Here is a 285085-nt window from a genome sequence, read left to right as displayed (position 1 = left end):
TTTGTTTCCTTTTGAGCTGTTTTGTGTTCCTTGTTCTCTACCAAGCGCACCCCCTTTTTCCAACTGCGCCATTTCTTTTGCAAAACCCCACTGGTGCTCTCTTCGGTTGTGATGTGGCTTGCATTTCTGTTCTGTCCCTCCTCGTGTTTGCGCCCACGCCTGCTGCGTGCCTCCCTGTTCGCTCACCCTCTTTTGTTTATTGCAGACAACCCCTATAATGACTCGTCCTTAAGAAACCACCCTGACATATACAGTGGTGAGTCCCGGGAGTTAACTTCCCTTGTCCTAATCCACTTTGGCTAACTTAACTGATAACCATGACATTAACTCCTGCTGGCGGGGCAGAGCAGACAGCTGGCCAGGCCAGGTACCAAAGGGACACCTCAGGACACTGGCCACCTGGAGCAAGGTGGCCAGTTGGAGTTTGAGGCGGCTCACACACGGGAAGTATTTCCTCCTTGCCTCTCCAATGTGCAAGTCTCAGTGTGCTGAATTCTCCCAAGGAAGTTTAAGCAAGGTAGATCTCTCCATGGAAGGCTCAGCTGAGACTTGAGGATCAGTGGCAGATGGATAGAGAGTAGGCTTCTGCATCACTGTGTCCAAAATATCTGAGAAACAAGTTGAGGAGATGTGCGATTTATGCGGTCCAGCATGGCAGGGAAGCAGAGCAAGCTCACATCACAGCAGACTAGGAAGCAGAGGGTAAGGCGGGAACCAAGGAGCAGATATCCTTAAAGACCCACCTCCTGTTATCTACTTTTACCAGCTAGACCACATTGAACCCACCCACCGTGAGCTGAACATCAAGGATGAACCAGGGCAGGAGATCATTTCAGATGGAACTGTTATCAGAGGGTTTTAGAGACTAGGTGAGCAGGGAGGACACAGGAAACCCAGCTCCTATTGACAGTATAAAGAGCAGAGCCAACTTTTAACTCTTCGCTGTCTGGGTGTGAATTGCCTGCTTTGTAATAGCCTCATCTTTCCTCCTGGGAGTACTGCACCACAGCCAGGTCCCAGGTCCCAGGTCCCTCCAAAGTTTCCCTAGAGAGTTAGAGGGATGGGACGGCTCAGCAGCTAAGAGCACTGACTGCTCTTGCAGAGGGCCCAGCTTTAATTCCAGCATCCACATGGTGACTTAGACCCATCTGTAACCCAGTTTCAGGAAATCCGACACCCTCTTCAGGCCCCTGCAGGCATACAAGCTGGCAAAAAATACGTATATACATAAAATAAAAATAAATAAGACTTTTTAAAAAAAGGATATAAGGTTTCCCTAGAAAATAGTATTAGGACTCTGGGTCAGCGTTCTCTCTCCTGGTGAGTATGAATGAAGTTGTCCACTCACACCCATGACACCTGTGCCTTTCCCCTCTCCCGGCAGCGAGTGTGAATTCAGAGCCCACCAACCACACCTGCAAGTCATGGAACAGTAACACTGAGCTGTGTTTCTAACAAACCACAGCTGGCTACTAGGTCTGATTAATAGGGGAACTGGCTATTTCCACACCTGAGTCTCCCCTCACTGTGGGTCAAGAATGCCGCATTGTTCCTTGAGCAGCCACTGGCCTCAGCATTTGCTGGCTTTGGCAGAGCAGCTGGTCCCTTCACCAATTAGGCTTCCCTGCTGTGTTCAGGTCCCCAAGGGGATCTTTGGGGGCACTCCAATAGGTAGGAATGTCTTTCCTGAGGTTCCTAATATAAGCAAAGCTCAGTGTCTGGAGTGGAGGATGGGACAAGAAGTGAGAGCCAGGGCAAAGCAAAGGTTCCAGCCTGGCACTAAGTAGCCAGAGCTGAGCTGAGACTCTGCCGAAGAGACTTACTGCCTGAGGAAGGGGAGCCTTTGTTGGACTCGGGGATTATTTGTTTTCAGGAGAATGGGGCCAGCCTCTGCTGTGTCCAAAGTCCCAGAACACAGCTGTGCGATATGCCTTTTCCCCAAATGTCTATTGTGGGAAGTGCTCTGACATCCAGAACATATCAGAGCCCTTAGAGGTCACCTGGTCCACGTTCTTTGCTTTGTGGAAGGCAGGGAAATGTAAAGTCATTTTTACCCATGGGAGATAGCTGAGTGATTTCAGCCATCTAACCCAGCTTATCTCCAGAAGCCAGTAGTTTTTTTTAAAAGATGAGAATAAGTGAGATTAGTGAGACTCACTCGGGACTATGAAACCAACAGAGCTCCCAAGGAGACTGAAGCCTGGTCCTCAGTCCACATCAGGACAGGGCTGCCAGCCTGAAGCTGCTGGGAAAGACATAAGGTTAAAACATATTTAACAGGGTTGGAGAGATGGCTGAGGTTAAGAGCTCTGTCTGCCCTTCTAGAGGTTCTGAGTTCAATTCACAGCAACCACATGGTGGCTCACAACCATCTATACAGGGACCTGATGTCCTCATCTGGCCTGCAGGTATACATGCAGACACAGCAGTCACATACATAAAATAAGTAAATAAATCTTTTTAAAATTAATTAACAAAAGACAACCAAGCTGATGGCTTTAGAAAGAAAGAAAAAGCTCTGAGCGCACAGAGCTGCTAGCCAAGGGACATTGTCAGTGACAAATGTCCAGTGCATAGCTGTCTTTGGCTCTGAAATATGACATGTCTCTTTTCTAGCAGTAGGGCCACCCTGTTCGTTTGTTTTGTTCTGATGATCCACACAAAGGGTTGACATCCTCTGGACACGGGTCAGAAGCCACCTCCCCTCTGATTGTCAGAGAAAGTCACTTGGGTTTCAGTCCAGTCCAGTCTCTAGGACATATTATTACCAGGTGACGCTGGGCACGCCACTTAATGCTTTAGAACTTTGACTTCCTCATCCACCAAACAGGCAGATTACTAGCCTCAAAGGTGGTTGTAAAGGTTAAAAAGGATCATGACCCATAGCCTGCTAAGTTGCTGTAAACACTGACAGTGTTAATATATAAGCCATAGTTGGATTTAAAGGGAAAAATTTTGTGTGGGTCTGATTGTATATAGGCCACCTGTTTCTAAATTAAGGGAGAGGCAGAGAATTTAAAGACCAGCCCAGGAGAGAAAGGCAGGCACACTTACAGAAGAACTCCACAGAGAAATTAGCAGACACTAGAGAAATGAAAGCTGCCCGGATTTCGAGCTCTGCTAAGAAGCGGGTAAGAAGAAAAGCTGCAACTATGGCAGGCAGGATTCGAGTTAAGTTTACAGAAGAAATTCCCTAACAGCAAGACACACCAGATGTTCCTAAACCAAGAGACACGTCCCCCCATGCCCCCACCACTTGTCCCATACTTTTTGCTCAGCTATTCCTAGGGCCAGAAAGATGGAGGAGGTGCCAGGAAATCTGCATCATATGCCGCTGGCTCTCAAGTCCGGTAATTGAATGCCACAGAGAGAACTGGATGTGGGTTCTAGCCGCCATGGAGTGCTGCATTTGGCAAAGGCCCCCAGATGCAACTGATGCACTGAGCCATTGTTCAGCTAAGTTTGTCAGCACTTTTGACCTTTTTCAGTAGAAGAAACTGTTTCCCATTTGACCCTTAAAGCCAATTTGATTAAAGTGGGGTCATGACCCTGAGTGACCATCTGGCTCTGGAGAGCCATGGGTCCTCTCTGCGCTCACAAGAGCACCCCCCCCCCCCATAGGCAGCTTTTCTTGAATCTATGCAAGTTTGAACTTGGCATCTGGATCCTGAGGGTTCCTCGGTGTCAGGGTAGATCCAACCTGAAGGCTGGACACGGACAGAGCATCTCCACCTCCACAGAGAAAAGAGACGGCTAAAAGAGACACCTTTCACCACGTCAGAGCAGCATGTCTTGGTAGTTACTGGTTCCTGTATCTTCTCCAGGCAAAGAAACCAGGTTGCCTCCCCTGGGAACAGGGGCTCCCAAAGTCACCAGCCAGATCCCCTTCCTTCAGTTTTCCCATGATCCTCCCTATGCAGCTGACATGTCTTCAGAGTCTCTCTTTAGCTCCAGCCTTCTCGTTCCTCTGTGAAAGCCACTAGTCACCATGCATACCCCTAAGAACCCAGCTGAGATGCCTTGCAGCGTCTTCCTTCCCTCCCCGGCTTCTGGACTCTGAGTGTATCAGCTGCCACCAAGGAAAGATGGAATCTTAGGTGGTGAAGAGCGTCAAACAGGCCAGAGCCATTCACAAGGACAGAACACCTTTCTCCTTCACTGTCGTGGCCTTTCGGATTTTGAGTTTCTTTGGTTGGGGTTATTAGAAACATTTCTGAGACTGCCTGTCAGAAATGGGGACAAGTGACATCTCCAGCCTCAGACTGAGAGGCAGTTTAGAATAGCCACACAACACAGCTCAGAATCGGTGAACTTGTGAGCTCGGGCAAGTCTGTTAGCTTCATAGAAACCCAGTTGCCTCTGCTAAAGACACAGAAGTGGTAAAAAAAAAAAAAAAATTGACACGAGGATTAAACATGCCAATGCTGCAGACTGACCAGCCTCAACACTTGGTCCTTAACAGATTTGCTTCCCCCTGGCTTGCAGGGTAGTCTCTCATTTCCTTTGAACTTGGCTTGCTCTGCAGCTTCTGTTTCCTCCCTGAGCTACGTCTGCCGGTTGGGAGCCCACGCCCTACAAATGTGCTGCAGCTGTAGCTTTTCCCTGGTGACACTCTACTGTGTCATGATGCCCAGAGCATAGCTCTGTGGGAATCTCCCTGCTCCCCATCCTTACTGCTTCTCTGACGCTGTGGGTTCATGTTGCATGCTACGGGGGGGTGGGGGTGGGGTGGGGGGTGTGAATGAAGTGTCCGGGTCACAGACTGGCTCCTGCAGACTTTTTTTTTCCTTGTGTGGAATGAGTGTGATGACGTCACTGTGTGGTTTACAACTCTGGCCAGACTCACCCTACTTGATATGAACCTTTGGATTCCCGTGACTGTGTTTCCCTTGACCTTTTTGGCTTACTGTGTGAGGGGGGGGGGGGGGTGGGAGGAAGCTACTGCTTCCTGGCCACTGAGAGTGGATGCTGCTAGGTCCACAGGTATAGACAGTAACCGACTAACCACTTAATGGATTAACCCCATAGTTGCCACTGTGGTATACCTGTGTGCTGACGTGATAGGTGGGAGCATCTACAGACAGTGTGGGGGTGAACTGCAGCATCTCTTTCTGTTTCTTCTCCCCCTTTAACTTGCTCCACAAACATTTCCTGAACACGTGCCATATGTCATGTATTGTATTGTGCCAGTAGCCTAAACACCTCGGTCTGCGGCTCAACCTTCCCTTGACCAAAAGATAAAAGAGAAGTCAACTTTCTGAGATGTTTCCCAATGGCTAAGGAAGAGAAGCTGGGTATCCCCAGGACAGGAGCCTCCCTGATCCAGCCAGACACCTAGAGATGCAGCCAGCTCCCTTAGGAAGCACACACTCCTGAGTTTGGGTCCCCACTAGCCAGTCTTCACCCAACCAGTGCCAGTTAAAGCCAGACGAATGCCTTCGTTCCCACTCCAGGCATCTCCAAGGGCTCCTAGCTCCTCATGGCTCTGCCTTCCACCTACTTCTCACTTGTCTGGCTGAGCCTATGACCTATGGTGGCTATGGCGGCTTATAGCCATCTTTAAGTTTTTATGTGTCTTTGGCAATAGTGCCGCCTCCACTTTCCCTTTTGACTTGGGATTTATGGTTGGACAATTTTTGCTTTTAAAAAAAAAAAAAACCTGTTTCCATAGAGTTGTATGAAAAGTATTCAAAAGAAGTAAGGCTTAGGCGAGGTAGGGTCCATCCTCCATGGATGCACTCTGACTGGCATGGCCCCTCCCACGGGGAACAGTGTTGGTGTAAGGGCCAGCTAACCTCTAAAGCCTGTGTGGAAGATACCTGCCTAGCTCATGGCTATTGCAGCTTGGTTGAACTCTTGATCACCTCCCCTCCTCTTGGCTACCGTTCCCCCCACCTACACCCACCCCATTTCTCATGCAGTTAAGTCAAGAGTGAGGAGGCAGAGTGGGCTTGGCCCCAGACAGCTTTCCAGCCATCCCTTCTCATCCACTCTCTTCATGTCTTTGCTAAGCCATTACTAATTCTGTTTATCTGGAGCTTTGTTGCTTCATCCCAGCTCCTTATCAGGGTCCCAAAGAGCAGGTTGCTTGTCCTATGTCCCCAATCTATGTCTTCTCTTTCTTCAATGTCCCTGTCTTGGGAGGAGAGACTGATGCTGAGATGACCTGCCCTGGGGGCTACCGCAGTGGCCCCTCCATCCCAACACAGATGCCAGCGAATGGACCTCTCACTGCTACAGAGTCCTGCCCTGTCCTAGAGGAAGGGAAGGGTTTCTGGGCTCTTCTCAACAGAACCCAAAGCTTCTTAACATGTGCTGGTGGGACAGAGGAACCTAAGCTTCCAAACACAGCTCTTAAAGATACCTAGATCCTGGGGGTGCGGGGCGGGGGGTGGCTTGGGCTGGATGGATCCAGAAATGGGGCGTGATGGCATTTCTCTCTAACCCAGTAGTTGTGGCACACCTGGACAGAAGGCTCACAGGTATTTGTTTGGTCCTGTTTCAGCCCGAGGAGTTGCAGAGAGGACACCGAGCTTCATGTATCCCCAGGGCACCTCGAGCAGTCAGATGGTTCTTCGAGGCATGGACCTGCTGCTGGAGTGCATAGCCTCTGGGGTGTACGTACGGTCTGCGTCATCTTCTAGCCCTGCTCCTGGAAGGATGGGTGGGCATCAATCCATACATTTGGAGGCATACCGGTACACGGGGAAAGGGAAGCAAGCTGTCCCGTGAGCAGAACAGTGTGCGTCTGTCAGCCGCATCCCACTTTGGCTGTCTCTGCTTTGGGGGAAGACAAAAGGCAATGGCTGGGCATGCTGCAGATGCATTAAGTCACGAGGAATCTTAGCTCTGTCTTTCTGTGGAGACCCTGTGGCCAAACAGCCTCCTCTGAATAGGAAAGCCCGGCTTTTAGAGAGTATGCACCTTCCTCCTGGGTCCAAGTCCACTTTTATGCTATCTGGGTATCAGGCTTATTAGAAGCCACATTCAATAATGAGCCCTTTGTTTCCTGCTTGATTTCTTGTTACCAGTCCAACACCAGACATTGCATGGTACAAGAAAGGTGGGGACCTCCCATCTGACAAGGCCAAGTTCGAGAACTTTAACAAGGCCCTGCGCATCACCAATGTCTCCGAAGAAGACTCTGGGGAGTATTTCTGCCTGGCCTCCAACAAGATGGGCAGCATCAGGCACACGATCTCGGTGAGAGTAAAGGGTACGTTGTGTGTATTTCTCATTATGACTGTGTTGCTGGCCCTGAACACAAATAATCACGACATCCTTTCCCTCTGTGGCGAGGAGGCCGAGGGAGAGGGGGAACTTCTGGTGTCCTGGCTAGTGGCAACAATGGGCTGCCATGGTGGTGTCACCGGATGTGCGACTACACGCGTTCATGGGACTGGGTACCGTGGGAAGGAGTGCCTTGATATTCACCCAGCTCCGGGCTCTCTCTGCATGTGGCATTCCTCCCAGAGCCTTTTCTTTCGTTTTGCATTTCCGTCTATGATGTGTCGTCTTGGCCTGTGCTTGTCTGTGTTGCGTGCATGGCACCGTGCTTCTTCTTACGAATGGGAATCATCATGGACTAAGTCATTTTTAAGCCACTTCCATTCCCCTCAAAGCGGACACAGCCCACCTAAGCTGCTGCGACACTAGAGCTCCTGTCGTTGTGGGTTCCGGCTACACCGGCTGTATTATCATTTCTCAGCTCCAGGCTACATGCAGACTGGGAGGTCAGGGGCTGAGGGCTGAGTTCAAGAACTTTCTCAGCATACAGCTGACTGATCATAATGACCTCGCCTTCGGCGCAATACACGCAGCGGGCTCTCATTCTTTTTGGTGGGTAACAAGGTGTCAGAGGCTTTAATACAGAGGTTTTATTTTCTCAGAAAAATCCATGTGTTCACAAAAGTCATTCCGATAATGAGAAGGGGTGAACAGCCAAGAACTGCTCTAACCAGAGTTCAGTGCTTAAAAGAAAAAAAGTTCAAGTCTTATAACAATGGAATCCCAACCAGGCACATCCTCGATGCCCGTGACCTCTCAGAGCCTCCGCCACTTGGTCCCTTGACAACTCAGATGCAGTAGGTCTAGATGAGCCCCCAGAATCCCTGTGATTTAAAAGCCTTTGGGGGAATTCTAAACAGCAGGCTGTGCTCTGTGGGCTCAGCTAACCAGCCACCTGCAGGCTGGGCAGAGCCATTGCCCCGAGGGTGAATGGCCAAGGCAGGGACTCCAAATGGATTGTGCCCTCACACAAGAGCCTCCCCGGCTTCTCATGCCCAGCCTGTGCCATCTACCTCTGCCTGCCTTGTCTTTCAGCTGCTCCGTACTGGCTGGACGAGCCCAAGAACCTGATCCTGGCTCCTGGTGAAGACGGAAGGCTGGTATGCCGAGCCAATGGGAACCCAAAGCCAACTGTCCAGTGGATGGTGAACGGAGAACCTTTGCAATGTGAGTCAAACTCCTGTCCTACTCCAGCTGTTCCCTCCATCCTCCAGAGGTTTTGTTGGTGGGCCCAATGTCCCCAGTGTGAAGGAAATGAATGGCTCATTGGAGCTGTTTGCAGTAAGCTTCCTCTGCGGGCATCTCAGAGGTAGAACGCCTTTCTTATTTTTCTGAGAGAACAGGAGGCTAAGTAGCCTAGAGCCTGTGGTTATGTCCCTGTGCTAAGAGGTTTCTGCTTCTTCGTCATTTTCTTAACCTTTGCTCAGTAACTCTGGAGCCTGGGAAAGAATCTGAACACTGGAACTTGATCTCAGGTTTGGGCTCTGAGTGGTAGGTGGAGCTTCGAAGGTAAAGTCTATTGTCATTAACCAACGGTGGATCTGAGTCTTACTCTCTAACAAGGGCCACTTAAAAAGGCAGAGTTAAATGGCAACGTGAAAGACTGTGGCTGAACACAAGGACGAACAAACCGTAAGTGTTTGGGGGCAAATTTTGGTTCCATTCAGAGGGATCAAATTGGGATCCCCAGGGCCCCCGTGAGCTGCTGACTTTGGTCTGGTTTTCACACCATAGTCTGTCCAGTCGTTTTACTTTTTAAATGTCTAGTCATCTCCTTCTTTAAGGAGTTGGGGAAATGTAGGCAGGGATTTTAGCCAGTGGGGTGGGGATTTAGGAGACTGCAGAAGGAAGCTGCCTCGGTGTGGTGCAGCTACGGAGAAAGCCAGGGAAAGAGGAATGAGGGAGACCAAACCACAAGAGCATCTGACGCTGGCAAGCTGAGGAGCAGAGAAGGCAGGCAGCTCAGCCCAGGTAGTGAAGTGTGTATTGTACACGTCTCTAATACCTTCCAATACTGCTACCCTTCAATACAGTTCCTTATGTTGTGGTGACCGTCCCAGCTATAAAATTATTTTGTTGCTACTTTATAACTGTAATTTTGCTATGAATATAACTGTAAATTTGTTATGAATCATAACGTAAATATGTGATATGTGGGATATTTGATATGAGAACCTAAAGGGGTTGTGGTCAACAGGTTGAGAACTATTGGTATACAGGGAAAGGTAGCCTCGTCCTTAGTGGCCGGGGGCTGACCTCATCGACTGGAATAATTGTGGAGTTTAAAAGTCCTGAACCTAGCAGGGCATGGTGGCACAATCCTTTAATCCCAGCACTTGGGAGGCAGAGGCAGGCAGATCACTGTGAGTTCAAGGACAGCCTGGTCTACAAAGCAATTCCAAGACAGCCAAAACTACACAGAGAAACCCTATCTCTTTAAAAAAAAAAAATAAATAAATAAATAAATAAATAAATAAACAAATGTCTGAACCTTAGGTCAGTGGGTGGGTCAGTCTTGGCAAGCACCTATCTGTTCCATTGGAACCACTCAACATACACAACCATGTCCACAGTGGCAGGGCTACCTGTGGTGAGCTCAGAGCCATGCCTGTGTCCCCTCTCAGTGCACTCGGGGGACACGTTCAGCTAGAACATTTTTTACCCTGGGGTACACAAACTGTGGAGTCTGGAGGAGTAAAAGAACCCTGCCCACAGACCACAAAACTAAGTTTGGCCAACAGAGGCCCCTGGAGTGTGGAGAAAAGAGCTACTGAAGTCAAGACCCGACGTCGCCCCCTCACCCTCCATCCCCCACCACGTCCCACATATGTGATACTTCTGTAACAGGTTCATCGCCAACACTAATGACAGAAGAGACCAGGGCTCCCAGCAACTGGCCCTGCCCCAAATCCAAATCCCGCAAGTCTGGTGGACTTGAGCTTTCAAAGCCCCAGGAAGGAATTTGCTCTGACTTTTTTGTCCCCCTGATTTTTGCTTTTTCTTTTTTACTGCACTTTTAGCAGTCTTTGTACTTCAGCTGATTTTTTTATAACTTTGTGTTAATATCCTTCTTATATTTATCTACTCATGTTATGTGTTTTCCATTGTTAATACTTTCTTATATTAGCCTGTCGTGTTTTTCATTTTTCTTGCTTTATTATACCTTTACTCGACTTCATCTTAGTTTTTAAGTAAAGGCTCCGTGTATGCTGTGCTTGAGCGTGCGCGCGCGCGTGTGTGTGTACATCTGTGCATGCATGCACGTGCAGGGTCACATATGGTCTTTACCAGGCCAGAGGACAACTTTGATTGTTATTCATCAAGAGCCATTATCTTGTTTTCTTGAGACAAGGTCTCTCTCTGGCCTAGAATTTGCCTTGTAAGCGGGACTGGCTGGCCAGGGAGCCCCAGAGATGCACCTGTCTCTGCCTCCCCCGTGCTGGGCTTGTAAACATGAGTCACTGTGTCTGGCTTTTTTACGTGGACTCTGGGACCAAGCCAGGTCCTGTGCTGATGGAGCAAGCAACTTACTAACCAAGCAATACCATCACAATCTCCAGCCCAAAACAGCCGCGTATGATATGTTTCATTCTCTTTCTTACATGTATCTCATGTCTGTTACAGATTTTTCATTAATGATCCTGTATTTATTTAATCTCTTTTCTTTTCCTCTTCCCCTTCGCAGAATTCCACTAGACAGTCCTCTTTTCTTCTATTTAACCTTGCTTTCTTGTATTTTCCCTTTGCCCTGACACCTTTCTTTATTTCATCCATCTACTGAGTTTATAAGTACTCCAAATAGCTTTCAACTTCACAGCACACACTGCATTATTTTGCCATTCTCTGTCTACAGCCATTAGTGATGTGTCCGTAAGTTTTGACCAGTATTACGTGAGTTACTGTGCCGTGTTTGGCTGGGTGCCGTTGCTGTTGCAGCAGCTTATTGTCTCCTCTCTGGAAGGTTCTGGGAATTGACCCCTTAAAGGTTCAGTAAGAAATTACACAAATGAAACTGGAGGAGCTATCAAAGCCAACAGGTGTGTAACTCACACCTCAGACATACAAGAAGCACGAAGAAAGAAGCCAGCACGACCCCTGCAAAGGAGCGTGATTCCTCAGCCACTGAACTCACAGGCGTGAAATTAGTAGCTTACAGGTGAAAAAAAAAACCCCAAGTGTTTACATGAAAAATGATAAGTGGCCTCAAAGATGATGGGAAGGAGCAGATGAATGAAGGGAGGAAATCAATCACCTCAGGATTGAAAGACGAAAGCCAGCAATATAGGTGGGAACATCAGAAGGAAAATGCAGGAAAAATCAGCAACATGGATGAGCAAGGAAACTGGATTTTTTTTTTAATCAAATAGAAATCTTGAAATTAAAACCACAATGAATCAAATAAAAGAACACAATAGAAACCATCAACAGACAATACCAAGAAGAAGAAAGACTATCAAGAATAGAAGGAGGGGGCTGGAGAGATGGCTCAGTGATTAAGAGCAGTGACTGCTCTTCCAGAGGTCCTGAGTTCAATTCCCAGCAACCACATGGTGGCTCACAACCACCTATACCCTCTAATGCCCTCCTCTGGTGTGCAGGTATACATGCAGATAGAACATTCATATAAATAAGTAAATAAATAAGAATAGAAGGAAAGATCAAGAAAATCATCATCACTAAATTTAAACATCACTAACATCGCCAAAGTTTTTAAAAAGTAATACTATGACAACAACTCCCAAAATCCTGAGATACAATCAAGAGATAAACCTAAGAATCCATGAAGCAATAGAAAGAGCTGAGATTTAAAAAAAAAAAAAAAAAAAAAAAAAAAAAAAAAAAAAAAAACTAAACTAAAAGTATAGAAAATCTATTCAGTGGGGCTGGAGAGATGGCTCAGCGGTGAAGAGCACTGTCTGTTCTTCCAAAGGACCCAGGTTCAATTCCCGGCACCCACATGACAGCTCACAACTGTTTGTAACTCCAGTTCTAGGTGATCTGACACCCTCACACCAATGCACATAAAATAAAATGAAATAAAATAAAATAAAACAAAATTTTAAAAAGAAAGAAAGAAAATGTATTCAGTGAAATTATGGCAGAAACCTTCCTAAATCTAGCTGTAAATATAGGTGTCTTAAGCACTGTCTTGGTCAGGGTTTCTATTGCTATGGTGAAACACCATGACCAAAGCAACTTGGGGAGGGAAGGGTTTCCTTGGCTTATGCCTCCACATCATTGTTCATCATCAATGGAAGTCAGGGTAGGAACCTGGAGGCAGGAACTGTTGCAGAGGCTATGGAGGAGTGCTGCTCACTGGATTGCTCCTCATGGCTTGCTTGGCCTGCTTTCTTATAGAACACAGGACCACTTGCCGGGGCGTGGCACCACCCACAGTGGCTGGGCCTTCTCACACCAATCACTAATTAGGAAAATACCCTGAGTCTTGCCTACAACCCAATCTTACGGAGATATTTCCTCCATTGAGACTCCATGCTCTTCGGTGACTCTAGCTTGTATCAAATTGATATAAACTAGCCAGCACAAACACAAAGGGAGTTTAGAACCCCAAATAGCCTTGACTAGAGATTGATGACACATCAAAGGCAAGATGCCCAAAGAGCCAAACAAACCATAGCCAAAGCTGCAAAGGAAAAATGTCAGCTCACAAATGCATCAGAATAACATCAAACTTCAATACAAACCAAGGTGGCATAGGTTAATCTGCTTCGGACAATGAACGTAGACTGTCAACCAGAATTGCTACATCCTCCAAACTTATCTTTTAAGCTTCATGGAGAGGAGTTGGCACTATGACTCTGCCTGACAACCTGAATTTGATCTCACATGGCAGAAGGAGAGCATCAATATTCCTACACATTTTCCTCTGACTTCTAAATATATGCATAGCACATGTATACCCCACATTCACTAAATAAATGTTTTAAAAATGTAATTAAATATATTTCCGGAGAAGTAAGGACATTTTAAGACAAGCACAAATTAAAGCAACTTTTGACCACCAACCCACTCTGCAGAAATGCTTAAAGAAATACTAACCACAAAGAGCAATAAAGTCTCAGCCGAGAGAACCCAGCAAAGAATGTGATCACATTAGAGATGGCTGTGAGCTACCATGTGGTTGCTGGGAGTTGAACTCAGGACCTCTGGAAGAGCAGTCAGTGCTCTTAACCATTGAGCCATCTCTCCAGCCCCCAAGAATGTGACTTTCTTCTAGAGAACAGATGAATAAGGAAAACCAAGAAAGATTCCATCTTATCCAACCCAGTAAACTAGCAGACTCATAATGTATAAGATAAATGATGTCACCACATATTTAGTAAAGGGAAAAAAATCTGTCAAGAAGAGAGAATAATTGTGAATATCTGTGGGTTATAGCACTCTAGCTATAAAAGGACAGTTGGTTCCTGGTACACATAGTACTGGGTGACCATAATATTCCATCTCATCAATAGATAGAAGGAAACTTCAGAGTTAATCCACACCCAAGAACAAATGGACTTGTCCAGCATTTATGGAAGATTCCACTCAACAGTTGCAGAATACATATTTGTTTCCACAATTCATGAAACTCTCACTGAAATAGATCACATTTTATGTCATAAGCAAGTTTTAACAATACAAAAGAATTGAAATAGCTTCTCATATCTGTTCTAAGTGCAGCGAGATATAACTAGAAATCAGTAAGGAGAAGAGCCACGGGAGCTCGCAAATGCCCTCTTGAATGAGCAGTGGGTCACTGAAGAAAGCTGTGAGGAGAAATGTTAAAAGTCTGAGAATCAAATGAAAACAAAGGCACACCTTATCAGAACCTTTGAGGTCTAACAAAGGCAGTTCTAAGAGGAACATTCATAGCTACAAGTTCTTATACAGAAAGATCTCACATAAATAACTCAAGGATGAACCTCGCCGTCTTAGGAAAACAAGAGCAATCCAAACCCAAAAGCAGCAGATGGAAAGAAAGAATGAAAATCAGGGGGAAAATTAATGAAATGGAAACCAAAAAAAACAAAAACAAAAACAAACAAACAAAAAAAAAAAACAATATGAAGATTCAGTGAAATCAAGAGTTGCTTCTTCGGAAAATAAATGGGATTGACAAATGCTTATTCAAACGAACCAAAAGAAAATGAGAATACCAAAAGTAATAAAATAGAGCTAAAGGGGACATTACCACAAGTTTCAATGAAATCCAGAGAATATTTAGGGCATAGTTTAGGAAAACCATATAATTTGAAAAAAACCTAGAAGAAACAGGTAAGGTCTAGATGCATATGACCTACTAAAATTAAATCAAAAACATATAAGCAACTTAAACAGACCCCAAAGAAGCAACGAATCCTGGACCAAGCAGGAGTCACTGCTGAATTCTACCAGACCGTCAAGGAAATGCTAATGCCAGTGCTCCTCAAGCTGTTCTTGAAGTAAAAAAGGAAAAACAGTATCAGACTCATTCTGATGTCAAACTTGACAAGGACACACACAGAAACTGTAAGGCTGGACATGATGGATCACTCAAGAGGCTAAGACAGGAGAATAGCTATGAGTTTAAGGCTAGCCTGGGCTATGGTGAATTCTAGGCTATCCTGGGCTACCAGATGAGACTTTTCCTCAAAAAAGAAAAAAAATAGAGAGAGGAAGACAAATTTTCCTGATTAACAAAGATGAAAAAATTATCAATTATCAATAAAACAGTTGCAAACTAATTTCAAGAGCATGCTGTGAAGATTACACATGACCAAGTTGGTTTCGTTCCAGGGATGTGGCAAGTTGGTTCAATATATGTAAATCAATAGCTTTAATTCAACAGAGAAATAGAGGTATGGATGGGAGTCACAAGTCATCCCATCCAACACAGAAGAGGCCTTTCACCAAGTCCAACATTCCTTCATGATAAGCTTTCCTAAAGAAACTGAGAACGGAAGGAACACACCTCAACATGGTAAAGCCTATATTGCAACAAACCTATGAAACACTATATTGAATTGGAAAACTGAAAATATCTTTACTAAAATTAGAAATAAGAGACGGTTGTCTGCCCTCCTATTCATGATCATGCTTGAAGCCTTAGCTAAAGCAATACGACAGGACAAAAATAAAAGGGACACAAATAGGAAAATAAGTCCCTATTTGCAGATGACATAAACCTATGAAAGACTTTAGCCTCAGAACCCTCTTAGTCATTTGATAAATGACTCTAGCAAGGCAGCAGGATATGGAATCAATATACAAGGCTGAGTATCTTTCCCTTACTCCAATAGCAAACTTGCTGAGAGAGAAAAACAAAAACAAAAACAAAGACAGGAAAATAGCCTCATTCGCAATAGCCTCAACAAAACAAAACCCCAATGATAAGTCTAACCAAGAAGGTGAAAGATTGCCACAATTAAAACTTAGGACAATGGAAAAAACCCTTAGAATAGTCAAGAAAGTCATTAAAGACGACACTAGAAACTGGAAGGCCCTCAGTGTCAGCTACTTGTCGCTGTGATAAAACATCTGACAGAGACAATCTAAGGCAGATTGGCTTTGGTTCATAGTTCGAGGACACGGCCCGCCCCAGCCGGGAGTTCATTGCTGTACGAGCTTGAGGCAGCTAGTCACGTCGCATTTGCAGTCAAGAAGGGAGAGGTGGAAGACGGGTCATTTCTGCTTCCTGTTTTTATTCAAGCCAGAACCCCGGCCTGCGGAAAGACCCACAGTTAAGATTGGTCTTCCCAACCCCGTTAACCTAGTCTCTACAATCGCTCACGGGCATGCCCAAAGGCTTTTCTCCTGTGTGTTCAAAACCTGCCAAGTTGATAACATTAACCATCTCAACCTCCCATGCTCATGGGTTGGCAATGTTAATACTGCTACTGTTATTACTAAAATCAATTACCATCTACTCAGTCTATTAAATCTTAATGACAGAATTGAAGGGAGGGAATCTTTAAAATCATATGAAAACAATCACAAGTAGGAAAGTGGGGAGGGAGAGGGTGGCGGGGCTGGAGAAGTCACTAACCTTATCTCAAGCTATACTACAGAACTATAGTAATGAAAACAGCATGGTTCTGGAACAAAGCAGATAAGCAGACCAATGAGCTGGTACACACAATGCTGCTATAAACTCACACAACCAGAGCCACCTAATTTTTATCAAAGGCAGCCAAAAAACATCCACTGACAAGAAGACAGCCTCTTTAACAAGCGGTGCTAGAAACGCTGGCTGTCCACATGTAAAAGAATGAAACTAGAGCCATCTCTCTCCTCTTATACAAATCAACGCAAAATAGATCAAGAATCTCTAGGTAAAGCCTGGAACTGTTAGAGGAAAACATGAAACACTTGAAGATGTGGGCATAGGCAAGGGCCTTCTGCCAAAAATTCCGATATCTCAAGAAACAGTTCGGGAGATTGACAGAAGAACTCTGTGTAGATGCTCCACACAGCAATGGAGGAGATTGTGTGTAGTATAAACACGTCTGCACAGGGTTGGGGACAACCGGCAGAGTGGAGCGACAGCCTGCAGAAAGTGGGGAAGTTTCCACCAAGTCTACATCAACAGGGCTAACATCTAGACTCCATGAAGAACTCCAAGACTTAATACCAGGAAAACAAGCCATCCAATCAGCAAATGGGCAAACTAACTGAACAGGCGGTTCTCAAAAGAAGAAATATGAATGGCCAGTAAGCACACAGAAAAAGCTTTCAACATCCCTGGCCATCAGGAAGGTGCAAGTTAAAACTTCAACCAGAACGAAATAAAAAGCAACACAGATGAGGGTATGAGGAAAGAGGAACTTGTATATTCTCTGCCGGTGACAGTGCAAACTGGAGCAGCCAATGTGAAATTAGTGTGCAAGTTCCTCAAAGAACCAAAATGGGTGCTGGGCATGATGGTGCACACCTTTAATCCCAGCACATGGGAGGCAGAGGCAGGTGGATCTCTGTGAGCTTGAAGGCCAGGCTGCTCTACATATGGAGTTCCAAGCCAAGTTAGTCAGGGCTACATAATGAGACCTTTGTCTGAATACACATGCATGCACACACCCATGCGCACACTTGTAGCTTGTCTTTGCTACTTTGTGAGTTCTTCTTTTTCCCACCCTTTATTCCCACCACCGTTTCACCCCCTATCATTAGATAGGACAGAAAGAAAGATAGAGGGGGCGCTGGAGAGATGGCTCAGCGGTTTAGAGCACTGACTGTTGTTCCAGAGGTCATGAGTTCAATTCCCAGCAACCACATGGTGGATCACAACCGTCTATAGTGTGATCTGATACCCTCTTCTGGCCTGCAGATGTACATGCAGGCAGAGCTCTGTATAAATAATAATAAATAATAAATCTTAAAAAAAAAAAAAAGATAGAGGGACGGGAGGGAGAGAGATCCTTGAATCTAATTTCTTTCTTCTTGCTTCTTCTTTGAGCACCACTGCTAACAAAACACAACCAACACCTGCCCCCGATTAACCAACAACCACCGACCCCACCTCTCGGGGGGGGGGGCCTAGCATTTATACACCCTCTGAAAAGTTCCCAGAATTCCAAATTCACACAATCGCAGAAACTATCTGCAGCTGGCAAAACCACACCTCTGCTGGAGCACAAGACAAATCATAGTCTGCTGCTGCAAAGTAGTCCCATATCCCACACCTGGCATTAAAGTGAAAACATTTTAATAATATAGTTATAGTTTAAAAACAAAAAAACAAAACCCCAGAATTGTCACTACACACGCACACACTGAGAATAGAGTTGTCAAGATGGCTCAGCAGGTAAAGGTGTTTGCCGCAAACACCAGAGTACCATCCCCAGAGCACACATAAAAATGGAAGGAGAGAACCAACCGCACAAAGTTGTCCTTTCATCACACAACAGCCTTCATCCCTACCTAATACATTTGTACTTGGCCATGTGAGATGGCTCAGAAGATTCAGGCGCCTGCTGCCAAGTCTGGCAACTTGAGTTTGAGCACCAAGGCTCACATGATGGAAGTAAAGACCCAAATCCCAAAAAGTCGCCCTCTGACCTCTACATGCACACATGTACGTGCACACACACACACACACACACACACACACACACACACACACACACACACACACACACACAAATATCTTTACAAAACTAAAAATGGAACTACCATGTAATCAAGCTATGTCGTTCCTGAGCATATACTCAAGGGAATCCAATCCAGCACACCAGAGAGACACTTACACATCCATGCTTTTGCTGAACTGTTCACAACTTCCAGGACACAGAAGCAGCCTCTTTGCTCATCCACGGATGAACAGACAGAGAGTAACATGGTGCATAGACACCATGGTGTTTTATTCAGACATAAAGATCAGCCATTGGCACGGTGTTAAGTGAAATAAGCCAGACTCAGACAAATGTTCCATGTTTCCTCATGTGTGCAATGTGGGCTTAAATATAAATATACATGCACACACACAACAAGGACACGAAAGTAGACATCCATAAAGGGGAAGGAAGTGATTTAAAGAGAGGGAGGGAAGACAGGAGAAGGCAATAGGAAGGGAAGAAAGACAAAAATCCCACATAGTTGAATAGCTAAGCACAGTGTGTATGTGCTATGACAGCAGAAAGGAGACTTGGGGATGGAAAGAAGGGGAGCAGTGGGGAGGGGGAGATGGGAATGTAGTGGGGGGGGGGAGCCTATGACCAAAGGACATTGGTATGAATGTATGAGAATATCATCCTATAATTTTTGTATGCTAATAGAAAAGTCATTTTTAAAATAGTCAAGGAAAAGGAACAAGTGGAGCAGCAGAGGAGACAGGTAAAGCAGAGCTGCAGCGAGCTAGGTGCTGTGGGGGAGCTGTGGACTGCACTGGGCTGCAGTGGGCTTCCACCGGCTAAAACTGAATCTGTAGCTATCCCCCAGAGAGTCTCATTACCCCCACCACGAGCAGAGATGTAGCACCAGCCTGTGGACCCCACTCCTCTGTCTTTATAGACTGTGGGGGAAACAGGTACTGGTGGTACACATCATAGCACTGTCTGTACGTATAGCCCAGGACTGGCAGCCGAGCCTCGGCCGTGGGGTCATCTGTCAGCAGGAAGTGCCTAAGAGAAGTGACTTGGCAGGAAAATTGGGTTCACGAAATTGGCCAGGCAAGGAGGTGTTCGGGTTGGTGGCGCCACTTCCCCAGTGGCTTTTTGCTGAGTAGGTCCCAGGATAGATGATAAGGACACTGTGCCTTCACTTACCTTCTGCTGAGTCTCCAGATTGTCATCTGAGTGGCACCACCGGACCAGACTCCTCTTCCCTTGTAGGTCTGAGCAATCCCAGGGATCCCACAGCCTCAGCAAGCCAAAGTATTTTCTGCCAAGGCCAGATATTTCCCAGTGGTTACAAACGAGAAAAGTGGCTATTCTTTGAGTTTCTGGAAAGCTTTTGTTTTATAACTCCTCGCCATTCCCTCCTCCCCCCTCCCCTGCAGCCCCATCCTGTCTGATGGAAATGATGCTCCCTCTAGATGGATGTATTGCTTGATTTGTCCCAAGTCCCAGAGCGACATAAGCACCGGGCCTACAGCTCCCCAAAGCCAGCAGTACAGGAGCCAAGAATGGCTTCTCTCTACCTAGGCTCCTTTTCTTAGAAAGATTTTTGCAAGCATGAAGACTGTCTTGGCATGAAGCTCCGCTTGATGGGCAGCTTTGTGTGTGAGGGAGGTTCTGCCCAGAGAATGGGAAGATGGTGGGTTTGGGCCATTTGAATGTTGCTGTATTCTTGTCCCTGTACACTGGATTAAAATCATAATGAATGTGAGCTGGGCGTGGTGGCGCACGCCTTTAATCCCAGCACTCGGGAGGCAGAGGCAGGTGGATCGCTGTGAGTTCGAGGCCAGCCTGGTCTACAAAGTGAGTCCAGGATGGCCAAGGCTACACAGAGAAACCCTGTCTCGAAAAACCAAAAAATAAAAAAATAAAATAAAATCATAATGAATGAATGTCAGACATATTGGCTCATGCCTGTAATCCCAATGATTAGCGCTAAGGCAGGAGAATTGCCATGAGTTTAAGGCTAGCCTGGGCTACATGGTGAGTTAAGGCCAACAAGAGCTCCATAACAAGGCCCTGTCTCCAAAAAAATTAATTAACTAAATAAATGGAGTGGAAAAACAACAGTATTCTTGGGCCTTCCGGTAACCATGATAACACCAGTGTGAAAAGTCTCAGGATATCTTTGCAGAGCTCCATGAGGCAGTGGGTCGTCCTACAGACCAGGAGCTGAAGCAGACAGTGTGAACAGTGCTGACTGGGCATGCACTTAGATTGCTATTTACAAAGTCAGTCTGTTTCCATAGCTCTTATCTCCAACCACAGCTGCCCAGCTATCTCGTGGATAAAGCAAAGATTCAGATCCCCACCAGATGATGGACTGAGAAAAAAACTCCCACAGGGCCCAGGTCACAGGGTTCGGCAGTGCTGAGTCTGGAAGCCTGGTCTACGTGGGTCCACTCAGCTGCCTCTTCCACAGAGCCCTCGGCATACCTGAGACCCCATCCAGAGATAGCCCGCATGCCCTTCACTCTGCCCGGCTCCATTTCTTTTTTCTTTCTTTCTTTTTTTTTTTTTTAATATATTTTTTTACATTTTAATTTATGTGCATTGGTGTGAGGGTGTAAGATCTTAGAGTTACAGACAGTTGTGAGCTGCCATATGGGTGCTGGGAATTGAACCCGCGTCCTTTCAAAGAGCAGGCAGTGCTCTTTACCACTGAGCCATCTCTCCAGCCCCCAGTTCAATTTCTTATGGGGAAACCACTCTTTCATTTCTCATGGAGAAACCACTCTTTCTCACCTGTAGCGGCACCACCCAACCCCAACCGTGAGGTAGCCGGAGACACCATCATCTTCCGGGACACTCAGATCAGCAGCAGGGCGGTGTACCAGTGCAACACGTCCAACGAGCATGGCTACTTGCTGGCCAATGCCTTCGTCAGTGTGTTGGGTGAGCATACCCTCACAGCAGTCTCTGCCCGCAGGTGGGGGGGGGCGGGGCCTCCCTGGGGTAGAGCAATGCCATGAAGTACACTTTCTTCTCTGCAGCCTAGGCATGCTGGGCAGGCTTGGGGAGGTGAGAGTGAATGGAAGACTTGCACTCCACCAAAGTCAGATGACCATAGGGCTCGTTCTATCAGAGGAGCTGGGTAGGACGTGCTTCTGAGCTTGGCTGCTGCACTCCTTGAACAAGGGCAGGGCGGCGGGAACCGGTAGATACAACATGTCTCGGGGTTGTAGAGAATTGGCTACCCTTTACAAAAGGTAGCTTGGATGTGGGGCAGATGTAGGACACTCAGGTGGATAAATGCACCTAAGCAGCAAGGATGTCGTCACCCTTTAACGCTGTAACATGACTGTGGTCTACAAATGTGTTGGGCAGCGTTTGTGATGCTCCTGGCACACCTGAACCCCAGGGGCCTGTAGGTCAGATAGGTTTTCTTAGATGAGGGTGGATAAGGAAGGGTATATAGGTGTCTAGAAAGCTGCTCCAAGGGGAAGGCATGTTGTAGTGAGAGCAAGGTAGAAAGAGGAAGTGTTGAACTGTACACCCATATTGGCAAACTGGCCCCCTGGGGTTTCAGATGTACCCCCTCGGATGCTGTCTCCCCGGAACCAACTCATCAGAGTGATCCTTTACAATCGAACCCGGCTGGACTGTCCATTCTTTGGGTCTCCCATTCCAACACTCCGATGGTAAGTCCCAGGAGACCAGGTCTCCCCAACAGGGCTTTTCTGCCCTATAGGTGGTACTCAGCAAGACCGGGGATCCTTAAACAGTCACAGCTGGCCCTCTGGGTACACCCCTGACAATGTTCAGGGCAGGGAGTCTCTCCAGAGCCAGCTAGTGCTTATAGGCAGAGCCTACAAGACTCAGGACTCTATGGGTCTAGCTTGAGCTCCCCCACTCCCACCCTCACTCCCCCAGTCTCCACCCCGCCATGGACTCTGCGGCTTCCTGGCTCCCTTGGGCCAGTCCTTTCTCAGTATGCTGTGTTTGCTGCTCTGTTGTGAGGTTTAAGAATGGGCAAGGAAGCAACCTGGATGGTGGTAACTACCACGTCTACGAAAACGGCAGTCTGGAAATTAAGATGATTCGCAAAGAGGACCAAGGCATCTACACCTGCGTGGCCACCAACATCCTAGGCAAAGCTGAAAACCAAGTCCGCCTGGAGGTCAAAGGTAGGCGAGGGACGTCACTAGCGGGGGTTCGGGTGGGGCAATACAACCATGCTCATGTGCCCATAATGCTGACGCTTTTGGAACGTCCCTGCCTGACCCTGGTGGGCACAAGTGTGTCCTCTCTGTAACTCCAGACGACCCAGGAGTGGGAACACTGAAGTAGCTTCTCCTCCTGACCCAGAGGCTGGCCCATCCCCCATGACCAACACTCATGGCATGGGTTTCTGAGCCAGAGAACTATTTGAGGATTTTGATTGCCCTGTGTACAGGGACTCCCCACCGTTCTTAGAGCTAGTTGCACTCTGACATGTCTGACGTGTCAGGGTCAGTCATGTCATACTCCATGGCTACGTTGGGGCCGGTGGGCAGAGAAGGGGGTCCCACGGTCAGCTTTCCTTGTTGTCTTCATAGACCCCACCAGGATCTACAGGATGCCTGAGGACCAGGTGGCCAAGAGGGGCACCACGGTGCAGCTGGAGTGTCGCGTGAAGCATGACCCCTCCTTGAAGCTCACTGTGTCCTGGCTGAAGGACGATGAACCACTCTACATTGGAAACAGGTTCCTGCCCTCCACCTCGATTCCTTATGCACATTTAAGGGGAAGTTTGCCCTTGATTTCAGTGTCACACGTGCCACTAGGGAGCTACTAGGAGCGGTGATAGCCTTGGCGACCTCCTCAGGGGCAACCCCAGGAACTGGTTTTTCCTCTTATCACTACATGTCGCTTTCTCCCTCACCTCTTCCCTCTTCCTCACCCCTTCGCCTCTCACTTTTCTTCCTCCCTTTTACGTCTCCTTTTCTTTATTCCCTTCCTTATCTCTTTATTCTGCACCCCACGCCCCAATCCTTTCAGCCCTGCCTGTAGTGCCCCTTCTTACCAGTAGAGGGCAGGCCCGGCCTCATCTACTTCGTCTAGTGCAGTGCGTGGGTCCTAGATCTTCTGGATGCTTTGACAGTGTCCCCACCCGCACCGCCTACATCCCAGTTCTGATTTTATTGGCGTAAGGACTCAGGTGCTGATGGTGTTTAAAGGCTCCCCTGGGGCTTTTGTAATGTGCAGTTGGAATTGAGAACGGCTGATCCCAGCCACCCTTCCCAGGGTTCTTTGCTGTCTCTCTTCTATGCAGTCTTACCCAGCTTCATGAAGGGAGTGGCCATGCCTATGTGCACAGGCACCGGGCATCCACTGGTATTGAGAGCTCTACCACAATCCTGTATTACTCTAGCATGCACCCTCCCTCTGGTGGGAACAGGCCATAGGAGCTCAGGGACAGAGCACCGGAAACTGGTACATGGGACAAAACACATGTAGAGGAAGAGGAGGGACACCAGCCTGTCTTGGGTCTTCAGGGTAATGGTACCCTAATTTGGGAAGTGTGTATAGCACAAGAAAGGCTCAGAGATGGGTATAGCATAGATGCTGAGCAGCATCCAATCCACTCTCTTTTCTCCTGCATCCAGTCAGAGTGTTGGATGGTACCTCACACCACTCAAAGGAGCCATGCTCTCGCCTGGCCTTGACACCCCCTTTAGCTTCCTTCTCGCTATCCCGTTGTGGGAAGAAAGCATCAGCTATGCCCATATGGGAGCCGCCCTCCTGCCAACCTCAGCCTGGCACCTTGCAGGATGAAGAAGGAAGCCGACTCCCTGACCATCTTCGGCGTGGCCGAGCGGGACCAAGGCAGTTACACGTGCATGGCTAGCACCGAGCTGGACCAGGACCTAGCCAAGGCCTACCTCACTGTTCTAGGTAACAGCTGCCACTCACGTCAGCATGAGCGGCCCTTCTCCCTGCATCCCAGCAGCCAGAGCAACCGTGAGTGCTGGGTGGTTCCCAGGGCAATGCCTAGTCAGCAGCAGTTAGGTGACATGGCCTCTTCAGTTCCTCTGGATTAGGAGCTGCCACTCTCAAGCCAGCTGAGGAGGACAATTCTGTCTCCCGAGTGAGGTCCTTGACCTCCCAACTCCAGCTTAAAGGTGTGGAACGGCAGAAAGCGGAGTGACTTCTGCCTCTTCCTCTCTCTTACAGCCACCTCCGTGCCACCAAGTTGACTAAAGCCACCCCGAAGCAATGCTAGACCAAGATGATGTGTGTGTGTGTTTGTGTGTGTGTGTGTGTGTGTGTGTGTGTGTGAGAGAGAGAGAGAGAGAGAGAGAGAGAAAGAGAGAGAGAGAAAGAGAGAGGTGTAGTGTATGGGGTATGAGTTGTATGTGTGGGGTGTACTATGTGTGTATGTGTATGGTGTGTGTGTGTGTGTGTGTGTGTGTGTGTGTGTGTGTGTGTGTGTGTGTGTCCGGTGGGGTGGAGGGAGGTGTGCATGCGTGGGGGCGGGGAGTGTAGTGTACAGTATATGAGTGTGTATGTATGGGTGTACTATGTGAATATGGGGGGGGAGGAGTGTGTCATGTGTGTATGTGGGGTGAGGTGGGGTGTGTTGTTTGTATGTATGTGGTATGGGCCCTGTGCATATGTGTGTGTACGTGGAGGGGGAGTGTTGTGTGTATATGTGGGGGTTGTAGTGGGAGGTGTACTGTGGGGGGGGTGTATATGTATGTAAGGGGTTGGGGTGGAGTGTGTGTGTGTGTCTGTGTGTCTGTGTGTGTCTGTGGAGGTGTAGTGGAGAGGGATATGGTATGTGTGTGTTTATGGATGGGTGGTGTGTGTTTGTGTGTAGGGGGAGTGTTGTGTGTCTATAGATGGGACATATAGTGTTGGGGGATGTATATGTGCGTGCAGGGTTGGGATAGTGTGTGTGTGTGTGTGTGTGTGTGTGTGTGTGTGTGTGTGTGTGTGTGTGTGTGTTTGTAGAGGTGTAGTGGTGGGGGCAGTAGTGTGTGTGCGATATGTGTGCAGACTTCTAACACTTCCTCCAGCTTTTCCCCCCTCCCATGCTGTTCCCGGACTTGGTGGCTTGTCACACTGCCACACACTGAATAAGATGGTGCCGTCCCTTCCTGTCCATGCGGCACTGCAAATACCAAACCAGTCTAAACGGAAGGGAAGGTGGCTGCCCCTTCCAGTGGAGCAGGTCCACTGCTGTCACCTTTGTCCTGTTCCCTCTCTGGACTCCTGCAGTGGAGGTCCCACTTGCTGGCCACTGCGGGCCCAGATGTGTTAACAGTACGAGACAGGAAGAAGCCAGAGACTTCACTCTAGGCCATGGGAGAAACACAAGGAGTCATCTGGGAGGTGGGACTGCCCAGGGACAGCTGCAAAGGCCTCCGCCATCCATCCCCATCCTTGTAGACCCCTTTAACCCTGATAACCTGCTAACCTGGATAACCCATCTTACCGTTGCAGCTGATCAGGCCACTCCAACTAACCGTTTGGCTGCCCTGCCCAAAGGTAATTTGTACTAATCAGGGGCTGTGGTCCCCCGGGGGTGGAATCCTGAGGAGGAAACGTGCCTCAGAAGACTCAGCACTACAGACTGGTGGACAGCACCTCACATGCCTCCCACATGACCCCTGACCCTCAGGCACCCACAGGCACCTGCCTCCCTGACCATGTCACAGCCTTGCCCGAGGTGCCTTCTGCAGGTTGGACTCATAAATCTGGGCTGCCATTTATCTCCTTTCCTTTCACCTTAAGGTGATCGCTGTCGGCCCCTAGTGCGCGTGCGCGCGTGTACATACACACACCACACACACACACACACACACACGAACTTGAGTGACTCACTGTCTAAGTTAGTGGTTCTCAACCTTCCTAACGCTGCGACCCTTTAATACAGTTCCTCATGTTGTGGTGACCCCCCCAACCATAAAATTATTTTTGTTGTTGCTTCATAACAGTCATTTTGCTGTTCTGATCATAATGTAAATATCTGTGTTTTCTGATAGTCTTAGGCGACCCCTGTGAACGGGTCATTTGACACACCCCCCCCCACCCACACACACACAAGGAGTTTTGACCCGTATTGTTCTAGTCTTCCTGGTAACCAGCCAAAATATGGAAATAGCCGGTTTAGGGAGGTAAAATGTGGGGGAAATGTGTCTGCTTCCATTCTATGGCAGGATGACTCTCTTTCAAAGCCAAGATAATGTTGATACTCATCAGAACACCTCCCCCCAAAAAGGTGTTTCCCTTACTCTTGTGTGAAGGCCCTACCCACCCCCATCCCCCAGCCCTTCCCCCCATCCCACCTCAACCCCCACCCCTGTTCTACACCCTTCCTCAATCCAGACTATGTCCCCTTCTGATAAGCCTGGCCTTTCTTCGCTCCCGCCCCACTCTCCTCACCTGTGTGCCCTGCTCAGCACTGCAGGGCTCTCCTCCGGGCTCTGGTCCTGAGAGCCGTGGCACTCAGAAAGACAAGTAGCCCTCACGAGAAATGAGACCAAACACCCCCTACCTCCTCATCAGCCTCTCCCAGCCATTCCCCAATGTGTGTGTTCTAAAAGAGCCAATGAAACAGGATGAGCTGTGCCCGGTTCCCTCTGCCCTGCCTGGCCCTCCTTATTTCCTTGTTCCACAGTCTTTGACATTCTTGGTTCTCCCTTGTCTCCTGGAGGGAAGGGGGTGGTCCCTGCACTGGCCCTCCAGGGTAGGTCGGGGGTTGCTGGCTATAGAGATCTGAGCTCCCCTCTGGGGCCCGTCCAGGATGAGTACTGCCCCGAGGAGAGGAGCTCAGAGTGACATCTTTTTCCTCTGCTGCCAGGGCGGCCAGACCGACCCAGGGACCTGGAGCTCACTGACCTGGCTGAGAGGAGCGTGAGGCTGACCTGGATCCCAGGGGGCGATAACAACAGTCCCATCACAGGTCAGCCCAGGGCCCTGTGCTCAAATCCAGAGTGCCCTCCTGCCTGTAACATAACCTCCTGGACTAGCGCCCCCTAGTGTCTGCTCCAACCTCTGCCTCATGTCACACACATGGAGGCCTTGGCTTCCTCTGGTGTCTTGGGAAGGCTTTTTCCTGTGTTCCTGTGTATCCTGGGGATATGATAAAGACAAATGGGAGCCATGAAGGGTGTTCTTCTAAAGCAGGATGTTGTGACTCCTAAAACCTCCTTGTCCACTCAGACTATGTCATCCAGTTTGAAGAGGACCAGTTCCAGCCAGGGGTCTGGCATGACCACTCCAAGTTCCCAGGCAGTGTCAACTCAGCCGTCCTCCACCTGTCCCCTTATGTCAACTACCAATTCCGAGTCATCGCAGTCAACGAGGTTGGGAGCAGCCACCCCAGCCTTCCATCCGAGCGCTACAGAACCAGTGGAGCGCGTGAGTACTTGAGCTCCAGGTCCCCTGGGTTCCCACTGACTTTCTCCTGGCTCCCAGTCACCAGGACTTGGGCAAGTCACTTGCCTTTCCAAGGCCCGGCTTCCTCACCTATGAAGCAGTGATAATAACACGTACTTCTCAGGGCTGTGGTGAAGACTCCCATTTTTAAAAGCTGGAGAAGATAGCTTAGTGGGTAGAAGCCCCAGCTGCCAAGTCTGATGACCTGGGTTTGATCCCTGGTACCCAATGGTAAGAAGGAGATGACTGACTCCCACACATGCACACGCTAAACAAACAAACAAACAAACAAACAAATATGATGTAGAAGAAAATGTGTCTTGGGGGCCAGGAAGATGGTTCAGTTAGTACAATGCTTGCTGCGACACATGAGGACCTGAATTCAATCCCCAGGACTCGTCCAAAAGGTGGGTAAGGTGGCACTCATCTACAATCCCAGCACTAGGGGTGTGGAGACTGGTGGGGGGCGGTGGGGGTGGATATCTTGCTGGTCAGCCGCTGTGGCCGAATCACTGAGTTCCAGGTACAGTGAGAGTCCCTGTCTCAGAAAATAAGGCGGAGAGTGACTGAGGAAGGCAGTCAATATTGATCCCAGGGCCTCCACACACGTATATACACAGATGCACGTAAAAGGAAAGAACAGAAAGTGTACACCAGGCACTTACTGTGTGCCTGTCACGTAATAAACACATAATAAATCTTAACTGTCATTTTTATTATTGTTAATGATTCTTTATAATCTGCTTGAAGGGGCAGAGATGTACTACATATGTATTCATATATATAAATATATATATATGAATCTGGCACTTGTTAGACTTCACTTCATAATGCACTAGAATATTGGTTAAATTCATGAGATCACACCAGCTCATGGTGGTAGAAATGCTTGCCCCAACATGTTAAATACCAGGATAAGCCAGCACGTCATAAAACATACTCAGTGATGATCTGGGAAGGGACCAGCACAGAGAGCTGGCGCAACAGCCACCTGCGATGCGCAAAGCTTTATGACTAGTGCTGTCTGGCAAAGGATTACATTGAAAAGAAATTAGGTCTGCCTTGCGGGAGGGGGGGGTCTTAAGTCTTAGCCAGGAAGGCATGTCACACATGGGAGAAAAAGAGAGTTAGCTGAGAGGAGCCAGAGGATAGAAGGGGCCAGTTAGGTGGGAGGTGCGCCACGTGCCCTGGGGCCGGCTCAGGTGGGACTTCAGCTTTGTCCGTTTGGGTTCCAGCTCCTGAGTCTAATCCCAGCGACGTGAAGGGAGAAGGGACAAGAAAGAACAACATGGAGATCACATGGACGGTAAGAGTACCTGCCCACCGCCCCCACCCGTCACCTAGCAGCAGGCCCCCAGGAGCCCCCAGTCCTTACTCCCCTGGTGCCATAGTATGGTTCAGACTCTCCAACTCAGTGGTTCTCAACCTTCCTAATGCTGTGACCCTTGAGTACAATTCCTCGTGTAGTGCTGACCCCAACCGTTAAATTATTCCATTGCTACTTCCTAACTGTAATTTTGCTACTGTTATAAATCATAATGTAAATATCTGATATGCAGGAGAGCTGATAAAGGATCCCTGTGGGAAAGATGTTTGATAACACACAGACACACACACACCTCAAAAGGTCGCAACCTCTGGTCTAAGTGAATGGGACCACTGTTCTCTGAGAACCAAGCTAGTCTCAGAGTTGAGGATTCAGAAATCAAACAGGATAAGTGTCAGAGCAGAGATGAGAGCAGAGGTCGCCAACTTCCACAGGCAGCCAAATCCATCCAGAAAGCCATCAACATTTTTAAAACAGTTTGATTTTGAAGGAGGGGACTCAGGGCTTTGGGGAAGAAAGACATGCGAACACTGACACTGAGCTCGGTGCACGCTGGCTCTGGGCGGTGCGTTGTTGGAGGCGCTGGTGCCATTACAAAGTCCGGGTCCTTTCTATGACATGGGCTGGATGACATGAAAGGTTTCTTTCACACTCCCATCGTCAACCCCCCCCCCTCCAGCCTAGCTCCCTGACTGCAACTTCCAAGCTAAATCTGGGATATATGTCTTCAAACTGGCTTTTTCTAAACCCACTCCTTCAGACTAAAAGCTGAAAGTGAAGTCACGGGGTAGGGCCGAGCCCATGCCCTGGGTAAGGGACGCAGAGGTGTGATGCTCCTCAGAGTCATCGTCAGCCTGGTTTCCAGTGTCCTTGACCAACAGCTTTGGGCTGAACCTGAGTTCTGGACAACCAGTGTATGGCTCTGTGTTCCTGAGCCAGATCCTTAGGATGAGTGGGTTCTGCTCATCTTCACTGAGCTCTGACGTATGGAGGACAAGGCGGACAGGTGGACTTGTGGGAACTGAAGTTTGGTCTTGTCAGTTGGAGAGTAGTTCGGTTCAGATCAGAATCCTCTCCCTGACTCCACAGATCACGATTGTCAGCTCTTGGCTCCCGGCTCCTTCTGTCTTAGGAGGAAGTTTGCCCAAAGTAAAGCCTTTGCTCCCTACGCATCTGCGTGTGGGTGGTGCTCGCAGTCAAAGCGACTGAGTCTTAGGATGCTGCAGAGTTCCTATGAGTTTAGGCTCTTTGGGGACTCAGCAGAGGCAGGGTGTGCAAAGGAGCTGGCCACTGGCAGGCGACCCTGGGTAGAGTGTTTAGTACAGATGGAGAGGCCAAGCTGTGGGTGGCTTTACCAACACCCTGTCCACTTTGTCTGTCTGTCTGTCTCTCCCTGCACAGCCCATGAATGCTACCTCCGCCTTTGGCCCCAACTTGCGCTACATTGTCAAGTGGCGACGGAGAGAGACCCGAGAGACTTGGAACAACGTCACAGTGTGGGGCTCCCGCTATGTGGTGGGGCAGACCCCCGTCTACGTGCCCTATGAGATCAGAGTCCAGGCTGAAAATGACTTTGGGAAGGGTCCTGAGCCCGACACCATCATTGGGTACTCGGGAGAAGATTGTGAGTATTGGCCCACCCCCCTTCCCTGACGGCACCCTCACTGCCAAGCTGTACATGGCCACTCTTGTGAGCTGAGAAACTCAGGATATGTCATGAAATAGCAACTGGTCCCCAAGAGATAGGACTACCCTATTATGACCTGGTAACATGAGGAGGAGACTTATCTTTTGAACACATCCCTCTTAGCCCAGTACACACCCCAGTACTGGAACGTTACAGCTGTAAAGACTAAGAGTCTAGAAACAGCCCTTTCTAGGATTCTACAACAGCAAATGTCATGCTTAAAAATAGACCCCAGGTCCCCAGGTCCCCAGGTCCCAGGTCCCTCGGTCCCCAAATCCCCAGACAAGTTGCTTTACTGCCAAGCCTTGCTGGCACCAAGAAAGACTTCAGAACTACCATTCCAAAGAGCTACTTAAATACTTAAGGAAGCAGGGCACAGGCTAGGCTCTCCCAGCAGGGGAGCCATAGGCAGTGGGGACTACAAGAGCACCAATTGGAGTCTTCCTGACCCACTGTCTGCCAGCATTCTAGCACTGCTCCCAGCCCTTGGAGTTGAACGTGAAAATGGGATGTTCTTAGGAGGGTGGCTCTGGGCAAATCAACATTCTAGACCTGTACGTGAAAAGTGCGTGCGTGTGTGTGGCCTCTGTGCCCAGTGCATCGGCGTCAGTCCCACAGCCCCTGGGCAAAGCAGAGCATTGGTAGAGTCAACCAGACCTGACCATTGGGTCTGTGTCTGGTCCAAGAAGAGATGAAGGGATTGGTGGGGTGAGCAGAAAGGAGGGAGGAGGGCAGATCTTAGTAGGAGTGGACACAGTGGGCAACTCTGGGTTCCGAGTAAGGTCCCATGATGGTAAGAAGGGAAGCAGTGAGAGCCAAGTCCCAGAAACACTCATGGATTGAGCCCAGCTGAAATGAGCAGAGGGGCCTCACCCAGTCCCACGTCTATGGTGGAAGATGCTTCTCCACAGGAGTCTAGTGGGGGCTGTCAGTCAGTGAGTGTGGTCGCAGGCTTCCCCGACAGCCCCAGAATTTCTGCCCTGTCTGTTCATCCTGGGCCCTCTGCATCATTGCGGCAGCTTTGCGGAGGTCACAGAGCCAAATTTCTTTTCTGAACAAAATCAGAGCATCTCCTGCCCGTTGGTACACTCAGAATTGATGATTGACAATGGATGAAGAGTCTTAAGATCTCTGAGCCTCCTGGGGGTGGGGGGTGGGGGGCAACAGGAACCTGTGGTTTCCCTTTGAGACTCAAAGGGGCAGGAGTCACATGACTTACCACCATTTGTGAGCACTGTGAGGAGCAGAAGAGTGAATCCCAGCAGAGGAAGCCAGGGGAAGCAATGTGCACCCCCCTTTACTCCTACCCTGGTACCTCACATTGGCACCTCCCAATGGCCAAACTCCTCAGGAAGCCTGAGGAAAAGGTATTCAGCTGAAAAGGTCCAGCCTCTGTGTCGGGGGTAACAGTCCGAGAGCAGTGGGAACAGGCAGAGAATGGGAAGGCAGGCAGATGCTCCTTGCACCTGGATGCCACAAATAATTGCTCTGGCCACCTGGATTGTCACCCTTTTGTCCTGAGATCCCAGTGCTGTCTGGAGTACCCAGTATGCAGTAGAGCGTGAGATATAGGCTGTTGGAATACTTCATAGGGAACCCTGGAATCCAAGAGCCAACCGTGCGTGTATAACCAGCTCTCTGTCCCCACATGTTGCAGATCCCAGGGCTGCGCCCACTGAAGTTAAAATCCGAGTCATGAACAGCACAGCCATCAGCCTTCAGTGGAACCGGGTGTACTCTGACACGGTCCAAGGCCAGCTCAGAGAATATCGAGTGAGGAGGCCAGCACCCAGCCCCACCTAACCCACGCGCTCGCTAACCAGGGCAAGGGGTAGCAGCCTCGGTCGGTGTGTAGGGAATCTGGAAGGGATCTCACTTATAGAATCTAAAGTTGATTCAAGATGACTTCTGGGATCCAAAATTGCCCGGTAGGGAACATATACATGCATTATGTATATATTGCATATGTTCATGTATCACTTAGCAACAGGGAGATGTTCCTAGAAATGCATCATTAGCCAATTTTGCCATTGTGCCAGCATCATGGTGCATACTGAGACAAACCTAGATTGGTATAAGCCAGTTCCTCCACGTGACTGCTCAGTGCAGTCAACACACACAGCAAGCGTAAGATGTGTGAGGCTGCTGCCAGTGTAACACTGGAAACTGGTTTACAGTAAGCTACATTTTCTAAATGGGATAAAAAGGATAAAGTAAGGCATAGCTCAGTGGTACACCTGGGTTCAAACCCCAACACTGCAAAAGCAGAACGGGAGTACAGAGTAAATACGAAGCAGAGGATAGTATTATAAATGTGTAAACCAGAAACCTAGTGTTGCCCGTTACCAAGCAGTGCAATTGTATTGCTATGATTTTGTGACCAGCAACCCAGGCGCATAGCACCAGCACCACCAACACTTGTACGGTGATATGGTATCATGATGGCTACAGCCATCACTAGGCAAAAGAATCACATGGGACCACTGACCTAGTATACGTGGTCCCTCGCTGACAGGAGCATCACACAGCTCGGGACTATAGGAACACGGATGGTATACTGAAGGGCCCAGCTCAGCGAGAACTCTCTAGGAGGGCACTAGGTTGGAGCTGGACCTGCAGGGCACACGTGTTTGGTATACATGTATGAACAGACAGGTGTGTTTTCACGCGCATCGCTGAAGCACCCCTGAGCTACACCCTAATCCGTCAGAGAGCCCTGCTGAGCTGTTTGCTTCCCCAGCCTGGTTGAAGAAAGCCACACTAACGGGCAAAGCCACTGAAGGGATCTAAGCTGCCTCCCTGTTGCATCAGCCAACTCTGCCACCCAGCACGGATTCTGAAGGCCTCGGCCTCTTGTGCTTTCGGCCCAGGAGCAGTCTCTGCCAAGTTGTCTGTCCTCAGAGGGCTGCCCTGAGGTTGTGGGGAGAAGTGACACAGGACTTTCCCTCAGGAGGGTAGTTCATTTCCCTTGGCTGGGCAGTGAGGGGGATATAGCCATGGATTGCCACTGGGTCTGTGACTTCTGGGGTCATTAAGAGTTGGCTGGTGGACGGCTGGGGACAGACAGAAGGAATCAGTCCCTTCTTGGGAAAGGAACTTGGCAGTGAACTAAAGAAAGGAAGTGGGGGGGGGGGCGGTCACCTGACCTAGCTCCTCCCCAACAGTTAACTTTTAACCCTTAACTCGCTGGCCTGGAGATTTTTCTCGCTGAAGTACTTATCAGTCTCCGTATGTCTGCTGGTGACACTGCTGCAACAAGTTGTCTGATGGCTTCTTACCACTGCTAATAAGACCTTTACAATACCCTTCACCTCTACCACCTCCAAGGCCACCCTTTTGATCCAAGCTCTGCTACCGTGCACCCCTGTACCCCCACTGACTTGGATATGTGTCTGCCATGTTAAAGATCTTCAACAACACATAAAGAAATTCTTTGGCTTCAGAGAATTAAATCAGCCACTGCTCATTCCCCGACTGTTTGGGACAACCTGCTCCTTGTGTGCCCACCTGCCGCCTCCTTAAACTGTACTAATCCAATTGAAAGGAAGGTGGTCTCTGAGCACCGGGTACAGCTTTCTGCGCCAGGATCCCTGGTTTGCATGTATGGTTCTGGCTTGGACTCTTCCCTGTACAATGCGTTACCCAGCTTGGACATATTCTCCAAAGATGTGGCATGGCTCCCAAAATGAGTGAAGCCCTAGGCCTGTTTCATGTTCAGCATTATTCCACTCATGAATGGCTAATGAGTGAGGGGCCCTAAGGCTGTCCCGCCACCCGCTATGGGTTGGATGAGGTCTTTTGAGACTGGGAACAGCCTGTGGCAAGCCAAAGGAGGATCAGTTACTACCAACCACTTAACCATTAACCTGGCCTTGCTGCCTGGCCCCTCACCAGCCTGCCTCTGTCTCAAAGGCTTACTACTGGAGGGAAAGCAGTTTGCTGAAGAACCTGTGGGTGTCTCAGAAGAGACAGCAGGCCAGCTTCCCTGGTGACCGCCCCCGGGGCGTGGTGGCTCGCCTGTTCCCCTACAGTAACTACAAGCTGGAGATGGTTGTCGTCAATGGGAGAGGTGATGGGCCTCGAAGTGAAACCAAGGAATTCACCACCCCGGAAGGAGGTAGGTCTGACCTGCGGCTCTTCAAGGTAGGGTAGGACAAGGGTAGTGCCACCACCATCGCTGCCGGTGAGCAGATGCAGCGTGCCTTGGCATGGACAGCCAGAGTGACCTCGGCAAACTGATGACCGTCACCAAGGTGATCCGCCCTTACAGAAACTTGCTTATCAAGAGATCTGTGCGGTGTGCCCATAGCATTCCAGACACAGGCCATGAGACTGACCCCAGCCGCACCTCTTCTGATGCGAAGAAGGCCACACATGCATCTGGCCACTTCAGTGTCCTGCTTGCCAGCACCCAAGACCTCTGCACAAGCCTCCCACAGCATCAAGAAACCCTCAAGGGGAAGTTGTGTACCTATGTGTACAGAGCACTGCCAAGTGTCACCGCACCCCCTGAGGGTTTGTGGTTTGATCAAGCCCTGGGTCCAGACATCTACAAAGTGCTACTCTCACCTTGGTCGCCCCCATAGTAGGCTTTTATCCACTTGGCATAAGCTTTGCCTTCTGTTTCTCCTCCCTCCCTCCTTAACTGTTTCCTGTTTTCTTCTCTTCCTCCTTTCTCTTCTCCTTTGTTCTTCCCTCTCGTTTTCTTTACCCCTGTCTCTCCCTCCTTCCTCAGTTTGGTTCCCACCATCAGCCTCTCCCCCATTAGCCCCACCCCTTTCCAGGTGCTCTGTCCTGAGACTCTTTCTCTTGCCTCCAATAGAGCCTGGATTCTCAGCTCAGAAGCTGGGGCCTCCTTCTGCACCCGGTGCTGAGAGCCCTCAGCCAGGCACCGGGAAACTGCATCCTTGCCACGAGACAGTTATGGCTGGTTCCCTGCGGGCGTGCCTCTGTGGTCTGGAGGTGTATTTGCAGGACTGAAGCTGCCTAATTTGTGCCAAGTCCAGGGTTAGTTGCTAAAAGAAAACTCACTTGACTTCCTCCCCCCACTTCAGCAGCAGTAGCTGAGCCTGTGCGGCTTTATACCAGGTGAAAGTGCTTGCCAGGCAGGCAGTAGGCTCCGCCCTCAAGGATCAGGGCCTGCCTCAGCCGTGGTCCAGTGCAGGGGTACCTGAGGTCATGCCTTCATGCCTGTGCTTTGTTTTCTGTGTTCTCCTCATCCTCCCTGCCCTCATCTCCTGGCTCCCTCCTCCTTCTCCCCAAGTACCCAGTGCCCCCAGGCGTTTCAGAGTCCGGCAGCCCAACCTGGAGACCATCAACCTGGAGTGGGACCACCCAGAGCACCCCAATGGAATCCTGATTGGATACACCCTCAAATACGTGGCCTGTATGTTCTGCTTTTTTTTTTTTTTTTTTTTTTTCTTTTTCTAAATCAGATGTAATCACAAGCCCTTTCTCACTATTGTCTTCCGGAATGGAGATTGGAAGCCTATGGATGCAGAAGGCATTGCGTAGGAAAGAGAATGCTAAGGAAAAGTTCCCCATAATTAAAGGGAGCAGGCAAGACCCCAATTCCTCCTCTTCTTACACAGCTCCATCTGCAGGAGGGAGACACAGGGTCCTCCAGTCTAACAAGGGAGACCATAGCAGCCCTCTGGGAGCTTGTAGTCTCCGACACCAACAAGCCTAAGCAAGAGAGTTCCTCCCACATTGATGGGCAAACAGCGTGTGCACAGGCATCCAAGGATGCTCAGGAGACACTGTGAGCAGGCGTCCTTTGATAAGGTCCGTAGAGCAATGATTTGAATGGAGGTAGGGGGTCTGGGTCTGGAACACCTTACCACAATAGCTCAGTCTTACCAGGTGGGAGCAAGGATGTCATCACACTTCAAAAATGTTAAGGCCTCTAGTGTAAACAGTGCTGCTCCTCACTGGGAAGCTCAAAGGGCCAGGTGACATGTTTTTGTTCCCTCCCGCTGTTCTGAATTGCTCTCTGGACCTGATCTTTACCCTCATGTATTAAAGAAAGTGGCCTTTTACAAACAAACCAATAGCAATCAGAAACCCTGGGGAATTTCCCCAGTTCTGTTTGAACCTAAGCGAAGAATTCCAAAGATTTGACCTCGTCAGAGAACTTGCGCAGTGTAAACTGCTGTTTCAGAACTGACCATGTGACTTTCCAGAAGCTTAGAGACGTGGGCTCAGTGGCTAGTGTGAACCCTGAGAAATGGTGGAAGTACCTCAGGACTCCCAACAGGAGGGAGTCTGTGCCCAATGCCCTGACTTGAAGCCGAGTCTTGCCTAATTCCCCTTCCAGAAACTCCAGAAGCTGTCCAAGTCACAGCTTCTGCAACCCGTGCAGGTACTAAACCTCCCACTCCCCTCTCTCCCCAGTCAATGGAACCAAACTGGGAAAGCAGATGGTGGAGAACTTCTCTCCCAATCAGACCAAGTTCTCAGTGCAGAGAGCAGACCCTGTGTCGCGGTACCGCTTCTCCCTCAGCGCCAGGACGCAGGTGGGCTCTGGGGAAGCGGCCACGGAGGAGTCCCCAGCACCTCCAAATGAAGGTAGGTCCGTGGCACTGGTCCTTTGGAGTGAAAGCCCTAGGTAATCTGGACACCTAGAGAAACACACCAGAAGCTGGGCTTGGCCTTCCAGGATAGAGAGGAAGTGAGGTCACAAACCCTCAGCCCCACTTTAGGAGATAGTCTGTCTTGGGTGCTGAGAGATACCAGTACTGTTTGTGGGAAAGTCATCGCTCTTAGACATGCAGGCAGACCTGGTCCTCCACTCTGCTTTGACTTGCTCAGCTACTTACCGTCAACCGTCTGTCCTTGTGAGGGAATAAGGAAGGACGTGTGGGTTGAGATCAGGGGAAACATGAGAAGTAACCATTCTGATGAACTCTCATCAGAGAGTCAAACTGCTCCTCTACCGAGGGAAGCAAGAATATTACTGAGAGTCCTCCCTAAGGACGCAGGGAACATTCTGTCTTTTGCCAAGGATTTTGCATATAGGACCAAGGAGATAGGGCAAGGTGCAGTGATCGAAGCTGCTTGCCTGGACCAAGAGTAGAGCAGGAAATATGTTCTTCCTTTGCAGCCTGAGTAAGATGAAGTGTCTGGTTGCAGGGAAGTGGGAGCTGAGAACAACCCTTTGCCAGGCCAGCTTCCCAAGGAGCAAGTGAGCTTACACCCTAAGTCATGGCATGGCCTCCAGCCCGAGCTGCGCCTGACTCTAGCATACACTAGAGGGCGCTCTCTGCTTATTTGGATGCCAGAGATTGAAGACTGCAAAAGCCTCAATACTGACAGCCCTCTGTAAAAACACAAAACAAAACGGTGGGGACCCTCTGCCTCTGTAGAGGAACAGTGGTTTATGCAACAGCCATTCTTGAACACCCACTCAGATGTACCACACCAGACACTGCACCAGAAGCAAGGGACATAGAGATAGTAGGAAGTTCACAATGTCTAGAGACATCTACAAAAAAGATGTCTTTCTGCCTGAAAGAAGGTGGCTGCCATGGGCAGGAGGTTTAGGAGATTCTATATGCAAGGGGGGAGCAAAAGGAGACGATATGAACAGGTACCCCTGGGACTACCACATGGCTAGTACTTGCTTCCCAGGATGCTCAGGTCCTGTGGTCTGGTCCTGACCGCATGGGGTCTTTTGAGCATTCCCATCCCCAGTCCGAGGAGAGCACTGTGCTCCTCAGGGGGCTGCCGGGCACCTGCTGCCTCACCCCAGTCCTCTTGTCCACCTGCAGCAGCAGCCCTGTGCTCCCTGGTCAGCAGCCCAGCACCCAGGCAGAAGGTAGAGGACTGTTGGTCCCCTGTGTCCCTTTCTGGTCTTGAGCTCCTGATTCTGGTGTCCTCTTCCAACCTTTGGACATTCAGAAAGTTGATCAGGGCTGATGAGCTTCAGGTAAGTATCTGGCACGGGAATCTGTTACCACAGACTGCCAAGCTGGGGTATACTCTTTCCATAGTTCTAGAGATATGCAGAAAGCCTCTCTGCCCAGCACAGGACAGCAGACAATGCCCCTTTGTCCAACTTCAGTGACCATGATGGGGGAAAATCCTACAGCTCCAGAGGATGAGAGAACAGAAATGGTTTTGGATTTCTGGAAGTTTCTAGAGATTTCTGCTAGAACTCTCCGTCATAGTTATGTTCCTATTTTCATGAAGTATAATTAATGGGAGAAACTGAGGCAGCAGGAAAACCACGTCAGGTGCTTTCAGAGCTCTGAGACCTTCAGGCTCATACTTTGAAAGCATGAGGTGGGGATGCCCTCGCCCACTACTACCCAGCATCTTGCTCTGAAGGGGCAAGGGCTGTCTTTTTGCCTAGAATTGGCTGCTTCTTGGCATCTTAGAGGGTCAACCTAACCCAGCCAGGCCACGACACGCCCTAGGAAAAAGAGCTGGGAATACAGCATTTTGCCGGAACTATGCCTGCAGCCACTTCTTACGTGGCAAGCCCTTGAATATGGGTAGAAACATAATGTGTTAGAAAGGTCTCTAAGCCCCAGATGGGATATTGGAGCCTGCCTGGCTCCGGTGGGGTTGAACAGGACTCCATGAACACCACTTAGCATCCTCAGGATTGCAACTAACACCTGGCCAGACCACTGGAGTCAGGTTTGAGCCGGGCCTTTTCCACTTTCTTCTGTGGTTTCACCTGTGCTCTTTTCTCTTCCCTCTCATCCACCCCTCTCTCTCTCTCTCTCTCTCTCTCTCTCTCTCTCTCTCTCTCTCTCTCTCTTTCTCTCTCTCTCTCGCCATCTTGGGTGCTGTGTCTGAAGCTACTCCAACTGCAGGTAACTCCATCAACAGAGGTAACGGGCATGGCACGGGGCAGTGCAGATGGAGCCCATGCTGGCCAGAGCCCAGCAAGAGAAAGTGACTCAGGCTGAAAGCATGCTCCAGGCTCACCCTTTCAGTGGAGAAGCCAAACTTGAAAGGAAGGCGTATAGAGAGCGTTGAGTAGATGAGGTGAACATGCGCTCTCTCCTTTCACATAATGCTTGTCCCTACAAAGGAAGCTGGCTTTGAACGGGTCTCGCATGTAGATCCCTCTGAAGCCGAGACATTACCTATCGTGGCCACCTGAGCCTTGCTGGACCTGACATCTCTGATCATAGAGATGGCTCTAGAAGGTGTGCTATAGAAGGAACAGCTGGCTCCTAGCCCTGGTGATGCCACAATCCCCTGAAAGGGTGAGAACACTGTGCATGCTGGCCTTGCATGCTGCATGGTGGGGGCGGGGAGGGGGCGGGGACACCCAGCGCCATTCCACCAGCTAGCGTATTTTTCCAGTCCGTGAGATTAAGCAAGCATCTATGAGTAAAACCAGGGCTCCAGGGCCTGGAGTCTCACTGAGTGTCAGGGAGTGATGGCCTCCTTGACCCCGCCCCCCCCCTAGAAAGTCAGCTCCTCAGTATTCAGTATGGAGATAGGCCTTCTCCACTGGGGCCAGGGCCTGGGAAGGTGGGTCCGTGTGAAAAGCAAACGTCCCCCTTCGGTCTTCATGCCACTGGCTTGAGGACCATCAAAGGGTCCTACCCTAGAGGGCTGCCCTCAAGCCAGAGAAACTAGGCCAGGGATGCCAGGGCTCCTTTCCTGGTCCTCTGAGCTTAAATTTCCCCATGAGTTAAGAGCTGAGGGTAGTTTATTCCAGGACGTTAACTAAGGCTGGAAGCCAGGGCAAATGAGAACCTGCATAAAGAGATAGGCTTTGTCAAGACTGTCAAGGCACAGCTTTAGGCAGGAGACACAGGAGCCAGGCAGGAATCCAAGCTTGCTCTGTGCTACCTAGCCCACTTGGTTTTCTTCCAACCTGTGCCCGCTTATTCCCATCCACTCCTTCCTAAATCGACTCTGCTTCTGTTGCGTGCCCTCCTTGCCTTTTCATGTTTTGCCAGCCACATCTGCCCGTAGGAATCCACCAGGCTTCCCTACCTCAGCCCTATTCCTCTTGCCCAATAGCCAGCCCCACCAACCAGGCCAGTGCCTCCCCACACAAGATCTAAAACCTTCTCCCAGAATGTGAGACACGAAAGTTGTCCATGACACACAGAGCATTCATTGCCCTGTCTTCCTGCTTCATGTGTGAGCCTCTTCCATAATTGCTCGTTGGTCAAGCATCTTCCAGTCAGTCTCCCTCCCCATCCTGGCACGTCAGACCCTGTGTAATGGATCCAGCAGCAAGGAGTCTGCCGTGAGCAGGGGGCGGTCTGTGCAGTCCTCCTGTGAGCCACGGCTGCAAGGAAAAGAGACGTGCCATTCCAACTCCCCCTCCACTTCCTCCTTCCAATTTTAAAAGATCTAAACTCAGCATGCCACGCAGAATGGGCCCAGGGACTCTGCTGTCAATCAAGTGTGTTTCCCAGGCACCATCACACATGAGACACTAGAAAGGGCAGCTTGTACTTGTTGGTAACTGAGGTAATGTCAGATGTTCTCAGCTTTGCATACACAACACCTTCTGGGTGCAGTAGAGCTTGGGTCTGCATTTTCAGAGGGAACGGTGTCCGGTCTCCACCCTCTTCCTCCTCATCCTCGGCAAACCTCGCCATTTCCCCAACACTAGATCAGTTCTTTCATTGCCCGGTGAGATAATCCTTCTGCATCGTCAGGCTGCCGGGATTGCTGCCCATCTGCCTAACAGTCTGCAGCTTGGCTGAGGTAGTCTTCGTGCCATGTGGACAGTCTTGGACCGAACATTCCATCTCGGAACGTCTGGAAGCTGTTCTTGCCTTCCACTCAGTTCAGATCTGCAAATGTTGGGTGGGTAGCTGATAAGAACTCGGTTCCATGGCAAGTTTGGGAGGATGAGGAAATGAGCAAGAGGCGTCACCTCTCCATCTCTACACAGTGCTCCCACACAAATGCTGTGTGTCTTCCTCGGGGCCCGAAGGCAGTCTATAGGGTTGGCCTGCCCTGTTTTGGCAGACTCCTGGCTTCCAGAGCTAGGCTGCCATGAACCATCATCTGTACTGGACACTCATTGCTCTCTCTAGGTTTCTGGCTGGCTGTGATCACCAGCCAGTACCAGCCAGGACTGTTTCCAAACTCATACTTCCTGCTCTGGCAAGATTTAGGCCAGGAATCTGTTGCCTAGCTTGTGGTCCCCTCTGTTTAGCCAGCCCTCCCTCCCTCCCCCCCAGCTTCAAGACTCACCAATCTTCTATCTACCCTCTCCCCAACTCAATTCCGGGTTGAAATGCTCTGACTGGCCTGAGCCACACAGTTAGTCCTCTTGTGAAAAGCTCCTATCTCCTCCCCCCCCCCCCCCCCCCACCTACTGGCCCTGGCTTTGGATGGTTCTCTCTCTAGCTGTGGTGCCTTTTCTCTTGGCCTCTGTCCTCCCTGTAGCCTGTGGCCCTCCAGCCTGGGGATAACACACACAGCAGTAAGTGTGTGGGAGGCATGCTGTGGCCTCCCAGGGTCTACTCTCTGTGGAAGCTCACTGGGGACACCCCTGGGGGGTTCCAGTAGCTCCTACCCTCTCTCCCCCATTGCTCCTTCCCACTTATCCCCTGAGGCTTGCCACAGAGCGCAAGGGAAAGAACTCAGAAACTATGGCTGCAGAGAACTTCTTCCTTTACACTTGTAGGAGTGGCTGTCAGAGGAGATGGGGGAGGGGAGGGATATGGGCTAGAAGCATCCACATAGTCATTTCTCACCCTTGTCTTCAAGATGCTGAACAAAGTAAGAAACCTAATCTAACCTCTCTTAGTATTTTTGTCCCAAGGACATTTGCTAGACTGCCCTGGAAAGCTTGTGGCTCAGAGGGAGGAGGGGAGATGTGAGTGGACGTCCCTGTAAGATAAAAGACCAGTGGTCATGAGGGAACTATGAGGAAGGTGGGCTTGGACTCATGGGTCCCAGACACTGTACAGCTACTGTGTATGAAGGAAAGGAAGCCCAGGTCCCTTGGCTATATGATGGCAGGCGGGGCAGTGACTCAAGCTACAAGGAATATTTTCTCATAATGCCTTTTAGATAGTCACAGAAAAGAGGACCTTGTGAACCTTGCATCTGCCAGAAAGTACTAGAAAATGTATTATTCATAAAGAACTAAGTGAGACCCATCTTGCCCAGAGGTGCAAAATCTCTTCCTGTCTCTTACTTGTGGTCAAGGCCATGATGGATACAGAGCCAGCCCTGAGACAGCTGACCTCTGCCTCACACACACAATCTCCCGCTTTTCTGTTTGTGAAATCATGCGCCCATGGGCATGTTGGTGGGCAGGGGTAAGCCAGTCCCCTCAGGCTGAGTGTTAAGGGCACTGAGTTGTCTTTCTGGCCTACGGCCACCTTGAGCTGACCAGGCCCCTGGGGTTGGGGTGGGGGAAACAATGAGAGAGAGAAAGGCTTCTCTCCCACTCTCTGCCCCACCCTACTCACTCCTCCCACAGCCTTCTTGATGCCTGAAAGTTGACTGGAGTTTGGAGACTTTGAACTTCCCTTATTCTCTGAGACACAATGGACAGTCATCTTCCCAGTGTGACTTTGTAGGCCCCACACTTAGGGCCCATTAATAGCTCTCCTTTTACAAGAAGAGAAGCTTCTGGAACCTTGAAAGTGTGTCCTTCTTTCCTATAGGGCCTTATACCATTGGAGACCCAGGGAGGTAAATAAGACGGGCTCTAATTGAAACAGCTTAGGCCCAGGAGGCTGGTTCTCCTGGGGAAAATTCTCTGGCTTCTATGCCTGGCCTGAGCCTCTTCCGTGAGAATGGCAGATACAGAAGATTTTTTTTAAATATTTTATTAAATTTTAATTTATGTGCATTGGTGTGAGGGTATCAGATCTTGGAGTTACAGACAGTTGTGAGCTGCCATGTGGATGCTGGGAATTGAACCAGGGTCCTTTGAAAGAGCAGGCGGTTCTCTTAACCACTGAGCCATCTCTCCAGCCCACAGGAGATTTTTTTTTTCAAGATTTCTGGAGATTTGAGGCAGAGTAGGATGTCACTATTCCTCAGAAGTTAGGATAACTGTTGCTGTCTAAATCCCTGCCTGCTACCTATACCAGAAGCAGTGGTGTGGCCTGGAGAGTGAGGACAGGAGGACCCTTGCACGCTTCCCCGTCTGTTCCATAAAAGAAGAACATTGAAAAAGTTGCTGCGTTTGTGGACTAGGCCCCAGGGCCTCCTAGCAAGATGCTAGTCCGCTTTAGATGGAGGTGGAGTATGAATAAGTCATCCCAGATAAGAGCCCAGCTGGGCCCCCCCCCCATGAAGATTTCCACAGAGAGGGGGGCTGGCACTCAGTTCCTTTGTCTTGCAGTTTGCGTGTCTCTCTGTGGCTAGGAGACTGAAGGTGCCCACCACGGGCCACATTGTCATCCGTTCTAGCTTCTGATGTGACCAGGAAAGACTTGGGATGCACGGGCCCTAAATATCCTAGATAGAAAGACAAGACATTTGGGTGTCAGGGTTGGAGAAGCCATTAATAGACAAAGAAGGGAAAGGTGGGGGAGGGAGAGAGAAAACACAGAGGAACCAAATGGGGGCGGGCTTCGGAGTGAGGGGTTGGGAGCTGGCAGGCAGCTCTGAGTCCCTGGCGGACAGAGCCCAGCCTTCTGCTCACCACTCCTCTAAGCGGAGGCTCCAGGCCTGGACCCACCTGGTATTTCTGAGACTTTGTAGACGGTGCGTGGCCCACACTCTGTGCCATTCCTGGGGTTCAAATGATTCAGTGTGTGTGCCCTTCGACCGCCTTCCCAGTCCCTGGTTGGATGCATGCTGGGTGCTGCAAGCCACACAGACCATGAGAAGAAAATGAAACACACACCAGCTTCATTCTCTTCCTCTCCCATGGCTGTATATCGGTTGCCAGGGTCCTCCTGGACCAGTGCAGATGCTTGGGGAGGCTTCTGACCTCTGAGCCCATCTTCCCACTGGGCTGCCTGCCTTGCACGTGGGGGCCAGATGTGCTACCTGGGAGCTACCAGACCAACCAGACTCGGTTATTTCACATTTCCCTCTTAGCTCCTCCCACGTTGCCCCCGACTACCGTGGGTACTACAGGCCTTGAGAGCAGTACTGATGCTACTGCCCTTGCTGCCACCAGTGAAGCCACGACAGTTCCCATCATCCCAACTGTCGTACCTACCACCATCGCCACCACCGTCGCCACAACTACTACAACCACTGCCGCCACCACCACCACCACCACCACGGAGACTCCTCCCACCACCACCACTGCAACTAAGATTCACGAAACCGGTATCGTGCATTGCCCGTGTTCCTGGCCCCGCCCCCGCCAGCCCACCTCTCAGCTTCAGACAAACCCAGACTTCTCTGGCTGAGTGGTGGCCTCTGAGGGTGCTGTTTACCGGCCCCACATGCCATACTTTACAAGTAAGGCCCAGAGTCCCCACCCTGAACATATGTAGGTGGTCACTTAACCGCTTTGCTAGTCAAATCCCTCCATCCTTCCACGGAGCACCAGGTTTCTCATATGGCACAGAATCAGCCAGGGATGGGCCCTCAGGAAGAGAGGTGATGAGAAAGGAAGGTTCTATTGGCCATGTACCTGGCCACATCATGTCTTTACACCTCTAGGGACAGAGGCTAGAAAGAGGAGCAGGGAATGGCTGCCATGCCACACAGCTCTGCCTCTGGGACCCCTGCCCCTTCCTTGCACCTCTGTCCCCAAGGACTCCTTGTAAGCATTTCTTTGAAAAAGTCAGCACATGCAGGCAATAGTGTTACCATGCCATAATGCCCAGCAATGCTCCATTTCTTTCCCTCTAAAATGGACACCTGGAGGAAAAACTGCAGGAGTCCTAGGGATGGCCTGCAGGGCCTGTTTTCCACAGCCCAGCTCTTTGAGAGTGAAAAGATCCTAGGAGAATCCAACCCTTTCTGAATACCAAGCATCAGTCTTCTATCATCCTAGAGCAGAGGGTCTCTAACTTCCTGGGCCCACACGGCACCTATAAAGATAGTATAAAGCAGCTGGAAAGGCTTCCAGGAAGTACCCAGAATGCTCCGATTCTTGGAGAATCATAGACTGCCCCCCTCCCCACCAGCCTTCACTGCTTTTGCTTCTTGGGCAAGTCCCTTCACCCTCCCAGCCTCAATGCCTCCCACCCATCAGCCTCTGAACATAGCTGGAGGCTTGATGCTCCTGTTAGTATTTGCTCTGGCTCAATTACTCTGTGTCAAGTGAGCCATAAGCAGAGCAGGTGACTCACAGCTGACACCTCTTCAGCGCACAGAAATGCTGATTCGCTTTAGGGGCGGAATACTGGGATGTAAACATGAAATGTTGAGGGAAGTCAACCCAGGGGAAGCCTTCTATTCGAGCAAATGCTGCCATCAGCGGCTGCGGGTGGAGGGTTTGCTAGCTTCTAGGGTGTGATGAGGCATCTTTTTCATCAGATCAGGCCTCTCGATCCTTAAAATGCTTTGAATTCACAGATGTGAGCCAAGAATCCAGAAACAACAAACCTTGCTCCTTGACAGTTCCTGACCTAGAAACATCACTTAGGCCAGGCAGGACTGGCCTCGTGACTCACAGCCCAGGTGTAGATGCTGTCTGAAGCGACAGAGGGCCTGGCCTCAGCCCCAGGCTTAGGGAGAAACGTGAGGACAGACATATTTCTCAGCTTCCCGGGAATCTTTTAAATGAAATCTCATCTTCATCTCGTCTTATATATTAACACAAGATGTTTCGTAACTTTTCCTTTTTCGGGGTATCCTTTGTGTTATTGTTAGATTTGGGCGCTATTCCCTACTGCTTGTGTGCTGGGAGCCAGTGGAACAGTGTGTGCTAACATGGTCTCCTTTTGACTTTATGGTCGCTAAGAGTTCGCTTTCTTGGTCCCTCCATTTGAGCACCCTAGTTCTTCATCAGTCACCACCCTGACCCATCTGTGTGGTTCCCACCTCAAAATCATCTTGCTCTCCCATTGCTTGGCTTTTTCTTTTCCCCATGTGTATGATGGTGTGTGTGCGTGCGTGTTACCGTGTGCATGTTAGCACATGCGACTACATGTACATACATGAAGATCAGGTATGAGACAAGGTCTCTTGTCCTTTACTGCTGCACACACTGGCCTGCAAGCTTCACGGATTCCCCCCTTCAGCCTCACAGCTCCTGGCCTGCAATATCAGACACCTGTGTTTCTGCAGTCAGCTTTTATTTGGGCTTGGGGGCTCTTAGCTCAGTTTTGACAGGCTTGTACAGCAAGCATTTTACTCACACAGCCATCTCTCCAGCCCCTGCTTGGCTTCTCCTAAAAGCACCGTCATCTCCATTCCCTTTGAGAGTGCATCAGATTCAGCTCAATATTACATCGGGGGGTGGGGGGGGGTGTCAAATTGTTCGATGCAGATGCTGTTGTGCAAAGTCCTGAGCTAAGGAGCTAGAGAGACCTCCAAATCAGGGCTACTCAACTTCATTACTGCCTCAAGAGCCTTGAACTTCCAGGAAGAGGAAATTACAAGAGCTGCCAGTGTGATCACAATGGAACAAGCAGAAGAAAAGAAGCCTGTCTCCCTCCCTCCCTCTCTTCTTCCTTTCCTCCCAGGCGGCAGGCCTTCTGCTACCATCAGGGGAGCCTCTTTCTTGGCCCCTCATTTGACACACATTGTGTTCACCTGGGGCAACCAACACCTGACAGGGTTGCAATAGGACACACACACACACACACACACACACACACACACACACACACACTTCTTTGAAGTGAAAATCAGGAAGTCTTTTTATCACTTCCCCAGTCCTGCAGACCCAATCACATGTCAAAAAGATAATGAATAAATGCACCGTCGATATACTCTATTCATTTATGTTTGACAAGTGAGTTGGTGACAGTGCCTCCTTACATCCTAATTAAATATACAGGAGCCAGCCTTGTAAAGCCTTTGAGCGACAAGCATCCTTGCTAGTCCTCTGCTACTAAATCTTTGCTGGGAAATGTGGTAATCAGACTTCTGGGACTCTTGCATTTGAAAGCTGCTGCCATTCTCCTGTATATGGGCTATGGTTTCAGAGAGCGTGTGGCTTTGATAGCGTGGCTCCTAGCCCCCGGGAGCTTGATAATTAATGGCCTCTTTGTTATCAGGAGATCAAGTCTCCCTGGCTCTATGGCTGGGAAGCCAACAAGTAGGGTTATAGTAGAGAGGAAACCAAGGATTGGATACCAGGGAAAGCTAAAGCACATTGTCTTTTGGTCCCAGCTGGCCCGTGACAGGGACAGTAACTCTGACCCTACCAGGGAGGTTCTAGGCCACAGTCCAGGCCACCCAGGCTCTTGTTAATCACAGGGCCTCAGATCAAAGTCACCTGCCTGGATTGGTGGTCGCTAGCTTCTGGAAGCCAGGAGAGTTGTCCTGTGTTTATTTGGTCCCGACCTTATTGCTTCCTCATTTTTACATGACTTTCTTTTAGCGGTGCTAAGGGTGGAACCCACGTGCCTGGTAGGCACACACCCGCAAGGCACACCTGCTTGGTTTTCAAAAGAAACCCCTCTCCTTCCAGTTGAAGGAGTCAAGTCTACTCTCTCTCTCCCTCTGCCGGCATCCTGACCACGGGCCTGACTCTTTGCCCCTTTTGAGTGTATGACAAAGAATCCAAAAAGGGAATAAGTGGTATGACAGACAGAAAGGCCACTCTTGTTCCTAACACCATCTTGTGCGAAGCGAAAGACAACTTCCTGGTCCCCTTCATAGGCAGACAGGTCCTCCTGGCTGTGCCTGCTCATCCCTGGGTGGCTAGCGACCTTTGGCCTGGCTATCAAGACTGCAGCCCCAGCCTGTATGTAGCTCTGCTGGGCCTTGTGCACAGCCTTTCCTGACTCTTCCCTTCCCCGGCAGACTCTGGGTGTGAGTGAGAGTACGCCTGTGTACGAATGTGCCTCTCTGAGTCTCCTAGGCTACTTCCGTCCTCACCACTAACTCCTCTTCTAACCCGCCCACCAGCCCACCATGAGCAGTCCATTTGGAACGTCACGGTGCTCCCGAACAGTAAATGGGCCAACATCACCTGGAAGCACAATTTCAGGCCTGGAACTGACTTTGTGGTTGAGTACATCGACAGTAAGCATTGCTATGTGGGGTGGGGGTGGCGTCAGTGGTGCAGCGCCAGTGGGTAGTGGTAGATGCCCATTAAGGAGATCCTGCCGGGCTCCCGCAGGCTTAGAAGCCTTTTAGCCTGGCTTCATTTTAGTCTGGTGAAATCGATCCCTACCCGAGATAGCAGAGGTGGAAGGAGCAGACTTGAGCAGGAAGGGACTTCTGAAGCCATTAGCAAAAGCCTTGAGTTGCGTGTGTCACCGAGGATCTGTGGACTGTGTGACCTGTGTCCACTCTTGCCCCAAAAGAGGATTCTGAGCATCCTAAAGTGAGCTGGGTCAACTATCTGTGCTCATCTCCTGACTGAGGACTTTGGGTCTTCTGATATCTCTACACTCTGGTCCAGGGTGCAGACCTGAGCTGCAGATGCCCTCTGTTCACAGAATAGTGGAAAACCCCAGTCACAGACCAGAGAGCCAGTGGCTCGAGGTGAGCCATGCACTCTGTCAAAGCTTGAGATCAAAAACTGAATGGATGGCAGAATGTTCCAGACATCTGCCGTCTCTGGGCAAGGGCCCCTGGTCCCGCAAAAGGAAGAAGCCCACACCCCCCAACGACTCTTAGGAAATGAAAGCCTGGCGCTGGCTTCTGTGGTCAGAGGAGGCCTTTAGAGTCCCTATTTAGGTCTGGGCCTTTTCAGCTTCCTGCTGCCACCATCCCCCTCCCACCACTCAGAGATATAGATACTTTATTTGATACGCCAATTTGCAATGCGGCCACAGGCAAACAGCTGGAGGTGAGCCCAAGAGTGAAGTGAGAGCCAGGGAGCCTATCTCACCTCCTTGTGAGACACTAACCATGTGACATACTAACTAACTAGTACGCTTGCCCTCCCAGAAAGCTCACTCAGAAAGTGAATCGCTTCCGGGGCAGCTGACATGCTTCAAGGCTGGGGCAGCCAAGCTTAGTGTGCTTAGTGCTAAGACCGTGCGTGGAGAGGAAGACTTCAGAGACAGACATCGTCTAAGAGTTAGAATTGCATGCTGGGCGCCAGGGAGCTGCCTATTCTGTGTGGTAGACTAGACCCAGGGTGCCTTAGTCTCCTTTCCCCCACCTCTCTGCTTTTGACAGATGAACAGGGACCTAAACACTCTCTCCAGCTCCTGGTGCCTGGTTGTAAGCTGACCTAGGTTTCTGTTCCCCAGGCAACCATACGAAAAAAACTGTCCCTGTTAAGGCCCAGGCCCAGCCTATACAGCTGACAGACCTCTATCCCGGGATGACGTACACGTTGCGGGTGTATTCCCGGGACAACGAGGCCATCAGCAGTACCGTCATCACCTTTATGACCAGTACAGGTGAGAGGGGAGCTGGCCTCGCCATCCCCTGCAAGCATGGGCATCTCATCCTCATTCCTAGCTTCCTGCTTGTCTCTTCCGGGAAACAGGTCTCATCTCCACCCCATTTCCTTGCCTTGCATGGCGTGTCTCTGACCTGCAGGAGAGCCAGGTGTGCATGCCCAGTGGAGACAGAGCCAGGATCTGAGTCAGGGGTCTGAGTCGGGGGGAATCAGAGAAAGCAAAGGACTGAATAATAACAAGAACAGGGAATGCTGGTCCTCCACCACGTCTGTAACAAAAGGGCTCGGGGTTGGGGATTTAACTTAGTGGTAGAGCACTTGCCTAGCAAGCACAAGGCCCTGGGTTCGGTCCTCAGCTCTGGGAAAACAAAACAAAACAAAAGGGTTCGATGCATGCACAGACTTGCTTGGTGTGTGGGCCTGTGGGCTGCTGGAGAGTCATGGGCTGTGCCCCACTGTTTGGGAGCTTGCTTTCTCCATGTGGAACGAGGGGGAAAAGGCTAACCCAGAGTCCTGATTCAGAAATCTGAGCAACTAAACCTGGGATTGGTGTGTATGTTGCTGCCTTGTCAACGTCGGCATTTTGTTTTTATTTAATTTCACTCCAAGTTTTGTCCCGCCTAAAAAGTAAGTGAGTTTTGGCCATTGCTGTTTTTTTGTTTTGTTTTGAAGCATGCTTAGAGGCAGGACAACAGTCTGGCTGTGCAGGAGCTTCAGCCTGGACAGAGAAGCATCTTCATTGTATCAAGCAGCTAAGCTGCCTGGGGCTTAGGAGAGACCAGGTTTAGAAATGTCTCTTTGCTGGTAGGGGAGGGGGTGTAGCTGGGAATATGCAAACCACAAAGGCCCTTGCTTGTCTGTTGATGTGGGTTTGTGCGGCTAGCAGATAGGCTAGGGTTTCTTTCAAATCAGACAGACCAGCCAAGTGGCCTGTAGTCTAAGCCCTGGGGCTAAGGGGAGGTGAGGGAAAAGGATTAAGAGAGAAAAGGATCAACCCTAGCCTCTGGGGATGGCCTAGTCAGATGCGGGTTATTAGACACACAGGATGGGGGCAGGGAACCCCACAATGATTTATGTGAATTTCTAAATGTTGACTTGAATATTCATCACTGTTCCCTCGCCTGGCCACATGAGGCTGATGCTGGTAGCTTGTATCTAGGGAGTCACTGTCCATCTGCATCCTCCCAACTCCTCCAGCCTGGTCCTTCCTGATGTGTCTCCCTGGTGTGCCTCTACCAGTCCCACATGTGTCCAGCCCACAGAATCTGACTGTGCAGCTCCTTGCTTAAAATGAGCCAGGCCAGCCCACTCAGGCAAGACGTCTGAGTGAGCAACCAGGCCAGCCTGTTACATGGGAACCCACGCATCTGGACACCTAACCAAGCAAAGCAGGTAGCAGGACTCTGACGGGATTGGAGATCCCAAGCTCTTGGCCGCATTTGACTCTGTTTCTTTACTAACTTGAGTCTAGCTCGTGGGCAAGAAACAAAGGTGATGCAGGAGGGGAGAAGTCCATTCTGGGGAATGCTGGGAAACTCAGCGCTGCCCATTTTCGGATCTCTGCCTCTCCAGGTGCTGTGGATTAGGGCTGGAGAGGGAGCCAGAGAGAAAAGAACCAGACCTTGCCTTTGGGTTTGGTCTAATTTGTTTCAAGCATGCAATATAGGGGAATTAGTAAGGCTGACGTTTGGTTCTGAATGCTGTCTTCAATGCCCATTTTTCTTTGTGCTGGATCTCGAGAGGCCTGGTCCGCTCACCAGCCTTGAGAGCCACAGAAGCACGTAGCAGTAACAAGTCTCCCCAGAGCCCTTCTCAGGCAAGCTGGAACATCCAGGCTCAGTACCCTGTCTCTGAGTTCAGGATATTCACTTCCTCCTAGGACAGCTGGAAACTCCTGTGTGCAAACCACATGGGGAAAAAAGAAATATTTTCACTCTCTGAAATCTGTGTGTATCTGTAAACATGTGTCAAAGCGGTTTCCTGTAGTTGGACTCCAGGGGCAAGCCCATTCAAACCCCAGATCTCTGAGTTTCATCAAAGCAAAGCTTTTGTGAACATCTCTGGGCCTCAACCACATTTAGGCATTTAGTCAAGCACAGGGCATCACTTTAGCCTGCAGATGACATGCTGCAGTAGTTCCGGAAGGAAGGAGAAGGGACTTCTAGGAATGCTACCAAGCTTTCTAACCCTTACCAGGAAGATCCCACTGGGAACTTAATCACCCCCTTATTAAAGTTTCTGAAGCCAGAAACTTGATGGGCTACAAATATGTGACCCTAGATTCTAATTGGCCCATCCACCCTTCATTGTATGTGGGAGCTGGCGGAAGCAATCACACAGCAGGCTGCTGGGCACTCAGGAGGTCAAGGGGACTTCGATGAGACAGGATGTATATGGAGAAAGTGACATGGGAGAGTAGCCGCAAATGACTCTCAGTGATGAGCCTGTTGTCTACGGCCAAACAGATCCTTCTGGCTGGACACAGGAGTTGAATGAACTGTCTGGTTAGCAAGTGAATTTCCCATCTTTTTAATAGGTTGGAGGGTGCGGTTCTGTAAACTTTCCAGGGAGATGTAATATTAACATCTGCCCCAGATTGGAATCGGCACCAAAGCCCCTAGAATGACTTATTCATGTTCACGTTTGAATAAAAGGAGTTTGCTGGTGATCATTTACAGAGCTGTACACAACTATGGACAGAGGCATTTCCCCCAAGTTGCCAACTGGCCCTATTACCAAACCTAATGCTTGGTATGACTGAGTCTACAGCAGGACCTGATGCAAATGTGGTTTCAGTACTGCCCAGGGGTAAGGCGGCAGAGGCAACTGCAGGCTCAGACAGCATAAGGCACAGACAACACTAGACTGGGAAAGTGATTTTTCTGTGTGCTCCATCCTGGTCTCAGAAAACAATGCCCAGCCATGGGAAGGCTGGCTTATGTTGTGACTGTCTGGTATATAGACTAGTTAGGTAGATGCTTGCTGCGAGACACAGTTACGGTGTGGCTTGGAAGGCTTGATTGAGCGTGAATGCTTTTTGTCCACAGCAGCAAGCATTTGGACCTGTGCTTGCCAGGCTCTTGGAGGAGGAAGAGCAGCTCCTGTCGTTTGCAGTTGGAGGTGGGGAGTATAGATGCCATCTTTGAAGGCTGACAGTGTTAGGCTCTCAACGCCAGTCTAGCAGATCAATTGAGTGCAGCCTTGGTGGTCAAGTGTAATTACTCCAGAGCCTGGAGGAAGTGACTTCCTCTTAGTCTAAGCTGAGATCATCCTCTCGTTCTATTGTTTTCTATTCTTGAGAAACTAACTTGCTCTGTAGTAGGGTGTAGTCAGTGGGCCTCACTTGTCACTTGGTTTTGTGTCTGAAGTTCGCAAGAATCTTTTTTTTTTTTTTTTAAACATTTTTCAACCGAGTCTGAAGCTACATTTCAGCATTGCCTGGTACTGTCAGAAGGGCATCACGACCTTCTCTCTGAAGAGAAAGGGTGTGTCGTGGAGATGGCTGCCAGAGTACCAGAACAAAGCCAAGCAAGATGAGGGTGCCAACGGGTCGTTGCAGAGATGCAAACCAACCTCTCTGCAAAGTATGGGTGTCACTGCCCAAACCCAAGTGAAGTAATTCCCTCACCTACTGCCTAGGCATGATACATAGGCAGGAGGAGCCATGTGGCCCCTGGCTGGTACGGGGAGAACCAAGAGTGGGTCCCAGGTCATCTTTCTTCCGTTAGGGTTAAGGTGATGTGTTTAGGAAGCAGACGCTGGGTCACGTGGTGTGTGATCAGCGCTACACTGAGTACTGGTTCAAAGAGACAACCCTATTCTCAAGACAGGAGCAGCACAGGCTGGAGAGATGGCTCAGAGGGTAAGAGCACTTTCTGCTCTTCCAACGATCCTGAGTTCAGTTCCCAGCAACCACATAGTGGCTCACAACCATCTGTAATGGGATCCGATGCCCTCTTCTGGGTGTGTATGAAGACAGATTACCCGTATACACTAAAATAAATAAATATTTTTTTTTTTTAAAGCACAATTGGAAACCAGGACCCAGGAGACAGAACAGTTCAATGTTAGTTTGTGTGGTGCAGGGACAGTGAAAGCAAAGGCCAGAGAAGGTGTACGCTGGAGTGATCAGAGGCTCTGGAGGGAGGAGAGACTGCAAAAGGTAGTCAGAAGAAAGGATGGCAACCTAGAGTCTTAGGTAAGGTGGAAATGCGGCATGAAGAAGGCTAGGCAGGCATGAATTCCATGTGGCAGGAAATAAGAGAGACATTACCTGATGAGCATGTGGGAGTGGTTACTCTAAGCTTGCTGCACTCATGGGTACCGAAAAGGCATGAGTGCTTCACCCATGTGTCAGGGTTGTTTAGTGGGGCTTGACAACAGACCTTGGATGTAAAACATGCTTGGACGTTCAGGCTGAGGGGTTAGGGGGAGAGTGTTGGACTCACCGCTGCGGAGTCAGATTGCCAACCTGAAGTCAAGAGTTGCCTGAGGTTAGAGTCCGGATGGGGAGGTAGGTGTGGAAGAGGTCAGCTCACCTGAGATGCTATCTGAGACTTGGTGATTAGAGGAACCTGAAGTCAGCTTCCATCCGGCGATGGAGGAGCAGACTTGGCAGGGCAGCATGGCCCTGAGAGATGATGGGGCCACCTGATCAGAACAGGACATGGGCTGTCTCAGAAGGTCTGACGGGTTCCTGTGGGCTTGTGGGGTTTTGTTTGTTTGTTTGTTTGGGTTTTTTTGTTTTTTGTTTTTTTTTTTTAAGATTTATTTATTATTATGTATACAGTGTTCTGCCTCCATGTTCACCGGCATGCCAGAAGAGGGCATCAGAACTCATTATAGATGGTTGTGAGCCACCATGTGGTTGCTGGGAATTGAACTCAGGACCTCTGTAGGAACAGGCAGTGCTCTTAACTTCTGAGCCATCTCTCCAGCCCCACGGGCTTGTGTTTGAAGGCATAGAAAGAAGAGAGTCAGGAGGAAGAAATGGAACCTGCCACAGGCGTCCAGGGGTCTTTTACAGGAATGAGGGACCAGGGTGTTGCATCCTACTTTAACTTTGGAGGGAAAAAGAGAAGGAAAGACCTTTGACATGTAAGGAGGAGACAGCTGCAGAGGCTGTGTGGATTCAGGATCACCAGATTCAGAGAAGGGGTCTAGAGGGCAACGGTGGAGGAGTAACAGGTTCGCTGGACTCTAAGCAGCAAACTCCAGCAAAATGATGAGGTGAGGTTGGGATGGGGATCAGGATGGGTCTCCGCCTTCCTCTAGTTCTGGGGCAAGAGCTAAGCCATGAAGTCGTTGCTGAGAGACTCACTGCTACTCTTTTTCAGTAGAAAGAACAGCTAGTACAAACCTCCAGAGGCAGGAACGCAAATAAGTGGCTGAGGGGTTGGAGTGTGGAGTGGGACGCAGGGCTACAGGTGATAAGGCTGGCTCTCTGTCAAAGCCTGATTGGATGAGGAAGGTGAGGTTCCCTCTTACAGCCTGTAGGGGTTTTGGAGGGTTTGAAGCAAGGAAATATGTTAATACCTCGGGGGCTCTGGGGCTGCTGTGTGTGGAGCACCAGACAGGAGCAGGAATGGAAACAGGGTGGCCCTCCCTTTTCACCACAGCATACACAGGCCGGGGTGATAACAGCCACATTTCTTGTGGACTCGGGTACTTTTCAGCAGGGCAGCTAGTTCCGGGTCACCACCAAGGGCCTTTTCATTGCTCCCTACTGTTTATTGAGAGAGCCTTCCTGGTGTGATGGCCTTGGCTTGGCCCTGAGAAGACTGAGGAATAGTTTCTGCATCTTATATAGGCAATAGGTAAAAGATGCCCAGGAGCAAGGGCACAGGGTATCTGTCACGGGTCCAGTGTGCCTCTGAGATGGAGGCTTGGTGCTGTGACTCGCTTGGTGCTGTTGTGATCCTGTTGCTGCCTGACTCGGCCAGGACATGTCACCGTCCATGGCTCCTTCCCTTCTTGAGTCCCAGTCCCCAGAAAAGGCTGTGTTTCAGGAAGTATCCTCTCGTCCACACAATGAAGGATGAGCGGATACTTAGCACTCTCTCCCACTAACCCAAACCCCAGCCCCTGGACGTCACGGACACCATCAAAACAATCTTGGGCTCCTGCTCTTAGACCCACCTGTATTTCCTTCAGACCACAAAGGGATCTGTGAGGTGATCTCCAGTCATGGACAGAGGGGAAGTCAAGTTGACGTGTCACCCTGTGAGGTGACCTGAAAGTGTGGGCCCAGCATCACTGCCTGCCTCACCCGGGTACCTGGGCCTGAGTTATCTGCCTGGATTGCTGTCAGGAAGCACACAGTCCCAGCTGGGGAGACTTGAAAAGGCACAGGGCCACCTGAACCTCCATCTGGCCCAGGACCCACTGCCAAAGCCTGGTGGACAAAGAGGCTGTGCTTGCAAGGTGTCCTTCAGCGGAGTTAGGCAGTGTGACCGTGCTCAGGCCCCTGACAGGTACCAAGGAGGCCCATTCCCTGGAAATGTGCTGCCACAGGGCATCACTGAGTCTGACCAGGCTGTGGCCAGCGTGTACAGTCTATAAGAGTGCCATGCCTCCACTTTAGTAAATGTCGTTACCATACAAGGCCTGCTCAGCCCTCTGCTTCTCTGCTCCCTGCACCCCTTTTCTTTGCCTCCTTTCTGATCTTTTGGCCCTTGGTTCCTTAGTCATTTTCTTTTTTGTCCTTTGAGCAGAATGCAGCTAGGTGGTAGCTGTAGGCTCTAGAACAAATCTGCAACAGGAGCTGTGTGCCTCCCCCACCTCTCCTCCTCACTGCTCCTCCCCCAGCATTGGCTCATGGTCTGCTTCCCACCCTCCCTGCCAGCTTACACCAATAACCAGGCCGACATCGCCACCCAGGGCTGGTTCATCGGGCTCATGTGCGCCATCGCCCTTCTGGTGCTGATCCTGCTCATCGTCTGCTTCATCAAGAGGAGTCGCGGTGGCAAGTACCCAGGTGAGATGTGGGGCAGGTGGTCCAGCCCGCCCCTGCGTCGGCCAGGCCCCCACCGGATCCAGGGCTCTGCTCTCTGCTCTTTGAGACTTCGCACTTCAGGCCTGTGGCATAGTTGGCCTTTTTCCTGGAAGCTGCCAGCAAGCAATTGAGTTAGTTATACTTGGCCCGGATGGATAGATGGATGGATGGATGGATGGATGGATGGATGGATGGATGGATGGTACAGTCTAGGCAGCTCCAGAGGGTCATGGAAGGAACCTTGGCTCTTGCTGAGATAGCCTGCCTTCCCTTGACTTATCTCCTGTTTGCTCGGCAGACAGGCTTTGTAGGTCATCGAGACCCTGTGTCAGGGCAGAGGTAGGAAGTGCGGTGGCCATGTCAGAGATGTAGAGATGCCAGACAGAAGCGGCATAATCAAGAGAGAATTTGCATGGTGGCCACGCCCTGGCTTGTCTTGATGTCCATCACCACAGACTTGGCAGCTCTGTGGGATACAGGGAGAGGTTGGGAGAGGTCTCTAAATAACACCCTGGGTCTTCTTTGAAGTCTCACAGAAATATATCTCTCCTGCCTCAAGAGCCTTCAGCGTCAAGGACAAGGACCTCCCCGATTCTTGTTTCAAAAAATTATAATTTTTTTCCCTTCAAATGGGCAAGAGAGTCTTTGCTCTTCCAGCACCTACTCATCCCATGGCCTGTTCTCACCTCTCAAATGGGTTGATTATCCCACTCCAGCATTAAAAAATCCTTCGTATAAGCAGCCGTGGTATCTCAGTCTCTGTGCTGGATGCTCAGGATACAGGGGGAAGACCTGGGTCTTCAACATTACAACTAGCTCAGAGGGACCAACCACAGCGTAGCAGGATAGCCCTTGGTTATGGCATCATCCCAGAGGCCATAATAGGGAGAGGGAGCATGCCAATGAGAAAGGCTCCCAGGAGGGCATCTCCATCCCAGAAGCATAGGAAGCAACCTCCTTTCTAAGTGCTCTGCTCCTACCTTTGGAGAAACACCCCTCCCCCTGAAGAAAAAAAGCCAGCTCCTGTCACCAGTAAGGACATATATAAGGCTGATTATAATGCAGAGCAAAATGAGAAAGGGCCAAACCAGGGAGTGTCTGCCTTTGGCAGAGGAAGGGATGTCATCTCTGGTGTATACTGGGACAACTTCAAGGAGAAATGGCAGCCGAGCTGAGAGGTTTGTCAGCTGGGGTGTAAAGATGCCTTGGGTGTGAAGGAGGCAGAATCAGCTTAGCAGCTGATTGAGCCTTGGGGGCATTAATAGTGCTTTGTTAAACTTGTCGCTGACTTGTCGCTGAGCCTGAGATGGCGTCTGGGGGTGTGTAGTGTATGTGTGGTGTATATGGGTACATGCACTTATACACAAAGGCCAGAAGAAGATATTGGCTGCCCTGCACTGTTATTCAGGGTCTCTCACTGAGCCTGGAGCTAGGCTACTCCAAGCAGTGCTCTGTGTCCACCTCACCCCCACAGCCCCAGAGTTATAGGTACATAGAACAACGCTCGGCTTTTCACATGGGTGATACTTTCGGGCTGTGTGTTCAGAAACGCCCTAGAGAATAGAGGCGTATCCTTTTTAATCATCCTGCCTTTCTTCCCTTCTCTTACTGACCAGTGCGAGAAAAGAAGGATGTTCCCCTGGGCCCTGAAGACCCCAAAGAAGAAGATGGCTCATTTGACTACAGGTGAGTGATCTCCTTCCTCCCCTGGTTACCGGCCTTGCTGCCCTGAAGCAGCTCCCTCACGGCAGCCACAACCTCCTGCCCTGGAAGTGGAGAAGCCCTTGTACTTGAAAAGGACTTCCTGTTTGATTTTTTCCCCACTTTTTCACTCAGAGTAAGCCCTGGGCTGCTTTTCTGTGATGGGGGGTGGGGTGGGGGGGTGACCATCAGGCCTCCTCTCAGCCAGCATCCCACTCCTAACCCCCAAGATAATAAATGACCCAGGAAGGCTCACCACCCTGGGAGCCGGTGCCGGGGCTAAAGGGACTAGGCTGGGCTGCCAGCTGGTGCTTCTGCCCTGTGCCCACGCTCCCTCTGACCAAACCTTTCAGTCAAGATTTTGCCAACTTGTCACTGGCCCATCTGGATGGTCAATACATTTCTGAGCTCAGGAATGGGTCAGGATAGATCATGGCATCTCATCCGAGACCATTTGGGGTGGGAGAACCCCCCCCCTCCTCCTGCACCCCTACCCTGTGAACTCTGGCCACAGGTCACACCACTGTCCTCTGACTGCTCCTTCTTTATGAACCTCTACCTGCTCTTCAGGAGCCAGGCACCAGGCCAATGGGTAGATGCCCAGAAGCCATCTGGCAGCTTATGGCCACAGCTGTCCATCCAGCTTGACTTCCCTGTGAGAGGCTCCTCCTCCCTGCCTAGCTGTCCTGGGATCACATGGCAGGGTCCAGCTTCTCTCTCTCTCTCTCTCTCTCTCTCTCTCTCTCTCTCTCTCTCTCTCTCTCTCTCTCTCTCTCTCTCTCTCTCTCTCTCTCCCCACCCCACCCCCCATATCCTTGGTACAGCCCAATAGAGTAGAGGTGAGGACAGGACAGGCTGTTTCCACCTGCACCTCTCCCCACTCCAGGCCAGCTTCAGCTCTGTGGGCTCTGCTCCCAGAGCCTGCATTTGAGTGACTCCAAGAGTCCCACTGGGGAAAGGCTAAAATGTAAATGTCAGAAGAACTAAGTTTCTAAGGGAATGGGCCTGGGAGCAAGCAGTGGAGTCTCCTCTGACGTTGTTGGCTTTGTTACTGGCTACCTTTGTCATGAGGCCCTACCTCCTTGCCCCTTGTCTGTCCCTCTTGGACCTTGCAGGTCTCTGGGGGGCCAGATAGACAGTTGGCTCGACCAGGCGCCCTTTCCTTCAAGCCTCCTTAGGAAAGTGTCATTCTTCTAGACCTCTTTGTGGGGGAGAGAGGGTAAAGGCAGTCGAACTACTCTGTCACAGGCATCGCCTAAGATCGCAGGAAATCCCAGATAGTTACACTACAGCTCATAACAGTAGCAAAATTACAGTTATGAAGCAACAACAAAAATGATTTTATGGCTGGGGATCACCCCAACAAGAACTGTATTAAAGGGTTGCAGCATTAGGAAGGCTGAGAACCACGCTCCTGACCAAGGCCCCTTTCCCCTCAAGAACCCCCACATGCTGAAGCCTCTGACTCTGCTAAGCTCTCTCTGCCCACTCGTGCATTTAGCTGACGTCCCTGGACCCAGAACAGAAACCCTCTTAGACCACCTAGTGTGGTGTCTGTGTAGTGGCATGTCGGGGGAGGAGCCTGACAGACAATAAGGATCGGCTGTGTGCAGGAAGTTCCGCTTCCTGCTCCATTGCCTCACCCTGCCTGCTGTCCTTCCTGTGGCACTGCTCTCAGAGCACACAGATAGATCACTAGAGTGGGTCACATTCACCGAGCATACGGCAGGTTCAGAACAGTGGCTTTGTGACCCGGCTATAACCCATCCATCAAGAAGAGATGGAGCCTTGCCTACGGCCTGTGACCACAGGACAAATCTCTCTGCTCACTTGACAAGAAGTGAGCACCCTGAGGAAACAGACTCTGCCCAGGCGAAGCAATGCCAGTGCTTTGGGCCTAGCAAGCAAAAGGAGTACATATTCACCCCCATATGTAGGGCATGAATACTACATTAGGGAATCCTAAGGGGATTCATATACGGATCCAGGGACTTCAGCTAAACACACCCATAGACAGAGACAGCTCCACATAGTCAGAGAATTCAGCACATGGGTCTGGGGATGGCAGGCAGAGGGACCTTGGTCCAGAAGCATGGGCCTTGTGTAAGGAGTCTTGAATGAGAGTGCCTGGTCTAGCCAACTGCCTGGCAATCTGGGCCCCATCTGTTTCTGCTCAGCTCCAGCTCTATCTAAGGTCCCTCCCTGGTAGCTGTCTACCCAAGACTGGTTGTTAAGGACACACTGAAATGGCAGTTTAGAGGATATGGTGTAGTACCCACTCAGACTACCTGGCACCACTGTGGGTCCTTCTGCAGGCTTCTAGACGTCCACTGCTAGCTCATAGCGGCTTCCTGCCTGGGAGCCTATATCACCTTCGGAATGTAACCAGCAGCACCGGGTCTCTCTGTCAGACAATTTTCCAGCCAGGAGGAAGGGCACCACACTGTCTTGATGGAGCAGTTCCTAGTACTTAGAGACTATAGCTGATATGTGGCTAGGCATCTGTCCTTGTAGGCTAGGGCCACGGTATCTCCAAGGCCCCAAACTCTTGTCACCCAGGAGGGCCTTAAGGTCAGGGCCTAGAAGGGGCTGATAAGACCCTCAGGCCTCACCCACTTCTCGGTATGGCCCTCCCTCCCGCCACCCCACCTTATTTGCTTGTTGGGCCCAAAGTGGTAGCATTGTTTTCCCCAAGCAAGTAATGCCCGAGATGGAAGTGGAAAAGCAGAGCCGGTCTCCTTAGGGTGCTTGTCAGGAGCAGGGACTTGCTCCACACGGCAGGCCATGGAAGCTCCACCTTCTGCTCCTCTTGATGGACGGGTTATAGTCAGACCACAGAGCAAAGGGTGAGACTCACGGGAACAGGAACCCCCTGATTCTTAGCACGTGGCTCACAAGCTGTGCCTCTCGTTCTCCTAAGATAGCCATTCTCTGCCTGCCCCAGCCACAGCGAGTTGACCTGGCTTGGGGGGCGGGCGAGGGGATGGGAAAGGACATCAGACAAGGAGTTAGAAGTCCTCGCCCTTCCCCAGCATGCCATTTGCCCTGGGGAAGACACTTGTCCTCTGTGTGCCTCGGTTCCCCTTTTGTAGAGCCTGCCGAGCAAGGGAGGGTGAACACTGGAGCATCTCCAAGTCTCATCCTCTTGCACTGTGTGCTTGGTAGGAAGCCAGCTGCCCTATCCTACCCTGCCTGGTTTGGGCTACGCTGGCCAGTCTGGGCCTGACTCTGTCTCTCTCTGGCCAGTGACGAAGACAACAAGCCCCTACAGGGCAGCCAGACATCTCTGGATGGCACCATCAAACAGCAGGAGAGCGATGACAGCCTGGTGGACTACGGTGAAGGTGGCGAGGGCCAGTTCAATGAAGATGGCTCTTTTATCGGCCAGTACACAGTCAAAAAGGACAAGGAGGAGACAGAGGGCAATGAGAGCTCGGAGGCCACGTCGCCTGTCAATGCCATCTATTCTCTGGCCTGATGGAGCACCCCAGACGCAGTGCTACTTTGCAAGTAGGAGGGGAGAAGGGGGAGACAAAGCAACCGCAGACCTACCACCAAGCCACAACCACCTTCGGGGACAAGGGTACAACCTGGGGGTCTGCCAAGCTGTGAGGACCAGTGCCCACCCAGCTATCCACAACCCCCTCCTAGTGATGCCCCCAAGGCCCTTTGGGTGCCATTAGATGGGAAAGCTAGAGCTGTGCTCCTTGGAGGGAGCCCTAGTCCTTTGCCCTGTCTCACGGACACCCTGAGCATTCCACCACAGTGGCCGCCCTTGATCTCGGCTCACATTCATCCATTTGTATTTGCTTACAATCTCTTCATTGTCTTTTTTTTTTTTTTTTTTTTTTTTGCTTTTATGCATCCTCTCCTTCCAACCCACTGTCTCCATTTTCTTTTACTTTCAAAAAAAGAAAGAAAGAAAGAAAAAAGTCCCTGGAGAAAGAATAAGTGGGCTCTCCCCCACCCCAACCCTGAAGAACGAAAAGATGGGCAAAGAGGATTGATCCATAACACAACACGCAGAAAAGCTGTAGTATCCAAGCTGCCACCAGGCCAGTGTGTTTCCGAAGGATGCCTTTCGCCATATGCCTCCCCCACCCCCACTCCCCAGCCATCTGCCTCGGCCATGTCCATGCTGAGCTGGTCTTGGCTCCTTTCTGGAAAATGACAGTGTTTTTTGGCAGGGAGAGGGTGAGCAGGCAGGACTCCTTTCCGAGCTCTGGTTTGGTTGGGGAGGAGGGGGGAGGGAGGGGCGGTTACCGCTTGTTCCTTGTTCTTACTCTGCCCCTGCCACCAGAGAGTCTGGGAACGATCCTCTGCGTGGAAGATGAGAAAGAAGAGTTCAGAAGGACTGTGGCAACAGGGGGCCCCAAGCAGAAGCAAATGGTCCCTGGGTAACGCGGCAAGCCTCTTGAGAAAAGAAAGGGCTGGGCTTGGACCTCTTTTGTCTCTCCCATTGAAACGCAGAGTGGAGGAGAGAGGACCACCTCTGCCCACCTGGTCAGGGTCTATGCTGCTACCCTCGGGGAGCCGGGAACCCTGTGTGTGATACAGAAGTGTGGCTGGCGTATCTGGGGGTAACAGTGCTGCTCCCCCTCCCACCCTCTCCTGGCTCAATTGTGTCTGACATCGACTTGTGTTTGATGTAGTATGTGAATTGGGGATCTGCTGCCCCCAGACTGAGCCTGTCTGTCCTTTCACTAGGGTACACATACATATCAGGGGACCATGAGGTGCACCGTTACTGACAGTGCTGTGATGCCCCTGCCTGGAAGGACACAACGCTCTTCGTATGCCTTATGCAGCTCTGATCTAACCCCGCAGTTCCCAGATCTCCTACCCCTATTCTGCAAGCCTTGATGCCTCCAGTGATGTGTGTCTCGGGACCAGGGCAGCCTATGCAAGTGTCCCCTCGGGACCAGAAGCAGCCACTCCACACATGCCCTTACCCCATCCCCCGCTGCACACTCCCTGCCCCCCCCCCCACTGCCCTAATGGAGACACTCGCAGGCCTACAGTTCTCAGCCTGAAGGTGCTGCCTTCATCCCCCACCTAAGCCACTTTTGAAACCAAAGGTACCTTGCCTCAGCGACACAAGGAGATGGGAGATCTTGAGCCAGAGTGTCGTCCTGTAGCTGTGTCTGCAGCCTGAGGCAGTTGTGGGAGGGCAAGGTTGACCCGCTGTGAATGGATGGATTACCTGCCATTTGGTATGGTCTCCAACTTGAGCTAGTAGTTAGGGGCCTGGGCAGGACCGAGGCTGTGCCCTTCACAGACTTTCAAAAAGCATCAGTTGCCATATGTTTAAGCCGCAGAGGTATTAGCAGCGCTTGCATCACTTGATAAAGCATTCGGTTGAAGGTCAAGCCCATAGGCACACACTCTTTGCAGGTAAGAAACCATATCCCAGAGATGAGCCAATAACGTTTGAACTGAGAGTGTGCCACGTTCCTTTGGACTAACCCATGGCCTGCACTGCTGCCTGGAGGCCTGAGGGACCGCTCTCATGGTGAAAGGGGACAGGGTAAACAGAGGAAGACTGGGGGTAGGGGTGTGCTCAGAGTCCCCCACTCCCCAGCTCTAGTCTAGCACTATTTGAATGCAGCTGGGCATTTCTGAAGGGGAGGGTGAGAAAATATACCTGTTCGCTGAAGTAAAGGATCATCTTCTCCCAGAAAACACTTTGGATCTGGGCAGCGTGGTCCGTTTCTCAGGCATCATTCACACAGCACCGCCCAGCTAGTAAGCCCATTGCTCGGAGAGCAGGCTTTTAGAGGAAGAGACTCTTAGATGTCACTATGGTTATCCACCTGCCACAGACAGCCTGGAGAGGGCTGCTTTGGTCTTAAGGGTCTGGGGGCGAGCTGAATCCTTAGGCTGTCTTTGTGCTTTGTTCCAGCTGCTCTCTCATCCTCAGAACCATCCTCTGTATAGGAAGAGAAGGCTGTTAGCCCCTCCCTCGGGCTGTTGTTTTGTGGGTGCTGATAGTTGCCCCAACCACCACCATTCACAGCTCTCCTGGCAGGAACAGAGCAGGTGCGAAAGCAGGAGCAGGCTCAGGGGTGTGAGGTTGCAAGGGAGAAGTGGCTCCTTCCAGGAAGGGAGGAGGCCACTTTCCACAGAGCCTGCTAGAGTTTATCCACCCCTACCCCACCCCCCAAACTCAGCAGGAGAGCAGTATTGCCACTCCCTACATCTGGATCTCAAGCAACCATCACACAGTGATGCCTGGTCCTGCTAGTGTTTCACCTGTCTGGTGGGGGCAGGCCGAGGGTATGGGGCATCTTGCAGTGATCCTGGCTATTTATCAAGTGCTCTGAGCCAAGGCTTGAGCCCTGAATACCATGTAAAGGAGTGAGGTCAGATGTGGTCCCTGCCCACCCAGGGCTGATGTGACTGGAAAGGAGAAGTCAACTGGGACATACTGACCGTTAAGCCGGAAAGCACTATGTTCTTGTTTGCTTATACTGCTGATTGCTTCAAGTCAGAAGGAGGAGGCTTCAAAGGGAGAACTTGGTCCATTGGGCCAGCAAATCTGGGTAGGTCATGGGTTAGGCAGCCAGCCCTGTGCTTCTTTAATATGTCTGTCTCCCCCAATTTATTGCCCTTTGAATACTCCTGTTTGGAGGTGAATAGGTACAGGTCAGGATCCGCTGCCCCACCCTGCTTGGGATATGCTAAACAGCCCATATGCTAAATAGCTGATATGCTAAACAGGGCACATTGGTCTCTGCTTGAGCAGAGAGCTGAGTTGACACTAGAGGGAAAGCCAGGCTGCCTCCTGCCCTTGTCTATTTCCTTTGCCCCAGAGGTCAGTGTAGGAGGGACCACCCTGTCCCAACAAGGTCTGGAATGATCACTGGGCCAAGAGTCAGCCAGGGTCTCAGCTCGCCCCGTAAGGGTGACTAAGAGAATATGTTCCTGCTCCTCAGTCAGCAGTGAGAAGGGAATGGCAATATCTCTGAATATGTGTAGAGACAACCTACGCACGCACACACGCATACACGCACACACGCACACCAGACCCTGTCACCGAGGCTTGCTGCCAGCAGGGAACAGTGCAGGCCATGACATCACCTTGCAGCATGAGTGTCCGTATCTGGGTTCTAAGCTATGGGCTGCGAAGGCCTGGGGTTGGGGAGGGGAGGAGGGGACACTTGCGGGAGGGAGAGGCTCTCCAGATTGGGCTTTATGTCTGTGATTCCTGTGGACAGAAGACAGGGAAGAGATCTGAAGAAGGGACAAAGAGGCCTCCATGTTTCCTGGCCCCTCCTGGGAGCCCTTGGCTAAACTAAGCCTGGCTGTCCTAGAGCCTCCCCAACAGCCTACTGATGGGGAAGCGAGGGGTTTTGCTTGTTTGTTGCTATTTACGAGGCTGTTCCGTTGTTGATCTGAAGAGGTGAAGCTTCTTGGTTGCTCTATGTTCTAGGACTGAGGCCCAGACTCACTTCTCAGTGGGAGGAGAACAGGTTGCTAGAATATGCCTATCCAGAGCCCCTTTCCTCACCTTGGAGTGGGGGGCTGTCCTCCAGCTAAGTCCAGCAGCCTCTGCCTGGCCCAAGCCCATGGCCAGGACTAGGGCCACACAGCTAGCCATAGTGCTGCCTTTCTAGTGGAGCGAAAGCCCTTGAGTGAACTTTACACGGTAGCCTAGGGATCCCATGTACAAAGTCTCCAGTCCAAAACAAGAAGTCTCAAGCCAGGGACAGAGAATGCGGAGTGTAGGAGTCCCAGTCTGCCCTGGGAGACATAGGCAGGTTGGACAGAGCGGCCCTTCCACTCAGTGGCTAAATGCCTAAAACCGGGCCTGTGACTGTCCCCATCCAGCAAAGCCTGCACCCAGAAAGTGCCCTTGCTTTGCTTCCTCTTCTCAGGAGAGGACAGAGAAGGACAGTGCCCAGGGAAGCTGCCGAGGCCCACCGAGCTATCTCCAGCCACAGCGGAAACCAATGCTGCTCTTATCAGCGTGCTAGTATTAAAAGGCTGCTGCTGTGTGAGAAGAGAGATGGCAGTGAAGCATCTAGCTTAGGACAGAACTGGGTTCCTCATGTAATGGAACCTCGGAGATGATCTAATAGAAGTGACTTATTGTATAGACAAGGAAATGACCGTGCAGGGAGCAGAGCTGGTCAGTGAGGGTGCAGTTAGGCCTTGAACTCGGACCTTCTGACTCCGTGTCCAGTGTTCTTTCATCTCACCACAGCTGCCTGAGCAGATGTTGCCTGAGATCTGTCCTGCTTGTCGCTCTGTCATCTCTCTCCACCGTTAAACTTATGTTCCCAGAACCTCCCAGTGAACAAAAACAACAAAACTGCTTTTCCTGAGTCCAAGATCAGCCTGTGATTAACTCAGCCAGGGAATTCCAGGCAGCCCCAAGGCCAGAATGATTGAGCCAATAGGTGTTTGTTACTGTGAAACCTGAACTGGGCCCCAGAATGGTTCCCATTGCACACCAGGCCTTCAGCATACTGTATTCCTCAGAGGAGCGGGCACAAGGGTGGCGGGGATGTGGGGGGGATGTGGGGGGGAGGGTGTCTCTCTCCATCCTGCCCTGGACCACAGTCTGCAGGTGCTGAGGGGTAGCAGGGCCCAGGCAAGCCTACCGCCCTGCTGGGACCCACCTAGCAGACGTAAAGACTCCCATGAAGCAATAAACACAAAAGTCTGGGAGAAGATAGCCGGAATTTTGTGCACTCCTGTTTCTGTTTCAAAGCTGTAGCAGATCAGATAACCCTGACCTGTTTGCTCTTCTGAGTCTCAAATATGATGTCTTCAGTCAGTGTTTTCCCTCTGCCCGGCTTCCCAGCTCTTTGCCAACTCCTTCTGAGCTGAGTTATTCGTCACCGCCTGTGGCATGCCGCCATCTGTCCTGGTCCCGCCCTCAACCACGCTAGATCCTGGAGGACCTCTTGCCCTGCCCCTACCCCACATAGACATCTCCCTCTCTTCCAACATGGTGTTCCCTGTGTCTCTGTCCTGCACCACCCTCCTATACATGTGCGAGTTGGTCTAGTCTTTTTTTCCCATTGATTACATTTACCCCTCCATGGCAGGTTCACTTTAATCCTCCTCACACTGTGTCCTTCCCTTCTTGTGAGTTATTTGTCATTAACCAACTTTGTTAGCGATGGACGTGTTACCTGAGGGCGTCATGTACCTTCAGTGGGGACTTCTGGGCCATGGAGGACTGTCTAATACACGGACTTATAAACTGACTGCATGAGCAACGAAAAGGCCAAATTATTCTGATTTTTTTTGAATCACTGTAAAATAAAAACTGATTTCTTTTGTATAGAGAACACTAAACGTATAATAAAAGTTGTTCCAAATGGACCTTAGCCATATGATTTGTTTCTTTTCTTTGACTGATAGGTAAGGGGGATGGCAAAGGTTAATGAGAGAAGTGTCTCTAAGGGTTTGGAACAGTGACGTGTGCAAATAGTCCCAGCACTCAAGAGATTGAAGCAAGAGACTCAAGATTCTGAGCTATATAGTAAGCCTGGGCTATACAGCAAGATCCTCCTTCATACATCAAAAAAAAAAAAAAAAAAAGGAATCAGAGGATTTTTTCTGATGGGCACCAGGCAGCATTCTTTCTCTGTTGTATTCCAGCCCCGTTCTAGAAGCTGCGCTCTCTTTGGAAAACTCATTTTTACAATTTTGTGTTTTAAATATAGAGTGACTGGTACGGAATGTATATGGTCAGGGGACACCTTCTAGTTCGGTGTAGCTTAATGTACACACCACCCAAAAAGCATCACGCTGGGGAAGCTGGGACGCAGAGATGAATTGGCAGTGGTGCCCCTCCGCCTATCTCGGCTCTTCCTGCACTCTGCATGGGGAGACACGGTGTATCCCCGCCTTGTCCTCCTCAGCCTGGCGGGAGGCTGGCAGGAGGCTCTGCTCTGTAGAAAGAGAACTTATAGTTCATAGGTAGAAATGGGAAACAAAGGCAAAAGGACCCCCACAAAATGTAGACCCAGTTCTCTTGAAGAAAGAATCAGCAAGTAACCCCCAAGCCAGCGGCAGCTTGCTTTCCTTCTAATAGGCCTCACGGAGGATCACTGACTTGAGGGGTCACTTTCACTAGATTGAGCGTGACCTTTATTTTCCTGTGGGTCTCCTCATGAACTGTTAGGTAACTCACTGGCATGTCACACGCTATCTCTGAATCTTCTTGTCTCTTCCAAATTAACAAAATCATCTCTGAAGTTGGTTCCTTATGTCCGTTGGCCACTGTCTCACCTTTGGTTCAGGACAAGAGAGTTCTGGGAAAAAGAGTTCACTGAACAAACTGTGGCCATTGTTCTAGGCTGTGGGTCTCTATACATGTACATATACAAGCTCTCACTAAGCCAGTCTGCAACTCTTGGGCTCAAGCAATTCTCCTGTCTCAGCTCCCAGGCTAGCTGGGACTCCCTTACACACTGTTTTATCCACTTCACACATCTTCAGTCGTCAGCTCCGGTGACGCCCTCTCAGGGAGTCTTTCCCAACGGCTGTCGGTTTAGGGGTCCAGTACCTCCCTAGCACTTATTTTATGCATCATGGGGTTTGACATGTGATACTGTCTATTTCTTTAAATTGTGAAGACCTTGAGTGTAAGAGGCGTTTCCCCCGTCTCTGCTTCCAGAGACCAGTAAATGAGTGAGCTGATGGAATGAGCCATTCCTTTGAAAGACGTAGCTGAGTGCTGGTACTGAATAGGTGAATATCGGATGAGTGACAGTTCAGGGTGACGAGGTCCATTGGCCGGTGTGCAGAGCCACCCAAGGAGACAGAAAGGGAGAGATGAAGCAAGCATCCTATCTAAGGAAAGCCAATCTCCATTCGATGGAGGCCAGACAAAGCACCTGCCTCTCCTAAGAGCCCTGGGGACCCCTGACTATGTCATCCTTCATCCCTGTCTCCGGAAGGCTGCACCTCCCAGCCCATTAGGAATGCTAATCTCCAGCTTGGAGTTGGTTTAACAGACCCAGGAGGGTGGAGACTAGGCATCTTCGGATGTTTATTAAGAGCAAAGTCTGTACCAGCTACTTCCCAGCTGCCCCCTATACTGCAATCAGGGAATTCATTCCGTCCCCACTGCTCAGCGGTATATTACATGCAGAAATGCACGCACAGGCACTGCAAGCACCCCCTCCCCCACACGCCCAACTTAACGCATCAGGGCCCATTTGTTTGATGTCAGTTCCTGCTGGAATAGGGACTAGGCAGCGGGCCTCATAGCAATTTGGAGCTGCAGCTGCGGCCCAAACAGCCCTGCCCCAACTCTCACCTCCATCCCCACCCCATAATTTGTCGTTGATTTGACTAGACCCCCAGCCCAGAGAAGCATGGCATGGTTGACCCAGACTCAATACACATGGACCTTGATCCCTGGCTTGGACTTATTGAGAACTCACTGTGATGAGCCTAAGAAGACATCCTGCCTGCAGACAGGCAGCTAGCAGCAGCTGGAGGGTGGGGTGAATTCGCTCTAAAACAAGATTCCCAGTGTGGATTTAAAAGCTCCCAGGGTTGCCTGGGAGCTGACAAATGGCAGCTGTGTGCCTGTGGTGGTGATGGGGGTCCTGTTTAATGGGAGGGAGATTGGAGGCTTGTAGGCAGTCTAAAGGGATCACTGAAGTAGTTGAGACAGGCAGGGGAAAGATCAGAGCAATGCAGTTCAGGTGTAGTTTTTTCAGCCCACGCACACCAGAATCTCTTGGGAAGTGGGAGACATTAAAAAATTCCCAGGTCAACGCCACTGAGTGGTGATGGCGCAGGCACACACCTTTAATCTCAGCACTCTGGAGGCAGAGACAGGTGAATCGCTGTGATTTTGAGCCCAGCCTGGTCTACAAAGTGAGTCCAGAACAGGCAGGCAGAGCTACACAGCGAAACCCTGTCTCAAACAAAACAAAAGAAAACATCCCAGGTCTAGCGTCTCAGAAGCTGTGGTGAATGCTGTAACTTGTCCCAGAGCAGGTGATACTGGCTGCTGCCTGGAGGAAAAGGAAGGAGAAGCCACCGCTTCGCATGTCTGCCTCCCGGCACTGACAGCCACCCTACTCCATTCATGAATTTGCCTTGAGTGAGTAGAAGTTTTAGCAAAATCGGTGAATTCTACATCTAGACAGAAGGGAAGATTGAGAAGGGGGAGTCAGAATTGGAGCCCTCAAGAGTGACCCCCCCAAAAAATGTGGTTAGAGCTTCAACTTTCTCAAGCCATGCAACTCACAGAAAATTGAGCCATTTATAATGCGGACGGCAAAAAGGCAAGAGGGCACCAGATGGCCTTTGGGTGACAGTACAGTCACACTGAGAGAAGGGGATGCTGACAGCTTCCACCATGATGTGCACTTTACGTGAACAGTTCCTGTTCTTTTGTTTTCTCACAGGGCTGGGGATCAAAAGCAGGGCCTTCCACACGCTAGGTAAACGTTCTAACACTAAACCGTATCCCCAACCTTAAAAGGTCTCTTTTAACCGTCCCACAGCCCTTTGAGGCGGGCAGCTATATCCTGTTACACTCGAGAAAACTGACTCCAAACAGCGTGATAATGTACCCAAGGTAAAAGGACAATGCCAGAAGTAGGTGCCAGGCCAGCCCACTCACGTATCCTGCTTCCACTGCTACACTTGGGGTGTGCGCGTGGACATCTCGTGAAGAGTCAACCGTGAAGCCTGGCACAAGGACATTGTGCCAGGGTCGCCTCTGCAAACCTCTCAATAGAATCCAGCAGCAATCCACCCTTCTCCCTCACCCTGCCGTGGCAGGAGTGCCCAAGAGAAGACCTGGGCGGCCAACCAACAAGGGCAGTGAAAACACCAGAGTCCTGTCCTTCTCAAAGCCTCTCCTGAGCTTGAGCAAGAGCTGAGATCCTACAGATAGATCAGGCCCTAGCCATGTGGCCTCAGACAAGTTATTAACCTGTCTTTGGCGCAATCTTCTCAGGGCCAGCCATTGTAACTGCAGCACAGGCTGTGTGGGGACCAGATCAGTTAAGATGGGACTCCAAGAACAATATATAATTAACAGTTTTCCTCTCTCCTGCCTACAAAGTTGACCTTCCCAGTCCGAACTTTGCCTTCGGAAGCCCTCCCCACCCTGTTTAGCATACTCAACTCTTTCACAACCCCAGCACAGTTTGTCCTAGAGGCTTTCTTATTCCATGCAGCCTTGGCTTTCAGCACAAGCTCCATGGCACCACAGCAAGTCATCTCTTCCATGCCTAGCCAGGCTGCAAGCCCCTGGGAAGCAGAGCCGGTGCCCGGTGCCTCCTCTACCTATGTGGTTCCCAGCTTGTCTGTCACTAGCTACACTGGATGGCCCAAATGGTCATGTTGACTGATCTTGGAGACAGATGGTCCCCAAAGCAACCAGGTGCTATTGGTGTTTAAGCTGTCAGAGGAACCGCATGTCCTGCCTGGGTGGTTTAGTCATTGTGGTCTGGGGAAGGAGAGTGAGGAAGGGTTTAGGTGATGCCTGCCTTTCTAAAATTGAGAAATTCCAGTGGGGGTGGGAACAGTGATAATTGCCGGGAGCCAGAGCCTGTCCTGCAGCCCTGTTAATTAACTTTTCCTGAAGTCCCCATTCATCTTGTCCCTTCCGGCCTAAGAATCCACACTCATTTACCTAAAAGCATCATTCATCTTTCACCCCTCCTTCCCACTCTTTCTAGTACGAGCCTGGCTGTATAGATAGAACCCACGTGGCCAAAGGGATTGTGGGTAGATGTCCAGAAGGCCTGGGCTTGTCCCAGGTGACTGACCAACCACAAGACTCAGCTGGCATTCTTTCCACAAAGTTTTACAATATTGCCTTTGATGGAATTAGAAGGAGTTACTCCCCTGCGTCATTTTTACACTGAGACCTAATTCTCAAGCTGGGAGCGACTTACAGACCTTGAGCATAAGATTGAGGGTCCCTCCCACCTAACACCTTTTGCTGGAGAAGGAGACTGGCAGAGACCATTGTGGATTCAGTCAGCCACGCCTACATAGGAGTTCAAGATCAGCCTGAGCTGCATAGCAAACGCCAATTTTAAACAACCGGAAGGGTTGGGAGCTAATTCCTGCCAGACTACCTGATCTGAGCACGGCATTCATGAACAACAAAAAGCAAAGTTGTCCCGAGCCACAACCTCGCGCGCTGTTTCCCTAGTTTTCTGTGGGGCGGTGCCTGGCACAGCCTTAGTCCTAGCTAACTGGACTAAAACCAGCACAGGGCCTCAAAGCAACGTCGTGGGCAGCTCCTTTACCTCCTCCTCTCCCCCCCCCCCCACCCCTTTCCTACTTCCTGTTCTCCAGCCCCTTTCTAGAGCCATCAGATGACTCTCGAGGGCCCATCATTGGCTTTTAACGGAGCCCCTAGCTTTCATCCTATTAGTGAGTCGGGAGTAATTATGACTTCATTAGCCAAATAGGGTCTTGGTTCAGAGACTCTCTCCACAAAACCAACACAAGCATCCGGGCTTCCTTGCTTCGAAGTCTGTCCCCCAGGGCCTTCAGCTAACAATGCAGGCCACCTGGGGGGCAGTCTGGCAGGAAAGGGGGAAGAGGTGAGAATGCTGGCCAATGAGAAAGAGTCCCCTTGCCCGCCGCCTCCGTGGCGCATCTGTCCGCTACCCTGGAGAGGCTTGACAGAGAGGAATGGCACTCAGCAAATGAGGGGCGTGATCTCTTGCATCTGTCTGCTGCTCCTTGCCCTCTGGCCTGGTCCACCCTCCCAGTCATGGACATAAGCAATAGCCAATTTCCTTCCCGGATGGACACACAGTCTGCTTTGATAGGGGCTCTCCCAATTCCCAGCAACACTAAGTGTCAGGCATCCCTGGCTTTCTTGGCCCCATCAGCCAGCCTGTAGTTCAACAGCTACAGCTCTTAGGGCAAGAAATCACTAGGGCCAAACAGCAAGGACAAAGCCATGCCGGGCCACTGGGCTGGACTACCTTTCTCCAGTCCTCTACCATGAGATCAGACTGGTCCCCGACACCTGGGAAAAGCCCATCAGCTCTCAAGGCACATATCCACCCCAGTGTTAGGACATGTTATCTTTGGATCCAAGTTCGTCCTAAATTGTATTAGAACTATCCATATGAGAAATTGCTCATCACCTTTTTCTTTTCCTACACCTTTAAGAGATTTAAGTTCACAGAGCTCAACCTTCCTGCTGCTCAGCAGCACCTGCCAATTGGATCTGCCCCACAGCTCTCTAGATCAGGCAGCAGTAAACGGTCATTGCTCCTGGATGAAGCTGTTCCGGTTGCCCACTTCTCCAATCACACACACACATACACACACACACACACACACATACACACACACACACACACACACACACACACACACACACACACACACACACACACAGGTTCCCTTCAGACCCTCAGCCCTGTGCACTTTTGTGCACAAAGCTTCCAAAGAGATCTGGCGGCTGCTGCTAGGGGCTTTGCAAACAACAGCTGGCGAATTCTCATTCCTGCTGAGGACCCCTCTGCCTGGGTCCTCTGTCGGCAAGATGCCATCTGCTGGGGCTGAGTCCAAAAGCACAAAGATAGATGAGATGACCTCTAGACAGCCTGGTCACTTTCGAGACTCCGAGCTATTGGCAGCCTCAGCCCTGCCTCTGGCTCTAACCTGACCTTGCTCTGGCCCCAAGCCCGATGACTCAGCCACCTCTGCCCTCCCTTCCCCCAACCCCATCCTCAAGCGGCCCAGAGGCTAGGCAGGAGAAGCCTTGGCCCTTGGCTACCAGGGAAGAGAGTCCCTAGAGACCACCCCAGCTGTGCACCCCGTGCCCCCTGCTTGTGTTCCCTCAAAGCAACCATCCTTTTGTTAATTCCGCAATTTTCCAAAGTGCCAGGAGCCTCTCATCTGACAGTCACAGCATCTGTTCCTCACACTTCCCAGAAGGCTGGTGGGATCCCTGCCAGCCTCCTCCCTACCCCCACCGCTCCCCCAGCCTCACACTCCTTCAGTCTGGATCTGAAGTCAGGCCCCCTGCTCACCTGGTCTTAGGAAGCGCCTCCACAGCTCTCACGACACCCAGGTCCATGATTGGAATCCTTCATAATCATCTTCCTTTTCAGGGTCAAGTTCACCTGGCCAAGCCAATGAGTACCTGCACCAGTTCCTTAGGGGACTGAGGAAATATGCCCTTTTCCCCCTTTGAGATTCACCCTGGGTTCTAGGAGGTACAGAAGCCACAGGGCACCAGGAAGGGGAAGCCTTACACACAGCTCTTCCCATTTCCCCTCCATGCTCACCATCTTCCAGCTGTTAAGATCCAGGATAGTGGGAGCTAAGGCTGGGCCCCAGCTCAGAAAACCTACAGGGGTCTGGCTGTCCCTGTCCCCTGCTCTGATATAGAGCATCTCAGTACAGCACTGGGGACTTTTGGGGTCATGGAATTGGGTATGAAGGACTATCCTTGGAGTGGAGGGAGGTTTCGCAACACCTTGACTTTCACTCAGCAGATGCCAACACACTCCCCCCAACACACACTCTATCATGACAACCCCAAATGTCTCTGGACACTGCCAAATGTTCTCTGGTTGACAACCACTAAGCTAAAGCAAAAGAGGGTCAGTGAGTGATCCAGGCTCCAAAGGACAGAGAAATGTCTTGACCCAAGGCTTGGCAAGCATTTTTTGGAAGGGGCCAGGTAATAAATATTTCTATTTTGCAGCCACACAGCCTCCATTGTAACTACTTATCGGCTAGTGCGGCATGCAGGAAACAACATGTGAGCGTGTGGCTGTGAGCCAATGCACCTCATTTACGAACACACCGTGTCAATTAATACTATTTTCATTGTCACGAAGTATTCTGATTTTTTTACAGCATTGTTTTAAAATGCAATGCATTCTTAGCACAAAGACGAAACCTCTGGGTTTTTTTCCCTTTTTTTTATTATTAATTTCTTCAAATTACATCTCAGTTGTTAGCCCATCCCTTGTATCCTCCCATTTTTCCCTCGCTCCCACTCCCCCCCCATTCCCCTCCCCTATGTCTGTGACTGAGGGAGACCTTCTCCCCCTGTATATGCTCATAGGGTATGAAACCTCTGGTTTTAAAGACCTCAGAGATCCCTGCCAGCCCTTTCTGAGAATATCACAAAGCAATGGGCAAAGACTGAGCTGCTGAGGAGGCCTGGTCCTCTGGAGCGGGGGGGGGGGGGGGGGGCTCCTAATTATTTGCTCCTAATTCTCTACCAAGCTCCCTAGGAACAACACACTCCAGGGCCCACTGCAATATGAGTTCCTTGTTTAAAACTTATTCCTAATTCCAGGATTGCAGTGGTAGAACTTTAAGCCAGGCTCAGCCCCCCCAACACCCCCCCCCCCCCACTGCACACTGCCTTCGAGCAACTCCACAAGCTGCACCCATGAAACCCACACTCAACCTTCCTCTCAGGGACGCCTGCACCTCCCCACAGTCCTCTAACAGACAGGGACATGGTGGCTGTGTGACCCAGCTGGCTCTGTGACCCTGGAGGATACCCCTTCACGGGCCTTTAGGCTGTCACACACTACAGCAGGCTGAGCTGGTGAATGGGGTGTTGAGCTGAGCCCCGCTCCCCTTGCCAAACTGTAAAGACTACATTTGCCTTCCTAAATGGTATGCTCTAGGCTTTTCCATCTTCTGCATCCCCTCTCTGTCCTCAGTCCCGCTCTGGACTTGGCCCTGCAGCAGTGCGCTGGCTACACCTACTGAGAGGACCTTGTACAATATAGGCTGAACAGCACACCAATATGAGTTTAGGAAAAGAAGTAGCTCTTTGCTTAAACCTGATGCCATCTACCTCCATCCCGGTGCCCCAAAGAGAAAAGAGGTCAAATAATATGCGGAGCCTGAGTTACTGAGCCAAGAGGATGGTGATATAAGATGCAGTGACGAGGAGCACGTCCATCACAGCACAGTAGTAGCCTCTGGTGTGCTAAGGGCAGAATTAGGCCCACGTCCTAATGTGGGTTTCGTGAGGTTGAAGGAATTCACCAGAGTGATGGAAATTTAGCCAGTGAACTTAAAGGAGATCACATTGCAAGCTTAGAAACAGCACACTGGGCCGGGCGTGGTAGCGCATCCCTTTAATCCCAGCACTTGGGAGGCAGAGGCAGGCAGATCGCTGTGAGTTCGAGGCCAGCCTGGTCTACAAAGTGAGTCCAGGACAGCCAAGGCTACACAGAGAAACCCTGTCTTGAAAAGCCAAAAAAAGAAAAAGAAAGAAAGAAAACAGTACACTGTCCATCGCAAAGACAACATAGTAGGAGAGTCTAGCTCTTTCTAGAAAGCGTAAGTGGGTCAACACGGCTGACGTGAGCTGAAGAGTGTAGACTAAAGAATCATGACATCACCATCTCTGCCCATCAGGGAAGGAACTTGGGCTCTAACCTGAAACCAGAGTCAGACCCGGAAGTGCTCTCCCTGATTCAGACTGAGCCTTAGACTTCCAGTATCTGACATGGTGAAAAGTAATTGTCTGCGTTTGAGATATCCATCCTAGGGTATTTTCTTTTAGCTGCCTAAGATGCCCATGACAGGGAGCTGGGGGAGCAGCTGAAAAGGGGAAGGGCCTTGTTTTAATTGTGTTCTCCAGAAAAAACAGAACCATAACATACTGGGTGACGCCCACCTAGCCTTCCAATGCAGTTATGTTCCAGCAGATTGAACGTGTAAGTTAAAAATATCTTTAAGGGCTGGGGAGGTATCTCAGTGGCTAAGAACACTTACTGTGCACACGTGAGGGCCTACATAAAAGCCAGGCATGCCCACTTGCATCTGTAACCCCGGCACTAGAGCAGGGGAAGGGGGTGGCCAGGGACAGGAGAATTCCTGAGCCAGGAAAAAAAAATTAAAAGTCAAAATTTGAAGTACGCTTTCTATTGAAAGTATCTCAGTTTTCTATCATCCTAAAGTGAAAAAAAAATTTTTTTTCAGATCAAGGACTATGAATGGGTATGTGCAAAGCGTGTATTAGACACACTAGATATATTTTGAGGAATTGGCATTCATGGCTATGGAGGCTGCCGAGTCTGCATTCTATGAGTAGAAAAGCCCCCCCCCCCCCAAAATCTGGAAAGTCTCAGGCAAGAATTGATGTCGCCGCAAAAAGCCAGGCTTGGTGGTGCACACGTGATATCCCAGAACTTGGTAGGTGGAGGCATGAAATCAGAGTTCAAGGCCAGCTTAGCTACGTGAGACCTTATGTCTGAAAACAAAATAATAATGGGTGCTGCAGTTTTCTGACAGGGTTTTGTACATCTCGGTCTTAAGGCCTATTAAGTCACTGGATAAAGCCCTGACCCCTTGTCAGAGGTTCATGTCCTTACTTAGGTCAACTGATTGCAGACACTGGCCACAGCTACCAAATGGCTTACAGAAGAACTAGGAATTGGGAGGCGGGTTTTTTTTTTGGATTAAACAAGCTCAAACACATGGTCCTCCAGCAGCCCACAGCTAACAAGCTCCGAGGAGGTGGGTATGGCCAGAGAGTCTGCCAAGCTGCAGGCCAGGTCGGGAGGCACCTGTCCTGGAGTCCTGGTGGAAGAGGAACAGTCCCAGCTCCACCCTCCCTTCAGGGTCAGTGTGCCTCTGCTGCCACTTGAAGAGAGACCCATGGTGGTAGAGTGACCTGGTTAAGCTGTGTCTGGTACTGATGCTCACTCCCTGAGGTAAAATTGTGGGTGAGCCCGCAGAGGAGGTGAGAAGGATCCTGGGAGTTCAGATGAAAACCAATACTCTGGCCGCTCAGTTCTCATGTCCTATAACTCCGTCTCTCTCCCTCCGAATACGCTCCACTGCTGTTCGTTCTCTGTGAGACTTTAGTAGACCAGACCAGCCTCACTCTGTTCTCGCTCTGTGTTCCTTTTCCTTTTTCTTCTTACTCTTCTTCTCCTCTCCCAAAGAATACACTGTAGCCCAGTTTTCCAGACCTCTGCTCCTCACCTTCCAGAGACATGGTGCTGCTCTCTGTCACCTGATGGTGTCATGACCACTCTCTCGTTGGCCTTTCCTTAACCAGAATCCCCTTGTCACCATCCCGTGCTTGTTCCTTCCTTCCATGCCCTCTGCTGTTGACATCCCCTCTTTATCCCAATGAAAACCAATGGTCTTCCCGTCCTCTTCTTTCTCATTCCACTCATACCCAGAGCAACTACTGCATCCCCCCACACAGCACTGCCTGCGCCCCTTTATGCCCTAAAAGTAGTTAACACTTTGAGGGTCATCGTCCTTTTTATAAAAATATATTTTATTTATTAATTTATTCATATTACATCTCAATTGTTATCCCTTCCCTTGTATCCTCCCATTCTTCCCTCCCTCCCATTTCCCCTACTCCCTTTCCCTATGACTGTGACTGAGGGGGACCTCCTCCCCTGTATATGCTCACAGGGTATCAAGTCTCTTCTTGGGCATCGCCCTTTCTTATACTCTCTTTTCATGATGAGTGGGTCTACTCCCAGATAGTGGCTTTGGATGCAGGCAGCATTCTGCTCGCTGGGGAAGGTGAGATGGCGACCGTCAGAGTGAAAGGAGAAAGCAACGCTTCAGCGTGTTACAACCGACTCCCTCGTGAATGTGGCAAATGCTTCCACTGAAAGAAGAAAAGTGATCTAAAGTTTCAAAAGAAAATCAACCAATGATCTAGCTCCCAATGGGTAAGTCTCAACCAAAACATAAGTAATGTGGAAAAAAAAACAAAAACAAAAGAACACATCTCCTGCAAAATCCAACATGCCGTCCCCCCACCCCCAAGTGAGATTCCAAAGAAGTCCAAAGATTGACGATAAATATGTTCAAAGAAATGAAACAGAACAAGAATAAACTCCCCAAAGAGTGTGAATAGCTGAATGAAATGAGTAAGTCAGCACAGGATATCAAAATGGAATTTGGTAACAAGGTAGAAATACTGACAAGAAAGCAAACTGGAAAGATGCTGGAAATGAAATTTTCAATACGTCAAATGGAAAGCACAGAGGAGGGTCTGACAAGATAGCTCCGTAAATAAAGGTGCTTGCCAGCAAACCTGACAGTCTGAGTTCAATCCCCAGGACCCACATGGTGAAAAGAGAAAGTTAACTCCTGCAAGTTGTCCTTTGACCTCCCACATACACCATGGTGTGCACTCCATAACACAAAATAAATAATGCAATAAATTATTTAAAGCTCAGTGGAAAGCCTCAACAATAGAATAGACCAAGGAGAAGATAAAATGCCAGGGCCTGAGGACAAGTAGAGGGATTGGTACATTCAGTCAAGGCAACAATTTTTTTAAACCTATGAATAGAAAAATGCAGATGTCTGGAATACCAGTATAAGACCAAATCTATGAATTGTGGGCATGAAGAAAGAGAAGAGCCAGGCGTGGTGATGGATGCCTTTAATCCCAGCTCTTGGGAGGCAGAGGCAGGTGGATCTTTGTGACTTCGAGCCCAGCCAGGTCTACAAAGTGAGTCCAGGACAGCCAAGGCTACACAGAGAAACCCTGTATTGAAAAACCAAAAAAGAAAAGAAAGAGAAAGCTGGGCGGTGGTGGTGCACGCCTTTAATCCCAGCACTCGGGAGGCAAAGGCAGGCGGATCGCTGTGAGTTCAAGGCCAGCCTCGTCTACAAAGTGAGTCCAGGACAGCCAAGGCTACACAGAGAAACTCTGTATTGAAAAAACAAAAACAAACAAACAAACAAAAACAGAAAGAAAGAAAGAAAAAAGAAAAGAAAGAGAAAAGACTCCCATGCTAAAGACATAGGAAATATTTTCAACACAACCATCACACAAAAATGTCCAAATCTAAGGAAAGAGAGGTTCACCTAGGTAAAGAACTATGCAGTACACCAAATAAGCAGGGCCAGAAAAGAAACAGAGTGCTAAATACACAAAACAAAAAAAGTGTCGTGAGAGAGCAGCAAGAGAGAAACACCAAGTCACACCGAAAGCAGACCCATTAGAACAACAGCTTTTTTACTCAACAGAAATTTTAAAGGTACAGAATGATGTGTTTCAGGTTCCAAAAGACCACAGCTGCAATTCTAGAGCACAACTGCAATCCTAGTCCGCAGCTGCAATCCTAGAGCACAGCTGCAATCCTAGAGCACAGCTGCAATCCTAGAGCACAGCTGCAATTCTAGTCCACAGCTGCAATCCTAGTCCACAGCTGCAATCCTAGAGCACAGCTGCAATCCTAGACCACAGCTGCAATCCTAGAGCACAGCTGCAATCCTAGACCACAGCTGCAATCCTAGAATACAGCTGCAATCCTAGACTACAGCTGCAATCCTAGAGCACAGCTGCAATCCTAGAGCACAGCTGCAATCCTAGACCACAGCTGCAATCCTAGAATACAGCTGCAATCCTAGACTATAGCTGCAATCCTAGACCACAGCTGCAATCCTAGACCACAGCTGCAATCCTAGACCACAGCTGCAATGCCAGACTAAGATAATAACCTGAAAAACTATATGTCTCAATCAAAGGAGAAAGGAAAAGGTGTAACGACGAAAAGCAGGTTGAAGAAGCTGATGACCACTAAGATAGCTCTACAGAGGAGACTGAAAGGAATTCTTCAGAGTAAAGAGAATGGCAAACACATCCAATAGGCCTTGTGGGGGCAAAGATTGTTGAGCAGCAACTAAAGGAGGATTAGGAAAACAGCTAATACTACGATATCCACCAAAATGACAGGATTTCCTTTTCCTAATTAAAGTCACAGAAAGCAAACTGAGCTACAAGGCAAGATGCATCTATTTGTTACTTCTAAGGAAGACATGCAGATGTCCCTATTCTAAGAGCTGACAAAATATATTTCAAAACAAGACTAGTTAGAAGAGATAAATCACTTCATGCTGATTAAGGAAACCGTCCATCAAGGGGACATTGCAATTCTAAACACATACACATCAAACACAGACAAGTCTAAGATCACAGATTAATCTCAGCACAGTATTAATGACTGACTTCAATACTCGATTCTCCATAATAGACAGATCATCCTGATTTAAAATATTAAACATTGGGCTGGAAAGATGGCTCAGTGATTAAGGGCACTGCCTGCTCTTCCAGAGATCCTGAGTTCAAGTCCCAGCAACCACATGGTGGCTCACAGCCATCTATGATGTGATCTGATTCTCTCTGCTGCAGATAAAGCACTCATATACAATAAATAAAATAAACACATCTTTAAAAATATTAAACATTAAGTTGAATGACATCATAGATAAAAATGGACTTAGGAGACATCTACAGAACATTCTAGCCTCATATCATAGAATATACTTTCTTTGCAGCCCATAGAACTTTCTCTAAAATGGATTCTTATATTAGGACACAAAGCAAGCCTGAACAAATATAGGAAAATTCAAATAACCATTTGCATTCCACCCAACATCATAGTAATAAACCTAGAAATCAGTAGCAAAAAAAGTACAGATAATTCTCACAAACTTGTGGAGATTAAATGACAAGCTATCAAATGATGAGTGAGTTATTGAAGAAATCAGGAAGAAAAAATTCTCAGAATTGTATGAAAAATTAAGATACAATATACCAAATCGTATAGGATATAATGAAAGCAGTTCCAGGAGGGAAGTTCATAGCAGAAAGTGCCTCAAATAACACCTTAATGACTTATCTTAGAGTCTTGGAAAAAAACAAGAGTAAGCCAAACTCAAAAGGGGTAGATATGAAGAAATAATTAACTTCAGAGTCAGAAAATAATAAAATAAAGGTAAACAAAAAGAACCAATGAAATGATGAGTTGGTTCTTTGAAAAGGTAAACAAACTTGACAAACTCTTAGCCAAACTAACCAAATGAAAGAGAAGACCCAAAGAAATCAATTAGAGCTGAAAAAACGAGGCACCACAACAGGTACCAGTGAAATCTGGATAATCCTAAAGACAGACTTTAAAACAGATATTCTTCTAAACTGGAAACTCTAATCATCCCTTGATTATTAAAAACCCTGAAGAGACTAGAGACGGAGGAAACACATCTCAACACAATAAAGGCTATATACGGAAAGCCTGTAGCCAACATCACATTAAGTGGTGGAAAACTCAAAGCATTTGAACTAAGATCATGAACAAAACAAAGATGTCCCCTTTCTCTACTCCTACTTATAAGCTAGAGAAATGGGATAAAAAACACAAAACATAAAAACAAACAAACAAATACAGAACTTTATAGCCTGATCCACAGGTACAGAAAGAGAGACTGGGCCTGGAGTGGTGGGCTTTTTGAACCCTCATAGTCCCGCTCCAGTGACACACCTCTTCCAACAAGGCCACACATTCTAATCCTTCTCAAATAAGTTTATCATGACAACAAGGAAGGGAGAGTGGACAACTAAGCACTAAACTCTATGAGCCTATGGGGGCCGTTCCCATCCAAACCTCTAGGGTGTCTTCCTGTAGACCAAAGTCAACCTGCTAAGAAAGACATCAAGGAAATAAATCTAACAAAAGGTATGAGAGAGCTCTACAATGGAACTTAAAAACCTTGAGGAAAGATGCTAGAAGACAGAAAGAGCCGTGCTTATGTTTTGAGAGAATTAATACTGTGATATGATCATTTTACCAAAGACAATCTGTGTAATCACCATCAAACTTCCTGTACCATCCTTCAAAAAAAAAAAAAAATAGAAAAAAAAATCTATGTGGAAGCACAAAAGACTCGATGTAGTCAAAGCAAGGCTGAGCAAAAAGAAGGAATGGAATGATTCGTGGTAACAGAAAGTGCACAGTACTGACACAAGAACAGCCATAAAGAACAAATGGAGGGGCTGGAGAGATGGCTCAATGGTTAAGAGCACCATCAGTTCTTCCAAAGGTCCTGAGTTCAATTCCCAGCAACCACATGGTGGCTCACAATCATCTATAATGAGATCTGGTGCCCTCGTCTGGTGTGTAGGCACATATTCAGGCAGAATACTGTATAAATAAATAAATAAATATTTTTTAAAATTTACATTGCAATTAAGGGCTGATGAGATGGGGGGGGACGGGGGAAGAGGCTGTGGCCACTAATAAGATGCCCTTGTTCTGTGAACAAACTCTCACCATGTGCCTGTAAACAACCCTAATGAAACTCATTGGGTCACCGCAAAAAAAGAAAAAGAAAAAGAAGACAGTAAAATAGAAAAAGGGCTAGATGAGAAGAGGAAAGAGGTGAGCTGGAATGGGAGGGGACTAAGAGAAAGTAACAAAAGGATGATCAAAATCCATTATGTACATGTATGAAAATGTCACAATGAGACCATTACAATGTGTAATTAATATAGATAATAAAGAATTTTTTTTAAAACATTCAAAGGCTACCTGCCTACTTCAGGATCACTATGCCCCCTAAACCTGTCCCTTCATCCCCACCCCTGCCCCAGAGGGTATGCTTCTTGCCAGGACCAAAAAGTGCGTGTACCAGGACTGTCCTCCTCAGATCTCAGTGCAGGGCAGAACTCAGCAGGCAGGGTACATCAGCACCAATCCTAATCCAGCCTCACCCCGTTGCTCTGCAACCCTGGCCTGGGCATTCCACTACGCTGGCTCCAGCTCCCTGGTACCTTGATTCCCTCCCAAGCACCTTATCTCTGTCCTCTACCCTCCCACTGCCTATGATAGCCAAATTGTTTCAAATAAAGAAAGAACTTAGGGTTCTTTGAGCTAGCAGAGAGGCCACATAAATGCAGGCATTATTAGCATCATTACCATTAAATATTAATAATAGCATTAGCATTGCCTATTATAAACCTTAAAAAGAAGCTTCGGGAGCCCAGGGTTGAAATGGCAGAGAGAATAATTAGGCCCCTCTGGGCCATAGACCCCTCCAGGCCCTTAAGTGAAATTAGGAAGGCAAATGCAAGGATAGAATATGGAGATTTCCCTTCTGGACCCCTACTCAGGTCAACCTAACTCCTTCTGGCGCTACCTAACCTTCTCCTTGCACAGGCCAGGAAAGCATCTCTGACTTTCCCCCTCATCTGTCTGGTCCTGATCCAGGAGGCGCTTCTCTCTATCCCACCGATGCCTTCATCTACCTCTTCCCACTCCATCCCCACCTTCCAATAGTACTCCCAATTGTGCTCAGTAGGAAGATGAGGGCTGGGTGAGATGACCTTGGCATGGCCAAGGAAATAGCAAGGAAAACTTTGGATAGCAGCTGACAATCTGTGAAGCCTTTCTAGAAATCTACTGGAAGCTGGGCGGTGGCTGTACATGTCTTTAATCGAATGCTCCGTACTTGAGTGGCAGAGGAAGGTGTATCTCTGTGAGTTCAAGGCCAGACTGGTGGTATACAGAACTAGTTCCAGGACAGCCAGAGCTACATAGTGAGACTCTACCTAGAAGAAGAAGAAGAAGAAGAAGAAGAAGAAGAAGAAGAAGAAGAAGAAGAAGAAGAAGAAGAAGAAGAAGAAGAAGACGAGGAGGAGGAGGAGGAGGAAGAGGAAGAGGAGGAGGAGGAAGAGAAGGAAGGAAGGAAGGAAAGAAATGTACTGGTTAACTCCCGGCAGCTACACTACCATATTGAACAAAAATCATTCCCATTTAATTGAATGGATTGTAGAGATGGAAGCTGAAAATACACCTCCACTGAGGGAGTGCCTGCCTAGTCTGCACAAAGCCCTGGGTTCTATCCACACCACCGAACAGATTCAGATGTGATGGTGCACAACTGTAATTCTAGCTCTAAGAAAATAGTGTCAAAAGGTTGTCCTAGGCAACATACGCAGGTCAAGTCTAGGCTGGACTGCTTAGGGACCCTGAGTTTTGTCTTTAACTTGTTTATTTGCTTTTTAGGAAGAATGGACTCTTAGAACAATCAAGTCGTATTCAGTGGCTTGCCTAATGTCATCCAGGTAGGAGTTGCCAGGCTGGGACAGTCTGTTCTCTCTGTGGCAGAGCTGCAACCACCTTATCCATTGCAGCAGAGAGGAAGAAAGCAGGAAGCGTTCCTCGTCCTGGGTGCTTGTGCTACGGTTGGGCAGGCTCTGTTCCAGAAAGGTCAAGGGAACGCCTACTACGTTAGCTCCTTCTTGTGCACCTCTGTGCTGACGACAGCTCTAAGTGTGCATGCTGACCTCTATTTTCAGATGGGGGAGGGGAGTCACGTGTCCATGGCCACACAGATGCTCTGTCTTCACTATCTTGCTGCCATGTCACTGTGGCTCTGGATGGATCGCCACAGACTACAGCAGGCAGCTTCCAAAAAGATTAGGGCTACTTTGAAGATAGACTACATTCTCTGGTTCTTTTTTGTTTTGTTTGTCAAGACAGGGTTTCTCTGCACAGCCTTGGCTGGCCTCGAACTTACAGAGATCCACCTGCCTCTGCCTCCCAGCAGAGTGCTGGAATTACTAGGCGTGTTCCACCGTGCCTGGCTCTGTCTCTGGGTCTCGATATCCTGACATTCTAGGTAGCCATGACCTCCTTGGGGTCCAGAAAAGGGTGTAGTATTTAAAACCAGAGGCAGCTATGCTGCTGGCTTAGAGAAGCCAAGAGAGGAGACGGGAAAGTGGTTCTGGTGAGGAAAGTATGCAAAGCTGCCAGTGCCAAGAGGCCCTAGCTAGGTCCCATCTTCCCCCCTTGTCCCCGGGACTGGGCAGGGCCCTTGTGGATTGATGGAGGTCCTCCAGACTCCAGTGTTATTGATCTGGTGGGGTTAAAGCAGAGAAGACCAGATGGTCTCGGAAGGATTGAATGGTCCTCAAAATGCCTCCTGAGCCTCCCCTGGGGGCCACCAACTGTTTACAGTCAAAACTGTGGCCCACTCGATTAGCCACTTGACTGTCTTCGGCTGGCCCTTTTCACCCCATCTGGGAGTCTGTGGGGACACAACTTGGAGATGAGGTGCTTTGGACATCTCGGAATTTGATCGATTGCCCATGAGGGAAAAAAAGTTGCCCCTGATGGTCAGCCACACTGGGGATCCCAGGCTCTGAACAGGTAGGTACCCCAATCAGGAAATGGTCCTGTCTTCTGTTTTGCATCTCCATTACCATCAAGAGTAGACAGCTGGCAATCTCAGCAAAGAGTTAAGCCAGGGGCTATAGGTCAGCTAGCCTGCTACTTTAGCTGCATATGTACAGCGTCACCAGTGAAACGAGGAGGAGGAGGAGGAAGAGAAGAACAATACATGTACCTGCTAGATGAGTGTGTTGGGTACCACTCTTAGCACAGCTCCTGGCCTTCTGGAGGCAGACAACACTTCTTCTATTGTCAGACTAACGGAGCCCATGACAGTGTTCATCTTTACATGCCTACCTCAGGCATTCCCCGAATAGGAGCGTGCCAGAGGCGCCCACCCTGCATCTCATCTGGACCAGGCTCAGCTGAGCACTCTGCACAAACGAGAAGGCGAACTTGGGACCTGTCTTCCTAAACCGACATCCTAGCTTGGTAAATATTCCTGTTTCTACTATGTCTGTCAGGATCCACCTGCAGAGCCTGGAAGGGGATCTGAGAGAGTCTTTGAGAACAAATTTGCTGACACTAATGACCCTCCCCCAGAGACCTGATCCCCACCATAAGGGCAGCAGTTGTCCCAAAATAGAGTCACAAAGACAGCTGTCGCCATCTAAATAAATTCCGCAAGCAGTTCCAGACCCATAGTTCACCAGTCCGTTCACCAGTCCCACAGCACTAGACATGCCACCCTGTTTGGCAAAGATCTGCCTCTACTGTCTTCTGCTGGAGACATCTTGCAGAGCCTCTAGGTAGAGCAAGGCTGACTTGGAAGGTGTTAGCTACATGACTTACCTCGGGACCTTGGGGATAGCATACTTACCACAGACAGACAGACAGACAGGACCATGGTATCAGGCAGGCCTCTCTGGAGGAGGTGGATGTGCTTGTCCTGTCACAAACTTAGCTCAAAATCACCGGAGAAACAGCTTAGTAGAATTTAGGTATCTCTGTATCAAAACAAAAAAAGTTGCGCTTCTGAGGTATGCCAGCCCTTGAGACGGGCACTGAAAGAGGAGAGGTGTAAGTCTCTGGCAAGCATTTGGATCTCTACTCCTCTCCATGCCCACAGTCAGCAAGACAGGAGGCATGTTTGTATTTGACAGGTATAGCATTTAAAACTCAGAGGCTGGCCAGCCTTGCCAGCTGTTGCAGCATCTGGGCCACTAGCCAGTTTTGCCCTGGACAGCAGGCAGACCAGAGTGAGGGTGAGACAACAGTGACAGTCTGTCAGGGCTGACTGGTGCTACAGATGGCTAGTCCCTCTGCCTGCAGGCTTCAGTCTTCCCCAGCACATCCCCACATGACGGGAGGAGGGCAGGAAAAGTGCACTATAGCCCAGGGTGAACACCTGGAATCTCAGAGCTAGCAGAGGCCTTGGCCGTCTTTAACTCTTTTAGGTTACCAGTGAGGCTCAAAGGAGGCCAGGCATTTAGCCAAACACACACAGCCTATCAATAGCAAAGCAAAGAGTGGACCCTTGATGTGCCATGATCTTTTCATGAAGTCTCACCACTTGCTGGTTGAAAATGGGCTGTATTGGTGTACAAAGGTGTCCAAGCTCAATTATATAGTTAAATATATTTTGCAAATTATGATGTATTCTGTGATCTCATTGTCATAAAATAACTCTCATAACCCATGTAATGCAAGTGAAAATGTAAACCTACAGGCAGGTATTCAAATTGTTAAGAATCGAGGTTGGAGGCGGGCGTGGTGGTGCACGCCTATAATCCCCAGCACTCAGGGAGGCAGAGACAGGCAGATCGATGTGAGGTGGAGGCCAACCTGGTCTACAAAGCAAGTACAGGACAGCCAAGGCTACCCAGAGAAACCCTGTCTAGAAAAACTAAGGGAAAAAATTCCATGTTACTTCTGGGCAGAGGTACGTGACAGTGGTGATAGAGGCTGATCTCTCCACCACAGACAGCTACCCCACACAGAAAATTGGAGGTTTGCTGTGGATCTCATTTCTAACAAGGGATTAGGGAAGAAGAGAAGCAAAAAGCCTAGTGCTCATGTGCCGCGGGGATTTCAGAAGCAAGAGAGACAGACTTTTTTTTTTTTTTTTTTTTTTTTTTTTTTTTTTTTTTTTTTTGGTGCCTCCTCAGCGCACCCCTCTGCAGCTCTGGGCTGGGTACCGAGTTGGTCAAGCTTGATGGAAGACGGGCGGCTCTCGGGCTTGCTCCCTGGTTCTTAAATGACAGCAAATGAGGTAGAGCCAGGAGGGTGGGGACGGCAGGGTGGGAGGGGGCTGAGGAAGCCATCTCCGGCCGAGCGTTGGCTGAGAAGCCGAGCCAGCCAGTAAGCGGAGCCTGCGAGAGGGAGGAGCGCATCCTGATGCAGAGATGCTGCAGTGGCTCAGGGCGCGCACACACATACGCACCCTCGCCCGCTGCCGCCGCGCCAGGACAGCCAGTGGCTAAGGCCGGCGGGGCCAAGCCGCCCCGAGGCTGGCGGCAGGGTCGGCTCACCGAGCAGCCTCAGCACTGCCCTAGCCAACACCCTTCCCGCACTCCAGGTAGGTGCCTATCGGTTTTTTTGTCTGTTCCAGTCCAGGGGTTTCCCTGGGTGCTGTTCCAGGAGGAGCTCGGAGCTCAGCCCTTATAAATGTCTTCCCTGAAACTTGGGAGGGGACAGGGACACGCAGCAGCCTGGATCCCGATTGACCTCTCACCCCAGGCCCGCTGTAGCGACCGACCCCTCAGGCTCTTCCCCATCCTGTCTAGATGGGTGGCATTCTGCAAGGCCTGATCCACTATCTACCGGTCAAGGAAGCTGGCCCCCAAGAGGGTCCAGAAATCTGAGTAGACAGTGGCAACTGTTGGCCAAAAGGGCAGGGGCTCCTGGGCCTCCCCTGGACCCCAGCCAGGGCCAAGCAGCTCTGTAAGGCCAGGCCCTAGCCTGTCCTTAGAAATCTCTAGATGGGCCAGAGTTCCCAAATTTGAGGTCATGTGGGGGGCTGCTTTTGCCGGGTGACCTCTTTGCAAAGTCTTGGTCCTGCTGGACCAGTGAGACTACAGAAGAGAGGCGAGGACACAACACAAGTTTAGGCAAAGGCTGTCCAGGAGCTGGAACTTGGGAGGGAAACTGAGGCAAGTCATATCCCAAGGGTGAGGCTGGAACGTGGGTAGCGTGCAATTCCTTTCCCCCTCCTCCCTCCTCAACCTTGTCTTCTCCCCAGATACCTCCCCCTCAGCCTCACTGGTGGGAGGGAAGGATTTGCTCAAAGTTTGTCTTTCCAGGGGATTCTAGAGAGGGGGGCAACCCCTCTGCCTAGCCCCATGGCTTATGTAATGGGCTGCAGGAGATGAAGCAGCACCAGCCAGGGAGTGTCTGTCCCCACCTCCCTCCAAGACTGGCTGCGGCGGCTATGCCTGTAGAATAGTGTCCTGGGCTGCACAGGCAGCCTGGACCCTGAAGCTCTCTCTGCCCTCCCCGCCCCACCCCTGGGAGGTAGGGGGAGTTGTGCTTTCCTCCTATCTTCAGGGTAAAGCTGGAGAAATTGTTAGTACAGTTGTAATCAGTGTGACCAGCACAGAGTGGTTGTGCATGCAATGATCCCCAGGCCTGGACCAGGGTGGGTTTGAACACCAAGGAACTGTCACATAGCCTAGTCCTGAGCTGTCCACATAGCCTGGTCCTGAGCTGTCTAGGCAGCTATTTCAGGCACTCTCCCAAACCTCTATTAGATGCTCCATCATCCGCTCAGCCTCTGAGATCTACCACCTCTGTCCTAGGTCCTGCTCAAAGGGACCAGGTAAGGTACTAAATGACAAGGGCAGCGAAGAGTAGACCACCTGTGGGAGGGGCCCCCGGCATGCCTGAGGCTCCAGGCGACCAGCAGGGAAATGGTCTGGCCATTAAAACAGGTGTCGTGTTTCAGGGCTGCCTCAGAGTTCAGAGCAGTCGGCTCCTCCCAGGGGCCCCAGCGGCTGGCTCTAGGGAGCCAGGCTCAGGCAGAACCACTCAGTGCTTCTCTCACAAGGTCAAAGTCCTTCCTGTTGCCCCATGGGGAATCTTCACTAATTTAGAGGTAGGCAGGAGATGATCCGACAGGAGGGCCCTGAGCTGATGGCATCAGAGACACTCCGGGGCCCACTTGGTTCCTTCAGAAGCCACTGAAGGGAGGGATTTGAGAAGGGAGGCGGGGCCACTGAAAAGACTGCTTGCTCTCTTCCCTTTTCTATCCCCACCAGGCCAAGCCCTTCCCTGCATTATCTCCTACCCCAGAGCATATACTCCTCAGATTCCGGCCCTCAGTCTATCCCCAGACTCCATCCCTGGGCACCTCCACTTCCTGCCACTGTTTGAGTGGAGACACAGACGTATTAACTCTGAGTGCCTTTGACCTTTGACCCACTGGACAATTGTATGTGCTGCCCTGGACTGACACACCCCACCCCCCAACCCCCCAGCTCGCTCCTGAGGACTGCATGTACTGCAGGGTGCACCCAAAGCAGCCTCTGTGCTGATAGCATCAACCACGCATTTGGGAGGGCTTGAAGAGTGCAAGGTCCCTCTGCCAGAAAGTTCCTCAAGCCAAAAGATGCTGATAAGACATATTTCAAAGCCAGTCTTTAATCGTGGATATGGGTGGTATTTGTATTTTTGGAGAGACTCCTAGAGTGGGACCACGGAATCAGGCAAGAACTAGAGCAAAGAACATGCCTCTCGAGTATGAGGGACTTCCGTGAGACAATAGAAGATACTTCTGAGCAGAAAGTTGAGCCATAAGGACAATCACTAGTCACATGACTGGAAAGATGGCTGCAGAACTGGGGGTCAGGGTCAGGTCCGAGGCCTGAGACAGTCATGCCCAGAGGCAGAAGTCAGGCTGGCTGACAGGTACATTTTTTCCAGTCTCCAGCCATCCTCTTTCAAATGGTAAATGAGGGCATCTTTTTCATTCTTCCTCACGCTGGCATTTCTGGTTTTTCAGAGGGACCATGGCCCCTCATTTAGACCCGCATCCCAGGGCTGTCACTACCTAGGGACATTCGCAGGGATAATTTAGCCTTCCAGGAAGAAAGAATCCTTCCTGTGGCTTTCTGAGTCCTCGCCACAAAAAAAAAAAAAAAAAAAAAAAAGAGTCCACATTTCTTTGTCTACTAAACAAGGGTGCAACTAAAGGAAAGGTGGTCCATGCCCTCACCCTAGAGCTGAGCATCGTCCATCCAAGGACACGCTAGAATATACCCAATGTCCATCTGGTCCATTTGGTCCCCCTCTAAACTGCAGAAGTGAACCCCTCCCTTGCTTACAGGCATCCATCCTGATTTGAAACCACAGAGTCTCCTCCAGGGGGAAGCCCGGACTATCCCAGCATCTGTCAATCAGTTCCCAGGGCTTTGAGGTCTCCACTTGTGCAGGCTTCTGCTCTCTGCCAGGGCTGCAGAAAAACCGTCTGGAAACTGGAGGCATGGGGTGGGAACAAGAACGGATCTCTTCTCGGCAGAGGGAGTAGGCATGCAAAACTTGTCCTGCTAAGGGATGAGACCCTCGCCTTCCTAATTGGCCCTTTGGAAACAAGTGGAAGCCGTTTGCTCCCGCTTTTCCAGTTTCACAAAGGATCCTTCCAAGGACTGCGGCTGCTAGTGCACTTGTCTGGCGTATATGAGACTCCAGATTTGATCCCCAGAGCTGCATTAAAATTGTGGGGTGTGAGACCCTTCTTCCAAGGCTTTTGCTTGCTGCCCCACACTATGTACAGAGAAGGGGTGACAGGGTGGGGGGACCAAGGGACTGGGATGGCTGGACCCTAGACCCCTGCCCCCCCCCCACGCTCTGGCCTCTTAGCCCAGAAGGTTCTCTTCACTGTAGACTCCAGGTTGCAGACCTAGGGCCAGACTCCTGTTCAGACAGATCCCTGAGCCTGGGAATCATGGTATCCCCACAGGGCTTGTCAGCGCCGATGCCACAGGAGCCCGCTGAAACACAGAGAGCCATGCCTGCTGAGGAAATGGGACTGGGGCCTTGCACTCTCGCTCACACAAAACACCTCTCTACTTCAGGCCCTCCCCCTTCATCCAGTGGTGCCTGGCCTGGCACAATGGGCACCCAGCATCCTCCACACCTCTGCTTAAAGTCCCATCCTCCCATCAGGCTATGGTGACTGAGACCCTCCTGGGCTCTGATGCTCTTAAGCAGAGGACAGGTGCTGAGCTCAGTCTCCCTCTGCCCCAGGCAGGAGTTGGGTGCACAAGAGAAAATCACTGAGAGAGCCATAGGCACACCCAGGCTGTGTTCCCTGAATAGGTGGTGTTGGTACAAGTCTGGCAGTGGGACATCTTTTTTTTTTTTTTTTTCCCCGAGACAGGGTCTCTCTGTGTTAGCCTTGGCTGTCCTGTGTAGACCAGGCTGGCATCGAACTCAGAGCAATCCTGCCTCTGCCTTCCAAGTGCTGGGATTAAAGGCATGCGCCACACGCTCGGCTTGGGACATCTTATCTTTGTGCCATAGCCTGGAGTGATTGCTGGAGTTTGCCTCATAACATTGCACCCATGGAATGTGAGGAAAAGGATCTAAGTGGCAGGTGTTTTTGACATTAGCGCAAAACTATACCAGCAAGCGTGACTCACACAGGTGCAGTGGGTGTGGCTATCCCAGGGGACAGGTGGTGTTCGGCTATAAGTTCCGATCTTTCCCAAGCACTGGCAGTGGCCCAGGTATGGCTCTGACCTCACCATCATCCCTAGAGGTGAGCCTTTTTGTCCCCATTTTACAGAAGAAAGATTGAGGTACAAGAGATGAGTACTGAAGGCAGTGACTTGGGGTATACTAAGTAGGGGTGCTAGGTATCATTGGCTCTGTAAACTGCCTGTAACTACTGAGATATGCTCCATGCCAGAGGTGACCATACAAGAGGCTCCTGCAGTAATTTAAAGGCTGACCCTAGATCCCTGTCTTATACCGTGCTCCAAGCCCTCTCTTCCCGCCATGATGTGTGCGGTGCTACCACACCCTTTAACTCTCCAGTCTCCTTGGCTGAGGAAGGGAACAGTTGGGGCCAGAGCTGAGCATCCCAGGGACAGCAAAATGCCTCCTGGCATATGTACTTTGGGACAGGGGAGGGCTGGCTTCACATAGAGATCCTTAATGGGGCAACCCTGTTGTGTGCTGGAGTCTAGCTCATAGTTTGCTGTCCCCAAGCTGTCCTTCCCCTCACCCTTTGTATCCTGCACTGGAAACTTCAGCCAGCATCCCTGAACCTCCAATGGCCTCTTCCCCCATGAGTTAGTACCTCACAGAACCAGCCCCTTGATGGTGACAGCCTGTGCCCGACTGTGACAGCCTGTGCCTGCACCCCTGTACCAGGGCAGCTGGCCTGGCCCCGGCTTGGCTGGCTCAGAGCTGGCAGGGCCAATCTGGGCCTGGCATAACTCCACTCCAGCTTTACTCTGACAAAAAAGGCCCTCTCCACCCTGGGCCTTCGAGAACATGTCATAGGGCAGATGGTACGGGGAGATGACTAATCTCTGAACTTGAAAACACATCCTGTGGCTGCTCTCGGTTGTCCAGGGAGTGCCATGAAGGGAGTGCCTCAGTTATTGCCACAATGCCTGGGATGTGGCCACTGAACACTGTAATGGGGTTGGATGTGGTAGCGCACTCCTGTGACCCCAGTATTTGAGAGGCTGGTATAGGAGGATTATGGGTTTGCACGCGTGTGCACACACACACACACACACACACACACACACACACACACACACACACACAGTAACGGAAATGAATGCACGTCATGGTGGATGCTGGCTACCTCACCTTCATGGAGGCAGAAAGCTTCAACCTTTACTCCAAGCATGTATGTGGGCTCTTCTTCGTTTACCCCAGGACAATGGAGCTCGTCCTACATCTGATCACACTGATGGATGTACAGTTCGTCCCAGAGGAAAGCCCACATCCTCCTGATCCTACACATATTTTTTTCTAAGGTCTCGGTCCCTAGAGGGCAGCTAGGGCACTTAGGCCAAGCCAGTGGATGATAAAAATCCTGGATTGAACTAAAGTTTAGTATGTGTTGTGGGATTGGATTATCCATAATCTACAGTCCTCACCAGAAAGACAACACAAAATCTTGGGCACTACACGGCAGAAAGCACCAGTGTGACATCATCTCTGCCTCACTCTGGTCTATTCAGGATAAGTCCAAGCTCTTCCCAGGCCAGCCCACCGTGCCTGAACTGAAAGCTCCAGGCCTGGATGGCTGACGGAGGGCAGCCTCTCCATGCTGGATGTGAGTTCACGATTCCCCAGCCACAAGGATGATCCTCAAGTTCCTCAGCAAGGGAGCCGCCTGGGAAAGGCAAGAGCAGGATGTGGATACCCGAGGAGGTGGAGGCAGGAGAAGCGGCTTTCTAGAGCCATCCTCTCCCTCTCTCCTCATGGTAAACTGATGCAGGTCCAGATGGTTCTGGGACCTCAATGGCTACTTGATAACCAGTACAGGTGATACCTCGTGTCGCTACAGAACTGCTCAGCAGTGCTTACATAATTCCCATTTTGCCTTTGGGAAAATTGAAGCTTCATGGTAGGGGTGGGGGTGGGGGGGAATTAGCCTGTCTAAGCCCACAGAGCTGTAAAGAGATGAGATCAAGGGGCTGGAGAAAAAACTCAGTGGTTAAGAGTGTGTAATGCTAGCCAGGTATGGTGGTGCAAGCCTTTAATCCCAGCACTGGGGGAGGCAGAGGCAGGCAGAGCTCTGTGAGTTCGAGGCCAGCCAGGTCTACAAAGTGAATCCAGGACAGCCAAGGATACACAGAGAAACTCTGTCTCAAAACAAAACAAAACCAAAAAAAAGTGTGCACTGCTCTTTTGAGGACCTGAGCTAGGTTCCCAGCATCTCTCTTCGAGCACCTGCATACCTGCAGCAGTACACATAGTTCCACTGGCAGGCGCTGTAGATGATCAAGGGCTCAGTTCTGTTTTCAGACTGGGACATCGTGGGTGCCTCCAGCAGGTGAGGCATGAACGGTGCTCTACAGTGTGAGGGCACCTTACCTAGAGAGAAATAAACGTGGGCAGGGTGGGGCGCTGTGGGTGATGGGAGGAAGTCTAGAGATGCAAATGTCTGCACTCTACGACAGAACTAAGAATGAAATGGGGGTGGGCAGTTGGGGGTTGACAACTGGACACACTTCCTGAGAAGAAGCAGAGAACATGGGGCTGAGGCCACATGGGGAGGGAATGCTTCTTGAGTCTGCTGGGCATCCCTGCCACACACACTCTGGCAGGCCCAAGGCTCTCTCTTCCCTTGCCTTTTGGCTGCTAGAAGCAGGAAAAGTGTCAGGAGCCCAGGTGGAGGAGGGCTGGAGGGCTTTATCTATGAGTGGAGTGGGGTTGAAGTGAGCACACCCTGATCCTACCTTCATCTACACAGTCTTCCTTCTCAGCCTGCAGGGCAGGAGGCCTGGCTTTGCTCTCTCAGGAAACACCAGAGAGCCAGAGCTGAGGGACCCAAAAGAGAGCAATTTCACAGAGGACACAGATGTAGACAACAGAGCTGCAAGGTTGTTTAGTGGGGAAAGCCCTGCCTTGCCTAAGGCCTTCCGCAGGAGGACAGGGAAGACGGTCAGACTCTGCAGCCAGGCGCCCTGGCCCAGTGGCAGCTCTGAGAAGGACGGATGGGCTGTGGTGACCAGGTTTATCCCAACAGCTAGAAGGTAGCTCCTGGGAGTCCCTGTCCCTCTCCCACAGAACTCAGGAAGTCTTCCTGAGGAGGAGCAGATAGAGAGATGGCCCCACCCCTGCCCTTGCCTCTCCAAATGAGGTCCGCTCATCTCCTCAGCTGCTGTCCTGCTCTCTGTGACCTCCCCAGACCAACTTTATCAAGTCTCTCCTATCCTAGTGTAAGACAGAGGCTCCTCTGAGAGTTGCTTTAAGGCTTGCAGCACAGAAGGCTGCTGGACCATGAGCCCACATGGTGGGAGTGTGGCTGATAGGACCAAGGTCATGGGTCCATGCAAAGCACCTAGGTGCCTTACCTGGGCACTCCAGGCTGGGGCGGAGCTAAGTCATGATGCTTCCCTTACTTTGAGACTTACTTCAGAGACTTGCAACTCCAGAGGGGCTTAGTGGCCCCCACCCAGGCAGCTGTGGGAGAAAGCAGGAAGAGAGTTGCCTGTCCCCCAGGTACCAGAAGAAGATGTCCTAAGCTCCCCAGCAAGGCAAAGCTCCCCCCTCCCCCCACCTCTGGGCTCCTTCTGACACAGGGATCACAACTCACCACTGCAGGCAAGCTGGGCAGGTGGGTTCTTGCCTCCCAATTAGTTCTGCTTTGACTTCCTGATCAGCACCTGCCGGCTGGAGGGTGGGGCACCAGTCAGAGCCAGACTCCCTTGGGAGCACCAGGAGGAAACAGCCGAGCCCCTCCTCCCCAGCCTAGGCAGGAAAGCAAGTTACTAACCAGATACGCTTGCCGCTGGGAGGGGGTCAAAGCGCTGCTATAGCTCAGAGCCCTCATCGTGTCTCTTCAGGTGTCTCTCAGTCTCCAGTTGACTCTCCTGGAGCTGGGCTGTGGCTCCTCTCCTCTGGACTCTGCTTCTACCTGAAACACCCATCATGGGAAGGCCTGCCAGGAAAAAGCCATGCTTGCTGCTGCTGCTGCTGCTGGCCACAGTGGCCCTGGTCTCTTCTCCAGGTAAGTGCACCTGGTTATATGGTTACATCATTACTGCCACTTAGGTGGCAGTTCCTCTGCATTGCTGAGGGCATCCCCTTGCTAAATTCTCTCAATATATTGGTCTCGCCTTACCTTTGGAGTTGGAAGGAAAGGAAAGGAATCTTTGAATCTTTATTATGTTGAAGATAAAGGGGGGAAAAATGACCCAGAGAGGCTGACTGGTTTGTCCTGTGTCACACAGCGCAATGTGGCACAGCCAGATCTCCCTGCTCTCCGTTGGCGATTTGGCTTAGAACCACAGTGCTAAGCATCACCAAGTGTGACTCCCTGAGCTAACGAGGGATTCAGATGAAAACCGTTGCCCTTAGCTGAACTTGCCACATGTCAAGTGCCCAGTAGCTGCCTTGAGAACCACAGGCCAGGGGACACCTCTGTCATATCCAGAAATTTCTCCAGAAGAATGCTGCAGGACCCTGGACCCAAGGAGACAACAACTATCCCATAGAATGCTGAGGGGCTTCCTTGAGGCAACCTGGATGGGAGGGGCAGAAAGGGACCAGAGGAGGCAGAGCAGGGTTGCTGACTAAGGGTCTCCATGCTCGCATCAGAGATGGGAAGCAACAGAGAAGGGAACAAACAGAGCTGGAAGGTTCCTGCCTTAGAGCTGGGTGTCCCCAGGGCTTGGTGCTGAGGGGCCAGCTGGCTCCTGTTTGGCTGGACCTCTCGTCTCAAACTCAAATCAACAAGAGTGTCTTTTTCCCCAAAGAGCTCAGGGAGAGGAGGAGCACCCGCCCCACAGTCCTGGAGTTTAGACCCCCACCTTTCACCCACAACCTTTCCAGACTCAGCCCTGTCTTGGCTGGCATGCTCAGAAGCTCTCACCATGCCCCTGTTGCTCTGATCCACCCTGTACCCAGCTTCATGGGGCTGCTGAGAAGTCGACCTGACTCCCACACCCTAGCTATCCCCACTAGACTGGAGGAATAGCCAGCAGGAGACGCTCGCTCTGACTGGACAGGGCAAGAGACTCCCATCGAGAGAGGCCTGAGGAGAGGGTCCTCAGTAACCCTTCCGTGGGGACAACTCTTTTTGGAAGCAAGATGTGTGAGCATCACTTGGGATACTCCGAAAGCTGAGGCCCAGGCCCAGGCCCAGGCCCTGGGCTGCCATCTCCCAATGTGGCCCAATTATAGATCTATTCCTTATTGATACCTGGAAAGTGCTTTCTTGCTCTTGGCTTGCTCAGCTGACCCTAGAATAGATCTCTGGACAGTTTACACTCCAGAGCAAGGAGAGGCGCAGCATCTTCCCTCACATAGCATCTCTCTGGCTTCTTCCTTCCTCCTCAGTGTCTGGAAAACAGTAGCTGGGCAAAGAATGAGGGCATGTGGGACAGGAACAGCAGAGAGGACTGTCTTTGCCCAGAGGTTTGTGTGTCCATATTCGCTCACCCGTAGGGCAGTGTGTACAGGGGTGTCTGTACCTATGGAGGGAGATATGGGCTGTGTAAGATTGTCTGTGGACCAGATAGATGCTGTGTGGTGCAGATGTGAGTTGCCACAGCCTGTGCCTTGATGCCTTCAAGTCCAGCCCCTTTCAAAAGCATTTAAACAATTTTTTGAAGATTTATTTATTTATTTATTTTATGTATATGAGTGCTCTATCTGCATATACACTTGTGAGTCACCATGTGGTTGCTGGGAATTGAACTCAGGACCCCTGGAAGAGCAGACAGCGCTCTTAACCTCCGAGCCATCTCTCCAGCCCTCAAAAGCATTTTTTAATATACCCTGGATTTCTGGGTTTCACTCCCAGAATTTCTGATTTCAGGTCTCTGTTGTGGGGGTGAGCCAGGGCCTCAGATGGTCCCCAAAACCCGAAGTCAGAAATTATGGCCACTGCAGTTAAAAATGCTGGCTGCAAGATGAAGCTGGGTGAAGGTAGAACTTCTCCTTTGCCCTGAGGCAGGGAAAGTTATTAAACTTTTCTAAGGGCCAAGTGCCTCTCGTTAGAGCGTCATGAGAAAGAATTTGGAGTATGGTATCAGGCGGCCGTAAGCAACCAACACCGTCAGTTATCACGGCCTAGTTATTATCAGTGAGTCAAGCTACTTAAGAACACATGCATACGGAATGAACAGGCTATGGCCAGCTGCTCCTGCCTTGGATAGACATGTGCATACATGTGTTTCTGGCCATCTGATTGGTTTAGAGGGACATTTGTATGTGAAACATACATGTGATATGAGAACACTGTAAGAACACGTGCAGGTGAGACATGAAGGTGTGCACGCGTGGATGTTGGGGTGAGTGTGAGGGTCTGCACATGGCTGAGTGTAAAGGAAAAAGCCTTTCCAAGAAGACTGTCTTAAAGTATCAGTGTGCCCAGGCCACACTCTGCCGCCCCCACCACCCAGACTGAGTTCCTGGAAGCTGACATTGTATAAGGTGGTTCCCAGCAGCCCCAGCCTCCACATCCCTCCTTCTCCTCCTTTCCACCCTCCCCCTCCCCTCTGTCCAGGTGGTCCCATCTGGGACTGGGGTCCCTTCCCTCCACCATCATCATTAAGTCCGGATTAAGCTGGACTCTCCAGGGGGAGATGATGCAGCTGCTTTCAGACACTGCCTCTGAGGCCCGGGCAGCAGAGAAGGAGAGTGACAAGCAATGAGGGTTGCAGAATGACATGAACGGGACTCAAGGGAAGCCTTCGCCAGACCATTCTGGAAGTCCTGCCTCCTACCTCATTCCTCATTCAGAGGGCTGCTTAGCATATGTCCCTATTCCCAAGAGGCCAGAGCTGGGCCTCAGCTGCTGCGGAGGGACCACAGCTCACTCGGAAGAGGGCTGGCAGCTGGATGTGCCCAGAAAGAAGAAGGCACTAATTGGTTAATGGAGTTCCCTCCTCCCATCCCCCACCCAACAAGGACCCGTCTGAAATCAGCTGCGTGAGAGATAGGAGCTAATTAGTGAGCCTGGCTCCCACCTGATCCCACAGTGGCAGAGCCCCCCACCCCCGCTGTGCAGATGCAAGTGTGAAGTACTGTCCACTCTCCTGCCTGCTGACCCTGTTCTGGGGAGACAGGACAATGGTGTGTGCAGAGCAAGGCTGCGGCTGAGACAGGGCGGGGAGAGGCAGGTTTGAAGCCGGTTGCTTAGCAAACATCATCTGCCCAACACAGACTGACCTTATGACCATTGGACTTTTCTTTCCTGAGATGTGACACAGTTTATAAAACTGTCACCAGTGAACCTGCCACCACAGCCAACATCCCACCCCTACCCCCTGCCCCCCCACACACCCCTGTCCCTAGTTAGGTCTAAAGCCAATTGTTGAGTTTTGCTCCCTGTGCCAGGCCCTCCCTATCTTCTCCTATTAGACCCTGTCATGGAACCTGGAAGTGAATTTCTACTCTTCATAGGAAGGCATCAGGTCAATGTATTGGGGGGTGGGGGTGGGCTATAACTTGCCTAAGGTAATATAGCCAGTAGGAGGCCCAGCCCAGCCCCCAAATGAGCACTTTTCACTAAACTGCACTGCCCTGGAAGAGCACTGTATTCCAGAAACACGTACCCTTTGTCCCGGTTTCCTGCTGGTGATTTCTCAGGTGCCACACCTGTGTGAGATTCCCTGGGAGATTCACAGTATCTTGTCCCCAAGACACTCTGTGGCATGGCACCCTGCATTGTCTGCTCTGTTTCCTTGCCTGGGCTGCAGGGTCCTTCAACGAGACGGACTATGAGTCTGATTCATTTTCGCAGCCCGGTTCCCGGTATACAGCAGGTGCTCAGTATGTGACTGTAGGCTGACAATGCAAATGCCCAGCCTATTTAAATTAATTAAATTTAAATTTTGGTTTCTTAGCCATGGTCCAAACCCTTGGTAGCCACAAGTGGTCCATTGCTACTTACTGGACAGTGCAGAAAATGAGGCACCCCTGTCACCTTGACGTTAGACTGCCTCAGACACTGTGCCTCTGGTGGTACCCCATTTTGCAGGATGGAGTTTTGCCCAGGGAACCCCAGCCACTTTTGGACCTGTCTTTGAAGACCAACCCGTCGGCCTGCTATTCCCAGAGGAGTCCACAGAGGATCAGGTGACACTGGCCTGCCGTGCCCGAGCCAGCCCTCCAGCCACCTATAGGTGAGGTCCCAGCCAGGACTGCTGGGCTGCGCTGGGCAGCCATACACGGTCCCCTTACATCAGCCCTACCCATTTAGGCCTGAGGTCCCACCCCCACCCTCACTTATCCCTGCTGCAGGTGGAAGATGAATGGCACTGATATGAACCTCGAACCGGGTTCCCGTCACCAGCTGATGGGGGGCAACCTGGTGATCATGAGCCCCACCAAGGCACAGGATGCCGGTGTCTACCAGTGCCTAGCCTCAAACCCAGTGGGCACTGTCGTCAGCAAGGAGGCTGTTCTCCGCTTCGGCTGTGAGATCCATGGGAGCCAAGATGTTGGGCGTGGGTAGATGGGGCCAGGAAAAGGTGCCCAGGAAAGACAGGTGGCAGCAGCCTGAAGCCAGGCTTTCCTGCCAGGAAATGGCATGCTAGAAACTGCTTCTTCCCCATGGAGGAAGAGCTGGGGAGCCCCTGCTTGAAGACGGTGCCTGAGCCCTGCTCTCCATCTTCAGTTCTGCAGGAATTCTCCAAGGAGGAGAGAGACCCTGTGAAGACCCACGAGGGCTGGGGGGTCATGCTGCCCTGTAACCCACCTGCCCACTACCCAGGTAAGCGGGGATCCTGGGCCAGGGCAAGACTGGGAGGGGTCACTGCACCAGAAACAGGAAAGGAAGGCGGTGAGTCTTCACTTGAAATGGTTCTGTGATACCCTAGCTGGACCGAATGTGTTCACAGTGCCTAGCATCCTGAGGAGAGAGCTGACGTCATCTTCCTCCCTCTACATGTTCCCCGCCCCCAGCCCCTGTTTAGAGCTGCAGGTTCTCATGAGAAGGTAGAACAAGCAGCAAGTTGGGGTGCCGCCCAGATGGTCTGTGATCCCAGCGCACCCTAGTTTTCCTCAAACTCCTTCCTTTCTAGGTTTGTCCTACCGCTGGCTCCTCAATGAATTCCCCAACTTCATCCCAACGGATGGGCGACACTTCGTGTCCCAGACCACAGGAAACCTATACATCGCCCGGACCAATGCCTCAGACCTGGGCAACTACTCTTGCCTAGCCACCAGCCACATGGACTTCTCCACCAAGAGTGTCTTCAGCAAGTTTGCGCAGCTCAACCTGGCTGCTGAAGGTCAGGCTTGTGGGGCTGTGCGGAGGGGGCTGAAAGAGTCTACAGGCTTTGGGGAGCTGGAGTTCCCCCAAACCCAAAAATTGCAGCTCAGAGGGTATGAGGTCCTGCTGCCAGGTCTCTGACCCTTGCCCCAGGCTCCCACAGGAAAGGGAACGCTTGGAGATCTGTGGACTTTGGAAGGCATGGACTCTAAATACAAAGCATCTCCCTTTGTGTGTGATTCACACAACTTCTCCCTCCCCACCAGATCCTCGGCTCTTTGCTCCCAGCATCAAAGCCCGGTTCCCCCCAGAGACCTATGCACTGGTTGGGCAGCAGGTCACCCTGGAGTGCTTTGCCTTTGGGAAGTAAGTATCACAGGAGGGACAAGAGTGCCCTGGAACCAGGCAGAGTTTCATTTCAAAGCCCCTTAGGATCAGGAGGGATGTGGGAATGAGAGAGAGCAAAGCCAATAGGTGAGCAGGGTCCTGGGCACACAACAGACATCACCATTCCTGCCAGTGAGAACACGAGTGCTTTAGAGGCATGAGAGAAATCAGATGGTCCTTCCAACAGTAAACCACAGTCCTGGGCAGTGTGAGGAGCACCCAGGGCTGGAGGCAGGAAGCACGATGTGCAGACCCCATCCTGCTGGCTCAGAGCTCAGCTTCAACACTTGCTGCCTGGGAGACCCTGGGCAGACCATCTGTGCCTGATGGATGGTCACAGTAACAGTGCCTGCCCTGTAGGATCGGTACAGAGATTAGATGGGTCAGTGGGTACCAGGCCCTAAGAGTGGTGTTTGCCAAGTGTGCCCTGCATGTGGCATTAGGTATTCGAAACACTACCACAGAAAGCCTTCTCTTTCTTGCTCTCCCAGAAACAGGGTTCACTAGAGCAGGGTTCCTTGGCTACTGTTATGTGGGAAATTGTTGGGCCCCCAGGAAACACGTATAAGAAGCATGTGACAGGCTAATGCTTGGATCCCCTAGGCTCAGTGGTTCCCTAACCGATTTTAGTATGCAAATTACTAATAGCTAAAGTCCCTTGGAAAAGTGGGGTGATGTGAAAGGGGGCCTAAGACAGGAGAGCCATCTGCAAGTCCCCTTCACCTTGTCCAGTACTTCAGGAGGGCCTGCAAGTGTGAGGTAGGCTCTGTGGGGAGCATGCCTGGCTCAGCTCATCCTCCCCTCTGGCTCTTTCTCCCCTGCCAGCCCTGTTCCCAGGATCAGGTGGCGCAAAGTGGATGGTTCCTTGTCCCCTCAGTGGGCCACAGCAGAGCCCACTCTGCAGATCCCCAGTGTAAGCTTTGAAGATGAGGGCACCTATGAATGTGAGGCGGAGAATTCCAAGGGCCGCGACACCGTCCAGGGACGCATCATTGTGCAGGGTACAGAAATGGAGCCGCCTCCCTTCTCCCTGAGGAAACAACGTGAATGAAAATCAGGAGACTGGAAAGCCTCTTGCTTGAGCCTGCTGGCCCTTGCCAGGACTACTAGGCAGAGTTGGAGAGGCCGTCTCAGAGCTCAGCAGGGGCATACAAAAAGCACACAAGTCTCTCAAATGATTTAGTTGCTAAAGCAGCCTCTGGCACAACCATAGAGCGCCAGCTTTCTTCCTTCCCCGACTTCTTTGTCCTCTCTATCCCAGAGTACCAACAGCGCCCTCTTCTGTCAAGTACAAATACTGCAGCCTTGTAATTGCCTCTCTTTCCACAGCTCAGCCTGAGTGGCTCAAGGTGATCTCAGACACAGAAGCCGACATTGGCTCCAACTTGCGTTGGGGCTGTGCAGCAGCAGGCAAACCCCGGCCCATGGTGCGCTGGCTGAGAAATGGGGAGCCTCTGGCCTCCCAGGTAAGGAACCAGGCCTTCCTCCTGCACGACTACTCTCTTCTGCTACCTGACCCCCTTACCCTGCTGGACCAACCATGGAGTCTTGGAAAGTTCTGGTGTTTCTTCCCATGCAAGAGACACATGGTCACAGGTGGGTCGGCTGTGTAGCATCAAAAAGATCAGGGCTCTCACCACCAAAAAAGAATGTAATCTTAAATCTGCCTCCAAGAGACCTAAAATACCAGGCTGCATTCATGAACTCCCATCCTGAGGGATGTTGGTATATGGCCTCTGCACCGCCCTGGCCCCTTCCTGTCCTTCAGTGGTCCTCATCTCCCTGCCTTGCCTTGACTCTTCTGCACAGAACCGGGTGGAGGTCTTGGCTGGGGACCTGCGGTTCTCCAAGCTGAGCCTGGAGGACTCCGGCATGTACCAGTGTGTGGCAGAAAATAAGCATGGCACCATCTATGCCAGTGCTGAGCTGGCTGTACAAGGTAAAGGGCCCAGGAGGCAAAGGACAGCCCTGAAACAGGAAGATTGTAGCTGGGTGGGTCTGGGCTTTTGCTTCTCCAATGTGCATACATGCATGCACGCACGCGAGCGCGCGCGCACACACACACACACACACACACACACACACACACACACACACAGTAGCACCACTTTCAAGACACTAGTCTTGAGAGTTCTCCAAAGACTTGTCTGGATAAAGCAGATGCTCGCCCGCAGTGAAAAAGCTCAGATCTTCATTTAGTCTAGGCCTTTATCTCTGTGGCCTGTGGCAAGTTACCTGACTTTATGCCTCAGTTTACCAATTTAAGAAATGCTTCATCCTGCCCTTGTACACTGCCTTGAGGGGAAATAAAATGCAAATAGTGAACTGTGACAGGCCTGACCTTCATTTGAGAGAGACCAAGGAGCTTGCTAGGTGTGTTTTCTGTGGCTATAAGATGGACACGGGGGTCCTTTATTAAGTTTTAATAAGGCTCAACAAAGACTTTATTTTTTAAATTTTATTCATATGAATGTTTCTATTTGTATGTGTATCTCATGCCTATAGAAGTCAGAAGAAAGGACAGGTGTGGTGGCACACGCCTTTAAACTCAGCACTGAGGCGGTAGGGGCGGGGGTCGGTACTCAGGAGGCAGAGGCAGGCAGATCATTGTGAGTTCGAGGCCAGCCTGGTCTACAAGGCAAGTCTAAGATAGCCAAGGCTGCAAGAGAAACATTGTCTTGAAACACAAAAACAAAACAAAACAACAACAACAACAACAAAGTCAGATGAAAGTATTGATTCTCCTAAAACTGGAGTTATAGATGGTTGTGGGTGCTGGGAATTGAACTCAGGTCCTCTGCAGGAGCAGCTGATGCTCTTAACCACTGAGCCATCTCTCCAGCCCCAAGACCCATTCTTTCATTCATTTATTCAACCAACACTTACTCAACATCTCCCAAGGGAGGAACACAAAAGCTCACCTCTCAACCTTCAGGTACTGTACAATCTAATAGAAGGAGAGGGATGAATAAACACAAGATTCATTACAGATAACCCTAAAACTATGGAATAAGAAAACCAGTAGAGCAGTAGTATTGAGGTGAGCCAGTTGGGTGGGGTGGTCAGGGAGGACCCTCTGAGGAAGTCACATTTGGGCGTGACCTGAAAGGAGCCAGCCTTGCAAAGATCTGGGGAATTTTCAGGTAATATTATGTATGCAAACAGGAAGATCCCAAAACAGAAAGGGCAACTTCAGAAAGTTAAAAGGAAAAGCTGAGGAGTTGAGAGGTGGAGGGATGGCTGACAGTTAAGAAGAGCACTGGCTGCTCTGGCAGAAGACCCCGGCTATTTCCAGTACCCACGTGGTGGCTCACAACAACCTGTAATTCCAGTTCCGGAGACTCTGTGCCCCTTTCTGGCCTCCTCAGGCAGTGCATACAGGTGGTATGCAGACATACATACAGGCAAACACCCACACAAAGTAAAAATAAATAAATCTTAAAAAAAAAAAAAAAAAAAGGAATAGAACGAAAGCAAGACAGATGGTTGGGGCATGTGTGAGGGAGAGAGAGGAGTAAGGCATGGTGATGCAGGGGTGGACTTGAGTTCTAGAATGTTGCTGCCACTTGAGAAATTGGTCTCCAGAGGCTACAATGCTTAGCGTGTGACCAGGTGGCATCTTAATGGAAGGGGCCTGTGGATATCACAAGAGTGAGTGTGTGAGTACCCCCTTTTCCTGCAGCTCTGGCCCCCGACTTCAGGCAGAACCCTGTGAGACGGCTGATCCCTGCAGCCCGAGGGGGAGAGATCAGCATCCCGTGCCAGCCTCGGGCAGCTCCAAAAGCTTCTATACTTTGGAGCAAGGGTACTGAGATTTTGGGGAACAGTACCAGGTAGGTTCTGTGTGCCACAGATGAGATGGCTCCCTGGGGGCCAGTCCCCTTCCCATGGCCATAGTGTGTCCTTGGGTTGACTAGATCTTTCCTGTCCTTGCTGCAGAGTGACAGTAACTTTGGATGGCACCCTGATTATCAGAAACATCAGTCGATCGGATGAGGGCAAATATACCTGCTTTGCTGAGAACTTCATGGGCAAAGCCAACAGTACAGGGATCCTGTCTGTGCGCGGTAAGGACTGTAGTTTCTTCAGACCCGTTGTCAGCTGCTGGGGTGCTGACCTGCCAGCCATCTGCTCTCGGCTCCATATGCTTCTGCTTCCAAGGCTACCTCAGAACTCAAGTTTCTTTTGGGACCGCCCCTGGCCAGCCTCCAGAATCTGGCTGCTTATGAATATACATCTCTTCTTGGGGTATAGGACACATGCTTCCCCCCACGACACCCCCACCTCTGCCCCGCCTGGGACATTTCCATCCTTCTACATCAAAGAGTGTTGTTTTGTTGTTGCTGTTTTGCTTTATAGACGCAACCAAGATCACTCTAGCTCCTTCGAGTGCTGACATCAATGTGGGCGATAACCTGACCCTACAGTGCCATGCCTCCCATGACCCCACTATGGACCTCACGTTTACCTGGACCCTGGACGATTTCCCCATTGACTTCGATAAGCCTGGAGGTCACTACCGGAGGGCCAGTGTGGTAAGACCCAAGGTCTCATATCTTAGGGTTTTAATGCTGTGAAAAGACGCCATGACCAAGGCAACCCTTACAAAGGAAAATGTTAAATTGGGGCTGGCTTGCAGTTTTAGAGGTTTAGTCCATTATCATCATGGTGGGAAGCGTGGCAGCGTGCAGACAGACATGGTGCTGGAGAAGGAGCTGAGAGTCCTACATCATGATCCGCAGGCAGCAGAAGGAGACTCTGTGCCTCACTGGATGTAGCTTGAGCATAGGAGACCTCAAAGGCCACCCATCCCTACAGTGACACACTTCCTCCAACAAGGATAGACCTCCTAATAGTGCTGCTCCCTATGGGCCAAGCACTCAAACACATAAGTGAGTCTAAGGGGACAATAGCTATTCAAAACACCACACCTCATAATCCCCCTTTATTTGAGATAAGACAGGGGACCTGAGATGTCCTCAGCCATCACCACCTTCATGCCCTCCAAAGTTCTCCCTAACCTCTAAGGCCATGCCCAGCAAGCTCATCCTAGGCCTGACAGCCACCTTTCCTGCATCCACTCAAGGACCACCCTTCTAAGTTAGAATGAAGCTTTAGCATTCCAAGTGCCCCAGGAGATTCTTTCCACTACTGTCCCTCTCCTCCAGTGCAAGTGCCATCACTAACTTGGCCCATGAAGACTGTTTTATGTGATGCGCTTTGTTGTCCATTGATACCAAGTAGCTGATTCTTCTCATTGAATGGCTAGGAAAGCTATGGCCAGGGAAGCCAAGCTCCACTTTGTCTTGTGGCCCCACTACACTAGTCAGGGCATCCTCCTGACTCACCTCGCCCTGCTGTTCCCTGTGCACAGAAGGAGACTATTGGCGACCTGACTATCCTGAATGCCCAGCTACGCCACGGAGGGAAGTACACTTGCATGGCCCAGACAGTGGTGGATGGTGCATCCAAGGAGGCCACAGTCCTGGTCCGAGGTGACGGGAGTCAGCCACCCCAGTTCCTGAGGAAGCTCTAGGCTGCTTGATTCTCCCCACCTCCCTCCCCTCCTTGAAAGCTGACAGAAGTTACAGAGATGGGCACATCTGTTAGGACCTGCACAGTTCTTCATGGGTCCTAAATGAGTAGACTGTCCCAGAGCCATACTCGAGGGAAAAAAAAAATACTCTAAAACGCCAAGACTTTGCCTTATAATAAGCTCAGGAGGTCCAGGTTCAGTGCGGGGAAATCTACACACCCCTCTGTGGGCGGCCTCTGTGAGCCTCCAAGTCTGAGACACATCACTACCCACCATGCCCCTCTCTACCCATCCTCTGGCCTCCCACCCAATCTTTCTTGTCCTCTGTTGCCCCATCTACTTAACTGAGCCAGTCCAAGCTGGGTCTGGATAAAACTGAGTCAAATCGGAAGCTGCCCACTTCTGACCCAGTGTGCTCTGCCTCTTGGTTCAGGTCCCCCAGGCCCCCCAGGCGGTTTGGTGGTGAACGACATCGGAGACACTACTGTTCAGCTTAGTTGGAGTCGTGGCTTCGACAATCACAGCCCCATTGCCAAGTACACAGTGCAAGCTCGTACTCCACCCTCAGGGAAGTGGAAGCAGGTTCGGACCAGTAAGTAGAAGGCCCTACCTGGATAAACACTGATAAAGGCCCCAATGTGTGCACTGCAGGAGACAGAGGGCAGAGGTCAAGGGCTGAGCCTAAGGCTGCAAAGAGAATTAATTCAGTGTTGTTCTCTCTTCTCCAGCAAGCACCTAAGCAGCCAGGGGAGCATTCATAGCCAAGAGGGCAAGGAGAGAGCTGTAGGAAGCACTTGGTCTGTGCCCTTGAAACCTTGAAGGATTGTTCTTGGAGAATGCTCACCATGTGCAGTGTGAGGAGCACATAGCACTGGCGAAAGCCCCGAGGCAGCAGAGCTTTTCAGTCAAAGAGTAATTGAGGGCTTAGCGTATGGTAGTACCACAATGAGGGCAGACTACAAAGGACGCGCAAGCCCAGAACCTGCCCTCATCCCAGCAATCAGTGGGTGCTAGCCACCGACTCCCCGGCCCCTTTCAGATCCCGTGAACATCGAGGGCAATGCGGAGACTGCCCAGGTCCTGGGTCTCATGCCTTGGATGGACTATGAGTTCCGGGTTTCAGCCAGCAACATCTTGGGCACTGGGGAGCCCAGCGGGCCCTCCAGCAGGATCCGGACCAAAGACGCAGGTGAGTGTCTGGGGTTCTAAAGAGAACCCTCAGCATTGGGAGCAGGAACAAAGTCTCCCAATCCGCTCACCAGACCTGGGCTCCCTGGTGAAGAGGGAGGAGGAGGTGAAGTTAGAAGTAAGGCTGCTGCTTGGACCAAGGGTCTGATCCAACCCCTTGCTGCAAAGCACACCCGCAGGCAGCTCTGTAGTCACTGTTTCAGCTTAGTGTTTAAAAACAAAAACTGATTTGAAGGGTCGCACCTTGAGTCGGCTTGTTTGTTTGCTTGTTTTTGCTTTGTTTTTTGAGACAGGGTTTCTCTGTGTAACAGCCCTGGCTGTCCTAGACTTTGTAGACTAGGCTGGCCTCGGACTCACAGTGATCCACCTGCTTCTGCCTCCCAAAGGCTCGGATTAAAGGCATGTGTGACCACGCTCAGCTCTTGGGTCAGTTTTAAATGCACACAAACTGCAGAAATCCACTAATGAGGAAGGTGTCTGTGTATGCACGTGTGCTATACAGGGGGTTAGAGAGCAGTCAGACTCCAGGCTCTGTTTAGCTGGTATCTGTGGCGCAGGAGTGATAATAATTGGCCTGGATGCCCAGTGAGAGCACGTGTCTGTCAGAGCCACAGTAGGGAAGAGTGTGAGGAGAGAACCAGGAGGGGATGCAGACAGGGACTGCATCTGCCCAGAGGCACCTGCTGTGTTCTGATCATGCCCCAGGGGAGGCCTGGGGTCACAAGACAGCACATGGTCAGGACCCTGTCTCCTGCCTTCCACCAGCCAGACCTGTGCTTGTGTATGGTGGATGGTCCACCTCCCTGTCTCCCTTATCCTACCTGCTCCAGGCTGACTCTCTCAGGCTCTGGGACCACTCAACAATTTAACCTGGAGCCCATCTAGAATAGGAGACTCCAAAGGGCATGCTTTCTGACTGAACTTCTTAGGGATGTGGGGTGGGAAGGGTCTCTCTGATTCTAGCAGCTCAGAAACTAATGAGCACAGACAAGCACCATGTAAAGGGACAATAACGATCTTCAAGATCATAAGAGTGGAAGTCACAATCTAGCTGGGATGCACATTAGCTGTGTGAACTTGGACAGGTTGTCTAACTGCTCTGGACCTTGGGATTTCTGTCTTGGAAATGCTCTGTTCTCAGGCTCAAATGCAAAGCTTCATAATCGTAACAGGAAATCCTGAGCACTGGGTGCTCTGCAGAAATACTTGGGCCCTGGCCTTCTGTGAGCTGGCGGAGACTGTCCAATCTTGTTTAATACTAAAAGACAGGGGATTGAATCTACCATGAGGGGGGGGGGGAAGGAGGGGGAGAGGGAGGGAGGTAGGGAGGGAGAGAGGGAAGAAGGGAGGAAGGGAGGAAGGAAAATATCATTAAAATACCTTGGAATGCCCCCTCATGAAATTGGTTGTTTTTTTGTGGTTTATATTAACTGTCCTTCAGAGTTCTTTATTCCCATCAACTAAAGCAAACTGGAGTTGGTCTCTGGTTTAGCTAAACCAGTAGGGGTGAGGACAGCATACGAACGAGAGTAGCCACTGCATGCTGACTGGCCTCTTGTTTAAATTCTTCTCATTTTACTCGGACAGAGATATTTTCATTGTCGTAGGGAGTGTGGAATCAGGGCCCAGAAAGGTTTACTAGCTTGTCCAAGGAAGCACAACAAAGATGGGGATTGTTCTCAGGTCGGCCTCGACTCTGAACCCAGGCACAGAAGGACTATGGGAAGATAAATTGGAACACTCCATCTAAGATGCTCTCCAGACATAGGCTGGGGGCTTCCCTCCCCCCACCCCCCCACTTATTACCCACTAACATGACTCATCTATGTTCCTTGGCCCTGACAGTCCCCTCAGTGGCACCATCGGGACTCAGCGGAGGGGGCGGGGCCCCTGGAGAGCTCATCATCAACTGGACTGTAAGTGGGCAGGGACAAAGAAACAGGCAAGTGTCACGCCCTTCCCTCCTTCCTAGTTTGTCTCCAGACAGACACAGTGGCGACAGCAGAAAGGACCACTGAAGCCTCACTTAGAAGCTGGCAGCTTCCCTCCCTCCCTTCTTCTCCGCACATAACTGCCACCTCTCACTCAACCCTTAAGCACATGCGTCCTAGGGCCACTCCTCTGGGTGAAGACTGGGTGGAGCCAGACGGTTGGGCAGGGACACATACCCATGACCCCTGGCCCATGCCATGCTCTTGCCCTCAGCCCATGTCACGGGAGTACCAGAATGGAGACGGCTTCGGCTACCTGCTGTCCTTCCGCAGGCAAGGCAGCTCCGGTTGGCAGACCGCCCGGGTGCCTGGCGCTGATGCCCAGTACTTCGTCTACAGCAATGACAGCATCCATCCCTACACTCCTTTTGAAGTCAAGATCCGAAGTTACAATCGCCGGGGGGATGGGCCTGAGAGCCTCACTGCACTAGTGTACTCAGCGGAGGAAGGTGGGCTGTGGGGCCTGGCCCACCTTGACTCCCTGGCACAGGGAAGAAGGGATGACCTATGGGTGAGATGCAAGCCTGGGGCACACCTGGAATCCCCTGGGCTTTGTCCTGAGCACCGGGCTTCATCCTGGGCCTTGGGGTGCCCCCAAATCCTAAACAGATACAGTCCTAGTCAGGGTCATTCTGTGGAACACAGAGATGTCTCGGGAATGTATGCCCATTCTTTATTGGTCCCCAGAGCCCAGAGTGGCCCCTGTCAAGGTCTGGGCCAAGGGGTCCTCATCCTCAGAGATGAACGTGAGCTGGGAGCCTGTGCAACAAGACATGAATGGCATTCTCCTGGGGTATGAGGTGAGCACCTGTTGGGGCTACAAAGAGGCAGGGCTAGGCTTTTTAGAACAGGTGGGAACACCTGACTGCTTCCTAGTCATCCCTCCTGGGATCACTCATTCCTTGGCAAGAGGAGAAGAGGAAGAAAAACCCAGGCCAAATATTGCCAGAGAGGAAAGGAGCGGGAGGTGGGGGGCGAGGAGGGAGAGAGAGAGGAAGAGAGGGAGGGAGAGAGGAGAGAGAGAGAGAGAGGGAGGGAGGGAGGAGGAGGGGAGAGATAAAGAGAGAGAGAGAGAGAGAGAGAGAGAGAGAGAGAGAGAGAGAGAGAGCTAGCTAGCTATCAGACTGTGTTTCCCAGTGTTGGCTCCTGATTTAGCACAATAGGTTAGGCAGACTGCTGGGAGAAGATGATAGCTCCGCTCTTGGCCCTTGCTTGAAGACTGTTTAAGGTCTGATGTTCCGCTAATGAGTGGATCTGTGTTTATTGGGCACAGAGTGTAAGGCTACTTAGCAAGCACAAACATACATTTCATGTCTCAGCAGATACTCCAAGATAGCCTCAGTGAGTGAGTGAGTGAGCGAGCGAGTGAGCAAGCGAGTGAGTGAGTGAAGTGATCACAACTGTTGAGAGCTGGAATGTGCAGGTGTGGCTGGCAGAGGCAGCCACAGGTCCACAGCAGATCTTGGCACTCTGTTGGTAATAGAAGGAGCTTGCCAGGCATGGCCTAAGCGAGAAGGGGGAGCTTTGGAAGGCTTGAAAGTGGTGGTAGCCTGGTCCTTTCTCATCTCTGCTCATCTCCCCACTAGCCGCCTACTTCTTTCATCCCATATACTGGACATCTTCTTTGGACTAGACACTGTTGAGTGTGCACAGATGCAGGGGCTCATAGCCACATGACCCTGCTTGCTGGAACACCTGACCTAGTGTGTAGGTTATCTGACTAGAGTCCACCACAGGTCCAGCCAGGGGCTGGGCAGCCAAGAGCTTTGCCATACACTTTAATGTATCCTGCCCCTTTTAGATTCGCTACTGGAAAGCTGGTGACAAAGAAGCAGCTGCTGACCGAGTGAGGACAGCAGGGCTAGACACCAGTGCCCTAGTCACCGGCCTGTACCCCAACACCAAGTACCACGTAACTGTGAGGGCGTACAACCGGGCCGGCACTGGACCGGCCAGCCCTTCTGCTGATGCCTTGACGATGAAGCCTCGTGAGTGTCTGCCAGGGATGAGGGAAGGGCACATGCCGCCATGGGGTAGGGATGTGTAGGGCCTCTGTTTATCCAGTAAGATGCGTATTCCTTCCACATGGTCTGCACTAGGCAGAGGCGAGTCAGAGGACCTACTGAAATATGGAAGGAAAGACATGGCCTCAGAGGCATCGCTCCCTTCTCTGACTTCCGGATTTTCATGGTGACCGATTATCCTGAGAGTTCCTGCTAGAATGGGCAGGCATCAGAAAGGACGTGGCCAGTGGTGAGGGGTAGCCATGGTAGCATATATGACAGTCTCCCCCACCTCTCCCTCCCTTGCAGCACCTCGGAGACCCCCTGGCAACATCTCCTGGACTTTCTCAAGCTCCAGTCTCAGCCTTAAGTGGGACCCTGTGGTTCCTCTTCGGAATGAATCTACAGTCACCGGCTACAAGGTGAGAAAGGAACACACAGTCCCACCATGAGGGGAGACAGCTCCCATTTTTCCAGTGGTCGCAGGGAGCTGCCATCCCTAGCGAGAAGGATCTGAGAGACAGGAGCCTGGCATCCGAGGCTAGGAGACACATGAGATACAGATGCTATGCGTAGCTTATGGTAGAGACTATAAGAGCAGGTCCACCGGGCAGCTGCAGAAAGGACAGGACAGTGATGGGCTGGCAGTCTGACAAGACAGTTTAGCTGCTTGCACACTTGCCTCCCACCAATGCGAAGCTTGGCTAGTGAGAGAGGAGGCAAAAACCTCGAGGGTGCGGGATGCTGTACCTGGAAACTTCTATCCTACAGATGCTGTACCAGAACGACTTGAACCCAGCTCCGACACTCCACCTCACCAAGAAGAACTGGATAGAAGTCCCTGTACCCGAAGACATTGGCCACGCCCTGGTACAGATCCGAACCACGGGACCTGGAGGGGATGGGACCCCGGCAGAAGTCCACATCGTGAGAAATGGAGGTACTGCCCCCTCTCCTCCCCATCTCTACCCCTCAGCAGTATTTGGTCCCCCAAATACTGGTAAAGAGATTGTTCCCAAGAGCCAGTGCTAACCTAGACCCCCAAGGGGAACAGAAAAGGCAGGCAAGAAGGAGTAGTGCCACTGCCACTGTCCCCTCCCGACCTTACAATCATCCCAAGGCACGGGAGGGAGCTCACCTCTTTTCTGGAATTCAAGGGGCTGGAGACCAGGAGCAAAGGCCCTGGCCAGTGTTATTTATGTAAGGCCAAGACCACCACTGGCCTTCAGGTCTTAAGACCTCTATGTGCTTTTCCTTAAGCCTCAAGACAGCTCTGGGTTCTATTGGGAGCACAGGGCTGGAGCGCAGGCCTGGGCTTCTCACTCAGCCCCACAATTTTTACCGCGGGTTTCAGGCACAAGCATGATGGTGGAGAATGCAGCAGTCTGCCCAGCCCATCCTGGCCCCGTGTTCTCCTGCATGGTGATACTGATGCTCATCGGCTGCCAGAAGCTCTGATCTCAGCCCTGCCTGCCACACCCAAGCTGGACACACCCACTCTAACGGACATAGCGGCTGGCCATAGCATGCCTCCCATGCCAAGGTGGTCCAACACTGTGCCTGAGGGTGGCTGGCTTAGACACCTACTCCCAACAGTACCCTTTATGTAGGAGGTAGGATATTTCTATTCTGCCACAGGATAGAACCATGCAAGGAATTTTTCTTTAAATCAAGAGGCACCAGGCGGTGACTTCCATGCTAACACTAGGCCCAGTGCCTGAACCCCTTGGGGTCCTGAACGGAAGAAACCGGCCTTTGGACAGAAGGCATTAAATATACATCTCCAGATCAAGCCGACCTGGCTGATCTGCCACCCTGAGATCAGAGTCCCAAGGCTAGCAGGAACACTGGCAGCAGCAGGCTGAAAACTTGGGCTATCAATTTCCTTCTATGAAGCAGAGGGACCTCTTCCAGTCCTTGCTGGAGAAGCAACACAGCTGGTCCTGGCATGGCCTTCCATGGTTCCTGGGAGAGTCCTGCCTGCTCAGTAGTCCAGAGCCAGGCCCTGGGCTACTGGGGATAGGAGCTCAAAAGGGTTGAGAGGCTACATCACCTGATGGAAATGCAGGTCGGGGGGGAGGGGGGAGAGGGGGCACCAGCTTAAGGCCCATTCATATCCTGGCACTGCCCTCTCAGCCAGCACTGCCAACCCAACCCTGTCACCCTCCAGATGGAATGACAGAGTGACAGAGCCACTCCGGGTGGCTATGTGACTAAAGGGCTTGTCCTGAGTTGCCTCACCCCATCAAGATGCCTCCTTCCTGGCTCCTCCCCGGTGTGGACAGAGGTCCAGCCAAATGGCACTCTCTTCCCTTCAGTTCTACTGCAGACCTGTGCCTGCCTCCACCTCCCATTAACTGCAGGCCCTGGAGACCAGCCCTCAACACGGCACGATGGAGAGGTCTCCGAGGAGGACCAGCATCAGTGTGGCCATGCCTGCTTCCACGAATGCCTTCCATTGCCTGGCCGTGCCTGCTCCCCCAAACTGCCTTGAGTCCCCAGAAGAAAAGGGGGCTAATAAAGGGGGCAGGCTACCTTGAGTTCGGGGTACATTACCAGTGGCAGACTAGACTACCAGAGCTGAAGAGCCTTATATAGCTTGACTTATCCACAGCCTGAACTTAACAGATGAGGAAATGGAGGTTCAGAAAGGGTTAGGGATGTCCTAGGGTCACAAGGTCTGTAAGTGACCAGGCTTGGCCAAGCAGCAGAGTCTCCTCCCCACCTGTGGGAGGCTCTGTGGAGGAAGGAGGTGTGGTGTTGAGCATTCACAGCCTGGTCACTAAGGTGGCCAAGGCCTATGGAGGATGAGCCCTGTGCTTCAGGAGGTTCAGGCTGGTAAGAAGATCAGCGTGGGTGAGGCCAAGCCAAGGCACAGGCAGATTCCGGGAGCCATCGCCTGAGGCCGGCTTCTGCTAGGAACTCAGCCAGGGAGGCTCGCTGCCTGGAAGCCTCTCAGGGGCCCTCTCTTTGCTTCAAGATAAGAGGCCAAAGCAAGGACAGAGTTCCTGAGACCAGGACCCTGTGGCAGCAGGAGCAGAGCCCCGTGTCCACGCCCTAGGCCCGTGAAAGCAGCGGGGCAGGCACCTCAAGGGCCACTTACCCTGCTGTTCCCATGGCCCATTTCTGTAGTTTACAGTTAGAGTTCTATTTTGTTATGGTTTTTTAAACTTTAAGCCCTGCTCTGTTTTCCTGGGCAGGTTTATGTTAGTATTTACCCACTACAATTTTTTAAAGATGCACACCGTCTCCCTACCACCCCCAAACCTACCCCTAGCTAAGAATGGCTTTCCTGGAGCTGATCACAACCCCCCCCCCCCGCCACTTCTCCCCTGCCCTCCCACTTCCCTCTCCTGCCCCCAGCACCTCATGTACAAGTGTGCTTGGAGCTCAGCCATGTGATCATTCTCTCATGGGGACCCCAGAGTTGGTCTAGCATCCCTCCCCATCCCATGCTGGCTGGGATTTGGCTTGGGCCTAGCCCCTGGCTAGCCCTAGAAAGGGGCAACTGGAAAAAACTTTCCAAGGTTTATCTATTTCTCACTGCCTTGCACTGCAGGAGGGGGTGCTGGAGAAGTGGTAGGTATCCAGGGACTGGGCAGGGTGAGCTGGGCCTAGCTAAGGAGGTGGGAGGCAACAGCCCCTAAGCTTTTCTTCTAACAAGGTCCATGAAAAGCAGGCAAGCTGCTGGGAGACCCAAGAAGAGGAAAACCTTAGCCTTGTGCAGGTAGAATTTGGGGGGGTGGGGGTGAGGGTGGGGGTGGGGCTGGTGGGGTGGGAATGGAGCTGTGTCAGCAGCTTGGGGCTCCGAGTAGACTGTTAGCTAAGGTGTACCAGGGACCAAGGTGACTTGCCAATGTGTAGGCTTATAAATGGAAAAGCCTCTTGCTGAGGAAACTTGGACCTGGTTTGGAAGAGAAAGCTAGATCAAATGGCTTCTAGCATCAGTGTCCCTTCCTGGCCAGGAGTTCTCTTGACTTCTGTACAGGCTGGCGAAGCATGGCTCCTGCCAGGGCTCTGATGGTTAGATTCCATCCATTCACAGGAAACCACAGAAGAGATAAAAGGGACAGCCACAAACAAGGACTCTGTCTAGGCTTAGCAGGCAGGAAATGCCCTGAGAGCTAGGGACAGAGCTGCCTGCAGATACCTCTTGAGGGACTGGAGGTGCCCTCTGTTCTGTGCATACACACACTCGGGCCACCACACACAGCTGTCTGCTCGCTGCCATCTGAGAGTGGTTCAGCACCCAGGGCAGCAGGTGACGCAGACAGTGGGGGAGCAGTGAGGCAATGGGGGAGGGATGAGAGGCTTGACAAAGAACGGGAGAGGATGCAGGCAAGGCCCCAAACGCCTCCAGGAGTGAGGAAGGGGCTTCTTTTGAGTAAACCTTGAAGAGTTTCGAGTGTTCTTGCGGATCTTGGTTGAGTGAAGCCCTGACTTGAGGGGTGGGAGGGGCTGAGTCTTTCCAGAGTTGAGATCTTAGAATCAAAATGCCAAGACAGGAAAGCCTTAGTGGTCCCATCTGCTATGGTCGCTGCAGCTTACAAGAGCCATCAATGGGAATGACCCACCACACGACAGTCCTTACAAGCCATTGCCTTCCCCAGTGCCATCCTAGCCTGTACTCTAGCCAAGAGCTCAAAGTGGCTAGTGAAGCTTCCTCCCGTCATGCCTTTCCCAGCAACAGAGGCACCTTTTCTTTTCTTAGTGTCAAATAGCCAATAGGGCTCCTGCATGCTGGGATGCAGGGGGGGGGGGGCGGGGGGACAGCAGTGTCATCCTCAACACCTGTTACTAGTTCATAAATGGTGTTCTGTCTTACTAGCTGAGACCAAACCTGGCCAGGGGATTCCCCAGGTGGAATTAAGAAGGACCCTAAAGGACTTCAAGAAACTCACTGGAAATGGTGCTGGTAGTTGGGGGTGGGGTGTGCCTCTTGAACCTATATGAATGGTCACAGGCTTTGGGAAAGCAGGGCATTAAAGAAAAACTGGAGAGGGGGAGAAATGGGTCAGACAGCTTTGTTCAGGGGCCTAGGGGCCTTAGTTTCTTTAGAGGAGCCTCAGCCTGCCTTCACACCAGATACCTCCAATTTAGCCCCCATTTTGGAGCCTGCACGACTCTGAGCTGGGAGCTTCATTAGGCCGCTGATGACAGCTGTTCGAACGCAGCTCCTCCATGCCAGCCCACTGTTCGCTCTTGTAATAGTTATGTATTGACTAGGAAGCAGTTCTTAAATAAAGATGTTTTCTCAACCTGCCCGGCAGCCGGCAGCAGCTGCGGTCCTCACCTCACTAAAGCCTGCCCCCTGGGCCTGTTCCATAACCAGTACATCCGCCCTTCATATGGCCGACTGAGGAAGCTGTACACAGTCCACACCGGCTTCCCCAACCCGAGGGAAAAGACAGGCGGGGGTGGCGGGGGGGGGGGTGGTGGGGGGACTTGCAGGCAGGCAGCAGCAGGTCACATTTGGCCTACAGAGCAGGTTTCCCCTAACGGTGGTCAACACACTATGGGCAATGGAGCCACTTCCAGGTCCCTTGACTTCAGTACAGTTGAAGTGTTGACTCCCTGGTCCCAAAGGAAAGTCCCTCCAGGAAGAGGCTAATGGCCCCAAGTAGTAAGGAGGTGACTGTTGCCTCAGTTGTTTGACCAGGGTGGCCCAAAGAGGTCAGTTTCCAGCCTCGACACTCAGTGATGAACATATCAGACTTCTGTTATAAGCACACAGAGGCACACAGGCAGTCTGGCTTGATTTTTTTTTTTTTTTCAGTGTCAAGCAAATAGGACACTATGCTGCGTCCCCAAGTTTTGTTTTTTGTTGTTGAGAAAGGAAAGGGAGGTGAATGGAGGTCCCTCCACCCAACGCTTAGCTTTCCGATCTGGGCCTTTCCAGCATGACAGGCAGTAAACACAGACTTCAGTCAACCTGTCTTTCGCCTTCCCGGGGCAGTTATATGCACAGGACTCAGGGAGCTGAACTGAGGAGGGCTTGCTGCTGAAATAAAGCCATGTAGATGCTAAGCAGGCTCTTGCTAAGTTGCCCAGGCTGGCCATGAACTCACTGTATAGCCTTACCTAGCCTTGAACTTGGAATTCTGCCTCAGTCTCCCGAATAGCTGCGATTACAGGAATATCCCACCACGTCCAGTCAGAACTAAGTTAGTCTTTACAAGATCCCTCGGAAAGTCTTGTTCCCTTTTCTGCTCAATCACTTCAAATCCTGAGTCAAAATTTAAGATCCCAAGGCACAGTGAGAAGGCTATGAACCAAGAGCTGTCCACCTCACGCTTGACCACTGGCCTGCAACAGAGTGCTGGGAAAGTGAATGTTTGGGCCTAGGTGGTTTCCATGCACAGAATATGAAGCAGGACCCTTCAACACTGTTCCCACGTTCTTTGCATGCAAACAGAAGCCTTCAGGGACCTCTTTACTTGCAGTGAGCTATCCCTCAATGTTTCAGCAAACTGCCTAGGACTGAGTGATGTGACATTCCCCAAGCCCAACGCTTCAGTTTACAAAACAGCTTACCTCAGGGGATCTCCCTGGGGCCCTCACAAACACCTGTGTCAGAGCTGAGACTGGCTTTGTTATATGCTTGACGCCAGGGCAGAGCTGGCAGGCCTCCCAGTGTGACACAGTCAGTATGCATCTATGTAGGACTCTCCTCCAAACGCTGAACAGTCATTCCTCGTGAACCCAATCACAGGGGCTTAGCAGGTCCAGGTTGTGGGACAGCAGCTAAGACAACTGGACAAGCCTGCCTCGTCAGTGTACCGATGTCATGAGAAACAAGGTGAGGGATTTGCTAAGAGATTGATGAGAAAAACACCAAATGCAGCACGTGAGTCTTTGATAGTGGATTGAAATTAAACTAAAAAGCTTAAGGGTTTTGAAAATGAAAAACTGAACAGAAGCTGGACATTAAGACTGGCAAGTATTCGTTTTCTTGGGCATGATAGAGGCACATGGCTATGCAGGAGAAAGCTCAGCTGGTGGAGATTGCTGCATAACCCTGAGGACATAGGAAACTGGGGGTGGAGATGCACTCTTGTAATCTCAGCACTGGGGAGGCAAGGGCAGGCGGGTTCCTACAGCTCACTGGCCAGCCAGGCTAACCTTCTCTGTGAGTCCCAACAAAAGAGCCTGTCTCAAAACCAAGCAAACAAAAACCACAGTGGACAGACACTACCTGAGGAACAAGCAAGGTCGACCTCTGGCTCCCAGCTTCCACACTCAAGCACCCACATACATGTATATATAACCCCCCGCCCCCAAGAGAGAGAGAAGAGAGGGGGGCGGGGAGAAATAGTTATACATCTAGAAGGATTCTTTTTATCCTCCCCCCAATCCCCCGCCGAGACAAGGTTTCTCTGTGTAGCCTTGACTGTCCTGGACTCGCTTTGTAGACCAGGCTGGCCTCGAACTCACAGAGATCTACTTGCCTCTGCCTCCTGAGTGCTGGGATTAAAGGCATGTGCCACTACAGCCCGGCTTAGAAAGATTCTTGTAAGAAAAGGCTAACAACTGATGAGTCTGGGCAGAGTCTACTGTGGTAGTTTGAATGAGATGTCTCTGATAAGATGTCTCGGATAAGTTTGAATACTTGGTTCTTATTGGCAGCTGTTTGGGAAGGGTAGATGTGGCCTTGCTGGAGGAAGTACGTCACTAGGGGTGGGCTCTGAGGTTTCTCTCTTGCCTCCTGCTTGCAGCTTGAGAGCTGAGCTCCGAGCTGCTGCTTCAGCCCTCTGCCGCCAACTATCTCCGCCATCACGGACTCTGTCCTCTTTGAACTGTAAACCCCAAATAAACTCTTTTCTATAAGTGGCCTTTTTTCATGGTGTTTTAACTCAGCAATAGAGATGGCCCTAATGTAGGTGGTCATTAAGGTTAAGAGTAAACAAAACAGTATTCATCCTTTGGTCAAAATTTGGGCTGATTTAGCATCTCTGGGTTGAGGCTCAGGAATGTTTAGTTTCTAAAGCATCCAGATTATTCTGGCACAGCTAAGGAAGACGATCGTGGGGCTTGGGATTCTGCCACTGCTGTAGCTACAGAAAGAGGAGAAATGCCCTTCTGCTGTGAGCTGACGCCCAAGAACCTTTCCCCCAAAGGTTCCATAAGCCAATTACCTCAAGACTCCCTCTGAAGGACCCCTGAGGGGCTTATGTCTGGATTTCCTAAGCAGAAACGAAGGTAGCCGACCTCCCTAGGGGATCTGCGAGGCTGTGAGAAACCAGTACACTCGACCTTTCCAGGAACACAAACCCAGGTACAGACAAGGCAAACAGGAGGGGCGGGGCAGGAAACTGTCCGCAGCAACCAGGAGCCCAATGGGTTTAAGGAAGATTCACTGCCAACAGCCCTTCCAACATAGAGGCCACACAAAGCAATCTGTTCCAGCCGCGTTCTAGGAAAACAAGAGCCAGGACAATTTCTAATGTGTGAGAAATTTTACGTAAAACGACAAAGGGTTAGGCTGCCATACAGCTACTGTGAATTACTTTTATTGAACAAAAAGAAAAAAGCTTCCCCAAGTAAAAAAGCTGCTATTAGGGCATTCTGGCCCATACACAGTGTTCGGAGAGGTGGAGTGGGGGTGAGTGGCACACACATCGGGAGGCGTGGAATAAAAGCAAGCTTGGAAGACAGAACTCTCCCCAGGAACAGAGAAGCAGAACGTGCAGTGGGTTCCAGAACCCACTGATGGACACTGCTGCCCCAAGCCCCCTAGGTGACCTCCGGCTGTGAGGGCCCTCTCTTGCCATTTCAATTCACTCTCAGAGTGACTGACACTCGTGTACAAGCTAGCTCAGCTTCCTGGGCAGCCAGCCTCCCAGGAGTAAGGAGGCGTATGCTATCCGCTGCTGAGGCTGCCGTTGCCATCAACCTCCCTCAGCACACTGCGGATAGCGAGGCTTACCACAACACCGCCGACCACTCCACCAGCAATCCCTATGCCTAAGGCCGATGCTACCTTCTTCTGCCACTTTGGGAGGTGAGGTTTAGAATGGTTGTCGAGATTAACTTCCCAGCCCGCGTCCGCTAGCTTCTGGTCCTCAGTAAGGGACTGATAGAAATTCAGGTTTACCAGCGTTGGAGGAAGGACCCTCAGGCCAAAGTAGAGCCTCTTGACAAATCTCAAGCTTTTGAACACTTGCACATCACAGCGGTAAGTCCCAGAGTCACGCTCATAGGCAGGCTTAAAGCGCAGGAAGTGAGAGTTAGCCCGGAAGGGCTTGAAAACCTCATCGTTGGTAGAGATGATGCCCCGAGCAAGCTTCCAGGTGAAGCGGAAAGCCTCCTGCCCCACCTCCAGGATGTCTGAGCTGAGACAGCTCAGCTCCAACTCCTCCCCATGGACAACGGTGAAATGGAGCATTCCGCAGATCCAGTTGGTCAGACATTCCAAGCGCTGGGACTTGCACTTCCTCCTCACTCCGTCGGGACCCACCTCACAGACGGTCTCCTCCTTGTAGCCAAGGCCACACGTAACAGTACAGGCTGTGGCATTGACGACGACTCTCCCCACGGCTTGTTGTAGCTTCTCAGGGATGGCCAGGGTTTTAGGTGACATCAACACCAAAGGCAGGTAGGCTATCAATACCAGGCTCCCAAGGATAAGAACGGTGGCACCAGTCTTCATGACTCAGTAGGCATTTTACTAGCAGGCACTCCAGCTGAGTGCTTTATTGCACTAGAGCACAGATCCTCCAGCTTGGAATAGCCCTTAGCATCAACAGATTATAGTGCAAAGTTGTCAGCAGAACAGACACATGCACAGATGTGCACGGGAGGGCAGTCCATAGGTTCAGGTGAGGCCACAGGCAGGGAAAAAAAAAAAAGACTTAAAATATTGTTTGACTATCTAAGCTTGCTAGGGGCATCTTCCCAGGTGTCATTCTTGTCATTTTCTCCTAATGGACTTAAACCCATAGACTTGAGAAGGAAAAAAGGAAAAGGCCTCAGAAGCGGAAGTGAATTTCCACATTGCCCCAAATGCATGAGCTAACTTCCCTTCCCCTGCAGACTGTTGAAGAGTTTCAAAGCCCCATGCTAAATCTGACCAAATACAAGAACCAGCTTTATGAAAGGGGTGAGAACAGGTTGGGTTGGGATGTTAATTTGAATACCCTGAGTTATTTACTATAAATGCTCCTAAGCTACATCTATTAAAAAGATAACTCTGGACTGGAGTCACTCTACTTCCCCGATCCCAGCCCCCCGCCCTCCCCTTGTAAGCCAAGATCTCCTTATCTGTTTCAGGAAGGTCACTTTAAACACTGCACCTGAAAACACTTTTTTCCAGCGTTAACTACCTTCATTTCAAGGAACAGAAGGCAAAGTGTGGTGACAGCACCACAGTTAGCAGAAGCAGGACTGCTAACAAATTCAAGGCTAGCCTGAGCTACATGGGCTAACCCTGAAACCTGCCTGAAAAGGAAACCTGGAAGTCTGAGTGGAGTGTGGCCGAGTGCTTGCCTGGCGTGTGTGACGTTCTGGGGCTGGTCCCCAGCACCACACAACCTGGACGTGGCAGCACACCCCTTATCCCAGCACTCACGGGGATCAGAAGTTCCAGGTCATCTCCAGCTACATATGAGTTTGAGACTAGCCTGAGCTAGAGATATTAAAGGGTGTGTGTGTGTTCAAATTCAGTCCAGCACACTCTTCTAGAGGAGCAAGTGAGGCTTCGGCAGAGGCAGCTCCTGTCTTGTTCCAGGTACTCTCTTTTCTAAATGAACCAGGATGTTGCTAGGTGTGAGGATGAAAGATGCTGTTTGATGCTAGTCTGCTTTATTTACCCTGCACAACAAAGGAGCTCATTGTTTACATCAATGGCGGTTGCTAGGAAACAGCTGTGATGCTAAAGATGGGTTCTTTGTGACAACATAGAAGATTAGTAAGTAGACAGATTTGGAAGTCATTAAAACCATACACTAGAGTGTGTGGGACATCTTAATCTTGAGATAATAAATGTTCAGTATGGACTTCAGTGTTATTTAATCAGAGAAAATTACTAACAAGGAAGAATTTAGCTTATGTTTAGACTAACAAAGATCCTTGGAAGGCTAAAATCTCGAGGGTGCACTGCTGTAACCTCCCAGAATGCCTAGCACTGTGGTCTCTTCAAAGCTTATATTGAGTTAAAGAATATGGAAAGAGAAATCTCTAGATGGCCTTTTTCATTAACATCAGCTTTTGGCTCAAATAATTTGTTTCTAGTTTGTAGAAGGAAAGACATCCAAACTGTCTGATCGTTCCAGATCCAAATGACAACAGAGAAAGATCTACAGTGCACACGTATTTTCTATTGTACAAAACCAAAGATGGCTGCTGAGTTCCAAAAGCAGGCAGTGTTTACAAACAAACAGCTATACTTGTGGTTTAATAAACATCCAATTTTATTTACAAAGCATTAAAGCTTTAGCAAGAAGTACCCAAGGCTAAGTCTCATCTTGTACAAAACTACAGAACATTTTAGGAAATAAAATGGCGAGGCAGGGGAGATGACAAGAAGGAAGAAGAGAATATACATATATTACACAAGTCAAAAAATCCTAGCTGAAAGTGGACGGAAGGTTTTAGAAGCTGACAAAGATTCCAAAAGCATAAATAATTACTAGGAGCTGCTGCCAGAGACAACCTGGCAGGGTTTGAGCTGATTTGCTCAGTAGCCAGTTAATGGAAACGGACACAGCGTTAGTATCCAGATGGAGAAAATCAAGCCACTTCACACAGGGAAGGCAGAAACCCCTGTATCAGCTTGTACACCACTGCGGTGCTGTACAGAGACATGACATGGATATAATGTCTACAAAAAAACAAAACAAAAACCATGTCCTGTGAGCCGTTTACCAATCACAACCATTGGTCTCACTCACACTCGAGGAAGCAGCACTGGCAATGACACTGGAGACTTGCCAAAGTGTCCCCTTGTCACTTCTACCCCACAATATAATGTAATCAATGTGTTTGCCTATCTGAAGGAGTCACCAACTGATAAGAGATTTCACAATTGGCATAGTATTTAACCTCCTCTCAATGCTGAGAAAGTGTGGCCCAGGGCAAGCCAAAGATATTGCCAGAGACATTACTAACCCTTTCCACACCTGGCTTCCTGACTTTGGATTTCAGAAATTTTCAAACATTTATTGTACACATCCATCCAATTTGCTATTTTTATTAAAAGAACAGCAAATGCAGAGAGAGCCAGAGTGAGAAAGAGAAGGGTAAAAGGAAAAAAGCTAAGCAACCTTTCACAGAAAGGAAGTGAGTGAAAACACAGGAAAAGGGGCCTGGCTCCAGGAAGGGACACAGTGTGGCTGGTGGGGATAGGTTCTCCACAGGCAATGATTAACAAATGAACCTGATCTTTGATTTGAAATGAACTGCTGTTGCTTTGATTGTGGGGGTTCCCCACCAGGGGTTTCACTCACCCCCATAAAAAAGAAGCTTGTGGAGAAACATACCTTGCTTTGTTTCTAAGTCTGGAAGTCAACCCAGGTAAAGTAACACACAAACTACTGCTGATTCTTAGCTGGAGATGGTAAAACTAACCAAATCCAAACACCATGATTATTTAAACAGGCCCAACACTGGGAAACCCGCGATGCAAGGGAACCCCGCTTCCCAGCAGCCCAGCCTTCTGAGCAAAAGGCTCCAGCATGGCGGAATGGCAGGGCCTTCTATCTTCCTTTTCTGCCAGTTTGAAATCTTTCAAGCACTTGCTTCTCTGCCCAACCTTTATACACAATATAGAAATACATGAAGCAACTGGGAGAGGGAAGTTATGAATGAAAGAAACAGAAAATGCACTGGTTCTCCTAAGGATACTGGTAGCAAATTTTCAGAAAAGAACAAGTCACTGAAGGACATGCGTGAGGATGGAAGGCTAAGAGGAGATGGAAAGGACATGTCAAAGGATGTGACTTCAACAGTGAGGTGAACAAAACATGGTATTTTTCACCAGCAACACAGCCAAGTGTGGGGTTGAAGTGAGTCAGATCTGCCATCTTCACGAATCCTCACTCCTGAGAGCCTATCTGGACTTATGCTTGAGGGAAGATAGGGACATGTGCTCTTCCTCCATAATTCACTTCTTCATTGACATAAAATCCACTCCTTCACCCCCAGGGTGGGAGGTCGAGGCCTTTGTTTTCAGTTACTGCCAATCTCGGATGGCTGGCCACACTGTCCAAAGGCTACCTGACGACAACGGGAGAAGAACGAAGGGTCTCACCATCTTCATAGCAGTTCTGAGATTGCTCCTCCTGCTAAAGACATTAGATACCAAAAGGTCTTCTTGAGTATTGTAGGAACAGATGGACCAAGAGTGTCCCCTCTGAGGAAAAATGCACAACCCAGATCCCAATCACACATCACCGAAGTAACCGCCCGGCTAAACCCCAAATCCCCACACAATAAAGACTGCTTCAGGATTGTCCCGACGTGTGCAAGTGGGTGGGCTTCTACATAACCAGGCCCTCGTGCAATCACAATAGACAAAATAAACTCCGGGGTACTGACCCTTTCAACCTTCCATATGTTAGACCGATCTTTCACTAAAGATTAACAGTGAACAAGACACCCCCTATCCAAGCCCTGCCATTCCTTAAGTGACATTCTTATCAGCTTGGAAGGAACCCAGATAAGGTGTGATGTTGATGAAAGCTACTATCTGTGTTTCTGTGCACCAGCAGCTGATAAGTGAACAAAATCCTAAAAGGTAAGAACAATTAACCACTTCCCTGGCGACTCCATAGAAGCGGCTCAGCTTCTGACGGACAGACATCTTAAGTGGGCTGCTGTGAAATATTAACTAGGAAGTATAAAAGAGAACAAGGTGAAGAAAGCCTCCTGGATGTAACTAAATGAGGGATTACACGATGCTTGGAATGGTAAAATGGGGAAAATTAATCGCATAAGTAATAAAAGCATACATTTACAAAGCGGCTGTGAGTGTTATTTTTTAAAATGAAGTTCTAATGCAAATGAAAACTGACAATAAAAACATACTCATATTTGCTGAGAACGTAATGAAGTTAGGACACGATACAAGCTCTCTATAAATGCTATATTTTAAAAAGTAAAACTTTATGAGATTTTGTATTTGGCACTTATTTTTCAAATCTCCTCCAATATAAAATACAAAAAATGTCTTAAGTTGATTTAAAATTTAAAATAACAGAACACATTCTAGTAGACTCAGTTCACTGACTTCTCTGACGCTGTCGCACTGACTGCTCCCATGGGTGCCCTGAGCAACTGAGTTTTCAGCTGCAAATTAAAATAGCACTGCCATGTTAGCCATTGATCATGATGAAAAAAGTGGTTTGATTCCAGGTTGACACTCTTAATAATAGGCACTCAAGACAATTAATGAGCACCTTCTATCGTGCAAAATAATTCACATTTCTAGACCATTCCCATTCTTATGAGAGACGTGCATGCATGTTTACACATAAAGGTTACTGAGGCATTAGGCAGCAAACTAAAATCAAAGCAAACACTACTATCAGCAAGGTCATATACTCAAGAACAGCTCTACAAAGGCCTGCAGCATCTGGCTCATGGAAACAAGTTTAGGTGCATCTTACAGGAAATCTCTAGCAGTATAACATCAAGAAAAACTGAGCTTAGATTCACAGCTCTTTGGTCTCTCCCAGTAGGAGCCTAATTCAGGATGGCCAAAGAGAACGCTAGGACATGGTTTCCACTCCTTCATTGGTTAGCTAGGGGAATCACAGAGAATGAGACAGAATATCCAACTAGGCATCAAGTCTTAGTAGAATCCACAAACTAGTTTTTGACTAATTATTTCTAAAAAAGAGAGGAGGAAGTGAAGGAGGACAAATGAACACTTGACTCACTAGCAGGCATTTAGTGGTTAGGTGGGCCTAGCTCCAGAAGGTAGTGAGTAGTTGCCCCAAGGTGGAACAAACTGCCTGGTACCCATTTCTCTAGGCAACAGCTTTACTGTTCACTTGTCCTTGTCCACCTTCAACAGATCCAGGTGTACATCAGGCCATTAGTGTCTATTATATAAGGGGAGGGTGAGATTACATATGTGACAACCAGTCCTCTGTAGCATTTTGCTGATGAGGTTTACTGCTGAGGAACCTTAGGTTTTGGGTAATAAGGAAACTGGAGCTTGTGCTCTCAAGCTCAGAGATGGAATTAAGGTGACAGAACAGAGGTATTAGACAGATGGTCCCACCAGGCCTGTCCCTGGAGAGTGCCCAGCATATGGTTCCCCTTGTCAGGCTTCCCTCCACACCAAACTCCTCATGGTGCTGGCCCTCCTATGCTAGTCAACACTAAGGAGCTGTGTGACATGGAAGACCTTCCGTGGCCCCACATTCCAGATTAACAGTGCCGTATTTGCCTCCAAATTCTCCCTGAATCCTTAATCTCCTGTTCTAACATACAACAGATAGCGGCAGTTTTTTGTTAGAATAATTAAGGCTCACAAAATGGGTTCTGCAGTAATTGGCCAGCTGCACATATTAATAAGCAGTTATTATCTATCCAGCTTGAGCATAGCATAGTTTACCCCTACAACTCTACCTTCAAAGTTGTGACACTAATGCAAAACTTATCCAGTTAAAGGGAGTCCACAAAAGTGACCCTTGAATACAGTCCTCAGAGTAGACTGCTGTACTTCTGCAGGAGTGAGAGTGGAGCCTTGCACGTGCTAGGTAAGTTCTAACACTGACCTATGCTTCAAACTGTGGGATAATTTTCAAAGAGGTCTCTATTATAGGCATTCTAAATGAGTTTTTTAAAAATATATTTTCTTAATTTATTCATATTACATCTCAATTGTTATTCCATCCCTTGTATCCTCCCATTCCTCCCTCCCTCCCATTTTCCCCTTACTCCCCTCCCCTATGACTGTGACTGAGGGGGACCTCCTCCTCCTGTATATGCTCATAGGGTATCAAGTCTCTTCTTGGTAGCCTGCTATCCTTCCTCTGAGTGCCACCAGGTCTCCCCATTCAGGGGACGTGGTCAAAAAATGGGGCACCAGAGTTCATGTGAGAGTCAGACCCCACTCTCCACTCAACTGTGGAGAATGCCCTGTCCATTGGCTAGATCTGGGTAGGGGTTCGAAGTTTACTGCATGTATTGTCCTTGGCTGGTGCCATAGTTTGAGCAGGAGCCCTGGGCCCATATCTGCCCATCATAATGTTCTTCTTGTAGGTTTCTAGGACCCTCTGGATTCTTCTATTTCCCCAGAGTTTTATTTCTTAATATTTGGTGGGAAACAATGGCTATATATTACTTTTATTGAAAATCTCTGAAGTATCAAATAACATGAGTTATTTGCGAAAATACCAGTTTTCCTCAGGGGCCCCTGGAGCACAAACAGCAGGTCCAGCTTTTGCTTGCTCTAGAGCCTCCCAAACCACCACGTTATTGAATGAAGAAGCCATCATCCCAACCAAGGAACCTCACACAGAAGATAGAATAGCTCACCCTGAAAGCGGTATTTCTAGAGTTATGTGGGACATCTGCTATTACTACTCACAAACAAACTGGTAGCCTCACAAATTTCCAAATTGCACTGAACTGCCTTCCAGTAAAGCGTGGCAACCCCCTGAAGGTGGGGGGGGGGGCAAGCCTTAAGCTCCCTGCTGAGGCACTGCTTGGGCTTCTGCTCCTTCTCACTGAGATAGTTAATCTGTCCTGGAGATTTCCTTTCAGGAAAAGCTCAATAAACCAAGGCCGGGGAAGAAAGGAGACCAGGGAAGGACGCAGAGCTGCATGGAGAAGCACGTGCAGCAGTCAGAAGGGGCGGCAGGACTGTTCTGCCCTCCCCTCCCCCACCAGGGGCAAGGTCTCTAGTCCTCCTAAGCGATAGGCTTTTTAGACAGTTGCCTCCCTTTAAAGCTGACCCCCTTCAGTGCTTAACAAAGGTAATCAGAAAAGGGCAGCATGAACACCCTGCTACTAAAGACATGGTTCTACCTTTGATGCCTCAGTACGTCCTTCAACCTCAACTGTGAGGCCAAACAAGTGACAATGGGCCGTCTTCAGAAAGACCCTAGACAGAGGGTCCTACTCTTACTGGAGTCTAGCCTGCAGAGATACCCAGTAAGCCCATCTCACACACAGTTCAAAATCTTACTGCAAATTCTTTTTTGCCAATAAGAAAATACTACTTACATACAAATTCAGTGTTTGTGGAATTTGAGTAATAAAAAGCTCATTCTCCAGGACTGAGTAAACTTTCCAACATTTTGATCTTGGTTCTCATTTAGACATTTAGTGCCTATGGCTACTAGTGAACATATCAACTAAAATCTCAATTTTAAGTCATTCTATCATTGAGAAAGATAATTTTTAAAAGGTTTGCACTGGCTTACTTATCATTTATTATATATACTTTCTATTGCAAAGCACAAGATTAATTTTAACTAATAATTTTTTTTTTTCTGGTGATGCAGCTCAAACCCAGGGCCTTACACGAGTTAGGCAAATGCTACTCCACTGAGCCACCCCACAGAGTTCTGAGTCCTTACAGAATGGTCCTGAAGAATTAGAGAGAAAAAAGGCAGGCCTGCTTGCACATACTTTTATTCCCAGCACTCTGGAGACAGAGGCAGGAAGATTGCTCTGAATTTGAAGCCAGCCTGGTCTGTGACACAGTAAGTCCCTTTCCTTAAAAAAAGGTAGAGGAGGAAGAGGAGGAAGAGGAGGAGGAGAAACAGCAAAAGCAACAGCAGCAGCAGCAGCAGCAGCAACAGCAGCAGCAGCAGCGGAAGCATCGAGACTATGTCCTGAAATATTTTAATTAATTTTATACATCTGGCCACACTTTAAATCATGGTAAAAGCAACTGGGGTTTTTGTGGCAGGAAAATTGCCTCAAACTTCAAAGTGGGTATTTTTCTGAACTGATATCAGCTCACGCACATGGGCTACAGAAAGACTGTCTGTATTTGTAGGCAGTGGCTGCTCCTGGCCCCTTTATAGTCCACACACATAGCCCCAGTACTCAGTATGGAGGTGAAAGCTGCCATTATCAGTGGAGCAGAGGGACCATCCCACTCAGCAGTCAGTGTCCCAGTATGAAAAACTCAAGTCTAGATCTAGCAAACTTAGGGCACTAACGACAGTCTCTTTTTCAATTTCTCTGTAAACAATAATTCCTATTTACAGGTAATAAGTAACTAGCAAAGGTACAAACTGGGCAAGGAATTCTGCTTTGCATTTTAGTATTTATCCTATGAAGATTAATACATTTAAATTAAAATTTAAATTAGAGAGAAAAAAAATTAAATATAACCACTGACATTTTATCTATCCTTTGTCAATTAGCCACAAAACCAGCGTATTATAGTAACAAAACACTGCTCTGTGTGTGTGTGTGTGTGTGTGTGTGTGTGTGTGTGTGTGTGTCTGTCTGTCTTTCTCTGCATCTATCTAATGGATAGATACAAACTTTCAAATCCCAAGGACATTTGAGTGGAGATAAGCTCTAACTTGATCATTACTTTTCAAACAAACACCACTTAACTGGCTCACGGGTGTTTTCTAGGATTTTTCATTCCTTGATAAAACTCCCTCGATCATATTATCACTTTAGGGGCTGGAAACGGCTCAGAAGTTGAAGGCAAAGGCTCACAAGTAAGGACAGGTAGATGTTAAGAAGCTACACTGTGTCTTTTTGGCTATTTCCTAATATTGGGGAAAACTCCCAAACCTTGTTTTCTTCTTTAACATTATGCTACTGACAACAAACTCGCTCCTTTCTGTAGACTGTAGAAAAAGAACACTGCTACTGGAGAATCTGAACAGCAGGAAAATGCTGAAGTTTAAAACAGTCTTTATTTCTAGCTACTTAGGCAAAAATAAAAAACAAACAAAAGAAAAACTCACAAATAAAAATTTAAAAACAAAACACCTAGGGCAGATACAGACTAAGAAATGTATTAATTGGAAACTTATATCTTTTTGGGTCAAAGATTTTCCTATAGGAGTCTAGTGAAAAGTAGGGGTTCTTACCCAGAAAAAAAACCACTCACGGAACACTTTATATGTACCTGGAGAATATAGGACCCTTGAAATTTACAAATTAAGCCAGTTTTCGTTTAACTCGCCCTAAGCAGTTTAAAATCCATAGATTACTTGATGCTGGGGAGAAGGAAGGAATATAGGGAGGGAAAAATCCCATTGCAGTTAAAGGAAGTCAGGAGCTGTACAAAGCAAGGCCACAAAGCAAGCCAGACGGTGCTCCCAATGTGTCCTTACCTGTCAAGGGCTGGCTGAGTTCCGCCTGCACTTTACCCTTCGCTGATCCTTCCAGAGGTAAACCTCTGTCCCCTTTGTAGAGTTTCGGTTTAAATGGAGAATCTTTCTCTTTACCTTTTGATCCTTTAGGCCGGCCTGCTTGCTTCTTCTTGGATTTGCCATCCCCCTTCACACCCAGTAGTGGATGGACTTCTACAGAAGGAGACAGCCATGAAAGAGTGCATACTACACTGGTCCCACATCCCAACCAGACCTCTGACTGCATCTGCTCTTGTGCCCCACATCACTACTTTAAGAAAAAAAAATGCATTATTATTTTTAAAACTACAAAAGAATGGCTACAAAACTGACAAATACTTGCTAGGCTAAAAGGCATACAGAGTCTATATAGTTTATTCCAAACCATAGCAACTTTAAATTCAAAACCAGTTAAAACATCCACTCATACTAAGTGGATCCAGTATGTATGGGACACGAACACTCAGCACAGGCATAAGGGATCAGAAAACAAATGGACAGACCAGGGCAAGAGTCCTGACTGGACCATTTTCTGCAAGACCTTGGACAAGTTATGCTTCAGCCCAACTTTTCTCCTTTGTAAAGCACAGATAGACTAACTTCAGGGCTAATGAAAAGATGAGCAGTGGTATAGAAGCCATACCCTGCTACCTGGATTGGAGCACACTCCAGAGAGTGTGCAGCTGCATAACTGGCTGACCCACTGCTAGCTGTAAGAAAAAAGAATGCAAGGTGCCTAATCGTAATACCCTGTCAGATCACTGCCACACGTGGTAGTAAGAGCTCCCAATCCCACTGTAAAAGCAGGAAGGAAGAAACGAGATCTGACTGATACTTTAACAGGCAGTAAAGTCACTCTATGGGGGGGGGGGGGGGGTGGAAGCCCATGTGTCAGAAGACAAAGTGTGTCATCCTGGCAAGATACTGGAAGGTAGAATGTCCCCATTTTAAAAGAAGTGAACACAAATGCCATCATCACAGAACTGTAAAGCAATATAGAAAAAGACTCATGGGAAAACCTCTTTAGAGTAAAAATGGCTCAAGTAGGAAATTATTTATTTGTGGCCAAGAGTATAAATTAACAACGTATCTACAGGCACGGGGAATAAAAAGGAGCAGCTCTTACCATCGTTCGGCACTCCTTGGAGTTCTATATTGGTTGTTTTAGGTTTCTTCTTTGGTGGCTGGGATCCATCTGCGGAAGACTGCCTCTTCTTCTCTGAACTAGCCCCTTCATCCATCAAGGAGGTTGGGACTGCATCCGGTGGGGGGCCATACGGATTTTCTTCAGGGTCTTCTACCTCAGGGGCAATGGGTAAATACAACAGAGCCTTTGAATCTTCCAGCTCTTCATCACTATTTGGAACAGGATCAGACAAGGGATTGGAAAAAAGAGGAGATAGTTGCTTAAACCACATGCCCTTCAGCCTTCCTCTAGTGCCTATATTTAGTACACACAGCAGTTACAGACCTAGACTTTAAGAAAGCTCAGATGAAGGAAAGAAACCAGGCAACAGGATAGTGCATTGATAACCGTAAAAGCACTAAACTCATTACTGCAGTTTAGTTTTTGTTTTGTTTTTGACCCTGAGACAGGTTTCTCTCTGTAGCCTTGGCTGTCCTGAACTCGCTCTATAGAGTACTCTGGCCTCAAAGTCAGAGATCCACCTGCCTCTGCCTCCTGAGTGCTGGATTAAAGGAGTGTGCCACACGCCTGGCTTTACCTCAGTTTCTTAAAATCTGTAATACATTCTGTTCAGCAAAGGAGCATTCTCTATTCGACTGGCAAGCAGTTGGGAGTAAATGAACAGCTGAGAACTGGGTAGTGGACAAGAGACAAGAATGACACCAGCCTTCCAAGCTGCTCACCTGCTACAGAAGGCAGCAATGGGGTCTACGCTGGTGACATCCACTTCCTCGTCTTCAGCAGCATCAGCCCCTGTAGGACAGATTATCGGAGAGGGTTGAAAAGAAATGAAAAACTTCTTTTTGTCTAACAATAACCCAATAGTTCAATTTCATTCAATTAGTTAACCAAAAGGGCTGAATTCCTACTAGATACTAACACTGGAAATAGTGACGTCCAGGAAAGCTGAGAACAGTTCTTCAGTAAAGTCTCACAGTCTACCCAGGGGACAGACAGCAATCATTTCAACACAACAAATGCCACAGAAAAACAATGCACAGTGTCCTTGGTGGCGAGACTAGGAGAGGGACTGACTTATGTGGACATCTAAGAAGGTTCACAAAAATAGGCTAAGACTGCCAGTGCTACCTACAACACTCTGCATCCTTGGAAGCATCCCTAAATCCCAGGAGATATGTAAGTTACCTAAAGCCCGAAAGTGAAGGGCAATTTTCAAGCTAGAGAGATCTATTTCTCTTCTTCAGTTCTGATTCTCTAATTCCCAGCACCATGAAGTGGCCCAGCTGTCAAAGATCTATCCATCAAATACAGTGCCAGCTGGGCATAATAAACACTGACACACACATGCGCACACTCACACATGCACAGACACATATAGACACCTACTGTATGCAAAGTTCTGTGACAAAAACTAGGAAGATATGCCAAATCTCAAGGCAGCGGTGATGCACATATGCAATCTCAGCACTGGGGAGATTGGTGCAGAACGGTTGCGAGTTTGAGGTCAGGCTGTGCTACATAAGGAGACTCTTGTCTCCAAACAGCAACAAAAAAGTCAGATCTTTATTTTCAACGAGTTCCTATTTAGAAATTTAGAAGATGAGATTAAAAATAACAATGATTATGGTCATAATAATAAGACTTTGGTGCTCTTTTTACAGGCTGAGATACACTAACTAACTGCTTTCCATGGGTTGTTCCATTCATCCTCTACAACATGGGTGTTACCATTACCCCACCTTAGAAATGAGGGATTCTCTGGTATTTTGCCAAAAGCTGACCGGTAATAGAGGCCACGCTCTTGACCTTTCTACCACTGACAAAGACGGAACAGAAGGCACCACACAAGCTGAGCCTGAGCACAGCTCTGTGCTTTGCAGGGTGCTGTATATAAATCCTCATTTTATCATCTGTGAATCATCAGGAAACACAGGTGAAATGTCAAGAGAGCTGTTGGAGCTTTGGTAATGCCTACGTGAGCCCTTAACTAGCGTGGTAAAAACTACATATGCTTAGGAAAAAGGTGGCAGAGGAGGTGCTAACATATAATTACAGCACAAAGCAGGGATAGTAAGTGAGACATCCGATTTCCTTTTGGAGATACCATCTGCAAATGAGAGGCATTACCTGTTTGCTCGGGTTCACTCTTATCTTCGTCCTCAATATCAAATTCTGATTCTCTTTCCTCATATTCTACATTTTCATCCAACTCTTTGAAATCTGGTGCAAATGCACTCCAATTTTCCTATGACAAAACAGATGAGTCACCACACGAAAAATCAGTAGCAATGTGAATTCTGTCAACTTATATTCAGCATAAAACAGACTAAGCATTTTAAGATTAAATTTAGGATATGAGAATAAAATCTTAGATATCTAAGTGTTTGCTATCTTGATGCATTTTTCTATGTAAGTATTCAAGTTATTAACTGCATTTCTTTCCTTTTTAAAATGTTCTTCACAAACGTAGTTTAAAAATGGTCACAGATATGAAATAAACTGAGCTGAAATAAGAAAGCAAAAGAAATGTTAAAAGGTGGCAGAAAGTGTACACACATGGAAACAAAGTTGGAAACCAGCTAAGGACTAATAATGTCCCTTAAACTAAACCTAAATATAATGAAATTAATTAGGCTGCAAGGATCAGGTGAACAACAAAGTAATTAAAGTAGTATTTAGCCTACTCTGTATAAAGATTTTTTGATAAAAAGAAATACCTAGTTGCAGAGCAAGTCAACCAGAAAAATACTTACTACTTGATTTTGGGCCCAAATAGACACCACTCCACTAGAAATAGAAGCTATGATGGGTCGAACTGGATGCCACTAAATTGTAATTTAAGAGAGAGAAGAATTGTTTGTCAGAACAGATTCAAGCCATTCTAAAGTGTGCATGCAAGCAAAGCAATACCCTGCTCTACTCACAGCCACGTCCAGCAGGAGTTCCCCTCTGGTCCCATGCAAGATCTTCACCAAGTTGCCGATGCTCTTCTCCCAGATATACAGCGCATGCTGCCGAGCAGAGCCTGCCACTATGTATTCCCCATCCCCAGAGAAGCAACATTTTTTCCATGGGGTCCTAAAAGACAAAGAACATCCCCAAGAGACACTGAAAGAGGAGCCCAGGGAAGAGCGGCCATATCCTCTCCTGGCAACGATACCTACCTATTCACCAAGTCCTGCAGTTTCTGCATAGGCTCAGGCTCTCCATCCCTTCCACATGTTAAAATCTCTCTGCCGTCATAAACTCTGATTATTCGATCTGCTGTGTTAATCAGAAAGCAACTACAGAAAGGAGAGGATTACAAACAAGTCAGAAGCCTGTCCTTGCCAGCATTTTCTATTACTGTTCCTTAGACGAGGACCATAGTCAACTGGTTAACTGGAGAGAAAGTAAGAACGTTCAAGATTCAGTGCCTGGGCAACTTTTTGTCACTCCAGAACAATAAAGTGAAAACACCTGTGCTTTATCCTGAGCTCCTTAAAACTCAAGTTAACATTGTCTGGATTTACCCGAGATCACAGGCTTCTGAAGCAAAGTCAGCCTGCTTAAGCCACATACTGTGTAATAGTCAATAGTTAAATACTTCATTTATTGGGGCTGGCGATATAGCTCAGTGGTTAAGAGCACTCTCCGCTCTTCCAGAGGTCCTGAGTTCAATTCCCAGCAACCACATGGTGGCTCCCAACCATCTATAATGAGATCTGGTGCTCTCTTCTGGTGTGCAGGCATAGATGCAGGCAGAACATTGTATATGTAATAAATAAATTTTAAAAACAAAAAACAAATCAAAACAAACAAAAAACAACAGCCATGTAGAGTATGCTCAGCCTTACCAGATAACAAATTTGTAACTAAATATGGTGTTTTCAATTTGTACAGAATAGTTAGAATATTCTATTAAAGTTGTGAAACAAAACAACAACAACAACAACCACCAAAAAACCCCCTTCGTTTATCTGGCCTGTTCCAAACACAGTATAACTATTGAGTCATTGAGCTAAATATGTATTTTAAAATTATGTTTCTTCATTTGGGGAGGGATGCACATGCCATAGCACACTTACAGTGGGCAGAAGACAACTTGGTAGGGTCAGTTTTCTCCCTCTACCATGTAGGTCCTGAGGATCCAACTCAAATCATCAGGGTTGGTAGCTGGCTTCTCTATCTGCTGAGCTAGTTCTCTGGCCTTAAGTATGTCACTTTTAAACAGCTAATTTTTATTATAATGCTAACGGAAATCTGTTTAAGATGTTTTTCATCATTTTCTTACAGTCTGTTGACTTATTTTTTAATAGTAAGTTTATATCTTTTTGAGTTATAATACGTCATTCCCCTTCCCTGTCCTCCCTTCCACAAAACCCCTTCCCCCTTGGTCTCCCAAATCCATGGCCTCCTTTTCTTTTGTTTAATTGTTTTTACATGACTTGATGATTCTTAACTCAAGAGCAATCTGAGTGGACGGCCTGCGGCTCAGTAGTAGAGAGCCTGTCTAGCATGCATGAGGCTCCGAGTTCAATTCCCAGACCCACCAAGCACTCTGAAGAGGAGTACACCCTAATGAGAAATGCTCGTAGTGCTGACTGACAAGCCATTTTTTTCTTGTTTCTGTCAATCCATCTACATCTTACAATCTTAGGGGAATGTGTAGAATTAAACCAGTTAGCACATCAGGTGAGGTTATATGCTGGCTACGTTTAAGTCAATCTGGCACAAGCTAGAGTTATGTGAGAGGAGGGAACTTCAATTGAGACAATGCCTCCAGAAGATCCAGCTATGAGGCACGTTCTTAATTAGTGATTGACAGGGAGGGCCCAGCCCATTGTGGGTGGTGCCTGGACTGGGGCACCTGAGGTCTGTAAGAAATCAGGCTGAGCAAGCCATGTCAGTAAGCAGCCCCCTCCATGGCCTGTGCATCAGCTCCTGCCCTGCCTGAGTTCCTGCCCTCTGTGAACTGTTATGTGGAACTGCGCCTCCTCCAGTTGCTTTTGGTTCTGGTGTTTTACCACAGCAGTAGTGATCCTAACTAGGACATGTTAGAAGCGTATTTGGGGCTGGGGTGTAGCTCAGTTTCAGAGCACTCATCTAACATGTGGGAGGCCCTGGGGTTTTGTCCCTAGAACTGCTAAAAACTAGCAAAATATTTAAAATCTTTACTCAGTGCTATATACCAGGCATTTTGATTCTAAGCAATGATAATTAAACATCTTTCTATAAAGGAACTGCCTAGTAACCTTCCAATAACAAAGACGTGCAACCAGTCAATGAAGGACATTTTATGAACTTAAGAACCAGAACGTGAGCGAGTCTAATCGCTTTAATAATATGTGTAAGTTATTATTGTTATTATTAAATTATTATTATGTACAATCCATTCACATGAAAAAAAACAATTAAAGAAAATCTAAGACCTCCCAGGAGGTGTTAGTACCATTCTGTAACTCTGTACTCAGGAGGCTGAGGGAGAAGGACCTCACGACCTAGGCCAACCCGAGCTAGGCAGTGAGAGTCTGTTACAAAACACAAAATACAAAAACTCCACACACACAGAGAAGACATGGCCTCACTCACCTGCCCTTCCGGGCAAACTCAATTGACTTTATGGCTGTAGTATTGCTTGTTCCCGTTGTTACTCTGAAGGAAGCAACAAGATCCTGAGAGTCTGTTTTTAGGACCAAGATCTGAAGTTTACAGACAAAAATAAAAAGTAAATATTCTGATGACTAATAGTAATTAGACTTGACTTGTTTTTAAATTGTGCAGAGACCTAGTGAAAATTCAGGCATTTCTATTCCCACGTATTCAACCTTGTTAGCTGATACAGCCTTTTACTTCTTTTAATAAACCACAGAGTTATGACCATCTACTCTTAAGTGATGTCAATGATGTTTAACATTATTCACAACAGCCAACAAGCGGAAACACTGACAAAGAGGGAAACTGTGCCATCAACATGCAATATGATTGAACTTTGAAGCGGAGGGAAGTTCTTGCACACAGTGCCACAGTTACCCTGAGGACACCATGTTGTATGGGACACGCCAGTTGCAAATGGGGAAATGCAGTATTAGTCTACTTCCATAAGGTGCTTATAGTGCTCAAATTCAGCAACAGGAAACAGAATGGCGGCTGCCAGGGGCTGAGGATACTCTCTGACAGCAGTTAAGCTTCCAAGATGAAAGAAATTTGCAGAGGATGGTAATGAGGCATGAATGCACTGAGTGCCACTGAGTTTAACATTTACAATTCTTACAAGGAAAAGGTTTGTGTTTATCTTCTTTATATATTCATTTAATACTGAGGTTAAAATCCAAGACCTCATGCATGGAGGCAAGCACCTATAGCCATACACACACACACACACACACACACACACACGTATATATATGTATATATACACACACATATACACACATATGTATGTATATGTGTGTTATGTATATATATGTATATGTGTACAGACATGTATGTATATATACATATACACACACGTGTGTGTATGTGTGTGTGTGTATATATATATCACAATTTTTAAAAAACTGCTACTAGACGAAACACCTATGATGTCTACACTTCAAAACATCCCAAAGGACAAGCTTAACAAGAAAAAAAAGATAATAGTCTCAGTACTATAGGTTAAACTTGTCTGAATTACACCACCTTCCTCTGTGTGAATGTGCACATGTGGGTTTTATTCAACTAGATACTATGACATTTTCATTACCATGTTCTAGATGATGGCTTTTAAATAGCATTCTCCTCACTACTATTACCTGGCGATGAACCCTCTGTCCTTCCCTTTTTGCTTTTTTCTGGTGCTGGGGATTAAACTCATAGACCCACATGCACATGGCAAGCATTTACAACTAAGCTATAGCCCAGGATTTTTCCCCTTAGTTTCTTGATTAAAGTCTTGTTTGTAGTCCCAAACTAGCCTGGATCTCAGACTGTCCTTGAACTTGGAGTAATTCTCCTGTCTCTGCTTCTCCAGTGCTGAAGAATTGTAAGATAAGTCACCACATTGTCTCCATCTTTATCTAACCAAACAATCTATCAACCCTAATTAAAAGTATAGAAATTATTATTAAGGCATGAAAGAAAACTTAGCTGCACTTCAGTGGAGCGATTATTCCAGAGATAAAAGAAGCTTAAAGGAGAAGTCAACAGGAGCCAAGGCGACACCTCGCCTTTCCTCAGGAACCTCAGCGCTTACCTTGCCTTTTGCATTTCCTGTATAGATATATTCCCCTCGCCTATCAAACGATGCCACCACGTTCAAATCGGAGTCATCATCTACCGGCAGAACAACATGTTTGGAATCTGAAAGGGTCAACATGACAGGAGCAGATTTCATGGGACACACGAGAACCTTGTTCCTGTTCAAAAATATGAACACATATTGGCTATTGCTTTGGTATTAGAAGATTGAGTCCCTGTCCTTTGTCCCTGATCCCTGACCACTTTCCTCACTGGCTCTCCCAGCTCCAGCAAATATGGTCAAAACACATAAAGTTTACACATCTAATAAAAGGCACAATGTATGAGAGCCTATCTTGACAAATAAAGTGTGATCATTAAAAACATTTAGTAAACCATAAGATAAAAACAAAATACTGATTGTAACTATGTTAACAGATATATGTGTATATGTATCAAATATGGCCTGAGCCTGAGGCACATATAGTGAGCATCATACTTACAGAGTAGATAATGGGAGATCCCCGAGAAATGAAAGCTGTGTCTGGGTAATGGAATACTGAACAATTTTTCCTTAAATGTCGTCTTAGCATTAAATTATTTCTTCATACTAAAGGAGTCTAAAAAAGTCAAGGCCAGGGCCCACTTATTGCATTATTCCCATCTTTGGTCATTTCCAAAGTCTTAATAATAATCAGTTACAATCTCCTTACAATATAGTCAGTAGAACCAACCTAGATAGAAAAATTATTTCATATATGTTTGAAAAGTGTTGTGTTTGCCTCTTAAAATCTTAATCTGAAGCTGTCATAGCCCAGAGCTAATCCTCTCAGAAATGAGACCCCGCCCTAGGAAGGAGTATCTGAAACATACTGATCTCGAGGATGGTATTGAACTTTTAAGATGGGTGAAGGGAATCGAAACCTCTGGTCGCAATCTCCTGAAAGAACATCCCACTGTGACACTATGTTATCTGTAGAAGCACTCACGAGCTTATGACCATCTCGACTCCAACTAGAAGAAGAAACAGACGTGAATTTAGCACATGGGCTAAGGTAAAGTATACACACCACTATTATGGATAAAAAGTTGACCTAATTGCATAGGTCAACATTTTATTAAGATACAGAAAAATCTATAGCAAACTTTCTCAACTAATCAATAAGTATTTCCATCACTTTCTTTTTTATTTTTGCCTCTTTGCTGAGACAAAGTCTCAGTATGTACCCTGGCTGACTCTGAACCCACAATCCTCCTGCCTCTACTTCCCAAGTGCTGGGATTATAGGTATGTGCCACCATGCCTGGCTCTCATACTATATTTACATCTAGTAATGTCACTATTTCAAAGTAGCACTACAGTTAGCACCATGAAACAACAGCCGAGCACCTTAGTAAAGTCCCAAGTCAGCTGACTTTTAAGACCACAACACATAAAAAGGGTTTAAGAGGTGTTTCAGCGATGAAGAGTGTCAGAATTTCCCCCAGATGACCAAGGACTTCACAGCAACAACAAAACAAAAAAGACAAATATGCTATCTCGAAAGTATTAAGTTCTTGCAATCCTAGCACTTAGGAGGCAGGGGAAGGAGGATCACTGAGCCCCAAAACTCCCCGGGCTTCAGGGAAAAACAATAAAAATTAAATGGATAATCATTTCTTAAATGCAGCTGAGCATACTAGATATTATTAAAGCCGGAAAGGTAGGCTGGCTCGTTAGAGACAGCAGAAGTCAATGGAGGATTCTAGACTAAAGTCCTGGAGTGCCTTTCAGCCTCACATGCCCTGGACTGGGAGAAGCTAACAGCTGGATAAAGCCAATGGTTAATACACCATCCTCCTCCTCCTTTTTTCCCCACCTTGCTCTCCCAAGGTTAGGGATCAGGAAAGGAAAGAAGGGAGAGAGATGGAGAGAGGGAGGGAAGGAGGGAGGAGAGAGAGACAGACAGACAGACAGAGAAAAACATGTACCCACTCTGTCCTCAGTCAGCAATGTCTGAGCAGACAGCCAGACTTCTACCCTGACCTATCTCTAAAAAGGCACCCTGCCCCATCGCGGTGCTGCCAGAGATGGCTGAGTGGGCTCTCACCACCACAGTGCCTGTGGAGGCCAAACGAAGTGAAGGATCAGGGCCCTCCTGTCCTTCCCAAATAGGATGATGTCAGCAGAGACCCATGGAGAGTTTCCACTTCCAACCCCACCAGCAGCTTCTGCAAAAATGTAAAGGAAAAACATAAGGGAACTCGAGAACTGAAAATATAATAATTCAAAGTGAAAATTCAATAAAAGGATCTAGCAGTCAATGGAGTTGGGGAAAAATAAGAAATAGTAAACTTGAAAGATAGAATAAAAATTACTCCTGTCTTGAAAAACAAAAACAAAACAAAAATAAAAAGAATAAAAACTACTCAAAGTGGATAATAGATTTAAAAATTTAAGTGAATGGGAAGAACACATGGCCTCAGCCATAGACAATGAGCTACAGGCAACTAAGGAATGTTAGGAACAAAAACCTTCCTCAGGAAAGAGCACAACGCTATCAAATACCAAGTGGTCAGCCCTGAAAACATATATGGTCAAGTAATATTATATGATTGGGCAGATTGTATTTATATATCTAGAAATATAGACATCTGTACATATATACAATGTGTACACACACAATGTATACACACACATACAACAGAAATTAAAGAAAAAGAGGCCATCAATTTTAAAGAGAGTAAGGAGGAGGTAATGGAAGGGTTTGGAGGGAGGAACAGGATGGGGTAAATGATGTAACATCAAAAAAAATTAATAAAATAAAAATTAAAAATTCCAAAACGCAAATGTATTTGAATACAGAAACATCCTCAATCTTGTCTTAAAAGTGGCAATAGGGCTGGGTGGTGGTGGCACATGCCTTTCTTTCCAGCAGTAAGGAAAGGCAGGTGGATCTTTACTTTGAGGTTAGCCTGGTCTACAGACTAAATTCCAGGACAGCCAGGACCTACACAGAGAAACTTTGTCTCAAAAAACAAACAAAACTCCCAAAAGTGGTAATAGGAAAATGATACCTCATCAATTAAAAAAAAAAAAGTAACTAAAGACTACAATTTCTCATAAAAAACAAACAAACAAACAAAACCCTCCAAAAACAAAGATAAAAAACCAAAAAACCAACTGCAGAAGCCAGGTGTGGTGGCGCCCCAGCACTCAGGAGGCAGAGTCAGGTGGATCACTGTGATTTCGAGGCCAGCCTAGTCTACAAAGCAAGTCCAGGATAGCCAAGGCCAACACAGAGAGACGCTGTCTTGAAACAAACAAACAAAACAAAACAAAAACTACAGAGGTCAGGAGTCAGGCATGGTGATACATGCCTTTCTTTAATCCCAGCATTCCTGACAGAGGATATCTGTGAGTTGAAAACCAGCCTGATATACATAGTGAGTTCCAGGATAGACCAGGCTACTTAGAGAGAGATCCTGTCTCAAAAAACAACAGAGGCTAAACCAAGGTATTTAAATGGAAAGATTAGATTAAAAGGCCACTATAGGTTTGTCTTGTGCCAGTTACAATGTATCCAGAAGAAATGTGTGAGATAATTATATTTTATACAAGGGAGGCAGAAGAAAAGATCAGGGCACCATACTTAATCTGAACTAGGATTTGACCTTGGAGTATTGTAGTAAATCAGATGTATAACACAGTATCTAGTAACCACTACAAGGTACACAAAGAAACACTTTAAGTAAATCAATACAAAACCCTAAATTTGTTCTAGTAACCAACAAGTAAGAGAAAGGAAATATAGAAGGAACAGAAAGGAAATTCAAACAAATATTAACCCAAGCTGTGGAAAGCAAAAATACTTGTTAACGAAGAACTTAGCAGGCAATGTAAGTTCACAAATCGGACTTCTTCTTGAACTAGTTATTACCACCTTCTAGCTGTGTGATCTTAGGGAAAGTGTATGGCTTTTCTGGGCTTCAATTCCTCTTCTATGACAGGAAGAATAAAGTCTTTACTTATACAGGACTATTGAGAGAATTAAAGTTTACACACACACACACACACACACACACATTTTTAAGTTTTCCAAAACAGGGTTTCTCTGTGTAGCCTTGGCTGTCCTAGACTCACTCTGTAGACCAGGCTGGCCTCGAACTCACAGCGATCTGCCTGCCTCAGCCTCTCTGAGTGCTGGGATTATAGGCATGCACCACCACGCCTGGCTTATATGAAGTTCTTAATCCAATGCCTGGTATATAAGAAGTGTTCAGAAAATATAACATAATCATTTGTGTCAGAGATGAGGCAAATTTATTCCTAGATTCTGGACTCTGGGGACAAACAATGGTAGAAATAAGCGAGGGGTTTAATTATGAGGAACTAAATTCAAGTCTTCACACAGAAAAACTGAGGTACCTTTCCTACCAGTTCTACGACACCTGCAATTAACCCTGGGCCTTCATACCCATGTGCATACATATGCGCGCGCGCACACACACACACACACACACACACACACACACACACACACAAATAAATACCAACATACTTATACACATGCACATAAAAAAAGAAGAAAAATAATCATGGAGCTGAAGGTATTTATATAACTCAGTAGTAAAATGTTTGCCCAGAATGTATAAGGTCTTGGGCTCAATCCTTAATACCACAAAAAATAAATAAAATAAAATAAAAATTCCTTACCACAAAGAACAGACTGGATGGATGTGTGCACTAATTATTTTAGCAATGCCTCTTGTCAAGAAATCCCAAATAACAATTCGGCCATCGTTACAGCCAACTGCAAGCAGTGTGCCCCACCTGTTAAAGGTACAAGTCAGGGCCATACTGATGCAATCCAAAGTTCCATCAGCTTCCTGTAAGACAAATACAGAAATGCACACAAAAAACAATGCATACAGAACTCTGTAATGTTCATACACCTTGTAAATTGGCTAAAATAAAAGTGAACTAAAACCAATGGAAACAGTGGGGACCAATCTCTTACACAAATCTTCTAAAGGTCAATGGGCAAAGTGTTATAGAAGTTACCAGAAAAGTTCTTTGGTTACAGGAAAATGTAAAAGCTATGAAATACCCTGTGTGTCTCACTGATGCTATGAAATTACACTACTTTACATTAGTGCCTTGAAAAATAACCATGATGACCACAATGAAACACAGGAAGTATCATCATTACTGCTATCAATGCATTCATTACAACTTGTAAAGCACACACAAAAAAGTTCCTGTATAGATGATGATACTGTTTGTTTAAAAAAATCCTTCTATTTAAGTTTGAATAATTTTTCCTTTTATTTATAAAGAAAAATGAACTTTAAGATTTAAAAATTTACTGTAAGACTTCCAACCAAAATTGCATATTACCTCTTATTCAATACTAAACATTCCATTTTTACTATAGCAACGTGTGTGTGTGTGTGTGTGTGTGTGTGTGTGTGTGTGTGTGTGTGTGTTGCATTTAATTATTTGTCATCAAACAAGTAAAAGGCAGTCACCATTTTCCACACATAACAACAAAATGAAACTTACCTCTGGATAATTCTGCCCAAAGGACTCTGCAATAAGGCAAAGAAAAAAGTAGATGAAACACAGGTCACATACAAGGGCCCACACAGCCCATGAACAGTACACAGAAGCACTGGCCAAGTGCTGGGAGCTGACACCAGTCTAGAATATTCATGGGGCCACACTACTCATCGCCACCGGCAGATGGCATATGCCTGTTTTACTCTTGTCATCTGATTAGCACACAGGAAAGTATTCCTGAGGCTGTGATATCTTTTGTTGAGGTTGTTGTCATTTCCAGACAGGGTTTCTCTGTGGCCCTGGCTGTCCTAGAACTCACAGAGATCCGCCTGCCTCTGCCTCCTGGGTGCTTGGATTACGGTGTGCACCACAGCTCCCGGCTGAGACTGTGATATCTTAAAGTGAGTTCGGAAGCAGACAGGAATGCAGTTCAACCAAACCAACTTCTTTTTAGACAAACACTAAAGAGATCTTTAAAAATACAAGATAACGTTGTTCCTCTCACTCATTTTTCTTTGTTTGTTTTTAAAAACCCCAGAAAGTGGGAAGGTAAGGAAGGACATGAACTCTGGGTTGTAACACTGGGGACAGTGAAAAGTTCCAAAGTGCCACCTGGCGCAGAACTGCAGAAGGCTATCAGTACAGGAGGTGCACTGAGACCCAGAGAGACTACAGAGAAGGAACTTGAAGAGCTAAGGGCAGGAGCTGAGACTGAACAACATAAGCCCCACTGGCTAGAGTAAAGAGAGCCACCAAGTGTCAACAACCCAGGGTCCTAAGACCTAGATCCCAGGAGCTGGTGTGCTGGCAAGCTGAGCCCAGAGCCTTAAGCATCTGCTTAAGCACTGAACAATAAACCTCTGGCTCTGAACTCCGGAGCCATACGCCTCTAGTTCTCAGCATTAGAGGTATAAAACTGTGAATTTGGAACAGTCTGTGAGCTACTAGAATGCAAGGTTACCAAGTGTTCTCACTGCTCATCCAGGATTCCTATCTGACAAACCCAAAGAACCCCCAGCCCCCTGATTACAACACATTCAATTACGAAAGAAGGCAATGAGAGCAAATGCTGAACTGTATCAAGAAAAGTGTTCTTGAAAATTGTTTTTACAGTTACCAAAATAGAACACATATTACATAGGAAGGCATAACTAGGCCTGGAGAGCTGTTATGACACCTTGACATAATGCCAGTGCCAGCACTCAGGAGACAGGCCAGCCTGAGCTCTGTGTGGGGGTAAAAACACAGTGGGCTACCACAAATTTTACATTTTACCTTAGTCAGTCCTCTCAACTCACTGCAAAATAGGCGTCACCATACTTCATTTTACACTGGCAAGACCCTGACCTGGCCAAAAACAATGTTTGTGCCAAAAATGTAACTCCTAGAACCTTGCCTCAATTTGCCCACAAGGTTATTACTCTGTGATTTACAGAACACACCTGCCTTTTCCTGAGAGTCAAAATGCAGCCCATCTCCTTTTCAGCATAACTAATGTTCCGAGATCCTCAATGATCATCCACAGATCTTGGGGCCAAGGGATTCAGCAGTGCAGTGTGAGCTAAGAGATCTACCTAGAACCTTTATCCGATGAGAACTTTTCTTAGCAACAACCACTATTCATTTTATTCTGTTAGTCCCAAAACACCATCCATTTGCCACAGAACCAAAGAAAAAGTTAAGAACTTAACCATCCAGTTAGCCTTTGCCCATAAAACTCACAGTGGGCACACACAAGGTATTTATCAGAGTACTGAACGAATAACTTGTTCTTTCTGGTCTTCAACACGTCTTTGTTCTCCATGTTTCATACGCTGACGCCCTTTCTCCGTCCCCTTATTCTTAGAATCTTGGCTTCAATTCCATTAGCTTTCCTACCTCTGTCCTCAGAAGCCTGGGTAAGCCTCATATCCACCTTCCGCTATGGACCCTCTCTGTGCCTGCATTTTTGGAATCTGAGTTTAGTGCAATCTCATCAGCTTCTTCAAGCACCTCCTGGGATCTTCCTCCTCTGTAGGGTCCTTGCTTCAGGTGGTTATGGAGCAGTCTAGGCTTCTCCAGCCTTCTTTCTCTCAATAGCCCTATTTGGGTTTTTTGTTTTTTTTTCTTTCTTTCTTTCTTTCTTTCTTTCTTTCTTTCTTTTCAGTTTTTCAAGAAAGGGTTTCTCTGTGTAATAGCCCTGGCTGTCCTGGACTCGCTTTGTAGACCAGGCTGGTCTTGAACTCACAGCGATCCACGTGCCTCTGCCTCCTGAGTGGTGGGATTAAAAGAAAGCGCCACCACGCCTGGCCCTATTTGCTTTCTATTGCCAACAAAGTCCTCCCTTTCATACCAGTTTGGGACCATAGTAGCAGCCCATTCTGCTGCCTGTAACAGGTGAAGGCCCTGTTAGTACTTCAGAGAAACCCAATTTGTAAGTGTCTAGACAACAGATACTATCCCATCCTTAGTCTGACATGGCCACACCTGCTACACTGCCTTGGGCCTAGTCATCTTTCAAACAAGTCGCAGGTTTAACTCCATCTACCCACAACTGTATAACAGCACTCTCTCACTTAAAATCCTTCTTTGTTGGACAACATAAATAAAACTCTTTTTTTTTTAAAGATTTGTTTATTTATTATTATGTATACAGTGCTCTGCCTGCATGTGCACCGGCAGAACAGAAGAGGGCATCTATCAGATCACATCATAGATGGTTGTGAGCCGCCATGTGGTTGCTGGGAATTGAACTCAGGACCTTTGGAAGAGCAGCCGGTGCTCTTAACCTCTGAGCCATCTCTCCAGCCCATAAACAAAACTCTTTAAGCATAATTTTGAAAAGCAAGCTGACCTTGGCTCTGGCCAGTACCTTTCATTTTGTCTTCTGTCTTTGTACTATCAGCGCTTGTGCCAGAACTTAAATTAACCATGCCCTGAGTACCAGCTGCAGGATACACCATTTCCTGCACTCATTCATTCATTTATGCACTCATTCATGCCTAGGAATATCTGTTCCTCTGGGTAACCCCTTTGGTTGGTTGGTGGTTTGGCATCTCCATCTCAGTATCCTCACTTGAGCAGTACCTCTGTAAACCCTCCCCACATTTTACATCAATCCCACCAACAGAGCAGAACTAGCTGCTTCATATGGATTCCCCACATTGTAGTAATACATTGTACCTCTGTAGTATACAGCTATTTCTTTCTCTTCTCCTGGTTGCTTTTATCCAGGACAAAAGCAGCATCTTATTGATTTCAGACGATGCAATTTAATCCACCAAAAATGAATCAATCATCATAGCCCATTAAAAACAAGGTTTTATTTATTTATTTATTTTTAGTTTTTTTTTGAGACAGGGTTTCTCTGTGTAGTCTTGGCTGTCCTAGACTTGCTTTGTAGACCAGGCTGGCCTCAAACTCAAGAGATCCACCTGCCTCTGCCTCTCGAGTGCTGGGATTAAAGGTGTGCGCCACCACACTCAGCTAAAAACAAGTTTTTAAAAAATAAATTACAGCAGGAAATGTCACAGGATAATGAGCAAAAGGATTAAATATAATTTTTTTTTTTAAAGTTCTAAGGCTGGAGAGATGGCTCAGTGGTTAAAAGTACTTGCTGCAAAGCATGAGGCCCCAGAGTTCAGATCCTGGCACCCACAGACGTCCAGAACGGTCCTACCCAAGTTTGTTACACCAACATTGAAGGGGGCAGAATAGGAGGAAGTTGGCTGGCTACCAGTCCAACTAAAAAGCACAAGCTCTGGTTGATAAAAAAAGATTGCCTCAGAAGAAAAGGGTAAAGAACACAAAGCACGCTACATCACTCCCTTTTCTAGCATGAGTGTACAAACACCCACACACGAATTCACCCACACAAACACAGGCATACATCCCACAGACATACTCGTGCCAAAAATATTCTAATTACACATGTACATACATAAGGGTTGTGATAGTTTATTTCTAGGGCTGGTGAAACTGCTCAGTGGCTAAGGACACCAGCTGCCAAGTCTAAGAACCTGAGATTTCCAGAACTCACACGGAGAAAGGAGAAAACTGACTACCTAAAAGTTGTCCTCTGATCTGCATGTGAGCTGCTGCACGCACCCACACACAGACATCAACACACACTAAGTAAATAAGTTAAAATTACTTTTTAAAAAGAAAATTTATTTCTTACTATGAGTTATAGGAAAAATGTGTTTGGAACCTATCTTGGGCTGGTGACACAGCACTAGGTGCACTCGCCCTGGGGTGGAAGAGGCTGTCCTAGGAATTTTGTGTCTTCAATGCAGCCCATCTGTTACACAGCAACATCTCAAAAAGTGGTCAGATGGTCACAGAAGTAAAACTAGTATTCCTTCCTTTCCTTTATCTGGCCAGATGTCCTTTACTGCGCTCCTACAATCACATTCAATCCTGTTCCTTGTTCCTGTTTATACACAATCGTTAACTTTCTCACTTTAAAACTCAGTCATTTCTACAGATTTTTATCTTTGGAGACCCAGACTTCTTTTTAATTGCTGAATCAGCCAATGTTAAATATTCCTAAGTCTCCCCCTTATGAACCTTCTGAATCACTCAAAAGAACTTTCCCCATGCCACTGCTAACGCTTTCAAAGGGCTATATCGTAACAGCTTTCCCCTTTTCCTCTTATAAACAAGGATCATCTTGGTCCCTACCTCTCCCACACCTTCCTAAAATCACTGTAATCCACCTCCAACCTAGGCTGCTAAAGAGTACAAGCTGCTAGGGATGAAATGGAGCAGCCTTTGCTCAGTTTTCAGACTCCTCTGCTCTGCAGTTGGTGCCAGTGAGAAGGAACTACTAACCTGTATCCTCTTCCAGCTGCTGTACCAGGGGAAATACATGGAAAGGACCCGCAAATGTGCCTGGCTCATGGAAGCACTGCATATGTTACGATTTAATTTTATAATCATTTGCTCATCCTTTTCCCTCCAAGTAAATAACCGAAGATCTTGTCCCTGGCAATTTTTTTTTTCTGTCCTTTCCATCTTTTTCCTTCCACCTATTCACAGGGTTTCAATGAGCCAAAATGAATGGAGCTCATAAGTCCAAAATTTCCCCCAAGCTTTCAGGCTACAGTCAACACATCCAAGCTACCTTTCAAATGTCTTTATCACTTAGCAAGCAAGTGCCAGTATTTTTTTAGTTCCTTTTCTCATTACCACTACACTCAGACTCTGCCAACACTGCCTCCTCAATGCTTTTCTCTTCATGTCCGAGTTCACACATTCCCTATCACTCACACACTGTAGCCCTCCAAACTGGTTTTATGCTGTTTCAACACCCAACTGCCCATCACTGTCAGATGAACTTTATAAATCAGTGCTCCAGATGAGTTGTCAATGGATCTGCCCTTCCATAAAAAGTAAACTGTCCAATCTGGCATCCATAAGTCTCCACAAAATGGATAGCACCAATCTAAACTCTTGATTATCTCTTCATCACCATATCCACATTTTGGTCAAGCAGAAAAATTCTCTCGTTGGGGGCTAGAGAGATGCTGCAGGGGTTAAGAGCACTGGCTGCTCTTCCAAGGATTCCAGGGTTGATTCTCAGCATCCATGTTGTAGCTCACAACCATCTGTAACTCCCGCTCCAGGGGATCTGACTCTCTCTTCTGGCCTCTGTGGGCACCAGCCACACCGACTGGTGCACAGTCAAACATGCAGACAAAACACCCAGCCATACAAAACATCAATAAATTAATTTTGAAAACTCTCACTTTTGTCTATTTTCAGATGTATCGTCCACATATTTTCATACTTTGTCAGTATTATATCCATGCACATGCATTCATACTCCAAGAAGCCACATAAAGACAAAGAACGCTTTAAAAAATTATCTTTGTAGCCCTCGTCCCTTCTCAGAAAAATGTAACCACTAAAGGCAGCCAAGTCACGTAGGCGCTCCAGAAAAAGAATCACCATGCTAAACATTACCTCATGGGAAGTCAGAAGGAAAAAACAAAAACAACAACAACCAGAAACCAATACGGATAAGGGATTGTAGGCAATGATTTTCAAACATAGTGAGCATAAACTAACTGTTGGTGTAGTTCACACTTCCTACGGTTAAGAACCTTAAGCTGGAAGTCAAGATAGCTGGATTCCAAGTGCCAACTACGCCACTTAGCGCCCAGTCACAGCACTCTCACCCTTTTAATAAAATCTGGTTAAATAACACATTTCAAGTAAGAGTTACCCTATCTATGCACTCGATCTCCTGACAAGTCTTCTAAACTGACCCACCCTAAGTCACTCTTCCTCAGCTCGCATCTCCAAAACTCTGGTCCTGTCTGCTCTTGTTACTTCAGCACCTGTGATCCTCAAAATCACAGCTCGGACAAAAAGTGTCCCTATGACTCCACAACTGATCTGAAAGCGGCTTCAGAAAGGAAATGCATTCTTCTCGGACAGAAAACTCCGTATCATGAGCACTTAATCATCTCAGAAGAGTGTCCCTAAGCTTGCAGCCTGCGTTCCCTCCCGCCAAGGTTCCCTCCCTTCCAGTACCAAAGGGTTAGCCAAGACGCAGCCAAGCCCTCCTTACCCAGCAACTCAAGGTTCATCCCTGCGGAAGCTGGCCGCCTGGTCTCCGCACCGGCAACAGTTCCTTTTCCCCCACCCGCTCAGAAGCCCCGCGTCTAAGTGGGGGGCGCCGCGAAGAGCCTGGCGCAAGCTCCGGAGACTTTCGGATTAGAAGGCCCCGCGGCTTCCGCCCTCCTCCCCCGCCTTCCTTGTTCGTTTTACGTAGCTGTCCACATTTATCCCTAACTTTAAAAAAAAAAAGACTAAACACTCTTGGAATCAGTCAATTTTAATATTATTGAGGTTTAAAAATATTATCGTCAGTCAGAACTCCAAGAAATGCAAGAATGTAAGACCTTTCTCTCCGGGACCATGTAAGTGAGCAAGAAATTTCAGGCATATCACTAACCCACTAATACATACTGGGCTGTGTGTTCCTTAGGTCATCCCGGCGGCTGCCTGTAACTCCGCAAGAAAGGTTCCGGGGTGCTTCTTTCTAAGGCAGGAAAGCGGGAAAGGTTGTCCCCTAGTGCCAGAGTGGTGGAGTTCCTTGATGTGGTCCAGAGTGCGTGCCGGCTTGGCTCATCCTGTGTGTACTATAGTTAACATGTGTCTGACTTAGTTTCGTGAAAATTATTTCACGTCTCTAAAAGTATGTCATACTCCACAGAAAACGGCTGGATAGCATTTGTTAGGCCTTTCCCTGCGGTTTTACTAATGTACACAACGTCGATTAGGACACAGGAAAATTGTCAAGAGAGACGGACTGGGTTCCTCACAGTTCTGTCAGACTTGATGAGGTACACAGAGCAATCAGAGAAGACCAGCTGATGGTAAATAGCGGGCGTGGGGTGGGAGGGGTTTAGCTGACTGTAGATGTGGTGGGCATTCACAAAAAGGAAAGAATGGCTAAGCCCTCCTGAGGGGCGCGGAAAGACGAGCTAGATTCCTAACTGTCCCCACCCCTTCTGGGTGTTTAATCCTCGGTGCCTCCGGGTCCTTATGAGTAGAACGCTACTTACAGGATCAAATGGGTTAGCATACAAAGCACGGAAGACAACGGGTGACAGCAAATATTAGCCAGTACTTACCAGTTACCTTCTCCTAAATATGCCACTTTTTTTTTTTTTCCTTCCCGAGACAGGGTTTCTCTGTGTAGCCTTGCCTGTCCTGGACTCGCTTTATAGACCAGGCTGGCCTCGAACTCACAGCGATCCACCTGCCTCTGCCTCCCGAGTGCTGGGATTAAAGGCATGCGCCACCACGCCCGGCGTCACTTTCTTGTAGCCATTTAATCCAATAACAGCAATTGAGGCTCAGAGACATTAGACCATTTCCACTCCTTTACACATCCAATTTTTCCAAAATGCTTTCCAAACACTGGACTACCAGAAATAGTCTATCGAATCTACTTCTGAACGTCTCATGACGATTTATTATCAGGTCTCTTCAGCTGTAGCCACTGGCTAAGTGCGGGGTGGGGGGTGGGGGAAGCACCATTTCACATGTTTAGTGGTAGTGATGAACTTTCCACACGTCTACCTGTTTATTCTCTCATCTGTGAAGCAGTGTTGGTGTCCCTTGCCACTTTTTTTTTTTTCGTTTTTCAAAAAATGTTTTTGGTTTTTTTCCAAGACAGGCTTTCTCTGTGTAACAGAGCCCTAGCTGTCCTGGACTCGCTTTGTAGACCAGGCTGGCCTCGAACTCACGAGATTTTAACCTGCTTCTGTCTCCCGACTGCTGAAATTAAAGACATGCGCCACCATGTCCCGCTTCTTTGCCAGTTTTTTTTTTTTTTTTTAAACAGAAAAATTCCAAACATCAAATTGATGTTTAATAAATAAAATTCCGCGCCCTGATATGGTGGCACACGCCTGTAATCCCAGCTCAGGGAAGCAGAGGCAGGTGAATCTCTGTGAGTTCGAGGCCAGCCTGGTCTACAAAGTGAGTTCAGGACAGCCAAAGCTACACAGAGAAACCCTGTCTCGAAAACAAAACAAAAAGAAAGAAAAAGAAAAAAAGAAAGAAGGAAGGAAAGGAAATTGCTACCCATCCTTGGTGCATATACATTGTCATCTCAGCACTCAGGAGCCTGGGCGATATAAATCCTGGTGTGAGAGGGAAGACAGAAATAAAATTAAAAGGGTTGGTGGGTGTTTTGTTGCTGTTGTTGTTGGTAGTGGTTTGCTTTGGTTTTGATTTGTTGGGTTTTGTTTTTTTCTGGGGCTGGCAATGGAACCTAAGCCTTACCCACAGGCCTAGCCCTAAAAAGAAAATTCTTACAGACACTGCTAAGTAGGAATTCACTAGAGGGGTGAAGACTCTCCACAGAGATCCTGTGAGAGTGTGGGGATGATCTGAACGCAGGCCAGAGTGGAGGAGGAAAACAAGCAAGGTGTTCCAGAGAGATTAGCAGACAGAAATGCAAACGGCAGAATAGGAAAGTTGGTTTGTTTCTAATGTGGGAAATAATTGGGGTAAGATGTCTGGCATGAGCCATTGTCGTGCCGTGAGCTTTGGGGGGGCTCTGTTTGCTAGTGCCTAGGACACAGAGAAGGAAACAGCTTGGACAGCTAGATGGAAGCGCCCAGCTCCGGATACACTGGGTTGAAGACAGATATGAGAAGCCCAGAGAGACTATAACGCTTGGACTTCAAAGATATTCAGGTTAAAGATGCACTGTATTTTGTCAATTTTATGATGTGGTTTTTTTTTTTTTTTTTTTTTTTTTGCATTTAAAACACTTCTCTAAATTAGGAACAGAGCACACATGTGATTATCCTTCATAATAAATTAGTGGGGTTCTTGTTTGTGTTGTTGTTTTGATATGGTATACATTATATGTTTTTGTAATTTGTTGTATTCTACATTGATGAAAAATGGTTATTGGTGGGCTTTGTTTTGTAAGGGTTAGTTAGAACTTATTAATACTCCTAACTGCCAAAATAAGGTATCTGAGTTTCTGTGCTGAAGGGGCCTGGAGCAATTTGTACCTGTCATCCTGTTATTCTTAAAAACTTGGTTCCTAGCCCGGCTGGACTTCCTTCTCATTAAGATGTTCTATGTCCTTCATGCATTAGACCATATGCCCCTCTTCCTGGTAAAAATCATGAATTCTGGGCTGGGGTATAGTATAGTGGTAAAGAACCTGCTCTAGCCTGTGTGAGGCTTTGGGTTTGATCCTAAAGACCCGTGGGGGAGGGTGGGGGTGGGAAGTCTCTACCTAGAATGTTTCCCTTCACCCGTCAACCAAGAACTCCTCTGGGAGCTGCTGTAGATAACACGAGTGCATTTAAAGGCTCCTGTGTGGTTCCAGAATACAGCAAACGGCTGGGGGTGACATCAGAAATAGTGGGTGAAACAGGGATTAAAGCCCTTCTCAGAAAAAGTGTGCAATTGCAGCCACTGTTTTAGTTAAAGAGAAGGAAGAAAAAGGACAGTTACAACACTGCTCTGAATTCCCTACAAAGAAGAAAATTGAAAAGGGAAGAAAACTATATAGGTATGGGTGTCATTCACTTGAAAAGAATGGAAACATACACACACACACACACACACACACACACACCCACACACCACATGATTATTCCTTGCAGTATTAATCTATATTGCCACCGTTGAAATTTTTAAAAAGCAGGGAGCTTGAATTTTTCCTTCTTATTCTTCTGTAGGCAGTGTGTAGTTTTTACCATAGCAGGAAACTAAGTCCCATCACAGCTACCAAGATGTAGCTGCAGTCATCCTTGGCTACCTTGCGTTTGGTACCTTGTGGAGTGGGGTGGGGGGTCTTCTTTCTGAGTAGGTAGAGGGCTTTTAGAAGCCATTTTTACTTACACTTTAGTCTGTTAGAACTAGTGCACTGAGGATAAGAATCTATGAAAGAGAAGCAGTAGTTTGCTTATGTTAGGGAAAAGGTTCCATGGGAGTGGGAGCCAGCCAGCCTGCTGACATTGACCTTGTGCTGGAAGTCCCTGTCCTTCCTCTTATCTGGTCAGCTTGGCTGACTCATACCCAGCTGCCTTGTGTTGTTCTTCAATGTTCCTGACTTTAGCATTTTAACCCTAACTTTCCTTGCCCCTGCCTCCTCGTCTCCAGACAGGGTTTCTCTGTGTAGTCTTGGCTGTCCTGGACTCACTTTGTAGATCAGGCTGGCCTTACAGAGATCCACCTGCCTCTGCTTCCCAGAGTGCTGGGATTACAGGCATGTGCCCAAGGTTTGTTTACTTATTTATTGTATATGAGTGCTCTATCTGCGTGTACACCTACATGCCAGAAGAGGGCATCAGATCACATTATAGATGGCTGTGAGCCACCATGTGGTTGCTGGGAATTGAACTCAGGACCTCTGGAAGAGCAGTCTGTGCTCTTAACCCCTGAGCCATCTCTCCAGTGCCCCCTAACTTTCCTTTTAACATTAATATTTGTTCTTACTACAACAAAACCCAAGGCCTTATGCATGGTAGACAAAGTGCTCTTTGAGGCTAGAGTTCTCTAGTCTCATTTGTAGATTACAATTTATTGTTTATTTGTTTGTTTATCTATTTATTTATTTATTTTGTGTGTGTGTATAGGCGTGTATCCATGGTATGACTTCAGAGGTCAAGGACAATGTTGAGTCAGGAGTCAGTTCTGTTTTTACTATGTGGGTCCAAGGAATTAAACTCGGGTCATCTGGCTTGGTGTCAAGGCCCTTTATACTCTGAACCATCTCCCAGCACCCCTAATTAAATATTTTAAATTAGAATCAAATTTAATTCTGACCTTCTGCTATTCCTCTGAATTTTCCATTCTTAGAGGGAAGAGGGAACTCATAAGATTCAGAAAGCTTCTTGGCATGGTAGTGCACCCCTTTAATCCCAGGACCCAGGAGAGGCAAGTGTATCTCTGTGAGTTCGAGGCTAGACTGATCTACATAGGAAGCTCCAGGCCAGCCAAGGTTAAGACCTTGGGGTGGGGGGAAGACCCTGAAGACTAAGGGAATGTATAAGGCTTAGAAATCTCAGAACTTTACAAGGCTTCCCAGGTTATCTTAGTCATGAGATATTGCTGTTGGGAGAGGAGACTGTTTGTTGGAGTTGGCTGCAAGTTGTGCACAGTTCTCCAGTGACCAGTGTGCTTTTGTCACTTATGCCTAAGTGGGCGTTCTGGTCATGCAATGGCCTTTAACTTACACATGCTTCTGTAAGTATCCCCAATAGACTCATCATTCGCCAAGCTGGATTTAAGTGAAACGCCTCTTTGGTCTCTCATCATTGCCCTTTCTGCACTGTGCATTTGTTCTTGCCTCCCTATAAAAATATACCTTCCTGGGGGCTGGAGAGATGGCTCAGAGGTTAAGAGCACTGTCTGTTCTTCCAGAGGTCCAGAGTTCAATTCCCAGCAACCACATGGTGGCTCACAACCATCTGTAATGAAATCTGGTGTCCTCTTCTGGTGTGCAGGGGAACAGGCAGGTAAAGACACTATATACATAATAAACAAATAAATCTTAAAAAAAAAAAAAAAAAAAAAAGCCTTCCTATGGCCCAGTTATAGTGATTCCCACAATAACCTCCATCAAACCATTTCTTTTCCCCCTTCCTGAGAAAAGAAATGCCCGCCCATTGAAAGCTCTGCCACCAAGTGACAGGACCCCTCTCCTCCTGGCTGCTGGCACCCACAGTCTTTCCTCTGCTCTTTACAACGCTGGCTGCTCAGCAGCTGGCTCCTACTCCTTTCACCGTCCTGGTGGCTCTACAGCCTGGCTGTTTGACTCAGCACCGTGACGTCCTGGCTTCTTGCCTTCTCCCCTCCAGTGACCTCTTTGGTTGCACTTTATTGCACTCCAGCCTCTCACCTCCAGGGTCATAAGGCCATGACCGCCAAAACCAAAACCAACCATCCAAAAACAAAGTCCCCGCTGTACCCCTTTGAGATCTCAGTTTTAAGTACCCCATTGTTCAAAATATACATCGTGGTTTTGTTTCTCACTTACTCTTGTCTCCTAATCAAATTTTCTTCATTCTTATCAAGATCTCTGTGACTTTAAAAACAAACAAACAAACAAACAAACAAACAAACTCTGTGACTTCTAATCCAACTTTGTTTTTACTGTAGCCCTCTACAGTACTAGGTACTGTACTGCAGTACAGAACTAGGGCAGACGGAGGAGGGCAGAATTAAACACTTTATGTTATAAGTTGCTTTGGTCATAGTGCTTTGTCCTGGCAATAGAAAAGTAACTAAGACAACTCGTAGCCAACTGCTGACCAGAGGAGACACTCTGATTGGCCTAGATACCAACAAGTCATGCAGGGAGCTCAAAAGCCATGTTCAAGTGGCTTTTCAGTGATGCAGTGGCTTTAGTTATCTGTGTCCCAGTGAACTCACTTGCTCACTAAGCTAGACTTGTCATGGGTGCCCCAGCTGGAGCGTGTAGACATTTGTTCATGACTCCATGGATAATGGTGTGCTCATGTTCCCCACCGGCATCGATGTTGAATGTAGTTTCCTCATCCTTGTCCTTCATCCCTGAAATTTCTCCTTCTGCTGTTGATCCTGCTTTTCCTCGTTTTTAAGTCATTCAGCTTTGCATTTTTAACATTTCTATTTTTTTCCCCAAAAATCTCAATTTACCTTTTTATCCATTTTGTTAGTTTGCTTTTCCAGGTCCTGGATTGATTTTCTTATTTGTTTGTATCTTCCTTTCTCTCTCTCTCTCTCTCTCTCTCTCTCTCTCTCTCTCTCTCTCTCTCTCAAAAGATTACACCTGCAGGCCAGAAGAGGGCATTAGATCACATTACAGATGGTTGTGAGCCACCATGTGGTTGCTGGGATTTGAACTCAGGACCTTTGGAAGAGCAGTCAGTGCTCTTAACTTCTGAGCCATCTCTCCAGCCCTTCTCTCTATTTTTAAGACAGAATTTTACTATATAACCTTGGTGGCCTTAAACTCACAGAATTTTACTTTTCTGTACCTTTTGAGTATTAGGATTAAAGATATGTGCCACCATTACCTCCAAGAAAAGTTAGGAATTCTCCCTCTCCCTCCCCAGACAGCGTTTTTCTATGTAGCCTGTCCTGTCCTGGACTTGCTCTGTAGACCAGGCTAATCTTAAACTCAGAGATTACTGTTGGTCACCATTCCACAGCAGGTGGCCTGGATTCCTTATCTGGCAAGCTGGTCTAGGTGCTGCTTCCAGACAGGAAAGAATAGACCTTGAGAGCAAAGGTCCCAAGGTCCTGTTTCTTGCTCAGGGACAGTTTAGAGCACTCAAGGTGAGGCTAGTGGCCTAGGAACAAGGCCACGTTCCTGGTCTCATTGGAGGAGTGGGGGTGGAAAATGACTTTTCCACAGAGTGTTACAGTTTAGCTCTTTTAGAATGAGAGTGTTGGTATCAGAGACTTGGGAGCTCCACAAGTCCATGATGATACCAAAAATGTTACAGCTCCTTGTCTGAGTTGCTGTGCTAAGCACAGCAGAGGAAGCAGGCAGATGTCCAAAACCCGCTGGCAGGAAGTTCCAGTGAGATGCAGCCCCAAGGTGCTTCACCATGGTCAGCATAGAGCCAGCAGCAGCCGTGGAGCAGGCCCCAGCAGCTGCAAAGGCCATCGCTGCCTGACCACTGGGCACCCAGCACCAGTCTCCACCCTCACTCCCCACCCCCGCCTGGAATGAATGAAGTCTCATAGGGTCATGGTGGGGGATGGCGAGCAGTCGGGTGCAAATGGAGAGGAGTTTGAGGGGAATGCCTGATTCGAGCGGGCTAAGGGCGCCAGGATACTTTATCTATATGCAGCGGTACAGTGCCTCATTTACATGCAGTAGCATGGGGTCCCATCACAAGAAGGAAAACACAGTATTTAATTATCCTGTGGCTGAGGGAATGTCTTCCAGGTTCGATTAGAGGTCACTGCTAGATCTCCTCAGCCTAGGGTGGGATACTTCCCGGGAATTTTCTGTGCTTGCTGAAAAGTTCCTTATCAGGAAAGGGTCAGGCCTGTAATTTTCCTTGAGGGCTATGTGACACTCCTTACAAAATCTGGGGTTACCAGATCAGGTGGAATGAGGAACCCGCTAAGGAAAGGGAGTCCACCATCATAGACTGAACGTAAAACAGCTTTCCAGAGATGTCAGACTTCAGCCTTATCCAGCGGAGACCCACAATCCACCTACCCTCTCCCCTCTTTTTTTTTCCTTTTTTCCCCCAACTAGGTTCCTCCTTTTAGCCTTGGCTGTCCTGTAACTCACTTTATAGACCAGGCTGGCCTCGAACTCAGAGATTCGCCTGCCTCTGCCTCCCATGTGCTGGGACTAACGCTGTGTGCACAACTCCTGGCACTAGGATTCCTTATGCAACATGTTGAAACCCATTTCAGTATCTTTTAGTTCATTTAAGAACTTATGATTGGGGGAGTCATGGTACCCTGCTTTTTCATGCTTCTTTTATTTCTGTTTTCTCATCTGTACTTTGTTGTTGTTTGTTTAGATGTCTCTTCTGGTAGATTTAGTAAGCAGATACCCTTAGGGGTCAATCCTCATTACTACCTAGAGAGGAGAAAACAAACTGCTGTACCAACATCAAAACATACATGATACAGGCATGCACTTAAAATCAGTTGTAACCCATTAATACCCGTTGCGGTTAAATTATAAGTATGGCCCAGATCAAGGCGTGGTGGTGCACGCCTTTATCCCCGCACTTGGGAGGCAGGGCCAGGCAGATTGCTGTGAGTTCGAGGCCAGCCTGGTGTACAAGCGAGTCCAGGACAGCCAAGGCTACAAAGAGAGACCCTGTTTTGAAAAAAGAAAAAACTAAGTATGACCTAATAATATTTATTATCAGGCCTATAGTTATTACTAGCCAGGTGTGATGGCACACATTTTTAATCCCAGCACTCAGGAGACAGAGGCAGGTGGACTTCTGTGAGTTTGAGGCCAGCCTGGTCTACAAAGCGAGTCCAGGATAGCCAAGATAACATTGAGAAACTCTGTCTGGGGAAAAAAAAAAAAGATGAAGGTTTTATTTATTTATTTTTAAAGATTTATTTATTACATATTACATATACAGTGTTCAGCCTGCATGTCTGCACACCAGAAGAAGGCACATTACAGATGGTTGTGAGCTACCATGTGGTTGCTGGGAATTGAACTCAGGATCTCTGGAAGAGCAGCCAGAACTCTTAACCTCTGAGCCATCTCTCCAGCCCTCCCCCCACCTTTTTTTTAAAGATAAAGGTTTTAAGAAGTAATAACATAAAATCAAAATACTACTAAAAGCATAGTAGACAGGAAGAAAAAAAAAAAAAAAAAAGAAAATTGGCCAGGGTAATAAATGAAAAGAGAAGATTGCCCAAGAACGAAAAAAAAATGTAAATAAAATTGGGTAAATTCATGAAGGGAAATAAAAAACGCTTTATGGATAAGTGAAAGCACTACTAACATAAGAATTAAACAAAAGTCCCACCCCAAAAGAAAGGAAAGAAAAGATGGTGGAATGTTGGATTAGCTCCTTCTTGGGTGGGTCTTGAAAAGTCGGCCAATTTCTCTGTATGACAGGGCAAACGCAACTCGTGGACTCTGATCTTCCCTGTGACCCTATGGTTGTGCTGAGTTTATAAGGAACCAGTGTGCAGTGTCCACCACCAATCACAGTGGTCTCCCTTTGAGTGCTAGGGCCCTCTGCTGGTCACACGTAGTTTTGCTGGACCACACAGCTTTTCTCACCCTCCAAGCTCTGCAAGTGTCTCCCCAGTACGTACGCTGGGATTAGCAGAATTAGTCACAACACCACATTTTCTACTGGTGTACCTATCTCCATACTTTTTGAGCCCTAGCAGCATTAATCACCCTGCTGAAGGGATGTAGCTATAGATACCAAGTGGTCTGTGGGAGTTTCAGTGTTCTCAAAATACAGAGAATGCCAGATGACCTCAGGCTCACACTCTCAAACTGTAGTTAACTCTGAGCAGATGAGGTCTTCTTCCACATACCCAGGGCAAGGGCTACCTTTCTTTATACACTTCACTTTGAGGCCCATGCCAGTTGGGCTTTTCAGCTGGCCTGTGCCCAACCCTCCTGCTTTCCACAGCTTTTTCCAGGGCTATCTCTTGCCCTGGGGCTGTAGCAAGTTTAATAAGGCACCATTTCTTATGACTACTCCTTTTCTCTGGTCCTCAGGATAGCTCAGGTTAAACAATCTCAAGATGGTGCCCTGCCACAGCTCTCTAAACTAGGGGAACTCCTGTCATTGCTGAGCCAGCCCTCTGGAGAAGCCAGTGCTTCAGCGAGCCTGTGGCTGGATCTGAGGCTGGTGAAGGCTGGAGTCTTGTCCTATAGATAGGATAGGGCTGCCAAGCCCTTTCCTCAGAACTCCCTCAATTTCTGTTTCCCCTGCCTCTTCAGGGCAGGCAGTGTAACGCAGCCTGTTCTTCTTGTGAATTTCTGTTGCTCTTCCTTGGCCCCCTGTTGATCTGATGTATTTTGATACTAATTAATAAAAGGCTGTCACACCTGGGCAGGGCAAAAGAGACAGGCGTGGCTAAGGTTCACAGGCGTGGCTAAGGTTCACAGGTGTGGGGAGACAGAGAGGATCTTGGGGAGAGACCGGAGGAGAAGGGAGGAGGAGGCTCGCCATCATGGGTTAGTTGGAGGAGAAGCACATGGCTGGCGTGGATGGAGAATCCAGCCCAGATGAAGAACATTAGCAAGTATTTGGGATTATGGAGGGGAGGTAGCTTGATAGAAGCTATTAGAGGCAGATGGCATGGGATAGAATCCCTGCCTCACTATGGGAAGTAGTTTAGGGGCTTAATATCTGCCCTGCCCCAGGTTAACTAAGGCTATTTTGAAATATAACAGGTGTCTGTGTCGTGATTGATTGCTACTGGGTTAGAAAATGCTGTCATAATAATTATAGGCCTAATAATAAACATTATCAGGCCCTACTGGTAACTTAACCACAACAAATCAGCACCCAACATTTAGGCCATATTGGTAAATTAACAACAGGCTCCCACTCTCTGAATATCTTTTCTTACATTGACATCCCCCCCCCCCCACACACACACACACTTTGGTTTTTTGAGACAGGGTTTCTCTGTGTAGCACTGGCTGTCCTGGAACTCACTCTGTAGACCACACTGGCCTTGAACTCTACCTCTGCCTTCCCAAGTGCTGAGATTAAAGGCGTGCACCAGCGCTGCCGCCAGCCTCCTTTGCCCTTCTTTATCAGCTCACACAGATTTAGTTTCTGGAGGTCAGCCATTTCATTTTATAACTAGGCACTTGTTGCAGTAGCCACTGTGCTATTCCATCTTTTCTGTCACGTATAGACTTTGTCCCTATTTGTCCTTCTGCTCTTCTTCTATGGAGACACAGCAGTAATCTAACTCTCTAGGATACAGCAACAAGGCTCCATCTATGAAGCAGAACTGCTTGGCCCCCAGGGCTGTGAAAAACAAGTTTATTCTGCTTATAAGTCATTCTATGGTTCTCATTGTAGGAACATGGTGATAACCAGTTTTATTGAAGTCTTTTCCCTATTGTCTTGAAATGTTATTTATAGCATATACAAGGAACAAGCTGTCCCTAAGGCTTAGGAAACTTCAATCTGCACATGGCCACCCATAGTAACTTTGCTGTTTCTTCCTAAGAGTTGCTTGGTCATGGTGTCTCTTCACAGCAAAAGAACAGTGACTAAGACAGGGTATTGCTGTGGCAGGCTTGACTGTACTGTAACAAACAGTATAGGAGGAATATTGAGGACTTGGACTAGAAAAGAGGTTGGGTGGTTTAAGCAGAGACTAATGGGCCATCCTAGTAGGAACAAGGAAGACAAAGGGGAATTTGGACTGTGGAGGGCAGCTCAAGGAGTTTCTGAGGGGAAGAATATTACTAAGTGGCCTAGAGAATATTCTTGTCATATTTTGCCAAAGAATGTAGCTGCTTTTTCCCCTTGTCCAAAAACTCTGCCTGAGCTAAGCTGAAGAGTTTTGGATTAATGCTGTTGCCAGAGGAGACTTCTAGACAGCCAAGCATTGACTGTGTAGTGTGGTTATTAGTAGTCATTCTTATGCAGATCTGTAATGAAAAGGAGCAGACTGGACAAAGACAAGTCTGAGGAGAAAAGGAGCATTAGGAAGTGTAATCAGTGCTAAGTCCAGTGTTCATGGGAATAAAAAGTTTAAAGAAAAGCATGATACTAAGTGGATTCAAGGGAATGGTAACCTCAGAATAATATTCTACCTAGCTAAGCATTCAACTTGTGAAAAGGAATTAGTGCTCAAGCAGTGAAGGAAACCATCAGCACCAGAAAGCTGATGCAAATATAATTGAACAGGAGGCCAAGTTCCTCATTAAGCAGCAGAACTTGGCAGCTTAGGCCATATAGTTCTGGCTTTAGAGTCAAAGATACAAGGAAGGGATTGTGGAATCTCCCTTCACAGCTAAGGAAAACCAATGAAGCCAGGGGTGTGTCTGGTGTCCATGCATGGAGCTCCAGACAACTTTTTTCAAGACAGGGTTTCTCTGTGTAGCCTTGGCTGTCCTGAACTCGCTTTGTAGACCAGGCTGGCCTCAAACTCACAGATATCCACCCGCCTCTGCCTCCCAAGTGCTGGGATTACAGGCCTGTGCCACCACACCATGCTCCAGAGAACCCATTTCATGTGAAGACGAAACCTGGATTGTGTTGGAGACCCCATGATGTTTGAGATGCCAGAGTCCTGGGATACCTTCCTAGGAAAGCTGCAGACCAGTGGTACCAGGTCAGGAGAGAAAAGCATGTTGCTGAAAAGAGTTGGGAGTATTTCAGCAATCTCCCAAATGGAAGGACAACATTTGGGAGTGGGAAGCAGGGCTTGGGAACATCCTGTGAACACGTGAAGGAAAGTGAGGGAAAGCTGAAGCCAAACAGGCAGCACTGAAACATTTAATGTGGAATCCATAGCCTAACAACTTACAGACGACTCCACAAAACCAGCACAGTCATGCATGCTATGCGAAGACAAAACCTAGGGCTGTGTCTCTCAAACAACAAAAGAAATAAATAAAAATAAAATGGTCCCACTGCAACAATACCATGGAAAGAGGCACACTGCACAAGAAAAGAGGGAACAGAGACTGAACTTTGTGTCAAAGTAAAGTTTTTGTTATTGCACTTTATTCTACACACTTAATATGTTACACTTGTATATAACACTGTAATAAACATTAGTCCTTTAAAACAAATAAAAACATTACATAAAGACAAAGGAAAAAAAAAACAGCAAGCCATTCAGACTAATTTTCTTGCCAACCCTCTGGGCTACTTGGTCTCCCCAATGTCAGGTGTTTGCACAGTCTTCACCACTATGTCAATCACACTACTTGCCAATAAAGCAAATGAAGTTAAAATTAAACTCTTTTAAGGATACACCACTACCTGAAACTTGTAGGGGAGTTTTCAGTACAAGTATCTTAAGGCCACCCCTTTCTGACCCACTCTAATACCACACTGTCTGTATCTCACACACCCCAACATTTAGAAAACTAAATCCCCATTTTCTTTTAAAGAGTGTGTGGACCACTTGACCCAACAAATAGGAAATGCAAGTTCTGAACACTTAAAGCAGATCATTCTTTCTTTGGAATGCACTTTTCCAAGGCATACTTCATCTTGACATTACATGGTCTTGGGAGGTTTCCCAGTAAACAGATCAAACAAGCAGGGCATCTCTTCAGAGCAAGGACAGAGGATGCCTCAGTTTCCCTAAGTGCTACTGAACTCACACATCCCCTGGGCTTCTCAGTGGTAAATAAGACGATGACAACACAACAACAAAAATAAAGTGTCATTTAGTGCAGTTGTCACTTTGCAGCCCTAGTACCCCAGGCTACTTCTGTCAGGAAAACTGTTTTCCAAACCCACTTTGACCTTTGTGTTTTGTTTTGTTTTTGGTACTAGACACTGCACCCAAGGCCATGTGCCCGCTAAGCACATCTTCCCACTGAGCTACACATGTCCTGAGTGCTCTAACCTGTTTGACAGTTCAAGCAGAAATACAGAAATGCAATCTGGGGAGCTGACAAGTGTTCTGAGGTCACCATTCTCCTGATGTAGCTGTGGTAGTCAGGCGTCCTTTCCTCTGCTTCCTTGAGCATTAGTGTTAACACGTAGAACCATGGCTGCCTAGCCCTGCCCCTTAAACTTGATGGAGTCAGAGTGACTCTCTTTGGTCTGGCAACAACCAGGGTAGCCCTCTTTCTGAGACCAGTAAAAGATTGCTCTCGGGCACAGGGGAGCCTTGCAGGGTCCAGACTCCACCAGCATTTTTTCTGATTGCTCTGCAGAAAGGTCTGTTAATCCATTCCAAGGCAAAATGAGTAGCCAGGCTTTCAGCTCCCAAGAAGCAGCCAGGTGTCACTGTTGGGCTGCAGTGAACTGCCCTTCCGGCAATGTTCTGAAGGACGGCACACAGGAAAGGGAGCTCTTCATGCCACCCTTCTTCCTCCCTCAGCCCAGAGGTAAAGCCTCAAAACTTTGGCCCTGTCGAACCCTGTACTTCCCAAGTGCCACCGCACTTCTCTGACCACCTAGTGTCTTCCCAAGTGACATACAATACAGTACATTTCATGACATTTCATCGCTGAAATAACAGATGCCAAAAAACATAGAATCCAAAATTAGCTTACAATGTTATAAAGTAAAATACGCACAAATTAGACATACGTGTTCACATACTCAGCCTGCTGAGCACTGAAATACCGCCACCAAATATACCCCATGTGGCCTTTGGCTTGCCTGGAAACTTTGAGGAGTATGTTGGGCCTTCCTCGGATACATATAATGACCGAACTATAAAACTGCTCCTTATCTCCTTACTTAGCATTAGCTTTTCCCTTCCTCGCACAGGGCAGGAAAATGTAGGGAATCAGCTATTTAAAATTTAAAAATTAAAAAAAAAAAAAAAAAAAAAAGGGAACCTGTAATGTGACAGGAGACTGAAAGGGCATTCTACATGAGGAAAAAATCTAACCTCCCACTTATGGGTCCAAACATGAGCTAGGTGGCCCCAGAATGTTAGGAGCAAGGCTTCCTTTCTGGAACCTGAGCCTCCCTGTTACAGACAGACTGAATAACAATGGTCAGCAGCCTCCTAACTACACAGGACCCCTTCATGTTTTACACACAACAGACCTAACTAGTAGTGATGATGACTCATTTGTTTTGTCTTGACTCCTGGCTTCCTGTACATCCTACTGTCTCCAGAGGGCAATGCATTAATATCAGAGTAGAGTAACTAAGGATAGTTGAGTAGGTGTTAAAACTCTTAAGAGCAGCTGGGCAGTGGTGGCACACGCCTTTAATCCCAGCACTTGGGAGGCAGATTGATGTGAGTTCCAGGCCAGCCTGGTCTACAAAGCAAGTCCTGGACAGCCAAGGCTACACAGAGAAGCCCTGTCTTGAAAAACCAAAAATAAACAAACAAACAAAAACCCAAAACAAAAACCATAAAACCTATAAGAGCTAAACTAAGCATTCTGCCAAAATGAGGCCAGAGCCAACGAACCAAAGACACTGCCCACCACTTGTCCGTTACAATCTGCATGTAGAAAGCATTGCATGCATTTCTGAAGAGCTGCAAGTTTAGGAGACCACCATGCTCAACTGTGTCATCCTCAGGACTCATAGTGCCTAGTGTTCAAAGTGAACTTTAAGAGCTATATGAAGCTGGGGTGTGGCTCACAGCAGAGCACTTACCAGCACATCTGAGCCGTGGGATTGGTCCCTAGCACGGAGTAAGAAAAGAGTGAGTTATATAGTTAACAGCTGGGCATGGTTGCACATGCCTGTAATCCCAGCGCTATGAAGGCTGAGCCAGAAGGATGGACTTTAAGGCTAGCCTAGGCTACATCCCATTAAAAACAACAACAAAATTATAGTTTATTTCTGATCAGACACTCAAGTCCAAGTACCATGTTATCTGGAGTATCCTTTTTGAGGGGAAAAAAAGGGGGAGAAGGAGGTGGGGAAAGACCCAAGAATCAAACAGATTCTGTTTGGGTTAGGCCTGCCCCGCAGACACCAGGGCTTCCTGGCCCTGGAAATGTAAACACACTGGGTTGTGAGGGCAGACAGCTTCACACCCAGCTGCCTCCTATGGCTTTGACTGTTACAACCTGAGATCCTGGTAATAGAGAACAAGAGCCAGGCAACCACATGGTATACTTGGCTGAATTGGTTTGTTTTTGCCTTTATAATCATACGATCCTGAACAAAGGTCATGTTTTCTAAGTGGTCTCTACCATCGGGTAGAAGTGAACGGTTCCCAGCTAAAGCTGAAGTCACAAAAGTGACAGTTTTAGACCTTGCCTTGCAGTGTCCCACTTGTTTTAGAACATATACAGTGAACAGCAGTGTAACAGTGGTAACAGTTGCCTCCTTTTCAGTTCTGAGGCCAGAACATCACATTCTTCAGCTTTTACACATCTGAGACAATCTTTTGCCAAAAAGACAGTGTAAGGCAGTATGAATAATAAAACAGCCACTGAATTCTTCACTGTCCAGGAGCCATCTCTGCCCAGGAAGGTCTCAAGTTGCCAACAAGCACCGGTTCCCTTGGGAGCTCCCTTAATGAACAAACGACAAATTCTCCCATGGCCAAAAGGTGAGAGGAAAGGAAGGAACAGATGGAAGGAGAGGTTTTGTCTTCAAGTAGAGTCCTCCAGCCCTCTGTTTGCTTGCTCACAACTGCACTTGCAGAGGCGTTCCATGATGCTGCGCAGCATAGGCTGGACGATGCCCAGGAGGGGCCTCTTAGAGGGGTCACCATCCCAACATGCTTCCATCAGCTGCCAGCACTCCTCATCAAACACAGGAAGACGTTCTGGACGGGTCCCTAGAGAGGAGAACAAGGAAGAACAGCCAGTCAGGGAGAATGGGGAGAGCAAAGAGCTGTAGATACCTAGACTATCATGTAAGAGGGATGGTGAAACTGGAACGCATTGGCTTAGAAACCAAGCACTAAAATGTGTAGCAGAAACTATTTTTGAGATAGTTCGAGGTAGTGCTGTCCACAGCAAAGGTGTGGTGTACAGTGTCCTTTCAGCATTCTATGATGGTCAGTCTGATGTGGTCATGCTGTGGAATGGCCACAAGATAACAGTGCCCTGCTGTGGTGCCCGGGATGTCTGTTTGGTGGCTCTTACCTCTGCGCACGTTATTCCAGAGATGGTCTTTGCTGGCACACCTCTCAAATGCTTCAGGGAGCTTGATAGAGCCGGAGCAGATATACCAGAAAAGGATCCCAAAGGCGTAGACGTCCACCGAGTTGTCATACTTCCCTACAGTGAAGACGGGCGAGTGACAGTGAGCCACCGTCCTGCTGCTACAGGTCCTTACACAATTTTTAAGAGCGTTTAACATCTACTGTTCTTACAACTTGCCTGGAAGGCAGGGCCACTTGTAATGCCCATCTTGTAACATAGGAAGTAGATGCTAAGACAAAAATTGGTCAAAAGAGAAGGACTATCAGACCTTTCATTTCAATGGGATGGTCTGCAAGATCAATTCTAAAGAGCCATACTAGAGAACTATGGGTGGGAACCAGAAAGTAACAATTATAAAGTCATAGATGAACAGGTGAGGTGGTGCACACCTCTAATCCCAGCACTCAAGAGACTAAGGCAGAGCCGGGTCAATCCAAGCATTCAGGGAGGCAGAGGCAGGCTGGGTTTGAGGCCAGCCTAGTCTACAGAGTGAGTTCCAGGACAGCCAAGGCTACACACAGAAACCCTGTCTCAAAAACAAAAAAACAAAGAGACTGAGGCAGAAGGATTACTTAAAGCCAGTTGAGAATACATAGGAAGAGCCTATCTCTCATAGGAAAACATATTTTTAGAAATACTCTTCTGGTAGCAATTGGGTAGATGAAAATAAAAGGAATTGAAGTAAGCAGCAGCCAGAGTAGAATAACAGAAGCAAGAATAGAGCATAGTAAACAGGAAATGAAGAACTCTTCTATTGGCTCCAGGGAAGGCCAGACAGCAGCTATGCACTAAGCATAGTTCTTCTGTGTATGACATGATGAAGAATGAGGTGACAACTTCTATGAAATGAATGGAATTCAGGGGCTAGAGAGATAGCTCAGTGGTTTAGAACACTTGGTGTTCTTACAGAAGACTGGGGTTTGATCCCAGCATCCACATGGCTCACAGACATTTATAATTCCAGTTCCAGGGGATTCAACAACTTTTCTTGACCTTGGGCACCAGGCACACTCAAGGTACACACACATACATGGAGCAATATATTCATGCTCATAAAATAAATCTTTAAAAAAGGAAAGAAATTGAGACGCATTGCACTTTTTTTCTCATGTTAACACTAGTGACAGACCTGTGATTTCTTCCTTGGCACAGTGCCGTCACTCTCCAATCCTTTCCAACACTCAGGAAAAAAAAGTTTTCCCATTGTTTTCTGAATTCATCTCAAATCTGTAACCTGTTTTAGCAGCAGTACCATCCTAACCACGGACACAATCTTTGCCTAACTGGTCACCTCACTCTGGTTCTCCTCCCTCACACCCCCTCTACCAGTGTCTGCAAAGCTTGTCCAGGCAGATGCTCTTTGCCACCCTCCACTGCTCAAGCTTAGCACCTCCTTATTTGCACAACCCTCTGCAAGGCTTTCAGTCTCTGGATTTCTCCAGCCTTATCTGTCACTGTTCGCTGCTTTGCAGTTTCCCTTAGCATTTCCCCTTCTCCTTCAGCTGTCTTTGCCCTCATGATCCATGGTTGGACTGTAGAGACAGGAAGGCCAGGATTCAAACCACAGGTCCGTTGCCTTCTACCTCAGCTTTAGGAGCTAGTTACTTCGTCAATCTGGTCCCAATTGTATCTATTAAGCTGACATAAAAATATACCAACATCATCACAGGATTGTTGTAAGGATTAAGCAAAACAAGATCGCTGGAAACAAACCTGCCTTGCCTACTGCAAAGTGTATACTTACACCGGAGTTTCTTTTCCACTATCAATTTTTCCACATAAGCCTCAAGTGTTACTCCAAACCTCATGTCTACCATAAAACCACCCAGCATTTCATCCTTAATTCGTTCTTTCACTCTACATCATCACCACACCGGTAACTTAGCTCTAACTGCTACCTTCCATCGTTCCCTGATCATTTTACCTCTGACTATAACTCCATGTTGATGATAAATTAATGACAGCTTCATCATTTAGACATTATCCAACCAATATTTCATGATTAAGTAAGTGCTAAGTATGGCAAGTATAGTGCCAATAATCAAAACACATATCCAAAGAGTACTCGGTAACTCCATTTGTAGCTACACTCTTTTTTCTCACTTCTTACCTCCCTGTTCTGCCTTTACTCTCCCTGTTCTGGGTTCTTCCTTGTCAGAGCTGCCAGGAGTACTTGTGTACAATACTTAGCCTGAGGGGCAGCACTCCAGGTCAGAGTCCTGGGGTCAGCCTAAACCCACTTTTTGCCCTCAAGCCTTACCTGTGAAAAGTTCAGGCGCCATATGGATTGGTGTCCCCACAATGCTGCCTGACATCATAGCTTCTGGCTTGCAGAATCCTAAGTCAGTGATCTTGGCACGGTTTTGTTTGTCCAGCTGCCAAAAATAGCAGGTGAGAGTCACCTTGGGTTTGCACACCCAGCCTCAAAGCAGTATTTACCAAGTCCTGCCTCCAACCTCACTGTCTCAGACTCGTTCCTGTCCCTGTCCTTTTCCCCGGGTTGTGAGCAACCTGGTGACAGGGACTGTTTCTTTCATCTGTATATCCCTGGCGTATACTAAGATCACTATAATCTTGGAAGACTGAGTAATGAAGGACTGTAAAAAAATGAGGAAAACATGTTGGCACTTGATTTTCCTTTTTCAGTCAAAGCGATTCTTTAATTCTTAAAGCTCTACTAGAAGGCTAGGGTGTGGCTCTACGGCAGGGACCTGGAGCAGCATGCATAAGACCCTGGTTCTACCAGAGCACAGCACAGAGAATAATAATGATATAAAAACAAATAAGCCAAAATCAATACTAGAGAATAAAATGTGTCTCATCTGGTTACCGATGCTCTATTATCTTTCTATCTACAATTTCTGGGCTGTCTTTCTCTCCTCCAAACTGCAACCTCGTGGGTGTTGCCATGCAGTATTGGAAGATATTTTTTCCTAAAGTATTACATTTTATTTATATACTTTGTGTATGTGTAGGTCAGAGGACAACTTGTAGGATGCTGTTCTCTCTTTCCACTATGTAATAACAGGCACCACAGCATGCAGAGCCACCTCACTGACCCTAGTAGATGTTTTCAAGAGGAATCTGTCAAAAGGGTCTTTACTATTTGTGTAATGTGACCTTGAGCGGTACATTTATGCATGTCGGCTCTCATCTAGCATCTCGGATCAAACCTTCAACAATAACAAAGACTGATTCCTCAGTCATACCAACGACATGAAGACAAAACAGGAGTTGACAATGACTGCTCTGGCTTGAAGAAGGCTGAAACAGCATAATAACAAACTACACTGTAGAATCCTTCAATTAGATCCTAGATAAGAAAACAACAACAACAAAATGCCAAACAGACATATTAGGAGCAACTGGCTATAATGGAGACAATAACAGAATATATGTTAATGTATCAATGTTACGTTTCTTGAATGCGGTAATGGCATTCTAGTTATGTAGAAGATTCTTCATTCTTAGGAGAGACACACTGACATATTTAGGAGTGAAGTGTTATCAGCAACTTGCCTTCATATGATGCAGGAAAATAAATAGAAAATATGACTGTGAGAGGGCACCCTGGCAGGAACATAGATACAAGGGTATCTGGGCCTCCATTATGCCACTGCTAACTTTTCTGTGAAGTTTCTGTGAAATTTCTCAACAGTAGAGGGAAAAAGTGGTTGGTTGAAAGTCCTCCTTAAGCTTAAGTGCAGGGCACAATCCACCCTCCATGGTGTTAACTCTCCAGCTTTCCAAGTAGACTTTCCCTAGAATCAAAGTGCCTTTTACACAGACACTCTGCAGAGGCAGGGAATCCTCTCTGAATATAGCTCTTCCTTACCAGCACATTTTTCAGTTTGATATCCCGATGAACAAGCCCCTGGCTGTGCAGAAAGCGGATTCCCTCCACCACATCCAGAGCTATCTGCAAACGTGTCTCCAGGGTCAGCCCGGCCTGGGAAGACAAAAGAACCTACATGTTATAAAGGCCAACGCCTTACCCCAACTGAGATGCCCAATTGTGAGCAACTAAATGACTTATGGTGGCACAAGAGGGCAGAAGAGTGAATGGGAGGTGCAGGACACAAAGCAAAATGAAGCCTTCTGCAGGCTGCAGTTGGTTGGCAGGGTCACTCCCAGATCCGAGCAGAAGAGGTGCAGGGTCTCACTCCCAGCATCAGAGGGACTCTGGCACTCCCTCATGGGAGATTCACCTTCATTGCTTTCACAGGCTTGGACAGCCCAGTTTTGATTTTATGGGTTCCAATTTCAAAGTCATTCTGATTACTTTAACTTAGCGATTCTGAAAAAAATGTCATATTAATTTCCTCCAAAAACACAAATGGGCTTTTAGCCCACTTACAGGAAAACTTCAGGTGCCCTTGAGATAAAAAAGAAACTGAGTGTCTTTTTCATGCCACTAATTCTTGTGACTCCTGGAAACTCAAAGTTTTCTCTGCCTTACTTCTAAAGTCTCCATGTATGTTCATATAGGGGAATTCAAACACTCTGAAGTCAGCTTCTCTCTCCTTCTACTCAGCTCCAATGTAGGGGACAGACAAGAAAACCCTAATTCCCTACTGGTGACGTTTGTTTGTTTGTTGAGACAGGGTTTCTTTGTGTTATCTTGACTGTCCTGAAGTCACTTTTAGACCAGGCTGGCCTCTAATTCACAGTAATCCGACTGCCTCTGCCTTCCAAGTGCTGGGATTAAAGGTGTGTGCCACCACTCCTGGCTGGTGATTTTTTAAATATGGGTTTAAACTTAGCATTCAACTGAGAGTCTCACCCTTCCTCAAGTGAAATTGGTCAGTGCCACACACCAATTAATCTTTTTTTTTTTTAAGATTTTATTTATTTTTATGTACAAGTGCTCTATCCACATGTGTGTCTACATGCCAAAAGAGGGCATTAGATTCCAGTATAGATGGTTGTGAGCCACCATGTGGTTGCTGGGAATTGAACGCAGGACCTCTGGAAGAGCAGTCAATGCTTTTATCCACTGAGCCATCTCTCTAGCCCCACAATTAATCTTTTTTTTTTTTTTTTTAAATCAAGATCATATAACAAGATCCTATAAGTGACTTTGAGACTAGACTGCTCCCATTGACCCTGTCTTTCTCTGTCTCTTTCTGTTTCTGGTGGTGTGGGGTCTGAATTCAAGACCACGCATGCTAATAAGCAAGCACTATGCTCGATCTCCAACCCCCCCTGTAAGTGACTTCACTTTAAACCTTATTGGAAGATTTGTGTTAGAATGTGTAGATTGCAGAGCCTCTCAGTAGCTACAACTTGATCTGAATTCCTTTAAAATGTTAAATGTTGTGTGTGTGATATTGGAGGTGGGTACACATCTATGTGGGTGTGGAATCTCTCCTTGATTACACTCCATCTTTATTTTTTAACTATTTATCTACTTTTATGTGTACGAGTGTTTTGCCTGCTTGTATGTACACACACCGTTTGCATGCAGGGTGCCTACAGAGGACAGAAGAGGGTGTAGGGGCCCCTGGAACCAGAGTTACATATGGCTGTGAGCTGCCATGTAGGTCCTGGGAATGGAACTCAGGTCCTCTGAAAGAAAAGCAAGTGCTCTTAACAACCGAGTCACCTCCCCAGCCCCCATCTACCTGTATCTTTCAAGGAGGGTCTTTCAGTGAAACTGAAGCTTATCTTAGCAATGCTAGGTTACAAGCACACATCTTTATATCCAGGTTTTCCTAAGAGTTTTGACCTCGGATCCTTGTGCTCTCATAACAGGAAGTTTACAAACAGAGCCATCTCTCCAACCCTTAGCTTGAGTTCTTAACATTTGAGTATTTTGTTAGCGATATTTCTTTGTACTTTATCTCTCATTCCTATAATAAACTAGCTGCTGCCCAATGAGCCTAGAAGCCTAGTCTTCACGTTCTCTGGCATACTGTTCCTTTCCCACGGTATAGCTCATCTTTCAAAGTACTCAATTCTATACACCAGTGTGCACATGTCAAACTCAAACTGAACATCCTCATGGAATACTCACTGACTATAATTTCTTCTAAAGTGTCCAGAAATTGCACATTTTGGTATTGTCTAATGGTGCTTAATAAAAGGCCTTGCACAAAATAGTCATTAATAAATACTTGTTCATTTAACAAAAACTGGTTTTATCAAGAAGAGTAACAAGGAGCCATTCTGCTCTTCTAAAGAGCCTACATTTTATCACACTGCAGGATATCAAAGTGGAACCGGCGGGGCTTGACAGCACACGACTTTAATCCTACCACTCTGGAGTTAGAGCCCAATCTAATCTACATAGCTCAGTTCCAGGTCAGCCAGCACTACATAGTGACACCCTGTCTCAAAAAACAAGCAAGCAAATAAACAAAAACAAACTTTTGAAACAATGAATAAAAGCATTATGGATATACACTGGAGCAAAAATAGATTCTGAGAAATGTTTGACGTTTTCTTGAAATAATTCAGTAAAGCCAGATTATTCCAATTTCTATGAAAGTGAGAAGTACTGAGTAAACAGGAAAGGATGAAGTCCAGGAAGGAAGGGCTGACCCTGGCTCCACTGGCTCAGTCACTGGCTGCCTCACTCACCTTCAGCCCTGTGTAGAGGTCCCGGTGCAGCCGCTCCATAATAAGCAGTACAGCAACACTGGAGCCGCCACCATAGTTGTAGTCAATGACTGACCCGTGGAGATCCACCAATCGCTCATGCTTTGGCAAAGACCTATGAGAAAGAGAGGTTCAGGCCACCACCCTTGGGGCCTAATTCTGCATGAGACGCCGGGATGTGGAAAGAAAGAACCTCACAGCCAACTTGGTCCTAGTCCAGACAGAGAGGAAACGAGAACTGCTTCTCCACCAAGGCCAAAACAACTACGGGTATCAATACTGACAATCCTTAGTGACTAAGAAAGATAACAGAATGAAGAGTTGAGAAATTATGATGGGGAAAAGCTAAGCAAAGATAGTATGTCTGGGCTAAAAACACTGGCTCTAACATTTTGAAATCTAGGTTTCGAGAGAGGACACGCTGTAGCTCATGGTTCAAAGCTTATCGCACTCTTGGCTTCTCTGGGTCTTCCCACAGAGATCAGTGAAACAAGGACCTACCTCATGTAGTGAAACTCCAGTGCCAGATCATTCCAGTGTTTCTCATCTGGAGGAACAACGGATTTGAGGGCGCAAGGGAAGTGTCCGCCCCAGTTGTCACACAGGTATACCACACCATATTGGCCCCGGCCTAGTTCCTGTCCTAATTTAGGTTTACCTATAAGATATAAAGACAGAAATAAGGCAGGCAGAATAAGAATTTACCAGCCATTCTCTAAGATTCTTAGACGCAACCCCGCCTGGAGGCCGGAAGTTGTAATCATGAACTCATGCAGTGGGAAGCACTCAAGTGTTGCTCTAACCCATACAAAGCAGCTGAGCTGGATGACTTTGAGCAGACTTTGCTCATGTTAGCCAATATTACATAAGCAGCTCAGACAGGAATTCACAATCATCACTAAGTGCCGAGGCAGCTTTGTAAGGTGCTGGGAGCCTGAGACACTGAAACTCTTGGAGGCCAGGCATAAAAATGTCAAAGGTCCTGAACTTCCTCCAATTTACGTGGGAAGGAACAAGAGCTCACGGTGAAGCAAGACGTCCTGTAAAGAGCGGCTCTCTAGTGAAAGGCGGGCCAGGCGCGGGGCGTGATCTTTTCGAACCTTTAGCCACAGATCTTCAGTTTTCTCCAGCCGGCCAGAATGGCCAGCTTCCAGCTGGGAGAGAAACAGAAATGACAACATAAGACTTCTAACGTCCCTCACCTCAGCCTCCCCACCCACTGCACAGAAATAATAGTAGCTATCTCATGCCAACAACTGTGAGAACTGAATGGCATGTATATGACTGTCTAATAAAATGAGTGACCTGTCAATAGTCACTTTCCTCTTAGATTCATAATCATATCTATTCATTCTCTCCCTCTCTCCCTCCCTCTCTCTCTGTCTCTCTCACACACACACACACACACACACACACAGAGAGAGAGAGAGAGAGAGAGAGAGAGAAGGGCACATAATTATGAACTGGAATTAATTTAGAAAGTCACTCCTCTATTTCTTCTTCTGTTTTTGTTTGTTTGTTTGTTTTCAAGACAGGGTTTCCTCGTCTAGCCCTGGCTGTCCTGAAACTCTTTGTAGACCAGGCTGGCCTCAAATTTACAGAGATCTGCCTGCCTCTGCCTCCCAAGTGCTGGGATTAAAGCCATAAGCCACCATGCCTGGCCTATCATTTATTCTTTATATATATATATATATATATATATATATATATATATATATATATATATATATATATATATATATAAATATTTTTTTTTTTTTTTTTTTTTTTTTTTTAAAGACAGGTTTCTCTGTGTAACCTTGGCTGTCCTGGACATACTTTGTAGACCAAGACGGCCTTGAACTCACAGCAATCTGCCTGCCTCTGCCTCTTTCAGTGCTGGGATTAAAGGTGTGTGCTTTTAATCCCATGCCAGCCTATCATTTATTCTTAAATACTGTATAAACTTATATAAAGTGTGCACTCCTCTATACTTTTTTTCTCATTCAGTTGTATGGGAAGAAATTAACTGCACTCCCTCTAACTCTCTTAGAGCTAGAAAAAGATCCACATGAAAAATTTGTTGATGAAACTTCCAGCAACATATTATTCTTTAACAGAATAAAATGCATACTGATTTTTTTTAAACTATAAGGATAGCAGAGAGCAGATTATTTCCGTCTAGAGGAGGCCCCTTTCTGATTATTGCAGCGCTCACTCCTTCCCTGCATACCCACCTGCCTCAAGGAGGCTGCAAAAGCCTCATGAGAACTATTGAGCCGAGTGCGGAACTGGCTACAAATGCTCTTGGCCAGCTTGGAGGCACTGAGGCTGTCAATGGCTTCTTGGGCCACCTTCCTCTTCCACTCTAGAGTGATGGTGGGTGGGTTCACCCATGTGATACGCTGGATGATCTGCCAAGACGAGCACAGTAAGGTCACTGAAGGAAGGGGAAAGAACTCTCAGGCAGCTCCTACAATGCCCTTCCTTCTCTGAGTTCTCATTCATTGGGAACAACTGTCAACGCAGGAGCCTAAGAAATCCAACATGGTCTCTAATTCCATCTACCTCAAAACTAGAGTTCATTCAGAGGAACGCACCAAAGAACAGTAAGCCTAATTTAAATGCTCACAGCAGCCGTCCAGGTGTCCACTGAGGGCTGGGCAAGAACTGATGCCTCTCCCTCTGAAGCAGTAACCTTGCTGCACAGATGCGAGTCCAGGGCAGGAACCACATTCCTGGCCCCTAGCAACAAGGCCTCGTTTGTGTTTGTGTTGTTTTGTTTGAGACCGGGTCTCTGTCTGCATAGTCCTGGCTGTCCTGGAACTTACTACGGAGACCAGGCTGGCCTTGAATTTACAGAGATTTACCTGCCTTTACCTCCTGTGAGCTGGGATTAAAGGCGTGCACTACGACAACCACCTCAATGTCTAAATTTTTGTTGTTTGTTTACTTGTATACTCTTGTAGCACCAGGGAATCCAACTGTGGCCTTGCATATGTTAGGCACACCATCTACCACCAAGCTACAGCCCCAGCCCCAACAATACCTACTTTGAAAAAACATTTAAGCTGAATAAAAGATGAAGAAACTAATGAGGTAGAATTTTGTGGCTTCATCAAGTATTACATAAATCCACAGCTTTTTAAGAGTGGAAGGGAACATTGGTAGTCACCAAGAATAGGCATACAACAGAGTTCTCAGAGAGGCAAGCCAGAATTATGGCTACCCTACTTTAACAGCATGTTCTAAAATGTAAGTGGGCCAAATGTGAACTGAGGAACACTCACCTGCTTGATTTGTTCCCAAAGCATCCTTGTAACTGAAGACCCCGAGTGAAATGTGACTTCAACATGATAAGCAGCATTTAAGATCTGAAAGAGAACACATGAAGGAGCAGATGCAGACAGTCTTTTCTGAACAACTTCAAGAATAATCCAAGTCATGTGTGGGGGTGTACACCTTTAATCCCTGCCCTGGGGAGGAAGAGGAAGGCGGGCCCGTCTGAGGCCAACCTGTTCTGTGTAGCAAGTTCCCAGCCAGCTACCTCTATGTCTGTCTGTCGGTCTGTCTGTCTGTCTGTCTGTCTGTCTGTATATATAAAGTTCACTACCCCTATTACTTTGTGACTAATTAGGTTATTTTACTTTCTATTCATTTTTATCAACTGCAATTTTACAACTCATCAGCACCTCCCCCAGGCAGTAGTCATGAAGTAGGAAAACAAAATGCAGTTTCAACTAGACTGTTTGAAAGAGAAATCCTTGGCGAATTTGAGGCTGGGCTTGTGTGTGAATTGTTCCAGATGTTAGCTGTGACACTGTGTCTTAGCAACTGTTCTTTTCACCTGTTTGAGATAGTTGCTGGTAATATGAACTGAGACATCCTGTGACTTTTCAAGGCTCTGCAGACACCGCTCCAGGGTTCCCACGAAGCTCTCCCGCAGGTAATCCACTGAGCTGATGAGTTTGTTGGCCACCGCCTGATTAAGCCTGGAGATGATGAGCTCCTGGATCTGCCGGATGCAGGACTTGATCTCTCTGGTGCCTATTGTTTCTCCATTCTCAGGGACAATGACATCTACAGAGGTAGAGACTACGCTAGTTAGCTGTGAAGGAAAGGGGCAGACACACTAAATAAGGGTATCTCCCAAGTCATCATCAGTGACCTACCGTGATGGTGGCTATGAAAAGACATATCTTTTTGGTTGCCAAATTCTGATTCTTAGCATGATAAAGGGCCAGGTAATGCTCAGCTACTTAAATAAGACCCTGAAACTGTCTAAACTGAGCCTGTTGATCTCATTGGCTTTTAGGCTGCAGTTACAGGAGGGGAAGAACACCATTAGTCACTCCGTGGAAGCTATTTGAAAGTCACAATAGTAAGCATTATATATCAGAATCTAAATTCATCTTGAAGTACCTTTATAGATGAGTTTTCGTGGACACATCTATAGACCAGGAAGTAGCCCCAGGGAACAAGACAAAGTGGAGTAGAGAAGATGTGCACTCAGGAAGCAAGACAGCTAGAATTTAAGCACAAAGCTCACTGGTTCCACATCTAGGATCTTTGGGTTTTGGTGTTTCTTTTTTAAAAAATTAATTTATTATAATTTATTCAGATTACAACCTGAATGTTGTAGGATCTTTGTTAAATTCCATACTGCCTGGCATATTAATCAGATTAACATTGATACCACTCAAAAATTTAAACCAACCAACAACTGTATACACCTTCTGAATGGCTATGCTTATGGAAATTCTTTTTCTAGAACTCTGTCCTCACAAATCTCAGACTGTATGCACAATGATATCAATTCAGTCATTTGTTACAGCAAAAAGAAAAACACAAAAGAATCTAAATATTTATCAATAGGTTGGAAATGATGTAAGGTATGTCCATTAGAAGACAGACTTAAATGGGCATTTGCAGAAAGCTCTCTGAGCTTTACATTAGAAAAGTGGAAATGCATAGGAGCCTAAGGAGAGGAACTGGATGCTTGGGGAACAGCATTTTCATGTGTTAGAATTAAATATCATATATATGCACTTATCTTATTGGGGGAATACAGCTCAGTGGTAGAGTGCTTATCTAGCATGAATAAGCCCTAAGCTCAATTCCCACTACTATAAAACAAGAATTTTTTTGACATGTAACTCCCTACACAGCCCAAGCTGACCTCAAACTTACGATTCTTCTGCCTCTGTCTCCTGAAAGCTGGGAGTACAAGCATATGTCATCACACCTAGATTAAAACATAAATATTTTCTAAAGTATGTACATTCTGTTTAACCAGCACACATGCATGACCTTTATTTAAAGACAATAGAAATAGCAATAGAAATCTGGTTTTATCAGATTATGTGCAAGCTCTCTTTTAAATCAACTTATTATTGCTTCAAAGGTACCCAGAAAGGACTCAGAACAAGGTGAGAATCAGATACTAATTTGCACTTAATATGTAGCTATCTAAGCATGTAGTGGCCAGCAGAGTCAGACACTTGATCTACAGTTACTCCTGTATCGGTTTAAGCTAAACATTGTACAGAAGGCACTCAACTTGGTACGCCTGCCACAGTAAATCCAACGTTACACTTTTCACCTGACCTGCTGCTCTGGCCGGCCGTCATTACGTGCATAAGATGCCAGCATGGGTGCTCCAGGATGCTTAGTGACATGCTAGAGGACTTCTAGAATTTCCACTGAATGAGCATTTCTCGGCCACTAAAGATACATCTTTGTTCATTTTTACTGAGAAAGAGAAGAGAGGGAAGAAGGAGGAGGGAGGGAGGAAAGAAGGAAGGTGATTCTTTGTGCTTTTGCTGCACGGTATAAGATGATGAATAACCCCAAGTTCATATTCGCGAACTCTGGCATTTCAGAGCACAGAAGTCTACACTAAAGAAAGTGAAAGATGACAGAGTTGCCGGTGAATGTGTGGGGGCATAAATGAGTACAGTTGACAGAATGCGGCAGAACTAAAGACTTCATAAAAAGTGGCATGTGAAGGGTAGATAGGATTTGGAAAAATAAGACATATTTCAGATTTGAGGCAGGACACATGCAAAGAAGTTGAGGGAATGTATGGAGGGCAGCAAACAGTTAGACCAATCCAGTGAAAATTATAGGAAGATGCTGGGTGGTGGCAGCACACCCCTTTAGTCCCAACACTCAGGAGGCAGAGGTGGGCAGATCTCTGTAAATTGGAGGCCAGCCTGTCTACGGAGTGACTTCCAGGTCAGCCAGGGCTACTCAAAGAGAAACCTTGTCTCAAAGAAAACGCCCACAAAGCAAAGACCTACAAGAACGTGAGGAATGAAAAATAAGGTTGGCAAAGTTGATAAAGACTTTGGAAGCTAATACTAGACTGACTGAGGTAGTCAGTACTAGTCTGTAGGGACAGGAAGCCAATAAAGACAAAGAAAGGAACAAGTTGGGTAGACTGATTAGGTCAAAATACTTCAGACAGACTAGAGAAGACAGAATAGAGGCAGTCTTCTGAGTTTAAAGCCAGCCTGGGTTACACAATGAAGTCTTATCTCAAAAATATCCAGAAAAGTATGGATAGATATTGCAGAGGACTCACAGGTACTTGGCAACTGGCTAAACAAAAAAACTCAAGAGAGAAGACAATAAAGGATATGCTGAGGCTTTGACACTGGTACCAGAAAGAAGGGGGACATCAGTAACTTAGAACAGAAGGCCTCAACCTTCCTAACGATGCGACCCTTTAATACAGCTCCTCATGTTATGGTGATCCTCAACCATAAAATATTTCATTGCTACTTTGTATCTGTAATTTTGTTTCTGTTTTAAGTTATAATGTAAACATCTGCATATGTCTAATGGTCTTAGGTCACCCTTGTGAAAGGGTCATTTGACTCCCAAAGGGGTCATGACCCAAATGTTGAGAACAGCTGGTTTAAACAGTAAACGCTGAACTATAAAATATGGGCTCAGGGGCTAGGTGTAGTGATGCATTCCTTTAATCTCAGTACTCAGGAAGCCAAGGAAGGCCCATATACGTAAGTTTGAGACCAGCCTGGTCCACATAGTGAGTTCCAAGAGATCCAGGCTACACAGTGGGAGCATGTTAAACAAACACACACACATAATATCAAGACATATATATTGACCATATATTGAACTCAAGAATTAGACTGTCTCAGTTCATATCCTGCCTCTACTATTTACTAGCTGTAGGACCTTGGGCAAAATTGCTTAATTCTTTTAAGCCTTTTGCTCCCTTGTCTAAACAATGAAAATAAGCAGAATTTACCTAGAGAGAAAAACACTACGCTAAATCTAAAGCAGTCTTTCATGATTTTGCTGTGCCCCCCGCCAGATGGTGTGCATGTGTACTCCCGATTGACAGTCTGAAGAGTAACTGAACAGTGTCGTTTTAATTACTGTAAGTCAGAGCTCATGCACACAGACTGAAGTCACAGCAATGTAACTTCAGACACTAGAAGCCCTGACTGATGGTTTCCCCCATCCGTTAGTACTCATTTCTGAGTGACACCACCAGAAAAGCTAAAGTTGCTGTGGGAAATCTTCCCGAAGTCTTAGGAGCAGCCTGAAGGTAAAATAAGACCATGGGCCAAAAAGCAACCCAGTGAGGCCCCCTGGGCCATGCTGCCAGAGCAAAGGTAAAAGTACTCAAGCAGCTCCTCTCAGTAATGCAGAGACAGTGAAGACTGGACAGGTATAGAGGTAATTTTCATTTACATTGTATTAAGGTGTGTCTCTGTAGACTTGGTTGTTAATTGCTGAACTGACAGAGCTAAATGCTAACAGATTCTGGTATTGAATTACTATTGAGGAATCTCCTGTCTGTCTCAATGTGTTGTATAAAAATTACTTCCCAATTATCTCTGGTTAATAAAGAAGCTGAAGAGCCAATAACTGGACAGAGGAGACAGTAGGCGGGACTTCTGGTCCTAGTCTGGGGGCGGGTTCCCTGGTAGACAGAGGGTGAAGAGAAGGTTGCTATGCCATGAGGATGAGGTCACCACAGGGGTGTTGCCATGGGGACAAGGATGGAGCAGAGGCAGCCAGGATGAGACTAGAGGACAGGTAGAAAGGCATGTGGCTGGGAAGTAGCTAGATTAGCATAGATGGGATAGAGTAGATCAGTATCTGCCCAGTTATGGTCCTTGAAGCTTATTAATAAATCTAACAAGTCTTATTATTTGGGGGCTAGAGCAGGCATAGAAAAAAAAAACGTTTAATTCGACAGACAGCTATAGCAAAAGTAAGGAATGAAAGTGAACTTAAGAGCTATGAAAGCGAACGAGGCATCTTATCTAATGACTGAAGGTGTCCTCTTGCTGCACCTACAGAATCAGTGCATTCAACTTCTAGCCCAGAGAATCAGAGGCCTCTGTAGTCCCAGTGCCCAGAAGCTCTCTAGAGCTTACCTTTAAACTCCATGTTGGCAGCATCCTCCAGAAGTTCCTCTTTCATGGTGTTAAGTGTCTCAACAATCATATCCTTCATTTCCTCCTGCTTTCGATTAGCAATATTCATCAATGATTCATACAATTCATTTTCCTTTTTTCTAGTATATTCTAGACGTTTGGGAGTGATCTGTAGGTCTCGCTGCATGTCAAAAGCCTGGTTAATAAAGATGTCAAGGCAGTGGCAATGCACCACGTTCAGGGCCTTGGCTGCGTCCACTAGGCGTGTCTGTAGCAGCTGCTGAGAGAATGTACTCAATTGTCTCAGCTTCTCACTTTGCTCTACCAACATGCTCTGAGCTCTGCTGTCCTGGTCGGTAGCTCCACAGTTCCTGTGGCTGCTGCTCAGATAGCCCAAGTCCATTAGCTGTTGATACAGCGGTGATCTTTCACTCTCTGCTCTTTCACTGGAAGAGTCCATTATCTCCAGCTTGGGTGTTTTGAAAAAGAACACAGGAAAGGAGAAATACTTTCTAATTTCCTGAAGCTCTTGCTCATCCCTCTCAGAGAGTTCATCTTTGTGAAGTGCATAGGTTATCACAGGTAAGAAATCATTCGCCAAGTCACTCAGAACATCTACCGCAGCCCGATGGCCGTGGCATGGTGCCACCACAATGTCCACTTCCTAGAAGGAGAAGGGGTCAGATCAGCACTACAGGATCAGAACCAATCTTTGCCTTCACTGAGATCAAAATCCAGATGCACAATGAAGCAACTGGACTTGACATGTAACCCAGTCACTTGTCCACCTCCTTCCGTGGTCCCTAATACCCCCTTCTGTGACATACAAAGGCAAGCATTGAACTAGATACAAAAAAAAAAAAAGTAGAGAGGATGGCAATCCCTTCAGCCATTTTAGATAAATAGAAGAGTCCCTGTCTTTTTCTGATGCTTGTAAATTCTTATTGACTCCTCATGAAAAGAAGACAAATAGTGAAAGAAAACGGAATTCTTTTTTGTTTGTTTGTTTGTTTGTTTTTTGAGACAGGGTTACTCTGTGTATAGCCTTCCTGTCCTGGGCTCACTTTGTAGACCTGGCTGGCCTCCAACTCACAGAGATCCACCTGCCTCTGCCTCCCGAGTGCTGGGATTACAGGCGTGCACCACCATGCCCGGCTGAAAGCTGAATTCTTAGGGAGACTATCAGACAGGACGCAATCCTATCTTCCTCTTCCATTGGCATATAAAGCCTTTGAGGACAAAGACCATATTTACTCACTATTAGAATTCTGTCTAACACAAGTAAGTCCTCAATATAATCACTTGTCAAAACAAGAAATCATTCTGCAAACTGATTGTCAAGGCCACCAAACACTTCTCTCCTATCCCAAGATTCTGCAGAGATCTCAAAGGCTCAGTGGAGCTAAGCTGTGGTAACGCCATTAACAACATGATCACTTGGGGCTGGGGACAGCTCACTGTGTAGGAGTGCTTGCTGTATGAGAAGCTGAATTTCAATCCCTTGTGTCTACATAGCGACCACAGGAGGCCCCTGGATCAGTGAACTTCAAGCTCAGTGAGAGACCCTGTCTCAAGGCAATAAGGTTAAGACTTATAGCAAAAGTCCTGCTCTGGCCTCTGCATATATGTGAATGTGCACACTCATCCATATGCCACCTGCATACACGCATGTGCACACACATGATCACTTGCTATGGCAGATAATAAGGCTTGCCAAGCCAATATTTAGCCTTTATATTTTGGGGAAGGTGGGATGAGGCAAGAGAAAACATGAGACAGAATTGATTGAGTCTACCAGGAAGCATGCTACTGGCCTTGTCCATCTTCCTTCTGCATGCAAACGTGACAGCGAGAGCAGTGGTAAGCATGTAACTGACCTAGGCAAACTTGTAGGTAAAAGCCAGAGCTAAGAATAATGAGGGCATGATGGTGCATGTTTAATCCCAGCACTCAGGAGTCAGATCTCTGTGAGTTCGACACCAGCCTGATCTACATAGTGAGCTCTCAGCTAGAGCTACGTAGAGAGACCCCATCTTGAAAAGCAAAGATGATGACGATGACGACGACGATGATGCAGTTTTGTTTTGTTTTTTTTTTAAGGAAGCCTGGGCCTCAGCTACCTATCTAAAGTTTTCTCTCACATGAGAGGAAGATACCACCCTGCCTTGCCTAAGCATTTGTGTTTGTGGTGGTCTGTTACACACAGCAGAACTTCATCTTAACTGATATTCCCAAATTTGTAAAAGAGTTTTCAGAATGTCCTTTTGAAATAAATCTTCCATAGGCCCTTTTCCTATCCTATAGGCTCTGCTTTTGTTTTCAATCTCTCTCTTGAGGAGTAGCATATATTTCCATCCAGGATACAGTTGCTCTTCATCTCTCTGAAACTAAGTCACAAAAGTGTGACTGAAGACCCTGGCCAATTATCACTAACATAGGTACACACTCCTGCTGCCTTCAGAGGTCTACAAACTCAAACCAGCCCTTACTGCAGTCACTTTACAAAATCTAGCTTACAAAGTTCCAAAAGAATCCATCCTATATCTACTCAAGTTTAAGTCCTTAACAACTGCCAAGCTGAATATTCTTTTGAAACCTAAGGCAAATTTGTGCTTCTACTTTGTTTTTTAAAATAGGGTCTCTCCTGTAGCCACCTGCCCTCAGACTTGCTATGTAGCCAGTGCTAGTCTTGAACTCCTGGTCCTCCTCCTACCTCCTAAGTGACTGGTGTACAGGCTTGTACGACCATTCTGAGCTGGAAGAAACTTTCCTCTCCGTTTTCCATTTTACTGTGTGTGTGTGTGTGTGATCAGAGAACAACTAGCAGCTGTTCATTTCACCATAGGTCAAGTTGTCAGTTGACATCCTACCTACCCGTGAGGTGTCTATATTTGATCAGATATATTTAAAAATGAAATCCTGAGAATCTCCCCCCCCTTCTTTGATAGCCTTTTCTAGATATGAAAAGCCCAGGAAAGCCAGCCTGTTTGTCTACCTAGTACCTGCCTTCTAATGAAACAGACATATGCTTGAACTCTATTTTTGTTTTGTTCTTCATCCTTTCCATTTTCTGAAAAGCACAAAGGCCTCAGCTTCCTGCCAACAAAGACCTAAACTTTATTTTCAGGTAAGTCACATGATATCATTTAGTTGGTCGCTTCTACTCCAAGAAATCAAACAGCCTTTTAGTACTTCCTCATTTGTAATTTAAGCAAACTACACAAATCCATCCACTCCTTTCCCAAACCCAGGATAAGAAGATTCCCTCTGTTTCATCTCTGCCTCAAATTTCAGGGAGTGTGTTCTAGTTGGAAAACATGTCTGGCTCTCATCTTGCTATCCAAAACGAACCCTTTTACTACCCTGACCTACACATACTGGAATGTGAGTGTTCACTTCAGGGAAGCATTTTCAAAAATCTGGTAGATAGGAAATTTCAAGGTTTAGATTGGACTATATATACAATTGCATAAATACCAACAGGAAAAGCACATGTGAAAAAAAAGGGTAAAAAGAATCTTAAGGACAAGGAGAGAGGAGAAAATGAGCCAGGATGTTTGTTTGATGAGGTCAGAGTTGGTTCCGTCATTATCTTGAGACAAGAGCTCCAGTTTCTGATGTTGTGCTGCAGACTCCAGATTTAACTGATCTGCTCAGTTCTCCTGTCTCTGCCTCCTATCTCATTGTGGGAACACTAGGATTGCAATGCTTGCTGGCACATCTGGCTTGTCATATGGGCTCCCTGATTACATTCAGGCTTGTTTCATTCACTGAGCCATCTCCCTGGCTCATAAGCTAGATACATTATGAGAAGTTTGTGGTTTTAAACCACAGTTCCTCTGTATATACATCCCTACCCCCTTCTGAGATAGGGTCTCGTGTATCCCAGTTTGGTCTCAAACTTGCTGTTGTCAAGAATGACCTTGAACCTGATCCTCCTGCCTCCACCTCCTGAGTGCTGCATTAGAGGTTTGCATTGGCATGTTTTCCTTATGCAGTGCTGAAGACTGAACCCAAGGCATCCTATGTAACAGGCAAGCACTCTACCAACTGAGCTACACTTCAGCCCCCAAGATATAGTGTAAAAAGATATAAATCAATTTTATTACAGAAAAAAAGCAAAATATTCAAAACTTACATATTATTTAGAAATTTTTCACTTGAGGAACCTCGTAGCTGGTGTTTTGTTTAGTTTTATGCTCATTTGCGTGTACACCTGTATGCCAGAAGAGGGCATCAGATCACATTATAGATGTTTGTGAGCCACCATGTGGTTGCCAGGAATTGAACTCAGGACCTCTGAAAGAGTAGACAGTGCTCTTAACCACTTAGCCATCTCTTTAGACCCCTCACAGTTGGTATTGTAAGCCTGATCAAAAGCCCAACACTAAGAGGTCACAGACTCTAGGAGAGAAGGAGTGCTGAGGAACGCTATGTTCTGGAAAAGACATGGCCAGTGCACTCATGAACTCACTGAAGCTATGGTGACCTGCCCAAGATCAAGGCCACAAGATCAGTCAACATTCCAGCAGGCAGCACTAACTGAACTAAGTGGATTACAGAAGGTGGAGGAGGACATAAAGTGGAGATGGGTACATGTGAGATGTATCGGAAGAGTGGGATGGGAGAATTAAGGATAAAAATGATGAAGATGTATTGTCTACATTATGAAATTGTCAAAGATATTTCATCAAATTAATTTTTTTAGAAGAATTTTATTTGGTTAAATTTTCTAAAATAAATTTTGAGGCTTTCTCTTAAAGGACCACTTTGTGCATAACAAAACCATCAACCAAAAGTGCCAAGTCCATATGTAGGACCAACACCCTTCTTTAAGAGAAAAGAAAGAGCCAGGCGATGGTGGCACGCACCTTTAATCCCAGCACTCAGGAGGCAGAAGCAGGTGGATATCTGTGAGTTTGAGGCCAGCCAAGTCTACAGAGCGAGTTCCAAGTCAGCCAGGGCTACACAGAGAAATCATCAAGATGGGGGGGGGGGTGGGGGAGGGGAACAAGCACAAGGGAAGAGAAGGAACAGGAACAGACACCTTTTGCTACCCTGACTTATATGTGCTGGAGAGTGAGCAACTTTAGGGAAGCATTTTCTAAAAGTAGGTGCACAAGCACTCCTAAGTTAGTCCTCACTTTCAGGACTCGCTATATGGCCGTGGCTGCCCTGGAACTGTTACATATTCCATGCTGGCCACAAACTGTGTCAATCCTCCTGTCTCACGTCCCAAATGCTGGGATGGTAGGCACATGTGGCAGAGTAAGGGCTTTGTAATGATATATTAGCACCTTTGAGGACAGCTTTATAATCCTAACCCTCTGTGGTGGTGTTTGGCTTTGCTTCAAGAGATCTGTTTTGTTCTGAGACAGAACTCCAAATATACTCCACGTAGGCCTTAAACTCATTGTGTCGTACAAAGTAAGCTTACACTTTTCAGTCTTCCTGTCTCGACCTCCTCAGTGTTAGAAGCACTACTATGCCTGGCTATTGTACATATATATTGTACTAAACAAAAATGAACACAAAACAAAAATAGTGCGCCCTTATTTCATCCCCAGTCAGTTTACTGTGCAGCTGGTCACAGCTCTCCTATGAGTGTCAGGAGGCACAAAGAGCTGCAGGCCAACACTCAAGCAACACTCAATACAACCTAGACTGCAGGGTGATTTGTGACTCTGTAATATGACTAAAGATAAGGAATGAATCATATTTTATGGATATAAACAAGCTGAGCGTGGTGGCGCACGTCTTTAATCCCAGCACTTGGAGGCAGAGGCAGGTGGATCACTGTGAGTTCAAGGCCAGCCTGGTCTACAAAGTGAGTTCAGGCTAGCCAAGATAACACAGAGAAACCCTGTCTCGAAAAACCAAAACAAATAAACAAACGAACAAACAAAACATACAAACAACAACCAAAAACAAAAACAAAAAAAAAACAAAAAGGGAAGCCAGTGCTATCTTCTCAAGGCAGAGAGTGAAAATAATAGTGAGTGGATGAACCAGAGCTGTCTTGAGTCCATTGTAACCACCTGAATTGGAAGTCTCACCCCAACTGTCTATTTCCTGAAGGCTCTATACCGTCCTGGCACCCAGAACAGGGCCCGTAACTTAGAAGGCATATGATAAGTAACAGCGGAATTAATTAATGAAGAAATAATACCTCTATGACTTGCTCAAAACCACATCTGATCATTATATAAAATCTTCTGCCTTTCAGGTTGCATCACACACATTTATCTGAAACTGGTATTTGAAGCAATAAGTAAACATTTTGCTCCTTAATCAAGGGAAAAAACTCAGGGAATAATAGAATTCCTTAATTTCCATTTGAATCACAATAGGAAAGCTCTCTTGTGGAATACATTCTGCACAAAGCCATGGCCCCCACAATTTTCTGTTAACCATCAATTTTTCTAACAAGATTAAGACAATGTAAAAGAAAAGTGCGAGTTACTCTCAAAACACCAGAATAACAGCTCTTTGGTTTTGTTTTCTGTATAAAGTGACAAATGCCTAGTAGCAATCACCCGGTCACTGAAGAAGGCTGACTGCTTCCTAGGAATAGCTGCTCTTATGCTGGGTGTGGTGACACAGTTTTTAATCCCAGCACTTGGGAGGCAGAGGCAGGTGAATCTCTGTGAGTTTGAGGCCAGCCTGGTCTACAAAGCAATTCCAGGACAGTCAGGGCTATTACATAGAATAACCCTGTCTTGAAAAACTAAACCAACCAAACAAACAAAAACCAGCACTCTGCTAAAGCTCAGTTATATAAAGGATGATGTCCTGAGGCTGGAGAGATGGCTCAGAAGTTAAGAGCACTGGTGACTGCTCTTCCAAATGTTCAGTTCCCAGAAACCACATGGTGTCTCACAGCAATCCATAAAGAGATCTGGTGCCCTCTTCTGGTATGAAGGTGTACATGCAGGCAAAACACAGATACATAATAAATAAATAAATCTTTAAGGAAAAAAAAGAAGGATGATCTGTCACAAGCTAGACTTATCTTAGAAGAGGGAACCACACTTAAGAAAATGTCTCCTTGGGGTTTTCCTATTTATTGTTTTACAAGTTGACTCTGACTTTACTTCCACTTTCTTAAACCCTAGCTTTGTTTACTCCTACGGCTTGTATGAAGTATGTATGAAGGAGTGCCATATGCCATAGCACACACGTAGAGGTGAGAGGACAAGCTGAGGAAATTGGTTCTCTCCTTCTACCATGGGGTCTGGGGAGCAAACTTAAGTCTTTAGGCTTGCTCAACCAGCACTTTTTTTTTTTTTTAACCCACTGAGCCATCTCACCACCTCCCCTTCTTTTTTTTCCTTTTTTTTTTTTTAGACATGGTTTCTCTGTGTAACCTTGGCTGTCCTGGACTTGCTTTGTAGAGCAGACTGATCTTGAACGCACAGAGCTCCATTTGCCTCTGCCTCCTCGAGTGCTGGGATTATAGTCATGTGCCACCACACCCAGCTTACCCTTCACTTTTAAATGTTAGTTACATATTAAAGAAAATATTGCTCTACTCTTGTCATATTATAAAATATATATTGACTCTGGTTGGTACAAATACTCTCCAAAGGGGGGTTTCAAGTAAATGGGTTTCTAGGCTGCGAGGTACCTGCTAAGAAACTGGGGTTTATGTGAGGCCACCCCAGAGCTTTGTCCCAGAAGCACAGAGAATGGATACAGCCTCATCTCAATAGGAATATGAAGCTTTATTCTACCGCTTACAAGGTTCATAGACAAAAAGAAAACAGATGGAAAAAAGAAAGATCTGACTTAAATTTGTATACATGGCTGTACTATTTACCTTTTTAAACAATTTTCTCTATCCATTTCATTGTAAAAGCAAGTCAAAATGAATTATGAAGAATGTTATTTCTAGTAAGGCTGCCACAAGGACTTCACTTTGAAAAAAAGGAAAAGTCCATATTTGGATGATTACTGGGGAAGAGACAAATGACTGAGAAAATATGAACTCTTTTCAAAAGAACAAACTCTCTCTCTCTGTCTCTCTCTCTCTCTCTTCCTGTGTGTGTGTATATATACTTGCTTGAGTAGGTATATGTGAGTGCAAAGCCTATAGAGACTAGATGAGGATGTCAGATCCTCAGGAGATAAAGTTACAGGCAGTTATGAGCTGCCCAATTTGAAGGTACTGGGAACTGAATTCAGGTCCTCTGCAAGAACAGTATGCACTCTTAACCACTGAGCCACCTCTCTAGCCCAAGAAACTCTTCTTAAGAACACCAATTTGAGCCAGGCATAGTGGCACATACCTTTAATCCCAGCACTTGGGAGGCAGAGGCAGGCAGATCTCTAAGTTTGAGGCCAGCCTGGTCTATAGAGCAAGTTCCAGGACAGCCAGGACTACACAGAAACCCTGCCTTGAAAATCAAAAAACAAAGCAAAAACAAATAAAAAGCCACCAATTTATTAATCTAAATGGAGGAAGGAGCTGGCTTATTATGTGCCAAACATTTCTAGGTTCTTTATATATTTTGTCTCATTTTAGCATCTTGTCAATCCCAAAAGATAGGGATGACTAGACCTATCTTACACAGTCTCAGAGGTAAGTGACAAACCCAGATGGCTACACAGTTCCCCACCCACTTAGCCACAAAGGCTGTGTTTAATCAGTTACTTATGGTCTACCGTGTATCAGGAACCATCTGATCTGATGTCAGGGGAGTTCTGAAAGTTAAAGCAGAGATCTCCCTCTATGCTTAAAAAGTACACTGCCTGCAGGGTAAAGACGCTATTGTGAAACAAGACAGCAGCCTCCAGAAATGGCTTCGGTATCACAAAAGAATCAGAGAAAATATTTTCAAGAAGCGTAACAATCAAGTTTCTGCCTACAGACGATTCTGTCCATCTCTTGCGCCTGAATAGAGGAAGGCTCCCTCGCCACTCTAGTCGTTCCTCAGAGGGAGACATAACTGAGGTTTTGAAAGGAAAAAAGAAAAAAAAGTATGGTGCAGGATATAGTGGTAGCAAAGGGAGACAATGACAGAGGACGATTAAGACTTCAAACTGTCAGATAACCCCAAGCACTAACTTGGGAGGCCAAAGGCGAATGAACAGTAAACTGAGAAAAGACAACTTCAATGTCAGGTGCTCTTTTAAGAGCTAGGAAGGCCACTATGGGACGAGGAAAACTTTAGGGTTCTTTTTTTTCCCCCATGGTTTTTTTGTTGTTTTGTCTTGTTTTGTTTGGACACAGTCTGTCTACATAGCCATAAATATTCTGAAACTCATATGTAGCCCAGGCTGGCTCCAAACTCATGGAGATCCACCTGCCTCTGCCTCACAAATGCTGGGATTAAATGAGTGTGCCACCATACCCGATCCAGTATTATTTTCTTGAGGCAGGATTTCATATATCCCACATGGCCCCAGACTCTCTATGTAGCCAAAGATGGCCCTGAACTTCTAGTCCTCCTGCCTCCATCTCTTGAATTACAGTCATGTATCATCATGCCTGAGTTATACTGTGTTAGGTGGAGCCGGGCTTTGTGCATCCTAGACAAGTACTCTGCTGTCTTGGTCAGGGTTACTATTGCTGTGATAAGACACCACGACCAGAAGCAAGTTGGGGAAGAAAGGATGTATTTGGCTCACACCTCCACATCACTGTTCATCATCAAAGGAAGTCAGGACAAGAACGCAAAACAAGGCAGAAGCCTAGAAGCAGGAGCTGATGCAGAGGACAAGTGCTGCCTACTGGCTTGCTCCACAGGCTTCCTTAGCCTCTTTCTTTCAGAGCCCACAACCACCAGCCATAATGGGCTGAGCCCTTTCCCATGATCACTAATTAAGAAAATGCCCCCACAGGCCTACCTAGATCCCAGTCTTATGGAGGCATTTTCTCAACTGAGGCTCCCTCCTCTCTGATGACCCTAACATGTCAAACTGACATAAAACTTGCTAGGACATCTACTAATTAAGTTGAATCCCCAGGCCCTGGATAAGAATTTTAAAAACTAAAATTCCTGGCTAAAGGTTGAGTGACAGAACTCATGCTTGGCATGCACAGGGCATTGAGTTTAATCCCCAGTACCACAGAAAACACGCACCTTGAAACCACTCATGGGCTTAATATGTGCACTAACCTATAATAGGTGCTCCTGATTTTCTTGGCACACAGTGTAAGCAGGATGGCTGCATTTCCCTGTATATGTGGTGTGTTCTGGGGGAAGGGGAAGGCTGTTAGGCAAAGAGCACTAGCTTACTGTCTCCAAGGTATTTAGGATTTAGTGTTGGTCTGAACTGCCTATATTCTATCTGACACATCATTTCAGTTTCTCCTTTCTTGCCCACAAAATAATTCTCTCCTTACTTCAATTACCTCTCTAAAACTCTTTACACCTTTGCTTTGGATTATTTCTGTTCTCTTAGAATAACCATGGCCTAATTCCGTGCACTCCTCCCTCACAGCAGCCTTCTTTTCTCGTGCCCACCAGCTCTACCCTGTCACCGAGCTGCTGCAGTCTAACGAAAGGCAGTGTGCCGGCTAGTCTCATGTCAAACTAGCACCACTACAGTCATCTGAAAGGAGGGTGCCTCAGTTGAGAAAATGCCTCCATGAGATCCAGCTGTGAGATATTTTCTCAATTAGTGATCAATCTGGAGGGCCCAGCTCATGGCAGGTGATGCCATCCCTGGGCTGGTGCTCTGGATTCCATCAGAAAGCAGGCTGAGCCGCCATGAGAAACAAGCCAGTAAGAAGCACTCCTCCATGGCCTCTGTCTCAGCTCCTACTTCTCGGTTCCTGCCATGTTTGAGTTCTGTCCTGACTTCCTTCAATGATGAACAGTGATCTGGAACTATAAGCCAAACAAACCCTGTCCTCCCCAACTTGCTCTTTGGTCATGGTGCTTCATCACAGCAATCGAGACCCTAAGTAAGACACGTAACATACGATTTTTATTAGGCACCAGAATAAATGACAATAACTGCTAGAACTTGAGAGAAGCTAGTCTCCTAGCAACAATCTTAGGAAATTTCAGGGTTAAATATTTGTTTAATTTTTTGTTGTTGTTATTCTCTTATGATGCTTTATGGTGACTGGATTTTGAAAGCATTAATGGCTAAAATATAATAAAAATCAGTATATGTATTAAAAACAGGTTATTCCCACTGATGGCTAATAGTTGAGGGTTATAAAAAAAAAATTTTATCATTGTAACTGGTTAATTACAATTATTTGCAAAGTAAATAAGTAAGACCTTGTTGGCATTATTAGCCTTCCTTGGTTCCCTCAAATATCTCACCAGACATCATGCTGAAGCACTAACCATGCCAGCTGTTGGCAGGCTAGTTGCCAGTTGACAAGTGCAGAAAGTACCTGGTGGGATAAACAAACTACTGATAAGGCAGAACAACACAGCTGGCAGTGGTGGTTCATATGTAGAATCCCAGCAAGTGCAAGGCTGAGACAGGAGAATTGTAAGTTCAAGGCCAGCTTGTGAAAAATAAATAACAAGGCCTGATGATGATGGTGGAGGAGGGGAGGAGGCCAGGGAGGAGGGGAAGAGAGAAAGAGGAAGAAAACTTCAGAGCAACCAAAATTATGTAACGGCCACAGTAAAGGAAGCACTGCTGAGGTTTTGGGAATCCTCTCAGGTTAAGCAAATTGACTCTTTACAAAATAGACACACAAACACTCTCACACACACACTCATGCTCCACTACCACCACAGTGTACAAGTGTGAGGTGTGAGGCAGACAATTGTTCCATTAGGCCTGTAAGAAGAAATTTTAAAAGGAGGTGGGTAGATGCAGATGCTAGAAGCAGATGGGGGTAGGGAAGTACTTTTGCATATAAAATACTTTGTATGAGGAATTATGAAATGTGCTGTCAACTGGGGTGAAAATGCCACATTTGAACACTAGGTAAGGTCTCAAATATTTATGGCTTAACAATGTTCCTCTCATTGAAGTATAAACCAGGACTCTCAGGAGATCCAGAACTAACAAGTTGGCAACACCATGCAGTGTGAGTTAGTGTAAGTTAGTCTAATATGGAATATTCTGAAAATGGTGAGGTTATGAGGACATTTAACATATTAGAAGAATGACCATTGTATAAGAGGGCACGGGGAAATTTCTGCTTTGATACTTTGACAGCTCAAAGGGACATGCATTTCCCCTAATTCACTTTTGGTTTCCTTCAGCTAAATGTTTCCTTTCTTTGCCATCCCCTCTCCAAATCAAACAGAAGCATGAACTCATTTATCCTAAATATAGCTGGAGCTGAACAAAATACTTTTTTTTTCATGGGCATGAACACTCTTCAGGTAGCTGTGTCCTGCTCCAAGAATTGAGCTAAGCATCTCCATTATTCAACAGATGAAAGCCTGTGGTGAAAGAGTGGTAGCCAAATCCACAGCAGCCACAAAGCCCCCAGCGGGCTCAGCATCATAGGAAGCTAAACTTAGAATCCCTGGAGTCTGCTCCCAGCTCCACATCAAAACCAGTGGAGAAGAAAGAAAATCTGGAGAAACTGCTTAAGGGGAGCCTCATCTGCCACAGGAAAGAGCATGAGAAACTAGAGAATTTCAGCCAAGAAAAGGCCGCTCAGGTATTGTAATCCCAGTACCCTCCTCAATTATGAAGGGGTGGGGGGCCTGTACACACACACACACACCATCTATCAGCAGAAAGCATGGGAGCTCTCAGTAGTAAGAAATGTGCTCATATATACACTCAAGGAACAACTTGTACTTTTCTTTGTTGTGACTTTGTTATATCAATTCAATTCATGGAAGAAAAATAAATTAATTTAAGAAGCTAAATGCAAGGGGCTGTGGAGATAGCTCATCGGGTAAGAGCACTTCCTGTGCAAGCCACAAGACTCGAGCTCAAATACCTACTATCCCCAGAAAGCCAGGCATAGTGGGGTGGCTTGTAACCCCAGTGGTAGGAGGCAGACAGGTAGATCTCAAGAGCTTGCCGGCTGGCCAGCCTCACTAAAACAGTAACCTTCAGGTTGAATGAGAGCCCCTATGTCCAAAAATAAGGAGGAAGGACTGGAAAGTTGGCAGAGCAAGTAAGTACACTGGCTGCTCTTCCAGGTGATCCAGGTTTGAGTCTCAGCACCGCACCGCAGCTAACAACCCTATGTACTCCACTTTCATGGGATCCAGTGCCCTCTTCTGGCCTCCACAGGCACCGCACACATGTGCACAGATACACATGCAGGCAGAACACTAATGCACATAAAATAAAAATAGATCTTCAAAATAGAATGAGATGGAGAATGATTGAGGAAGGCACCTGACATACTGCTCTGGCTTACAGACACACACCAAAACCAATCAATCAATCAATTCAAATAAAACACTAGAAATTTAACCAAAATAGGGCTGGTGTGGCTCAGCAGTAGAGTGTCTGAAAACAGAGGAAACGCACCACTAAAAATGGACCGAGAGAAAATGGGGATTGTTATATATTCCTCTCTAGCACATAAATATATAAGAAACAGGCCAGGCAGTGTTGGTAGAGGCAGAGGCAGATAGATCTCTGTGAGGTCAGCTCCAGGATAGCCAGGGCTACACAGAGAAACTCTGTCTCAACCCCATCCTACCCCCCGAAAAAGGAATCAAGAAACACGCTGAAGGAACTGAGAAGATTGCCTGCCAGACTCCTACCCTGATAGAGAGACCAAGTATCTCAGAAGAGAGGTATACAGTGAGATACTAACAAAGGCAGAAGAACTATCCCAAGTGGGCCAGCCAAACGAGCCCGACTCAAGCAGCACTGCCAGCCACGGTGATGAGCCCTGAATTTTGAGCACTATTGTGCTTTTTTAATCCTACCTGCTCTGACCCAACTATCACATCCTTCACCAACTCCCATTTGGGTCTAGCCATGGTGTGGTCCTAGCTATCTAGAAGCAAAGGAAGGCCAGAAAAAGAGAGAAGGCCTTCCTGTGTGAGGCAGGAATGGAGCAGCAACACAATACAGAGATGGCACAACACCTGTGCTTTCTTTGGGAGTTTACATAAAAAAGCCAAGGTATTCTTCAAATGAAAGGGCAACTTTGTTCCCTTATATTGAATCAGACCAGTGTTGCTTGTCCCTTATAAGGCTGGGAAATGAGCTGCCCCATTCAGTAAGTTAACAGCTAGTGTTCACATTCCCAGCACTCAGGAGGCAGAGGCAGAGGCAGAAGGCAGAAGGCAGAGGCAGAGGCAGAGGGCAGAGGGCAGAGGCAGGTGGATCTCTGTGAGTTCGAGGCCAGCCTGGTCTACAAAGTGAGTCCAAGACAGCCAAGGCTACACAGAGAAACCCTGTCTCAAAAAACCAAAGAGAGAGAAAGGAGCAGGGGATGGCTAGAGACAGTTTTAGCAATCTCTTCTTACTAAAACAAAAGGGCCTTCTAACTTTGATAATATCTACTCTGTAAGATCTTGCCAAGATACACAGATCACATTTCCTTTCCTGTCTGTTCCCCAGGGCCCTACAGTATGCTGAGCAGAGGCAGGCATGAAACTGCTACCCCTGTGCTCATTCAGCTCCATGGATTCCAGTCCTCTCAGCCTGTGTTCCTTCCAGAGCCCAGAACTCAGCACCAGACTACTGTCCTGAAAGTCAGGAAGGAAGCTGGTGCAGGCGTGTGTGAAGCTGGTACCTGTAGGAGAGCATGGTGCATTGTCACCTCGAGCTCAGCTAACCCCTGAGCAGCATCCTCACTGTCTTCTTGGACCTCCAAGTCCTCCTCAGGGATGGTCTCCCAGTTGTCCTGATGTGCAGCCAGCGTGTGCACTAGTTCATACTGACCGGGAAGTGCCAGGCTGACCCGAGTCTGAGTCCCATAGGTGAAGCGAAGGCGCCGAAGCTTACAGCTCTTGTCGGTGTCCAGCTTGAGGGTGGGCAGCACTTGCACCCCCAGCAGCAGGTTCAGCAGCTGGCACTTGGCATTACAGTCCTGGCCGAGGATCAGAATGCAGGGAAGGCAATCCACCATCTGCTGGAGATACTCCTCTTCCTTAGGCGGGAAGGAAATGCAGCTCAGCTGGCCTGGTTGGGGAGTAGGGAGAGTGGAGGAAAGAGAAGTAGATATAGAGTGAGGGGTACAGAGACTCAACTAGGATGGCGGAGTCCTAGAGGGAAAACATCCAGGAAACGTCTGGCTAAATCAGGTATTGGGAAAAGGCACTAGTTAGAAAATGTTCTTCAAATGTCAAATAGTCACCTGGCATCATGGAAAACAAACTTCCTACTTAAAAAAGGCAACAGTGAGCTGACAGTCCCTCCTCTTTCCTACAGAGGAGGGACATCTTAAGGAGTTTACAAGGATTCCATCACAAATGCAAGGTCACTAAATGGCAATAACTGGGGTCTGAGTCCAAGTAGAAACTATATTCTAGATATATCAAAATCAAAACCTTCCTTCTGAGGCGCAGGGCAGGAGAGACGGCTCAGCAGTTAAGAGCACTCACTAGCTGCTCTTCCAGAGGACTGGGGTTCAATTTCCAGCACCCACTCGGCAGTTTACAACTATCTGTAACTCCAGTTCCAGATGATTTGATATCCTCACACAGATAAATATGCAAACAAAACACTAATGCATATAAAATAAAGATAAATAAATTTAACTTATAGAAAAATAATACTTAGCTGCACTGGCCTTTTAGGTTTTAGCTTATGCTCCTCGTTTACACTTATTTTATGCCTAAATGCTAGTACATACACACATGGGGCAAGCAGTGAAAACCTCTCTGACATGGCATGAGCTTTAAAGTGCTTCCAAGTTCATCACCCTGGTAGCTGACACCAGCACCCCAGCTGCCAAGTGTTCTCAAGACATGTTCTTTGTAAGCCATGAGTAAGACAAAGGGACAAAACTACCCAGCAGGATAAAATCTAGGCAAATCTAAGAGATGTGATCTCAAAAATAATCTCCTCTGAGGATACCACCATTGATCTAAAGGGCTCACTGCCTCACACAGATTCCAGTAGTATTACAGAGACCAAACAGCTTGAACACCTGCTTGGGAAATAATATGGGATTGGTTCCTAGAAACCCACTCTCAAATTGCTTCAGTTAAAGGGATCTCCCAACATCTAAGATTCGGGAAGGCCAACCTTTGAGCCAAACACACATGTCACAATTGAAGCTTAAGGTAATTATACAGGGATACTATTTGCTTTAGTCACCTAACAATCTATTATATCAAACTATTTGTGGGCTGTTGTTCCTGAGGCAAGAGGCCTGACTCACTGAAAAGGTAGTTCTTCTTCAGAACATACCTGCCTCATGCTCTCTTATCTTCCACAAGTGACGTCACCAGAAGGCTCAAGAGGTCTGTCCTCCCTAAGTCTCTCTCCACATTTATTATGGCCTTCTGTTTCATGTCTATGAGTGCAGCACCCTGGCCTCAGCAACACTAAAACAGGAAACCTCCTCTTCCAGGAAAGAGACGGGCTCCTCTAAAAATGTAGAGAACATTTCCTGAGTGCCTGTTTCTATACACGGTATTTAACAAGTACAAGAGCAGTGGTGGCGCACGCCTTTGATCCCAGCACCTGGGAGGCAGAGGCAGGCGGATCTCTGAGTTCAAGGCCAGCCTGGTCTACAGAGTAAGTTCCAGGACATCCAAGGCAACCAGAGAAACTCTGTCTCAAAAAAACCAAAACACGAAACAAAATGAGAGTGAACACCAGGCTACTGGTCTAATCTCTGGCCTACATTCTAAAGCAGGAAGGCACGTCCAATTGTCTGTGTGACTACTTAGCAAAGAGCAATGGGCAAACCCTGAGTCTCGTGTGCCTCTGTGTACTCTACACCGTAACATATACCATACAGAGCAGAGGATCTTCTATTACTGTTTCTAAGAAGCAAACCATAAAGAACCTTCCTATTCCTCTGCACCCTCGACACCCAACACAATGACTGACAGTGTTTGAATGTTGTATATTTGTTTTGTCTAAGAACTCATAGGTTGAGTGATCTGCAAGCGAAATCTTCACCATGAGTCTCCTCAACAAACCCAAGAGTGAGATGACCCCAGAGGAGCTGCAGAAGCGGAGGAGGAGGAATTCAACACAGGTCCCCTGTCGGTGCTCACACAGTCGGTCAAGAACAACACGCAAGTGCTCATTAACTGTCGCAACAACAAGAAGCTCCTGGGCCAGGTGAAGGCCTTTGACAGGCATTGCGACATGGTGCTGGAGAACGTGAAGGAGATGTGGACTGAGGTCCCCAAGAGCAGCAAGGGCAAGAAGAAGTCCAAGCATGTCAACAAGGACCGCTACATCTCCAAGATGTTCCTGCGTGGGGACTCAGTGATCGTGGTGCTGCGGAACCCACTCGTCGCGGGCAAATAGAGTGGAGGTCCTCCTCCTGTCTGTGAGAGCTCACTGTCTCGCTGCCCTGCCAAGCCCTGCCCCAAGAATGGAAATAAAGCCCTGTGTGTTTTTGTTTGTTTAAAAAAAAAAAAAAGAATTCATAGGCTGTGAAGAGTTGTCTACAGAAGTGACTCTAGCATTTACAAAGCACGGCATCGTGATGAACAGTTTTAAGCAAACCATCATTCCTAAAATCACCATCTTTACACAGTGAGTAGCTGTGGGGAAAACAGAACTGCAGAACTGGAAAAGATTCTAGCTAGTCTGCCTTTACTCTTGTCTCCGTGTCCCCGTTTTCCTCTTTTCCTAGCCCTTCCCAGGTTTTCACTTAAGTGCGTAAGTGTCTGTTCCACTGACAACCTTAACATTCCTATTATAAAAGCACTTTTATAAGTACAGCAAGCCAACAGCCTTAAGTGAGTTCTATCACGGTTGCTCCCTCTAGCAGAGTAGGTAATAAAGAAAACCAACTAAGCCTCTTTCAGAACACCTCTGACACAACTATCAGCAACAGGAAAGCCAATAAAGCATGCTGCACCAGCCCAAACCACAGAGACACGCCCCATTATTCATCTGACCCAAATCATCACCTTCCCATGCTCCATCTCTCCTGCAAAAATAGTCTGAGACACAAACTGCTACAGTCAAAGCATCCAAAACTACTGCAATGGCAAGGGGGCTGCGGTTGAGCCCAGTTCTGCCCCCTGTTTCCAGGCACCCTGCCAGGATTCCATGTGCAAGCTGAGCTAGGAAAGCCTTCACCATGGGCACTGCTGTCTCCTGTTTTTCAACATAACACTATCCAAGTCCTCTCCTCCTGCATGAAGCTGTAGCCTTTCGTCTGTAGGATTTGAAGAAGTGTGTGAGAGAAATGAAGCTGAAAGCAGATGGGATGCTCTTCCTTCTCTGGGTACCTTTGTGACAGGAGCGCAGCTGGCAACAGGAGCAGCTGTGGGGTGATTTTCTGATTCTTCCTTACACTGCTTATCTATGAACTGAGAGAGTTTGACCATCTTTAATACTCTTTCCAGTATCAAATTCTAGTTTTTAAAAAATTTATTATGTATACAGTACGCATCCAATCACATTATAAATGGTTGTGAGCCACCGTGTGGTTGCTGGGAATTGAACTCAGGACCTCTGCAAGAGCAGTCAGTGCTCTTAACCACTGAGCCATCTCTCCAGCCCCTCAAATTCTAGTTTTAGCTGGTCTGGTTATTGTTGCTATTCTGAGACAGGGTCATACTGTGTAGCCCTGGCTAGTCGGGCCAGTAAGTAGATAAGGCTGGCCTAGGATTCAGAGATCCACATGCCTCTGATTACTAAAGGTGTGTCACCATGCCTTGCTGCTTTTATTTTTCAATTGTGCATGAATTTAATAATGAAAGCTCCTCCTGAACTACTATTAAGTACAGATCAACAGTGATTAGACTAGCCAGAGGCTCTAAGGACCTACAATGCACTCTTAGCACATTCTAAAGAAGAGAATAAAAGCTGTGCCTGACATTGGAGGGAGGGAGGCAACCTGCTTCTGAGCTGCAGCAGCTGCCTCCCAGACACTTACAGGGCTTGTGAGTGAATCGGGTTTTCTGGTGATTAATACACCCGCATCTGCATATGGACTGCCAGAAGGTAGCAGTGGGGGGCTTCTCAGCTGGAGCACATTAACCCTGCCAACTCTGACTACAGGAAAATTCAAATCAAACTGCCCTAAGTGCAAACCAAGGCTTTATCTCTCCGACTTTTCTTCATGGTGATAGTTCTTAAATACAGAGTTATCTTGACTGAACTTCCTTCTAACAAAGGCTTAGGAGGAAGAAGTAAGCCATTGTGTTTATTTGTTCTAGGTAATATTTTTTATCTCTTTATAAACACTGATCTCTGTTTGCCTGGTCTCAGTATACTCAATTCTGCCAGCTATGTTTTGTCCTCATTTATAAATTAAGAAATAGACTTTAAAAAACAAAACCAAAAGCAACCTAGGCTTCTCTGCGGAGCTGAACACGCTGTGCAGAGCTATACCTTGGTCTCAGCAGCAAGACAATGCCCCCACCAAGACGTTTCCCTGTGAGTTCAAGGCCAGCCTGGTCTACAAATCAAGCCCAGGACAGCCAAGGCTACACAGAGAAATTCTGTCTTGAAAGAAGAGGGGGAGGGGAAAACAACCCTGTCTTAAAAAAACAATAAACAAACAAACAGGGGCTGGAGAGATGGCTCAGTAGTGAAAGCACTTACTGCTCTTCTAGAGGACCTGAGTTCAGCTCCCATCCCTCTTGTCAGACAACTCACAATCTATCTCACAATCACTCATGTCACAAAACTCACAGCAGACAATGCAGGCGACTCTAGTTCCAAGAGATCCAATGCTCTTTTGGCTTCTGCAGGCACCTGACACTCATGGTACACACAGCATGTACATGAATGAAAGTAAATCCTTTTGGTGACCCCAGCTGGTGTCATTCTACACAAACCTGAGTGCTACAATCATGTTCCCTGGCTTTGGGAGTCATCATTTGTGCAGCTCCATGCACACAAAACTAATTCAATCCTTCATTGTGCTTTGCTCTTGTTCCTGGTTTTGCCACAGGAGACCGATTATGACCCTTGAGACAAAGAAGGAAAGGTGTCACTGCCTGGCAAGGACTTCAGAGTCACTCAAGTCTTAATTCAGCTGGTGCCCAAGCACACGTGCTTCCCTCCATTCGTTTGTTAGAGACAGGGTCTCATTCTGAGCTTAAGCTGGGCTCAAATTTATAATCCTCCTGCCTCCGCCTTCCTACTGTTGGGATTGCCAAGTGTGTGCCACCACAACCAACCTTCAGGGCCTTCTTTCTTTCCTTTCTTTCCTTTTCGTCTGTTTATATCAGTTTTAACTTAACTTCTATATATAGTATGTCCTTTTATGGTAAGCTACCATAAGCCCTGTTTAAAAGCAAATGAAATTGATTTTATAATTATTGAAAGGAACCATAACACAAACATACATTTCCACAATGAGTAGTGATGTTTTACTTTTACATTAGCTACATGTGCGAAGAGTAGAGGAAAGGATCCATCCTAAGTGGAAAAAGAAATGCTGCACAGTCTTTCTACTACAGGTTTCAAAGTATTGAGCTCTGAAATTCCCAGGAGCTTAAAGAAAAATTTTCTAAACGAGAAATGTATTTGTCATTTCTAAAGAACTCTCTGAGTGGGCTGGAGAGGTGGCTCAGAGGTTAAGAGCACTGACTGCTCTTCCAAAGGTCATGAGTTCAATTCCCAGCAACCACATGGTGGCTCACAACCATTTATGAGATCTGGTGCCCTGTTCTGGCTTGCAGGCAGAATACTGTATACATAATAAATAAATCTTTTTAAAAAATAATAAATAAAAATAAAAAAGAACTCTCTGAGCATCCACTAGATAGAAGAGACTGAATGATACAGGAGGCACCTGGCTTACGTTTGGGTAGCCTGAGTTGTAAAGCTCTAGGACCAAGTAGGCCAGGAACTGTGACGGAAGGGATGGTATTTGGAGGTGAAAAGCTGAAGTGCAGACAGCTCTTACTGAAAGCTCAAGCCCAGCTGATAAAGACTGGCTAAAGCTATTCTGTGTGACAGCCCTGGGAAGACCTTCATGTCTTAAATATATACAGGTTGTCCTAGACTGGAAAGAGAAAGGAGGCCTCCCTAGCAGCTGGTACCCCCAGGAGCTACGTTAAAAAATAAAGACAAGTTCCTTTCTGAGTGAAAGTGCTCCTGGCACCACTACAGTGCACAGGGAACAGAAACACACCAGGCAGCTAGGATGTTACAGATGCAGAAATGGAAACAATTCCTAGAAGGAAGCCAGGCATACACTCCACAAAGGTCTTAGGTTCTGCCACTTCTAAGAAAGCATATTAAGTTGGGAACAATTCAAAGTTGAGGACACACCAGCCTGAAAAGGGACTCACTAACCAAACAGGATAATTAATGCATAAAATAAAAAAAATACTAAAAGTTGTGAACTATTCAAAAATTCCCAGATCCAAATCCACACAATATAAAGAAAGAAAAGATCCTCTTTACAGCAAAATAGCAACAGGCAGACAGAAAGAATGGTGGACAAACTACCACTGAGCAGGTGAAAATTGTCAATGGGTGCTAGGTCGAGGGCAGTGGCTCTCAGCCTGCCTGGTGCTACAACCCTTTAATGCTGTTCCTCGTGCTGTAGTGACCCCCAACCATGAAGTTATTTTGTTTCCACTTCATAGCTAATTGTGCTACTGTGATGACTCCTAGTGTAAATAGCTGTGTTTTCCAATGGTCTTAGGAGACTCCTGTGAATGGCTCCTTCAACCCTGAAGGCGTTGGAACCCATAGGTTGAGAACAAAAGGATTTTGAGAAAGAAAGGCTTTTGAGGTATCGGCTATTGGTGAAATCTAAGAATACATTCCCACAGAAGAGGAATCGAGAGCGGAGGGAACAACAGTGAAGTTACAGTGGAGACCTAAATGACCGCCACCTAACTAGTGACCAAGTTTAACGTGTCCAGAAGGCAGACAGCAGCACATAATCTGCGAGGTGAAATGTGGCAGGTCATGTCTCTAAAAATCTTGATGAGGCCTCACAACTGAGTCTCGTGTCGCAAGTAACATGCAGATCCAGATTAAGATCTTCCTACACAATGTAAGGCCTTTCCCTTAACTTGTCAAAGACACAGATGTCAGGCAAAGGGCCAGGAAACTGCTCCTGACTCAGGGAGTCTGAAGAGGAGTGACGACAACTAAAAGCAATGTGTGTCCAGTGGAAACGCGAGGCACATGTGTGGGGACCATCAGTGCACCCCAACGAGGCCAAGGACTGGAAGGCAGTGCATCCCCACTAACTTCCTGATTTGGAGAGCTGCATATGTGGAAGCATGTCCTTGTTTGGGTGAGGTGCACTGGAGTGTTTAGAGATGAGACAACCTGCTGGCATCTTGTTCTTAAAAGGCTCCAAAGAGATGAGACATAATATGGGGAATATGCATCAACTGGGGAACCATATGAAGCAAATAGATGAGCCCTTTTCATGCTTCTGAAAGAGTATGTGCCTTTGAAAGTATTTCAAAATACTTTTTCTTTATTGACCCCAAAAAACATACCGTAAAGACACAGGTCTAGATCTCAGGAAATAAAGAGACCAAGAGACATACTTTGACCCTACAGGGGAAAATCTTTTGTTTGTTTGTTTGTTTGTTTGTTTGTTTGTTTGTTTTCCGAGACAGGGCTTCTATATATAGTCTTGGCTGTCCTGGATTCACTTTGTAGACCAGGCTGACCTTGAACTCACAGAGATCTTCCTGCCTCTGCCTCCCAAGTGCTGGGGTTACAGGCATGTGCCGCAGCCCACAGCTTTGCTATATTTTTAAATAGCTTAATAACAGTTCCTTAGCCAGGTTGTGGTGGTGCTCACCTTTAATCCACGAGGGAGGCAGAAGCAGGCAGATCTCTGTCTGAAGCCAGCCTGGTCTACAGAGCAAGTTCTAGGACAGCCAGGGCTACACAGAGAAACCCTCTCTTAAAAAAGAAAAAAGATAAGAAAAAAGAAAAAAAAGTTCCTTCCTTGTCCTCACTCCTGCCTGCCCTCCTGGATCTTCCTCTGGCTTACTGCTCCCTCTTGGGGAAGATGGTGTTTTCAGGGCAATAATCTAAGTAGTTCAGAATGAAATTTAGAATCCAGATCTGTGAGTCAAGGCAGCAGTACTCCAGCAGATCTGCTCATAAGCTCACTAGTGAAGAAGCCTGCAGAGAAGCTTGCCCTTAAGGTGCCTGCAGTGGCCCCTTCTGCTCCCTCAGGAACAGCATCCTCCCTCCCACACTTTAAAAGACCGCTTTTCCAGGTTGCACTGCTAGGAATTCTCTGTCTCTCCATGGAATAAGCACCAGAGAGCAAGACAGTTGTTCTTTCAAGAAAAAGTAAGGGCTGGAGAGATGGCTCAGAGGTTAAGGGTACTGACTGTTCCTCCAGAGGTCCTGAGTTCAATTCCCAGCAACCATATGGTGGCTCACAACCATCTATAATGTAATCTGATGCCCTCTTCTGGCCTGCAGATGTACATGCAGGCAGAGCACTGTATACATAATAATAAATAAATAAACCTTTAAAAAAAAAAGAAAGAAAGAAAATAAAATGAAAAAGTGAAGCTAGGCGGTGGTGGCCCTCGTCTTTAATCCCAGCACTCAGGGAGGCAGAGGCAGGTGAATCTCTGTGAGTTCAAGGGTAGCCTGGTCTACAGAGTGAGTCCAGGAGCCTAGTATGCCAAAACCTTTTCTCCTCCTGGACATTTTGCTCCCCATCCTTCCTTGCACTTACTTTTCTTCACACACTAAAAGCTAAAGTTTTCCTAGAAAGAAAACTCGGAAACAGCTCAGCTATGCTCTCTCTAATCTGAATAGAAAGTTTTCACAGAAACAAGTCTTGTATCCTCGCTGCAGCTGGGCTCTGCAAAGTTGGGGCAGGGGATGGGGTGGGGAGGAAGGGGGAGAGAAAGACAGAGGGAGAGAGGGAAAGAGATGGAGAAAAAAAGAGAGGAAGAGAGGGAAGGGAGGAGCCCTGGGAAATTCTATCCCTACTCTCTGGGTAGAAAGGATAAAAGCCACCAAAGTGGCATCAATCTGACATAATAAGACATTAAAGCTCTTAATCTGATTAATCTAAACTTAGATACTTTACATCCAGCCAAGTAAAGAAATAAAAGGCACTTTTAAAAAGAAACGGATTTTAAAACTCGAAAGCTTTTATGAATACATGACCAAGACATTCTTCCTCAGAACAATTCTGATGCATCAATTAGCTGGACGTGTGAAAAGCAAAACAGCTCTGAAGTCCTGCTTCCATCTTCCGCCCAGAGAACAGAGCCTCAGGGAAGAGAAGCACAATTCCAAAGCTTCCCACAGCCATGCGGCTCAGGCTGGGGAACACATCCAAACCATTCATTAGCCGAGAGAGGGCAAAAAGTATACTGCGTAAGACTGCCGCTTCAGACAGGGACAGCAGATGCCAACGGCTCCCCACGCCATGGCTGACTTCCTTCAGAGTTTTGGTCTGAAGTTGAGAGGATCATTATGCACAAGGGGACTTCATCAGAAACCCTGACTTATACAGCTCAAAGCAAGAGTAAAACCACCACTACACATGTTCTCTGTCAGGCCTCAAGTTCCAAGAGCCCAAGACCACCAAAGACATGAATCTTCAAGCCCAGAGAGGGCCTGTACTGAGATGGGTGCCCCTAGACAACACCTGCTTCACACCCACCATATTATCGAGTCCCTATACCACAGGGAAAAAAAACAAACCCACTACCCTAAGGGCTGTTTCCTCACATGCAGGGTAAACTCACCTTGGGTCTTGCAACTCTTATGTGTGGATAGCCCATATTTCCACAGGAGCTTCCCGCTCTTTAAGAAAGGCCGAGACGGGACGACCACTTATGGTAATGGATGCATTCTGCCTTGAACCACACAGACATGACAACCATCACTATCCACAGCGTGTGCGGGCTTCCTCAGCTCCTTTTCAAAGTGTGCTGCTCCTTCTAGCAGTCAAGTAAGCTCTCTCTACTACTGAGCCAACCCCCATCCCGCAACTCTTTTTATCAATGCCGTAGTGTGTGTGTGTGTGTGTGTGTGTGTGTGTAAGAACATTTATGCATTGTGAACATGCCTGTAGAGGTCAGGGGACACCTTACAGAAGCAATTGGCTTTTTTCCTTGTACTGTATGGAATCTGGGGGCTTGAATTCAGGTCTTCAGTCTTGTTTGTTTGCTTTGTTTTGTTTTTGAGACAGGGTCTCTCTGCATAGGCCTGGCTGTTCTGAAGCTCTATCTGTAGACCAGGCTGGCTTCAAACTCACCGAGATCTACTGAGATTAAAGGTGTGTGCCACCATGCCCAGTTTAGGTCTTCGGGTTTCTATGCCCTACCGCATCCCTTCAAAGACAGGTGATAGTTAAGTGGGCAACAGTCTGTAGACTATTCTCCACAGGGGCCAATGAAATGCTAATCCTAACTGCAGCCTGGAATGACCAGCCTCAGGCCGGTGGGTAGAATGGCTTACACACAGAGCTGCCGAGCGCACGAAGCTTAAGGACGTATTTCTCATACCCTGATGGCACTGTGCTCTAGTTGGTACTGCATGAAAATCGTTCTTTGGGACATGAAAAGAATAATTTTGGCTAGGGCACGAACTCTAACTCCAGCCCAGCCAGGTGCCGTGGCTCATGTCTGTGGCCTGGCTACTCCAGAGACTGGAGTATCAGGATCGCACAGGCTTAGGAGTGTAAGACCACCCAAGCAAGCAACAGAAGGAAAATCCACCTCGGAAAAGGCAAGCAAACAACAAGGAACACTGGAAACATTGTCTGCAAAGCAGGGCCTGGTGGGTCTGCCCCCGGCAGCTGGTGCAGCGCTGCAGGCAGCCCCGCCCTCTCCACTCTGCTGCCACAGCTGAGAAAGTGGAAGCTAAGGAAGAAACTGAGGAGCCTCACAAGGACATGGTGGTGCTGGGGTTTTGAGCAAATCTCTTTTTCTAACATGTTCAAGAAAAAGTTGAACCTGTAAAAACAAGAGTGGGGTGGGGAACCTCAAGTCTAACCAACCACCTATCAAAAGCACATGTTTTAAAGGATCCAAGTAGCAAAATATAAGTGATTCTATAAAACTCCAAATCTCTTAAGTGTGTGGAAATGTTCTTCTGAAATGAAAATTAAATTGCATTTGATTTCACAGCATCATTCTAGCTTCTGCCAGAAATAACATAATAGATACTTTATACAAAGTATATATTAGAGATTATATACAAGGCAACTCCCTAAGCTCTACTGGAGCAGGGACACAGGCAGAGAAACAGTCCTCTGACACACTCACAATCCAGTAGGCACAGGAAAATAAACATGCTACAGCTAGCATGCAAAAAGTAATCAAGACATAGTTTGCAATCAGATTAAGCAGTGAGCACAAAGTGAAACATATTTTTCTTTGCTTCAACAACATGTTTTTGAGGTTTTGTTTTGAAAAGATAGTTTTGTTGTTTTTACAGTGCTAAGGCTCAATCTTGGGGCCTTGCACGTGGAAAGTAAGTGCTCTACTGCTGAGCAGCATTCTCAACCCTCAAAGACTGCTTTTGAAGGCATTTACCACAGGGAGAGCCATTATTCTCTTAGCCTACTGAGGCAGAACATGGGAGAGGGCGAGTTCACAAACAAAAACCAATAACTACACTGGATGTTTATTTAAATTCGTAGTTTTTTTTTTAAAGAGAATTTGTTTAATTTTAATGTCTGTGTATGAGTGTTTTGCCTGCATGTATGTATGTATGTATGTATGTATGTATGTGTATTATCATCTGTTGCAGTACTTGAGGAGGCCAGAAGAGAGCATCAGATCCCTTGGAACCGGAGTTACAGAAGATTGTGAGCCACCACTGTATGGGTGCTGGGAATCAAACCTGGGTGCTCTGGAAGAGCAGCCAGTGCTCTTCACCTCTGAGTCATCTCTCCAGCCCCTTACATACATGTTTTCTTTACCGAAGTACTAGCACACGCTCAGCATGGTTGCCTCTATGAACTTCCAACAATTAAGGCTGCCTGCATGAGGCCTGCACAAGACAACACCAGTCAATGTGCCAACATGGGGAAAGGTTCACAAAACCCCAGCCTCACTGCTGAGGGAAAAGCAGTTTCTTCAGAGATAAGCTGTATAGGTTGCCCAAGCCTAAATGCTCAGCCCTAAACCCATGAACAGACATGCAACACCAGTTGGATGCAGTAGGGTGTGTGTGTGTGTGTGTGTGTGTGTGTGTGTGGTGTAGTGCCTAGAAGAAGAGGAAATATATCTGAATTTAAGAGGAGGATGTGGGGGAAGCATGAAGGGATTGGAAGGAGGGAAGTGTTGAAATAATATAAATACAGTATATTCGCACGTGAAGTTACTTTTAAAATATGGTTCACAAATTTCTAAAATTAGAATAGTGTATCCGGCATAATCTTAGAAGACTTTTTAAAAATACTGTAAAAATCTGGGCATTTCAAGTCTATAACCTCAGTACTCAGGAGACTGAGATACAGAAAGTTCTTTGCCTCAACAAACAAACAAAACCCAAGGCTGGAGAACAAAGCAGCCAAACTGAAATAAGTACCAATAACTTGGTACTTCCAGGCAGGCCTGTAACTCACTGTGTAGCCTCTAACTTGTAGTGATCCTCCTGCCTCTGCCTCCTGAGTGCTGAGATTATAGACGTGCCCCATGGACTGTGCCTATAACCCCAGTGCTCAGGCAGCAGAGGCAGGTGCACAGAGCAAGTCTGAGTCTAGCCTAGGCTACAGAATGAGACACATTGCCTCAAAAACACAGAATTACTTAAAACTAAACATGGTAAATGATAATAAAGACCCTTATGAAGTGTGACACTTAAAGGCAGTGTACACTACAGCTTGAAAACAATGTTTTTCCTTTTAGGAACAGGCATACCTTTATAACCTTTGAAATAGGAGGCGTCCCTGTGCCACGGGAAACAGATTTTCTCAGGCAAGGACGATTAGGGAGGTAGAAGACAGACTAAAGGGGAAAGGGTGCAAAAAAGGCTCAGAGAAGCCATTTCCTCCCATGCTTCTGATTAGCAACAGGGGTCCCTAAAGCCTTGAGGCTCAAGGACTCGTAACTAGGTGAGGAGTCTGAGGAAGGCCTGCCACACCTTCATTGAATGAGATAAGGTCCCCATTGCAGTAAAGCATGGTTCCGAAGTAGGACTCATTTGTAACAGTCTGCAAAGACTGCATTTATATCCCCAAGCCAGGTCAGGAAAGCACAGGAGCCACAGAAGCAGAGCTGGGCCTGGAGCCTGGAGCCCAGAGCCCGGAGTCCGGAGCCCGGAGCCCGGAGCCTGGGTCTAGACTTGGCTCCGGTACAGTGCTGTTTTGCCTCACATTCCATCTTCCTGTTTTATTCTCCCCCTCCCCTCCAAGCCCATGCGTCCACTTGCTAAGCCGATGTTCACCACCTCCCACCACAGGCTAGAGCCACATTAGTACCTACACCCAAGCTGTAGTGTGCACTGTCTCTAAGGGTCACAACTTGTGAGGTGGGCATTATCATTCCCACAGCATACAGTGAGGTACAAGTGATCCTTTTTTGTTTGTCGCTTTGACTTTTAAGATAAGGTCTCACTATGAAGCCCGGGCTAGTCTCGAACTCTCTATATAGCTCAGATTGATCCTGAACTCAAGATGCTCCTACCTCAGCCTCCTGGAATGCTGGGGTCACAGGCACAGCACCATTGCTGACTAAACTCTGTGATACAGATTTCTAGGACAATTTTCAGTGTTAGTGCTTAGCAATGCATCTATACAAAAGAGTGACAAAAAGAGGGCAAAGAATGCTGAGAAACACATTTATCAGATAACAAGACGCAACCAGCTATAAATACCTGAGAATTAAAGTTCATTTTAAAAGGCCTATACTCAGGTTGGTGTAGTGGTGCACACCTTTAATCCCAGCACTGGGAGGCAGAGGCAAGTGGATCTCTGTGAGTTAAGAGGCCAGCCTGGTCTACAAGGTGAGTTCCAGGAGAGCCAGGGCTACACAGAGAAAACACTGTCTTGAATACATGAATAGATAGATGGGTAGGTAGGTAGGTAGATGGATAGATGGATGGATAGATAGATAGATAGATAGATAGATAGATAGATAGACAGACAGACAGACAGACAGACAGGCCAACCTATGATCTAGCCATTCTACCTTCCTGTTTTCCTTTCAGCTTTATGTGTTACGTGCATATAAATTTACAAGAGATTGTACCTCAGCAGAGGACCAGTGCAGGCCTCCAACTTCTTTTTGTCCAAAATACACAAAAAGGTGCTCTGTAATGATGGCAATTATAACTAGTTTTTCCTACAAGGAAAGTGTAAGCCAAAAGTATAATTCCCACACCTGGGAAGTGAGACAGGGTTACAGGTTTGAGGCCAGCCTGGGCTAGATTTTGAAACTCTGCTGAAAGGAAAAGGAGAGAGAGAGAGAGAGAGAGAGAAGAGGAGAGAGAGAAGGAAGGACTGACATCCACCCAGGCACTCACATGTCTATGTAATAAAGGCTATTGTGGGGGTGGGGCATGTCCCTGTAATCCTAGCGATGAGCTACAGAGACGGAGGGAGCTCTTGAAGGACCAGTCTATCAGCTGAAGCTGTATCAAGAGTGAAGGGCAGCTGCTGCTTCCCAGCACCTGACCGGGACTGCTCTAACCCTGCATAGTATTAACGCCAACAATCCTAGAGGGAAGGATCACAGCCCCCATCTCCAGATGAGGAAGCTGCGACACAACATAGCTACGGTCAGTTAAGACCAAAGGGAGGCAACACAAATGACAGCGTTTCAACCAGACATACATGAGTCATTCCAACTTCTTAAATGGAGAGGTTTAGGGCAAACTGCAATAGCTAGAACGTCCACTGGATCATAAAATAAGATAAACGTGTTTCCTTCTCCTATTTTGTAATTCTCTACCCTGCCTCTCCTAACAGGGTTCAATGCCTTTATCTCATTGCTTCTGAATGCTCTGGCAGGAGCAAAAAACAAAAAACAACACACAGAAATGATTTGGGCAACAAAGGGAAAACTGAATCAATGAATCTTCCTTTATGGTTTGGTTTTCTTTGTATAAGCAAAACTACTCTCAAAAACACATTTTAAAAGCTCTACTTAATCCATCTCGCTACCATCGCCGCCCACTACACAGCCCAGGCTGACCCGCAACTCGCAATCCTATCTCAGCCTCCTGAGCACTGGGGTTGCTGGCATGCACTGCTATACCTATTCCGGCTACCCTTCCTTCCTTCCTTTCTTTCTTTCGAGCAGGAAGAGCTGTGTGAGACAGGGTTTTGCTAAGCAAACCTCATTGGCCTGGAACCCTCTACACAGCCCAGGCTGGCCCCAAACCTAGCAGAGATCCTTCTAAGTGCCTCCAGTGCTGGATCACAGGCACACACCACCCGGCCTGGCCTTCCATCTACATTCATGCACTGACTTGAGTAAATATAAACCTACCAAAAATAAGAGAGAAGTTTGGAGTTCTTCCCAGTTCTCTGTCATTGAAAGTGAAGGGTTTTAAAATGGTGTTATATATTATGACAAATGGTATAGAAAGAAACATAATAAATTGCTTTACTATGGTTGCCATCTTTTTAGTCCAATGACTTCAAATTATAGTCAGTCCCTGATCTTCAGTTGCTCAAACACCACACTGCATTGAGGAGAGAAAGACTTGTTAAGAACTGGGTGCCCCTTTCCCTCATGTTCTGAGTCCTTATTAATCAGAAACCAACACTCACAAAAGAAAGTTGAGACGGCCTCCGAGTGACTTTGACCTTACCAAAAAGCTCCAACCAGCACAAAGAGGCCACTGTCCTTTACAGGCTGGTTCTACTTCCTACCACCTTTGCCCAAATAACTGGCATGACAGCATCCGTCATCTAGGCACAGAAAGAAATACTTAAAACTGTGGCACAGCCTCACCCCCAAACGTAAGGCCCACCACGATGACTAAGAGGCATGGTAGGGGACAAAATCAAATTGTTCCCGATCCTGTCATCTGTGGCCTCCTGGGATTTTATAGAGATGGGCACATCCCAAAGGGTGAAAAAAGTTTAAGTATGCAAAAACTAGATCACGATGCAGTCAACCAGAAAAGCCAATTAAACAAAATACAAAGGTGTTTTTGTATGTCTTAGGTCTGCCTTTAAAGAAAACAAAAGCCAACCAAGATGCTTGAAATTTTGAAAATCTCCATTGTTCTAAGTTAAATTAATTCTGTTTTTTTTTTTTTTTTTTTTTTTTTTTAAGGAGTAACTCTGAAATAGTCATTTTAAAGTAAGAGCAAAAACAGAGGGCTTTTACAACAGGGCGTCTTCTGGTGGAAGAAGTGACTGTTAGGGCATATCCTTTGGGCCCATCTAAAAGTATGAGCTGCCTCACTAGTGGCTCCCTGCTGGCCTCACAAGTCAGTTCCTCCAGTTTACCCCTAGGCAGCAAGTCTCTGGATGTGTCAAAAACACAACGTCAGAAAAGGTAGTCACCACCTTAGTAGTGCTCTTTATCTCCTGAGGTAAAATCAGATCTTTAGCTGGGCAGTAGTGAGTCAGGGACAGGTGAATCTCTGTGAGTTCAAGGCCAGCCTGGTCAAAAAAAAAGGCAAGTCCAGGACAGCCAAGGCTACACAGAGAAATCCTGTTTCAAAAAAAGCTTTAAAAAATAATTGTGTGTGTGTGTGTGTGTGTGTGTGTGTGTGTGTGTGTGTGTGTGTGCGTGTGTGTATGTTGGTGTATTATGGTCAGAGGACAACTTTCAAGAGTTAAGTTCTCTCCTGATCAACTCATAGCACCACCATCAGGCTTGGCGAGAGGTACACTTACCAGCTGAGCCATCTTGCTGGTCCAAAACAAGAGCTCTTTAAATTGCTATCCTGAAGGCCCGGGGTGGTGGTGCACACCTTTAATCCCAGGCAAAGGCAAGAGGATCTCTGTGAGTTCGAGGCCAGCCTAGTCTACAAAGTCAAGTCCAGGACAGTCAGGACTACAAGAGAAACCTTGTCTTGAAAAAAACCAAAATAAATAAAATAGAATAAATTGTTATCCTGGGCACCAGAACAGTATCATTGAAGGCCCTATGGAAACTTACAGTATGTCTTGAAATTCACCCTTCTGGAGTCTCAGACACAGTTAAGATATTAAACATGCAACTAAGAGTATACCTTAAGTCCAAATTTCTCACCAGCAACTAAATTCATATTTCCAAAAGCGTTAGTAAAACACCTGTATCAAATCCCAGAATCTTTGACTGCCAAATTAGACTCTTAGGATCCACCTACCACGGTTAAACAACCCGAATCCACGAGACAGAGCCTGGGACATGGTATTTTTTATACACTCCTGAGGTTATTTTAATCTACACTGCAACTTGAGAATTATTTTAAAACCAAGGACATATCTGATATTATGTTGTCCCCATCCCCCACCCCCACACACACACCTATCTCTATGGGACGGCAGTGGCGTTTCCCTTTCATCAAAGTCCTAAGGAGACCAATTGAAGTTTAAATGTAATCAAGGAAGATGAAAGATCTTGCAGTATTTAAAGAGATTTGGGACCTCTGGCACATCCCAGGAGGGGGGTAAAAAATAAAGCCAAGAAGGGCAAGTTCTTCAAAGGCTGCACTCCACCCCCAACAAGAACAACAACAACAAAAAAGCCTTCCTTAATTCCTTCAACATCAGCGTAAGTAACATCTCAGACTAATTAACTGCTGGCTCCCATCAGATACCCTTTTCTTTGGCAACTTCACAGGGCTGCTTCTTGACTGGATTGCAAGCACTTTACACACCCAGACCCAGCGCGTGCACACTCATCCCAGTGCAGTCCAAAGGCGTCCGGGACTGCATAAGACCCAGCGCGTGCACACTCATCCCAGTGCAGTCCAAAGGCGTCCGGGACTGCATAAGACCCAGCGCGTGCACACTCATCCCAGTGCAGTCCAAAGGCGTCCGGGACTGCAGAACACCCAGCCTAACGTGCCTAGCTGGGAGGGCACAGTCCCCAAACTGCGCACCCTCAACTCAAAGCAACTTTCCATCTCTCCTCTTAGCCTTTTCGGATTCTCCCTCCGGGCCTCGAGTCCTCGCTACCTCTCCCGCAAGAGTATCCTCCCACCTCATCTCAGATCCCCGAGGCCCAGGCCCCGCGCCGCCCCGCGACCCACTCCCACTGGCCGCCGCCTCCTCCTCCTCCTGGGTTGTTTTGCTGACAGAGATGCCACCCTCCAATTTTCCTCTCTCCTTCGGGCCTGTCCTTACCCGCTGGCAGCGAGGCTTCGGAGACGTCGCCGGCAGGGCCAAGCTCGGCCGCGCCGCAGCCCGCGGGGGAGGAGGGACAACTGTGGCTGTGGGAGCACTTGATGTCGCGGAAGAACTTCTGGGTCTCGCGCAGGTTCTGCCGCAGCCGTCCCAGGTAGCGGCGGTAGCGGCCGAAGCCCCGGCACAGCTCGCGGATCATTCCGCCGCCTCCCGGACCGGGGCCCGAAACGGACTCGCCGGCCCACTGCAGCCCGTCGGCCTCCATTGCTCAGCCCGCAGTCTCCGCGGCTAGCTGCGCCGCTGGCCCGGCCCCCTCCTCCCGCCCCCTAGCGCTCGGGGAAAGCGGAATCCGCCCCTTGACGCCCCGGCCCACACTCCGCGGGGCCTCCAGCCACCGCCACTGCCACAGCCGTGCAGCCAGGGCGCCCGGCGCTAGCCAGAACCTTTCTCCGCTCCCCAGCGGAGCAAGGGAAGAGCTCATCGAGGCACCGTCGCTGCGCGGGCTCCTGGGACTTGTAGTCTGGGCTGGGTGGAATGCCACAACGCCCACAGGGAAGCGCGGGAGCGGTGGAGCCGGCTGATCCCTATGCTTGCTTATACTCGTTTCGTTTAAAATAAGTTCTTGCTCTGTACACAAGTCCCTAAGGGGCGGCAGAACCTGCTGAGTCTGAACGTCGGCAGAAATGGGGTACCTCAAATCTAGGCGAAAGAATTTTAATAGTAGGAGGAAATAGGAGTGAGGCCAGACTAGCTCTGTGGTCACTCCCAAATGGACACAACAGATACTAGAGAATTGATTGAAAATACCTTAGGAATAGTGAAAATTCTTGTTTGTGTTACAGTCTACTTTTTTATTTTTCCTGCTCTAGATGTGGAAAGTGGGGTTGTGAAAGGGTGGGTGAGACCTAACAGGACAGTTAAGTTTCTTGTAGAGCTGGCTCGGTAAGGGGAAGTTGAGGTCTGTAGCCTTCTAAAACTCTCTCTTCTCTCTCTCCTCTATCTCTCTTCTTCTTCCTCCTCCTCCTCCTCCTCCTCCTCCTCCTCCTCCTCCTCCTCCTCCTCCCTCCCAACTCCCCTCTCCCTCCCCCCTCCCTTGTCTCTGTCTCTCCCTCCCTCCCTCCCTCTCTCTCTCTCTCTCTCTCTCTCTCTCTCTCTCTCTCTCTCTCTCTCTTCCCCCCCCCCCCTCCTTTGGCTGTCCTGTCCCAGAGTGCTGGGATTAAGGATGTGCACCAGCCTGGCTTTAAAATAGTCCTAGCACTCGGGAGGCAGAGACAGGAGGATTTCTGTGAGTTCGAGGCCATCCTGGTCTACAAAGAGAGTTCCAGGACAGTTAGAGCTACACAGAGAAACCCTGTTGCAAATAAATAAATAAATATTTTTTAAATTAACCTAATTGTCTTAACTAGGCTTCTACCAGTGTGCCAAACCTCCATCAACCCAGACTGTCACAGACCCCATGACACACAATCAGGGAGGGGGGGCTGGACAAGTTGGGTTTTTAAAGCCTTTTTAGGGCTGAAGTCTAGCTTCAAAATTTTTCACCTGTTCAACTCTGATTGTATTTTGAGTAACTTGGGCTCTTAACTAAATGATGTCATTAGATTAATGCAACAGTAACTTGTTGCATTTTTTAAAAGTTCACCAATTCAAATGAACCTACGCTTTGATGCAGGCTGGCTGCAAAGAAGGAGCCCCGGGTTCCTGGCAATTTATGCCTGCCTTTGTGCATTCTCCACTGGTCATTCCTCCTCTTTGCACGGTTCGACCTCTTTGCACGGTTGGATTCCCCATGCTTTCCAAAAGGCTCTGTAAAACAGAAGTTCAAACACAGAATGGAAATTTCAAGAAAAGAAGGTTGATAGTGTAAGAACACTACTTAAAATAGAACAGGGGCCGGGTGGCACTTTCCTTTAATCCCAGCACTCGGGAGGCGGAGGCTTGTGGATCTCTGTGAGTTCAAAGCCAGCCTGCTCCACAGAGTCAGCTCCAGGATGGACAGGAATACATAGTGAGACCCTGTCTCTGTTGTAACAAAGCTATGCATGATGATTCCTCACACACAGGCATTTCCGGTTAAGAGGATCAGTTTTAAAGCCAGGCTGGTGCACATCCTTAATCCCAGCACTCTGGGAAGCAGAGGCAGGTGGATTTCTGGAGTTTGAGGCCAGGACAGCCAAGGTACACAGAGAAACGAGAGAGAGAGAGAGAGAGAGAGAGAGAGAGAGAGAGAGAGAGAGAACACTCAGGCTGGAGGAGTGGTAAGACACATCTGGAATCCCAGCGCTCAGGAGGCTGAGGAAGGATAATCAGAAGTGTATGGCCAGCCTGGGCTACAGAACTCAATCTCATCTCAACAGCACAAAACTATTCATTAGTACTTTAAAATTTAAAAAGTGGGAGGGGCCAGAGAGATGGCTCAGTGGTTAAGAGCTCTGACTGTTTTTCCAGGAGTCCCAAATTCAATTCTCAGCCCCACATTGTGGTTAACAACCTCTCTGTAACTCCAGTGCCAGATGCACACATGGTGCACAGGCATACAAGCAAAACAGCCATGCACAGAATAAAAATAAAACTTGAAAATTTAAGTTAGAGGCTGAGGCAGGAGGATGATGAGGTTCAAAGACTGCCTGGGCTACATAGCAAGTTCCAGACTTGGCTACATAGTAAGACCTGTCCCAGGGCGGGCGGGGGGGGGGGGGGGAGAGAAATGCAGTACAAATTTCAGAAGCTATAAATGGTACATGAAGAAATGTAAGTCTCCCTTAGTTTTTCTATCTCTGTCCCTGGTCACCTAGTTCCCTTCAGGAGGCAGCCACCAACCAGGCTTGGTGGTGTATGCCTTTAATCCCAGTACTCGGGAGGCAGAGGCAGGCGGATTGCTGTCAGGCCAGCCTTGGTCAACAAACCGAGTCTAGGACAGCCAAGGCTATACAAAGAAACCCTGTCTCGGGGGAGGGGGCCAGGGGAGGATGTAGCCACCATTATAAAATGTGTACATGTACTTTAACATAAATGAACGCATATACATACTGTTATAGCCTTAAAGACTTCACACCAAAAGCCAGAGAAATGGCTCAGAGGTTAAGAGTGCTGTCTGCTCTTCCAGAGCTCCTAAATTCAAACCCAGCAACCATATGGTGGCTCACAACCATCTATAATGTGATCTAATGTCCTCTTCTGGCCTGCAGGCATACATGCAAGCAGAGCACTGTATACATAATAAATAAATTTAAAAGAACTAAATTCTTTAAAAAAAAAAAAAAAAAAAAAAAAAAAGACTTCACACCAGAACCAATCTACTTCATTCTTTAGGGTTTTTCCATGTGGACATCGTATTATGAGCAGGCCCTTTACTGATGGAACTTGGGAGAGGGGGGTTGCCATGGAAACTGAAATGTATGCCTTGTTTGAATACATGGAAGCTGAGTACATGATCTGGTGACAGAAGTGGCATTTTGTTGTTACTGGAAGCTTGTCAGGTGAGGCTGGTGGGTTACTCAGCACTTTCTTAGCATGCAAGAACACTAGGTTTAGTCACCAGCACTGCGTACACTGGCATGGTGGCACAAGCTCGCAACCCAACCCTGGGGAGGGAGAGAAGGAGGGAGAGTCAGGGGCTTAAGCTCATGCTTGACCACAGTGAGTTACATTTATTTGTAAAGTAGCTCAGGTCTTTTGGCTACCAGGCATTTACTCACCAAATGGGAACCTAGAGGTGTCTTCTTCAAGGAACCTGACCCGTGGAGAAGGCCAGCCTGGGCTACCTGAGGCCTTGGTGTGGATGTGTGCATGCATATCTTGGGGCTGAAGAAATGGCTCCATGATTAAGAGCGCTGCCTGTTCAGTTCCCAGCATCCACCACTTAGCACCCACAGGGTGGTTTACAACCATACATAATTGTAGTTCCCAGGATCCAAAACCCTCTTATGGCCTCCTTGGGCCACAGGTACACACATGGTACACAGATATACATGCAGGCAAACATTCATAACATATTAACATATTTTTTTTCTTTTTCAGAGCTGAGGACAGAATCCAGGGCCTTGCGCTTGCTAGGCAAGTACTCTACCACTGAGCTAAATCCTCAACTCATAAAATAATTTTTAAAAATTTAAACCATAAAGACTGCAACAGTGATCTCTTCTTAAATACAATAATCTACCAGTTAAAAAAAAATACTTAATTCAAAGAACAAATGAGGGAAATGAGGATTTGAGAAGAACAGAGAATTTAAGTTAATATAAAGAACTGATGGAGCTGGAGAGATAGCTCAGTGGTTAAGAGCACCGTCTGCTTTTCCAAAGGTCCCAAGTTCAATTCCCAGCAATCACATGGTGGCTCACAACCATCTGTAACATAATCTGATGCCCAAATAAATCTTAAAAAAAAAAAAAGAAAAAAAAGAACTGATGAGTTAAGAAATCAGTGAAGATGAACTCAGATCTACTTTTATTTCCTCCCAGAATTCCATTAAAATGGAAAGGATTCTTTTTTTTTTTTTTTTTGACAGGGTTTCTCTGTGCAGCCTTGGCTGTTTTGAACTTGCTTTGTAGACCACGCTTTCCTTGAACTCGCAGAGATCCACCTGCCTCTGCCTCCCAAGTGCTGGGATTAAAGGGGTGCACCACCACAACTGAAGCTCTCAAGATTATTTCCAAGATTGAAGCTGGCCTGGAATTCATTCTGTGCCACCCAGTCCCACCTTCAGTGTCAGAAGTTGGTAGAGGTTGGCATCTTCATGTCAACTCCAGAAATATAGGCTGTTCAGGGGCCATGAACAGAAATTAAACAAGCATCTGGGACAGGTGTGATGGCGCACACCTTTAGTCCCAGCACTTGGGAAGCAGAGGCAGGCCGATCTCTGTGAGTTCAAGGCCAGCCTGTTCTACAAAGCAAGTCTAGGACAGCCAAGGCTACGCAGAGAAACCCTGTCTCGGAAAAACAAAAACAAAACAACAACAACAACAACAGAAGACTGAAGACTGGAGGAGTTACTCTCCAGACAGGATTAAAGAGTTCTCCACCTCTGCAGGAAGCATAAGCGGATGCAGGAGACCTGATGTCCTCACTCTCCACCCAGTAGCCAGGGCTTTGCCTATCAGGTATTTACTCTTAACATAGGAAACTAGAGGTGTCTTCTTCAAGGGGTCTGACACGCTCATGGAGTAAGATCCAAAGACGCAGGCAGCAGAACAGAGATGTGGGGAGGGGCTGCTTGGCCTGTTCCAGGCTGTATCTGAAACATCTAGAACAACACTTGCTGCCCTTTGGTAGCATTCACTTGATACTTACCAAAAGAAGGGGTGCTTGCTGTCGGCATTTCTGAATACTCGGGGAACCAGGAAGAGGTAAAACCCCTGAGATTCTTACAGTCTGGATAGATTTGGGCATTTGCGGTACTAGAATTTGAACCTCGTGCCTCATATGTGCAAAACAAGCGCTGTGCCACTGAACTATACTCCTAGTCCTCTTACTTTTTGTTTTGAACTTGAAATCCCTCTGTACCAACATTCTGAGCAGCTGAAGGTATGGGCCTGTGCCGCCAAGCCTGGCGGTTTGGTTTCTGAGACAAGGTTTCACCACATGGGCTAATCTTGAACTTGCAATCTGCCTGACTCGGTCTTCCCAGAGAATTTACAGGTGTTTCCCACCATGCATTTCCCTTTTTCTTTTCTTCTTCATTTTTTCCTCTTCCTCCTTCTTCCTCCTTCCTCTTCCTCCTTCCTCCTCCTCCTTCCTCTTCCTCCTCCTCCTCCTCCTCTTCTTCTTCGTCTTCTTCTTCTTCTTCTTCGTCTTCTTCTTCTTCTTCTTCTTCTTCTTCTTCTTCTTCTTCTTCTTCTTCGTCTTCTTCTTCTTCTTCTTCTTCTTCTTCTTCTTCTTCTTCTTCTTCTTCTCCTTCTTCTTCTTCTTCTTCTTCAGAGGCTGTCCTGAACTAACTTTGTAGATCAAGCTGGCCTCCAACTCACAGAGATCCACCTGCATCTGCCCCCCTGAGCGCTGGGATTAAAGACATGCACCACCATGCCCAGCTCTACTTTCACTTTTCTAATAGAAGTTCTCCTTTAAATGGTATTTTTTTCCTTAAAAGAATTATTTTTATGTGTATGGGTATTTTGCCTGCATGTGTGTCTGTGTACCAGAAGGCCAGAGAAAATATTTGATCCCCTGGAACTGGAGTTATTGTAGGTTGTAAGCCACCTGTGGGTGATAGGAATCGAACCCAGGGGCTATGGAAGAGCAACTGCTGCTTTTGACTGCTGAACCATCTCCCTAACCCCTGCTTAAATGATTTTTGAAGAATGATCCTCCTATTCACATAGGTAAAAACTGAGTGGGTTTGTGGAACAATAATTCTAGTATGTTACTCTTCAATGTGGATTAAGAATAAATTTACGCTGGGTGGTAGTGGTGCATGCCTTTAATCCCAGCACTTGGGAGACAGAGGTAGGCGGATCGCTGTGAGTTCAAGACCAGCCTGGTCTACAAAGCAAGTCCAAGATAGTCAAGGCTACACAGAGAAACCGTGTCTCAAAAACCCAAAATAAATAAATAAATAAGCCTGGCATGCTGGTACACTCAGGGAGGCAGAGGCAGGTGGATCACTGTTAGTTCAGGTCCAGCCTGGTCTACAGAGTGAATGCCAGGACAGAGCTATGGAGAGAGAGAGATCTTGCCTCAAAATGAAAGTGAAGGTGTTAGTATGCTCAATTGTCATCTTCTAAATTACTGTCAACTAAATGAAACCAGACTGTGAAGAAGGGGGAAATTATAGGGGAAAAAAAGATGAGAAAAAGTTTAATTTTTCCTGTGAATTGGGAAAGATAGAGGAAAAAAAATAATTTTTCTTGTGACTTGGAAATGATGGCCTATATCAAATTTATTTTTAAATTGTATTTATTATCACTGTGTAGGTATGTGCATGATTGGAAAGGGTACACATGCCATGGTGTTTGTATGGAAGTCAGAGACGACATTTTGGATTCCGTTCTCTCCTTATGTGGCTCAGGGGCCCCAGTGCCAAATCTAGCAATAAAACATACCATCTTGCAGCACAAACATGTTTGAAAAGCCCTAGCTCTAGGTTAATATTGCTAATGTGTTACAAACCAATGCTCACCGTTTACTCTGCACAGCAACCACAGAAGTGGTTCGTTTTAAATTTTCATTAACTCATATTTATTTTGTATGCATGGAAGAGGTGTGTGTGTGTGTATGTGTGTATGTGTGTTTGTGTGTCTGTGTGTGTAGATCAGAGGGCAACTTGCAGGAATCAGTTCTCTCCTACCATGTGGGACCAAGGGACTGAACTCAGGTCATCAGGCTTGTCGGCAATGCTTTTACCCACTGTATCACCTCACCAGCCTCCATATGGCGATTTCTGACTCAGTGAACTTTCTACTTTGTTTTCTGTGCCTGTGATACTGCCCATGGCCAACATCAACTTACAGGAAGAAAGGGTTCCTTCAGTTTTTATACCCCAAGTCAGGAACTCAAGGCAGAAACTTGGAGCAGAAGCCACAGAGGAACCCTGCTTACTGACCCGTGCTCTGGCTTGCTCAGTTAGCTATCTTATACAGTGGTAGGCCTAGCTATTTAGGGATGGTGCTGCCATAGCTGGCTGGGTCCTCCTGTATCAATCATCAATCAAGACAATGCCTCAGGCCAGGCTGGTTTGGATAATTCCCCAATTGACACTTCCTCAAATGACTTTAGGCTATGTCAAGTTGACAGCAGTGCCACAAGTTGACAGCAGTTGACTAGGGCCACAAACTATGAGATGCTTTAGATTTTTGCAGTTATAACAAGCTGCCAAATGGTGCCAATGGTGCTGACTTAGGCAACAAATACAAAGGTACTAAATGGACTCAGCAAAGACTCCGAATTACAGAAATAAGTTTGACAGAGAATTTTGCATTAAAATCCTAGTTCTCCATGCCCCCAATTTATATTCTCTTTGAGATGTTACTTACTTTTTAGTCTTTGTTCCTTATATGTAAATGAAAACTTTTATTTATTTACTACTTTATTTATCTACAGAGAGAGTTCCAGGACAGGCAGTACTACACTGAGAAACCCTGTTTTGAGAAAAAAAAAAACACAAAGTTTTCTTGTTGTTGTTTCTACAGAGTAATTGTATTTAAAAGGACAACAATAGTGTCAAAGTAGGTCCAAGTATGTTTTTAAAGGAACAGCTGCAGCTGGGCATCTGTGGCACACACCTTTAATCCCAGTACTCAGGGGCAGAGGCAGGCAGATCTCTGAGTTTGAGGCCAGCCTGGTCTACAGAGTGAGTTCCAGGACAGCCAGGGATACACAGAGAAACCCTGTTTTGAGAAACAAAAAAGCAAACAAAAAAATCAAACAAATAAAAACAGTTGCTTCCCTCCCCTGCCCCCTTTCCCTGAGACAGGGTCTCACTAGGTAGTTCTGGCGGGCCTGAGCTAGATGGAACTGGATGGATGGTACTCACAGAGATCCAATGGTTTCTGCCTCTGGAGTGCTGGGACTAAAGGCCTGGGCCACCACTCCCTGGAAAAATAGCTGCTTTTGTCACTGCATTCCCATTACTATAAACACCTCACCCCCACCCCCATGCTTTAGTCGGTGTTCTGTCACTGTGAAGAGACACCATGACCATAGCAACTCTTATAAAGGAAAGCATTTAATTGGGGCTTGCTTACAGTTCAGAGGTATAGTCCGTTTTTATCTTGGGGGGGAAATTCTGTAGCACACAGGCAGACATGGTGCTGGAGAGGTAGCTGAGAGGTCACATCTCAGGCAGCAGGAAGAGAGAGACACTGAGCTTAGCCTGAGCATCTGAAACCCCAAAGCCCACCCCCAGTGACACACTTCCTTCAACAAGGCCACACCTCCTAATCCCTGTCAAGTTGCGCCACCCTCTAATGACCAAGCCTTCAAATATATGAGCCTCTCGGGGCGATGCCTAGTCAGACCGCCACACCTAGATTCTCATTTGTCTTGCTGCTGTAAAATCTCAGTAGTCATTGGCCCCACTGAGTCTCGGTTTTCTTTCCCACCAAATGGGATAATAACTTCTCACTTCAGATGCTATTATGTGGATGAAAATGAGGAAAAATATAAAATGCCTTGCTCAGAGCCTTATTTGTAGGAGGCACTCAATAAAGGCAACTATCCTCTAAAGGAACCCCCCAAAAAATATATATATGTGTGAGTATATATAATTCATATGTATAATTTATTGAATCAGCTCACACTGAAATAGTGACATCTGTCTCACACATGAAAGGCTGAGAACCCAGAAGTCACTCTGTCCCAGAGGCTGAGTGACTCAGCAGTCCCAATCTGGCACCAAAAGCCTGGAGGTTCCTGGGAAACCATTGCTGTCAACAATGAGTGCCTGGAAATGCCGGTTCTGATATCAGTGAAGGAATCAGCTGCTGCCAAGTAATGCAGCTCAAGTGTCAAGAGGGAAGGTAGAGGACGCAGAAGACAGACCACCCTTTCACTGTGACCTACTTACCCCGGCTGCCACCTGAAGAAGCCACCCACAGCGTGGATGGACCACTGCACATCCTTTAAGGCAATCAGGACAGTGGCTCAGAGGATGCTCCCCTACTCAGGTGATTCTGATCTGTGGCAGGCAGCCTTTCAACCCAACCATCGCAGCAACTGAGATGATGTTAATGCTAATTTTGTGATGACTGCCGTTAAAAGGAAGGATCTGGCCTATAAATCGAGTCCAGGACAGCCAGGGCTATTACACAAAGAACCCCTGTCACGAAAAACAAACAAACAACAACAACAACAAAAAGAAAAGAATAAAGAAAAAGGAAGGATTTAGGGGCAGGAGTGATGGCTCACAGGTTAAGGACACTGGCTGCTCATGTAGAAGACCTGGGTTTGAGTCCCAGCACTCCCATATCAGCTGACAATTGTTTATAACTCCAGTTCCAGGAGGCTGAACGCCTTCTTCTGACCTCCATGGGCAACAGGCTTGCATGTGGTATACATACATGCATGCAGGCAAGACACTCATACACATAAAACTAAACAAATATGAAAGTGATAAAAGAAAGGATCCACTCTTCCTGCTTCCGTGATGTGGGTAGCTCTCTTCATTCTGATGTTCGGCCTCACTCAGGGCCCAGAGTCACCTCAGAGCTAGTGCTGTCAACGAAAGCTTTGAAACTCTAATGGATTTCGGAAATAGGTCTGCCCTTGACTATGTTTGGCACAGCTGAAAATGTCAACAGAAAATTAGTACCAGAGAAGTGGGGTCATTGCTGTGACTAAACTTGCTCGGTATAGAAGTCACTTTTGGGTGGGACCAGGAAAAGTTGGGAGAAGTGGCCTAAAGAAAGCCTGAAGTGATTAACCTCAGTGTGCAGGTTTGAATGGGAACGGCCCCCATAGGCTCAGAGATTTGAATGTTTGGGTCCCAGGTGATAGACTGTTTAGGAAGGGTTAAGAGGTGTGACCTTGTTGGAGGTGCCCCTGGGGGTGGATGGCCTTTGAGGATTCAAAAGTCCAGCCAGGCCTGAGTATCGTCCATCCTCCCCACCCCCGACTCCTCCCACCTGCCTACCCCTGTCTTCCCATCTCTCTGACTGTGGCTGCCTGCAGATCAGAGTGTAAGCTTCTAGTTACTGCTCTAGCTCGATGCTTCCCCACCCTCCACTCCCCGTCACCGTTCTGTTCATGGTCTTGTAATGTCCAAGTTGTAAAACCCCCAAAGACCACGAGGAATCAGTCCAATGCAAATCACACAGGGTCTCGTTTATTTCAAGCTCAGAGCCTGGACTGCCAGCCCCCTTGTGAGGAGGGGAGATGGCAGCCCCCAGTGCTAGGGGAACAGGATTTTTAAAGGAAAAAACTGCGGGTGGTGGTAGTGGTGGTTTCTAAACCGTTTCCAAGCCTTGCTGTTACATGATAGGTTAGAAGGGTACGGGAAAGTTGCCCTTTAAGCTGATTGGCTAGGGGACCAGGGCCAGACTGCAGGAGGGAAATTTTCATTTGTTCTGGTCACTGTGACCTGTAGCTCTGATTGGTTGGCCTCGGGTGCAAGCTCCTGAGAACGATTACTAGCTGTATGTTTGTGGCTCTCCCTGGAAACTCCTGGGATGGGGGTGGGGGGTGGGGTCAAGTTCTCAGGCCCTGAAAACAAAATGGCGTTGATTTGGTCTCTACAGTCTAACTCTCTGAAACTGTTTTGTTTTGTTTTGTTTTGTTTTGTTTTCCCGAGACAGAATTTCTCTGTATAACCTTGGCTGTCCTGGACTAACTTTGTAGACCAGGCTGACCTTGAACTCACAGAGATCCACCTGCCTCTGCCTCCCGAGTGTTGCTGGGATTAAAGGCGTGCACCACCACCGCCCGGCTTCCTCTGAAACTGTAAACAAGCCGCAATTAGATGCCTTGGTCATGGTGTCTCTTCAAAGCGATAGAACAGTGGCTAAGACACTCAGCTTAATGAAGATTCAGATGGGACCTCTGAAAACCCGAATACTGGTAGGAACTTGGACAACAAAGCCTTGCTTACGAGGTCCCAGGTGGAGATAAGGAATAGAGGCCATTAGCAGCTGTGTTCTAGAAAGGAACTTCTTTGCGAGAACATGGAGTAAAAGGCAATGGGTTGATTAACCTGGCAGAGAAAATGACAAGGCAGTCCAGCATTTAGAATATAGCATTGGCATTGATAGCTTCTTCTTCTTCTTCTTCTTCTTCTTCTTCTTCTTCTTCTTCTTCTTCTTCTTCTTCTTCTTCTTCTTTTTTTTTTTATGATTTACCGTGAGAATTGGAGCAATGGACAACGCAGCAGGTTGGAGATGTAGTTTATTTGAGGAGATGCTTGTCTAGCATGCCTGAAGCTCAGGGTTCCTTCCTCAGTACTGCATTAAAAAAACAAAAACAAAAACAAAAAAACAGCGTGGTAGTACATGCCTGTAATCCTAGAACACAGGAGGCAGAGGCAGGCGGATCAGACGTTTAAGGTCATCCTCAGCTACGTGTTGGTCTGATTTTGATGTTAATTAATAAAAGGCCGTCACACCTGGGCAGGGCAAATGAGCTAGGCATGGGCTAAGGTTCCAGGTGCGTGGGGAGACAGAGAGAATCTTGGGGAAAAGAGAGACCAGAGGCGAGAGAGAAGGCAGGCCGCCATGGGTTAGGTGGAAGAGAATCACATGGCTGGTGTGGATGGAGACTTGGCCCAGATGATGATAATTAGCAAGTATATGAGATTATGGGTGGGAGGTAGCTTGATAGAAATTATTAGAAGCAGACGGCATGGGATTGGGGCAAATACCTGCCCCCACTACGGGAAGTAGTTTAGGGGATTAATATCTGACCCGCCCCAGGTTAATTAAAGGCTAGTTTAAAAATATAACAGGACAGCCCGGCGTGGTGGCGCACGCCTTTAATCCCAGCACTCGGGAGGCAGAGGCAGGCGGATTGCTGTGAGTTCGAGTCCAGCCTGGTCTACAAAGTGAGTCCAGGATGGCCAAGGCTACACAGAGAAACCCTGTCTCGAAAAACCAAAAAAAAAATTAAAATATAACGGGTGTCTGTGTCTTGATTGATTGCTAGTGGGTTATACTGCCATAATAATAATTATAGGCCTGATAATAAACATTATTAGGCCATACTGGTAAATTAACCACAGCAGCTGCAGCTGCACAATTGCTTTGAAGATTTAGGATACATGTGACCCTATTTGAGAAAAAGCAAAAGCATCGACACTTACAGTTTGGCTATAAAGCCTACATAAAGTTAAGGAAGGCATGATTTCTGAAAATAAATCAGTGCCATCAGAAGAAAAGCCACAATCTTCACTTCATGGGGAAGGCATCTCGGAATCGGCCCTACCTATTTCAGCTGAAGGGCAGAAAAAAGTCAAGTCATTTAAAATACTCTCTTGAGGTGATAGCTCCTCTGGACCCGTCAGCCGCAACAGGCCCACCTAAGTACACTGTTTCTCCCAGTTCTTTGCAGGATGCTCAGCTGACCAGGCTCTCAAAGGCAAATGCAACTGTGGTGTAATGAGCCCAACTACGGTTTGATTCAGCATGTGACGCTGGTTTTGCAGGCATGCAGAATGCAGCTATAAGGTCACGGAAGCTTCTATAATGGCTTCCTTTCTTTTCAAAGGAAGGCTTGGGAGGCTGGCAATAGTGAAAAGGTCAGGATCCCTGCAGGCAGCCCAGAGCGGGTGGCGTGTAATGCTGGGAGAGTGAAGCCTAAGTTGCATTAGACACCCAAGGGAGTTGGAGATGCCAGGAGCATGGAGTGTTTACTCTGGAAAGCTGGAGGCAGCTGGCTGGAGAGGTAGCTCAGTTAGAACAGTGCCTGCCTCACACGCATGAAGCCCTGACTGAGACCTCTGAGTGTCAATCAAAATGAATCCTAGCCTCCCTTTAAAAACCAAAGGAAGGAGCCGGGCATGGTGGCGCATGCCATTAATCCTAGCACTTGGGTGGCAGGTGGATCTCCATGAGTTCGAGGCCAGCCTGGTCTACAAAGCGAGTCTGGGACAGCCAAGGCTATACAGAGAGACCCTGTCTCAACAAAACAAAACAAACAAACAAAAAAAACCAAAGGGAGATTGCTTTAACAGTACTCAACATCACTGGGTTATTGGGAGGACAAGGGAATCATAGTGTATGATACTGCTTAAAAATAAAAATCCTGTAAAACAGCCGGGTGTGGTGGCACATGCCTTTAATCTCAGCACTCAGGTGGCAGGTGGATCTCTGTGAGTTCAAGGCCAGTCTGTGAGTCCAGGACAGCCAAGGCTACACAGAGAAACCCTGTCTCGAAAAACAAACAAAAATTCTGTAAAATATTTATAGTAAAACAAACAATGGAATCAGAGAGTCAGACCTGTCTCGGCTAGGGTGCTTGTTTATTTCATCATCTTAAGCAAATCAGTTGGCTTTTCAGAGCTTTAGGTTTTATTGTTTAGAAGGATCAGTAATGTAAAGGTAGAATTAAGCCTTCCCGGTGAGAAATCACTCCAAGCACTTCACAGATTAATGAGGAGAGCCCTTTTACAGACGCGCACATCCTGATCCTGGCTGATGCCTGTGGGATTCTGGCCACGAGCAGAAATCTTCCAAAGCTTATGTAAGTTGAGTACCAACATTATGATCTTCCATATGCTTTCATCTGTAGGTGGCTTTTTAGTTCTTGCCCCGAGTTACAGTTTCTGAGCAATTGGGTGGGTTTTCTAAAACAGAAACTGCAGTTTGGGTTATCTTTAGATTACGCTGGCTGGGCTGAGAAACACTAATGTGGCTTTCTAAAGAAACATATCCTGTACCTCCGAAGTTTAAAGGCGTGGGCCACCACCACCACCCAGCTGAAATATGCAGCCTAAACTCCTGATCCTCCCAGCTCTTGGGAGGCAGAAGCAGGCAAATCTCTATGAGTTCAGGGCCAGCCTGGTCTACAGGGTGAGTTCCAGGACTTCCAGGGCTACACCTTTCTCAAAAAAAAAAAAAATTAAAAAAAAAATAGTAATAATAATAATAATAATAATAATAATAATAATAATAATAAAGCAGAGAGAGAAAGAGACAGAGACAGAGACAGAGAGAGGAAGGAAGAGGAAAAAATAAAAAAAGAAAGTAACATCCTCAGTGAATGTAAATTCTAATTATCTTAGAAGTGCACATCTACTTCTCTTATCTCTCATGGTTTCTAAGAAGTTTGGTTGGTGTGCTGTGTGTCTTAGAGTTATGCCTGAGGCAGCACTTCTTCAGGCAAATTCTGCTTCTGTGTGGCTTAATATTTTCTAGGCAAACTTACTGGTAAATCCTCTAAGACACTTGTCATTTCGAATTCTTTTCTTCAGTAGTACTTAATGCGTGTCATTGTTAAGGTTAGATGCCATGATGTGCAAAGCAGTCATCCCTTTTCTGGCATGTGCAGTGTCTTCCTTCCTATTGTAACTATGCTCATTCAGGATTATATATTTTTTTTCCAAAGAGGATAGTATTTCTAAGAATATTTTGTTTTTGCTTATGAAATTGTCTACATGAATATTTATTAGCTTGAGGATTAAAGATCTATAAAATTGAGCTGCTAGATGCATCCTACTTAATTATACATCAAGTATCATCCTAATGCTGAATATTTCATCAGTGGCCGCCCTGGCTGTGAGGCTGCAGAGTCTGGGGAAGGGAGGCAATCAATTAAAGAGAATTTGGTACAGCCTCAAACAGAGATCATTTTTATTTTACTGCCAAGTGGAAGAACAAGGCTTTCCAAAAGTTTTTTTTTCTTTTGTTTTTGCTTTGTTTAGAATAACTGACCCATTTCTTTCTTTTCTTTTCTTTCTTTCTTTCTTTCTTTCTTTTCTTTTTTAAAGAAGCCCTGAACACAGCTTGGCCGTGATTCCTCTTCCATCAACATTGTCAGTAGACTAGTATTGCTTCCCCGGTCTAAATGGTTATAGACTGGTACTGAGGAGATGGTTCAGTGGGTAAGAGCATGTACTTCTCTTTCAGAGGACTCCAATGGTCCCTGGCATCCATATCAGGTAGCTCACAACTGCCTGTAACTCCAGTTCCAGGAGGAGACCTATTGCCCTTTGGACTCTGAAGGCATCTGCGTGTGAATGGTGCATATAAACTCACACAGGTAAGCATTTACATACATTTTAAAAATAAATAAACAGAAATGGTTACATCCTTTCTCTACCATGCTACCTGACGGTTCTGTGATGTCCATCTGTGCTAGTTTGAATGAGAAACATCTCCCATAAGCTCTCGCTTTTGTACACTTGCTTCACAGTTGTTCTGGCGTCCTGAGCAGTGGAGTTTTTTTTTGGAGGAATAACATCATGGAGGCAGGCCTCGAGGATCTATAGCTTTCATCCCACTTCCTGCTTGGGCCCTGTCTGCTTCTCATGTGTGGATGAAGACGTGCTCAGCTCTTTCTGCCTGCTGCCGTGCCTTTCCATCATTATGGACTCTGTCCCTCTGGAACTACAAGCTAAAATGAAATATCTTTTCTTGGAGTTGCTTTTGATTGTATCACAGCAACAAAAAACTATCCAATACACCATCTTCGTTTTATTCCTTTACCTACATAGAATCACCTTACAATAGGTCATATACTCTCTAAGTTACTTCTGTATGGAGAAAGATGGATAAACGAAAATCTAGAAAAACCCTTCATTCTTTTTAGAACTCTCTCTCTCCCTCCCTCCCTCTCTCTCCCTCTCCCTCCGCCCCCCTCTCTTTCTCTTTCTCTTCAATTTTTTGAGACAAGGTTTCTCTTACAGTCCTGGCTGTCCTGGACTTGCTTTGTAGACCAGGCTGGCCTAGAACTCACAGAGATCTGCCTGCCTCTGCCTCCTGAGTGCTTGGATTAAAGGAATGTGCAACCCACCTGGCGATGTCATTAATTTTTACAATGGCCCTGGATATTCTTAGCCCTATTTGAGAAAATTGAGGTTCATATTAAATGATTGGTCTAAACTTGCATAGGTCTGTCTGGTTCCAAAGCCCTTCCTCCAGCTCAACAATGTTTCATTTTAATCCTATCACTTTACATTACTTAAAAGTTGCTTTTTAATTTTAATTAAATTTTGTTTGTTTGTTAGGGTTTTTTTGGTTTTGTTGTTGCTTTTTTTTTTTTTTTTTTTTTGGTCTTTGTTTCTGTTTTGGAAACAGGGTCTCGCTATGTAGCTCTGGCTTTCCTGGAACTCACTATGTAGACCAGGCAGGCCTTGGACTCACACAGATCTGCCTGCCTTTGCCCTCCAAGTGCTAGGATTAAAGGCGTGTACCGCTATGCCCAGCAAATCCCTGTCTGTCTTGTGCGTGCATCATGTGTGTTCCTGGTGCTCATGGAGGCCAGAAGAGGGTAGATCCCCTTGGACTGAAGTTATAGGTGAGTGTGAGCTGCCATGTGGATGCTGAAAATGGAACTTGGATCCTCCGCAAGAGGAGCAAACACTGAACCGTCTTGCCAGCCCCTAAAGCTGGCAAAATTTCTCACACTCCCAGCCCCTATGCACTCAATATTTTCTTCTTAATAGCAGCAAACCATTCCATTATACGATTCCATTGCTACCCATCTCTCTCTTCCTGGACGTATAGGTTGCTTCAGGTTTTTTTTATTACAGTAAATAATGCCACTATAAATAATTTTGATAGCTGGGTGTGGTGGTACACGCCTTTAATCCCAACACTCAGAGAGGCAGAGGCAGGCAGATCGCTGTGAGTTCGAGGCCAGCCTAGTCTACAAAGAGAGTCCAGGACAGCCAAGGCTAACACAGAGAGACTCTGTCTTGAAAAACAAACAAGCAAATAATAATAATAATAATAATAATTAATTTTAAAAAATAGTTTTGATAGCTGAGTGTAGTAGCGTACACCTTTAATCCCAGCACTTAGGGAGGTAGAGGCAGGTAGATCACTGTGAGTTTGAGACCAGCCTGGTTTACAAAGCCAGTCCAGAATAGCCAGGGCTACAAGGGGAACCCTGTCTCAAAAAAAGAAGAACATTTTTGTTGTTGTTGTTGCTCCCATAGTTTATTTTCTTCTTTTGCATTATTTCCCGGAAATAAGTTCCCTGGAGGTCTCATTTGGCAAAAGGTTACAAGGATCACGGTGGCTCTAGCTATAATCATCAATCCACCCTCTGAACAGACCCTACTGTGCCATTGCATCTTGAAAGAGAGCACTCTCTTCCCACACCAGCCCCTCAGGAGAGCTGTGAGGCAAATGGGGGTGGGGGGGGAGTCCCTCTGCTGTATGGGTATGCCCAGAGGGGCTTTATAAACCTCCCTGAAGATGATCTGTGACACAAGCATGCATACTTCAGAATACGCTCTCACATGGGATGGTATGGTCCCAGCTCCCAAGAGTGATTCCTTGACTGAGTTGTCTTGGAAGTCAGAAGATCAACAGACGTTACTCAGTTTCTACCCACCCACCCACCCCCAAGAAACTGATGTTTTCTTCTTGGACCAGATAGCGTCTCTCCACTTGTATGTCAGAAAAAGAATACAGCGTCTGTTAGAAATAAAGGCTAGATTTTGCATTCCAAACTGGCTGGCAAGGGGTTGGGATAAACTATACCAAGCAAAACAAGTGCTGGCAGACCTAGAAATGACTTCAGGATCTATAGAGAGATATGAAAATAGGGGGAGGCTCTTTTCAAGTGCTATTACAGATGTATTAAAAATAAAAGCAGCACATGAAAAGTTAAATAACTTAATAGGAATTGGCTCGATAACTATTATGATTACTATCATTTTTGTTGTTTTATACTTTATTTAATAGCCATGATGAATTTCCATACCTGCTCAAAAAAATCTTTGGAGATACAGGAAAAAGAAACATGAAAAGTGGATTGATAAGATACAAGGCTTAGAAGGAAAATTAGAGAGGCTTATACACAAGAATAAGAAAAATATGCATACATGGACAGAGGTTAGATAACCTTAGAAAGACCTAAGGAAAATGGTCAGATACAAACAGGAATTTAGGTAAGCCCTAGAAAGACCTATAAATGAAAATAAGGAAAATTCTCAGACACAGACAGGAGTTTAGACAAGATCCTACCATGTCACTGCATAATGAAACTGAAAGAGGGTGGCCCAAGGTTGTTAGAAAACCAACCTTAGTTTATCTGGTTACTACACAAGACCTACCAGGAGATGGTAGGCACCCCAGGGTTACAATGAATTTAAATGGAATCCTATGGACGTTAGATTTGAGGAGATTTAAGGAAGGAGTTGTCTCCTGTGGTATGCATTCATCCTATTTGAAGCAGATTCTAAATTCATGGCCAACTCAGAACATGATTATCCCTCAAGACTGGAAAGATTTGGCAACAGCAGTATTACAATGGCAGTCATGGTGGAAAGAGGACGCAAAGGCCATACAATGACAAAATCAGGCTACAGGTATTGCTATGTCCCAGGAGCAATTGCTGAATAAAGAGAAAGGGTTAATAAAGACCCCCAGAGATAGATCACACAATGCTTTGTTAACTTTAAATTTTTAAATCATACCAAGTATCAACTCTTTTTAAGGTATTGTACCTATGTAATTCTTAAGTATGCAATGTGTAGTTCTAGTCCTTTTGAAAACTGCTATCACAAATTGTTTAGGATAATTAAGAAATGAAAACTAATAGTAAATCAAACTTGTGGTTTTGTTAGGTACTAGTTTAGTTAATCAGAGGTGTTTTCTCATTTCACTTGTCAATACATAGCTTGAAACAGGCAATCCAGATATAATAGATATAGATAGATGGTCTTCAAAAACCTCAGAGATCTACAGAATATAGCATTTAAAGTTTTTTTTTAATATGAGAATTTTTTGACAATGAGACATGTCACCTCCTGGAAGCACACCCTTTTAGCTTTGAAGAAGATGATGAACATCAAAAACTTCTCCTTTAAGAAATGGCTTCATGTGTGGCAGGCTAGCCACTGGACAAGAATTGTCCTTGCTTCTACAGCAGACAGATTTCTACCTAAAATGGACAAGCTGGATGCAGGAAAGTCAACTGTTGAGCTTTGCAAGAACAACATAGGCAAAAAAAAGTCTGTCAGATGTTCTGAGTCAGAAGGCTGAAGATGAGTTTCCAACATTACAGAGAAATCTTGGGTGACTGTCCAGGCAACCAGCAGTCCCTTTCATTTGCATAATTTTGGAAGCTGCTTACTCTGAACTACATGTTTATTCAGATATTATTTATCCTTCTTGGGTCTCTGATGGGGTTAAATACTAAATAGTTATAGTATTACAATTAAGCTAAAGTTGTTTAGGATTCAAAAATATGTTTTAGATCTTAAAAAGATGTTTTTTGATTGATAATGCAAGTTATGATACAAAACGATTTAGGTTCAGAACTTCAGACTCACCAAGATAGGATAGATAGAATATTTTCTCCAAGTTTGCAAATACTAATGGACTGGACATTATGGATGTATGTTTACCAGATAGTTTATAGTTTGTTGATGTTAATGAAAAGGTTTTATTTAGTAAAATAGGGGTATGTTGCAGGATATTTAATGCCATTGTGAGCCTCGAGATTGTGAACTGTAAAAACCTGTCTTTTGGGCTGGAGAGATGGCTCAGAGGTTAAGAGCACTGCCTGCTCTTCTAAAGGTCCTGAGTTCAATTCCCAGCAACCACATGGTGGCTCACAACCATCTACAATGAAATCTGGTGCCCTCTTCTGACCTGCAGGTGTGCGTGCAGACAGAACACTGCATACATAATAAGTAAGTAAGTAAGTAAATAAATAAATAAATCTTTTTTTTTTTTAACCTGTCTTTTGTTTGGTGTGACTTTAGTTCTTTAGATCTTTGGCTCTGGTGCTTTGTCTGTCTGTCTGTCTGTCTGTTTTTCAAGACAGGATTTTTCTATGTAGCCTTGACTGTCCTGGACTCACTTTGTAGACCAGGCTGGCCTAGAACTCACAGAGATCTGCCTGCCTCTGCCTCTTAGGCTCTGGAGCTTTTGGCTTTCTTCTGGACTATCCGCTGAGCTATCAGCTTTTGGCCTTTTCCTTCTAGCATGTGGGCTGAGGAGGAAAGCCAGCTGGGTGCTTTCTCTGTCTCTCTGAGCTAGCAAGTTTTCACTCCAGCATCTGGTGCCTGAGTCTTCATTAGTAAAGGTGATTTGGAATTCACTTTCTTTAAAACAACAGTGAGTGATTTTATTTTCAAGACAGAGCAGGGCCGGGTGGTGGTGGCACATGCCTTTAATCCCAGCACTCGGGAGGCGGAGGCAGGCAGATCACTGTGAGTTTGAGGCCAGCCTGGTCTACAAAGCAAGTCCAGGATAGTCAAGGCCACACAGAGAAACCCTGTCTCAAAAAAACAAAACAAAACAGAAACAAAAAAAAAAAAAAAAAAAAAAAAAATCAAGACAGAGCAGGTAATTCTTACCTAATGGAACGAGGACTGCCCTCTGCAACATCGTATCTTTTAGTGCTTGTGATGGGTGAACGTATCCTTGATCGACACAGCAATCAGTCTCTCTTCTAGACTGTGGTACATCTCTCCTAGTCAGCATGCTGACAGACATTGTATCTTTAATCTTGTGTTATTACATATTTGCTTTGTGCTTCATTTCTCACAACTGGACTTTAAGTATCTTTTATTGTTGTTTTAGCCTCCACAAGCATCATCCAAAGCATTCTTTGCAGTGATGTGCATTTCAAACACATATTTTTAATGAGTATAGTGAATTGTTGACCAAAACTCAAATGGCAAATCCTTTGCCATGAAAGTGGCTCCGACACAGTGATGACCGCTTCAGGCCGAGGCTTTGGAAAAGGTGAGTGAGTGCTGTAGCTTCACAGGCTGCTTCCTCCTGTAAAGCAGAAAGAATGCTTACCTCCCAGGGCTGCAGGGAGGATTATATGAGAAAATGTTTATAGGGTTTCTAGCAAAATGCCTAACACTGTGGTACATGTAGTAACAGGTACTGGCTCTTGCTAGTGAGCCTGAAAGGACCACATAGAGCATGCAGAGCTGTTTCTAACATCCATTTTCTGATGCAAAGCCACTAACTGGTTATTTCTGAGCAAAACTGGTATCTCTCTCTCTCTCTCTCTCTCTCTCTCTCTCTCTCTCTCTCTCTCTCTCTCTCTGTGTGTGTGTGTGTGTTTGTGTGTACATACTGAGCAAAACTAGTATTTTCTCTCTCTCTCTCTCTCTGTGTGTGTGTGTGTACATACTCAAGCATGCATGTGTGGTGCATGTGTGAAGGTCAGAGGACAACACTCAGGAGTTTCTTCTCTCCGTCTACCATGTTAGTGCTGGAAATTGAACTCGGGTTATCGGGTTTGGCAACACATTCCCTTACCCTCTGAGCCCTCTTGCTCATTCAGCTTGCCTCATTCACGGTTACTGACAAAAACCATGTGACCAGCGCAGCCATGTCACAGGCACTGCTCACCTGACTCTTCACCTTGTGGCTAGACCGGCTGGCTAGTAAGCTGCAGGGATCCTCCTGTCTCTCTCTCTCTCCCCCACATGTGCTAGCATGCTTTGTACATGGGTGCCTTCACGTTTGTGTGACAAGCACGTGAACTGTCTCCTCAGCTCCCTTTTCTTTTGTTTTGAGGTCTAGAATTTTAAGCTTTATGAAGCTGATGGTCCAGAAATGTGTGTACATTCTCTTTAGTGATGAGAAAACCATTTTACCATCCCAGCTTCCAAGGTTTATGCTTCCCAGACCTTATCTGGTCATGCGATTGTCATGACTTTCCCCCATTGCTGAGGAACATCCAGCTTCCAAAATAAGGAATCTGAATCCTACCTGAAACAAGGCACATAAACTTTCAGCATTGTGCTGTAGCTAGGAAACCCTCCAGCCCTAGGAGTGAGGCAGACATTGGGATCTCAAGGCTACTGGGAGACCAATGGATTCACCTAGTCCTTGGAATATAATCAGTTTACTATGACGGTCTGTACCATGGAGGAAAATATTATATGTGTGTGTGTCTGTATGTGTGTGTGTGTGTGTGTGTGTGTGTGTGTGTGTGTGTGTGAATTTCAACTAAAAGCAAAAAAAAAAAAAAAAAAAACTGGGACAATTTTTGGTATCTAGGGATAAAGTGCCTAGTGATTAAAATATGAGAGATTTATTTGATAGATGGTAAAGGAATTGTTCTAAGTGGTTACACAGACTTAGAGAATACGACTACATAGTAACATGGAATAGTGTGAGAAATGCAGTAACATATAAAAAGCTGTGGGTACATTTTAAGGAAACCAGGAAGAAAATGTAAAATTTACTTTAAGCCCAGAGCTTTCTGCAATTGTGGAGTGATACAGAACCTTCCCAGGGCTCCCTGACTGTCACAAAAGCCAGTAAGAACCTTAGGTTTAGGTAATGGGATTGTGCCCATCAACACTCCAGCTAATCTCTTTGATGATTACTTGCATAGTTTACGCCTCCCAATCCAAAAGAACTTGATTTCCTTTCAGGACAGCACACTGAATGGAAATGCTAATCCCCAACAGAAGAAGAAGAAGAAAACTGCACTAACAAAGAAATACTTGGAATGGCATTGGAATCAAGATACAGTGATCAAAATTATAACTAACCCCGAGTGTGCTTGGCCCTTCTAAGTGTTCCTCTCTACTTGGTATGCTGCATCTTAAAATAGCTCTCCAGCAACTTGATGTCTCCTTATCCAGTTGATGTTTAAATGTTTTAAAATGTATTCCCAGGGAGGTGGAGGCAAGAGGGGAGGTCAGAAGTTCAAGGTAGCCTTGGTAACAGCAGTGAGTTGGAGGCCAGCCTCAATTACATGAGACTCAGTCTCAAGGGCGAGGGGGTGGGGGAAAGTCTTAAGAACCGTCCCTAACTCCTAGCAGAGTAAAAGATAACACTTAACAGTTTTCTGAGATCATCTACAATCTCTTGATGTTAAAAGAGAAACCTTCTCTCAGACCTAACTGCTTTTATAAGAAGAAGAAGAAGGAGAAGGAGAAGGAGAAGGAGAAGGAGAAGGAGAAGAAGAAGAAGAAGAAGAAGAAGAAGAAGAAGAAGAAGAAGAAGAAAAAGAAAAAGTCGTCTACTCAAGACCTACCTGTCTATCTTAGCCTCTATGGGGAAAGTTCCACCAAGTTGAGCTGGGTGTTGACAAGGGCACAGGATTTAGAAACACTTTGTCTTTATTTACATATAGAGTCACCAGGTTAGCAAATAGAATACTAGTGAGGGCGGACTGTTTATTCTAATTGAGATTTTTTTCTTTCTTTTTTGGGGGGAAGGGTTGTTTGTTTTGTTTTGTTTTGTTTTTTCTTGAGACAAGGTTTCTCTGTGTAGCCTTGGCTGGCCTTGAACTCACAGTGATCTACCTGCCTCTGGCTCCTGAGTGCTGGAACCACAGGTGTGTGCCACCACGCTTGGCTTTTTCTCATTTAGATTTCTATTCAGAGAGCATGTTCTGAAGGTCAGCTCTGCCTTTTTCCTATGGTGTAGGGGCATGGACACACCATTCACGTTCACTGACACCGGCCACGTGTTCGGCCACGTGTTCGGCCACGTGTTCAGCACTGGCATTTCATGGGCAATCATGTGCTCTTGCCTCTTCACAATAGCAATGTGCAGAGTCATGCAATTGCAGCCCCTACATACAGTTGAGAACATGGGTTAAAGAGGCTCGTTGATTTGGCTGCCCAAAGCAGAATCAGAATTCTCACATAAAATGTTTGACATAAGAGAATAAAAATAAATAAGTTAATAAAAGTTGTTTTGACACAAGGCTAGCATCTTCCTACCATACCATATCTACTTGTAATGACTGGATGTATCAAAACAGAATGGAAAAAAAATCTACTCCTATGTGCCAAACATAGCCTCTTGCTTTATAAGTTTGTGAATATTTGTTGTATCTTAAATGTAAGTGTATAGTTTGTGCTAGTGTTTTCTCAAAGCAACAGAGAACAATGGGACAATCAATCCAATATCCAATACTGTAAGCTGAATTCAATCAGCCATCGTGCTTGACTTACATGTATCTCAAGTACTTCCTCGTTTACTACGCCCAATGAAAATCTGCCGCTGGCTTCAAACCAGCAGGTTCAGGTCATTCAGGTCTCTCCAACAAGGTCACTCCCAAACTTCCACTGAAGTAGCATATTTGTTCTGTAGTATGTCTTTCTGTGACAGTCAGAAATGGCTGGGACCCTATCTGAATTCTATGGATGACATCTGTGATGGAAGTCATAGCCTTTAACCCCATGCCAGGCTGTGTCTAAAAACCGTATTATATTACTCAACACTCTAAAAGGTAGATAGCCATGACTCCAATTTCCAAATAACTAGGAAACCCAGACATAGTTTAGGGATAGAGGTACAGTTTCGTAATAGAGTATATACACTTAGTATGTGTGAGTCTCCTGGTTCAATTCCCAAGAGAACACTCTGAAAAAAAAGAAAACTAAGAGGATTTTATGAACCGCACCAAAGACTTCCTGTTGGTGATACATTTCACAGTTTGGATATCATGTGCCAGTATACGATACTATAAAATCAAGCTTAACCCTGATGCTTGTAATCTCAATGCTCAAGAGGCTGAGGCAGGGGGATTACAGGCTAGAAGCTAGCCTGAGCTGTATATGATGAAGTGCTGCCTCAAACAAACAAAATCAAACTTAGGCGAACATCGATTTGGTAGCAAAATCAAAATTATGGTGTTTTCTGATTCTTTGAGGGTTCTTTACATTTTTGTTATGTATTTATGTACCTTATTTTTATATGTACTAGTATTTTTCCTGTCTGTATGGCTGTGCATCTCCTGGTGCCCATGCAGACTAGAAGAGGGTGGCTAGAGGAAGTGTTGGGATTCCCTGGGACAGAAGATGCAGACAGTTGTTAGTAGCTATTTGGGTACAGAGAATCGAACCCAGGTTCTCTGGAAGGGTGCCCAGTGCTGTTAACTGCTAAGCTGTCTCTCCAACCCCATTCTTGAAGAACCCCCCTCTGCTTTTTTTCTGTTTGTAGTGGGGAGTGGACCCATTGTGTGCTCCACACGCCTTGCCACCCAAGCCTGGGCAAGATTTAGGGGCCTTTGCACTTCTCCCAGCACAGGCAGAGAGCAGTATGCTCCTCTCCTTCACACCTTGCAAACCGAGGGAATCTGCCCCCACTGGCTGTCTAGTCCTCCCCAAGATCTGCTCTGGCACTCTGCCATTCCTCACCATTGAAAATTCAAGAGGCTTATGGCTTTGCATTCCCGAATTGTGCCTGATACTGTGTGGAGGGAGGGGGTGCGGGGGGGGGGGGGGGGGTTGTTTTTGCATTCCCAGCCCATTCTAAATTCCCATCTTCTAAAAATGGAGCGGCTTAGTTTAGAAAGTGGCTCTTCGACTGTAGTAAATTCTTAACAACTTGGTCTCTTTTAGGATACACATCAAAATAAGGCATTGGAATGGGGAAGAAGAAGAAGAAGAAAAAAAAAAGGCTTAAAAGAGTCAGGAAACTCAGAGACTAGTGGGACTGAAGTGAGGCTAGAATGGCCTGGTGAGTGTGAAAAGAGATTGGTAAACTGTAAAATCCTTCAGAGAAAGCTCGGTGACTCACAAAAAGAGGATCAGCCTTTCACAGCTGCCCAGGCCAACGTTTCTCAGATGCCATCACGCTTCAGAATTACCCAAAGGGCTGGTGAAACACAGATCTCTGGGTACATAACTTTTGATTTAATAATATCCTCCAATTTGTATTTCTGTCTGGTTCCTGGGTAATGCTGATGCTGATGCTGATGCTGATGTTGATGCTGATGCTGATGCTGATGCTGATGTTGATGCTGGTGCTGATGCTGATGTTGATGCTGATGCTGATGCTGATGCTGTGGGTCCCAGTCCATGCCTTGAGAACTACTGGCTGCCGAATAAGGGCAATCCATCAATGCTACAGGAGGCATACACTTTGCAGGGGGTATTGGAATTAATACTATAGTAGAAGACTACCACTCTCCATTTCTTGGTAACACCAACACCTGCTCTCATCTTCCAAATTGTTCAGCGTCAGTATGGGGTAAAAATAGCATGCCTCTTGTATTCTGCAGTATGCTTCGTTAATACTCATCTACCATCAATACTCGTTCTACCATCAATACTCATTCCTGTTTAAAAATCTGCTTTCATTGAGCAGGGAACTCTCACATGTTATTGCACACCTGATTTCTGAACGTAAAGCCGGCGTTCTTATGAGATGTGTATTTAAAACAGAGAAAAGGCCTATGTGACAGAACATGCCCTCTCCTTTGCATTTGTAGCTATGAGGGTAGGCATAGGTTTGTGACTCAGACCACGTATTCTAGAAGGGACCAGCCTGTCCCTAACTGAAAGGACGCATGTAACAAAAGGTGCAAAGTTAGGGAAGTGATGATAAACACCTTATTGTTTACTTATCGCCCCAATATAGCAAGTGGGTGGGGTGATCGGGGAGGCCTAGCCTGGGAGAGGTCCCTCCGCAGAACCCCCAACGTAGCCCGGTGTCGCCCTCCAGACCCTCCTGGGGGACGCGCGGTGCAACCAAGCCTACAGCGGTGGCCGCGCGCCGCCGCGCAGTCCTCCGGCCTTCCCATTGGCGGGCAGCGCCATCTGCGCTCGCCTCGCCCTGGCGCTGGCGGGCGGAGGCCCGGGCGGGGTAGGCCGCGCTTGCGGCGGGATGTGGCTGCAGCCTTGAGCTGCTCCTGACGAGGAGCGGGGCGCAGGGTGGGAGGAGGCAGGCCCATGCGGGGCGGCGGCAGGCGGCGGGGCCGGGTGCCCAGGGCGGCCCTAAGGGACCCGCCCGGCCGGCTCCCGCGCGCCCTGCCTGGGCCAGCAGTCGGGCCTGAGGGCGGGGATGCGCGGTGTGGTCCAGCTCCCCGCCGCCCTACCGGGCCCTGAGGCAGAAAGTTTGGGGGTCGGGGCCGGCCCACCTCCCGCGCCAAGGAACGCTGCACCCCGGCTTCAGCCGTGACCTGTCTCCGCACCCCAGGTCGGAATGAACTATCCCAAGGCTCCCCTCTTCGCCCCTCCCTCATCTTCCTTTAAAAAGATATTTTCTTAAATTCAAGAACTCGTGATCTGCCTACTCCCCTCGTCCATAATTTAAACCCCACGTCTTTTGAGTGCAAGAGGGGGTGCGGTCTCCCCCCCCCCCCCAAGGCAGCACGCTAGAAGGACAGATTCCCCTTGCCGACCCACTTACACCATGAAGAGGTGCAAATCGGACGAGCTGCAGCAACAGCAGGGCGAGGAGGATGGGGCTGGGATGGAAGACGCGGTTTGCCTTCTGCCGGGTGCGGACCTCCGGCCTGGGGAGGCCTCGGGTGCTAACTCCGCTGGCGGGCCAACTTCAGATGCTGGCGCTGCGGTGGCACCCAACCCGGGTCCCCGAAGCAAGCCTCCTGATTTAAAGGTGAGCGCAAACGGTCCCCAGGCAAGTCCAGCCCGCCACGTTGCTTTCCTCACCCCTTCGCAGAAGTGTCTTAACAGAATAAAAGTGATGGGGAAGCTCGCAGAGGTCAGAGAGGATGACCCGGCTAGGACCAGAGAGGGAAGTTAGGTACCATTTGTGCCTGTCCATCAGCTCCATCTCAGGCCTCTGTGTTCTTCATTATGCAGCAAACGTTCTAATGACTCACTCATCGGAGATTGTCTGAAGAACGTGTGTGAAATGCTATTTGCAGACAAAGAGCTAGAGAGATCTAAGATGCTAACTTAAAAGTTCCCACTGCTCTCCCTTCTGTAGGAAGGCTGAAGAAGAAAATTCCAGTACGGGAAGTTAGGCAGGTGACCTGTTACCTCCCCATGCCGTTAGCCTCCTCCGGGTGGGATTTTTGAGCACCTTCCTGAACGAAGCTCAGTTTGCCCATCTATGAAAGGGGGGTGTAGATGTCTTGCCGTTAGGTGGAGCCAGAGGTTAAGCTAGTGCTTGGAGATCCTTTTCTGCTCCTGAACCAACCCCCAGGGAGGAGAACTGACAGGTGGCAGGGCAGAGCCTGGGCTGGTTGGGGCCTCGGTTCAAGTTGCACACATGCTGAGCCGGCAGCTAGAACCAGAATTGGAAAGGGCCGTTCACATGGAGCTGTTTATTTTCCAGCCCTAGATCTTCCAGACAACTGGCGAGCTGTACTGAATATATCTCTGTGTCAATTACAGCAGCCACCGAGATAAAGAATGAGCCTTTGCTGGAGTTACCACGGGGACTGCCAGCTCAGGCTCCTCAGACCAGCTCACAACTGGGCTGAGAGAGATGTCGGCCCCAGGAAGGAACTTGAATGCCTTGGGGACTGATGCCTTGGAAATTTTCTCCGGAGAGGGTGCAAGGTCTGGGATAGGGGAGCAGAACGGACTCCCGTTAGGTTAAAGCCTGTATACAAATGGCTGTGGGCACTGAGGAGCTCACTAGAGTAAGCCAATGACATTCCTCCTTTGGCCCGATCAGAGTCAGGAAGCCAGGTGAGTGCATGTGCTCTGTCCTTTGTGTGTGTGTGTGTGTGTGTGTGTGTGTGTGTGTGTGTGTGTCTTGGGGGAAGAGAGCCATCTCACCCCTTGTGTGGACTTCTAAAATAGTATGGAAGTTTTGCAAGTCTGACCTCTTTCCACTCACCTTATGTCTAAGGATGAGCTCTGTTGGACACCTAGGCTCTCTTCACAAAGCTTGTGATCTCATCAGCCCCCAAGAAGTGTCACTCCCTCCCCCAAGTGACATGTTTTCTGTTTTAAGTGAGATGCCAAGCACAAAGGAGTCCCTTTAGTGCTATGGAGAGGAGCAGGGGTGAGCCTTTGGCCTCTCTCTGCTGGCTCAATTACGGGGCCTTCAGTTTCTCTCTGTGTATAAAGCTGCCCGAAGCTTCTTGTTTGTACCCTCCAGTGCCACCTTTTTTGATGATACTTGTTTTGATTGGGGGCAGATAGAGCAACAGCTCTGCACTTGATTATGACATGTTAACTGCTAAACTGCCCTGAAGAAGAATTGAGAATTGAGGACTGTCACCTACACCACACACACACACACACACACACACACACACAGCCCAGCAGTGTGGACTCAAGCAAGAACACAGCTACTGCAGCTCATGCAAACACAGGAAAGCACGCCAACCGACCACTTGCCTGTTTATCTTTGACTGTTTCATCACAACATGTTTACTGCAGGACAGAGACTTTCCTATCAGATATGACTTGGGGGCCACCAAAATTTGGCATGTCACTTAACTTTGCTGAGGAAAGGGACAAGAGATATTGGAGTGTGGCCAAACTCGTTTTCCAGTGCTGGACAAGTTTTCCCTGGCTGACAGCTTAGTGGAAATTTTTCATCATTGTCTCTGGAACTGGGTGGGAGCTGACTTGCTCTAAATTCGGTAGTGGTACCAAAAGGGATGTGTTTACTTTCTAATCTGTACTACCCTTTGTCCCATACCTGTGTTTAGTTGATGCTGTTCAGCAGTTCTGGCTTGCTTTTGCTTTCATTTTGAACTTGGGGGTAGGAACCTCCAGTCCCTTAGTCCCACTTCTATTTTCCTGTGACAGCTCCAGGCACTGTGACTGATTGAGTGTCATGGAGGAAATCATCTTGATTCTTGAGCAAGGAGCAAAAGCGCGGAGGGCTATGTCTAAAACACCTCCGTGGCAGGAGAGAAAGAGGAGGAGTCGGTCTTTGCTAGAGATCTGAATCATCTGAGTGATGCTTCCCTAGCGATGGGCCGCAGTGTCAGGGGCTTCTTCTACTGTCTCTGGTCCTTCCAGGAGCATCACCTTGTGTGCTGTACATTTCTCAGCGTATTTTGTGTGGGGGTGGAGGTGGAGGTCCTGAGAGGGTAACTAGAAGCTTGAGCATGCTAGACAAACTCTATCATTGTAAATTTCTTCTGCGGTAGCTTGGAATCTGTGATTAAGGTATGGGTAGGGGGGGGGGGGTCGGAATAGTTACATAGTAGCAATGTTTAAAGGTAACTGTAACAACAACAACAACGAAGCAACCTGCGAATGGGCCTGGTCCCACAGGAGGCATGTGTAAACACTTCTGAGGCTTTGCCATAACTTCACATGAGCATGTATCCTCCAGGGGAGGCCTCAGCAGACAGTATTTAAGGGAAGATAGTTTAGTACTGACTCCTGTTTAACCACCCTGGCTCATGTCTGTGTTCATTTGTTCTCACGATCCCATCCTTTGCTTGTTGAGGAGAGATGCTGGTGGGTGGCTTGTCACAGAGACTCCTGGTTGACCAAAAGTGTAACAGAATTCTCCATTCTGGCTGTGATGAGAAGGCCAAGTGGGAAGGAGCTTAGGAGAACTCTGCAGACAGATCCTCCTCAGAATACAGCATGTAGTTGAGGCCTGGGCGAATGGCTACGCTGAGTGTGTGGCTCTGTCCTGAACACTGGAGAAGTCTGAGGTTGGGGGAAGGCATTGCCCCATTGCCCACCTCCCACCATTCCAATACCACTGCTCAGGACATGGACAGAGCATTTCCTGAGAGGAAAAGCCTAGGGATGCTGCCCAGGAAAAATTCCCAGAGGTGCCCTGTCCCCTGATAAAAGCCGGATTTCCCCCTGGGGTTTCTGATCAGTCTCAAGATCATGCCCTGAAGAAAAGGGGGCAGTTCCACCATCTATTGTGTCTCTCTGGTTGTAAGCGCTTTTCACTCAAGGCTCCTTTGGGTTGTTTCAGACCATGTTCCTCTATTTATGCCATACTCTGTTCTCCCTTCCTACTGAGAGGACCAGGGAAGACAACAGACAGCCAAAGTCACAGCTGAACTCTAGGTAGTTTTATATGGGTGCTGGACAGTGCTTCAGTGCCCTGTGAATGGCTCATGGTCCTTCCCTGTTCCTCAGGGCACTGGAGAGAGGGTAGGTTTGTGCAGTAACAGATAGTTGGACACTCTCAGAAGGAAAGATGTTATTATAAACACTGAAATAGGACATGCATATAAAAGGGCCCACAGAGAGACATGTGTGAAGTTTAATAAAAGCAAAAATAAGCAAGTCAAGAAAATAACATTGATATTGCCAACCCTCTGTTTTTCTGTTCTATTGTTTTGTTTTATTTTTTGAAGGACCAGGAGTTGGTTAATTTTGTTTGTTTGGCTTGTTTTTGTTTTTCAAGACAGAGTTTCTCTGTGTAACCTTGGCTGTCCTGGACTCCCTTTGTAGACCAGGCTGGGCTTGAATTCACAGTGATCTGCCTGCCTCTGTCTCCCAAGTGCTGGGATTAAAGGCGTGTGCCACCATGTGGTATCAGTCTTTAAATAAAGGAGAGACTGGCTACTTTGGGGGTGGGAGTTTGAAAGCATCATGTGTCGTGGGACTTTGGATGATTCAGTGGCTGTGGAGTATGGCATTTGGGACCAGGAGTACTACTGTCCTTTAGAAATGGTGTTCTGGGTCTCCTGAGGTAGATTTTTGTCAGGGGAAGTAGCATTGAGGGAGACCTAACCCAGGAAATGGAAACTTAGATCTTCAACAAGGCAATGCCTTCAATTTCAGGCGAGCCTCCAGGTCTCTCAGGATGAAACGCTTGCAGGAAAACCCCCAGTGCACCCAGGCTTCAGTCAGTGTGCTTGGCGCACATTCAGTGGTCTGGGAAACATGGGTTAGTCAGAAAGAAATAGAGATGGCTTTCGATCAGCGTATTGAAGGAAGGGCAGAGCATTAATTAGCAAACGAGAGGAGAATTTCTAGCTAGGATAAGATGACAAGAGTCAAGACCTCAGTATAGTGTTTACCCTGTTCCCTCTCCCTGTCAATGCCAGGGACCAGAGAGCTCCAAGGAATGCTGAAGTTGCTAGTTTCGACCCACCTATATATACCTTATGAGGACAGAAGATCCCGAGCCTCGGGGCTGTCCCCCTTCCCCAGCATGCAGCAGTATTCAGAGCAGCCCTATGTGTGGGCTCAGGAGGAACTAGGGCCGGTAGGAAAGCATGTGGCAAATGAAGCTCTCTGTTCTCCTGCCACATATTGGGTTCTAGATTCATTCCTAGCTGCCCTAGTTCCAATTCAGAGTTTACAGAACGTGCTTCTTCTTCTTCTTCTTCTTTTTTTAAATGTGTCTCCAATTGTGGCTTCACTGCCAATCACAGTAAGAATGTCTTCCTCTACAAGGAATTGAAACATTCAGTAGGTTATGAATATGGAGGGAGAGGCTTGACAGGCTCTCGGGATGGGGTGTGGTGTGGTGGCCTTACTGTCACCTGTGTTTGCCTCTCCCCTGAGACTTGGCATCTCCCCTGGAAATCCCCATTAGCTGGGCTGGTGTGTCTTTGGACTGAGGCCCTGGCTAAACAAACAAGAGTCCATAAAGAAGAGTCCACTCTTGTCTGCCAAACACTCTCTCATTTGTTAAAATAAAGCTGCTGGAAGAGAGCAGGCAAGGTTGTGGATTTGACGTCTCAAACCAGACTGCCAAAGGTTTCCCCAGTGCAGGCACATTAGCTAAGTGATAGAGCCATGCTGCAGGAAACGAAGGGCATGACTCCCCAGCAAACCCTTCCCGAGCCATCCTTGAGGACAGTTAGTTCATTTTCCTTCTAAGCCAACACATTCTTGGCAATTACTGAGATGATCGATGGAGACAGGGGTTCGAGCCCTAGCAGGAGGGATCTGGCTTAGATGCAAGCCAAAAAAAAAAAAAAAAAAAAAAAAAAAAAACGAAAACAAAAAACAAACAAACAAACAAACAAAAAACCTGTCCAACTGAGCAGTTTAAAGTTTTGGAAAAGATAGCCTTTGGAAAAGGTAGCTCTCTCTAAGGATTACATCACGTTTTAGGATTGTTTTGTAGACTCGGGACAAACCAATAGATTGTAATAGCCATGTTTGCATTGAGGTTTCTGCCAGGTAATGGGCAAGAGAGCTGCTGCTTGGCAGTCACTCATCTTGTCAAGGATTTCTGCAAACTGGTGGGTGAAAAGTTGGAGAGCCCTTGGAGAGAGCTCTGGGAGCGGAGTCGCAAGACAGCACATGATTAATTGCAAAAATGAACGGCGCAGATAACGAGCCCTCCTGGGTTCAGAGTAGAGGGAGGCCATGTATGTTGGCTGGGGTGACTAGAGAAGGCTTTGTGGAGTGGGTAGACGGGGAGAGGCATGGCTACAATGGGGAGAGGCAGAGAGAGAGGGCACATCGCAGTGGCAACTTTAATAAGAATCTCTTATGCTGAGATGCGTGAGTTAGCTCTGTCCAGAGACCCCAGTGGATGAGGTGACCTTTTCCAGCTGACCTTCCTTAGCTCCACCAAGACTGTTCAAAGCCAAAAAAAGAGTTCAAACGGGGGTTGGACTAGGACCGAAGCACTCCCGGTTTAAGTAAGCCCCGCTTTTGTTTTATTGTTTTGAATGTGAACTGATCTCGGGAAGTAGAATGTACCCAGGATCCTCCCATCACTGTTTCCAATAGAAACCCCAAGTAGGCTGGGAACCGACAGCTGCTGCCTCTCCATCACTCTGTGGTCAGCAGCAGAGCGAAGCCTGAGGTGATAGACGCACCCCTGAGCCCCCTCTGCAGCCCGCCTCGGCTGCCTGGGGTCGGGGGTGGGGAGGCAGTGGAGACTTCACAATCCCCTCCGTATCCTGACAGTCTCTGTGGGTTTTCCCAGTGACTCGTTCTCTAGCGCTGGCCCTGTTTCCATAGAGACCCTATAAATAGAGGAAACGTTGGCGACCTAGGCTTATAAAGGCTCACGGTGACCCAGGCGCCCCTGAGTCCTCATAGCCCTATCTGTGGTGGGGTAGAGGGAATGCCAGACCTGGTGAAGGAAGGCTAAATCAGCGGCTACCTGGGGATCGTTAGCTCTGGGTTAATTGTGTCTTCCCATGACCCTCTCAGCGTTTCCGGGGTTTTGGAAACGGCTTTAGGTCGTGGGTTGTTGTTGTTGTTGTTGTTTGGTTGTTGTTGTTTGTTTGTTTCCCAAATGGTGCCAAGGACACTGCACCCTGAAGCCTTTTCCTTTTGACATCTTTAAGCTGTCTTTGCAGAATCTGGAGCAAACTTCCTTTTGTTGGGCCCACACCCAGGGAGGAGAACAGCTGAAGCCTACAGTTGAGAAACCACAGGGTTCTCAGGAAAGAGGGCCACTCTTCCTGAGAGCACAGCGCCCAGGGAGCACCCTTCGTCCCCCCCCCCCGCCCACCCACCCCCCCCCCCCCCCCCCCCCCGCTCTAGAAGGCAGTTCCAGGGGCGGGGCAGTATGGCTTTCCTACTGCCCTCCCCAGGTGTGGTACCTCCTCCCGGAAGCTGCTTTTCCCGCTACTACGGCTTGGCCAACCTGGGGACAGACACACGGTAGTCCCCAGGGGTAGAAGGACTTGTGTCTCATCCCGACACCTGGTTCTGTCTGGCCGTCACAGTGGCTTTTGGCAGCTGCAGGAAAGCAAAAGTCAATGTGGAAGAGCAAGTGACATTTAGAAGCTGGAACCCGTTAGTCAGAGCAGGTGGTGCTCTCTGCTGCGTTGGTGGCTAAGTTCCCTCAAGCTAGTCGCCATGGTTTTCCTCACTTCTGAAACTTGGGGCTGGGGATGTATATGCACTGACGGGTTTTTTTTTCTCCCTTTTTCTTCTTCTTCTTTTTTTTCCCCCCTCATCACGTTATGTCAAAAGCCTTAGCCATCTCCCTGACACCCGCAGGCAGAAGCAGCCGGCCTGTGTGTTTTACTCTGACTTCTTTTTTTCTTCTTTTCCTTCATATCTACTGTGGACTTCAGCAGAGTCCCCGGGTACTGCTGGGGCAAAGATCCTTTACGTACAGAGCGGGGGTGGGGTGGGGGGATGGGGGGAACCAAGACCTAAAGATCTGTGGGGAGAGGCTTGCCCAAGTCCTGTGATGAGGCCTGAGCAGACCCTTCCTACCCCCCTACCCCCCCATCACACAGAGTTTGATGGCCCTTCCCTGAATCCTGAGAGGTTTTTTGTTTTTTGTTTTTTTCTATCTCGATCCTTCTTTGTGTGCCAGGAGGCACACAACACTACAACTATTGTAGTTTCATTCCAGGTGTGAGCCAGGAAAGGTAAATTAGACTAAAAGTTGGAGGCTCACCTTTGTGGTTTGGATAAGCCACCTAATGATTATGTGCGTCCGTTTTTTGTTTTGTTGTTGTTATTGTTTGTTTTTGTTTTGTTGTTGTTTTTTATTTTCATTTGCAAAATGCAACAGGGCTACTATGGTCTGTCAGTTTTTAGCCCCTGGAGTAAGACTAGTGTCAGGTTAGACTGACAGCAAAAGCTGAAACCACTTTGTATAGTTTTAGAAGTAAAGCAGACAAGGCTTGTAGGGGTCAAGATGATATGGCTGATGGGTGGCTGAGGTTCTCCAACCCCAGCCCTGCCCCATGACCCACTGGGTCCCACGACTGTGTACCCAGGACCTCAGCTAAAGTCTTTTAGGGGAAAAACTGTCTCCCTGAGTGGGTAGGAAAGAAAGGCTTCTGTATTGGAGAAGCAAGTTATGAATGGGGTGTGGAGGAAGGACCTGAAAGAGAATGTTGAAAAGTTCAGAGGATGGGCTGGAGAGGTGGCTCAGAGGTTAAGAGCACAGACTTCTTCTCCAGAGGACCTGAGTTCAATTCCCAGCAACCACATGGTGGCTCACAACCATCTATAATGTGATCTGCTGCCCTCTTCTGGCCTGCAGGTAGAGAGAACTGTATACAGATCAATCAGTAAATAAATTTTAATTTTAAAAAAGTTCATAGGCTGGGCAGTGGCAGTGCATGCCTTTAATCCCAGCACTCAGGAGGCAGAGGTAGGTGGATCGCTGTGAGTTCAAGGCCAGCCTGGGTCTTCAAAGTGAGTCCAGGGCAGCCAAGGCTACACAGAGAAACCCTGCCTCAAAAAACAAAAACAAAACAACAACAACAACAACAACAACAAAGTTCAGAGGACGTAGTATATTTAGCAGAAAGAGCTAGGCAAAAACTGAGAGGCCCCATATGGGTGCCTCGTGAGGGGTCCTGCGTCAGCTTGGGTCTGGCCATGTGAGGAAGAGGGTGGGTAACTCAGCTATAGTCAGGAGACCCAGGGATCTGGCTCGCCCTGAGCTTATGGTGTGTGTATACTACCATTTACTCTGCCTTGGGCATCTTGGTTCTTTCCAGGTTCCAGTGGACTTGGTGTACTGCCTCTCTTGGGGTGGTGGTGGTGGTGGGGAATTTTGGGAGTACCTGGCATAGAGGATCTGTTTCCAGGGCAGCCCCAAACCTCAGTTCCTGAGAAGGAATGATTTTCCTATCTGTGGGCGCAAATGTGTGACTGGTGCTTTTGTGGGGATCTGGGGAAATGATGAGAGCAGGAGAGCATACTTCTCCAGAGCGCTAAGCTCAGCTGGTGGTGAGGCGTGAGAGTGGGCACACATGGCCTGTGAGGTGCCAGGCATCAGAGGTGGACTGTAGGACCTGAATGAGGAGCCTTCCCTTTTGTCCAAGTGCAGGTCCCGTAGTCACACAGTCTGTCCGTTTTTAGCCGCTGGACTAAGGCTAGCATCGGGTTAGACTGACAGCAAAAGTTGAAAACACTTTGCATAGTTTTAAAAGCAAATTAGACAAGGCTTGTAGGGGTCAAGATGGTATGGCGCACATGGGTACAGCCGCCACGAACAGCACGGTCAGCTCTGAGTGGGCAGCCGCTCAAAAGCACGAGACGTGTGCTTTCCTGGTTTCTGCATGGTCGAACCTTTGTTCTTTTCTGTTTCTAGAAGAAGAAAAGGGGGGGGGAGCTAGTATGTGTCATCTTTTTTAGAGTGTTAAAAATTGTTTTAACGACAGAGGTTGCTTTGTGACGTTAGAGGATGTTGGCACCGAGATAAGGCCACTGCGGCTTCTGGGCCCCAGGTAATTTGGCTCTGTTTTCCTTCTTAGAGGACAAAGTATAGTGTTTCCCCTGGCCGCCTGAGTCCCACCTGCCCTCCCACAGGCCTGGAGCTCTTCAGAAGACATGGCCTGCACAGATAAGCCATCTCCTCAAGGGAAAGCTGCCTGCCGTTACACAGCAGTTGCCCTGGCAGCCCACCCACCAGCCGTTCATCCTGGGCAGTGCTGCACCAGAGCAGCCCCAGGCTCCAGGCCTTCAGCTTGGTTCTAGTCTAAGGAAAAATGAAAGCCCCTTATCTGGACAGCTGTTTCTGCTGTAGGCTCGGAAAAGTAACCTTTACTTCATAGTCAGCTGTGTCAGAACTTAACTGGCTGCAAGTGACAGGAAAAAAAAAAATCATAGTAGAGTCAGGTTGGCAGAGGTAGGTAGACTGTGTTCTTAGTGTGTCCATCATCAACTATGTCACCTCATGGTGATGCTATGGCTAACTGCATCCCCAGCTACTACTTTCACATTCCAGATGGGAGAATTAGAAAGGACTGGTGCCTTTATGGAGAAAAGCGAAGGCATTTCCAGAAACTGTAGCTCCCAAGCAAATGTGCTGAAGCAGAAAGTTCTAGCAGGGTGCATTAGCACCTTGCAGTTTGGTTGGTGAGAAAGGAGCAAGGATGTTGGGTGCACAATTAGCAGAGCCTGCTTCGGGGGTATATAACCTGATTACTTGGCCCTGCTTGTTCCAAGGACTGTCTCAACAAGGCCTCTGTGGGAATGGATGTTTGGCGGTCTCAGTGCCCCAGTGCAACTTAAAAAGGGTGGAGGTGGTCTGAGATGGAAGAAGGAACATGACCGGGCTGGGGAGACCAGTCGAGATGGATATAGCCCCAGGAGTGCCTCGTGGACTAACTACTAAGCCGCAGGCTGTCGCCTGAGAACATCCTGTCTAGAAATCCGAACTTACTTTAGGAACCAATGGGTAGATGACCTTGTAACCATGGCAGGCTACCCGTAGGGATCCAGGCATTCAGATGTCTGTATTAGCTGCTCTGGTGTCCTTAGAGTAGACCCACCTTCAGCCCCGACTGGCAAGGCATCCAGGAGCTTTCCACTAACCAGGCCTTTTCATCTCTCCCCCTTAAGAAAATCCAGCAGCTCTCAGAGGGCTCCATGTTTGGCCACGGCCTGAAGCACCTGTTTCACAGCCGCCGCAGGTCACGAGAGAGGGAGCACCACGCGTCTCAGGAGGCCCAGCAACAGCAGCAACAGCAGGGCCTATCCGATCAGGACTCCCCAGATGAGAAGGAACGCTCCCCGGAGATGCACCGCGTCTCCTATGCGGTGTCCCTGCACGACCTGCCTGCCCGACCCACTGCTTTCAACCGAGTGTTACAGCAGATCCGTTCCAGGCCCTCCATCAAGCGGGGCGCCAGCCTGCACAGCAGCGGTGGGAGCAGTGGCCGCCGTGCCAAGAGCAGCTCCTTGGAGCCACAGCGTGGCAGTCCTCACCTGCTTCGTAAGGCCCCCCAGGACAGCAGCCTGGCCGCCATCCTGCACCAGCACCAGGGCCGACCTCGCTCCTCCTCCACCACCGACACCGCCTTGCTCTTGGCTGATGGCAGCAATGCGTATCTCCTGCCTGAGGAGGCTGAGAGCACCGGTGACAAGGTAAATCTGAGTAGAAGGAGGCCCATGAGGAAACCTCTGAGGCTCGGGCTGATGCTCTGCCTGGCATTGCTGATACCTGCTGCTCCATTATCTGTCCCTGTTGAGGAGTCAGGATCTGACCGAGCCAAACACGAGAGCTCATTATCCAAGGGGCTAGTTTTTTGTTGTTGTTGTTGTTGTTGTTTGTTTGGTTAGGGGATTGTTTTTTCAAAAAAAAAAAAAAAAAAAAAATGGTCGTTTGCCCAATCTGATAGTAATTTTGGTTTATTTTCCTTAAATGTATTTTGAGGAGACAGAGATCTGGTTATTCCTCTTAAGTAGCAGCACTTAATCTCTTTGCTCTTCTGTATCACCAATTGAAAAAAGGGTGGGGGGTTGAAAGGTAAGAACATAGGTAACTTCCTGAACTGGACCCTGGCACCGTCTCTTTACCATGATTATTACCAACTAGAAAAGAAAGGGAGGGGCCCAGGAAGTGCTATTTGGCACTTCATGAATGTTTCCAACTCATTTGTTTATTTGTATAGCAAATACTCAGTAAGTGCTTATTGGATGTTATAGGAGTGAGGGAACCAATGCTACCGCTCTCATGCTGCCCAGTGTCTAGAAACACGGGTGAATGAGTGGAAAGGCTTTGATGAGTGCGCTGGGAGTTTGGAAACAGTAGGCAGTGAGGAATTGGCCAGAGACCTTCTGGAAGAAACTACTCTTGCTTTTGGAGAATCTGGGAGGCAGAGGCCAGAGCACAGAGGGTTGTGCTGTGTCCAGTCTGGGTGTCCAGAGACTCTATGGGAGGCTGTTAGGCAGGAAGTGAACACAGAGGGTGCATTAGGACAGCAGGCAGTAGATGAGGAATGAGGAGAGAAAAGGAGCCAAGGAAACCATCTTTGAAGTTATGGCAGCAACTGCAGCCATGAGACGGAAAGGGGAGGCATTGAGAACGTATTGGGGAGTCAGAATCAGGGGTCCTAGGCGAGGAAGAGGCTAAGAAAAAACAAAGGGAGTGAAGGAGGGGAGGAGCCTCTGGCTGCTGGCTTAGCTGTGTGGCGCTCTCTCTGGTTGAGCAGTCAGGGGAGCAGAAGGAGGGCCTAGGGAAGGGTCTGACCTGCGGCAGGCACTAGCAGTGGTGTCTGAGGGGTGGGCTGGCAGGTGAGAGCAGCGTCGATATTGAAGTCATGTGAATGAGATAGGTCCTCAAGGGGACATTTCAAGTGAAGAGAAGCTAAGGCCAGATCCCTCTGACGTAGAAGGGGCAGGCAGCCAGCTCTGACCTGCTGCTTCTGCCGCCCTGGTTTCCTCCCTCCTTGCCTCCTTCCTCGTGCCTCAGCAGGGCCTCTCTGCACATTTGATCCCGCACACCTGGGTGCCCCTCCAAGGCAGTGTGGCTTTAATTTCTCCTCCCTCTCCTCGCCTCATGGTCTCCATCAGCAGAAGAAAAGAAAAAGCTGAAGGGTTACTGGGAGGCACACTAAAGGCAAAAAATAAATAAATATATAAATAAATAAATAAATAAATGGCAGAGGGTTTGGGATTAGAGAGCTAGCATGAAATCTTGGCTTGCAGAAAGGAGGTGAAGAAAGCTGATGATGTGGAGGAGAGGGGATGAGGGTGTTGAAAGGGTTAAAGGGCAAGTGTGTTGAGAAAGCATAAAGTGGAGATGGAGGCAGAGGTGTTATTGGGGCTTAAAAGCTGGGAATTTGGCTAGATGTGCTTCTACACACTTATTATCCCAGCACTAGGGAGGCTAAGGCGGGAAAAAGATCAACCTGAGTTACACAGTGAGACTCAATAAAACAGGGACCGGGGCTACAGTTCAGTAGTAGTATGTTAGCGTGTCCCAGGGCCTAGGTTTGGTCCCTTGAAAAAGAAGGAAGGATTTGGTATCTTGGGAAATGGGAGATAAGCTCCAGACAAGGAAGGAATGGAGAGGGATTTAACCTGATGTGTCGGGAGCTGAAAAGTTAGGTGGCCCACTTGGTAGAAGGGAAATTAGGAACATGGGCTTTGCCTGGGAGATGATGGTGGAAGAAAGAGAGAGAGAGAGAGAGACAGAGAGACAGAGAGAGAGAGAGAGAGAGAGAGAGAGAGAGAGAGAGAGAGAGAGAGAGAGAGGCAGCCTGGCATGTGGAGGGCAGAGGGAGGAAAATTGCTGTGGCAGAGACCTCAAAGCTGAGAGAGCTGGGGGAAGTGGATGGTCCTATTTCTACATCACAGGACCTACGGGGAAAGGGGCTGCCTTGGGAAGAGCAGCTGCAGGGAGAGCCTGCTGATGCACAAGTACCTGCCTATGGAGGATGGATGACAGGGAAGACGGGCACGGAGGAAAGAAGAGAGTAGAAGTGGTGGGTGGCTGTGGAGTCCTGTTTGGGGGTGAGAATTTAATGGGTACTCCAGCACCAAGGTCCCAAGGACACCCTACTATGACGTCGTTTCTGCTGTAGATTGTCGCCAGCACAGACTCAACTCCCCACACAGGAGCCAGAGCTTTCCAACATGGACAGTGGCTTCTTGTGCATCTTGACTTTTGGAATTATTTGGAAGTTGATGCACTCAGCTGCCACTGCCCACATGCACTGGGTGGATGGTGGCTCGGGTTTGCCTCGATGCTCCTCCAGCATAGACAGTTCTTTTTTGTGAATTCATTAAAATAGTCCCTTAAGCCAGATGAGCCATGTTATGAGAGTCCACATCCTGGGATTAAAAAGCATATATCCAAAGAGGAGGCATGGCTTGTTAAAACCACAGAGCTCAGAACCTGTGGCACAGTTGTACAGAAGCTGGGTTTTCTGAGCCCAAGTCCGGTACTCTTCCCACCATGGCAAGCTGCCCTGCATCTGCAGCTGCCATTGGTAGTCAGTGACAGGGCTCAGCCACCAACTCATCTGACCCGAGGTTTTGCTTTGCCAGAACCATCACACCCAGAGATGACTTTGCAACTGTTTCTGACTATGAGCTGTTGAGTCATTTTATATGTTCTACCTGTGAGACTGACTCTACATTTCTTCAAGAAAAAAGGACTTTCCAGAGATGGTTCTGGACCACCTGTCCATAGGAGAGCCTCAGCCAGCAGCCATAAGTCAGCAGATGCCGATCCCTTCTTGAGCACTGCCACTTGGACCTCCCTGCTTTCCCCTTTATGTGACAACATTTATTGAGTATCTTCTAAGTGCCAGGTACTATCCTAGGCATTAAGAATACTTCAGGGAAGCCGGGCGTGGTGGCGCATGCCTTTAATCCCAGCGCTCAGGAGGCAGAGGCAGGCGGATCACTGTGAGTTCGAGGCCAGCCTGGTCTACAAAGTGAGTCTAGCATAGTCAAGGCTACACAGAGAAACCTTGTCTCAAGGAAGAAGAAGAAGAAGAAGAAGAAGAAGAAGAAGAAGAAGAAGAAGAAGAAGAAGAAGAAGAAGAAGAATGCTTGGGTGAATGAAAGAAAAGTTCCTGCAGCGAGCAATCACCCATCCTAGCAGGAGGAGATAACCACCAAATGACTACGCTATGTATTTGGTAGTAAGAATGCTGAGAAACAAAACAGAGCAGAGCATGAAGGCAGAGCGTGTGGGTGGACATGCTATTTTAACGGGTTGGTCAGAAAAGCCTCTCTGACAATGTGACGGGTGGAACTGTATGGATATGGAGTGGAGACAGCAAAGTAGAGAAGACAGAATCAAATCAGGGGCAGGCTGGCCTCGGGGCTGGGGAGGGTCAGGGAACGCTGCAGATTGCATTGGAGCCAATATGCCAGGAAAAGGACTTCCGGTTATTATTTTTGTCTTTTCCCTCAAGTGATAGAGGAAGTTGCTAGAAAAGTTGATACAAGATTACTGGTGCTGCCCTGTGAGTACTGACCCTGATGAGTGTGACAGGGTTAAGGCAGGAGTCTGGCAGGAAGCTGGCGTGTACCCCAGAGGAGCTGATGGTTGGAGCGGGGTGGTTGTGGAAAGCATGTTGGCTGGGCTCTCGATTTGCTTCAGATGTTGAGCCCAGGGGTTGCTGGTGGATTGGACGTGGGGCACGACAGAGTGGAGACATCAAAGATGGCTCATGGTTCGGGGGCCTGGCTGCAGGACAAAAGAAGTTTCTGTGAGCTGAACAGCAAGGAGGATGGCAAATTGAACATCCTCTGGTGAGATGCAGGCAGAGCCGGGTTTTGGCTGTGTGAAGTCTGAGGCAGCTATTAAACACCCCTGTGGAAATGCCAAATAAGCAGGAGGATGAACAAGTCTGGAGTCCCGGGGAGAGATCCAACCTGGAGGCATAAATTTGGGAGGTGTCAGCATATAGATAGCATTTAAAATGATGGGACTGCATTTGCAAGCCTGGCTTCTGTTGGGAGGAGTGTGCAATAAGAGGGAAGTCTGGATGCACTTGGCTGAAAGGGTGTGGCATCTTGAACCCAGGAGCTGATGGGACCCACCAGCTGGAACCAGGTTGTTCAGCCCTTAATGAGAAAGCTCTGTATGTACAGCAACAGCCGGGCCCACCTCTCATGGGTGAGTCAGTGAATATATTTAAAATTTTTTATTTAGAAAAATCCTATCATGTGAGGGGCTTGAATTTGGTGGCGGGGAGGTGACCCTTGGGTCCTCCGGTTAATTAGGGTTCCCCTAGTGTTCTCCAGCTACCTAGGAAGACAGGGACTAGATGGGCAGTGGGCACCTTCAGAAACTGCTGCAGATTGCTGCTTCAGAGTGCGGGGAGTGGGGTACTTTGGGCAGGTTGCCAGCTGGACAGCTTTCTGGGGGGCTTTCCATTCCACCCTTTATCTTGACACTATGTCTGGATGTTGTGTGGCAAAGGGATCCCTTCTTGCAGTATGTGGAAGGCCAAACCCAAAGCCTTGGGTGACCTCACTGGAGGATGGCTGGGGAAATGGCTGGTCATTATTAGTCCCCATGTAGGTCCTAGGAATTGAACCAGGGTCCTCTGGAAGTGCTCTGAATTGCTGAGCCATCTCTGCAGCCCATTCTTCTCTCCTCTTCTCTTCTTTTTAAGATTTAATTTTTGCTTTTATTTGTTTGATTATTTTTAGACAGGGTCTCACTGTGTAGCCTTAGCTAGCCTGGAACTCAATATGTAGACCAGGTTAGCTTTGAACTCTTAGAGATCCACCTGCCTCCACCTCCCAAGTCCTGGAATTAAACGGTGTGTGTGTGCCACCGGGCCTGACTTTTCTTCTCTATTCTTCTTTGGAACTTCCGGCTTTGCCTCCGTTTGCCTGGTCCACCTTCACAACAAACTGCGCAGCTGGCAGAGCAGCTGTCATTGCTTCCATCTCATGAGAGAAGACTGAGTCCTTCAGGAAGGGAGGGGCTGCTTGTTCAGGGCTTTCAGCTAGATCCTGGCAAAGAGGCCCAGTTTCTTTCCGGACCTGGAGCCCATCCCTCTGGAGATGGGTGTAGCCCTGGGGGTCTTAAGGAGAGAGAAATGCCTCCTCATTTTTTGAAGAGGGATCTTCTAGCCACCTTAAAGCTTGAAACGCCATCATCTGACTCTCCAGAGGCCATAGGCTGGCATGAGAAGCGCGTGGTTCCGCCCTGGTTGGTCTGGGTATGAATAGGAAGTATTCTTCTCTCTAGTAAACACAGCCCACATGGTCTCTTGCAGGCTCCCTGGCGATTACTAGCATCTATTTTTAATTCATAAGCCTCCCCGACTCCCCCACCCCATCCCACCCCCACCATTGTTTGCAACTCACCAGCTGGCTTGTAGACCAGAGCACCCTGGCTTGAGTTTTACCAAAACATCCCAGAGGCAGCTAGGGTTCCTGACTGGCCCTCCAGAGGCTCACACAGCACCCACTCTTAGAAACCGGTGGCTCTGGAGCCCCTACTTTGAAGGAGCAGGGTGTGGCAGAGACAGATGGGGCCCCACAGGACAACAAGTTAGTCCTGATGGTGGGAGCTGAGCTATCATTTGTCCCCCACATCTCCCCCCACCCCCCGATTCAGCTAAGCTCTACCTTTAGTTATTTCCCTATTAAAAAGACAGCATTCCCCCTTTAACTCAATCTTCTGCTTTCCATTATGTGTGTGACACTGAGAAAGGTCACCACCCCTGGGGCTCACATATGTCAAATAGGGGAAATCATTTGTCACTGTACTGGGGCATCACAGGCTAACAGACATAAGAGTAACTATGAGACCCAGCTCTGGGTCATGGAGAAGGAGCCAGTAGCTAGGTCAGACCACTTGGCTCCTCTGAAAGCAAAGGAAACATGTTCCTCCCTCCCTCCCCCTGCTCCCTCCCATCCTCCCTCTCTCTTTCCTTTCATTTCCTTTTTCTCTCTTCAGAAGCAGCTCCTGGAAAATGAGCGTGTGGTCAGGTCTTCCATTCTCTTTGCTTCCTTCTTCTGGTTGGGTATCGCTCAGAACCTCTCCTCTACTTGGCTATCTCTATACTCCCCACCCAGCCATGCCCATCCTGGACCTGTGAAAGGTATACCATGCTAGAGGTTGGCGAGAGAATGACACATGAGCCAGCTGTGAGGCCAGCTTCTGACCTTGCCCTGGTCCTGCCTTCCTTCCTGTTCTGTGTGACTGAGGAGCCATGAAGGCCAGGGTCTGTGCAGCCTTGAGAAAATCCTACATCCAGTGAACTCTGCCCTGTTCCCCCTAGGGTGAGTTGGGGTGAGGGGACAGGTGAGATGAGGTGTTGAAAGGCGAGATTGTCCTACATGGGTAGTTTGCTGTAACTTGTGGGCGTTATCTCCGATGCCAGACATTGGAGGGGAGAAGCGGTGGGGTGTAGCTCATCTCCCAGGCCACGGCAGATTGAGGATACTCTGTGCACTTTCCACCAGATTTCTCCAACAACAAAATTTCCCTACCCCGTGTAAATAAGTTCCCTGTTTACCTCCAGGATGGCGAGGGAAGGGGCCCACCCTTTGCCCCACCTCTTGCCAAGAAGACTGAAGTTTTGGCAGACACCCAGGGGCCCTAGTTTATTTATGTCTACCAGTCTGCTGGCTCAGTGGTGGGCGGGGCTGACTGCTGAGAGAAGGTTCCAAACATGTCCCCTAGGCACTGGGGGCCCACAGCCTACTCATCCACGAGGCCCCTGCTGTCCCTAGGCCCGTCTACACTAGGCCCGGTTCCACTAATACCTACGAATACAGGCACTTCCACTATAGAACTGCCAGCTTCCAAGTGGCGTGGGTGCTCACCTGGTCACCCAGGTTTCTGAGGAGGAAGGGGCCATCTCTGTGCTCTCCTCTTCCCCATCCCTTCTCCTCTTGACCACTTCTCTTATTCCCTGTGTGGAAGATTCCCTTGCACAGAGGTAGTGCACAGGCAGCTGTTCTACTCCTTGGAGGACCCTCCCCTGGACTGTAGTGCTTCCGGGCACCCACCAAGCCAAGGCTAGACAGCTCTGGTTCGCCTTAAACCTGCTCCTCGGGGCTTGGTATATCCTGTTGAGCCTGGAGAGCCAAGATCTACTTGAGTGCGATTTTATCCACCATGTTCGGGTAAAGCCCTTCACCTTGTTAGGGTTCTGTTCAGACAAAATAGGGGCCAAAGATGCCAAATGTCATAAGCCACAGCAGGCCCATTTCTTTCAGAACCAAAGCCGGGACCCAAGACACTCCCAGCCTCCAAGGCAGCCTTTCTTTGCCTTTCCCTATCCCCACTGGTGCTCTCTCTGGGTGGAATTACTTGGCTCCCCTGATTAGCTCTGGATTCTGGAGTGTGGGGTGGTTGCCAGAGATGATGTGTGTGAGTGAGACAACTCCACCACTACCTAAGCCCTTGCTGCTAAGCTTGGGTGAGGGCCTGTGGGAGATGGGCTCTGTCTACAGCCCATGGGGCTGAGATGATGCCAGTCTAGGCACAGGTAGGAAGGACACTACAGCCAAGGCTCCACTCTCTACCTTTCTCAGCCGTGGCTCCTTCAGCCATGCTGTGCACTGCCCAGGAAGGTGTGCTGTGGGTTTGGGTGTCAGCTCCCAGGTAGCAGTCAGCAGTAAGTAGACTCTGTCATCGGGCTCCAGACTCTGTGGAGCCAGCACTGGGATGTGGGCACGGGTCATAGGAGTTGGCACACATCTCCCAGCTGCCAAGAACACTCTTCCCTGTGTCTGCCCCATCCCTGAGATGAGAAACGTGACCCTGGTCCCTCAGTGCCAGGTGAGGCAATGGAAATACAGTATCATTAACCTGATCCCTGCATCTGTGTCTTGTTCTAGATGCAGTTTGTACTTTCTGTCTTTATCCCTGCAGGGCAGAGGGTTCTGGACTAAAAACAGGTACAGAATGCACGCCACTACAGCCCTTTGAGGATTGTCAGAGAACCAGGGGGCTCTCCTGAGCTACAGCAGAAAGGCTAGGGCAACGCCTTCTCCCACCTCCTTTTCCTCCAGGGACAGGACAGGTGTCAGAATGTCACACACAGATGGGCAGACATATCTTTGCAGCCCTTACTCCTCAAATATTCTGGAGGTCCTCTCTGGCCTCCCCCACCCCAAGTCTAGTTTCCAGTGTATTCCTTTCCCCTTCCTTACGGCTCTCTTGATACCCCTACCCCCACCCCAGAGCTGGCTTGCTCCCCATAGCTAGTGAATAATTCAGCGTGTTCAGCAAAAGCTAAGTCAGATCCATAGTGATACTGTGATCAGGAGGCCCCCTCGGGGCAGCTGGAAAGGCGAACCCTGCCCTGAAAAGACAAGTGCCCTGTAATATTAACGTCATTGTATAAGGTTTCTTGACCTCCTGAGAAGGCAACTTCAAATGTTACCTGGGCCCTGTTCCTGTCTACTTACTTCTTGGGGGGCTCATTGGCCTTGTAGGCATGCCTCTGGGACATGCTGGTGCCAACAGTCAGTCAAACAGCACGCTGTAGTTTGCAGAGTGCTTTTGTGCATATTTCTTGTTTAATCATATCAGCTCCTGGTAAGCTCAGAGCCCTTGAGTCAGCAGGAGCCTACAGGAATTGTGTTTCAATCCCCTGCCTTAAGGGAAAAAAAAAAATGTTCTCAATTATTTGTGGCAAATGGGGTCGGGTAGAGGGTACTTCGTGTCCTAAAAAATTGTGCAGAAAGGAGACGCCATTTCCTCTGGGTCGCTTTCTTCAAGACCTGTTCCCTGCAAGCCCCCCATCTAGGGAGCAGAGTACCATAAAAGAGTGAATTTGGCTTGCCCAGCCCTGAGCCAGGTATATGGTTGTTTCCACTGACCAGGTTCCCATGCCCAGGAATGACAGCCCTGCCCCACCACCCCAGAGTACCTGAGACAGTAGATCAACAAAGGCCCGAAGGTGGAGAGCTGCCTCCTCCCTTCCTGAGAGCAGCTGAAAGGTCTCAGGGTGTACGCATGCCAATGATGTGCTGTGGCGTTCCCCACCGTAGGCCTTCTGTCTGCGTCTCCAGCCCCTGGGGCTGTGTCTCTCATGTACTTCTGGGGTACGTGCTTGCCGTGGTTGCTGCAGCTCACAGTGAACAATGCAGCCATTCTCTTGTCTTCCCAGGGGAAAGCAGTATCTGATGGTGACCTGGTTAGGTCTAAAAGTAAGTGTGGGGCAATGCCCTGGGCCCTGTTTCAGGGGGAGGCATGGTGAGCATCAGGGGAGCTGCCAGCCTGCCAAAGAGCCCTCACTGGGGCTTTGCTCACCAAACAACACATGCCGCCCAGGATTTTTTTTTTTTTTTAAAGGCCTACTTTATCTTCTAAGGTACTAAATTTAGCTGCTGCTTAGCATTGTTCTCGGGCTCCTCACTCTGTAGAATGTGTAGACGCTGCTGATTGAGGTTTTAGGCTTATTTGCGTTCTGTGGTACTAAGCAATCAAAACCAGAGCATCATGCATGGTAAGCAAGGGCTCTACCACTGAGCTGTACCCATCCCTATTTTTCATAAATAAATATATATTTAAAGCATTCCCCCATCTTTTTTGTTTGTTTGTTTGTTATTTTTGCTTGCTTGTTTTTGTTTTGTTCAAAACAGGGTTTCTCATGTATGTAGCCATGGCTGTCTTGGACTCGCTTTGTAGACCAGACTGGCCTCGAACTCACAGAGATCCACCTGCCTCTGCTTCCCTGATTGCTGGGATTACAGGTGTGTGCCACTTGGCCTGGCTCTTTGGGGTTTTTTTGTTTTGTTTTGGTTTGGTTTGGTTTGGTTTGGTTTTGTTGTTGTTGTTATTTTTCCTTTTTTTTAAAAAACAAAGATTCATTTATTTATTATATATACAGTGCTCTCTGCCCACATCTATGCCTGCAGGCCAGAAGAGGGCACCAGATCTCATTATAGATGGTTGTGAGCCACCATGTGGTTGCTGGGAATTGAACTCAGGACCTCTGAAAGAGCAGTCAGTGCTCTTAACCTCTGAGCCACCTCTCCAGCCCTTTTTTTCTTATATTTTTAATATATAAAAAAAAAATAAATAGTGTGATTTGTTTTTTCAGGAGGGAAAGAATGATTAAAAATAAGGCAGAGGAAAAGAAAGAAAGGCCTGATATCAAAATTAAAAATAATAATAATTTTTAAAAAATTAAGAGGAAGTGTGATGTGTAAGGAGAAGCCGGATGAGAAAGAAGCCAGTGTGAAAGAGAGCTGAGGCACGTGTGAGAGGAATGTGGGCCCAAGCCCTGGGCTCCTTCCAGCTTCCCCCTCAAGGACAATGGGAGCCCATCTATCGTCCCCAGACATAGTTCTGTGTGGAAAAGGTAAGGCCAGACACCTCCAGCGTCAGCTCAGCCACCCGGGCCTGTAGACTGGTGGTGACCACCTGCTTCTGTTATAGTGTTGCCTCTTGCTCAGCCAGATCACGGAGGAAGTAACCAAGAGGGGCAGCCAAGACTTACCAGGCTGTACACGTAGCAGAAACCCAGCAGCCACATTGTCTTTGCAAATGGAAAGTTGTTCGGTGGCTTGTGTCCTTTCAGAAGCTTCACTTGACCTCCCCATGTCTTCCTGCCACTCTCTCAGCTTCACTTCAGATGACAGCCACTTTTTCCATCCCAGGTCAAGGTACTGTCTGGGATATTGTGATGTGTTCACGGGTGTGCACATTCACATGTGGTGAGGGGGCCTCCATTCTGACAACCTATTTCAGTAAGGCCTACAGTGTGCCAGGCTCTGTGTGCCACTGACATCTAGCGAGGCTGAGACACAAGTGCACAGCTTTGAAGACTCAGCATACACACTCTCTCTATGCTCGGGGCCCCATTCTGGTTCCTTGGCCTCATCCTGCCGCCTCCTGTGGGTACATGAGACTCCTCTGTGGCTGGGAAGCAGTACAGCTGGTGTCTGTGCAGACTGCATAGCTTGTGGGGAGCAGGGTAAGGCTGTCTACCAGCCACTCTGACTCCCAAACACTCTGCCAGGCTACCAGAAAGTTTACTCAGCATCTGTGGAGCCTATTCTGCATGTATCTTCCTGACAGATATTCACCTTTGACCCCTGCCCTTTCCTAGTCCTCCCATTGCACCTGTGGATACTTTCTTTCTCTCTTTCTTAGTTTTTTGTTGTTGTTGGTTTTTTTTGTTTTTTTGGGTTTTTTTTGAGATGGTTTCTCTGTGTAGCCTTCCTTGGCCATCCTGGAATCACTTTGTAGACCAGGCTGGCCTCGAACGCACAGCCATCACCTGCCTCTGCCTCCTAAGTGCTGGAATTAAAGGTGTGTGCCACCACTGCCTGGTGCTGTAGATACTTTCAGTCAAAGTTCTGGAGCAACTATGGAACTAACCTTGAAACACAAAGTCCCAAAATGTCCCCTGCTGCCCACCATGGCAGATTCAGGGTCCCTGCTCATGGATAAAGACAAGGACAGCCTCAAAGAGGAGAGGGGCCTCTGCTTTTCTCTTAGAGACTACTGTTTATCCCCTGACCTCTTCCCTTCCTCTTCCTGTCTGTCACTGTAATGACCTGCTCTAGGAATGGAGCGGATATGGCCATTAGAGGGGCAGCTGTCCCCATGGTCAACTTAGTGCCATGTGGCCTAGCAAAAAAACACTTTCTGTTCTTCTGAACTTTATAGATCAGGAAGTGTGGGAAGGAAGCCCTGCCACTCACGGACAGCTCCACAATAAAAAAGAAATTGGGGAGTGGGAGAGAACCCCAAGTCTTAGCCCCCACTCCTGACTTCCCGTCTCCTTTGGCCACTGCCTCCTCTTCCTCCTGTTTTGCTTAGGAGAAAAAGGTATGGGCCAGTGAGATGGTTCAGTGAGTGAGTAGAGGTACCTGTTGCCAAGCTTCAGAACCTAAGATACGGAAGGGGAGAAACATGGCCAGCAAGATCTCTGTGCTTTCTGTGTGTGCTGTGGCAACTGTATCCACATGCACATACATTGCACATCCAAATAACTAAATAAATGTAATTTCAAAAATGAAAAAGAAAAGGGAAGTTTAGAAAGAGACAGACAAGGGAGTGCCTTGGAGGACATGGGATTTTCTCAGGCAATCACGGAAAGGCCAAAAGTATGCTGTGCTGGTATGCGTCCCAACCCAGGACCCCCACCCCCACCCATAGATAGCCGGGTCCCAGGTGGTTGGGGATAAGTTCTTACACTTCTACTCATGTGGGTTCCGGTGCTCAGGCATCACTCACATACATACACACATATACACACACATAGATACTATCCTGGTTGTTTTCTATATGTTGCTCCTTCCCAGTGTCTCCCTTCTAATATTGAAGACTGAAAGTGTAAGCTCAATCCTTTACAAGTGGGAGCGCAGTGAGAAATATCAAGCAATTACAGAGTGAAGAGTGTACATTAGAGTGGTGAGTGTAAAAATATATACATACATGTATGTAACAGTGAAATTTGTAAGGAGGGTTATATGGGAAGGTTTGGAGAGTAGAAAGGGAAGGGGAAATTGTATAATTATATTATGATTGAAAAAAAGAAAAGAAATAATTGTTTAAAATCTCAGCTTGGGGCTGGAGAGGTGGGTCAGAGTACTTTGCTTTCCCCTGGGACCTGAACTTGGTTCCCAGCACCCACATCAGGTGACTCACAGCCACCTGTAACTCCATCTTGGCTTCCACAGGCACCTGCACTTACACGCACACGTACTGACACATACACACAATTTAGTTGTTGTTGTTTTTTAATTTAAAAATCTTAACTTGGTAAGACTCAGAAGGAGAGGGCATGAAAGGGCTGCCTTGGGGGTAAGAATTTTGAGCTGTACTTGCTGCTATATAGGATGGATCTGCCGTGGAGAACTTCCATTACGACTCAGTGAGACAGTCAGCTGCTATCCTACCCTGTCATTGTCAAGGGAGATGAGCCTCATGCTGGCCACAGGAAGGGGCCCAGATAAACAGAAGGTCTACTCCTTTCCTTCCTTTAGTTTAACAGTGACAGCAGGACTTCATATTAATAACCGTTATGTAGAGGGAACAGTGCTTGTCAAAGCATAGGCAGGGGGATCGTCTATGAAAGTAGGAGCTGCTTAGTGTTTTCCCTGACCCTGTAGGTCAGAGATGGCCCCAGACATGGAGACCTGTGTGATGTGCCTTGTCAGCCTCCTCACAAAACCTGTCATCAGCTGACACGTGTTTGTATGGTTTCCAAGACACTGGGTGGGGGATTCCTGGTCTTGGTGATTTTGGCTGCAAACCTTGGCCCTGGCTCCTAGAGATAGGCCTTGGCTCTTCTTATCTCTTGGAACCTTCTTGAACGTGGGACTTCCCAATCAGCATGGTCCACGTTGCCCCTCAGTATTTAAGCCCTATGTGTTTCTCGGGGGGCCCCAAGCGTGTGCGGAGTCCCTGAATGGATATTCTGACTTGGGAAGCTGCTGGTAGAGAGACAAGTGGGCCCAGGAATTCTGCTGGCTACCTCCTTCCTTAAGGCTTGCTGTCGTCAACTGTGGCCCTCTGGCCCCCTCTGCTGACCGACAGGATTTCCTGCTGGGCCTGTACAGATGAAGTCCAAGGAGAAAGACACTGCTGTGAGTTTGCGGCTTTGTTGTATCCTGGGTGATTTCTGCCTGGACAGTGCTGGGGGGACAGAAAGTGGGGTGTAGGAAGCAGAAGCAGTAGTGACCAGAGCACTATGGGTTCCTGGGGGGACACAGCATCAGATGAGAAGAATTCCCTTGCTGAGGCTGGCTGACTCCTCCAGTCCTTTGTTGGGGACTCTGGGTTGGAAGTGGCCATGGCTTAAGTCACTGAGCAGAGAAAGAGGAGAACTCTGGGGGACTCACTTCCACGAGGAGCTGAAGTCAGGAGTTGGTACGGCGGAACTGCTGTGAGGCGGTTTCTGATCACCCGGTCCGTTTTTTTGGACACAGAAATGGGAGGAGCTGGTCAGCGCCTGTCTGGTGGGTGAATAGTTCCTTGTCCTATATTTCTGTGTGGCTTCCCACCCCCTTCACACAGCCAAGCCACTCACACTTGGAACATCCTCCTACACACTGGGCTGGGGAGAGGTCCCTAATCACCATAAGATCCTCCTTCTGGAGAGACCTCCGTTTATCCTGCCAGATGGGGAAGAGCAACCATGTGCCCTGGGGGAGGAAGAAATCTAGAGCAATCCGCCCCTAATCCCTGGCCAGGCCTCACTCAGGCTGGAGATGGCGGCTTCAGAGCCTGGGAGTTTTGGCACACCTGCTCGCAGACCCCGGCTCCCAGCAGCCAGCCCAATGCTGCCCAGGGACTGTGAGCCTGGGAGCCTGGCACTGTCCTCAGACAGCTGGGCCCTTAAAGCTCCTGGCACCTCGTCGCCAGCTCGGCTTTGGGAAACGGTATCCACACAGGTGAGGCTCTGGGTAGGGAGGAGGAAAGACTTTCACGTGGGAGACAGAGTGGGGTTGAGGAATGGAGGAAAGAAACCTTTCTAGAACTTAAAAAGCAGCAAGCTCCCTCTCAGGGCTTCCCAGAACCAGCCTCCCTCCTGCTGACTTAAAGAGATCTCTGGACACAGGGGAGCTGGCACGAAGCTAAACGCAGAGGGTGCCTCTCCTCATGGTTGCTCCGTATCCAGAAGCAATGGCAGGGAGAAGGGAATGGAGAGGGTCTGGCAGCACTGAGCCCCGTGGACCACAGAGAGGAGTTCAGGACCGCAGTGTTTGGCTACCAGAGAATTCAGAGGATAGAGAATGAAAGAGGCTCTAAAGTGAAAGGCCAGCTCCAAGGTCTTAGCCAAGAGTCCATGCCTCTAACAGCGAAGGGAGGAGAACAGTGGCCATTTATATGGACAAAAACAAAAACAAAAACAAAAACAAACAACCCCAAAAAAACCAAAAACAAACCAAAAAACAAAACAACACCTTGTTCTCAGGAGGGCCAGGACTGAAGGGAGGATGTAGCTGGGATTGCAGCCAAGGAGTAGCCCTTGGCTACCACAAGGAGTGGTGGGATGAGATCCTCCACCAGCACTGGAGAGAGTAGTCCTTAGGGACAGAAAGAGCTCATGGGCTGCAGGAGGCGCATTAATGAAAGGCAGCTAGCTACAGGTTGTCTTGAGACGGATGGGCGCTGCATGAAGGATGAGTGCATTCCGTCATCTATGTGCAGTCTGTATCCAGCTATCCCCTTGTAGAAGCGAGAAAGGGTTTACAAAGCCACTGGGGGTGTGCTCTGTCTCCTCATGTGGCAGAGCCCTTGCTGCCACCTCGCTCTCCATATATGCGTATGCTCTTTGGGTGGCCTATTGAGTATCTGACCTCTGACCCCCCTATCCTCTGGAGAAAGGATTCTTAGGCATCCTGGGTATTTCTCCCACACTACCCTCTTGCCCACCTGGGAGTGCTGGGGCCAGTGTGATGACCTATCCAAAGCTGCGCTAAGCATTTCCATGTGCCCTATGTGTTCCCACTGGGAATTGGAACAGCCCCTGACCTCAGGACCTGGGGGGCTGGAGTTGTCTTCCCTTCTGCTCTCTCTCAGTTTTGCCATAGGCCAAACTGCCTCTTAGAAGCCTCTAAGAGGGTTTTAGCTAGACATGGTTCTTCCTCTCCATCTTGGTCTGGATTTATCCCCCCTCCCCCACCTTACCTTCTGGGCCTTAATTTTTAAAAGTAAATCAGTGTTCCCCATCCCGAGAGAGTTGATAGAATCAGAGTCTCCAGGACAGCAGTGAGTTGGTCAAAGCATCTGTGCTGAGTCACTGCTGAGTCACTAGTCCCAGCAGCATCCCCCGCCCCTCTACCTGCACACTCGCTTACTGGGTTCTGATGCAGTGGGAGCCCAGGCCCTGTCCTCAGGAGCAACACCTTGCATGGGCCCACCTGTCTGGGCAAGCACATGGAGCAGAGTAAACACTTCACCTAAGAGGAAGCACAGGAGACCAGAAGGTCTGTTTGTTTCCCCCTCCTCCCCTCCCCCTCCTCCTCCTCCTAAGAATAGCTTTACTGTTGTCTTTCCAACTAGACATGCCAACCCACTCTGGGTACCCTGGGCTACCCGCCCCAAGGTGGGAGAAGGTCATGGGTCCACTTGGGAACACAAATAGGAAGCATAAACTTCTCTTAAGCATTTGTTATTTCCATGGCCCGTGTGCGTGCACTGCTAAAGAAAGAAAATAAGAATTCACGTATCTACTACCTCTCTTGCTTGCTAAAGCACCTCTTAAGCTAGCACTTTCTGTCCTGATAACCTCTACCATTTGCCTGCCATCTTCTGTGATTTCAACTACTGAGCTATCACACAGCGGGGAGGGCAGGTGTCCCATGGCCAGGTTAATGTAAGGACGCTGAACTCAGGCCCAGGAGGAGGTGAGAACCCCAGAGGGCGAGGAGAGCCAAGCCCCTGAGCCAGCAGTTCCTGTAATTTGGCAGTGGACCTAATCCAGTGTCAGTTTGTGTTGCTAGGGAGACAGGTCTGTGGCACTACCAAAGCTATGTAGACAGGGTGCCCAGCTATCCGTGGACTGTGGGGAGATCTCACTGAAGCCAAGACTGAAACAGGAAAAACTGGCCCCAGAGACTCAGAAAACACTCCAGCTCAGCCTTAGCCAGAACAGGCATCAGTGTGGCTCAGGCTTCGCTCTATAGCCGCGTCCCTGGCTAGTAAGCTCTCTGAGTAGGACGGTGTCATGGACTCCCCTGTTGTACACAGTGTATGTGTGACCCCCCCCCCTCCTTACCAGATCTCTCCTTAGAGTCTGCTCAGCCTGTTCAATGGGGGAATTCATCCCAAGGCGGTATCCACAGAGTGCACCAGTCTTCCTCAGTCAGGGGAGCAGGGTAAGGGGACTGTGCCTTGGGCACTTCAGCTCCAGATGTGGTACTGGCAGCTGGTGGAACAAGCCGAGTGAGGGCCTGCGCCATTTGGAGAGAGCAGCTGTCTTTGCAGCCAGGCCCTGCTCCAAGCTGGGAGCCTGGAGTTTTTGCCGCCTGCCTGCCTGTAGACAGGCACTGAGTCACTGTGCTGTTCCTGTCAGCTGCCTAGTCCAGGAGAGAGGTGCACTGGGAGGTGATTCTTCTCTGCTGAACATGAGGCCGTGAGACGGTCAAGATACCCCCTTGTGGGCTAGTCTGAAGTAAGTTGGATGCTGCCCTTCCATGTTTAGGCTGCATAACTTTTACCCCCTCCCAGATGATCTTTATAAGCCTCAAGGAGGCCCCATACCCATCAGATACGCATTCCCCATCCCTCGCCCACTGCCTCCCCCCTGAGCAACCACTAATTTGTCGTCTCTGTAGATCTAGCACTCTGGAAATCTCACATAGCGGACCCATTCATTCAGCATGTAGCCTTGACTTGGCAAACTGGTTTTTAGACTCATCTATGTTCTGGCATTATCAGAATTTTATTCTGGGAAGAGGGAAGCTCAACTGAAGAACTGGCTACGTCAGATTAACCTATGGTCATGTCTTTGAGGGTTTTGTTTGTTTTCTTGTGGTTATTTTGAGACAGGGTTTCTCTGTGTAGCCCTGGCTGTCTTGGAACTTGCTCTGTAGACAAGGATGGCTTCAAATTCAGAGACTTGCCTACCTGTGCCTTCTGAGTATCTGGGATTAAACTCATGAGCCACCACTGCTTGGCTGAGGTACTAATTGCTAATTGATGCAGGAGCATCCAATCCACTGTGGGCAGCACCATCCCTAGGCAGGTGGGTCTGGGCTATATAAGAAAGCCAGCTGAGCCAGGCAAAGTCTCCTGCAGTTTGCAAGCAGCATTCCCCCACTGGTTTCTGCTTCAAGCTCCTGCCTTGACCTCCCTCTATGATGGACTACAACCTGTAAGATGAAAGAAACCCTTTTTTTCCCCCCAAGTTGCTTTTGATCATGGTGTTAATCACAGCAACAGAAAGCAACCTAGAACAGGTGCACATCTCAGAGTTGGACAGTTATGAGGTAATTCTATATTTACCTTTGTGAGGAATCGCCATCTTGTTCCCCTCTGTTGACTGCAACGTCTCACCTTCTTACCAGCAAAACACGAGGGTTCCAGTTTCTACACACACTTGCCACACTGATTTGCTTTAGTGAGAATGTCGGAACCAGGCAGATGAAACGGCTCCGCAGTTTAAGGCACTTGTAGTCAAGCCTTACAACCCCAGTTCTATCCCCAGGACTCACATGGGAGAGCTGACTCCCAAAATAAATAAATGTAACTTTAAAAGCAAGAAATTTAGCCTGGCAGTGGTGATGTACACCTTTAGTTCCAGTACTTGGGAGGCAGTGGTAGGCGGATCTCCAAGTTCAAGGCCAGCCTTGTCTATAGAGGGAGTTTAGAGCAGCCAGGGGTCCACCAAAAAATCCTGTCATGAAAAAACAAACAACAACAACAACAACAAAAAACCCAAGCAAACAACACATTTACTTTAATGTAATCTTCCTATTGAATGTACAATGTCTTTATTTGTATTGATTTTTAGAAACATAAATTATTGTACATATTACATCTATAGTCATATATGCAATTGATTACTGTATTTCTGCAATATATTAATTACTGCTGAAGAATCAGATAAGAGGCTCTGATTTCAGGGATTTATAGTTTGAGGAAAAAAAAACCCTAAACAGGCCTTGCTTTAGGTGTAAATTATCAATTGTTTTCATTATATATAGAGTAACTTGTGAATAATTTTCTACATAAGATAGTGTATAGTACAGCAAGTTTTTATTGAGAATTTCATATATGAATATATTTCTATGCACCCCACCCCCTTCCCTAGCTCCCCCACCACTTTTCCCTCTCACTTGGCGTCCTTTCTTTCCTTTTTAAAAACACACCCATGTACTGTTGCATGGCTGTGAGCCCGTCTCCTGGAGCAAGGGGAGCCTTCCAAGAGCCACATGTCTAAGAAAACTTACGCTTCCTCACTCAGCAGCTGTCAATGGCCAATAGTCTCTCAGCTAGGGATGGGGTTTCCTGGACCCCTCCCTCATCCACGATGGCTTCGTCCTGTCTGCACACGTCTTGTTCATGCTGTCAGAGTTCACATGTGCCATGGCCCTCTCGTGTCCAGGAAATAATACTTCCCTGAAGACGTCCACTACCTGTGGCTCTTACTTCCTGCCCCCTTTTCTATCCTCTTTGGGGATGGGGAGTAGAATAGGTGGTCCCACTTAGAGCTGTGTAGACCTGAGCATTCCAGCTGTGGCCTCTGTAACCTCTGTCTACTATACAAAAAAGCTTCTCTGACAAGGGGTCAGAGATAACACTAATTCTGACATGGGGCTGGTCCACATCCTGGGTCTGCAGTTTCCCCTGAAGCTGCTGGGAGATCTGTATTTACTTTAAGCAACTGCTTCATGCCCTTTGCTCTGTCTCTCATTTTCTCCTCTGAGAAGCCCTTGAGTAAGTAGAATGAATTACCCCCCTCTTCCAGGTGATGGTACATACAATAGAACATAGCCAGTATCTGACCAAGCCAGGATTCCAAACTGGTTTCAGACTGTAAACTAGGACCCCTTTCACTGCCCCACACAGACTTGTACCCGATCCTAATGCTATTTTTAAATAGTTTTAATTTATTTTATATTCTGTGTGTGACTGTTTGCTGACAAGTGTGTATGTACACATGCATACTTGGTGCACCCAGAGGTCAGGAGAGGACATCAGATCCCTTAGGACTGTTGTTACCATGGTTACTAACCATCATGTAAGAGCTGGGAACCAAACCCAGGTCTCCTGCAAGAGCAACAAGTCATCTTAACTGCGGAGGCATCTCTCTGGCCCCACCCTCTTTTCTTAGGTGGTGGGATTTGAACCCAAGGTCTTGTGTATGCTGGGCAAGTGCTGAGCCACTGGGCTGCAGCCCAGCCCCCGTTGCATTCTTCTATGGCAAATCTTACCCATGTGCTTCTTCATCCCTCGGAGAACTCTCTTCTTTTCCTCCCTTAGCATTCCTTTCCTTACTAAAATACAATTCGTCTTTGTGGCTCTGTGGCTGACTGCCAGATCCTTGGCTCTATCTTTTGCCCTGTCTCCCCCTTCCGTCTTAAAGGGTTCTTGGTGGTGGCTGATTTCTGTAATCCCTACACTATGGAGGCCAGACTACATAGCGAGTTCCAAGCCAGCCTGGGCTAGAGTGAAACTGTCTCAAAACACCACTGAAACAAAGGGACTTGGGAAAAGCAGGCCATGAAGAGCTTCTACTTTCCTTAGCCATCTCCTTGGGGAGAATGGTGTAGATACTATGAGACTGGGACACACCAGCAGGTGGCAGCACTGGGGACTTATGGGAGCTGGAGCTTCAGGCTGAAGTGTAGACAGAGTTAAGAGAAACCAATGCTAAGCCATTTTACCTGTCCCCAGAATTCCCTTCTTTTCCTTGCTCATATTCAGTGTGTAAAACCCCTCAGTCTCACTGTAGGAAATGCCTCTTTAGTTACTTGAGGGTGAGGCCAGGTGTGTTTGGGGACCACTGATAGAAAAATGCCTTAAGCTGGAGGAGTTGCAGGGATTTCCAAGAGAGAGGGCCAGGCCCTGGAACATGGTGCCAAATAGGATTCAAATCCCACATCTTTCACTCACTGGTGTAGCCCTTAATTTCCTCTTCTGTAGACTGGGAATGGCAGTGCTACCTGGCTCTCGGGCTGATCCCAGGATTCAATGGATAAAGGTATAAAGTCTAAGTAGCCACACTTGTCACAGAGCAACAGCTGGGAGCAGTGCACTTTCACAGTCTGCCGTGAAAGACATTGGAGTGGAAATTTGGGAGAGAGAAAAAAAAAAAAAAAAAAAAAAAAAAAAAGACCCTAGGGGCCAAAGGGAAATGATGCCACCTCTCTGGCAGCCGATTGTGGTGAGTCCACAGAGGATGGTCTGTGACTGGCCATGTGTCAGCATGCACCAGACATTTTACACCCACCTGTCAACATACAGTCTTCCAGGGAAGGTGCTCAGGTTGGGGTCTGGGCTGGAGGACAGAGAAGCAGGGGCAGCCAGCCATGAGTTTCTGTTAGCCTACCTTCAGGTCTCAATAACGACTTGCCTTCTTGGGAGCTGGTGGCGCACGCCTTTAATCCCAACACTCGGGAGGCAGAAGCAGGTGGATCTCATTCGAGGGCTACACAGGGAAACCCTGTCTCAAAGAAACCAAACCAAACAAAGAATGTCTAGCCTCATTCCTGGGCACTGAACAGCGGCCGCTCTGAGTTTCTTGTGTAAGGCAGACAGATGCCAAGTGGTAGGCGAACCCACTGCACCTCCAGCAAGCAGGCCATACACACTGCCTTCCTGTTGCCTTAAGTGAAGCACCGTGGTGTCCCCAGCATTCCTCGTCCATTCTCATCTTTCTGTCCACTGTCCCCATTCACAGAGTGAAGGGCAGCATGCAGACTGCCAGAACATTGCCAACAAGTTTTATTGCCTGCCTATTCTTTGCCCAAGAGGTAGTTAAGGGGATTGGGCATCTGTGGTAAAGCCCAGTTCTGTGAGAGTAAAGGCCATGTGTTACATAGACAGCTTATTATGTATGGTTCTGTCGATATTGAGTAAAGACGTTTTGATAATCTCTTAAGTTTAGCCTAGCTTGATAGTAGGCATCATCCCCCCGGGAGAAAAATATACCTAAATTCAGATCTGTCAGTTATCATGAACCTAGGAGACACCATGCATGTAACCCTCCCATGGAACTTTGGGAGTAGCTATTACTACACCCACTATACAGGCAAGGACACGGAGGCTCGGAAAAACCAGGGAGATCAATGCTGGGAGTGACGGGTGTGGGAGGGTTGACTCCAACAAGGTGAGACAGCCCTTGGGACGGATGGCTAAGGGAGACATGGGTTGGGTTTGAAAAGCCAGAGTCGGAGGAGGAGAATCCTGAGGCAGAAGCACCTGCTGGGAGGGTGAGAGGACAAAGCCAAGCCAGGAGGAAAGACCTTACTTCAGGAGATTGTACTCTTAGCAGCCTTAAGGACTCCATGACGTGAGAAAGCCTTAAAGGAGCCCTGTCCTTGCCTCCTGAGCTTGCCAGCATTGTTGTTAGGGGTGGTGTTTTCCAATAACTTTTGCCTATAGCTAGAGTTAGCTCCGGGCTGTTTCCCGTCCAGTGTTTGTGAGTAGGCTCCTCTTTTCTGCTTAATCCCTCCCACAACAAGGCATTCACCTCACCCCTGGCCCCCAGTGACCTGACCCAACCTCACTTCTGTCGTGTAGTGACAAGATACCCTCTCCTCTACTTCTCTCAGTTTGTGCCACCACACTGATGTAGGAAGTCCGCCCGTCTGGTAGAGAGAAGAGGAGAGGCTCTTACCTTCCTTCCTACTCATTCGCCCCTTTCCTGGCTCTTTAGATTTCAAGGGCCCACCCAGCAGGGTGGATAGCTGCTCTCTCTTCTCTCAGTAATCTCTCCTCTCTGGGAGACTGGGAGAAGTCGTGTATTCCCACCATTGTGAATGAGAGAGAGGGAAAAAAAAAAAAAAAAAAAAAACTCCTTATAAGGGCCCTACTGACATGCAGCTGTGGGGACCTGCTGTAGAACTCTAGGCTCTACCCCTGAAGTTCTCCTTCATCCTCCAACTGTTGTTGATGTGGTAAAGCCACACCCAGGGGTGTCGTGGATCATGCAGACAACCCCATGGAACTCTTCCCCACATCTCATGACTTATTCCTGCTTGCCTCCTCCTCAGGGTGACAAGGGAGATCTTGTGGCCCTGAGCCTCCCCTCTGGCCCTGGCCATGGTGACACTGATGGGCCCATCAGCCTGGACGTACCCGATGGAGCGCCCGACCCCCAGCGGACTAAGGCCGCCATTGACCACCTGCACCAAAAGATCCTGAAGATCACTGAGCAGATCAAGATCGAGCAGGAGGCGCGGGATGATAACGTGGCAGAGTACCTGAAGCTGGCCAACAACGCAGACAAGCAGCAGGTGTCGCGCATCAAGCAGGTGTTTGAGAAGAAGAACCAGAAGTCAGCCCAGACCATCGCCCAGCTGCACAAGAAGCTGGAACACTACCGCCGGCGCCTGAAGGAGATCGAGCAGAACGGGCCCTCGCGGCAGCCCAAGGATGTGCTACGCGACATGCAGCAAGGGCTGAAGGATGTGGGCGCCAACATGCGGGCCGGCATCAGTGGCTTCGGGGGTGGCGTGGTGGAGGGTGTCAAGGGCAGTCTCTCTGGCCTCTCGCAAGCCACCCACACCGCAGTGGTGTCCAAGCCCCGGGAGTTCGCCAGCCTCATCCGCAACAAGTTCGGCAGTGCCGACAACATCGCCCACCTGAAGGACCCTATGGAAGATGGGCCCCCTGAAGAAGCAGCCCGGGCGCTGAGTGGCAGTGCCACACTAGTGTCCAGCCCCAAGTACGGCAGCGATGATGAATGCTCCAGTGCCAGCGCCAGCTCAGCTGGGGCAGGCAGCAACTCTGGGGCTGGGCCGGGAGGTGCACTGGGGAGCCCTAGATCCAACACTGTTTATGGTGCCCCTGGAAATCTGGACACTCTGCTGGAGGAGCTGCGGGAGATAAAGGCGGGCCAGTCGCACCTGGAGGACTCCATGGAGGACTTGAAGACCCAGCTGCAGAGGGATTACACCTACATGACCCAGTGCCTGCAAGAAGAGCGCTACAGGTGGGTACCTCTAGGCTCACAGCTGTGGGTGGGCCCAATGGGAAGGAAGGACACTGCTCTTGAGTTGTAGAGGCCACTGGAGAAGCATCCAGAAGGATCCAGCAATGCCAAGAGGAACCCCTGGGGAGCTTTCTCCAGACCGGAAGAGGGTGTCGTATGCTTAATTCATAAACGGGAAACTAAGGCAAGGGCCCTGCACCACAGCTAAGCTCCTCTCCAGAGACTCTTGCCGAGAGAGAACTTTGGAGGCAGCTGAAACCCCAGATCTTTCTTATTGTTACCTCTAGCAAGCAGCTGGCACTCTGCATCCTGTTCCCCTGCTTGAAGTGAGGGCAGCGCTGCCCGGCTTCATCGGGTGATTAGAGTGAACGAGTTGGCTAGGTTTGGTGGTGCACAGCTTTAATCCAAGCATTCAGGAGGCAGAAGCAGGTAGATCTCTGTGAATTAAGGCCAGCCTGGTCCATATAGCAAGTTCTAGCCCAGCCAGGGCCGCATCCTCTATACCTCAGGATTTCTGCTGCCCAGAGGGCATCTTAGCTGGGATTTAGGATCCTGGGTTGAAGTCACTTAACCCTTAACCTCCCCGTCATGAGATCCCAGACGGGTTCCTTAGTCTCTGCCTCATTCTCCCCACTGTCTATACCTCCCACTGTCTTATGAGACTGTGAGCGTCCCCTAAGGCGACGCGTGCCAATGCTTAGCACAGCTGGCACAGAAGAATGCTACGCTGGCACAGGGTTAAGAGCAGGACCAGACACATGGGTGGGCTGCATGTCACTACTGAGAGTGGCGCCTTGGTCCTGGGGAGAGAATAGCTTGGTGGCCAAGAAGTGCTACCTCCTTTTTTTTTTTTTTTTTTTTTAACCAGGTATGAGAGGTTGGAGGAGCAACTGAACGACCTGACTGAGCTTCACCAGAATGAGATGACCAACCTGAAGCAGGAGCTTGCCAGCATGGAAGAAAAGGTGGCCTACCAGTCCTATGAGAGGGCCCGAGACATCCAGGTATGTCACCTCACCCCAGGGAGGTCCTGGTAGGTTGATAGAGCCAACGGAAACGGCACTATCCATAGGCACAGGATGCAGGCACCTGTGTTGGGGTGGACACATCACATGGAGCACGCTGAGCTCATCCATAGGGCCGGTAGGTACAGGATGCAGGAGAGGGCGGTGTCGGTGGGGCTGAGATCAGAGCAAGGTAAGTCTTTGGACAAGGGTATGCATTCCACAAAGGGAAGCCAGCAGGCGAAGGCCACTTACCATTGCCACATCTTTGATGGCAGGTTTGCAAATGAATAGTTGTTATTTCTGGGCATTTCCCTGCCTCAGTATGGAGCTGAGTTCAATAAGCAAGACTTCCATTTCCTTACATCCTGTGTGAACAGGCATCAGTAAAGAGTTCTGTCCCCCAGTTGCACCTGATGAACCTATATACCCTTCTTGACCTTGAAGAGAGGCCATGTATTACCACCCTCTTGGTACAGTGCCATATTGGTCTATTCTTTGCTATAGCAAAATGCACGAGATTGGATAATTTTAAAGAAGTGACACCCAGCTGTCACTTCTAGAGACCCGGCAGTGTGGTGTCACCCTCTTCTTAGAGCTGGTAAGACCCTCATAGCTGTAGCCTCCCCAAGTCAGGAACTGTGTAGAGGAGTCCCATAGCGAGGCAGAAAGCCAGCGAGATTTGGGGGTCAGACTTTCTATAACTCAGAGAGCAACAGTAACACCAGTGACCTAATGTCTTTACAACACACACACACACACACACACACACACACACACACACACACACTCTCTCTCTCTCCTCTCTTAAGGTCCGCTACCCTAACATTGCCGTGCTAGAAGCCAAGCTTCCGGTTCACAAACCCTTGGCGATCACAGCGCAGCCCTATTGGAATCAGAGCAGACTGTAGTGTGTGACCCACCCTGAGCTCCTACATTCTGCCCTCTGTCCCCTCCAGGAGGCTGTGGAGTCCTGCCTGACCCGTGTCACCAAGCTGGAGCTGCAGCAGCAGCAGCAGCAGGTGGTGCAGTTAGAAGGCGTGGAGAATGCCAACGCGCGCGCTCTGCTGGGCAAGTTCATCAACGTGATCCTGGCACTCATGGCCGTGCTGCTGGTGTTTGTGTCCACCATTGCTAACTTCATCACACCCCTCATGAAGACGCGCCTTCGTATCACCAGCACCGCCCTCCTGCTCCTCGTCCTCTTCCTACTCTGGAAACACTGGGACTCGCTCACCTACCTCCTGGAGCATGTGCTGCTGCCCAGCTGAGCAGCCACCCTGGTCCTGTCCTGTGCTCTCCGGATTCTGCCGGCCACACATCTCCAGGAGGGCCTGGGATTCCTGAGTCCCTTGGATTTTGTCACGTGTCCCGTTTGGCCCCTAACTGTCCCCTCATTGCACTGCTTCTGTCTGACACCATCTCCCCTTTCAGCCTGAAGGCTGCTGAGAGGATGGTCTGGGCTGGAGAGAGTAGGGACACTCACAGCCAAATGGAGCGGGGTGGGGTGGGGGGACGACACCAGGCCTGCATTGTTTGAATTCTTTACAGTCACATGGGACTTTTCTAGGCTGACCAGAGGATGTCCTAGTTATGAAGGCCACTCAGATAGAAGGCCAGTCTCAGTTTCCCTAGGGAGGAGCCTGCTCTGGAGGCAGCCAGTTTCCTCCTATTGGGATGGAACATAAAAGCCAGTGGGAGGCTTACTGAGTCCAGAGAGTGCAGGAAGGGGAGGGTCCCCAGTCTGGGGGCCACAGGGAGCCCTGCACTCCCCTTCCCCTGCTCCTCTTTCCACAGAGCTGGTTTGAGACTGGTTTCTAAAGGCCGGGTGGAGTGTGGCTTTGGATTTGTGTTTTCTCTGCTCATCTTTCTGCCTGTCGCTGGGTGTGCTGTTTTCTGAAAAACAGGCCCCAAGGGCCCTGAGCCTCTGGGATCAAGTTGAGTCCTATTTATTTATTTATTTATTTATTTACTTATTTATTTGTCCCTACCTTTCCCTCACTTCTTCCCAGCTGGCTTGGGTTTCAGGGAGAGGACCCTGCTCATCCTCCCTCTGAGGCCAGGGCTTTTTCTCCACTCATCACACTCCAGACCATGTACCATCATCCGGTGTTCCTGGCTAGAAGGGGTGTGTGGCCACCCGGCCCGCTCTCTCAAGCAGCCCCACCAGATAGGTGGGAGGAACATGGCCTCTTTTATATATATCTATCTATTTATTTTATATGTGTGTCTTTGTGGGGGAAGAGGATGTTTGTTGATGTATTTCTCTAAGGCTCTGGAGTGTTGTGTATGGTTCTGCACAGCCCAGCCTCCCCACGGGGGGCCCTTCCAAGCACAGC

At 47.7% G+C, this 285085-nt stretch overlaps 6 protein-coding genes and 1 pseudogene across 29 annotated transcripts in view; 4 read left to right on the top strand and 3 right to left on the bottom strand.

Moving 5' to 3' along the window:
• Nfasc (neurofascin) overlaps window positions 1-63093 on the top strand; it is a 169966-nt gene extending 106873 nt beyond the window's left edge. For 4 of the 17 annotated variants that reach the window (XM_051147387.1, XM_051147385.1, XM_051147392.1 and 1 more), the window contains 25 exons: window positions 206-256; window positions 6506-6617; window positions 7032-7216; window positions 8323-8454; window positions 21132-21275; window positions 21910-22021; window positions 22341-22507; window positions 22919-23066; window positions 24133-24257; window positions 25809-25853; window positions 27169-27270; window positions 27531-27728; window positions 28982-29052; window positions 30475-30697; window positions 32418-32533; window positions 34673-34877; window positions 36024-36146; window positions 37154-37327; window positions 39568-39582; window positions 44762-44998; window positions 48704-48820; window positions 50002-50154; window positions 57001-57132; window positions 58767-58836; window positions 62098-63093. In XM_051147387.1, coding sequence (XP_051003344.1) covers window positions 206-256; window positions 6506-6617; window positions 7032-7216; window positions 8323-8454; window positions 21132-21275; window positions 21910-22021; window positions 22341-22507; window positions 22919-23066; window positions 24133-24257; window positions 25809-25853; window positions 27169-27270; window positions 27531-27728; window positions 28982-29052; window positions 30475-30697; window positions 32418-32533; window positions 34673-34877; window positions 36024-36146; window positions 37154-37327; window positions 39568-39582; window positions 44762-44998; window positions 48704-48820; window positions 50002-50154; window positions 57001-57132; window positions 58767-58836; window positions 62098-62329 — 3389 coding nt within the window. In that variant the 3' untranslated portion in view covers window positions 62330-63093. The remainder of the gene's footprint in view (window positions 1-205; window positions 257-6505; window positions 6618-7031; window positions 7217-8322; window positions 8455-21131; window positions 21276-21909; window positions 22022-22340; window positions 22508-22918; window positions 23067-24132; window positions 24258-25808; window positions 25854-27168; window positions 27271-27530; window positions 27729-28981; window positions 29053-30474; window positions 30698-32417; window positions 32534-34672; window positions 34878-36023; window positions 36147-37153; window positions 37328-39567; window positions 39583-44761; window positions 44999-48703; window positions 48821-50001; window positions 50155-57000; window positions 57133-58766; window positions 58837-62097) is intronic. The other 13 variants (XM_051147390.1, XM_051147389.1, XM_051147398.1 and 10 more) reach the window with 11 other exon arrangements.
• Window positions 63094-89078: 25985 nt separating this feature from the next.
• On the top strand, window positions 89079-115548 carry Cntn2 (contactin 2). Its single transcript, XM_051147384.1, has 23 exons — window positions 89079-89316; window positions 97274-97437; window positions 101416-101560; window positions 101679-101854; window positions 102055-102150; window positions 102461-102670; window positions 102918-103017; window positions 103864-104039; window positions 104368-104504; window positions 104848-104977; window positions 106721-106871; window positions 106978-107105; window positions 107398-107573; window positions 108413-108533; window positions 109008-109166; window positions 109614-109763; window positions 111608-111678; window positions 111968-112202; window positions 112441-112553; window positions 113555-113741; window positions 114066-114178; window positions 114528-114696; window positions 115111-115548. The coding sequence occupies exons 2-23, from the start codon at window positions 97359-97361 to the stop codon at window positions 115212-115214; spliced, it is 3126 nt and encodes a 1041-aa protein (XP_051003341.1). The 5' UTR covers window positions 89079-89316; window positions 97274-97358; the 3' UTR covers window positions 115215-115548.
• A 6922-nt stretch (window positions 115549-122470) lies between these two features.
• Tmem81 (transmembrane protein 81) lies at window positions 122471-123414 on the bottom strand. The gene has a single exon (XM_051148235.1). It carries the CDS (start codon window positions 123403-123405, stop codon window positions 122617-122619), a length of 789 nt encoding a protein of 262 aa, XP_051004192.1. The 5' UTR covers window positions 123406-123414; the 3' UTR covers window positions 122471-122616.
• Window positions 123415-125770: 2356 nt separating this feature from the next.
• Rbbp5 (RB binding protein 5, histone lysine methyltransferase complex subunit) lies at window positions 125771-153648 on the bottom strand. Of its 4 annotated transcripts, none has more exons than XM_051147381.1 (14): window positions 153478-153648; window positions 146925-146950; window positions 146076-146248; window positions 142254-142394; window positions 141397-141559; window positions 139755-139864; window positions 137348-137467; window positions 137108-137261; window positions 136937-137008; window positions 136311-136428; window positions 134906-134975; window positions 134163-134392; window positions 133019-133210; window positions 125771-127033 (listed from the first exon to the last, which is right to left on the bottom strand). In XM_051147381.1, exons 1-14 carry the CDS (start codon window positions 153494-153496, stop codon window positions 127008-127010), a joined length of 1614 nt encoding a protein of 537 aa, XP_051003338.1. In that variant the 5' UTR covers window positions 153497-153648; the 3' UTR covers window positions 125771-127007. The 4 variants fall into 4 exon arrangements, with proteins under 4 accessions (XP_051003338.1, XP_051003337.1, XP_051003339.1 ...); XM_051147380.1 differs by having other exon boundaries at window positions 125771-127036; window positions 153478-153647; XM_051147382.1 differs by having other exon boundaries at window positions 125771-127036; window positions 133133-133210; window positions 153478-153647.
• Window positions 153649-169168: 15520 nt separating this feature from the next.
• Dstyk (dual serine/threonine and tyrosine protein kinase) lies at window positions 169169-219334 on the bottom strand. Its single transcript, XM_051147379.1, has 13 exons — window positions 218893-219334; window positions 200329-200717; window positions 185685-186348; window positions 181112-181344; window positions 180555-180638; window positions 179502-179678; window positions 178310-178439; window positions 177787-177943; window positions 177268-177400; window positions 174521-174634; window positions 172946-173060; window positions 170626-170760; window positions 169169-170315 (listed from the first exon to the last, which is right to left on the bottom strand). Exons 1-13 carry the CDS (start codon window positions 219155-219157, stop codon window positions 170128-170130), a joined length of 2784 nt encoding a protein of 927 aa, XP_051003336.1. The 5' UTR covers window positions 219158-219334; the 3' UTR covers window positions 169169-170127.
• Window positions 202672-203082, top strand: LOC127190397 (small nuclear ribonucleoprotein Sm D2-like; annotated as a pseudogene).
• Window positions 219335-246124: 26790 nt separating the features above from the next.
• Tmcc2 (transmembrane and coiled-coil domain family 2) lies at window positions 246125-284202 on the top strand. 5 transcript variants are annotated; one of them, XM_051147373.1, is made up of 5 exons: window positions 246125-246770; window positions 257300-257824; window positions 280802-281742; window positions 282611-282746; window positions 283706-284202. In XM_051147373.1, exons 1-5 carry the CDS (start codon window positions 246564-246566, stop codon window positions 284015-284017), a joined length of 2121 nt encoding a protein of 706 aa, XP_051003330.1. In that variant the 5' UTR covers window positions 246125-246563; the 3' UTR covers window positions 284018-284202. The 5 variants fall into 5 exon arrangements, with proteins under 5 accessions (XP_051003330.1, XP_051003331.1, XP_051003333.1 ...); XM_051147374.1 differs by lacking the exon at window positions 246125-246770 and adding an exon at window positions 247251-247813; XM_051147376.1 differs by lacking the exons at window positions 246125-246770; window positions 257300-257824 and adding an exon at window positions 262049-262316.
• The last annotated feature ends 883 nt before the right edge of the window (window positions 284203-285085 follow it).

This window comes from Acomys russatus, chromosome 6 (genome assembly GCF_903995435.1).
Source record: "Acomys russatus chromosome 6, mAcoRus1.1, whole genome shotgun sequence".
Taxonomy (NCBI): Eukaryota; Metazoa; Chordata; class Mammalia; order Rodentia; family Muridae; genus Acomys; species Acomys russatus.
This window is presented reverse-complemented; position numbering and strand designations above follow the sequence as displayed.

Bases quoted from the DNA above. Each gene is read 5' to 3' on its own strand.
- Tmcc2 (XM_051147373.1), top strand. From the start codon at position 246,564: ATGAAGAGGTGCAAATCGGACGAGCTGCAGCAACAGCAGGGCGAGGAG. The intron at 281,743-282,610 runs GTGGGTACCTCT...TTTTTTAACCAG, and splicing joins CTGCAAGAAGAGCGCTACAG to GTATGAGAGGTTGGAGGAGC. The intron at 282,747-283,705 runs GTATGTCACCTC...TGTCCCCTCCAG, and splicing joins AGAGGGCCCGAGACATCCAG to GAGGCTGTGGAGTCCTGCCT.
- Rbbp5 (XM_051147380.1), bottom strand. The intron at 139,865-141,396 runs GTAAGCGCTGAG...TGTAAACTTCAG, and splicing joins CAGGAAATGCAAAAGGCAAG to ATCTTGGTCCTAAAAACAGA. The intron at 137,262-137,347 runs GTAGGTATCGTT...TTTGTCTTTTAG, and splicing joins CTGCAGGACTTGGTGAATAG to GACCCCATGGAAAAAATGTT.
- Tmem81 (XM_051148235.1), bottom strand. From the start codon at position 123,405: ATGAAGACTGGTGCCACCGTTCTTATCCTTGGGAGCCTGGTATTGATA.
- Cntn2 (XM_051147384.1), top strand. From the start codon at position 97,359: ATGGGAAGGCCTGCCAGGAAAAAGCCATGCTTGCTGCTGCTGCTGCTG. The intron at 102,671-102,917 runs GTCAGGCTTGTG...CCTCCCCACCAG, and splicing joins GCTCAACCTGGCTGCTGAAG to ATCCTCGGCTCTTTGCTCCC. The intron at 114,697-115,110 runs GTACTGCCCCCT...CGCGGGTTTCAG, and splicing joins CCACATCGTGAGAAATGGAG to GCACAAGCATGATGGTGGAG.
- Dstyk (XM_051147379.1), bottom strand. From the start codon at position 219,157: ATGGAGGCCGACGGGCTGCAGTGGGCCGGCGAGTCCGTTTCGGGCCCC. The intron at 178,440-179,501 runs GTGGGTATGCAG...TTTCTCTCCCAG, and splicing joins TTGCAGCCTCCTTGAGGCAG to CTGGAAGCTGGCCATTCTGG. The intron at 177,401-177,786 runs GTAGGTCCTTGT...TCTTTCTCATAG, and splicing joins CTGGAGTTTCACTACATGAG to GTCTTTGCCAAAGCATGAGC.